At 34.1% G+C, this 265,734-nt stretch overlaps 28 protein-coding genes, 1 long non-coding RNA gene and 1 other non-coding gene across 46 annotated transcripts; 15 read left to right on the top strand and 15 right to left on the bottom strand.

Moving 5' to 3' along the window:
• Positions 1 to 4,973: 4,973 nt before the first annotated feature.
• LOC144566787 (dirigent protein 11-like) lies at positions 4,974 to 5,994 on the top strand. The gene is made up of 2 exons (XM_078316812.1): positions 4,974 to 5,254; positions 5,589 to 5,994. The coding sequence occupies exons 1-2, from the start codon at positions 5,017 to 5,019 to the stop codon at positions 5,855 to 5,857; spliced, it is 507 nt and encodes a 168-aa protein (XP_078172938.1). The 5' UTR covers positions 4,974 to 5,016; the 3' UTR covers positions 5,858 to 5,994.
• A 4,126-nt stretch (positions 5,995 to 10,120) lies between these two features.
• On the bottom strand, positions 10,121 to 23,361 carry LOC144566118 (Leucine-rich repeat transmembrane protein kinase). Of its 6 annotated transcripts, XM_078316005.1 has the most exons (26): positions 23,022 to 23,361; positions 22,676 to 22,859; positions 22,331 to 22,402; positions 22,016 to 22,084; positions 21,620 to 21,691; positions 21,439 to 21,510; positions 21,271 to 21,342; positions 21,088 to 21,159; positions 20,885 to 20,956; positions 20,717 to 20,788; positions 20,568 to 20,639; positions 20,186 to 20,257; positions 19,626 to 19,691; positions 19,287 to 19,352; positions 19,164 to 19,202; positions 18,998 to 19,053; positions 18,529 to 18,908; positions 18,061 to 18,256; positions 17,820 to 17,969; positions 17,578 to 17,696; positions 17,262 to 17,472; positions 16,903 to 17,143; positions 16,655 to 16,805; positions 11,025 to 11,375; positions 10,496 to 10,556; positions 10,121 to 10,382 (listed from the first exon to the last, which is right to left on the bottom strand). In XM_078316005.1, exons 1-25 carry the CDS (start codon positions 23,161 to 23,163, stop codon positions 10,533 to 10,535), a joined length of 3,093 nt encoding a protein of 1,030 aa, XP_078172131.1. In that variant the 5' UTR covers positions 23,164 to 23,361; the 3' UTR covers positions 10,121 to 10,382; positions 10,496 to 10,532. The 6 variants fall into 6 exon arrangements, with proteins under 6 accessions (XP_078172131.1, XP_078172130.1, XP_078172132.1 ...); XM_078316004.1 differs by having other exon boundaries at positions 10,121 to 10,556; XM_078316006.1 differs by lacking the exon at positions 19,164 to 19,202 and having other exon boundaries at positions 10,121 to 10,556.
• A 15,010-nt stretch (positions 23,362 to 38,371) lies between these two features.
• LOC144566827 (uncharacterized) lies at positions 38,372 to 39,884 on the bottom strand. Its single transcript, XM_078316856.1, has 3 exons — positions 39,651 to 39,884; positions 39,418 to 39,491; positions 38,372 to 39,269 (listed from the first exon to the last, which is right to left on the bottom strand). Exons 1-3 carry the CDS (start codon positions 39,756 to 39,758, stop codon positions 38,567 to 38,569), a joined length of 885 nt encoding a protein of 294 aa, XP_078172982.1. The 5' UTR covers positions 39,759 to 39,884; the 3' UTR covers positions 38,372 to 38,566.
• A 5,549-nt stretch (positions 39,885 to 45,433) lies between these two features.
• On the top strand, positions 45,434 to 48,177 carry FKF1 (flavin-binding, kelch repeat, f box 1). 2 transcript variants are annotated; one of them, XR_013515156.1, is made up of 3 exons: positions 45,474 to 45,950; positions 46,268 to 48,062; positions 48,096 to 48,177. XR_013515156.1 is itself a non-coding variant. In XM_078316135.1 (2 exons), the coding sequence occupies exons 1-2, from the start codon at positions 45,652 to 45,654 to the stop codon at positions 47,880 to 47,882; spliced, it is 1,914 nt and encodes a 637-aa protein (XP_078172261.1). In that variant the 5' UTR covers positions 45,434 to 45,651; the 3' UTR covers positions 47,883 to 48,177. The 2 variants fall into 2 exon arrangements, 1 of the variants encoding a protein (XP_078172261.1); XM_078316135.1 differs by having other exon boundaries at positions 45,434 to 45,950; positions 46,268 to 48,177.
• A 425-nt stretch (positions 48,178 to 48,602) lies between these two features.
• Positions 48,603 to 49,906, bottom strand: LOC144566369 (nudix hydrolase 18, mitochondrial-like). Its single transcript, XM_078316388.1, has 5 exons — positions 49,768 to 49,906; positions 49,483 to 49,594; positions 49,293 to 49,376; positions 49,063 to 49,191; positions 48,603 to 48,968 (listed from the first exon to the last, which is right to left on the bottom strand). The coding sequence occupies exons 1-5, from the start codon at positions 49,851 to 49,853 to the stop codon at positions 48,867 to 48,869; spliced, it is 513 nt and encodes a 170-aa protein (XP_078172514.1). The 5' UTR covers positions 49,854 to 49,906; the 3' UTR covers positions 48,603 to 48,866.
• Positions 49,907 to 59,932: 10,026 nt separating this feature from the next.
• LOC144566848 (14-3-3-like protein) lies at positions 59,933 to 64,499 on the bottom strand. Its single transcript, XM_078316883.1, has 6 exons — positions 64,186 to 64,499; positions 62,430 to 62,852; positions 61,599 to 61,677; positions 61,048 to 61,170; positions 60,632 to 60,748; positions 59,933 to 60,272 (listed from the first exon to the last, which is right to left on the bottom strand). The coding sequence occupies exons 2-6, from the start codon at positions 62,822 to 62,824 to the stop codon at positions 60,213 to 60,215; spliced, it is 774 nt and encodes a 257-aa protein (XP_078173009.1). The 5' UTR covers positions 62,825 to 62,852; positions 64,186 to 64,499; the 3' UTR covers positions 59,933 to 60,212.
• Positions 64,500 to 68,052: 3,553 nt separating this feature from the next.
• LOC144566854 (uncharacterized) lies at positions 68,053 to 69,177 on the top strand. Its single transcript, XM_078316891.1, has 4 exons — positions 68,053 to 68,185; positions 68,529 to 68,648; positions 68,752 to 68,803; positions 68,970 to 69,177. The coding sequence occupies exons 1-4, from the start codon at positions 68,057 to 68,059 to the stop codon at positions 69,014 to 69,016; spliced, it is 348 nt and encodes a 115-aa protein (XP_078173017.1). The 5' UTR covers positions 68,053 to 68,056; the 3' UTR covers positions 69,017 to 69,177.
• An 8,987-nt stretch (positions 69,178 to 78,164) lies between these two features.
• Positions 78,165 to 79,616, top strand: LOC144566524 (uncharacterized). Its single transcript, XR_013515212.1, has 2 exons — positions 78,165 to 78,414; positions 79,223 to 79,616. It is a non-coding gene; the product is annotated as an uncharacterized LOC144566524 (long non-coding RNA).
• Positions 79,617 to 86,271: 6,655 nt separating this feature from the next.
• On the bottom strand, positions 86,272 to 88,992 carry LOC144566847 (Acyl transferase/acyl hydrolase/lysophospholipase superfamily protein). Its single transcript, XM_078316882.1, has 7 exons — positions 88,454 to 88,992; positions 88,088 to 88,231; positions 87,593 to 87,665; positions 87,348 to 87,453; positions 87,177 to 87,273; positions 86,977 to 87,072; positions 86,272 to 86,722 (listed from the first exon to the last, which is right to left on the bottom strand). The coding sequence occupies exons 1-7, from the start codon at positions 88,967 to 88,969 to the stop codon at positions 86,591 to 86,593; spliced, it is 1,164 nt and encodes a 387-aa protein (XP_078173008.1). The 5' UTR covers positions 88,970 to 88,992; the 3' UTR covers positions 86,272 to 86,590.
• Positions 88,993 to 92,314: 3,322 nt separating this feature from the next.
• LOC144566727 (phospholipase A2-alpha-like) lies at positions 92,315 to 93,439 on the bottom strand. The gene is made up of 4 exons (XM_078316747.1): positions 93,232 to 93,439; positions 93,029 to 93,065; positions 92,798 to 92,923; positions 92,315 to 92,688 (listed from the first exon to the last, which is right to left on the bottom strand). Exons 1-4 carry the CDS (start codon positions 93,373 to 93,375, stop codon positions 92,507 to 92,509), a joined length of 489 nt encoding a protein of 162 aa, XP_078172873.1. The 5' UTR covers positions 93,376 to 93,439; the 3' UTR covers positions 92,315 to 92,506.
• Positions 93,440 to 94,325: 886 nt separating this feature from the next.
• Positions 94,326 to 98,180, bottom strand: LOC144566845 (Lung seven transmembrane receptor family protein). Its single transcript, XM_078316880.1, has 5 exons — positions 97,815 to 98,180; positions 96,508 to 97,444; positions 96,147 to 96,242; positions 95,333 to 95,469; positions 94,326 to 94,748 (listed from the first exon to the last, which is right to left on the bottom strand). The coding sequence occupies exons 1-5, from the start codon at positions 98,003 to 98,005 to the stop codon at positions 94,574 to 94,576; spliced, it is 1,536 nt and encodes a 511-aa protein (XP_078173006.1). The 5' UTR covers positions 98,006 to 98,180; the 3' UTR covers positions 94,326 to 94,573.
• A 2,050-nt stretch (positions 98,181 to 100,230) lies between these two features.
• Positions 100,231 to 104,151, bottom strand: LOC144566846 (eukaryotic peptide chain release factor subunit 1-3). Its single transcript, XM_078316881.1, has 4 exons — positions 104,005 to 104,151; positions 102,858 to 103,169; positions 101,373 to 102,476; positions 100,231 to 100,651 (listed from the first exon to the last, which is right to left on the bottom strand). The coding sequence occupies exons 2-3, from the start codon at positions 103,144 to 103,146 to the stop codon at positions 101,455 to 101,457; spliced, it is 1,311 nt and encodes a 436-aa protein (XP_078173007.1). The 5' UTR covers positions 103,147 to 103,169; positions 104,005 to 104,151; the 3' UTR covers positions 100,231 to 100,651; positions 101,373 to 101,454.
• Positions 104,152 to 117,763: 13,612 nt separating this feature from the next.
• On the bottom strand, positions 117,764 to 125,468 carry LOC144566844 (U-box domain-containing protein 33-like). Its single transcript, XM_078316879.1, has 3 exons — positions 125,247 to 125,468; positions 119,022 to 119,304; positions 117,764 to 118,749 (listed from the first exon to the last, which is right to left on the bottom strand). The coding sequence occupies exons 2-3, from the start codon at positions 119,283 to 119,285 to the stop codon at positions 118,333 to 118,335; spliced, it is 681 nt and encodes a 226-aa protein (XP_078173005.1). The 5' UTR covers positions 119,286 to 119,304; positions 125,247 to 125,468; the 3' UTR covers positions 117,764 to 118,332.
• A 952-nt stretch (positions 125,469 to 126,420) lies between these two features.
• On the bottom strand, positions 126,421 to 130,440 carry LOC144566611 (plant intracellular Ras-group-related LRR protein 7-like). 2 transcript variants are annotated; one of them, XM_078316660.1, is made up of 10 exons: positions 130,316 to 130,440; positions 129,184 to 129,317; positions 129,006 to 129,072; positions 128,850 to 128,896; positions 128,404 to 128,512; positions 127,970 to 128,055; positions 127,510 to 127,600; positions 127,184 to 127,269; positions 126,892 to 126,978; positions 126,421 to 126,689 (listed from the first exon to the last, which is right to left on the bottom strand). In XM_078316660.1, exons 2-10 carry the CDS (start codon positions 129,280 to 129,282, stop codon positions 126,576 to 126,578), a joined length of 786 nt encoding a protein of 261 aa, XP_078172786.1. In that variant the 5' UTR covers positions 129,283 to 129,317; positions 130,316 to 130,440; the 3' UTR covers positions 126,421 to 126,575. The 2 variants fall into 2 exon arrangements, with proteins under 2 accessions (XP_078172786.1, XP_078172785.1); XM_078316659.1 differs by lacking the exon at positions 130,316 to 130,440 and having other exon boundaries at positions 129,184 to 129,457.
• A 3,462-nt stretch (positions 130,441 to 133,902) lies between these two features.
• Positions 133,903 to 135,254, top strand: LOC144566739 (uncharacterized). Its single transcript, XM_078316760.1, has 2 exons — positions 133,903 to 134,619; positions 135,097 to 135,254. The coding sequence occupies exons 1-2, from the start codon at positions 133,903 to 133,905 to the stop codon at positions 135,130 to 135,132; spliced, it is 753 nt and encodes a 250-aa protein (XP_078172886.1). The 3' UTR covers positions 135,133 to 135,254.
• A 5,378-nt stretch (positions 135,255 to 140,632) lies between these two features.
• Positions 140,633 to 146,992, top strand: RUG1 (Regulator of chromosome condensation (RCC1) family protein). 3 transcript variants are annotated; one of them, XM_078316875.1, is made up of 15 exons: positions 140,636 to 140,935; positions 141,226 to 141,302; positions 141,395 to 141,473; positions 141,696 to 141,755; positions 142,085 to 142,186; positions 142,913 to 143,006; positions 143,665 to 143,707; positions 143,793 to 143,838; positions 144,303 to 144,349; positions 144,733 to 144,835; positions 145,200 to 145,254; positions 145,362 to 145,428; positions 145,499 to 145,535; positions 146,501 to 146,580; positions 146,722 to 146,992. In XM_078316875.1, the coding sequence occupies exons 1-15, from the start codon at positions 140,665 to 140,667 to the stop codon at positions 146,845 to 146,847; spliced, it is 1,287 nt and encodes a 428-aa protein (XP_078173001.1). In that variant the 5' UTR covers positions 140,636 to 140,664; the 3' UTR covers positions 146,848 to 146,992. The 3 variants fall into 3 exon arrangements, with proteins under 3 accessions (XP_078173002.1, XP_078173003.1, XP_078173001.1); XM_078316877.1 differs by lacking the exons at positions 146,501 to 146,580; positions 146,722 to 146,992 and adding an exon at positions 145,659 to 145,844 and having other exon boundaries at positions 140,634 to 140,935; XM_078316876.1 differs by lacking the exons at positions 146,501 to 146,580; positions 146,722 to 146,992 and adding an exon at positions 145,659 to 145,844 and having other exon boundaries at positions 140,633 to 140,935; positions 145,362 to 145,535.
• A 297-nt stretch (positions 146,993 to 147,289) lies between these two features.
• TRNAK-CUU (transfer RNA lysine (anticodon CUU)) lies at positions 147,290 to 147,362 on the bottom strand. The gene has a single exon. It is a non-coding gene; the product is annotated as a tRNA-Lys (tRNA).
• Positions 147,363 to 147,692: 330 nt separating this feature from the next.
• Positions 147,693 to 151,152, bottom strand: LOC144566843 (arginine/glutamate-rich 1 protein). The gene is made up of 5 exons (XM_078316878.1): positions 151,060 to 151,152; positions 150,797 to 150,968; positions 149,374 to 149,499; positions 148,600 to 148,819; positions 147,693 to 148,100 (listed from the first exon to the last, which is right to left on the bottom strand). Exons 2-5 carry the CDS (start codon positions 150,910 to 150,912, stop codon positions 147,834 to 147,836), a joined length of 729 nt encoding a protein of 242 aa, XP_078173004.1. The 5' UTR covers positions 150,913 to 150,968; positions 151,060 to 151,152; the 3' UTR covers positions 147,693 to 147,833.
• Positions 151,153 to 157,468: 6,316 nt separating this feature from the next.
• On the top strand, positions 157,469 to 163,650 carry LOC144566368 (uncharacterized). Its single transcript, XM_078316387.1, has 9 exons — positions 157,469 to 157,668; positions 158,559 to 158,664; positions 159,102 to 159,352; positions 160,501 to 160,606; positions 160,934 to 161,329; positions 161,745 to 161,827; positions 161,921 to 162,045; positions 162,441 to 162,737; positions 163,334 to 163,650. The coding sequence occupies exons 1-9, from the start codon at positions 157,496 to 157,498 to the stop codon at positions 163,354 to 163,356; spliced, it is 1,560 nt and encodes a 519-aa protein (XP_078172513.1). The 5' UTR covers positions 157,469 to 157,495; the 3' UTR covers positions 163,357 to 163,650.
• A 1,046-nt stretch (positions 163,651 to 164,696) lies between these two features.
• Positions 164,697 to 168,469, top strand: LOC144566378 (uncharacterized). The gene is made up of 6 exons (XM_078316396.1): positions 164,697 to 164,849; positions 165,277 to 165,349; positions 165,716 to 165,809; positions 166,488 to 166,604; positions 167,324 to 167,384; positions 167,739 to 168,469. Exons 1-6 carry the CDS (start codon positions 164,817 to 164,819, stop codon positions 168,111 to 168,113), a joined length of 753 nt encoding a protein of 250 aa, XP_078172522.1. The 5' UTR covers positions 164,697 to 164,816; the 3' UTR covers positions 168,114 to 168,469.
• A 3,532-nt stretch (positions 168,470 to 172,001) lies between these two features.
• LOC144566011 (WAT1-related protein At1g44800-like) lies at positions 172,002 to 174,838 on the top strand. The gene is made up of 5 exons (XM_078315871.1): positions 172,002 to 172,234; positions 172,627 to 172,855; positions 173,139 to 173,297; positions 173,987 to 174,138; positions 174,616 to 174,838. Exons 1-5 carry the CDS (start codon positions 172,077 to 172,079, stop codon positions 174,836 to 174,838), a joined length of 921 nt encoding a protein of 306 aa, XP_078171997.1. The 5' UTR covers positions 172,002 to 172,076.
• A 336-nt stretch (positions 174,839 to 175,174) lies between these two features.
• Positions 175,175 to 176,339, top strand: LOC144566149 (uncharacterized). The gene is made up of 2 exons (XM_078316057.1): positions 175,175 to 175,331; positions 175,946 to 176,339. Exons 1-2 carry the CDS (start codon positions 175,267 to 175,269, stop codon positions 176,187 to 176,189), a joined length of 309 nt encoding a protein of 102 aa, XP_078172183.1. The 5' UTR covers positions 175,175 to 175,266; the 3' UTR covers positions 176,190 to 176,339.
• Positions 176,340 to 177,024: 685 nt separating this feature from the next.
• Positions 177,025 to 182,246, bottom strand: LOC144566147 (RNA-binding (RRM/RBD/RNP motifs) family protein). Of its 4 annotated transcripts, none has more exons than XM_078316054.1 (14): positions 182,116 to 182,246; positions 181,780 to 181,941; positions 181,587 to 181,676; positions 181,385 to 181,450; positions 180,644 to 180,709; positions 180,456 to 180,544; positions 180,235 to 180,280; positions 179,933 to 179,987; positions 179,748 to 179,824; positions 179,486 to 179,624; positions 178,964 to 179,106; positions 178,577 to 178,681; positions 178,060 to 178,302; positions 177,025 to 177,315 (listed from the first exon to the last, which is right to left on the bottom strand). In XM_078316054.1, the coding sequence occupies exons 2-14, from the start codon at positions 181,825 to 181,827 to the stop codon at positions 177,202 to 177,204; spliced, it is 1,281 nt and encodes a 426-aa protein (XP_078172180.1). In that variant the 5' UTR covers positions 181,828 to 181,941; positions 182,116 to 182,246; the 3' UTR covers positions 177,025 to 177,201. The 4 variants fall into 4 exon arrangements, with proteins under 4 accessions (XP_078172180.1, XP_078172181.1, XP_078172179.1 ...); XM_078316055.1 differs by having other exon boundaries at positions 181,780 to 181,936; positions 182,116 to 182,239; XM_078316053.1 differs by having other exon boundaries at positions 182,126 to 182,235.
• Positions 182,247 to 182,254: 8 nt separating this feature from the next.
• Positions 182,255 to 185,666, top strand: LOC144566010 (protein FAR1-RELATED SEQUENCE 5-like). The gene is made up of 5 exons (XM_078315870.1): positions 182,255 to 182,266; positions 182,620 to 182,849; positions 183,428 to 184,417; positions 184,503 to 184,619; positions 184,905 to 185,666. Exons 1-5 carry the CDS (start codon positions 182,255 to 182,257, stop codon positions 185,611 to 185,613), a joined length of 2,058 nt encoding a protein of 685 aa, XP_078171996.1. The 3' UTR covers positions 185,614 to 185,666.
• Positions 185,667 to 198,789: 13,123 nt separating this feature from the next.
• Positions 198,790 to 204,324, bottom strand: MCCB (3-methylcrotonyl-CoA carboxylase). The gene is made up of 10 exons (XM_078316872.1): positions 204,050 to 204,324; positions 203,632 to 203,751; positions 202,905 to 203,339; positions 202,408 to 202,498; positions 201,996 to 202,231; positions 201,349 to 201,513; positions 200,748 to 200,822; positions 200,286 to 200,417; positions 199,864 to 199,920; positions 198,790 to 199,153 (listed from the first exon to the last, which is right to left on the bottom strand). The coding sequence occupies exons 1-10, from the start codon at positions 204,242 to 204,244 to the stop codon at positions 198,950 to 198,952; spliced, it is 1,710 nt and encodes a 569-aa protein (XP_078172998.1). The 5' UTR covers positions 204,245 to 204,324; the 3' UTR covers positions 198,790 to 198,949.
• A 2,226-nt stretch (positions 204,325 to 206,550) lies between these two features.
• Positions 206,551 to 209,364, bottom strand: LOC144566729 (Peptidyl-tRNA hydrolase family protein). The gene is made up of 8 exons (XM_078316749.1): positions 209,183 to 209,364; positions 208,853 to 208,937; positions 208,563 to 208,630; positions 208,197 to 208,247; positions 208,028 to 208,101; positions 207,637 to 207,695; positions 207,481 to 207,557; positions 206,551 to 206,794 (listed from the first exon to the last, which is right to left on the bottom strand). Exons 1-8 carry the CDS (start codon positions 209,315 to 209,317, stop codon positions 206,654 to 206,656), a joined length of 690 nt encoding a protein of 229 aa, XP_078172875.1. The 5' UTR covers positions 209,318 to 209,364; the 3' UTR covers positions 206,551 to 206,653.
• A 5,818-nt stretch (positions 209,365 to 215,182) lies between these two features.
• Positions 215,183 to 221,237, top strand: LOC144566840 (uncharacterized). 2 transcript variants are annotated; one of them, XM_078316873.1, is made up of 11 exons: positions 215,183 to 215,262; positions 215,777 to 216,005; positions 216,584 to 216,696; positions 216,920 to 217,028; positions 217,356 to 217,395; positions 217,481 to 217,570; positions 217,668 to 217,767; positions 218,029 to 218,168; positions 218,746 to 218,848; positions 219,555 to 220,084; positions 220,623 to 221,237. In XM_078316873.1, the coding sequence occupies exons 2-11, from the start codon at positions 215,876 to 215,878 to the stop codon at positions 220,789 to 220,791; spliced, it is 1,524 nt and encodes a 507-aa protein (XP_078172999.1). In that variant the 5' UTR covers positions 215,183 to 215,262; positions 215,777 to 215,875; the 3' UTR covers positions 220,792 to 221,237. The 2 variants fall into 2 exon arrangements, with proteins under 2 accessions (XP_078172999.1, XP_078173000.1); XM_078316874.1 differs by having other exon boundaries at positions 215,188 to 215,275; positions 215,794 to 216,005.
• Positions 221,238 to 225,707: 4,470 nt separating this feature from the next.
• On the top strand, positions 225,708 to 229,223 carry LOC144566849 (calcium-dependent protein kinase 26-like). Its single transcript, XM_078316884.1, has 8 exons — positions 225,708 to 226,452; positions 226,597 to 227,052; positions 227,235 to 227,378; positions 227,563 to 227,715; positions 227,884 to 227,999; positions 228,274 to 228,441; positions 228,675 to 228,899; positions 229,002 to 229,223. Exons 1-8 carry the CDS (start codon positions 225,891 to 225,893, stop codon positions 229,221 to 229,223), a joined length of 2,046 nt encoding a protein of 681 aa, XP_078173010.1. The 5' UTR covers positions 225,708 to 225,890.
• Positions 229,224 to 240,359: 11,136 nt separating this feature from the next.
• On the top strand, positions 240,360 to 246,193 carry LOC144566838 (uncharacterized). 2 transcript variants are annotated; one of them, XM_078316871.1, is made up of 10 exons: positions 240,360 to 240,635; positions 241,442 to 241,718; positions 242,071 to 242,266; positions 242,439 to 242,497; positions 242,597 to 242,655; positions 242,736 to 242,813; positions 243,087 to 243,177; positions 243,549 to 243,620; positions 244,082 to 244,192; positions 245,537 to 246,193. In XM_078316871.1, the coding sequence occupies exons 2-10, from the start codon at positions 241,479 to 241,481 to the stop codon at positions 245,951 to 245,953; spliced, it is 1,323 nt and encodes a 440-aa protein (XP_078172997.1). In that variant the 5' UTR covers positions 240,360 to 240,635; positions 241,442 to 241,478; the 3' UTR covers positions 245,954 to 246,193. The 2 variants fall into 2 exon arrangements, with proteins under 2 accessions (XP_078172997.1, XP_078172996.1); XM_078316870.1 differs by having other exon boundaries at positions 243,084 to 243,177.
• A 3,775-nt stretch (positions 246,194 to 249,968) lies between these two features.
• LOC144566074 (replication factor C subunit 1-like) lies at positions 249,969 to 259,355 on the top strand. Of its 3 annotated transcripts, XM_078315941.1 has the most exons (22): positions 249,969 to 250,110; positions 250,685 to 250,801; positions 251,340 to 251,786; positions 252,223 to 252,290; positions 252,396 to 252,471; positions 252,831 to 252,892; positions 252,989 to 253,146; positions 253,453 to 253,616; positions 253,932 to 254,120; positions 254,509 to 254,630; positions 255,146 to 255,353; positions 255,758 to 255,811; positions 256,042 to 256,211; positions 256,300 to 256,390; positions 256,496 to 256,677; positions 256,966 to 257,005; positions 257,085 to 257,209; positions 257,335 to 257,407; positions 257,572 to 257,664; positions 258,011 to 258,263; positions 258,621 to 258,680; positions 258,873 to 259,355. In XM_078315941.1, exons 1-22 carry the CDS (start codon positions 250,108 to 250,110, stop codon positions 259,004 to 259,006), a joined length of 2,889 nt encoding a protein of 962 aa, XP_078172067.1. In that variant the 5' UTR covers positions 249,969 to 250,107; the 3' UTR covers positions 259,007 to 259,355. The 3 variants fall into 3 exon arrangements, with proteins under 3 accessions (XP_078172067.1, XP_078172066.1, XP_078172068.1); XM_078315940.1 differs by lacking the exon at positions 249,969 to 250,110 and having other exon boundaries at positions 250,554 to 250,801; XM_078315942.1 differs by lacking the exon at positions 249,969 to 250,110 and having other exon boundaries at positions 250,625 to 250,801; positions 251,369 to 251,786.
• Positions 259,356 to 265,734: the final 6,379 nt, after the last annotated feature.

The following is a 265,734-nucleotide window of genomic DNA, read 5'->3' as shown; positions in this document are numbered from 1 at the left end:
GTTTATAAACTAATTTTAATGCATTCATTTTTTGGACGTCTTTTGACCACTTGACTCTATACAAAATTAATTCAAAATTTTAAAATTTTTGCATGTAGACGCATCACTCGTAAGATAGAATGATTTCAACAGTTTAGATTCGTCCTTTGAAATGAATTCGATAGGTTTTAGAATTGATTTCACAAGAGGGCTTGGTGAATTTAGGAACACCCTAGTTCTACTCAACAATATATATATAAGAGGAGAATGATAATATTTGGTTGCGTGATCTCCTTGGAAATCATATTTGAATTTGATTGATGACGCTTGAAAGGGGCTTGTCAACCAACGAAGTACCATTTCTTTTTTATTTTCCGTGTTTTCGGCCACACCTTTTCTAATATCAAGTCAAGTTGTCCTAATACCAACTAGTAGTTATAGTGATCAGTTATTACCAAAGGTTTAAATAGTGTTTATCGTGTCATAATGGTATGATTAAAAAAATAGCGCTATGGTCATATATATAGTGCCGCTATAGTTCGAAATAGCACGCTATAGCGCTGATAATGCCATAGTTTTTATGGTCTAAAATTGCTATAGCGCCGCTATTTAGAACCTTGTTTATTATGCTGATTTTAAAAGCTCCTGAATTTTAAGTCCCAATTAACATAAAATGAATGAAAAAGATCAAGCATCGTCATCCTTCTGTCTCGACAAATATGAAATAATTTTTTTTTTTAAAAGTAAATTAATGTAGGGAGAATTTCATATATACCACTTAAAAACTATGAAATTACGTATTTACCATTCAAATTTCTATAATTACATATTTACCATCTAAAAATCTAATAACTCACATATTTACCTAATTAATTAAAACCTAAGATTAATTAGAGATTAATTAAGTTTAATATTATAAACAATATAATTAATAATTGAATTAGTACCTTCCCCTTCTACGATTAGAATTCCTCTTTCTGGCGCTAAACCCCAGCGCTTCTCCTGCCCTGCTAAAATTTTTTTCCCATCAAGAAAACTCAAAACCTAGATAGAACAATTACACCGTGATCAGAACAGAAGCCCGAAGAAGAAATTATTTGGTTCTACGCGATTTCAAATTGGCGCTAGGTAATCAGCTTAAGGTATACAGCTCCGATCAATCAACTACTGTTTATCTTCTCCACCTTTACTTATTTTTGTTGCCGCTCAAGTTATTCCAAAATAGTTCTCTTTGGTTTCTATTGTCAAACCTTAAATTTTAGGATAAATAACATCACCAGTAAAGTAATTAAGTTTAAGGTTTTTTCTTAATAGTTTGATACTGAATTGAATCTCCTTTTAATTATTTTGATCAACAAAATTGAATTCTCCATTTAATTATTTTGATCAACAAAATTGAATTCTCCATTTAATTATTTTGATCAACAAAATTGAATTCTCCATTTAATTATTTTGATCAACAAAATTCAAACAATCATGTCATTTCTTTTCTATTGAAATGAACCCTTATTATTATGATATGGATATTGTTCCAATGGCGGGAAAGGATCAATGGGTGCATGTGGCAACAGATGAGAAGATATACCTCCTATCATCAAGTGTCCACCTGGATGTCCGAAAAAGAATAGAATACCTTCATCATATGAACCAAAGAGAAGACATAAGTGCCAACGTTGTGGTATGTACGGGCACAATCAAAAGACTTGTAAGAATTCCGCATCTGAATTCGACACCCCTCAAAATGTTACGGAATAGTGCATGTCAGAAGGTACAATTCAAAATTTTACTAAGCACACTATATGCACGATCTTACCATAACATGCAATCATTCACATGTAGTTTATGGACCATATAAATTCATGCAATTTTGAATATACGAGCACATATACAGTCCATGTGCACTTGAAAAAAGTCTAAAAATTATTTTGGAGTGAAGGATATTAGATTCTATAACTTTATAATATGGTAAGAGCACAAACCACTAGACTAATTAAACAAATCTTTAGATATAAATTAGTTTTATTCTATCTATATTTCTTTAACAAAGCATAGTAAAACTGTATATATACTTCTGCCTACAAATTCGCATATGCAGTCGCATACTGCATATACGGTATGCAGTGGCTTTCCGCACGTAGAACAAAACCGTATTTTTTCTTTTTGGATGTAAAGCCTGTAGACAATTTCATTTGTTAAAAGAGTTACAATCAAAAAATTACCTCCAAAAATGGAGCCTAAAATTTACAGGTATTTTCAATCACTCAAAAATTATATGTGTGAAATATAAATTCATATGAAGAACTGTGACTCTAATGGAGTATAGACAGCAATGCACAGCATCAGCCCAAACGCATAGCACAGAAGCATCTGTGCTATCGCAGATTATGGCTGTTAGGTAGATGCCAATTATGTAATTAGCAATCAAGGCAATAACAGCAATTAGTTAGAGAAGTAGTTAATGGCATAAATGTAATTACCTAGTGACTTTTATTTCTAGATTTAAATTCAATCTAAATTTCTTATGCACATAAATTCATCTAATTACTAAACAATCTATTACTTTCTTTCTCATCTCTTTTTACGACCAGATCCGCTTTCATCTGTTTGTTGCCACACTCTGACGGCCGGATTTGCTCACTGTCACGCTCTGATCAAAATGGAGGTTGAGACTATATGCTACGTGCTTCTACAATACCGCACTCTCAACTTCAGTTAGCTCGACTCAGCTCCCTCTCTTCTTCATTTTCCTCTTCACTTGAGGAGAAAGAGACAATTCACTTGAGGAGAGAGAGGAGAGAGAGACAAGAGAGAAAAATAATTTATTACAATCACAAATTTCAAACTATCAATATTCTTCCTACATCTTTCCTCATCTGATTGCTGTACATGATGTGTTGAATTGTTGAGATATATATTAACTAAAACAATGTTGAAATTCTGTGTGTTCATAATGTTAGAAAATACATGGTACCCGTGTTTATCATTTATAGTTATCGCACATAATTTAAGCCGTTAAGTTCTAATTTGACACCAATTTATAAAGGAAAATTTCATGCATACTCCTCCAAAATTTCAAAATTACTTATTTTCCTCTCTAAAATTCATAATATCATATTTATCCTTCTAAATTTTGAAAACTCACAAATTTACCCATTCTATTTTATTTTCTATTAGAACTCATTTTAAATTTTGTAAAGTATCCATTTTACTCTTCATTAAAAAAATAAAATAAAAAAATAAAAAAAAAATATATATATATATATATGAGATGGGCTACGGTGAGTTGCGGAGTAAAACGCGTTTCTACTTCACGCCGTATTTTTATTTTGAAAGTCCAAACGACCGATCCGAACCGTTAGATGTTTAATCCATATTGAAATGTGCTTGGAGACCAAATTTTATATTTTTTGGAATTTTTTTACTATTTATTAAGCATTTTTTTAAATTGCTGTTTTGCTGTGAACAGTAAAAAACAGTAAAATTTTCTGGACCATCAGATTAGCGACTTTCAAAATTGCTTAATAAATAGTAAAAAAATTCCAAAAAATATAAAATTTGGTCTCCAAGCACATTTCAATATGGAGAACAAGATGAACGGTTCGGATCGACGTTTTGAACTTTAAAATCGCAAAATATGAGCGTGAAGTAAAATAGTCGCTTTACTTCACAACTCACCGTAGCACACATCATATATATATATATATATATATATATATATATATATATATATATATATATATATATATATATAAAACATGTTTAAAAAAATAGCAATCTTATAATTGATCAGTTTCAAATGACAAATGGGTTATTTCTCTACTTCTTACGCTTACACAAGCATGCATATACCAAAGTGTCACTGTGTATGCATCAGAAGTAGAGAAATTACTCATTTGCCTTCGGAAACCGACCAATTAGAAGACTTCATTTTCTGAAACATGCTACGTATTTTAAAAAAAAATTAATAAAGAGTAAAACAAGTTTTAATATAAAATATAATAAAATGAATAAATTTGTGAGTTTTTGAAATTTAGAATGATAAATATGATAGTATGAATTTTAGTGGAGGTATACGTAATTCCGATTTTAGGGGTACACATGAAATTCCCCAATTTTATAAATTCTCTCTGAAAGATCACGTGATGCATTTTATTTGAATTGGAGAAGGAAATTACATAGAGTAGAACTAGGGTGCTCTTAAGCTCTAAAACTCATTAAATCGATTTCAAATGACGAATCCGAACCGTTGAAACCCGCCTACCTTACGTGTGATGCATCTACATGTGAAATTTTTAAACATTCGAATTAATTTAGTATAAAGTCAAGCTGTCAAAATTAGAAGGTTAATAAATTAATTTTAATGCATTCATTTTTGAACGTTTTTTGACCACTTGACTTTATACTAAATTAATTCGAATGTTTAAAAATTTCATATGTAGATGCATCACACGTAAGGTAGGCGGGTTTCAACGATTTGAATTCATCATTTGAAATCGATTTAATGAGTTTTAGAGTTAAGCTCACCAAAATTTTGGTGAGCTTAAGAGCACCCTAGTTCTACTCAATTACATAATATCATTACAAGTACTTTTATAAGATGTACATATCCTGCATGGTACAACTTTGACCTTCAACCATGTAAGGCCACCAACCTTTTTATTTGTTTCTCTTTACAATTCCCATTTCCTTCCGAATACAAAGAAATCAACTTTAATTAAGCAGTCAAACGGTATCTAACAGTTTTAATTAGGATCCATACGTATAGTATATAATTAGGAAGCACACATATCCAAAAATAAGCTCCGGTTTGGTTTCTTTGATCATCTAATTAAGAAATTAACTATATTCTTTCTTAAGAGGAAAGTGTAAGAAATTGACTACTGATCAAGTCTTTTTTGTCGGCTCCACCTTTTTAGTAGTTGTAACCAAATCTTGTATCAATCAATATAAATACTACACATACATAGCTTCTGGAATTCATCTCTTCTTCTTTTTTTATCAACAGTACGTGTTTCCTTTGTCCTCTGCTCGCGCCCCATGGCCTCTTCCCTTTCTCGAACTGTTTTCTTTTCCGTCCTTGTACTCCTCTTTCTTCATCAAGCATGTGCTAAAAAAGCTCATTTGCATTTCTACTTACATGAAATCCTTTCTGGATCCAATGCAACCGTGCTGACTGTTGTTAAAGCCCCAAACAGCGACTCATTCACCCGTGGTGCAATTGCCATGATTGACGACATGTTGCTCGAAGGCCAGGATGAAAACTCCACATTAATCGGTAATTAATCCAAATAACATTATATTATATTATTATTTTAATTTGGTCCTTTAGAGGTTGCTTAATTTCTATATATCCTCTCAAAAAATATTTTCGTTCATTAATTTTTTTTATATCGGAAGATATATATATAAGTAATAATATGCATTTCTCTTTTCAGTCAAATCAATGAGATTGACATGATGCTTTGTTAACAAGCAACACCAGTGTAATTAATCAACAAACTTTTACAGACATAAACTGCTATTTAATTATATATGCAGATTCAATAAATTTGTAAATATGTATTTGAAACTGGTTGCTAAATGCTTACGAGAACAAATTTGTGTAACAGGTCGTGCTCAGGGCATTGTCGCGGCAGTGGGGTTTGACGGGTCACTAGAGACGATGCTCAACTTTGTTTTTACTGAGGAGAAATACAACAACAGCACTCTTTCAATATATGGGAGGGTTGTGCTAGGAGAGACGATAGAGCGACCCGTCATAGGCGGTACCGGTATGTTTAGGATGGCCAGGGGATACAGCCTTGCCAAACCTCTGTTTACCTCCGCTACCAAGTTGGTTTATGAATTTGATGTGTATATCTGGTACAAGGAAATTTGAAGGAAACTTGAGTTATTATTATTATTATTATTTTTATAGTATAAAGTTGATGCTTTGATTCAGAAGTTTAATAGAGATGGCAGGAATAAAAAAATAATAATAATGCAGTTTGTTTGCTGCAATATGTTTGTTGTATGTAATGTATTATTATTGATATATGTTCAGGAATATATAATGATTGCGTGTTTATAGAAACAATATATATATAAGAGGAGAATGATATTTGGTTGCGTGAATCATATTTGACTGTTGACGTTTGAAAGGGGTTTGTCAAACAACGAAGTACCATTTCTTTTTTAGTTTCCGTGTTTTCGGCCACACCTTTTCTAATATCAAGTCGTCCTATTCCCAAGTCGTATATATGAATTTCTTCTTGGTTTAAATAAGTCAAACACAGAAATTTATTGCAAATGTTGAACTGATCACTTCTTTTCCTATTGAAGTAGAAAATTTGGAGAGTACGTTCTTCTTTCATGAATGAGAAATTAAAGAGCAAATCAAACTAGTAGTTATAGTGATCAGTTATTACGCTCATTTTAAAAGGAAAGCAGCTAACAGTCCTCTAACTCTAGTCTTCCAAAATTTATGGATATTTTCAACTAATTCTGTAAACATCAATACTAAATCCTGTAAACATCAATACTAAATTTGATAAACTAATTCAACAAATCATGTAAACATAAAAACGCGTGAAAGCTGTTGAAAACGCGTAACAGCTGTTGAAAACGCGTAACAGCTGTTGAAAACGCGTGACATCTGTTGGGGACCACCTTCTGTGAACATACACATAATATCCTGTAAACATACACATATTATCCTATAAACAAACACATATAATTCTGTAAAAATGCATCAGAACTAAGCTAAAAAGGGAAGGCTTTTATACACGGAAGGTTCACCCGGTAATAAAATTTTTTAAACCAAACCGAATCATATAAACCGAATTATATTAAAAAATAAATCGAACTGATCTATTTAAACTGAAAAACCGGACCATTTAAATCAAACTTTTACAGTTTGGATTAAAATCAAATAAACCGGGCCGTTTGAACACCCCTAGCAGAAACTACAAAGTCATGAGGGGGAATCAAACTCACGATCTTTGAATAACCAACAGTCCTAAGACTTTTTTCTAGGCAACTGTGCTACCTCCTCCTTTCTCCGCTCTGTCGGACTCTGTCATATTTGTATTATATATTTGTTTCTTGGTCTCTTAAATAAATTATAAATATATAACTGCACTTCAGTTATATTGCATGCATTACAATTCTACTTTACCAAGGGGTCCATCAAATATCATCACTCATTATAAATGAGGGGCAATGATACTATTGACATATAACTTTCTCCCGCACAAGTTATATACAAGGAACTAATATTTTTATCACCACTTATGATAAGTAGCTTCTAATACTAATTACATTATATAATTCTCATGTAAAAAAAATACATCTCATATCTTACAATTCTGAAACCCAATGAAAATATTAATGACACTAACATAACACATATAATATTTCTATCCGTTGGGTTTGTTCAATATATGAAACCTTTCATAAACTCAGTGTTTTAATATTCAGTTCTTATTCGGTATTCGGAAAGCGACCGAATACCGAATATACAGTATGCGGCCGAATATTCAGATTTATATTCGGATTTATATATTCAGATTTATATATTCGGATTTTCAAATGAAAATTCATAGACATTAACTCTAATAAACATAGATAAAATATTACAAATGAATATAAATAAAACATAACACAAGTTAGAACAAGTTAACAACCCACGGTACAAATTACAAAACTACAAATAAGCATAAATAAAACATAAGTTCAAACTTAAATAAATGAAATTATAACTTATTCGGTTCTTATTCGGTTCTTATTCATATTCTTATTCTCTATTCGGTTCTTATTCGGATTCTTATTCTCTATTCGGAAATACTCGGTTCATATTCGGAAATATTCGGTTCTTATTCGGATTCTTATTCTCTATTCGGAAATATTCGGCCGAATAGATAATATGCGGAAAAATATATTCGGCCGAATATTTGAAACCGAATATTGGACCGAATACTTATTTCCTATTCGGTTTCTAACCGAATACGAATATTCGGCCGAATAGACCGAATATTAAAACACTGCATAAACTCATGTTATTAAAACATTTCATAAACTCATGTTATTAAGCGATAAACATTTATCAACATTTATAGAACTGCAATGTACTTTAATCAACATGACAAACTTATTATGGTACATTAGTATTCCATACTAATAACCAAGTTTGTAAATATTTTAGAGATTTATGTTTGTCATCTTATAGAATTATATGGTTCAAGACTAAGAGCATTTTCTTAAACATTTCTATAGATAAACATAAATTTTATGAAACAAAATGCATATAGTATCAAATTCATAAACATAACATGTAAAAATAATTAACATAATATATCTTTTAAAACACATAACTAACATACTTAACTAAACAAAAATCCAAAAAAAAAAAATGTGATATAATTAGGCGCAACTACCAACTCCGTTTCGGCCACACCTTTTCTAATATCAAGTCAAGTTGTCATAATCCCAACTAGTAGCTACAGTGATCAGTTATTACACTGATTTTAAAAGCTCCTGAATTTTAAGTCCCAAATAACATAAAATGAATGAAAAAAGCAAACATCACCTTCCTTCTGTCTCGACAAATGTGAAATATAAAAAATAAAAATAAAAAAAGTAAATTAATGTAAGTAACTACCACTCTACCAGTACATATACAAACCTTGGACACATCGATGCTAAAAAACCAAAATATTATAAAATTTTGCTACATAAAGGAACTGTTGGTTTCATATTTAAACATCCAATGACTTTATTTTATTTTTATTTTTTTGGGAGTTGTCTTGATGGATCTAATCTGGAGTCAGGAATCAGCAAACTTAACTAACATAAAGGACAACCAACATTTGACCGCTCTATCAAATGTCTTTTTTTTTTCCTAGAGCTCTTTTTGGAGCCAACTGTGCTACTTTCTCTTTTCGCCGCTATGTCAAATGTCAATACTTAATACTATGTTTGATTTTAGAAAAAAGAGAGAGAGAGAGATAGAGTACTGTAGTAGATCACTACTAGAGAGGGAGTTTTTTTTTTTTTTTTAAATTTACTTTTCATAAATGTATTCTGAGATGAGATGAGTTGAAGGATGGATGTAATTTATACATGTACAAGCTTGTTAAGTTTTTTAAGAAAAGAAAAAGAGTACTGTAGTAGGTATTTATCTTATATTATCGAGGGAAGTGGTTCTCTTTGCCCTTTCCTGGACCAGAAGGGGAAACCCAGAAACAAAATGAAGACAAAATTGTTGGATTTATTTGTGCAGAACCGTATTGCATATATAAATCCTAAATTGTCATGATCATTTAGTGAACCCTAATTTGAAATTTAAAGTTACCTTGATCGGTAGCCATGGTCTTCCAGAGATGTACAATCACCGTTGATCACCGGAAGCTCTTAGAATTCCATGTAATCCCTCTCAAGTCCGATGGAGAGAGCGAGAGAGGTGGTAGCGGCAACGTTCTCTTTCACATAATGAGAGATATCTGATACCCGATTCAAGTTCTGAACTTAAACTCCTCTTCTTAACCACTCTAATCTATCTCTTATTACTGTATTTTCTGTAGAGAGAGACTAGAGAGAGACAGATAAAGAGCCGTATGTTTTCTTAATGGATACAGGCCCATGTATATATCCAAACAGGATACAGATCCTTTTTATTTATTAATCTTTCAATAGGCGCCAAATGTTATTAAACAGGATATAGGAGCCTTTAGCCTTTAGTTTTAATTAATTAATTAATTAATCAATCTTATTTTTCTTATTGGATCTGTAGCCTATATATTTTCTTATTGGATTTTTAGCGGGTCTGAATTCAGAACTTGCCTTATTGGATATTTCCTTATTTACAGAACATTGTCATATTTGATTGTGTTCCCCAGAGACCAATAGCATAATTGTATTATTATCAAACTTTATATAATTTAGACCATCACTAAATCATAAAGTATTAAAAAGTTATTAATACACATTCTACACATCAAAGGCCCCACTTCTCATGACACATATTGAACCCGATAAATAATACTTAATTTGATCACTTCATAACGGGTCTAATTTTGACAGTCTATTATTCAATATATATTTATATTACATATAAGCCCACATATGTTGTAATTAATTGAAATTAATTTCAACAAAAATATACATGTAATTTTATCGGCTAAACAGGAATATGAAAAATGGAATCTTCTAGAAGCTCATACAGCTGATTTGCGCAATAGGCTAACTAACTAGTAGATATTCACACGTATACGACTAGCTGCTCTAGAAAGTAGAAACAAATAACACTTTGTTGATGTAAAGGATATTGCAAACAACAATCTGTACATGAAAGTGTACTATCTGAGCTATTCTAGAATACTAATCTGAGCTGTACCATCGTCCAAACAATGATCCCATGAGTACACCTGAGAGAAACCAATCATAAATTGTTCAGCAGCATTGGAATTAATTGGAACTAAATGTGAGATATAAAAAACAAATGAGCATTATACATGAACTATAAAATGTTGAGTTTCACCTTTTGATGCATTTGACTTTGGAGTAGCCTAGTTCCATCACTGGCAAGTGCCGGTGTGGTTCTGGATAACAAAAACATAATTAAGTTGAAATAATTTAAATAAGTAACAAAAGAACCCTTGTCTTTCTGAGCTAAATAGAAAATAGTACAATATTATACAGGCGTGGAGGCAAGTAATTCCGTGGGAGAGCACCCCCCTCGTGGCCCCCAAAAATTTTAGAATAAACAGCTTATATATGCTATGATGTTTTGAAGTAAAAAATGTAATAATATGGTTTTAGTCAGAAATATTTGTCAAATTATGCCTAACTCTAAATTTTTGCCCTACTCTTTGGCATTTCCTGGTCGGCACCTGTGATTATGTACTTGGTTACATGGAACAGTGTTGCATCTCATACATGATACATAGCTCATATTCAATTGTGTCAAAAATTACACAGGTCTTGGAAGAACAGTTGTTCATCACCAGGTAAATTTGGTCGGATAGAGACAGTATGTATTAGCACTGTAGCAAATCAGTATAACTTACCATAGGAATGGTCTCAGCCAGAGATTCTGACGAGTCGGTACACAACTCATTGAGTGACAAACTCTGGCTTTCATTGGAGTTAATCTGCCAGAAGTTCCTCGTCACTCGCATGGGGTCCATGCTATTTGCTGATGTGGAAGAGGTAGATAGTTTCGACAACAAGGGCTGGAGCGGGGCCTGCCCCTCAAGCAAACTGATTACTTGAGATATGTTTGGTCGCAGAGTAGGGGATGCATTGGTGCACAAAAGTGCCACATTTAGCATTAGAAGTGCTTCTTCTTTTGAATATTCTTGGCCTAGGCTTGGGTCCACAAGCTCTAGCAGTGTGCCTCTCTCTTGTAACACACATGCCTGTTGTGTCAAATTTCAAACTTCTTTTAGTTTAAAATTTTACAGATTGAAAGTTGGCCAAAACAAGGGTTTAACATCAGTTCGCCAGCCAGTATGCAATGAGCCAAAAATATTTACACACTTCAGCATGGCCCGATGCAATATAAGCTTCTATTGTAAAATTAAGTCACACCTTGTTCCAAAATTTGACTCAGCTATACTTGACAATCAATTAACAAACTGTTGAGATTTATTGTATGTTTTCGGTATTTTGGGTTTTATAGGGTCCTTTTGGTAAAAATGATTATAGAAAAGTTTAGGGACTTGAATGAAAGATGTAACGCCTATATAGGCTTGTATGAGAACAAAGAAAAATACAATTCATTTTTCTCTAGAAATCTACTTGGTATCAGAGCCGACCTAACCCTAACCCTAGTCGCTACAGTACCCGCGCCGCTACAGTACCGGATCGCTACAGTACCCCCGCCGCTACAGTACCGGATCGCTACAGTACCCGCACCGCTTGGTGCTCTCTTCTTCTAAAGTCGGCCGGCCACCAAAGGTAGCTTCTTTGTGTTGTTTTGGCCGGCGTGGGGGGCCTCTACCCCACGATACCCGAGAAGCGGGTTTGGATTGAGATTTGATCGGGTTTTGAACTCGAATCTTGATGAGATAGATCAAGATCGGGTCAAGGAGAAGAAGAAGAAGAGAGGGGGAGATAATGTGGATCTCGTCTTGAGGCATCAAGATCGGGTCAAGAAAAAAAAAAAGAAGGGGGGAGATAATATGGATCTCGATCTTAACAGTGTAAGATCGGGTCTAAGAGAGTAATAGAAGGGATTCGGACTCGGATCAATGTCAGAGGAGGAGACTGGTAATGCGTTTGCGAAGGCTTGCGCGAAGCTGACCTCTGATGAGATGGCTGTCATGGTGCGACGAGCGTTGGCTGTGTACCAAGCTTCTATTGAGAGCAAGCTGAAGGAGAAAAAGGATGAGCTGCCACCTATCGACATGAGACTCGAAGGGCCAGCTACGTACTTGACTGAGGAGGAGAGCCGGATTAGGCTACAGGCTGGGGCAGCAGGACTTCCAGGGGTGAAGTCAGCACTAGCGGTCTCCAACTCAAGTCACATAGGTAACACAGGGTTCAGAGGCGAGCCTCGACGATGTTACAAATGCGGTGAGGTAGATCACCTGAAGCAGGCTTGCCCTAAGCCACTAAAGGAGAGAGATACAGGTAGGAGGAGGCAGTCTGAGAACTGTGAACGCGGCCGTGAGGGCCGAAGAGGTGAAAGAGGAGGCAACTGGGCAAATCTGATGGTTGCAAAGGAAGCGAAAGAAGCTATTGTGGGGTTATCCGAGGAGGATCTGATTTTGGAGATAGTCAGGAGGAGGCAGAAAGGAGCAAGTGAGGGGAAGAGTGTGGTCGCTGACACACTTGCTCTTGCCTCTAAACCCACTACTAGATCACCAGATTGGATAGTAGACTCTGGTGCATCTCGCCATGTGACTGGTGCTGTTAAGGAGTTTTCTTCCTATACTCACCTAGCAGTCCCAGATAGCATTCAGATAGCCGATGGTACTGTCCGGCCCGTGGTTGGTAAGGGTACTGTGAGATGTACCGATTCAGTGACTCTGACAAATGTGTTGCATGCTCCTTCCTTTCCCGTAAACCTGGTGTCCATTAGTGCTATTATTCGTGAGCAGAAATGCATTGTGACCTTTGATATTCCAAAGATGGTCTTTCAGGAGAAGGGGACAGGTCGAATACTTGGAACTGGCACATGGCGTGATGGGTTGTGGTACATGGATAGAAAAGGTATGGACACAGCGCTGGCATCTGTGGTCGATAGAGTGGAGGCAGGAGGATCTGGGGTGAGTGTGGAGGATGAGTTGCTTCTGATTCATCGACGAATGGGGCACTCTTCCTTCAGCCTACTGGAACATTTGTATCCATCAAAGTATGAGAAAGCTAACAAACAGAAACTTGTGTGTGATGGATGTGAGTTTGGGAAGCACACAAGGAGTTCGTATGCAAGCTCAGGATTTAGGAGTTCTCATGCCTTTGATCTGGTACACTCGGATGTGTGGGGGCCTTGCTCAACAACTTCGATAAATGGGTATAGATTTTTTGTGACTTTCATCGATTGTTATTCTCGTGTCATATGGTTGTACTTGATGAAAAACAAGAATGATGTACTTGCTTGCTTCAAGGATTTTCATAAGGCGGCTCAGACTCAGTTCGGTGCTGTGGTGAAGGCACTGAGATCCGATAATGGGACCGAATATACAAACAAGGCATTCGAGGAGTATTTGTCAGTTCATGGGATACATCATCAGACCACGTGCCCTTACACACCAGCACAAAATGGAGTGGCAGAGAGGAAGAATAGACACTTGTTGGAGGTAGCCCGGTGCATGATGATCTCCATGAATGTTCCGAAACATTTGTGGGGACAAGCAGTCATGACAGCCGCACAATTGATCAACAGAATGCCATCTAGAGTGTTGGACTGGCAGACTCCGTGTGTGATGTTGAAAGGAGATAATGGGGGTATTATTTCTCCAAAGGTATTTGGCTGTGTGTGCTTTGTGAAAGACAACAGACCAACAGTGGGAAAGTTGGATCCCAGAGCGGTGAAATGCATCTTTGTGGGTTACTCTGGTACTCAAAAGGGTTATGTGTGCTGGAGTCCAGTAGAGAGGAGATTGTTTGTGAGTATGGATGTTACATTTCGTGAGCTCGAACCTTACTACTCCTCATAGACTACATCACCCTTTGGAGACTCGCTCGATACAAGAGGTATGAGGCGAGAGGGGGAGAGTAGTAGTGATGGTGAGAGGAGGATGGTGAGTGTGAGTGGTATTCCTTGCCCACTGATGGATTCGACTAGGATTGAGCCGGAAAAGCAGGATTCGGCTAGGGTTGAGCCAGAAAATGAGGATTCGGCCAGGGTTGAGCCGCAAAGGGAGGATTCGGCTGTGGGTGAGCCGGAAGTTGAGAGAAATGAGCCCGAAGGTGGTAGCACTCAGGCTCAAGGGGAGTCGAGATACCGTGAGGTATATGTGAGGAGAAATAAGCAGAGTGAGGGAGTCGTGCCTACAGTGCCACCTGTGCCAAGTCCCTTGTCCATGCCTACTTCGACTCCTGCGGCACTTACACCATCCACCTCAGATTCAGAGTACTCAGATGATATAATTCCTCTTGATTCTCCTCCCACTCCCATGTCATTGAGACGGACCTCTCGGTCCAATGCGGGACATCCTCCTGATCGCTATGGTTTTCCACATGACATTGCCTTGTCTCTTACTCTAGCATATCACCAGCACATGGAGCATTTATTGCATCGTTGGACTCTGTTATTTTACCCAAGTGTTGGCAGGTTGCTAAGGAGGATCCAAAGTGGAAAGCAGCCATGCTAGAAGAGCTCGAGGCTCTCGCTAAGAACAAAACCTGGAAGCTTGTGTCACTACCACCAGACAAGAAGGCAGTTGGATGCAAGTGGGTCTTTACTGTGAAGCAAAGCTCAGAGGGTCGGGTTGAGCGTTACAAGGCCCGATTGGTGGCGAAGGGGTACAGTCAGACTTATGGTATCGACTATGATGAGACCTTTGCACCCGTGGCGAAGATGAGCACAGTACGGACACTTGTTTCCTTAGCAGCGAATGGGGGGTGGAAGTTGCACCAGCTCGATGTGAAGAATGTCTTCCTTCACGGTGATTTGCTGGAGGAGGTATACATGGAGGTCCCACCGGGTTTTGACACAAAACAAACGGAGGGTAAGGTGTGCAGGCTCAAGAAATCTCTTTATGGGCTGAAGCAGTCCCCTCGGGCCTGGTTTGATAGATTCAGGATGGCTATGGTAGGTATGGGCTATCAGCAGATCAATGCCGACCACACGGTGTTCTTTCGACAACATGGTGGTCACATTACTATGCTGGCTGTGTATGTCGACGATATGATCATTACCGGGGATGATGAGGGGGAGATTGCACAGTTGAAGGCAAAATTGGGGAAGGAATTCGAGGTAAAAGATCTGGGACAACTTAGGTACTTCCTTGGGATTGAGGTGGCTCGCGGAGCAGAGGGGATTGTTCTATCTCAGAGGAAGTATGTTCTGGACTTACTCAGTGAGACAGGCATGTTGGGGTGCAGGCCTGCAGTTTCTCCAATTGATGTGAAGGCCAAGATGAGTGCAGAGGCAGGAGAACAGGTTGATCGTGAAAGGTACCAGAGACTGGTAGGCAGATTGATCTATTTGGGTCACACTCGTCCTGATATCTCATTTGCAGTAAGCGTGGTGAGCCGCTACATGCATGACCCTAGGAAGGGCCATATGGACGCTATCCTAAGGTACCTGAAGAGTGCACCGGGGAAGGGCTTGATCTTCAGGCAGAATGGGCACATGAACATTGAGGGCTATTGTGACTCTGACTGGGCTAGTTGCCAAGATGACAGGAGGTCCACATCTGGCTACTGCATGTTTGTAGGGGGCAACCTGGTCTCCTGGAGGAGCAAGAAGCAGCCGGTTGTTGCGAGATCGACGGCAGAAGCTGAGTACAGGGCTATGGCATTGGGAGTTGCCGAGATGCTGTGGCTGAAGAGATTACTGGAAGATCTCAAGGTGAATCACGGAGCCAAAATGAAGTTGTGGTGTGATAGCAAATCAGCGATCAGCATTGCCAACAATCCTGTGCAGCATGACAGAACCAAGCATGTGGAGATCGATAGGTTCTTCATAAAGGAAAAGCTAGAAAGTGGACTATTGGAGCTGAGCCATGTAGCTACGGGAGATCAAGTAGCTGACTGCCTCACCAAAGGACTTAGCTCGATAGATCTAGCTAGGTTATGTGACAAGATGGGCTTGATGGATATTTTTTGCCCATCTTGAGGGGAAGTGTTGAGATTTATTGTATGTTTTCGGTATTTTGGGTTTTATAGGGTCCTTTTGGTAAAAAGGATTATAGAAAAGTTTAGGAACTTGAATGAAAGATGTAACGCCTATATAGGCTTGTATGAGAACAAAGAAAAATACAATTCATTTTTCCCTAGAAATCTACTCAAACCCTTTTGAGTAAGCTCAACATAAATAAGATGTAATGTCACTTGAATCTAATTTAAGAATTAATTTTGTAATCCTGGATCTTGCAGATAGTAATAAAAGAAGTTCACACAACAAACATCTGCATCAAATTAATTCTCAACTTGGATAATGTCGGAAAAAAAAGGGTACTTTAACTTGCATAGTATGTGGATTTACTAAATTAATCTGGAAGTAAAAATGTAATGAAAAAAGTACCCAGTCTAGGAGATAGACGAATTCATCCTTGGGTCGATAATTGGTGTTGCTTTTGCCACTGACAATCTCCAAAGCAACAACTCCAAAGCTGTACACATCTGCTTTATTTGTCAAATAGCCCCTCATTGCATACTCTGGAGCCATATATCCTCTACCAGAGAGTAGCAAAACAAAAGCTACCATTATTTTTATTCAAAACAAAAAAAAAAATTAAAGACAAAAAAAAGACTGACAAAAAAAAAACTAACATGGTGCCAGCAATACGAGTGCTGATGTGGGTATGATCGTCTTCATTGAGCTTGGCGAGGCCAAAGTCGGAAATTTTTGCATTTAGGTCCTTGTCAAGTAAAATATTACTTGCCTTAATATCTCTGTGAACTATCTTTATTGGGGACTCCTCGTGCAGATAAGCAAGGCCTCGTGCTATACCTAGAAATATATTTCGCCTTGTCCCCCAATCCAGTTTCATTCTCAATTGCTCATCAGCACCTATAATATTTATTTGTATATCAAATTAAAACATATTTTATCTAGGATTCAAACAATGGAAGGTACCATGTCCTTACTGGTACCGTTGTAAGATTCAAACATGTAACAGTGAGCTCACCAAAAAGTGTACGTGCAAGGCAGTTGTTCTCCATGTATTCATAAACCAAGCAAAGTTGGTTGCCTTCAGTGCAACAGCCATATAGTCTGACGAGGTTTGCATGTTGAACTGCTGATATCATGCCGATCTCATTCACAAATTCTCGGTTCCCTTGTTTTGACCTTGATGACAGTTGTTTGACTGCTATTATTGTTCCATCTGATAATATCCCCTTCAGATAGAGAGAGTTTCAAATTAAATGTTCATAAATTAAGCCAAAGAAATTAAGGATTTATATTATTTAATGTATATGAATTAATGAGCCAATACACAATACCTTATAGACTGAGCCGAAACCCCCTTCACCAATTTTATTGGCTATGTCAAAGTTCTTTGTTGCCGCCTTGATCTGTCTTAAGGTAAATGAACCGAGTTGAAGGTCCAAAGATCTCAAATCTATTATTGTCAAGAAACCAAATAAAAAATATGAGACTCCTTTAAGCAAGTTGTATTGTTGCTTGCTGACTGCAAAATTCAAAACCTAAGGAATGGAAGCTACCAAACATAGTTCTCCAATACCTTTATACATTGATTTACTTCTTTTTGACCTTCTCCAACAGATAATGACTGCTAAAAGCGTTACCAAAAATGCCGAAACTGAAACACCAACTACTAGCCCAAGTGGTACACTTCTACCTGTAGTGGTTTCTTCTGGTGGTGGATCAAAGTCTGTTCATATGTACAATGCCAAATTAATTCTAATGCTAGCTTAGTGAGAATAGGGATCAGAAAACAACAGAACATAATTAAATAAACATACTGGGTGTAACTGAAATTGCAGAAATAAGAGGGCCATAAACGCCTCTATCCGGTATGGCAGTGGTGCCCCTGCCAGCCCAGTACAAACGTATTTCCAATGTATAATTTGTGACAGTTGTCGTGAAGTTCTTTATCACAGCCTTACCGGGCCCGCCTGCAGATTTTGCTATGTTGAATTCCTCTAGCACCAATTTCCCCTGAATTCAGCATATTATGATTGTCAAAAGAGGAACGTGTGTTTTAGAAATAAAAATAGTTCTGTGTATGCAGTAGTATGTGTTTGCACATGGAGCCACTGAGCTACAAAAGGTGCTAGCACAAGTTATTGGTACATTTAAGCCCAGTAACATGTTTGCACGTGAAAGCACACATTTTTGCAACACACGTAAATAACATGCACATAAATCATATGAAAGAGAGAGAGATTTCTGATCTAACAAAAGACTAAATAAAATTCTTAACAAGTTACCTGAATAAACACATTAAAAAGGCGCTCTCCAAGGCTATTATATGTATTGTCCCCAGAAAAAACTATTTCAGCGAAGTGGAGTCGCACTGTGTAGTTTCCAGGATACATACACAGACCGTAATATGTAAGAGATAAAGCAGAGAGGCGAGCACTCGTGTATAGCTCTGAGTGAGGCACAGTCAACTTAGATTTATTTGTCACGATGTAAGTGTCAGCACTCACAGCATTATCCATAAAATTTCCAGAGCTACTAAACGCCCAATTTTGATCACGGTTTATGTATAGCATGGAGGCACCTTTTGGGTCTGTGTCAGCTTCGAATTTCGTTCCATTTATATCTACGTCTTTGCCCCCACAATTTATGTGCAGTGCATAGCGATCTGTTGGGAAGTTTATGGAATCTCTGGTTAAAATTATAATACATGAGATAATAACAGGGGAATGAAAATGAAAGTTGCTAGAGGCTTACATTTTCCATTAGAAGTACAAGGGAAGTTCCTCTTCAGGCACGAGGGAACATTTGTCCTACATTGTAATACTGTGGTAAGAAGAAAGAAACATAGATGTTGTCTTTATGTACTTCTTGTTTGTGTCTATGTGAGTGTGTGGGTGTGGGTGTGATGAAATAAGCTCACATCTTGTCCGCTTGAGATGAATAGATCTCTACTGCATTTCTGAAAAGGAGGAAAGAGTAACTAAAATTTGGCATCCAGGTAAGAATAGAACTGAAAAACATGGAAACTATAAAATATACTCACATGCTCCCTCCTTCAGAGCACTGGGTGGGGCCTGAGCCAACCGTGAAATTATTGTATGATATGTCACTGCATGTGAATGCAAAATTAGTTCATGAATCTTGATTCCTTTCCAAAAGGGTGTAAAATTCCTAAATTATGATCTTCCAAGCATCTTCACAAGTTACATAACCCAGCAAGCTATTCTTTGTTTCTGTGTGTGTGTGTGTGTGTGTGTGTGTGTGTGTGTTTTGCATGTGCCAGTGTGCATGTATCTCCGGGTGCTGGTGCTGCAGTGTGTGCTGTGTCTGTGTGCGATAATTTCTCACAATATGTTATGGAAACAAGAGATTTAACACTCACACAATTTTACTTCGGGTCAATACCCATGGAGGTATATCTCCTGCAAGCATGTTTCCTGTCAAAAATCTGCAATACAGTGTTTTAAGCAAAGTATAACAAAAATTGATACAAACAAACAGAATAATTGTTGGTCTTACAATTCAAATATGCAAATTGTAGTAAATCCATACAAATTTAGAGTGTGTTAAATATTGACCTCAGGTCACTGTTTCTGTGCACCAATTACAAAATCAAAATATTATGCATGCAATCAGTTGATTATTTTGCTCTGTGTAGCAGTTGGATACATATGCAGGCACAATGTGTTTACTACTTATCTTTCAACTCACAACCATTGACAAGGAATTCATTTCACATGAAGTATATATATATTATTTTTATGGTTAGTGGAAAGCTCTCATGAGATATATACTTGAAACCAAAAAAGTATTTTGGATAGGTTACTGTATAAAATACCTTCCTTTGCAGAGTGATGGCATACGACAAGTGTTTTTTTCACATTACAAAACCAAAAAAAAGCTTATTGTTAAGGGTAAAAGATGACCTGTCATTTCACTTACATGAAGTCAACATTGGCAAAATTTTGAGAAGAGGATGGGATCTCCCCACTCAGTTTATTGAAAGAAAGATCCCTACATGAAAATAACATACAAATAAATTAAATTCACCTTCTTACTCAAAAAAATATTAAATTCGCCTTAAAAGATTCTACTGCCATTATGCCAGAACATGTTATCTATTTTTTTTTCTTGTTCTATTCTCACATGTTTTTACAATTTTCAAAAAAAGGCACCATCCCTTTGACTACTCTGTAGTGTACTGTGGATCTTTATAATCAATGCCCCAAATGCTGTATCAGCAAAAGTAATTGTGTTGTTTTCTTTTGTAAACAATGAAATATACACACATAAGCAAGGAAATAGAAAAAGGAAACAAACTGACAGGTGCTTTAACTTCTTCATTTCTCCAATATAAGGTGGGATGATTCCATGAATGGAGCAATTCCGCAAAATCCTACAAAAAGAGAAAATTAGTACCATATAATTGTATAAAAAAAGTAAAATATGCAACAGGGTTAGAAATAAACTAACAGCTTATTCATAGATCCCATTCCCCTTAGATCTGGGAAGGTTGAAGCATTTCCTCTTAAATCACTAATTCTCCTACAAAAAGAAAAAGGCAGTTTCAAAATATTTATCTACATATACTTCAATAAGAAATAAAATAATTGGCTTTGAAGTTAAAAATTATTTGCACACAGATCAGTTAGTCTTGTCAGTTGTGAAATGCCACTAGGGATGGGGCCCTTCATCAAGCAACCTTGCATTTGCCTATAAAGAACAATTAATAATTATGAAATGAATTAATAAGAGGTCAGGGCTTCTTGTAAAGGAAGAATATCTTCTATTTTTTTTTTTGAGGAAGAATATCTTTTATTGGTACTCATTACTGGACCACTTACAATTTTTCCAACTTGGTCAATTTCTTCAAGAAATCAGGGATTCTTCCTGAGAAATTGTTACCAGAAATCCTTCTGCTTGGAAGTAATATATAAACATAAGTTCAGAAAACAGAAGTAAATTTAAATAATGAAAATTATAACTGAACAAAAACTACCACAAATTTAGAAAAAGCAAGAACTCACAAGTCAGTCAAATTGGTCAACTTGGTGAGGGTTGGAGGCAGTTCTCCAGTGAAGTTATTAGAGGACAAATGTCTAGATAAGAAAAATTAAGTAAAAAGAGGTTAGAATAAATTATTTTGAAAATCTTTCTGGGAGAATTAAGTTGAAAAGAAGGGTAAGAGAGCTCACATTTGTTGTAGATTTACGAGGTTTCCAATCTCTGATGGAATCGGACCATAGAAGTTATTCGCTTCCAAACTCCTGTTAACATAAATATTATTAACCTCTAAACTACACCACTTAATAAAATTTCTTGGTAAATCATGAATTTATATGACAGTCAAGCATTCAAGCTTCATAAAATACTTACAAATTATTTAAAGTGGTGATCTTGGTAAGTGCCATTGGAAATGGGCCTGATAATCTGTTTCCCAACAATGACCTGCATCATTTATATTCAGCATCAAGAACTTATTACCATCAGCAATTTTGTGTCAGAAAAAGACAGTAGCTTATAATAGATTAAAACAAAACAAAGAGAAAATCAGAGAAACTTGCTCATTGTATTCCTTTCACTTGAGCTAGTTAATTTGGAGCGGGTACTTGTATTTAGTTGATTAAATTTAAAATAAAAACATTTTTTTTTCTCTCTTGTGAAGTCATGGCCCAGCTGAAGTTAATAACACAACTTGTATACATAAATTTTAGCCAACTAAACAGTACCAGTAAAGATAAAGAAGAAAATAGGGGCAAAGGGGAAACTGACAAAATACGAAGCTTCATGGTAGACCACTCAGTGGGAACAGTGCCATTTAGGACACTTCTGCTTAGATCCCTGCAGACAATCCACATGTTTTACCAATTATCAATTTTGCTTTTCATTTTCCTCCTCTTTTTTTTTTTTTTTTTTACTTTCAATAGTAATAAGACAAAGCAGAATGGGCAAAAGATATTTAAATTGCCAGAGGGTCCACAGTAAAAATATGAAAGGTTGATTTGTAAATCAGCATGTTATCATTAGAAAAGAAAAGACTAATTATTTTTTAATGAATAAATTAGTAAATGGTAGAAAAATTGTTACAGTTGTTCGAGATAAGGAAGTTGGCTCAACTCCGGAGGCAGAACCCCAGTCAGGTTCTCTCCCTTCAACAATCTGCACTCCAAATCAAAATTCAAAATAGTATTATGTACATTATTAAATTTATTTAATACATAAGGAATGCCCGAAATAAAAATGGAAAATAGGATTAATCTGTAATAGTCCATCTAATAGTCTTCAATTATACTATATTACACTATACTGTTATCATTAAATTTTAAAAATGGACTACACAACTGTTAATATTTTACTGAGGAGGGCCATTATGTTAACACTGATGACTGATGAGTGTTGTCTCAGAGAAGAGAGAGAGAGAGAGAGACTTACAGGATGGTTACATGACAGGAGGTGGAATGGTTAGAGAGGGGAAGAGAGCAGTTGCAGATGAGTTGACTCTCGGAGCCCTTGGGGCGGGAAGACACATTGAAATTGCCACCGCCGGAGCAGGGATCCACAGAGAAGTCCCAATCCCTCTTCCCCAGCTTCCTCGCTATCTCCTTCAGCGCTCTCTCTTCATTTCATTCCATTTACCACACACATTTTTAATTAATTTCAATCAACTCAGAATTATACACTTCAGAAGTCAGAAGTCAGAACAGAGAAAGTAATAGCAACTTAAATTAATAGATTATCTAAGAGAAGGAAAGAGTAGTAGAGCTTGAGCTTGACTTACTTTCAGACGGGTGAAGTTTGGGTTGCTGCACGTAGGAGGATTCATCTGGTGGCGGTGCATTTTGGGTGGCACAATCCATGGAAGCCACCAAAAATGCTGCTGCTAAAAACACAGCCCACAACACAAACGAGCTCTCTTTCATGCTCCTCTCCTCTCTCTCTCTCTCTCTCTCTCTCTCTCTCTCTCGATCTCCCTCCCTCCCTCCCTATATTAATGCCTCTGAGCTGAGTGCCAGAGTACAATGTCTCTCGAAGGAAAGGAAAAATAAAAAAAGGCCTAGCTTGAGCTTGAGCTTGAGCTAGCACACTGTGGTTGACAGTAAACGCAAGTAGGCTTTGGCAGATCATTATATATCTCTATATAATAATAGGGATTAGGGAACCCGTGTTGGAATCTTATTTTTTTATTATTTAATTTGGAAATATTCTTTTTTTTTTAGGATGAATTTGGAAATATTCCAAACTTATTTGTTCTTGTCCAATAGCTTTTCCACATGTATTACATTACAGTATTAGAGTGTCAGAATGAGAGTGATGTATTATATTAATCTGTGATTAATTTTTTTTTTTTTTTTTTTGAGGGTAAGGTGGCAAGATGCCATCCTACGGTTTTTCATTGATTAAGAAAAATATTTACATCATCTGTGATTAATTTTATTCTAACAATCGGTTGTTTTCTGGGAGCTCAATTCCTTTTATTTATTACACTTATTTACAGATATAATTTCTGACTTGTATCCTTTCATTTGTGGGTCCCGTTAACTTAGTTTTCTACCCTTTTTCTTTCTTCCCACCCTTGGGCCTGTTCGGCTATCGGTATTCTCATAAATTTTGGTTGAATTTTGGATTTTTTCTATTTTTTTTCCGACAGCCGTTGGGAAGGTTCAAAATTTCTTCTCAACTTCCTATCGTTTATTTCCAATGTCATTCTCCGCCTATTAAAATCACGGAAAAAAAAAATTCCAACCATCACTCTCTCCTCTTTCCTCTCTCTCTCTCTATCTACCCCTTTTAAAATAAAGATAACGTTAAAAAATTATAAATTCCTCTTATAATTTTCAAATCTTATTTGCCATAATCTATTTTTTATCTTTATTTAGGACATGTTCGGCTGTCAGTATTTTTATGGATTTTGGTTGGATTTTGGATTTTTTTTGTTTTCCATTTTTTTTTTCATTTTTATTTCCCGACAGCCGTTCGGAAGGCCAATAATTTCTTCTCAACTTCCTATCGTTTATTTCCAATATCATTCTCCGCGAGTTAAAATCACAGAAAAAAAAAATATGAAGTCATATTGATTTTTTTTTCCCAACCATGGCTCTCCTCTCTCTCTCTCTCTCTCTCTCTCTCTCTCTCTCTTTTAAAATAAAGGTAACGTTAAAAAATTATAAAGTTCTCTTATAATTTTCAAATCTTATTTGCCATAATCTATTTTTCATCTTTACTTAAGTTCTTGTATTTATTGTAAAATTATTTAAGTAATTCATGAAATGGAGTGCATCCATATATCTTATCTTCTTATGGTTCTTTTAATTATGAATATGAATTTATTGTTAGAAGAAAAAAAATATTTCCAAATATATCAATTATGAATATGAATTTATCTTCTTATGGTTCTTATTTAAGTTATATGTTTCGGTAGAGGAAAAAAAATTGAAATAAACAAGATTCCTTCCATAAATTATAATGGATTAAAAATAAATATATTTCCAAAATTATATAGATACTTGATATGTGTGTGTTGCAAAAATATTGGATGCTAATTAGAAGAAAGCTTTGATATAAATTCATTTTTTATCTTTCTTTTCGAGCAGTAGGCAGTTGTAGTAATAAATACTAATTAGAAGAGCATTTATATTTGACATATATAAAAAGTTTTGATGCCAACTGTTCGCTTCTCAGAGTGTGCTTACAAAGTTCCAAATACAACTAATTGTACTTGTTTTAAACCTTGAATCCACTCACGTCTAGGATTGCAAGTGTACAATCCTATCCGTGTAGTAAAATAAGGTATCGATCCTCAGGGACGGTTAAACTCAATTCTAGACTTTCACAAATCCAAGTTAGGTACTAGAAGTTTGAAGAATTGAGTTTGATTTGTTTCAATTTCTAAATTTCAAAAGACAATTCAATTAAAGGTAAATGAAAGTGATTAAAAGGTTTGGTTTTGAATCAATTATAAAAGGTGTTCTTAGGGTTTCAGACTTCATCTCCAAACTTTTCCTTCTCTGGACCTATCATACAACTCGCATCATCTCTGATGCGACCTGTGTGATGCGACTCGCATCATCTCTGATGCGGGTCGCATGGCCCTCGAGCAGAGCTGACATGAGTTCGTATCTAAGTTGATTTCTTGTGCGAGGCTTCGACCTGTGGCTCTCGCCTACTGGTATCTAACCTAGATTGATTGTCTGGTTAACTAGAAGTATCTATAACCTCTCGATAATAGAAATTTCACCTCTCGGTTACTATTGATCTTAGATCTACTTCAAGTGCTCAATTACAATTACAAGATACATCAAGGCCTAATTACTAGAAGAGATGCTATAGACATCTAACAGTAGACAATCAAGAATCAATCAAGAAATCACAATCAAGCAAACAATGAATACTCAAACAACAATCACACAAGTTCAACATTAGATCAAAACATCATTCAACTCAAAGAAAAGGTTTGGAGATTACATCTTAACCCTAAGAAACAGGGATCTACTCAAGCATAACAAAAGTAAACATGAAAGAGAGAGAGAATAAGCAAATCATGATGGAGCTCGAAGATCCAAAGTAGATTGGAGAGGATCTTGAAATCTTCCCTTCTCTTCTTCTTCAATCAAGCTCCAATCTCCTTCTTCTCTCTTGATCTTCGCTCTTTTTGTGTTCTGGAATGTAGAGGGGGAAAAAGCTCCTTCAATTCTGGCATAGGACCTCCTTATATAGGCAACAGAGTTGACTTTGGGCTTGTCAGATTTAATTTGAACTGGGCGGCAACAGTTGATGCGACTCGCATCAGGTGGATGCGACTCGCATCAGATGGTCTTCAAGAGAGAGCAGTGAGGGTCGCATCGCAGGTCGCTTTGGGCTTGGATGCGACTCGCACCAGATGAATGCGACTCGCATCAGAGCTTCCTGAAGTCTGCCAATTGCCTGATTTTGCCCAATTTCGCCTGATTCCTGCAAAGTAAGAACCAAAACTTAGCAGTACCACATTCTATGGATGTTCAATGTAAAAGGCACCCTTTGTTGGTTCAAAACATAGATTTTCGTATGGAAACAAGTCGAAATGATAGGTCTAATAATGTGATAACACCAACGACTAGCATATTTGAACAGATATATTATTGTAGCAATAAATGCTAATTTTTATATTGTAACAATAAATATCATTTTTGAAAAAGAAATATAAAAAAATAGGTTCTATCTCTATTATTTTTGTATCTTGTCAATAAAAAAATTATTATTACACAATAAAAATTTATTTAATTATTTGTCGCTAATTAAATAAATAAAATTAGAAAAGCATGATAACATTACTCATACATTATTATTTTTTTATATGAAATGAATAGACAAGTTAAAAGCTCTTAAAATATGTGACATCTTTAAAATATTGGAGCAATAAATGCTAATTTTTATATTGTAACAATAAAAGTCATATTTTTTTTTCAAAAATGCCATATTGAAGTAGATTCTATCTCAATATTTTCTACAACTAAACTCATGGTACAACCAAACACTTTTTCAACACATTCTTATATCTATTTCCGTGTACACCAATGAATATGGGATCCCGCAAATTATAAAGTGGGTTCCCGATCGATCCCGTCAAATCTCATCCCGCATAATTTTGTGACAAACGAACAGGCCCTTATTGCATTTTTTTTATATTATAAAAAAATGAGTCCGGCTGTGCTACTTATATAAAACATATCTTAACATATGTTTACAGGTTAAATTTAAAAAATTTATATTCGAAACGTGGAGTTAAGTAGCTCACTAAATTGATTATATATTAAATATGTATAATATCAATGTTTACTAATTTTAGAATATTTTTACTATTTGTTATTATTTTTGAAAGATGATTATTTTTGACATGCCTATAATGCATCAATATGCGCACATTTTTTTTATTTGTTTGACTTGATACTAAATGAATTCAAAATTTTAAAAAATTTATATGTAAATGAAGCTTTCAAAAATGAGATCATTTTGAACAGTTTGGATTTGTCGCTTGGACTTTGAAAATAGATATATAACTTATAAGCATATGCCCCCATATGCTTATGCAAGTAGAGTAGCTGGATTCTTAAAAAATTATATAATTTTTATTTTTATAATAAAATATTATATCCTTAACATTTATATTTAATTAATTTTAATTTTAGGGGACAAGTTGTCTATTTGCGTGTTATCATATGTCAACATGTGTTTGTAATAAACAATTCAATTTAAAAAATTGCTTAAGATAATGCACCTGTGTTAAAGTTCAGCGACTACAGTAAATAACCAAGAATAGCTCATGCAAATAGTTGAGGCACTGAATGCTGAATGATCTTTAATGAATCAAGGGAAAAAAATTAATAAATAATTTTAGTATACATTAACTTCTATGCAATATTTATTTAATTTTTTTTTAATGTTTTTCAAGCAAAAAATTTAAAATTGTATATGTAGAGTTAATCATTTAGATGAGACGTGTATTTATTTTGAATCAATTTAACATCTAGTTAGTAATTTAGATAAAGTTATTAAAATTAATCGTTGAGAGTTAGAAAGTATGTTAGTTGGAAGTTTCAAAGTGTAATCATAAAAATCAAGTTTATGAGAAAGATGTGCGCAAAAACAAACTTAATTAATCTTCATCTTTTGCAGTCCTTTCTACAATTTGATTTTCACAAAACAGTCTAAAAATCAACATATGTATCAAGGACATATTCAGGATAATTAGCATTGTGGGACATAATTTTGTCATTATTAGAATATTAATTATATTTTTATATTTTTTTCTAAGAAAAATATTGAAATAAAAACATCTTTGCAAGAGAAAATTAAGTGATAGGCAAAATATTATAGTTTTTCCAAACTTACATATATTTTTTTAATTTTTTGGATAAACTTTGCTGGAGGTCGCTAAATTTTGTTCTTAATTTATCACAAATTGGTCACTCAAATTTAGTTTGTCTCTCTATAGTCACTGAATTTTTAGTTTGTCCCAATGAAATCACCATATAACTTTTAACTCCAAAACTTAATGAAATATAATTTTTTTCGTTAGGATTTTGGACAGAATGAGTATATTATGTTAAATTTTTGGATGGAATGAGCACATTTTGTTATATTTTGGACGGAATGAGAATATTTTGTTAATATTTTGGATGAAAAAGTTATAGGGTGATTTAATTGAGACAAATTAAAAATTTAGAACTATGGAGGAACAAATTAAACTTGAGTGGTTAATTCGTGACAAAAAATAAAGTTTAGTAATGAGATTTGCCCTAATTATTTTTAAAAAGGCACAAAAATAAATGTATATTTTAAAAAAAAATTGGTTCAATGGAAATTAGACAATTTTAAAATCCGAGCTAATTTATAATTAAATTAAAATTTGAAGTTGAAGGGCGCTGGAAGTTTGACCGTCAGCTCGTTGAGTCAATGTTAATGTCGATAAGGATCAAGGATGAGGTCCCACTGCTGAGAGTTTCAACTTTCAACTTTCAACCAGCCAATCATAAATTGTCCTTCTCGGGGAGAAGGATGGGGTCCACCGGTCATGATACTGACAGTGATATTTGTCAAAAAAAAAAAAAAAATATATATATATATATATAAAGAGATTGGAAATAAAACTGTAGTACAATAGTACATACTTGCTCCTTGCAAAACTTGAGATGGGGACCATCAATCCATGTACCCAATTATTGAGGGTCTGTTTTGTGGGTCAATTCTCGTGTTTTTTTGGAAAAACCGACTTGTAGATATTTTTCATATTAGCTGTTTGATGTTCAAGTCTTATTTTTCATTTCACATTCTTTCTGTTCGTTTCAGATTTTAAATGTTAAAGTCTTGTTTTTTTTTTATTTTACATTTTTTATGAGTTTATTTTCTTTTTCGCTTCAGGTTTTATGTGTTCAAGTCTTATTTTTCATTTCACATTTTTTATGAGTTTATTTTCTTTGTCCATTTCAGGATTTATGGGAAAAAAATTAATTGATTGGGAGGTTCGTTTTTTTTTTTCAGATGAGGCAGCTCTTGTAAAGAATAAAAACAATTGAATTGTTGACTGTTGACCGCGTTCCAAAGTTGTTTAACTAAAATTGAGACAGTATCATCTGTTCATTAGTTAAAACTTAAAAGGTATAGTTCACTTGTTTATTATTTAATTAAAGAAAAATATTCTAGTTCTCCGAGTTATCATGCCCAAGCGTAACTCTCAATTAGTTTAATTGAATTTTTTTTTCAATTTTGTCTATCTTTCATTTTAAACGCTCATATTTAAATTTTAAAATTTTATTTATAACATTTTACAATGATATTCAAAAGCATTAAAAATATGTTTAATTTTAATTTCTAATTACTTTTGTCTTCAAGCCAGAAAAATAATTTTTTTTTTTTTACCAACTCTATTTTTTATTTTTTCTCTGATCATTCTCGTACATTTTTTCGACGATCCTTAATGAATTTTACAAACATAAAAATACGAACGTTTTCTACTCGATTTTCTCTTTCAAATGATATCCATGAATAAAAACTTTTGAGTTATTTTGAAGTCATTTTTTTTTCTTCTTGAAAGTAAAGTCCATGAGCACTTCAAATTTTCATTCTTTTAAATTTCAGTCTACAACCATTTAAACCTCTAGTGCCACCATTTCAAATATTATGTTCAAGTGTTAAATTGTTGAGAAGCTGCATTCCAAGAGGCGTATCGACTTGAAAAGTTTAACTTAGATTTGAGGTTTGAACGCTTGAACGTAATAGTTTAAATGATAAACAACAGAGAATAGTTGTTAAATATATATATATATATATATATATATATATATATAGAGTTAGGCTGGGGTGCTATGGATAGCATAGTGGTCTCTATGCTACGGCTCAATATTCGAGTTTTCAAAATTCAAACGGTCAATCCAAACCGTTCATCTTATTCTCCATATTAATATCTGCTTGGAGACCAAATTTTACATTTTTCTGAATTTTTTACTATTTATTAAGTATTTTACAAAATTGTTGATCCAACGGTAGCTGCACAAAACAGTAAAACCGTTGGATTAGCGATTTTCAAAGTGGCTTAATAAATAGTAAAAAAATTCAGAAAATTATAAAATTTGGTCTCCAAGCAGATATTAATATGGAGAATAAGATGAACGGTTCGGATCGACCGTTTGGATTTTGAAAACTTGAATATTGAGCCGTAGCACGGGAGGCCACTATGCTATCCATAGCACCCCAGCCTAACTCTATATATATATATATATATATATATATATATTTTAAGGAGTACAACTAGGGTGTTCTTAAGTTCACCAAGCCGCTTGGTGAACTCAAGTCTAAAACCCGTCAAATCGGTTTGAAATGGCGAATCCGAACCGTTGAAATTCGCTTGCCTTACGAGTGATGCGCCCACATGTAAAAATTTTAAACATTCGAGTTAATTTAGTATAAAGTCAATCGGTCAAAAACCGTTCAAAAAATGAATGCATTAAAATTAATTTATTAACTTTCTAATTTTGACCGATTGACTTTATACTAAATTAATTCGAATGTTTAAAATTTTTACATGTAGACGCCTCACTCGTAAGGTAAGCGAGTTTCAACGGTCCGGATTCATCATTTGAAGTCAATTTGATGTGTTTTAGACTTAAGTTCACCAAAGAACTTAGTGAACTTAAGAACACCCTAGTTCTACTTTTGGAAAATAATAAAATTGTAGTGCATACTTGCTGCTTGAAAAACTTGAGATGGGGACCATGAATCCATGTACCCAATTCTTGTAAAGAATCAAAAACAATTCTCATGTTTTTGTTGTTGTTGGAAAAACAGACTTGTAGGTATTTTTCATATTAGCTGTTCGAAGTTCTAGTCTTCAGGATTTATGGGAAAAAAATTAATTGATTGGGAGCTTCGCTTTTTTGTTTTGTTTTGTTCAGATGAGGCAGCTCTTGTAAAGAATAAAAACAATTGAATCGTCGACTGTTGACCGCATTCCAATTCCAAAGTAGTTTAACTAAAATTGAGACAGTATCATTTGTTCATAAATTAAAAGATATAGTTCACTTGTTTATTTATTAATTAAAAGAGAGGTTATACTCAAATGCTTTAATTAAACTAAAATTAACTTGCATATAATCAAGTACTCAATCAAACAAACACAATTATAACAAGCACAAAGATTAAAATTAATTAAACAAACACAACTTAATAATACAATAAATTAATTAAATAATCATAATAAAACATTTAATTTTAATATATTAAGTTAAATTTAAGTTAAGTTTATATTATGACGATTAACATAATCATGTCATATAAGTCTAACAATTTCAACTCTTTTCATTTCCTACTTGGCATTGATTGTTAAGTCTTTTGACATCTTTGTTGTACTCTTTATCTCCGTTTGATATATCCACAATATCATTTGGATCAAATTCCAAATTAGTGTTCAAAATTCAAGCGGCTTCACCATTATAATATACAAAAAAAATTGTGTATAATATCAAATTAGCGTTCAAAACACTTTTAATATAGTTTTATTTTAGCATTACATCGATATTCTACATTTTTTCATGTAGAATTTTTCCAACAAATTTATCATGTATTTGCCAAACATCAATATTCTATATTTTTTTCATGGATTAAAAAACTTTAGAAATTAACAATTTGATATTATCATTTTTAAATCTAAAAATTCTCATTCGCACAAAATTTCTCGCTGCCGTACATGCCCTTAAAGAAACTAATATAAAGTTTCAACTTACTCTTTTGAAAAAGTGTTAAATGAATTTTGAGATTTGAAAAATGCTGGGAAGAAGAAATTTCAGTTCTAACTACTTTGTGACACAAACAATATAAAAAAAAAAATATTTTCAGACTTAAAAAAACTCAGTTTTTTATTTTAAAAAAGAGGCAGAATTTCAAATCTTGTTCTTTGAATTATGATTCATTAAATAAGAACTGGATCATTATTTTTCCCCAGAAGAAAATATTGTTCTTTGAAGGATCGGATTTTCAAATTTCTATTTTTGAAGACAGGACAGGAAATTTGTATTCTTATCCACAACTTTTATTTTCCTTTTTTCCAACTGACTATTTGAGTACGGGTCGAGTCTTATTTTGATCTCCTTAAATTTCGAAATTAATTTAATATATTTTAGAAGTTCTGTTAGAAAAAAATATATTTATTATATAAAAATTAGTGACCACGGGTTACCAAAGTTTGATTGTAAATTTATTATTTTGATGCATATGGTAAGTTGATGGCTGTTCATGCCGAAATTTTTTAGTTACCATCTTAATATTTTAAAATTTTGACTTTATCATTAATTTATGGAAGATCCCCTAAAGTAACACAATATTTGAATTTTGGATCAAAGACCGTTCAATTCAAATCCGTCGCTTGAGATTGCTTCACAATTCTCGGGATGTGTGCGCTTCACCTCAAATAGATTATCACGAATTCAAATCGGACGATCCCAATTTAAAACCCAACAATTGAATTACTTCACTAGATCTGAACTCCACATCCCCAACCCCCAACCAAAACCCAAATCATGTGCAACTAACTAATTTATCAGAAATGAATTATAAGATCAGAATTTTCAAATGTAAAGATTGTAACTAAAAATATTCTGGCTATTCACGTGGTTCAGTTATTAATTTTAAGAATTGAGATTTCTAGATAATATATATTTTGACAATTTTAATAATATATTTTCAAACTTGTAAAAAAAAAAAAGTTGAAATTATAGACATCTCGCTAGATTTAAATCATTTAATATTCCATAAAATACGTCAAACATAAAAGACGATAAAACTTACATCAATTTTCATAATTTCCAATGTGCATCACACAAACATATTATAAATCACATTTTAAAGTTCGGATTTAATTTTGTAAATTATTTTTTATCATTATTAAAATTCCTACATGTCCGCAAGTGCCCCTCATCACATTAGTATAATGTATTATTAAAGTCTCCATCTTAATTATAAATATAACTAAGTAACAGCTGTTGTAGCAAGGGCTGTAAATGAATCAAATCGAATTGAACTTACCTCCTGTTTGAGTTTGAGTTTGAATAAGATTCGAACCAAACTAGTTTGATTTGTTTTTAATCGAACAAATTTCGAATCGAATTAATTGCAAACTACAAATTTTTTGAATCGAAGTCAATCGAATTATGAACTACAAATTTTTTTGGCATCCCTAGTTATACCGGTAGTTTATGCATTAGTTTTATTTCTTTTACTTTTCACGAATTCACACTAATGGATTATGGACCAGTTCAAGATTGTCTTATATTTTACGTTGCTGGATTCATTAAAATCACAGCATTAACTTAGTCAAATGAAATTTATTTCATTCTCAATTTGTTACGCTACTAACATTTTTCTATTATAAATTATCATTATATTAACAATTTTTTAGCTGTGATATAAGTTTAGTTCCTACATTATTAAAGCTTAATGGTTAAATTCACTAGTTGTATTATTTGAGATTCGAACCTAAATAGTTCGCGAATCAATTTCGAACGAATTATATCCAGTTTGAGTTTGATTTGAATAAGATTCGAACCGAACTGGTTTGATTTGTTTCAGAACGAACTAATTTCGAATCGAATTAAGTTGTAGCTGATAGGATGTTATAATAATTTGACTTATTTTCCAATTTCAGGCAGAAATTATTAATAATGATGCATTTTGATATTAAGGATCTCTTAGATCAAATTCGGAAGGAGAAGGAAAGCAATTCCGACATGAGTCAAGCATTGGACCTTCTGTTGTTTATTGCTCAAGAGGAAAGCATCGAGAAAATTCAAGGTTCAGGAGATGACAACTTCCATATTCAATGTCTGAAGAAGAGTTGGATGAGAAAGATTTAGTTAATTGGAATATTTGTCAGTTGGATGTGGAGTAGTATTTGCTTGTGATAGAGTTTTGTAAGTACTTTTGTTGTTGCCTTTTGTTTCATGTGAATAGCTGTAAGATTTTTTGTATTTGATTTTGATATCTACTTTAGATACCAAATCAAATTAGGTACAACTTTGATTTCAATATAAATTTAAAAAAAAAAAAAAGTGGAGCGCAGGCAGGATAATTTCGGTCGTATGTCAATTACAGTACTTGTATTGTATATTTGTATGCATTGAAAATCATAAACTACGGTAAAGACAATGCTTAAGCTAACTACGCCAAATTCATCACTATTTAAACATTCCCTTGTCATTCTATACGTTTTAGCTTGCTGTTTCTTTAGAAAAAAAACAAAAACAAAAAATCGGTGCCAGAAAAATTTGAAATATAACTTGGAGATTTAAGTTTTATCAGAGGATATATGGAAAAAGAAATTATTTTGTGAAGTTTTAGTTTAAATATGTTTTGATTGGAATTTGGTAATGAAAGGATGCATAATATGACTGCGTCATGAATGTGAGAAGGGGTAGTTCTTGTCAAAACAGCTGGAAATTTGACCGTTGACTTGGAAGTCAACTTTTTGACACCACATACCGACACACGTCACCTCGGTCCCAATTTCCAATCAGCTAGCTGTAGCTCAAAACCTTCAATCGCAATTTTTTAATGTTTTTTTTTCTTTCTTTTGTCTTAATATAATGATCTCTCTTTGCCTGTCCAAGAGGTTTTCTTAATATATATATATAGAGTTAGGCTGGGGTGCTATGGATAGCATAGTGGTCTCCTGTGCTACGGTTCAATATTCAAGTTTTTAAAATTCAAACGGTCGATCCGAACCGTTCATCTTGCTCTCCATATTAATATGTGTTTGGAGACCAAATTTTACATTTTGTGAAAATTTTTTACTATTTTTTTAGATAGGTAGAAAATCACTTGATCTAAAAAATTCTGCACCATTAAGATATTTGATTTTCTACCTATCTAAAAAAATAGTAAAATTTTTTCACTATGCTATCAAATGCACCATATCTTGAGCCGTAGCACAGGAGACCACTATGCTATCAAATGCACCATATCTTTCAAATTATTTTTCTCTATTTTCAAAGTCCGAATAATCAATCCGAACCGTTAGATGCGATCTATATATTAAGATGTGCTTGGAGACCATATTTTACATTTTTTGGAATTTTTTTACTATTTATTAAGCCACTTTGAAAATCGCTGATTTTACATTTTTTGGACCATTGGATTAGCGATTTTCAAAGTGGCTTAATACATAGTAAAATAATTCCAAAAAATGTAAAATTTGGTCTCCAAGCATATCTTAATATGTAGATCGCATCTAACGGTTCAGATTGACTATTCAGACTTTGAAAACGGAGAAAAAGGATAGGGTGCATTTGGGTGTATTTGAACCCTCCTCATAGAGTAGGGTTCAAATGCCTCCATTTTTTTGTGCCTCCATCATGCCTCCATTTTTAAAAACTTTAATAATCAAAATTTAAAACTTAAAAGTCAAAATAAAACCGTTGGATATGATTTACGTCATTTTATTTTTGCACGTGTAAAAAATTATGACATTTTAATTTTATTTTGATTGTCATCAAGAGCTTGTAAAAAATGCATTAATGTGGATAATTTCTAGACGTTGATTTTTGAACTTATTGATTCACATAAAAACAAAATTGGAATGTGATGATTTTTTATGAGCACATAGAGAAAATAACATAGTTCACATCTAACGGTTTTATTTTGACTTTTAAGTTTTAAATTTTGAGTTATTAAAGTTTTAAAAAATGAAGGCATGGTGGAGGCACAAAAAATGGAGGCATTTGAACCCTCCTTATATATATATATATATATATATATATGAATGGGCTAAAATGAGTTGGTGCTCCACGCCGTTATATTTTTATTTTGAAAATTCAAATGACCGATCTGAACCGTTAGATGTGATCTCCATATTGAAATGTGCTTGGAGACCAAATTTCACATTTTTTGAAATTTTTTTACTATTTATTAAGCATTTTTGAAAATTGCTGATTCGATGTTCCAAATTTTTTTACTGTTCACAGCAAAATAATTTTTTTGAAAAATGCTTAATAAATAGTAAAAAACTTCCAAAAAATGTAAAATTTGGTCTCCAAGCACATTTCAATATGGAGATCACATCTAACAATTCGGATCGGTCGTTTGAATTTTTAAAATGAAAATACGGCATGGAGTACGAACGCGTTTTACTCCATGGAGTAGCATAGCCCATCCCATATATATATATATATATATATATAGATTTGCTATGGTGCATTGCAATGCATAGGCATCCTTATGCATTGGACCATAAATCACTGATTTAAAGTCCAAATGACCGATCCAAACCGTTCATCTTGTTCTCCATATTAATATGTACTTGGAGACCAAATTTTATATTTTTTTGAATTTTTTTACTATTTATTAAGCCACTTAGAAAATCTGAAAATCCGTGTGAACAGTAAAAAACAATACAAATTTCTGGACCACCAGATCGGTGATTTTCAAAGTGGCTTAATAAATAGTAAAAAAAATTCCAAAAAATATAAAATTTGGTCTCCATGTGCATATTAATATGGAGAACAAGATGAACGGTTTGGATCGGTCATTTGAACTTTGAATTGGTGATTTATAGTCCAAAGCACAAGGATGTCTATGCATTGCAATGCACCATAGCCCATCTCTCTCTCTCTATATATATATAACAACAACAACAACAACTAAGTCTTTAGTCCCAAACAATTTGGTATAGGCTAGAAATGAAACCAAATCACAATCATAAAATAAAGATAAGTAGTAATAAAGTAGTAATAAAAATAATAAAATAAAAGCGAAAGTGAAAGAAATAGTGATAATAATAATAATAATAATAATAATAATACTAATATTAACTATATTCTGCCTAAACTATTAATCGTAGGGGTCAAAGTCCTAAGCTTACATTCTCGACTCCAAATTCATAATCCTATGACCTAAGATCTGTAATATTATCCCTAAATAATCCCTAACTACTACTAGGTCATGATTCTAGTACGTGAATCGCTAGCTTTCACGCTCTCCTATTCGAAGCCCACTCCTTAGATATATTTCACTCCTTCAAGTCCGTTTTTACTGCTTCGTCCCATGTCAATCGTGACCAACCTCTGCTTCTCCTTGTGTTTTCGATACGCCTTATAATTCTAATATGCACCGGTGCTTAAGGAGGCCTCCGTTGGATATGTCCAAACCATCTCAAACGGTGTTAGATGATATTTTCTTCAATCAGTTCTACTCCAATATATCATATATATCTCTCTTTGCCTTTTTATTTATTGGACATACAGCATTGAGTTACAATCGTTGGTCGATCAACAATAATAAAATCCTTTGGTAGAAATGCAGGTGCTTTGTCAGAAGTAGTAGCATAAGATATTTTTATCTCAAAATTTTGTAGCTAATGTACAAATAAATCCCAATGTGAAAATAGAGGCGTTATGAATCAAATCTTAAGAGAGACGTGAGACAATGTCAATGATGTGATAATCTGAGCATTTAGCAACCATGCATATTTGCGGTTGTCTACGTTGCAGTAACTGGTAAGGATCACCTCATCTGGTTTGATGTAATTAAACGTCACCATACCATCTGATCTGGGACCAACAATCAATTCATTCCCATTGGTCTTTCTTAGATCCATCAGCTTCCTTCAATCAAAGAAAACTAGCTAACATCTTCTTCACAATTTCAGTAAAAGCGATGGATTGATCATGGATGGTGAAAATAATAGAAAGTCAAATATTCCCGAGTGTTTATTTCCTTCTCCACATTTTCTTTTTCAATTTCTTCCTTTTTCTCTTCTCAATTCGGAAGCACATCTTAGAAATGGATACATTAAGTTCTTCTAGTGGATAATTAATTAATGCTTTCATTTTATTAAACTTGCTATAAAAATAATATATGGCCTTCATAAAATAATTTGACAATCTGCTGTGGCAATTTTATATTTCATTATGTTCTCTACTGTCAGGGCTAAGTAGGCCCAAATTGGCCCACAAATAGCAAACAAAATTGAATTGAAGATATCTAGTCAATCTTTTATTTATTTTGAAAACAGGATGTTTCATGTTTCTAAAGAACATATGAAAAAATCTCGCAACCTCAGGCAAAGAAAAGAAAAGCCACAATAAATTAATCAAACTCATAGACACAACATTAGCTGCATGCATATCAAAATTAATTATTATGTCGCAATTATTTTGAGCACTTGATAATTAATTAATCACACCTCATTTCATAACACTACCTAAGGTAGCTAGGTAGTTTTTTTTTTCTAATTTTGAGAAAGTTGGTAATGGCTACCATGTAACCAATGTTCATACATAGATAGTTACCAAAATAAATACTGTTTCAGTCAAAGGAGATGATTCTTGAATTAAGAGTGACCCAATTGAAAGCCTCCTCCATTGCCCTCACCAGTGCAAGCAGTTCCAACGCCAGCTCCTCCTCTCCGATTTCTGACTCTCCTGCGCTTAATACATGCCTGTTACTGTTATTACCATTATAATTGTTGTTGTTGTTGTTATAATTCAGAGGCACTCTGCCACTCTCGGTTCTCTCGCAGAAAGCGAGCCTACAAATGGGGCACTTGCCGTGGGTCTTCACCCACGGAGTGATGCAATCAGCGTGGAAGGTGTGCTTACATGGCGTCACCAAGACGTGCTCGTTCCGCACGAATGATTCCAGACATATGGTGCACTCCCTGCCGCCTCCTTCCCCGATTATCTCCACCTCTACCTCATTCTTAGTGCTTCTAGTGCCACCAAACAAGCCCCTTCTTTGGGCTCTCTCTGGTGGTTGGTACACCTGCTTCTTCAGCCGCTTCATGGCAGTCTTGAACTCGTTCTCCGTTAGGCCCGGGTCTTCCGGTTCAAACTGTTCCATGGCTGTCCATATGTTCCATTCGTTCCGAATTCGAGGCGGCGAGTTCTGGATGAACCTTTGTAATCTAGGGTTTATACCATCATTGTTGTTGCTAGCTCTGTTGTTGTTGTTGGTGCTGCCTCCAGAGAGAACTAGGATGCGGACGGGGGAGAATGGTTGCAGCGGAAATCTAGATGATTGTTAATTTTTCTTTGGTTAGTAAATCTGTTATATAGCATATCTAACAGATTCATATGTCATATTCAGACCTTATATATAAACATAAATAGGAAGCAATATATGTTTTTAATTAACAATTTGCGGAAAAGAGATTTTACCGGGATAGACCAAAAGGTCCAGTTCTCACTCGTTCCTCGAACAGTCTCCATGGATGCAGCTCTGTTTCCTCACCCTCAATTCAAAATTACATAAACAGGACAAGTTTAACAAAAGAGAAATAGCAAAATGAAAGAAAAAAAAAATTAAACAATAGCACACCACCAGACCAGTAAGCAAACTGATCAAGTAAAATAAACAAATGCCAATTAATCAGAAATAAAGAGAGCGGTACCATCCTTTGATAAAGAGGCCTTGGAACCCTAGTGATCCAATTCTGGCTATGATCATACTCCGCTCCATTATCGCTCTGGCCGTCAAACCTAGAACGGTATGAACTCATCGGTACACTGATCTCTTTCTAAATCAACCTCACATTTTCATACAGAAGAAGAGGTATAAATTTGTTCTCTCCATCCCTTGGTGGTGGAGACAAGAATATTCCTTCTTTTTGCAAAATGATGTAAAGATAAGAAATTGATGCTCCATGCCTCCATTTCCTTTTTGCATCATCAGTTATGATGGCTTGATTAATTTTGATCAGAAATTGAATCAAAGCAAAGCAAACAGGTATTTTCATTTCAATCCTTTCCTTTCCTAAACTCTTCTATTGCTAAGCCCATTTTTTAATATTGGGCCAGGTGGGCTTAATTAGACCCGTTTCAGTCCTTGAAAAACATTCCCAATTTCCCATCGATCCCACATGAAAATTTAAAACAAGGAATGCATTTCATGTATAGGTTCCGACTAAAAATATCAAAGCCTTCAGCACGTCCTCATAATTTTACAAAAAAAAAGAAAATAATTAATAATAGAAATTTGTTTTACTAAAGAACGAGTATTTGGTATAGTGGCAAGGATACATGTATTTCATGTGAGAAGTTATGAGTTCGAAATTTGAATAAAAAAAAATTATTTATTGTAATAACAAAATTTTAAAAAGTGTATTAAATAGCTTGACTCTCAACCCTCTCATTAGAAAAAAATAATAATAATAATTTGTTCTATTTGAGATAAGGATACAAAAATAAGGATATATACTTACGTGGCAGACACCAAAATGTAACATGTATCTACCGTACGTACACCATAACATTTGACACATGATCTGTTTAAATAGTCATATGTCTGATATAAATTTCGTATAGATCACGTTTCAGTTAAAAGTTAATTTGAAAATAAATTATTTTAACGATATTGAAATTATGAAGTTGATTTATTATCAATGAATCCTAACCGAAGAAAAATATGATCTGAATGAAAATTGACCCTTGTTATTAACGAAGTAACTCCCAGATGGAAGAATCGACATTGCAAATTGCTCTAACGGATCAAATAAAATAAATACAACGCATGAGATCTAAAATTTGATTGATCCAATTCCATATACTTCGTCTAAATTTTTTAATGTGAAATTCGGACCAATATGTCTAGGAGAAAGGCAGCTATTTCTCCCAAAACCCAAAACAACAAGAGCAAAAATCTAAGCGGATCGAGTTGTGTTGATACCAAAATGCGCATGAAATGGAATCGGCGACATGATTTGATTGACACGTCTCTCCACTCTCCCCTCTCCAGATATAAAATAAAATAAAATAAAATGACGGCGGTGCCAAGAGTGGGGCCCACATGAAATGCAGATATTTGTTCATCATCTCAACTGAAATTCAATCTAGTCTGGGTCCTTTTGAGAGGGAGACGATGAGATACTTTCCCTAGGCTAAAATATCTCGGAAAATAGTGCTCCAGTGACTCCATAATCAATCACCCATTTGCCAAGTGCTCAGCTCAAGTCCTTAATTTCTTTATCCTCTAATTACTTAGGGTCAAGATTTTAACAGAGCAGTTTTTGTTTCGTACAGCACATAGACTATAAAATCAAATCAAATTTCCAAACAGTTCGTGAGCTGCATGAAGTAAAAAATGCTCTGCTGAAATCTTTATACCTAAACTAAAGATATATATTCATATTTAATGTGTGTGGCGGAGTTGGCATGTACGTGTACTCGAACTGACGGTGCAGAGTAGAGACAAAATAATAGAGGGTAGTCTTGTTTTCTTAATAATTCAGTTCAGTTGAGTTCAGTTTTCTTTTCTTTTTTAATAGTAACTTCATTTTATAGAATGTTTGCAAGTTGCAACTATCCGTAATTTAAAAAGAAAAGACGATCGATTTGCCTTATTTCTGATAAGACAGGACAAACCGACTTACCGACCCAACCATTGATAAGATTGGATTCTAGTTTCTCAATTTTAAATACTTGATAGGATTGTCATCAGATATGATCATTATTAATGTAAATAATTAACCACTCACAAGAAGACAAGTAGACTATATATAGTATTCCTTTTCCATAATCCAACGTCTCATATTTCAGAAAAATATAAATATCAAATTTATAATAGACTTGGATTATTTCAAAGTGTATATATATATACTTCGAATATACCAACAGCGGTTGATGTCATATGCTATGAAAGTCGTCGCCTCTACCTTTTGCATTCTAAACTATAAGAAGTCATATCTAATCCAATAACCCTTTGTTCCTAAACCTGCTACATGGTTGGAAGTAGAGTTTGAGCCATGGAAAATACCAGAAGAAAGAAGGTAGCCGTCTGATTTAACCTCTCTCTTTCCCGATTGAGACATCAGACATCCTTTATTTCGTCGAAGAGATATTTGTAATAAGTAAACCATCATTGAATTAAAAAGGTGCAAAATGTTCTATTAAATTAAAAAAAAAAAAAGACAACAAACTCAGAGGCAAAAGTAAAAAAGATTAAACAGAGATTATCAAAACTTAAAATTATACGATCGGAATCTGAACCAAGTTTCTACAATAATAAATTAAAACTCTAAATCTCTAATCGACTAGACTAGGTGCGGATCAAAAACTTTTTGACAGGAAATTGAAAATTAAAATGCACAGTATGTGAAGAATAAAATTTGAACTCAAATCCTCTCAAACACTAAATAGAGTTTTAATCATTATGCTACAACTAAATATTTGTTATTTATTGAGAATGACTGAACTATATAAAAAAAATTAATTAAATTTTTATATACATAATTAAAATTTTAAAATTACAGAAGTTTTAAGTTTGTCTCTGTACCGGACTACATATACACACATAATAATTTACACAAGAGCTGTACTATATATAAACCTTAAAAAGGATTAAAATTCAATTAAATTTTAGGGAGCACTTTACGTATACCCCTCAAAAACTTCAAAATTACGTATTTTTCCCTCTAAACTTTGAAATTACATATTCCCCCCTCTAAACCTCAAAAATTCACAAATTTACCCATTTTATTGTCTTTTATATTAAAACTCATTCTAAATTTATAAAATACCCATTTTACCCTTTAATAAAAGCATAAAATGTCCATCATACTCAAATTTGAATCTGAAGCGTACCTTTACCGTCCGATCCGCGCGCATCACATTAAAATTTGTGCGCATCGCTTCAATATAAATGCGTGTTTGCTTCAAGATTCATGCTGATCTATCGTACACAGATCTTAAAGCAATTTTGACCCGCGCACATCGCATTAAGATTCGTGCACGCAGCTCAAAATTTGTATGTGTTCGCATCAAGATTTGTGCTTATCTTGCACGCACAAATCTTAAAACAGTTCGGACGGTAGAGGAACCTTTAGATTCACATTTGAGTTTGATGGATTTTTATGCTTTTAATAAAGGGTAAAATTGATATTTTATAGATTTAGAATGAGTTTTAATATAAAAAATAATAAAATGGGTAATTTGTGGTGTTTTGAAGTTTAGAGGGAGAAATATGTAATTTTGAAGTTTTTGAGGCGTATACATGAAATTTCCCCTAAATTTGAAAATTACATATTTCCCCCTCTAAAGTTCAAAAACTCACATAGTTATCCATTTTATTGTCTTTTATATTAAAACTCATTCTAAATATATAAAATACCTATTTTACCCTTCATTAAAAGTATAAAATATCCCATCGAACTCAAATTTGAATCTAAAGGGTTTTTCTACCGTCCGATCTGCACGTATTGCAATAAGATTACTGTGTGTTCGCTTCAAGATTCATGCTAATCTAGCCCGCACGAATCTCAAAGCAATTTTGATATGTGTGCATCGCATTAAGATCTGTGTACATTGCATCAATTTCAGTGTTTGTTCGCTTCAAGATTCGTGCCGATTTAGCGCGCACAGATCTCAAAGCAATTCAGACGGTAGATGAATCTTTAGATTCAAATTGGAGTTAGATGGGTGTTTTATGCTTTTTAATAAAATGGTAAAATAGGTATTTTATAAATTTAGAATGTGTTTTAATAGAAAAGACAATAAAATGGATAAATATGTGAGTTTTTGAAGTTTAGAGGGGGAATATGTAATTTCAAATTTTAGAGGGGGAAATACGTAATTTTGAAGTTTTTGAGGGGTATACGTGAAATTCCACCTTTAATATATCATGGAAGAAAAAAAAATCAAAATACAAGACATGAGTGGATATCCTACTAGATCTTGAAACGGAGAAAAGTATTTTATTCAACCCTCAAACAAAATATTCTCCTTAACAAATATAATATTCTTTTAAGATTACAAAATAGCAACAACCTATGGAGTATGGACAGAAGAAATCAAAATAGAAGACATGATTGGCCGGATAACCTACCGTAAATATCTAGGTGCTAGGCTGCTAGCACATTGTTTAAGATGCATCATAATTCATAAATAAAAATATATATAACGGTTCAATAAGTAACTTGTTTGTGATAAATTCATTATTCATACAACAAGTGGTATTTTATTACGTTGATGGAGCACTAAACCATTCAAAAGTAGTTCGCATGACGTGGCGCCTTGTCAAGGAGTCTTTCATCAAGATATTTTGGCGCCACGGTCCACGGATGATGTCATGATGACATGAACACGCTCTTTATTATTTCTACAGTTGTAATCCTCTGTTTTAGGTACAAACCACCAAAGGTTGTTTGCTCGTTTCTGGCTGATGGGCCCCACTTTGTGGTAGACAAAGACACCATTTGGGACCGACTGTCAGTTGAACGCTACACGATTGGAAATGTATCTAACTGCAACATAAGCGCCTCATTCTGGTTTCTCCTGTAAAATTTTATTCCTGTTTTGCCCTTCACGGGCCTTATTATTAACAATCTTGGCACCAAGATATTTTGGCAGAAAGATATCTCTTTCAATTCTGTTTGTAGGAAATAAATCTGCTGCAATCCTCGAACAGTAATTCTATAATTCCCTTTTTTTTTATTCCAGCAGTTAATGTTTTTTCCAGAATGAATCTCAAAACAATTTTTTTTCAGAACTTTTATGTATATGCATCTAAAAAAAACATCAATGGCTGGATTTAAAATAAAAAAGAGATTGTAGGATTACTGTTCAAAAGTGAAGGATCACAGCAGATTTATTTATGTGTGTGTGAAGCAACGCATGTATTTTAATCATGAGGGAAAATTTTTATAGTCCACCGTCCAAAATTATTATAATATTATTATTGATTTGACCATCTAATAAATTAAGAGGCAACACCGAAAGCTTAATATTGAAAGTTAATATATTTTTGGTAACATAATTTATAATTTAAAATGTGATATTTGAGATATTATTATTTATACACTTGAAATAGAATGAGAAAAAGGGTGTTTGATATTTAGCTATGCTTACTTCTTCTCAATTATCATCATATATGTATACTCTTGTTAGATTTTTTTTTTCATTACATAACATCCATTCGATCAAATTAATAATATTTAAAAGTTTAAATGATAAATATGAAATTTTTTTTTTTTTTAAAATAAGACTTAAAGTTACAAAAAAAAAAAAAATCTTACTTTCTCCATTCAAAGAGAAAAAGTAATAAAGTAGAATATTTTGTTTTTCCTAGAATTACAAGCATAACTTACAAGTGACTAAAAATTAAAATTCAAGAAATGAATGGGCCCCTTTGCTTTGGCCATGTTACTTTTGTCTATGCGACTATGCCCCATTTTGTATGGTGGTGTTTCATTCATAGGCGGTAGATATTTGCGAATATAACATCTAGATATTTCCATGGCATAATGTAATTTTCACCAAAACCAAACCCCTATATTAATTAGACTACTAAACCAAAATGAGAACGGAAAGCAGAGAAGAACAGAGTTGGAAATAATACCAGCAATTAAACAAAAAAGGAAAAGCAAAATTCAAGTAAACAAGAAATAAAAAATAAAAAAGATGAAAGAAGAGAGAGAGGAAGAATGGTATGACCAAGCCATGGCGAAGCGGCACAAGCGGTCGGCATCAGCGTTGGAAATGGAGATCTGTGGCAAAAGCGATGACATGGAAACAGAGGGAGAAGAAAGTGAAGAGGAAGGAGAGGATGGAAATGGTTTTTCTCTCTGTCACTACCCGACTCAGCTATCAGCATTTGTGGTTTCTGATGCACTAGAGCCTGATTTTCCAATCATTTATGTGAATTCAGTGTTCGAGTCGGCCACTGGATACCGGGCAGAGGAGGTGCTTGGCCGCAATTGGTGAGGGCTCAAATCTCAAATCTCTTTTCTGCTTTTTTTTTTTTTTGGATCTGTTATACGTATACTAATCAAACTATGAAGCCAAGCCTCCTAAAGTAATTAGATGATCTTTCCTCAATATAAATTTCAAATGAGTGCCCTTTGATTCTCTAATTACTGGGATTACATCTGTATAAATTCATTTATATCTTTGCTAAAGTTTGATGCTTTGTAATGAACATCAAGTGTTTGTGCAATGTTTGGTCAAGTTCTGACTACAAAACTGCTGCTCTTTACATACTGATTTCTTTATTACATTCATTTCTGTCAATTTTTAGCCGATTCTTGCAATTCCGAGATCCACAAGCCAGACGACGACACCCATCAGTGGATCCGACGGCTGTGTCGGAGATCCGGCAATGCCTAGAGAGTGGGACCGAGTTCCAAGGGGAGCTGCTAAATTTCCGCAAGGATGGAACCCCAGTGCTCAACCATCTTAGAGTGATCCCAATTCGTGAAGGCTCGTTCGTGACCCATTTCATTGGCATACAAGTCTTTTATGAAACAGATCTCGACCGCTCAAGTCTTACCTACCCTGCTTTTAGGAAAGAAAATCCTGATAATGTGCCAAGCAAAATCGACATTATCCCGGCATGTAATTATGAAGAAGGGGGCTTACTCGATGGAAATGAAGATTATTGCAGCATTTTTCAACTCTCTGACGAAGTGCTGGCGCATAACATCTTGTCAAGGTTGACACCTCGAGATGTCGCATCGGTTGGGTCTGTTTGTACACGAATGCTCCAAATAACAAAGAACGAGCACTTAAGGAAGGTCGTGTGTCAGAATGCCTGGGGTAAAGATATGACTGTCCGGTTAGAACCTAGTACGAGGCGACTGGGCTGGGGTCGGCTAGCTAGGGAACTTACCACATTAGAGGCTGCCACATGGAATAAATTCACTGTGGGTGGTAGGGTTGAGCCTTCTAGATGCAATTTCAGTGCATGTGCAGTCGGTAACCGGCTCGTTTTGTTTGGAGGCGAAGGAGTTGACATGCAACCAATGGATGACACATTTGTATTAAATCTTGACGTGGCAAGCCCGGAGTGGTGTCGTGTCAAAGTGGCCTCAGCACCACCTGGTAGATGGGGCCACACACTATCTAGCCTAAACGGCTCGTGGTTGGTTGTTTTTGGGGGGTGTGGCCGTAACGGGCCATTGAATGATGCTTTTGTCCTTGATCTCGATGCACAACAACCTTCTTGGCAGGAGCTAGCAACTTCTTGTGAGGTTGGCACTAGTGCGAGACCGCTGCCACGATCCTGGCACAGCTCATGCACCATCGACAATGGATCAAAGCTTGTCGTCTCAGGTGGGTGCACCAACACAGGCACACTATTGAATGACACGTTCCTGCTCGACCTGTCGACAGGGCGACCTACGTGGCGAGAGATACATACCTCGTGGGCCCCACCATCCCGGCTTGGGCACACTCTTTCAGTCTATGACAACAACAAGATAATGATGTTTGGAGGTCTAGCAAAGAGCGGGTCTCTCAGCTTACGTTCATGTGATGCATATACAATGGATTTAGAGGAAAGTGAGCCGAAGTGGAGGCAATTAGGGTTTAATGGATTTGAAGGGGTTGCGCCGCCTCCTAGACTGGACCATGTAACAATGAGCTTGCCGTGCGGACGGATCCTCATCTTTGGGGGATCTATAGCTGGCCTTCATTCTCCAGTTCAGCTATTTTTGCTCGATCCAGGAGAGGATAAACCGGCTTGGCGGGTGCTTAATGTGCCGGGTCCCGCGCCAAAATTTGCATGGGGGCATAGCACTTGTGTTGTTGGGGGAACTAGGGTTCTGGTCTTGGGGGGGAATACTGGTGAGGAGTGGATCTTGAATGAGTTGCATGAGCTTTGTTTATCTAGTAGGCCCGATGAAGGCGCATGATTTTCATTTCCACAGTGGGTTTGATGAGCAATTTCATTTTGTTTGTGCTTCAGTTGCTTGAAACCGGATCGTTTTAGTTGATTCAGAGTTTATAGAGCGTGCATGTAACTGGAAGTCCGTGTAGGGATATAACTGCTGTTAGTTTCTATTTCATCATCTAATTTGCTTTTGTGTAATTGTGTTACATCTAATTTTGTAGGGATAAGTTAAAAGTAGAGATTTATGATGTTCTGAAATTATTCCATAATTGAGATTTTAAAGAATTGAAAGATCAATGAAGCGCTTTTAGAAAGTAGGTCAAGATATTAATTGGGAATTTTTCTGAGCTGTAATAATGATTCTGTTCATTCCAAATTCATACAGCAAAACAACGGTTTTGTTCGTTTCACACTGGAACAGCAATGTTATAGTCTACTGGTAATGAGATTTTTTTTTTCTATTAAGTTGTGTGCAGCAAGTTATATGATTAGAACTATATTTCTGAAGCTCTTAATTAGACAGACATTTCATAGGTTGAGCCCTCCAAAGATCTGAATTTATGATGGACTATACTTTCAGCCTTTTTGCTGTTTACCCTCTAATTTGAATGTTACAACGCTATAGTTACACACTCGTTTTTCTGCCAGAAATTTGTCACAGTATGGTCTTTCATATTAATGATTTCAAGTGTGTCAGTTTTCTGGTATAATATCAAAAGTACACAAGTAAATGGTCTCATAAATGATTGGAAGCTTGCATTCGATCTTTATCCAACCAAATAAAAATACTGGTTAGTGTTAACTAGTTCCTAAGTCCTAGATCACTACCAGTAAGACTTGCATCCTTTTCTAGAGGGAGAGAAAATGAACCTACCAGTAAGTACATGTACACCTAATTAAAAAAAAAAAAAAAGAGTTCCCCGATCAAAGCATGGTTGAGCACTTGCATGCTTGTAGTACATGAGTAAATTGTTTTAAATGCCGATGCTATGCCGAGAGACAGGGTTTATCTTTTGTTTGAGGACCTTTTGAGTCTATTTAAAAGTCTATCCAATGCCTCTATCATCCACTGGTGCGGGCATCCTTCTTTCGCTTCTGCAACAGCAACCTGAGCAGTACAAGTACAAGAACAGCTCTCTTTATTAATTACTTACCATTTTTATGTAAATAAAAAAAAAAAGAATTCAAAGGTATATACATACCCATCTTCTCTTGCGCACTTGCATTTCAGGCCAGTGTGCCATTTCATCTGTTACATTCAAAGGGTAAAGGATTCCCTCGTAAAATATGTTATGGCTTTTGCTCATGTAACTCCATTTTCCAAGCCTTCTCTGCATTGACAGACATGACATGACAATTAATTAAAATGTCAATGTTTTCAACTGTGTATTACAGTAAGATATATATATATATTGGGAAGTAATTAATTAACCTCAATTTTTCCTTGGACACCGGCTTCTTCCAAAGCCTCTCTTGATGCAGCTGCTTTTACTGTTTCATCTAATTCCCATCCTCCCTGCCAAATTCCAAACGCATTAATAATTTAATAGGCAGCTAGCTAATTCAGGCAGGTCCATCTATATATCTATAGTTCTATACAACTTAATTAATCATGTACGTACCTTAGGGAACATCATGCCATTCCCTTTTTGAGAGCTTATAACAAGAACCTCCATGGCTTTATCTATATCATCTGAGCATGAAATTTTCCCATTTACTCTATACGGGATGCACCTGTCGTATATATATATATTTCACAGAAAACACATCTTTAATTAGTATGCGAATTAATTAATTAAGAAAGATTGGTTGCTTGTTTTGCTTTTTGTCAATCAGAAATTATTGTTTATTTCAAGAAAGAAATTAAAGATGATCAATTTGGTTAAGTTTGAACAAATGAAACTCACCCCACAACAATGCGGCCACCGGTACTACTATACCGTTGCAATTCCCTGCCTTGCCTAGATACCAAAGCTACTATATCTGCTACCATTTCTCAATCAAGGACACCTCTGCTCTAAGGTATCCGATCCAGGGGAAAGGAAAGGGAACGAGAGAGGTTTTTGGTGTGGAGATTGAAAATGAAGGCTGCTTAAATAAGCAAAAAGTAGAAAGGGGGCAGTTGTGAATGATAAGGGATAAAATTTCGATTCCTGTTACAACTTACAAATACATCTCACAAAATTTTGGTAGCTAAAAAAAAAATAGTGCTAAAATAGAAAATAACAGTTCACTATGCTTGCTTCATATCCGCGTCAAGTTTTATAACAATTTAACCACTAAACGCATAATATATATATTGTTGTTATGATTTTTAATTCCAAATTCAGTTTAGTAGTAGCACTATCGTTTTCTTTTCTTTTCGGTTTTCCAAACATAATGCCTCTTCCAAATTGAGGGGATTCATTTCACCCAAGCAATATAAAAAAAAATTTTGGACTGATTAACAATTTTGACGGTGTGGCTCAGTGTATTTGTTTACTAGTTGAGAAGTGTAAAGTGAAGCATTTGTAAATATTTTTTTTATCAGTATATTGCCAGCTGACTTTTATAAATTTTTTTTACAATTATCACATAAAAATAGTTAATATACTAATATTATTATTGTTTTCTTTCCTTAAGTTCACCAAGTTCTTTTGTAAATTTAATTCTAAAATGTATCTGATTGACTTCAAATGAGAAATTCAAACCGTTAAAACCAATCAATCTTACGAGCGATGTGTCTAAATGCAAAAAAATTAATATTTTTTTTTATAAATCATAATTAATTAAATTAATTTTAACAAAACAGCATAATTACTTTTCTTTTACAAAAATCACAAGAACCGAATAGAAGATTCGGCCTCCACATTTTACTTTTTGGAGAGACCAAATCCCCAATTCGGTCTCCAAGCATTTTTCATTTCTCGTGCGGCCAACCGTGTAGAAAGGTATTTTTCTTGGGACCGAATTGGGAATTCGGTCTCCCATTTTTTTTTATTAACCATAATTAATAAATTTTTTTGTTTAGTGTAATTTAGTTTTTTGTGGTGTAATTAATTATTATAGAATTTTTTAGTTTGCATGCAGAGTAATTTATCGATATTTTTATTAATATCCAACTTAATGTAGAGCATTCAAAAAGTGATTATACCAGCATGTAGAGCATTAAAAAAATACACAGAATTGACACAAATTTCAATTTATTTGGATTTTTCTACAATTAGTTATGAATTTTCAAAGTTCAGCTTTTAAAAAACTTTAAACAGCCATAACTTTGGCTAGGAAAGTCGAATTTGCGCATATGACCACTTTTCGAAAAGGCAGGGATGAGACGGATCCGAATTTTGCGCAGGGAAAAATCTCCGGATATTCGAAGCATCAGATTGCAAAAAAATATCGTTTAATGCCTCAAAAATTTAGTTTAAGTTTTATATCAACGGTAGACATACAACGACCGGTATTTTGTTTAATATAATTTAGGTTTTTGTAGTGTAATTATTAATTGTAGAATTTTTTTAGTTTGCATGTAGAGTAATTTAGCTTTTTGCATGTTGTATAAATTAATTGTTGAATGATTTAATTTTTTTAGTGGAATTTAAGTTTATGTAGTGTAATTGTATAATTTTATAGTTTGCATGTAGAGTAATTTAGCTTTTTGTATGTAGTATAAATCAATTGTTGAATGATTTAATTTTTTTAGTATAATTTAGATTTTTGTAATGTAATTGTAGAACAATGTAGAGTAATAGAATGAATGTTAATATTTAATTGGGTTTGCATGTCATGCATGTTAATATTTAATTGGGTTTGCATGTCATGCATGTTAATATTTAATTGAATTTGCATGTTAATATTTTTTTGGAGGGAGAAGAAGGTTTTTTTTTTAAAAAAAATGGAGACTGAATAGGCTACTCGGTCTAGCCTATTTGGGATTTTTTGTGGCCGCTACGGCAAAAAATGTCGAAAATAGATGGAGACCGAATTGAGGATTCGGTCCTTGTAGTTTTTGTAAAAAAAGTAATCATACTGCTTTGTTAAAATTAATTTTATTAATTATGGTTTATAAAAAAATTCTTTGAAATTGATACAATTTCCATTGTAAACCAATTAAACATCACGCAAAATATGAGATATCTTAGAGGATACGTACTCGAAAAAAAACCTATATTCAGGGGGGAATTTACTTATATGGCAGGGGATGTTAAGCCACCCTATGATTTTAAAATTAGTAATTATGTATATTAAAATTTAGTTGAACTTTTATATAGTCTAGTCTCCTTCATAAAATAACAAAAGTGTATTGGTAGTCTAGTGTTTTGTCAACTAGTTTGTATGTGCAAGGTGATTAGTTCAATTCCCACTAACCACACTTTTTTTCTTTTTCTTTTTCACATATTACATTTTATATATTAGCCCCCTTATTCAAATTTTCTAATTCTGCCTCTGCCTATATCCCATTGCTTTAAGAAACAGGACATTTAATGCAATTATGAATCCCAAATTTTATACAAAGTCGTTGGCATATATAAATAAATTCAAGTTGAAGTACGCCTCATGAGTTCGAAACTCAAATGAGAGAAATTTTTTACTGTATTACAAAGATATTAAAATAGTTAGATAGCTTAACGTTCAATCTTTACTCAAAAAAGAAAAGAAAAGAAAGTTGAAGTATGCCTTGCACTAGTGGTTTTGTTGGGTTTTGATGGTTCAAACCCATTTATTTGCTTAAGGTGCGGAAAGAGTAAAACAATAATTTTTACATCTAACTTAAGCTACGGATTAAATGAATCAAGAAGATCCGTTTAATCCTATTTTACAGATCTACTCCATAATTGATTTTCTAAAGCTTTAAATCTATTTACCAATTAAATAGATTAATATAACAATTTATACCTTGTTTTCAAATCACAGTTGGAATGCAGACCGAGCGAGAAGAGCTACACCAGGGAAGAAATCGACTCGGAGTATCACACGTGTGAGACCTCTATTGGTTATCCACCAAGACTAACCAAAGAGCGGTTTATTTCTTTTACCAGAAATACTATAAACCGCGGTATACAGCAAAAACACTATTCACCAAAAAGGCGTAATAACACTATTCACAAACTTTCGGTTAATCAGATTCACTAATAAGCAAAACTGAAATACCGCAAAATTTGGTAAAACACTATTAACCGATCCAAAAAAACCGTAAACCGAGAAAGAGAGAAATTCCAATTAACGAAGTAATCAGATTAACACGTGAATTAGTGAATTTTCTCTTTCACCTATGCCCCTCTATTTATAGGCATTCGAGGAGGTTCGCAAAAAGACCGAAATACCCCTGAAGTTGCCAAAATAACCAATTTGCCCTTTTGTAGAGGTATCCAATTTGGATTTTGCTATTTCATATTGGTTGGATTTGTTTAATGGATCCTAAACCCATTGACCCAAAGGAATAGTAAATAGTAACTATCCAAATCAAATATGTATAATTGTCATGTATAATTATATTCGTCTGTGGTTTTCGTTTGGTAATTTTTATACAACATGTCAAACACGTTTATAAACTAACCAGTATTTCTGTTTGTCATTCTAAATGACGTATAATTAATTATAATTAATTATAATTAATTATATCAAGTATAACTAATTATAACCATTAGTTTTTTGCTTTGTCATTTTACATGACAAATATAATTTAATTATAACACGTATAATTAATTATAACCATCTTAATGTTAATTACAATCAATTTATAATTAATCAGTAAGATTCTTCGAATAGCTCCTATATGGTGTGACCCAATAGGATCTGTGTTATGTTGGTAAATAGAGTTAAAACTGTTTTAACTTCTATAATCATGAGTGGCATCTGACAGTATACATCATGACCATCCAATTACAAAGATGATGCTGTATTGTACAATATCACGATCCAGTAAACAATTTACTTGTGTCTGTTCTTCTGTCTTATAGCTATCAGATCAGTTTCAAGGTAGATGTGTGTCATCCTTGTTAACTGAATCTTTTCTTGATCTTGAGTAGACTATCAAATATAATTACTCTTGTAATTATACCGCATGCAGATAATCTAACTCTACCAAGGGGCCCAGTGATGCTATAGCTCGTATAAAATACGAGAGACAAATAGTACTCTTGGTAGACTATCACTTCCTCAGCTAAGCTACACATATGGAAATGCTACCCTTATGACTGCTTTTTACGGACAGCGTTAGATAACACTCACACATACATATTACTTAGTAGGAACGATAAATACCTCATACTGTAGAACTTGACACTGAATGTAAACATTAATGACACGAACACAATTCTATTTAATGTTTCATTCGAGGTCTATCAAATATCATGTTCCTAGAACATGTATCTATGTGATTAAAATGACATCTCGTGTCAATGGTTTGTAAAACTTAACCATCTTTTAATCCACATACTAACCTAGTAACGGTTAATTAGTGTTCCTGCTAATTACCTCAGTTAGTGACTTCTTAAGAATATATATCATCTTTATTATGGAGTTTCACAATTCCAGTCATGAACTCGAAATGATCCATAATTCAATAATATTCATGGCAACAAAATGATATATAATTAAACATTCAATTCATGAACAAAGCTTTATGATAAATTATCGTATTATTGACTTCTAGATTATTACAAACTAACAGGTTTGACACTACCCGGGGGGGGCGCCCATGCCTGGACCGCCCGTGCCCGTTGCCCGGGGTACCCGTGCCCCAGCCCCGGGTATAGGCGAGTAAACGGGTACACAGGTAGGGGTATAAAACAGACAGGACACAGCTTTTCGGGAAAAAAAACCCGACCATACCCGGGCCGGTTTACCCGTACCCGTATACCCCTGTGCCCGTGCCCGCACCCGTATACCCGTGTACCCGTACCCGTACCTGTTTTTTTATTGCAAAATTTTCAAATTCCCCCCCCCCCCATCCGGTCGGTTCAAATAATTATTTTTAATGTAATTGATTTAAGAAATTTTTATTTTTATTTTATTATTTTAAAGTTTCTGATTTAGTTATATTTTTTATTTATATTTTATTTAACCTATTAAAAATAAATTAACGTGTACGAAAATATATTATCAATTTAAAATGTAAACTAAAAATTTCGAGATATAAATAAATTATGAAACTATATAATTAGAATAAGAATTTGAAAATAAAATAAAATGACTCTTGTAAAGAAATAAATAAATATATTTGTACTTAGCCGAATAAATATAAACACGTAATAACATTCGTACGACAACGAGTCAACGACACTATAAAAAAAAAAAAACCAGACCGAAAAAAAAAAAAACCGGACCGGATCGCCCTGCCCCCCCCCCCCCCCCCCCCCCGCGGGTATAACGGGCACGGGTATTAGACGGGCAGGGCACGATTTTTGAAAAAAATACCCATTATACCCAGCCCGAATTACCCGTATACCCGCTGTGCCCGTACCCGGATATGCCCGGCCCACCCTGCCCCTACCCAAGAGCAAACCACTACCTTGCACGAACATGTGTAAAGTTAAAAGTTGAGTATAGGATTCTCAAGTTAACTTGCATTCTGATCTTAATTTTAGGTTAAAATGTTATTTCAAACTTTATGCCATTATTGCCATATCAACTAAGAATATGGATTAAAAAATGTTCGATGTCACTGAAAACCTTGCAAGATTTATATCCCTCAATGCATCCAACAGCTAGCACCAAATGGGCCCCCCCCACCCTATTATAATTAATAAGAAGAATCTGGTTCTGGTTCTGGCCGGGCCCGGCTCTCTGGATTTGATACTAAAGCTTAGCTCCTCATTTTTTCAAACCGATCTACTTCATTAGTTGTGCGTTTACATATAAAATTTATAAGTTTTTAAGTTTATTTGGTATCAAGTAAAACAGTCAAATATTTGAGTTTTTAAGTTAATTTTAATACATTCATTTTTTATTTTTTTTGCCGCTTGATTTAATACTAAAATAACTCGAAAATATAAAAAGTTTGTATGTAAACGCATCACTCATAAAGTAAATTAGTTTGAACGGTTTGGATTCACCATTTGAACTCAATTTGATAGGTTTTGAAGTTGGTGTTATATAAACTGAAATGACACTGATGTTATATTAGCCATACTCTGCTATATAATATGTATATGTTGACCAAGAAAGAGAGAGAAAGAGGTGTAGAATAGATGCACGGTTCATGTAGCAGCCAAGTGAAGCCAAGTAGAATAAGATATAACACAAGTTTGTTTCCACTATTATCCTCGCTCAAAAGTCAAAAGGAATCGGAAATTAACCCAATTTAATCTGATATCATGAGGTTGGAGCTGAAAGCTGATCAATCAACATCAACATCAACATCAACATATATTCACGCAAAAACCTACAGTATTCATGATGATCATTGTGCACGAATCATGATGTTTTGATGCCAATTAGACAGCTCCGATCGGACAAATTAATAAAAGCTGCACCATACATGCCTTTAATAGTTAAAAGGGACGCATTAAAACTCACCGTGTATGAAACATTAATTTATAAACAAGCGGATTTATACCAGCCCTATATTTAATTTCCTTCGTCAAAACAGCACAATTTAATATGAAGATTAAGTTGAACGATTCGGATCAACTGTTTTAACTTTAAAACTATAAAATTTAAACGTGAAATAAAATACGTCATTTACTTCATACAGCACAATAGTCCAACTCAATAATTTATCTCTCACTCATCATCCTATCTAAATTCAAAATTTATATCGATGGCCATATGCATCTGATATTTTTCTAAGGATGCGAAGAAGATCAAGTGGCACTCGCTGACAACATCTCTAAAACCCCGACCCGTTTAAATTAAAAAAAGATTATATGACATTTTATCTAAATTTGAACAATTCATCTTAGATCAAAGGAGTTATTCTTAACTACAATGGAGCCAAGTTAGAAAAGAAAAGCACATCGAATCAAGTTAGGCAACAATGGAGCCAAATATAGCAATAAATTAAGCAGCAACATTTAATTAAAAGACTCACCAACTAATTAATCAATGAAGGGAAAACAAGAAAAAAAATTCTGTATTTGCTTCTGCAAGGACAAATCAAGAGGATTTAATTATCTAAAAAAGATTCGGATATAAAGCAAGCTTTTAACCTATAGTCAAGAACCCTAGGCGAAATTTTAGGCCTCCAAAGAATCATTTCAACTTAAAGAAATCTAGAATTAGGGCAACTTGTCAATGGCCTAAAAGACAAATTGTCCATATAATGCAAAAACAACATTACGTTCTCAATATTTGCAAAGAGATCTATATATATATTTGGAGTAAAATTAAAAATAAGGGACATTACCTTTAGTTAGACTCCAATGGGGTGATTAATGAGCGAGTTCGAGCTAGTTGTATGTTCGTACTCGGTTCATTAGCTTAATATGCGAGTCGATTGGCTCAAGTTGAGAATTCAATATCGAGTTGACAGTTATGCTTGTGTTTGGTTCGTTAAATGCTCGCAGCTATTTCCTTGTCACAGACCTGTAAATTTGTATTATCAAAACGATAATAAAAATGCATCTTCAACCAGAAAGTTGGATTTGAGTTTAATAAAAATCCATCTCTTTGTAACTAAGTTGGATTTGGGTTTGATCCGGTTGGGATTGGATATGCCATGATTTCATGTAATTCAGTTCTTAATGAGCGAGTTAGAGTATGCTCATGCTCAGTTCATTAAGTTAACGAGCGAGTTGGTAATGAGTGAGTTTAATACAAGTTGATAATGTGCGAGTTGTAAGTTGCGAACGAGTCATGAGTTATGTGCGATTTACTCACCTCTAGACTCCATGCTTATTGTATTTTAAATTAGAAAAAATATTTAAATGACAAAGTAATCAAAGATAATTAATAAAACGTCTGCTTCACTAAAATACAATCTTTTTTATTCAAATTTTGTCAATATATTTCACATAGAAGCTATTATTAAAAGCAATGCACAGTTTTTTTTTTTTTTTTTTGAGAGAAAAAGGCAAATAGGTCGTTTGCATTACCAGTAAAGTATTACAGCTACAACTAATTTATTGAAACTTAAACCCAACTAGAGAAACTCAGTGGGACAAGGTTTTTTAATTTTCTGAGCAGATATGCAATATGCAGTAGCAAGGTTTTTTTTTAAACTTATTTGTTTTTGCATCATTAGCAGTGGTGTCCCAAACTCAATCCCTAATCTCTCAAAACTCATTTGTTTACAGCATCTGCTTGATGCAGTTTTAATTAACAACTAAAGCAAAAACACATACTAAAAACAACAACTTCCAACTACATATTATTGCAAATCCATTCAACTTGTCATCTAAACACTGGTACCAGTAGTACCAGTTCACAACCACCATTTGCTGCTGACAAGCATTTAAAAAGGGGAAATGCTTTGCAAAAGTATTTCATCTACATTTTCCAGCGTCTGTCTTTAATTGTTGTACTACTTTTTCCTTGCAATTTCCGGTCTAATCAAAGCATTATTATTATTATATATATATTCTTTGTGGATGAATCATATCGGGAAGCACAAATTCCGATAAGGGGAGGTTTTGTGGTAATTTGTTGAAAATTGATGGATTCTACTTAAAAGTCGGCGGAGACTTCTCTACGACTTTCTTTTGAATTCCAATGTAGGATTCTTTACCAGAGATAATCGAGGGGGGCGACAGCCCATTACTATATCTATAATGGGTACACTTTTTTTTTTTTTTTTTTTTGAGGAAAAGCCCTTAGACATATCAGTACATTTTACTCACGAGTATTTAGTTCAGAGACAAAGTATATAGACTTATTACCAGAAACTCAGGCACAATAATTGACAACTCTGTTGTTCTCGCTGCTTTCACCTAAAATCCTACTTTGATTTTTGAGCATTTCATCAAACACCTAAGTGGATTGATCAATTCAATTCAATAAAATTAACTCAAAACTACAAACCTTTCAAGCATTTTACAAATTTCATTTTACTGATTGCATCATATTACTTACGATACTTAATCTAGGGATCTTCTTTTCTGATTTTTGTTTCAAGTTAAGCCTTGCAAATGAGATTGAACCACTGTCCAATACTTGAAAATAGATCAAAGGGACAGAGCCAAATTTGAAGTGAAGAGAAGACAAGAAAATCAAAGGATTGTAGAATATGCGAAATCTGCAAGCATACGAAATCTCAAATCTGTTTTGAACTTGAATTTACATCAGTTTGGTTCAGAATTTCTCAAATCTGTTTTGAGCTTGATTTACATCAGTTTGGTTCAGAATTTTCTCAAATCTGTTTTTAACTTGATTTTACATCAGTTTGGTTCAGAGGTTTTAAAATAAAAAAACAGCCAGCTAAATCAGTTTTAACCGTTTCAATATCTCAAGCAATTACGTAAAAATATCGAATAGAACATGTGATGAGGTCCGGTTGTTTTTTTTTTTTTTTTTTATTCCAGTACAATTCTAATAACACTAGTCTCGAAGTGAAAGAAATCTAAAGATGTTGGAACTGGAATTTTGATTTATAGAGCTTCTGTGAGTGTGAGTCGAACAAGACGAATCCTAATGCATCCCAAGAATGCTTAACCCTTCTTTGTAAATTATTAAATGTGTAACCTAATAGTTAGAATTTTACATTATAGTTGAAACCTAATAGATATATTTTTCACATTATAGGTGTCGAGACTAGCTCAAATTCCCCTTGACACACATTGATATTTTTTTTTTTCCATTTTACAATACAATTCAGCCCCCTATCTAAATTTTCAGTTCCGCCCCTCCAACTTGAACTCTGCTAGTTAATCAGGCGTGTAATAGGGTCACTCTTTTTATGATAAATGCATGCGCATAGTTCTTATATTCTTTTCGTATAACATACATGACACTGAAAGTTGGCATTTTGTTACCGTCTCAAATCCACAGCTGCCGTATGCAGAATTCTTCCGAAAACATACTTAAATCGTCATCTTAGAACATTACTTTTAACGCTACAATTTTTGGCTGAAGCTATGCAGGGTAGCTAGATCATCTCTCAAATAATGCATTTAATCAGCAGCCTTGGCTACATATCCACCACAGTACACTATCTGGCAACCATAAATTTCTCCATAGAAATCAATCCGACAATAAAGACATTTAATTATAAAAGAACAACCTAAACAAGCACTGAACAGAAAACACTACGATAAGGAACAACAAACATAATTCAAGTATTAAAGGAAAAAAAAATAGTAAAATTATTTAAACATAGAAACCAGCATGGACGAGAATTCTCCAGCAAACCAGTAAAAAAAGGTTAAACCTAGAATCTCCAGGCATATTGAAATCCCGCTAATACAAACTATGGCAATACAACATCAAATATGCCTTAATGTCCCTCTCCGTCACCACTTTTAGGTGCTTCCTTGATCTCATCCGGACTTTCCTCCTGTCGTATCCCACCATGGAACCAAATATTAGAGATACCAAATGCAATTTTAACACAAACAAATGGCTCTTAAGCTAGAAAATTACAGAAAAACCAGACCTCAATAGTTCTAGACTAAGGTAGCCAAGACATGACCAGATAAGCACACAGAATTATGGGAACAAAATTATTAATGGACCTTATTTAACTGTTTGTTATCCTAGTCAAAAAGTTGGGACTAAAGACCTGACAATAGTTATCCATTCATGTAATTCATATCTTCTAAGGTTTGAAACAATACAATGCTATGACCTACTGCCTGTGGGCGCACACACAACAAACATACATTCACACAAGAGGGTGAGGGGGGAGAGAGATACCGTGGTGTCAGAAGTCCAAAGAGTCAAGTTGTCACGAAGGAGTTGCATGATCAAGGTGCTGTCTTTGTATGATTCTTCACCCAAGCTATCTAGCTCAGAGATAGCCTCATCAAATGCCTGTTTTGAAATATACATAAGAGTTTGGATCAGTACTAGTACTAGACTGTGTTGAAAATTTGAAATATACATCAATAAAGCTAACTCCAAGATACAGTACTTCCAATGTGCTTCCAATTTGGTGAGTGAATTATATAATGAACTTCAAAAAGGTCATCTGATATAGTTGAATGAATAAGAATTTCCTTGCTAATTCCCAAAATTAATAACAAAAAAGATGTAAACTGAATCTTAGATTCAGAATTGAACAGTGTATATGAAAAACAAACAAACAAACAAACAAAACATTTAAGAGAGACCTGTTTGGCGAGACTGCAAGCACGGTCAGGTGAGTTAAGGATCTCATAATAAAATACAGAGAAGTTAAGTGCTAGCCCAAGCCTAATTGGGTGGGTAGGTGCCAGCTCAGCCAGAGCAATGTCCTACAAAGACAAAGGAGTTGGAAGTTCAGACACTAAACATGGCACAACCATCATGTTATTAATACTCTTATCTGCTAGCATTTACTGAACATGCATATCATATTAATAAAGAACATTTTACTAGAAGAACAACCTTTCCATCAAAATGCTCCTATATCATGCAACTTAAACTCAAAACTAACCATTTTCTACCAACTTATTATTTTTATATATTGCAGGCCTTGAATAGACTGAATAAAATGTATGAAATATATTATCAGAAAAATGCTTCTATCATGCAACTAAACTGAAAACTAACCCTTTTCTACCAACTTATTATTTTTATATATTGCAGTCCTTGAATAGACTGAATAAAAAGTATGAAATATATTATCGGAACATGCAAATTTGAGAGTGTGTGTGTGGGTGTGAACACCAAAGAAACATGCCTGAGCTGCCTTGTAAGCCAACATTGTGTTCTCAGCTGCCTCTTTCCTCTCAGCACCAGTTGTGAACTCAGCCAGGTACCTATACAATCACAACAGAATAATCAACACAAAACAGATATCACAAGACAACCTATGTAAATTTGTAATCCATAGTTAATAATAACCTTAATCATTGAACTAAATCCTATAGAAGTAAACTCTGCCCATTTGGAAAGTAAGGCACAAAATATGAACCCTGATACAAAACCAACATATGATAATCATCTAAAATTTCAAATACCTGGTGAACCATAACAGGTATGCACTTTAAACTAAATCATACACGCAAGTAACCTGTGCCCATATGGGAAATAAGGTAAAAAGGTTAATGGAAACTCAACACCATATAAAATGTTAGAACCAAGCAAGATGTGCCCATCTGGGAAAAAATAAGGTAAATTGGAAATTGGAAACTCAACACCCTGTCAAATGTTAGAATCATCATTCTAAAGTTGATACCAAGAGAGGAAGAGCTTTTACTAAGAACACATAAGGTTTCAATGTTCTGAGCAACACACTCATGTTCAGTAAGTCTGCACTCTAATCCATCTTGGGCCTTTGGAACGAGCTATCACCCCCAGCTCCTTAATCAGTACATTTCATTTGTTGCTCCTTATTGACAAAGATCAGACAAAGTTATTCAAGAGATAGTAACTCTTGACTACCCAAAAATACTTTCCCTAGTGTGTTCACCAGGAACGTCTGCCAATTCCACCAATATCCTCACCACCCACAACACCCCACTCAACCCCAAACAAATCCCTTGGCCAACAATAAATTTTTAACATTTACCTGTGGTAATCTCCCTTCATCTTGAGGTAGAACACTTTCGACTCGGCCACAGTGGCAGATGGCACAAGGTGCTTGTCGAGCAAATCAAGTATCCCCTGACAGATCTTGGTAAGCTCAGCCTCAATTTTCCCACGGTAATCCCTGATGGCTGCCACGTGCGCCTCATTGCCACGGCTCTCCTCCTTTTGCTCGATTGAGGAGATGATACGCCAGCTGGCACGACGGGCTCCGATCACATTTTTGTAGGCCACTGAGAGGAGGTTGCGCTCCTCAACAGTCAATTCATCTGCGTCTGAGGCTTTGGCAACATTCTCCATGAACTCAACCATTTCTTCGTACCTCTCTGCCTGCTCGGCCAGCTTTGCCATGTAAACATTCTCCTCTCTAGATGCCATTTTTGCCTTTTGTTCAGGTTTGATTTTCCTGTTCAGGTTTTCAAATGTGTTAGTCTTAATGTCAGGATATATGTATTGAAACTTTATGATAATCATACTACAAGGCCTATTTTATCTAAACCAGATGATATACCCAATGTAAACTCCAATAAAATTTGCCAATATTGCTTACTTAGAAGACATTTAATACTGTTGAAAGATTTATCCTATGCGAAGGAAGACAGTTCTCTTAGTTTTAAGAGGGATTATTTGTGCAAAATACATAGTGAATCCCAGTATTCAGTACTATATTCCATCGTTACCAATAGATATTTTCATTAAATGAAAGATTATACGGTAAACATTTTTTCCAAATAAAACATACGAAAATATAAATGCACCATTTAACCAGTAACTGCTTAAATCGGAGCATGGGGAAGACAATTAGATTGCCAACACCGCACAAAATTAGTCAGTGCATCTACAGTGAAGTCATATTAATCTAATTTTCTCTGAAAAACTCATTTGACAAAAAAAAGCATAGGATAACAAGGGTCGAATTTAGGGTTTTATTAAAAAAAAAAAATCCAATCATGAAGGATATTTTTCAACAAAAGCGTATCACTGACTATTGCGTCCTTTCTTCAAATAGCAACGATTCTCGAAGAAAGGAACACATCAGTACGATACCACGTATTTTAATAAGTTCATAGTATACTGCTCAACAGACAGCCAATAACTACTAAAGGTAAAATTCTAACGTAAATTTTTTTTTTTTTGATAAAAGTGGTATTAAAACCACCTGTTTCATTAGAAACTAGGATTGTTCATACAGAAATATGTATCTTGGCTATACTTACCAAGAATAACAGCTAGATAGCTAAAGTTTGACTAATTGTTAGTCAACTAGAGAGCTACAGAAAAACATACAAAACAGATGTCTGGTATAGATGACATACAAAATAGAATTAAAGCAGGAATATAGTGGGTATGTAGGTAGAGAGGTCTTGTTAGGAGACTAATGATCCACGAAGGAGCTAGCATGGGATGAACTGTCATGAGGGGTGGGGGCAGTAGAATGCAATTCTAACGTAAATTAAAAAGAACAATAACATTCACTCTTTCAATTGGACCGTGATCCTTATTTTTCTACTTCCGACATGAACTACAACGAAAATTTAATAAAGCAAAACAATAAATTTAGCTTACAATCGCAATTTATTTAAAAAAATATATCAGATTATCCAGATCACGAGCAGGAAATACCACACCTAACACTTAAATCCATTCAATGAAAAATCTATAATCGCAAGCTGTAGAAATTGAAATAGACAAATCAAACCTTGCCAGAATTTAGGAACAAAATCAAAGAAAAAGCTTACCTGCGATACGAATGATTAAAACTCAAGCAAGTATTTGGAGAGAATCTGAAGATCTCTTTTTATGTCGCTCTCTAAATTGGGGAACGGAGTTCGATAGAATGGTTGTTCGATACAAAAAGACAGTCTATATTTAAATACATGAGCCAGTATGACTTGAGCTTCCAGGGAGCCTAAGGAAGGTCACTCTCCTGTAATCCTATTATGGCCTATGGGGTCCACATTCAGAACTCTATTTGAGCGGCGCAAGAATATCGTTTGTACACTTGATTTTGTAACTGACTGTTCTTGTACGAACGGTGTCCACCGTCCAAATTAAATCTTTTAAAAATAAAATAGAAAATTGTCAGTCCAGAAAATAGTTAAATTAACAACTTTTAAGTGGACCTGGTTCCAACGGACTATTCCATCTCTGGGAAACGGACGCCGGGACCTATCAGATCGATTCGGGCGAAGAAATAATGTACCGTGTGCATACAAAAATAAAGCTAAACGGTCGGCTTCACCGGAGTTAAACTTCGAATGATGATGGGACACGTACCCAGCGTACTACCAGCTGTCAAGAGAGGCGGTCAAACAGGGCACAGCGAGGAGCGTTTGCGGGATCCACATTGTCCGTGCTTATCGCCTCGTATTCGTTTCTGTGCTAGCTGTTCGACGCATAACAGCAAACACTCACTGGCCCCTAATGTCTACCGATTGCAATGTTAACGGATATTATTGAAGGAAAAATGGTGTTTGCTGTTTGCCAGAAGTGCGGATCCTGGACTTGGGTTTTGGTCCGAGATGGAGATGCCTTTCTCGGGGTACCGCGCGCAAGTGCAATCAGAGGACCACGTGAGGTGGAAAGCGATTTTTCTTCACAGACGCGGTCTTGATGGACCGGAACCCTGTTACAGACTTGCAGGAAAGAACTGAAATTTGAAAGTATGCACCGGGAACACTGAACACGACAGTCGGACTTTAATCAGTACATGTGTTCTGTTCGACAGTTCGTCATGGGAAAGCCGTTTTCGAAATAGGGGAAAAAAAAAAGTCTCAAACTTGAAACTTTCAGAATTTCGTTTTGCAAAATGTACCCTTTTTCTGTAGAAATTAAATTCAATATTCATATTTTTCTTTTGTGTTGTCATGATTATAATAAATTTTGTTTCTATCTATATTTTATTTTGCGAAGTTGGGAGGGGGAATCGAGTAATTATGAAAATAGAATGAGATCTACGATTAAAAATACTCATTTCTAAATTAAGTTTAAATTATTAATGAAAAAATTACATTCATTATGGAATACTAAAATTATTATTGACATTAATTTTTTTTTATTTCTAAGCTGTAACATATATTTTGGTGCCAAATTTTTGGTATACATATTTTGTGAGTTGTACTGTGCATGATAAATTTCTTGTCGTTTTTCCGCGTCATATGCATGTCTTTTAATTTTCTATTCTAAGATACATCTGACAATTAAACGTTCGTTCGCGTCCATTTGATGTCGTTAGAAAAATAAGGACAAACAAAATATATTTTCTTTGACAATATTCCGGAAATTGCAGAGACTTATATCCTGTCTTCTATTTATATTTTTATTTATTTTTGAATGAAATTGGATTGCCTTTCAACGCACTAAAATTGAATCACTATTTTCATATTTTCTACGGGACATGTTCATTATTTTTGTTTATTTTTATAAAAGTAATGGTCACCATATAATTATGGTGTTTATAGTGCTCAAATTCCGTGATGCCGATATTATATTTTCTTTTGCTAATAATTATAGGTATCTGGTTGCATAATTTTTCATTTTTATTCACAAGTACAACTTTTTTTACTTTGCAAACTTTATCCAATATTCGAAGCAAAAGCCTCTGGTGCTTACAATTTGTTATTAAAAAAATAATTTTTTTTTTAGCAAATACAAAAATAAATATACTGATGACAGCAGTTAGGGTTCTAAACGAATCAAATCGAATCGAACTTACCCCACTTTGAGTTTGGATAAGATTCAAATCGAACTGGTTTGATTTATTTTAGAACGAACTGATTTTGAATTGAATTAATTGCGAGCTACAAATTTTTCTAAATCGAAGTCAATCGAATTACGAACTACAATTTTTTTTGACAGCCCTAGTTATACCGGTACTTCATGCATCAGTTTTTCTTTTTGCGGAACAAAATTCACACTGATGGATTATGGGACAGTTTAAGATTCTCTTACATTTTACACTGCTGGATTGATTAAAATCAATGCATGGACCTAGCTAAATGAAACTTATTCCATTTGTTACGCTGCTGAAATATTTTCCTATTATAAGTTATTATTACCGAATTTTTTATTAATAGAAATAAAATAAAATAAATATCAAAAAAGAGGAGTACTTGCGAGTTTTTGCGAAAAGTAGGTAGAACGGGTTGTGATAACCCGTCCCACCGGACGGGTCCAATAAACCCGTCCCGGTTACATCCCTAATCCTCCACGCTTAATCATATTCGTGCAACAAAAAAAAAAAAAAAAACATGGCCGGGTTTAGACAACCCGTCCCGTAAAAAAAAAAAAATCCGGACGGGTTTACAGGACCCGTCCCGAATTAAAAAAAATATATATATCTGGACAGTTTTGTTGATAAAGAACTGCTTGCTACTCAAAGTGGTGTATGGAACTATACAAAGGAAGAGTGAAGTGGGAATGACAAGAAAAAGGAAGGTACGTTATGCTTGCTGCAAGGAAAAAGGCTAGGAGGTTTGAATGGGATGGTTACTAGCGCCTGGAATGCAAAGCTCGAATGAGAGTTATGCACTGGATTTCAGTTCCTACTTACTTTAGGCACTTTCTTTATGCATTGATGTGGAAAAAGCAATGGGCTAGCCAAGTCGAAATCCAAAGTATAGGCCTTCACAGGTCAGTGCACGAGATAGGTAAATTTTTTTTTTTTTTTTGGGTCGGGACGGGACCTCTTAACCCGTCCAGGATTTATTTTTTTGGATCGGGACGGGATGCCTTAACCCGTCCGGCTTTTTTTTTAAATTTTCCGTCCAGGTTGATTAGCAGGCTGGTGTAATCAGATATTAACGGACGGGTTAATTAAACCCGTCCGGTGGGACGGGTTCTGACGACCCGATCTACCTACTTTTTGAAAATATTTAAAAGTAACCCCGTTTTTCGATATTTTTTTTATTTTATTTCTATTAATAAAAAATTCGGGTTATTATTATATTAACAATTTTGAGCTGCGATATAAGTTTGATTCCTGCATTATTAAAGATTAATGGTTGAATCCATTAGTTACATTATTTGAGATTCTAACCTAAATAGTTTGCGAAGCAATTTCGAACGAATTATACCCAGTTTGAGTTTATTTGAATAAGATTCAGACCAAACTGGTTTAATTTATTTCAGAACAAACTAATTTCGAATCGAATTAATTACGAACTTTTATTGAATCAAACTCAAATGGAACCACCAAGTACAAACTTTTTGTGCAGCCCTAACAGCAGTTACTGACTGCCTTAATTAGATTACACAGAGCATTGTTACTCCCAACAGAGAAAAGGACATATGCAGTAGTTCCTATTAATTCCATGTGAAGCCAATTAGTAGTGAAAATTGTAACTCCTTCCAATTCTACTCATCTGCTGTGGTTCCTGTAGCGGATCATTTTCCATATAAGGTCATTCGTTACAAGAAATATACTCACATTATTGTTACAAGAAATAAAGTAACATATGGAACTAAATACCCCACCAGTTTCTGCCACCCTTCCTCTGCCCTGTTTTTAATACAACATTACAACCTACTTATAAAAACGAAAGGTCTTTTGATAATCAATGATCAATAGCGTACAATAGAGAAATTAAGTATCTGAAAATATTTGATAACATGGAATTTTTAAAGGATGGAGATCATGAAGAGGACTTGCATTTGCGTATAGAGAGACACCTCTTGCTTCTCTTATCTGACGACAATCCAAACTCATTCGATGCTCCGTCTAACGTCTCAAAGGATTCTGTAAGAACACACATGCATCGATCATGCATGGTGGTTTCTTAAATTTGCATTTCTATATATATTATCATTTTTTTTTCTTCTTATTCAGCAGTGTCTTCTCAAATAATTAGAGTTCTATATATATATACCTTCATTTCATGCTTGGTTCATGATACAGTAATGGGAAATTAAATCTAGGTGTACGTAATGGTGTCACATAATATATAATTATATGATCATGTCCGAGAGAAAGAGAACAATGATTTCTTTCAAATTTCAAAGATAATTTCCTACTTTTTTCTAGCACATTTCATGAAAATTTCTTGATCCTGATTCTTCATCGTAAATGTCGTCTGCATTGTAGTTGTATTTGTTCAAGATCGTTCATGGATCTTGCGGCTGCACCAATTGGAGGTACTCGGAATCTCAAGTGCACAAGATCGATGATTACGCAAAAGTTGAAATGGTACATCGAGTTAACAAGGTGAACCTAGAGTTACTGGTTCAATGAATTAAAATTAAATGAGAAGATCAATTTTATTGTTCAATTAAATTCTACTATGTGGTTAATAATGACTTGTGTGCAGGTTCTGAAACCAAAGAATGGAAATGGAACAGGAGTTTTTATTCCAGAGCCAGGTAAATTAAATATACTCTTCATCTTACATAATGTACAATTAATTAAATGTATAAAAATTGATCATAACAGCATGTAACATTACCAACATCCATGGCCACTATTATTACCAGTACTGTTTAGTATTGCTACTGAGTACTAATTAATATTTTTTTCTTGCTTTTGCAGCTGGGCATCTCAGCCGAAGGAATAAATTTAAGCAACATAGATTTTAATTTGTGAAGGGATCGATGTTATCTGAGAATTCAGCTACAGCTTATGCAGTAATGGATACTATAATTATATGTCATAAATATATGATGATTTCATAGAATGTAAAATAGAAATAACTCATAACTGTCAGACCTAATTTCAATCTCAATGTAATAAAGCCTTAATTAAGGGATTAGCATTAACGTTGATTATCCAATTTTAGGAGCTAGTAGAACTTTTCTGATAGATATTTCTGCGTTTTTCTGATGCATGGTGTATAACCTGATGATGACTCCTCATAAATCAAAGAATTATTATATATTTACTGATTTATCTGGTGAAATATTAACCAAGTGAGGTTTGGTAGTTTGATGTATAATATTACCTTGTACTATTTTTTATTTTATAACTTTAGGCCCAAAATATGTTGGGCTACGGCCCAGTAATGAGGGGCCCATGTACAAAATCTCTCCCTGCCTTTGTGGGATTTTTGTAAACATGACAAGCTTAATGAAATATCTCCGGCCTATATACAACAATAAGCCCATCATGACATAAAATTTCAAATTTGAATAGATTGATCCCGGCCGTCTCGAGGACTTACCACATTATATGCACTGAGAATAAATTTGACAAATCAGGTAGCTCTCTGTCAGTATGGATGCATGAATTTTTACAAGAACTATGTAACGTTGTAGTTAATTATGAGGTATTAATTTTTTTTTTTTGGGTAACTTCTTGATTTAGATAAGTTCCCACAAAATTAATTATTTCCACATCTAAGCTCGCTTATTTAATTATTTTATTAATTTAACCACTTAAAAATGGAGAATTATATTAATACAAAATTAAAAGGACAATTTTGCCCTTCAAATTATATTGTGTTGCTACCCTCCAATTTCTTTTGGTTGATTACTCATTACCTAACATTTTGAAGGAATTCTAATGCTTTTTGACTGAAAAATCTTAAAACAAAGTTGTCATAGCATATATGTTAATGCATTTTAATTTCCTAACATCGTTGTAGCTTCATCGCTGTTGTACGTAGTTCTATTTCCTATCATCGCTATAGCATATCTGTTAATGCATTTACCAGTAAGAATTTTACTGATTTTATACTTTTTCTCTCTAGCTAGTGCCTTTTCTACTGCTTTTGATGCTATTCTGAGTAACAAGGCAACGACTATTTTCAATGTCATTCCCCACTAATTAATTTTTTATAACATTTAACAAGGCCTTTTCATTTTGAAAAAATTGATATTGTATTGTCTGAAATTTCCAGTCAACCCTCAAGGAAGCTACACACTCGACTAAAGAGAAAACCATTTCTTGAATCAGAAAGAAGAGAAGAAGGTTCCCCCCACAGGACCTTTTCTTCTCTATCCTTCAATGGTCTTGGCGAAAACAAATGCTAATAGAAGGTATTTTTAATATTTTATTCGTTATTTATTTGTTAAAAGTTTTGACAATTTCTATGAAAAATAAACACACACACACACATATATATATATATGGTTGATTTTAAAAAAGGACTCTCCACATCCAGAAGCTCAGGGAGTGGGGGACGGTCCGATGGGCATGAGACCAAATACGGTCTGATGTCTGGTTGGAGTCGTGTGTTCGGCATCAAGATTCGTAAGCACTTAATCTGCACGAATTTAGAAGTTATTCATGTGAATATTTAACGCATTGATTGCGCTACATGGATAGTGAAATTTTGATGTAGTTATTATTCATAGAGACACGCCACATATATATCTTGAAATTATTTAATTGTAATATAAGCTGACAAGTTTTTCTTTTCCATAATATAAATTGTTGAATTATAAACTTAATTTTGTATAATAAAGTTAGGTTTATTTAGAAATATGAATAAAAACCTTTTGAATTTGAGGTGGATTAAAGAGGGATTTTGAAAAGGCAAACGTTGGTCAATCTGAGTGTATGGAATTAAAGGTCTTTAAGTCTAGTTTTTATTGGTGAAGGTGTCAAGTCTTTTACTATGTTGTGGCTATTTCAGTGAATTGAGGGACGTCGGAATTTACTATGTTGTTTGAACTCTCTCTTTGTTTTTTTGTTTTTGTTTTTTTTTAATGCAAACGGATTTCTAGAGTTTTATTGTGATGTTTAGGATCATGAAAGAAACAATATTATGTTGTTATGTACAAGAACATTAAGAACTGATAATAGAAGCTAGGAAGTTAGTTTGTTATTTTATTCTCTCCACCGAAAGAAAATTGTTAAATTGTTGTATCCTCCATTTATTTACCTATTTCTATCCTTTTGTTAATTTTTGTTTTTATTAGCTACTCAATTAAAGGGGTGTGGGGCTTGATGATATCTTTTCCTAATTAAAGGGTTGACATTACACATAGCCATCCTATAATCCTTTTTTTTTTTTTCTTTTTTTTTTTGTAAAAAATGGATATCATTATCTGATTATGTATCCCTTGCATATTGGCAAACCAATTAGTCTTTATTAGAAATAAATAAATAAAATATAAATAAAATCTGAGACTCGCTCTTACTTGAATATATATATTACAAGTATGAAAATTGAAAAATAGAAGTCTCGGCACCTTGATTACTTCAATTTTAAAGATAATATTGTTAAACATGTAAAATTTCTGCAATAACGTGGCATGTTCTAATTAATGAGCATTACAGCTAATGCATGTGGTCAATTTATTATTAAATTAATTTGCAAATATATTTATTTATATATGCTTTTATGCTTTTATAATTGCATGAAGGCTATGTCATATATTTCCCATTTCGTTCTGATTTCTGTGTCTTTTTTATCTTATAAGACCAAGATTAGATAAGAGCAAAATTGTGATTTAATTGCACCTTCCAATTTCCCAAAGGCCACGGAATTAATATATCATAGTATTGAAGCTAAAATTATAACACACAAATTAATTATATCTATATATATATATATATATCATACAACCTTTCTTCTCCAAGACCGAATGGCATCAATGAACATTACTCACTTTCTGCAAAGGCACACCCCAAAAATTGCTTGTGTTCTAATATTCACCTTCTTAGAATGGACCTCGATATCCCTTCTCTTCCTCAATTGCATTCTCTTCTTTCTTATAGTAAAGTTTGCCTCTTCCATTGGCCTTCAAACTCCTTGCATCCATTGTTCACTGTCTTTTTTCAGAATTTCCTTTAATAATCTCATTTGCAATGATCATATGTCTCGAATTTCCAAGTTTAAGAGAGCCCAAAGAAAGAAAAACATAAAGGAGACTAAGGGTTTTGATTATATCATATATGGACCTCCTTGGAGGGTTGTAGAGCATGCCAAAAATGGAAATTTTATCCATAAAAATATCAAAAGGGAGGGTGGAAAAGATCACTTCTTTTTGGTAGAAGAGGGAGATCATAAACCTGATACTGTTAAAGATAATTCTATGGAGCCTATGCACACCAGGTGCATAATCGATGAAGAAAGGTTGATACCTGTTGAATTGATAGATGAAGTCACAATGGAAGATAGTTCTATTTGGTTCAATCAGGAAAAGCAGCACAAAAGAGAATTTACTGAAAATTATCCTCACATGTTTCTTCAAGGTATTGTAATTTTCTTTGTTGCTTTCTCATGTATACAAACTACAAAACTAACAACATGAGACAATATAACCAAATTAGAAAAATGAAAAAAAATTGTCCTTTTGACATTAGAGGAATACAGGTTAAAGAATTTCTTCCTAAGTCCTAACACATGCCAGATTATGTTCATGTAACGAAAAACCAAATTTTTTGGTATGTATTAATTACTATTTGTTCTTGAGAGAACATTTGTCGCTTTCAGAGAACCCAATCTTTTAGTTTTAGCCTTTTAGGTCATATTTTCTCGCTGAATTTAACCTCATTTTCTTTTTACTCCTTGTGCTAATTATATTTTATTCCTCAAAATAATTTCATACACAGCTCGTGATGGAAAGAAAGCCAGAGACAGTATTTCTGTTGAAAATGATTCTCTCCAAAAAAACCATATAGAAGAGAGAGTCAATAAAACGGCCAATCAAAGCCGAAATGCGCATTCATATAGTTCTTTGTTTGAGATTGCACCTACTGAAACAACACCTTTCTCAAACCTTTGTATAAGATCAGAACCTCCTTCTCCTCAGCTCAGTGAGGATGAAGAACATAATAAAAACAAATTATATTTTAGTTCAAAACCTTTGGTCAAGAGAAATAAAGAGAATACAGATAGAGGAATTTTGTATAGAGAAGACCAAAATATAAATTCCTACCAACCCATTTTTGAGGTAACACCTAATGAAACCACATCCCTTGTGAACCCTGATATAGCATCTGAACATATATCTGACAAATATGATGAATTAGATGCATCTCTGGTCAAGGGAAATGACAAAGAAATAAAAGGAGAGATGTTAATTAAATTCGGTGAATCACTAGAAAAATTTGAGGAAGAAAGGTGTTCTATAAAAGAAAAGCTCAATCGACTAGAACAAAGGCTCTTGATAGTACAAATGGAAGAGCGAGAACCTGAAAACACGATAGAAGAAGCAAAACCTAATCTTCAGATGGATTATAAATCCCTCTCTGATTTTTTGAATCGTGAAATGAATTACTCAACCAATGATTTGGTTAGTTTAGGCAAAGGATATAACCAAAGAAGGGATGGAAATTTGAAGATGAAAAGGCATCTAACTTCCTTGGATGGTTTTACTTCAAAAAAGGGGAGTGAGAATAGTCTTCAGGTGTCGAATGTTGATGCCAGCACGAAGGAGCATGAGAAATTGACTATTGAAGAGGAAATAGATAAGTTCCGTGAAAGGTTAGAACATGTTAATGCAGATAGAGAATTGATCAGGCAGACTGTAAAATCTCTGAAAAAAATAAGTTGAAGGCATCAGTGATGCTCAAGAAGTCCCAATGCGAATGACAACTTTGAAATAAGAAAAATTGATAAAAAAATGTACATGTGTATAAATTTAGAGGAAAATAGAAGTGTGAAACAGATTGTGTGTGGTTTAACTACATTATTACGCATATGTATGCTTTTAATTAATGCTTTATGTGGTTTCATGAGATGTTTTTAAAGATACTTCCGATTTAACATGCTCAGTTGCATAGAAAAGAAAAGGAAAAAAAAATACCTCATAGCACGGACCATTGTGTAATATGCATATTACCATAGCCTAACTCTTCATTTTTTATGTTATTTACCTCACATGGTCATTCAATTGAGAATAAGACCAGAATCAAATTAAAAAGGGCCTTAATTTGGACCATACTGTTCAAGTTTTTTAATTCTGGTAAAAGTTTGAATAACTTACGAGACCATAACCTGAACGATGTTTAACAAAAGTTTATCTGTTCATCATCAGGGTTATTCTGTCACTAAAAGAGAGACTATTTTTTTTTTAGTCCTTTTTTTTTTTAGAAAAAAGGCCGATAACAGCATGACTATTGATTAATCACAGTTCAAACTAACAAATTTAACTACCCTCTTCTAATTCCCTTTAATGAACCCCAAATTTTAAACCCATGGATGCCTTTCTAGTCTCAGCCACACACACCCAGTATTCTTAACTAACTACTGATAGCTAACTCATCAGCTGGACAGTAACAAGATTTTAGCACACTTAAACATCATCTACCAAGCATTCATGATAAAGCAAAATCAAATACCAGTAACTGAGCTGGTACCCAAGTTACTGAAAAATCCCAAAAACCTAATAGGGTAAGTCTCCCTTTATTTCAGACATCGGCAACACAAATTATTGTAAGAAAAAGTAAGAACACTGTCACACTCTCTACCACAACTATAAACTATTCTTCTATCAACAATGATACCACTGGTAACCTGTCTCTGCCCTCATCAATCAAATCATTCATACGGGGTGGCATGGACTGAAGGGGTATCATATCTTAATCTTCAGACCTCTAATTAGGCAAGTATTTAGCAATTTGGTCTTTGATGTTTCCTGACCAATAATCCAACAAAGAGAAATTAGAATTATTATTTGTCCAATTGATTGTGAATTTTTGTCATTAAAGCATAACTCATTCCTAACTTTTCTTATCATCCAGCATATGGCATTGACCACAATTAGAAAGGCCTGTTGTTGATTAGTAGGCAAGGTTTTTGCTAGTCTTAGCAGAGATATTAGGAAATTAAATTCTACGACCTGACTAATCAAGTTGGATTGGATCCTGATACGGCTTGTGAATGTAAACATTAAAATGTTATACAGGTTTTGTATACTATTTTATGTCGGAATAGGCGTGTGTGCTAGCAGTTTATATACGGGTAGTCTCATGCTTGTATAATATTTACAAATAACAGTTTAAAATGCAGCTTTCTATATATCTGCTGACAAGATAAGTTATAATATTATTATTATTTTATTCATTTTGATGGATTAAATCCAACTCAACATGAGTCAGGATCATGTTACCTGCACCCAACTCAAACAGTTCATGAATCAAGTTGAACCGATCAATATATATAACTGATTACTTGTTATAATTATTTTCTTATTTATATACAAAATAAATCTTAATAAGTTCTCGATAAACTTTTCACTGAATCTTAATTAATAGGTAACAAATCTCAATTCGTATTAAATTTAAAACTTAATCTAAGTAATCACAATTGCATGAGTACGAATCATCTTCGTACCCAGCCCATATGTGGATGCATTATGCATAGGCAACATTCGATTGCATGTGAATTAATCAGCATATATATATATATATATAGGGTCTGTCTAAATTGCTGCTGGCAGCATTTCGGCAGAGGTGCTGCCGGGGCTATATTTAGCCGTGTGATGTCCAAACAACAAATCCAAACCGTTAGATGTTTAATCTATATTATAATCTACTTGGAGACCAAATTTTACATTTTTTGGAATTTTTTTACTATATATTAAGCTGGTTTGAAAACCGCTGATTTCAGTAAATTTCTGCAGCATTGAAATCAGCGGTTTTCAAACCAGCTTAATATATAGTAAAAAAATTCCAAAAAATGTAAAATTTGGTCTCCAAGTAGATTATAATATAGATTAAACATCTAACGGTTTATATTTGTCGTTTGAACATCAAAAAATAGAAAAAACAGTGGCAGCACCGCCGGCAGCAAATTAGCCACAGCCTATATATATATATATGTGCATTGCATTCACAGCTTCATATTAAATTATGCCCACACATATATAAATCCTCATATTGTGTGCTGCATTTGCATATAATTAATTTCAACTGAAGTTGGGACCGTAGAACAGTATAGATCGTAACCTTTTCTTCTTATGACAAAAATAGACCAAGACATCCCGTAGAATCTACCAGCCCATGCATTCAGCAAAGGTTCTGTGTCACAAAAATAGAAGATTCATATAAACACAGAGAAGTGAGAATATAATCCAAGTAGCTCTCTCTCAGCATGGATGCATGAATTTGTATTAGTTATGAGGTATTAGTTTTTTCTCTTTTCTTTTTGGGTAAATTTTTTCATAAATGCTTTCTACGAATTTGAGCAAGTTAAATCAAAAGTATCTTTAAATACATCTCATGAAACCACATACAGCATTAACTAAAAGCATACATGTGCATAATGTACTTAACCGCACACAATCTGTTTCACACTTCTATTTCATCTAAATCTATATATATACACAGACATTTCTTTTTATCAATTCTCTTATCCAACCACTAAATTATTTCAAAGTTGTCACTTGCATTGGAACTTCTTGAGCAACACTGATGCCTTCAACTTCTTTTTTGCAGAGAATTTACAATTTGATCAATCCATTTTATCTCCGCGTTAACTTGTTCTAATCTTTCACGAAGCTTAACTATTTCCCCTTGAATAGCTGACAGGGATTTATAATCCTCTTGAAAATTAGGTTTTGCTTCTTTCATATTTTCGTATTCTCGCTTTTCCTTTTGTATTACGAAGAGCCTCTGTACTTGTTTGTTGAGCTTTTCTTTTATAGTACTCCTTTCTTTCTCGAATTTCTCTAGTGATTCACGGAATTCAATAAGAAACTCATCTTTTATTTCTTCTTCATTTCCCTTCATTAGAGATGCATCCAATTCATCATATTTGTCAGATATCTGTTCAGATGCCATACCAGGAGATGTGGTTTCAATAGGTGCTGCCTGAAAAATGGGTTGGTAGGAATTTGTGTTTTGGTCTTGACTATGCAAAATTCCTCTCTCTGTACTCCCTTTATTTCTCTTGAAAGATGAATCTAATGACTTTGAACTATAAGATAATTTGTTTTTGTTATGTTCTTCGGGCTCATTATGCTGAGGAGAAGGAGGTTCTGATTTTGAGAAAGGCGTTGTTTTGATATGTGCAATCTCAAACAAAGAACTATGTGACTGTGTTTTGGCTTTGATTGGTCGTTTTTTCGGCTCTCTCATCTACATGATCCCTTCTGAGAGAATCATTTTCCACAGAAATATTGTCTCCGGCTTCATTTCTTATCTCGGTCATTCCATCACGAGCTGTATATGAAATTATTTCAAAGAATAAAATTAAATTAGAAAAAGGAGTAAAAAAAAAATATTATCTGAAAGCCATAAAAAGTTCAACTAAAACATGATCAGTATCACAATAATAATAATTAATATATATCAAAAGCCAACGGAAGAGGCAAAATTTACTATGAGAAAGAAGAGAATGCAATTGACAAAGAGAAGGGATATCAAGATCCATTCTAAGAAGGTGAATATCATAACACGAGCAACTTTTGGTGTGTACCTCTGCAAAAAGAGAGAAATGTTGATTGAAAACATTCAGCCTAGCTTGGAGAAGAACTAATTTGTATGATATATATGAACAATGTTAGCTAGCTTCAATACATACATACATACATACATACATATATATATATATATATATATATAGGAGATATTGATTCATTCCATAACCTTTGGATAGATGAAGGTACAGCTAATAAAGTACCTGTTCGGCGACCCTCCTTAGCCCTCCTTAATGCTCCTTAATAACTTAATCTCAACGAACAGATATGCCTTAGCGGAGATTATTTACTTCCTTAACTAAGGAAGCCTTTTTGTCTCCTTAACAAATCTATCTCTTTTGAACCTCCTTAGCACCAAAATTCTGAAATTTTGGACAAAATTGCCCTCAAAAGCAGAGGCCTTAAGGAGGCCTTCTCATTCTTTTTCATTTTTTATTGTCTTTCTTCTCTCCTGGAGGGAACGCTTCCCTAGACGCGGGAAAGAAAAAAGACACTTCTCTCCGGCGAAGATTGACGGCGATCAAGCGATTAACACTCCAATCCGACAACCCTATTACGTTCGCAGCGAGATGCTCTCTCCATTGACACCCACACCAAATTCCCCCGTGCCTTCTCAAGTTTTCTAAGCTCTCTTCTCCCCGAGCATTAGTTTCAGGCACAATCAGGTAAGTGCGCACTTCTACCTTCTTACCTTACATCGATTTATCGAGTGAAGGGTTGATTTGGTGATTGAATAAAGTTCAGTAAATAATTGTTGCCTTACTAAGTCTCTGATTTGTGATTTATGCTTTAAAATTCTGATTGGGTTGTTTATTTGATATGGAAAAGTTTGATAATGATTTGGTATGAAATAAATGTTTGATTTCTTCTTTTTTTTCTCCACTAGTGCGTTGTTTATTGAAGCTTACTGATCATTTTTTTGGTTTCTAGTATATTAAAATGTGTTAAGCTTACTATTTACTGATACCTGTGCGTTTTCCCTTTGCTCTGCGTTTTTTATGAGGAGAAATAAAAGCAAAGCTTTGATTTGGACAATTTTTTTGTTTACTTGCATACTTCAATGAGAGGAGAAATAAATATATGAGTAGATTAATAAATTTAGAACATCAAATTCAATGCATGAAATTAGAACCGGGCAATCAAAGCAATTAAAGGCAAACTTGTGCAATTAGATACAAAATCAGCACTTGGCATTAAGAATCTTACTTTGATTTTAGCATAGTTGTGACTATAGCGGTATTATTGATTATTTTGGTACAGTGGATTAGGACCTTTGGTCATATAAAATATAAAAGTATTTGTGTTAAAAATAAATTATCTAGACAATTTTGATTTAGTAATTCAAAGAAATTATGGTACAAGATGGATAATTTTTGTGTTATTCTCGGCAAACCAATCTGCTATGAGTCCTTCATGATTTATAGATTGAATACTGTTAGTCTTTCTTTTCATTTATTTTTGTTGTATGTGTAGAATGGATCATGTAGTAACTTGTGCAATTAGAGGCAAGAAGGGTAAGAGTCGAGCTAATGGAAATGATGGAAACACTGTTCGTCGAGAGAGAGATGCAAACTGGTCTGATCGAGAGACCAACATACTCTTGGATTTATTAGAAGAGGTTCAAAGTAGAAGGCAGGATCCAAATGGTGATGGTGGGTACAATGACCTAGAATGGAGTTATGTTCACTGCGAATTCGCTAAGAAAAGCACACAGAAGCGTGCTTTATCGAGTTTAAAGCTGCGCTGGAAAAACTTGAAATGCGATTTCAGTTTTTTTCGATGCATGGCGAATCGTAGTGGATGTAGCTGGAATGAAGATGCACACATACTGGATGTTCCGGAAGATGCTTGGAGAGATCTCAAGGAGGTATTAGAGGGTGTCACAATTTTATTAAATTTTAAGTATTCCAGGGTTCTAAATAGCTAGCTATAGTGGCGCTATAGCTTTTCTGGACCATAAACGCTAAGCTATGAGATAAAATTGCGCTAACTCAGCTACGATCGCTATAGCTATAATAGCTGACCGCTATTACCGCTATATGAGACCCGCTATAGCTACCGCTATGCTACATGGTCTTCTACGATAAGTATACTAAATCAAACTATATGCTTCTATTTTTATTTGTGATTTATTCTAGCATTCTATAATCTATATCGAGAAATATTCAAATACTAATTCTTCATTTTGATTACTCTTTTTATAGTATTCATTTGTAAAATTATTATTATTCGTTTCAATTGAAAGCTGATTTTGATTATTATTATAATTATAAAATGTTTAAATATGTATATTGACTTCATTTACCTTATAAAATTAATTGCTCTTTGTCTATTATAATATGTAATACCATGAAGCATAAACTATTAAATAATGTTATTTTTTAGATTTTTTTTTCTTTCTTATTTGCGTAATTGATAAAAAAAATATAAATTTAGATTAGTTGTCATTTAGTTGTTACATCAATTCTCTAATATTGATTATGTTGATAATTAGTATAAATATAGAATATAAAGTTTGAAAAGGGAAAATCGTTATGTGTGATAGCTTCCGCTATAGCTACGCTATTCGCAATAGCTTTCTTTTTTGATCTCCCCGCTATGCCGCTATAATCGCTATTTAGAACCTTGATTATACCATTCTTTTCGCAAAGAACAGAGAAGATTAAATCGTTTACATTGGGAAGCAACTATATTGCATTTCTTTATTTTTTTCGGAAAAACCTTTACTTAAAATTACAATTATCTATCAATCTATGTTGTGATATAAAAGGAACATTGTACTTTTTTTTATCTCTTATCTATTGAGAATATACTGGCTAGGATGAGATCTTTTCAAGCCTGACAAAGCATAATAATAAGTTCATTTGAGAATCAAATATTAATTATTTAGTATCTGAAAAAAAATACATACTTTTCGTGTAAAACATTGCATGTTAAAAGTTTGAATGATTATTTTTATAAGGGTTGACAACTAAAGTTATTTATTTAATTTTTTTTCTAAAAAGGTGATACTTTACAATATGGATCCTACAGCTGAAACAAACCTGTTTTTGAACATCCATTCAATACAACCTGAATCTGAAAGCCAGAGGAAAAACAACCTGATGCAACAAATATTGGAATATAGTGAAAAGTAAAAAAATAATCTTTAGGTCTACATACTATATGAATTTAAAAAATGAAAATTCAATAGTGTTGTAACAAGGATACCATATGTAATGGGAAAAAAAATAAAAACTGCAACAAATAATCGATATTTATTCTTTACCACTCTATATTCCCATAAAATAATTAAAACAACAAAGAACAGTCCCATAAAATAATTAAAACAACAAAAAACTGTTCTAATATAGTAATATGTAGACAACGCGGTTTAAATTTGGAAATACGAGTTCCATATATAAATTTCGTTTCCTCTTTAAACAACGCAACAGAAATTTGACACCGTCTGATGTTTATCAGACTGACCGGATAAAGGGAAAAAAGCAAGTACCGCATTAAACACACAGAAACAACCACAATTTTGTCAATAGAAAATCTACACCATGTCTCTCTCTTTTATCTTTTTTCTTTTTTTCTTTTCTTTTGCTTCAAATGAATAAAATCTACACCATGTTAAAGCTGACATAATAATTAATAAGCCTTTGTTGTATGTGCGACAGAGTTCATCCACGTGTGATCTAGTCAATAAAAAATCTACACCAGGTCAAGCATGACATTATATATATATATATATAGGATTTGCCTATTATGCTATGGGTAGCTAAGAGGCCTCCCATGCTACGGCTCAATATTCGACTTTTCAAAATTCTAACGGTCAATCTGAACCGTTCATCTTGTTCTCCATATTAATATGTGCTTGGAGACCAAATTTTACATTTTTTGAAAATTTTTTACTATTTTTTTAGATTTATTGAATATCGCTGTTTTTTATGGTCCAGATTTGTCTGAAAAACAGCGATTTTCAATAAATCTAAAAAAATAGTAAAAAATTTCCAAAAAATGTAAAATTTGGTCTCCAAACACATATTAATATGGAGAACAAGATGAACGGTTCGGATCGACCGTTAGGATTTTAAAAAGTCGAATATTGAGCCGTAGCACGGGAGGCCTCTTAGCTACCCATAGCACCGTAGCCAAGTACATATATATATATATATATATATAGAGGTTGGCTAAGATCAAAGTGGTAGTTCCTGAGTTTTGGTGCTACCAATTTGTCGTTTAATTTTTAAATTTCAAAACGTCGATCCGAACCGTTCAAGTTGTTATCCATATTAAATTGTCGTTGGAGACCAAATTTTACATTTTTCTGAATTTGTTTACTATTTATTAAGCCACTTTGAAAACAACTGATCCAACGATGGCTTCTGATTTTACTATTTTGTTAAGCCACCGTTGGATCAATGATTTTCAAAGTGGCTTAATAAATAGTAAAAAAATTCAAAAAAATGTAAAATTTGGTCTCCAAACACAATTTAATATGGAGAACAACTTGAACGGTTCGGATCGACATTTTGAACTTTGAAAATTGAAAAACGAATTGGTAGCACCAAAGCTCAGGAACTACCACTTTGATCTTAGCCAACCTCTATATATATATATATATATAGAGTTAGGCTGGGGTGCTATGGATAGCATAGTGGCCTCTATGCTACGGCTCAATATTCGAGTTTTCAAAATCCAAACGGTCGATCCGAACCGTTCATCTTATTCTCCATATTAATATCTGCTTGGAGACCAAATTTTATAATTTTCTGAATTTTTTTACTATTTATTAAGCCACTTTGAAAATCGCTAATCCAACGGTTTTACTGTTTTGTGCAGCCACCGTTGGATCAACAATTTTGTAAAATACTTAATAAATAATAAAAAAATTCAGAAAAATGTAAAATTTGGTCTCCAAGCAGATATTAATATGGAGAATAAGATGAACGGTTCGGATCGACCGTTTGGATTTTGAAAACTCGAATATTGAGCCGTAGCATAGAGGCCACTATGCTATCCATAGCACCCCAGCCTAACTCTATATATATATATATATATATAGAGCTGGGCTACGGTGAGTTGCAAAGTAAAGCGACTATTTTACTTCACGCTCATATTTTGTGATTTTAAAGTTCAAAACGTAGATCCGAATCGTTCATCTTGTTCTCCATATTGAAATGTGCTTGGAGACCAAATTTTACATTTTTTGGAATTTTTTTACTATTTATTAAGCAATTTTGAATGCCGCTAATCTGAGGGTTCACAAAATTTTACTGTTTTTTTACTGTTCACAGCAAAACAGCAATTTTCAAAAATGCTTAATAAATAGTAAAAAAATTCCAAAAAATGTAAAATTTGGTTTCCAAGCACATTTCAATATGGATTAAACATCTAATGGTTCGGATCGGTCGTTTGGGCTTTCAAAATAAAAATACGGCGTGAAGTAGAAACGCGTTTTACTTCGCAACTCACCGTAGCCTATCTCTATATATATATATATATATATATATCTGCGCACAGAGTACATCTAAATGCCATTTATTCTTGCCTATCCTGTGCATTTAAATAAAAGATAATATATGTTTTTTTCGAAAATTTTGATAGTGGCCATCAAATATACGAACTAAAAGAAATTTAGCTCCTATATTAGAATATTGTCCATGAACAACTTAAATTATTTGAACCAAATTAATTTATTTTTTAACACATTCTATTTCTGATTCAACTCATTTTCTTCTCAGTCCAATTCAGTTTCTTGCCTATCAACCTGATTTAATATTTAAGTACCGATTTTTTTATTTATATAAAAAATAATTAAATTTCAAAAAATAACCGAAGCTGAACGGGATTTCGAAATCTACCCAAATCAGAAAAAAAAATTTCGGTAATTCAGTCCAAAATTAGAAAAAAATTTCCGGTTTCAACATTCCAAAACAGCAGCTAGAAAAAAAAAGAGAGAAACCGTAAAAAAAATTTCCGGTTTCAACATTTTTTTCTTTTTTCAGATGTTTATTTTTATTTAAATAGAAATATTTATAAATTATTTATTTTTTGTATTGAAATATTAGAAATATTTAATATATTTCTTTAAAAATATATGGAATACTATATAATTTAATTTATTAGAAAGACTGCTACAAATAACCTAGATTAACATTTTTCATGTCAGATTTTTTGCGGCTGTAAGAAAAATGAGGAGGGTTCAAATGCACCCAAATGCACCCTATCCTTTTTCTCCATTTTCAAAGTCCGAATAGTCAATCCGAACCGTTAGATGCGATCTATATATTAAGATGTGCTTGGAGACCAAATTTTACATTTTTTGGAATTTGTTTATTATTTATTAAGCCACTTTGAAAAATCGCTGATCCAATGGTCCAGAAAATGTAAAATCAGCGATTTTCAAAGTGGCTTAATAAATAGTAAAAAAATTCCAAAAAATGTAAAATTTTATTTCCAAGCACATCTTAATATATAGATCGCATCTAATGGTTCGGATTGACTATTCGGACTTTGAAAACGGAGAAAAAGAATTTGAAAGATAGGGTGCATTTGGGTGAACAAAAATTTGGGTGCATTTGAACCCTCATCAAGAAAAATTAATATATTTCTTTATGAGTTATTGGAAAAAAAAATAAAAGTGCTTGGATTATGAGTTATTGATCCCGGTTTAAAAGTCACTTCTAGGTAATACATAAAATTTTGTGATCCTTCTAGTACATTTAATTTATAAAAAGTTGTATCTATTTTGATAATTCTTTTTAATAATAACCATTAAATAACTTAAAATTTTTATTTTTTTCAAAAAAAGATACCACTTTTAAAAAATTAAATGTACTAGAAAGATGACAATATTTTATGTATTTACTTAGAAGTGACTTTTGAACCGGGATCAATAACTTAGAATCCAAACATTTTTATTTTTTTTTCCAATAACACATAAATAAATATATTAATTTTTCTTACAGCTGCAAAAAATCCGGCATGAAAAATGTTGATCCGGGTTATTTGTAGCAGTCTTTCTAATAAATCAAATTATATAGTATTCCATCTATTTTCAAAGAAATATATTAAATATTTATAATATTTTAATACAAAAAATAAATAAATTATAAATATTTCTATTTAAATAAAAAAAATCTGAAAAAAGAAAAAAAAATGTTCAACCCGGAAAATATTTTTACGGTTTCTCTCTTTTTTTTTCTTTTTTTGTAGGTGCTGTTTTGGAATGTTGAAACCGGAAAAAATATTTCCAGTTTTGGACTGGATTACCGGAAAAAAAAATTTCTAGTTTGGGTAGATTTCGATATCCCATTCAGCTTCGGTTATTTTTTAAAATTTAATTTTTTTTTTTGATATAAATAAAAAAATCGGAGTATGCCCTTATTAATGGAGTGCTTGCGGCAGTACTAGACTCGTCATTAGTGAAAAAAATTAGTTATGTTGTAATTAGTTCTGTCATAATAAATCAACACGTCATGACAACTAACTTGATCATGTTACATTACATAGCACATTACCAAATTTTCAAATTTTACTAATTAATTTTACATTTTTTTTCTTACTTTTTAGCATCTTGTTATTTTTTTCTATAAACTAGAAATCTGAAAAAAAAAAAAAAAAAGCTTAACTAATAACTAGTTACGTCATATTTGATCACATTAAGTGTAGTCACATCATAAATACATGTGACATGATTGTCTTTTACTATTTTTGTTTACTCCTAGTTTAATTTATGAGTTTGTCTATGTTCATAAGGTGCTTGCGACAGTATTAGAGCCATCATTAGTGAAAAAAAATTCAATCATGTTATTATCGGTTTCTCGTCATAGCACAATAATTGATCTAGTCATGACACATCACATAACATGTTATGTAACCAAATTTTCAAATTATTTTAATTTATTTTACAAATTTTTCTTATTTTTTTATTAACTAAAAATCTAAAAAGTTTAATTAAATATAAATTATTATATTGCATTTGATCACGTCACAACATCTAATCATGTCACATCACCTAACATGTTATATAACCAAATTATTTTAATTTATTTTACAATTTTTCTTATTTTTTTATTAACTAAAAATCTGAAAAGTTTATAATTAATTATATCACATTTGATCAAGTCACAGCGTGAATACACATAACATAACATAACATAACATAACATAACATAACATGATTATCATCTATCATTTTAGTTATATTACATCACATACTATACAGTAACATGACCAAAAAATCATAATTATTGATAACATACTATACCGTGACATGACCAAATCAGAATGTTAGTCTACTCGGCATGTGTTAGTATCTCTTGCGGCAGCTGCAGCATGGACTCTTTGAGTCATATTGACTGCTTCCCTCATAACATCTCCATGACAACAGACAAAAAAAATCAACATATTTGGAATTTTTGATGCTTTGTTACTTGTAATGCAGCGGAAAAGGGGATACAATTAATAAAGAAACAAAATTTAGTCATCTTTCCATTTCTTTCAAACAAAAAAGTATTTCTTTTTTTTTTAAATAGAAAGGGAAAAATTACGGATCTTCCACTATTTTCACAAAATTGTTTTTACAAATTTAAGCGTGTTATTAGTTAGTACATCATAAGAAAAACAAAAATCAACCTAAAACATAATCTCTAGTGTTTTATTTTAGGCAAAAAAGAAAGCCAATGAACTTATTCGCCTGAAAAAAGTTAGGCCTTCTTGGTACATTTTTTCAAACTAATTAAAAAATATATACTTGTCTTACAATTTGAAGAAAGACTCCTAGATAACAACCTTCCATGTCCCTTCTATTATCCACCATTTTTCAAAAACAGAATTAGCTGATCTTTTCAATTAAATTTCTTCATCTCTGACTGTGGATTCGATGGGGTTCTGCTCAGCCCAGACAGCCGCATCCAGATATCCGAGCTCGTAAAATTTATCGAGTACGGATTCATCCGCTGGCTCTAATGCCCAATTAAATAACTGTAATAATAAACACCAAAAAGTTAACTTGCTTGCACAGCACAGATTTTCTGGAGTAACTGGTAAATTAACAAAGCCCTTTTATCAATGATTTACGCAATGAATTGTTGACAAGATTGCCCTCACACTAATGGCATCTCTTTGAACACAAGACATTCCACCATTAGATTAGTACATACAACAAACAATCTTATGCTACACTTATAATTTGCAGCCAAATCTTTTTCCTATTTTAAATAATCAGATAGATAAACCTGACGAGGGCTGGCTCTATTCTCTGGATTGCAATCGGGGCTTATTCCAATTCCCTGTATCCCAATCCTGTTGGCTGGAAAAGCACATATGCGTACCTATGTTCAAGTTTAGAAGCAAACATTCACACAGTTAACAATATGTTACAGAAGTAATAACTAAAAGATAGGTATAAAAAAAATAAGAAATGTGGAATTGATACCGTTTGAGAAGCAGATGTAGGCGGCATAAACAAGGTCAGACCCCCATCAATGCATACTCGTTTACGAAATAGAGTTACTGGTCTAGGAGCTAGGTATCTACACCAGAAAAATATTAGTTTACTCCCTTAAAGAGAGAGATAGTGACAGAACAGAAAAGAAGGGGGTTTTACCCAGGAATAAAGGAAGAGGTGATAACAGCATCGATGAGGTCTTCCTTAGAGTCAAATTGATCCACAAGCAGACCCCTCGGTCTCCAACCTAACTGAGTTATTGCAACTGTGGGGCAGAGAGGAGAGAGAGAGAGAGAGAGGGTCAATGACACTTTTCAATAAACAAAGAGCAGGTCAATGAGAAAATAACCCAATTGAATACTTATCTTAGGATTAAGAAGAAAGGATAAATAATTATTGCTTACCTCGGATCCTTCCATTGGATCTGATGTGCACATCCTCAGGGAGGAACTCCTCTAGTATTTCTCTTAGCACTGCCTGCCGAACACAATCTTACAGGATTTCAAAAAATGCAAAAACTTTCCAAGTGTCAACCCCAAACAAATATTCCCAATTAAGATAAAAACTGTAGAAAGAAAATCAAACTAAAGAGGTGATCTCACTATAAAAAAAAGGATAAAATAATCATGTGTGGTGATCAACTTAAGGCTTGGGGAAAATTTATTGATCCCTGAGGAATGGATCCAAAGGGGTCAAAGGTAAACCATAGTCATGTTTCCAATGCAAATGTCAAGAAAATCAAATTCAGGTACCAACTAAGTCATGGACTAGCATTTCTTTGTCCACACCAAGTATGTACCAAGAACCAATTATAACAATTCTGCTACAATACGAACTTCTGAGTTCAATTTGAATGGAAAGGGCACACAAAAAAAAATTCTGAACTAAAATTTGCTTACGCCAAGACGAAATGCAGTGCCTTTGGTGCGGCAATTGTCAGCGAGAACTTTGGTCACTCTTAGCGCTTCCTCCATTGTGTTTCCAGATGCGATCACGGCACATACTATCGCGCCAGCTGATGAACCAGCTAATGGCGTTGTTTCCTAAAAATTCAAAGACGTGATTTTGATTGATGAATTCTGAAATAATGAGAAATCTGTACATTTGACAATTCCATTAATTGTTCTTCTTCACTGAATTGTCAAGGAAAATTTCTCAATTTTGTAGACCTACAGCCTTCCATTGAAATCGAAACAAATGTGCATGAGATCACATTCTTCATAGCAAATTGTATAATAAAAGAAGGGGAAGTATAAAGTATAAACCTTTATGTAACCCTTCTCAAGGAGATGCTTCGCTACGCCTAGATGGTAAGGAAATAACAACCCAGCTGCGCTAAAACTAAAACCAGGACTAGTAACCTTCCTTCTCTCTTTCTCCGCCTCTACATCCTTCTCACTCTGTTCCCATATCACCGATTGAACCCCCACCTTATCATTTTTTCCATTGAAGACTTCGGCTCCTGAAACAACTGGCCCCACCCGTCGGTCACTGTCAGCGCGGCTCTTTAACAATAAAGAAGCGAGACCGATAAAGATTTCTCCGGTGGCGACCGCGAGTGATCTTTTCTCTTTCTCTTTCTCTTTCTCTTTCTCTTTCTCTTCAGGCAAATTGGTGTCGGGGTTTGAATTTGGAGAAGCGCGAGGAAGGAAATTGGATCTAGGGTTAGGGTTAGGGTTAGTAGGGTAGGGGGATTTGGGGAGGAAAGAGAGGACGGAGGAGAGAGCGGACATCAGAGATACTCCACACAACGGCAGCGAAACGAGGTGACGTGGCTTCATTGCCAAACCAATGGTGCTGTTTATGCGCGCTTTTAGTTAGTAATTACACGTGGATACTGGATACAAAAGTACAATTAAAAAAAAGGAATATATAAACGGGAATTCGCTTCCTCTGAGATATTTATATTTTGCGTGACATTTTAAAAAATCTCAACCGTTCAAATACCTTCTTCACGAATCTTAAAGATCAAATAATACTGCCCCTGCGTCAATCCCGAATAGGCACCGGACACGTCGGTCATGCAAAATATGAGGTATCTCAGAGAATGGGCACTCTATAAGCGGTGGCATCACTTAAAAAAAATTAGCTATATAATAATCAATGGCATGATCAAAGGCATCCCTTCAACAAACAAAATTTACAAGACATGCAAATCTATCTCGACAAAACCAATAATTTGACTAACCTTCGAATTGAACGGATTCAACTGGGATGGTGCAGATTCTTGTGCCTCGAATCTCTGTAAAAGAAATAAAATAACCAATTATATACAAAGACAGATAAAGCCACCTAATAAGAAAATTAGTACCAATAAAAAAGGTGGAATTTATTTATCAAATTTTAGGGATTTTCTTCGAAGCCCAGATCCGAATTGATCAGAAAATTTGAAGGTAATTGTATCTAAATTTGACAAATATTTTATATATATAGATTTTTTTTTTTAACAGTAAAATAATTTTATCGGCGAGAGGAGGATCACCAAAAAAAAAAAATAGAGAGAGGAGAGGAGAGGAGATTGTAAAGGAGAGAAGGCCAATGCACAGGTTAGAAGGTTTTTTCTCTCGTTAAAGTTGAAAAAAAATTAGAGGGAAGTTTCTTTCAAAAAAAGTCGGAGAAGAGAAAAAAAAAATTGTACGAGAGTGATTTCTTTTGAATGGAAATCCAAAAATTCCACTTTATTTGTGGACAAAATAATAGTCATAAATTATGGAATTGTAATAACAGAAAATCAAACATTATCATATATATTCCCTTATCAATTTTGTCAAACATGATAATGGAATTGCAATAATAGATAATCAAGCTCTAAAAGCACGATCCTTTCAATTTCTACGGTAATGTACTAGGGGCTTATATTTACATACTGAAAATTAGTTAATTCATTTTAATCAGTCTCGCACAAGAAATTATAAAATTTGAACTGTGTTCAACCAGAATTTTTTTAAAAGCAATAAAATTAGGATTGATTTTTAAAAAAAATCTACACTATATAAAGTATATTAAAATAATTAAGAATTACGTCTTTCCAACAATCCTTCTCATAATGATAATCAAAAGGTTGATATTTATCTTCTTCTTTTTTTGGCGAAATATTAATAGCAAAAAATAATGCAAAATTACATATTATTATAACGATAAATAAAAAAAATGCAGTACTCCATTGCAATAAAATAATGTCACGGAAATTAATTTAGATATCACTCCATACATCAAGTTAACTCCCACAATTACTTGTTTGATTGAAGCGATATAAGTCTAGTGGTGGTTTCCTACGCATATCATAGTTGAGAATGCACTAAATCCAAATAAGACTGGAAATTGAATTGACCGGACCAGAATAGTCACCTATCAACTGAGAAGGTACTGAATCAAACTAGATTGAGAAATAAATCAACCAGTCGAGAATAATCATATCTAAACAGAAAATAAACAAAAAAAAGAAAGAAAAAGAAAGGCATAGAAAGAGACAGAAAACAGCACAAAACAACACAAACATCAAACTAAAAACGGAAGGTATATTTTTGTACACAGACAGAAGATCACTTGCCTTTTCATCACCGAAGAGGAGAAGGCACCCGCGATTGATCTGTTACTTCAGTCCGATACTCAATACGATGGAATGAGCTCAACGAGAGGAGCTTTGCCTTTTTCCTTTTTTGTTTCGCTTATCGCACCGCATAAAGCACCGCTTTATTCATCTTTATGTTGGGCTTTGTGTTGATCGTATTAGCACTAGTGCGGTGCACAATCTACATGTTGTTTCTCTGATTAATCTAGTAATTAACTTGTTTCAGTAAAATGAAACGGGTATCGACTTTTTTTCAAGAAAAAAAAAAGTGAATATAAAGAATAAATGAGAGTAAACTGAGAAGAGGAGAGAGAGGGAGAAGAAAAGTATGATACATTAATTAGAACATTTTGACAAAAAATTTAAGAGGATATTTTGTTGGATAATTTGATAAGAGTATTTTATAAAAGTGTACTAAGATCCGGTCCACACATAGTATCAATTAAATGTCTAAGTTTTCTTTTCTTTTTTTTGGTTAGTAAAAAATATCAAGAAAAGTTTCTACGCATATTTGCATACGTTGGTTGTACTATAATATCATATCATGATAAATCATACAAAAATCAACTTGCAATATTCTATTGCAATGGAAAATGTCCCAAGAAATCGACGAATAATTTTTTTTTTTCATCGATGTCGTGCAGCTTCCGAACTAACTCTTACCATCATTAGAGGGTTTAGATTATCTCCATTTTTTAAGTTAATTTTGTTATAATTTTATACAATCAATATCATTAAAATTTCATCAGACGGTAATAAACCATTATAATGTGCAAATAATGTTGGATAAGCTCCCAATTAATTGCTATAATTTTTTCATGATTTACTACAAAAATGTGTCACTATTCCCGCACTAGGATAAAAATGATTTTTGCCGACGATATTTTAGCAGATACTTCTACCGATGCGTGCATTCAGAAAATGTAGTACTTTATGTCGGTATATCTTCGAAAATATTCACTTTTTACTTTTACATATCATAGTGGTCTATTTTTGTAGTATTAAGCTAAATTTGAACAAAAACTATGAATAATCGTGTCTCCAATTACTTATATTCAAGACACTAGCAATTAAATAATTAATCAATCACAGAGTACTAGCAAACAAGTTTCATCGACAGTAAGTTCAAATAGATGTAATTGTAAAGATACATGATTTCTGATGTGGTTGATCATAAATTCGAAACCAGGTAAATTTTTTTTTTGTTATAATAACAAAGATATTAAATAATTTAGTGGCTTGAACTTCAATTTTTACTTTTACCAAGAAAAATATATGTAATTGCATAGCTACTCCATAAAAAGTTATTTTTCATCACCGAGGGAAGGCATCCATATATACATACACACACACATACCTTATCTGATTTCAGAATTCAGAATAAGGTAGATGATAAGAGTACGCAATAGTTGGGTTAGTTGCACTAATATTTCCTAACATATTGTTTTTTGTTAACACATGCGGTCATCAAAATATATACGCTAGTCAGAAAATATTGCATGAGTAATGAGTAGTCACATATACATACTTATCAACATTTTATTTAACTCAGAGCTATACATGCATATATAGAAACAAAACAGAAAGGAAAAAAAAAAAGAATCTTTAAAATTGAAAGAGAAACAAATTTCACATCCAACGAAATATTCACAATCTTAAAAAAAAAACTTTTTAATTTCTTTTTTTTTTGGAGAAACACCAAAATATTAATTGTGAAACCAAATTGAACACCCTAATAATTGTGCCACTATGGCTTATTAAGGACTCTCTTGGCTACGATAGCCGCCTCGACCACTGACGATATTACGTCGGACACCTCCTCTGCGGAGCATGTATTCCCCTCAAACGTCTTCTTCTGTCCTCCTGCGTTCTTCACCATTCCAAGACAGCTCAGCAAGCTCTCATTGCACACTGTGCTCAAGTAATCATCTGACAACAAAAATTACAAGAAGATTAAAAAAAAAAAAAAAAAACTTAGATATAATATTAATCTTGAACTTGGTTAGTTTTTTTTTTGGAGGGTAGGGGGAGAAATTACTGTTACTAGCGGCAACACACGAGTCATGGAACATGCAGCATGCGTCGACATCATCGCACGGGGCCTCTCCTGGGCAACCGGTGTAGGAGACTCCGCAAAACTTCCCGTACTTCAGCAGCAGTGGCTCTAGAAGCAGCAAACAAATACAATTAAAAATAAAGTAAAACATTCACAAATTCAATTTTGCCATCTCAAATAACAATATTTGATATTTTGTACAGTTTATCTCACCTGAGCAGAAATCTGACTGGCATGTCCGGCTGCATTCCTGTTAATTAATTCAACATTATAGCCTGTATTAATTTATGTTTTTCAATTTAATTAAGTGGTCCATAAGTAGAATATGTTAATTAGGAAAAAAGAAAAAAAAAAAGAATGTTCTTAAAAATAAAATAAAAAACACAAAAAAACTTTAGATTGATTGAGATTCATACCGAGGAATCAACAGCAGGTGGCATCCCGAAGTCGATGATATCGGAAGATCCTACAGCAGCGAAGAGAAGGATAATAAATTGGTGCCACAACAATTTAAGCACTATTTGCTTCAAGGGATTTATCTGCCTTCTTTTACAAACCATTTTATCCCTGTTTAATTATTCTATGCGTGTGTTTATGTGTATGAGAGAGAGAGAAATGATTAGCTTCTGAGGAAGAAGAAAATATTAGTTGATGGAACATAATTTTTAGACATGTATGTATATATATAGGATTTATTATATGCTTGAGGAAGCTTTGTAGAGTATGTTCCAACCAAAAGGAACCCATTTTATGGGGTTTAAGGTCAAAACGGCTCTCATCTACTAGTCTTGATTAAGAGGACTAATTTGGTAGACATGTAAAAAATGACATCGGAAGGGCTTCTAAGTTGTAAGTAGCTAGCGGATGGATCCATGAATGTGTTTGTTAGTTATTTTGTTGACGTCAATTCTTGCTTGGATCCGAGTGTGTGCTGTGTGCATCAATCAAATTGACGCATTTTTCTTACCAAATTAAGGGGACAGATGAGCCGCCTCCTTGGCTTATTGATTCCAGGAAAACATCATATTCCCATATATTAATTATATAACCATTTCAACTTGGAACGAGATTTATATTATATTATATTAATTAATTAATTAATTAATTGTTAACTCTTCTTATACGCCAATGGCAATGAATGATTTCATGATATCTTGTTGCAGTTGGAAGCTGCCGAGTCATACAAATCTATTCTAGCCTTCTAGGTCATTGGCCAAAAGCCCAAAACTAAGGCTTATCTATCACTTATCTAAGACGAATTCGTATCCTCTGCATTAACTCAAAATGGAATATATTCCATTTTGAGTCCAATCAGTTTTAAGATTCATACATATTTAGATTTGCACTAATATTAAAGACTCCTATATTATAGGCTGGGGCTAGGGCCAGATGAACTCTGTTTACAATCTCAAAAGATGCTACTCATCTAAGACTAGGTCATGCTAATGCCAACAAATATTCACATACAGAGTTTTATTAATCAAAAGAAACTAGGTCCTGCTCATGCCAATATGAGCTCAAGTCCTTTAGAAAAACCTTTTGCTTCTCAAATGCCAGAAACAGCAGTTCTTTAGAAAAACCAGACATTACCAAAGCACTAAGTACTTACAGTTTGCTAAAGTCTCTGAGGCCCAAAACTAACCCTAACTCCTCCGAGCAGGAGAAGAAGCAGAGAACAGAAATAAACAACGATATAACCCAGGGTAAGAAAACTAAAAAAAAAAAAAAGGCACCATATCCTAATTATGAAAATATACATTATTCTCTCTTATCCTCTTCGCCTTCATCATCTAGACTAGAGGGATGTGCAGGCCCACCATTACTCCTCTCTTTATCAACCTTCGTCATTGCTATATCACCATCTGAATTTCCCTTAGCCAATGATTGTGCCTCTTCATCGTCTTCATCAACAGCCTCACCAGCATATGCATATCTGCATTTTAAAAATTCATACTACCACTTTTACTAAATGAATATTGGTTTGTCAGCCTTAGTGTGTTGTTTGTTGGACGTCAGTGTGTGTCGGTTGGCAAGCATCAAAAATTAAAAGCTTTCATATAATTATTGTTGATGTGTTGAGCTGGTACAAAATGGTGCAGGTATTAATTGAAATCGTAAGGGTATTGTAAGGTGCCAACTCCAATTTTTTGCAATTTAGGTAATAATGTAATATTAGCCCTAAACTGACCCATAATTGTGCACCAAAGCCTAGATCATTCATATTCAGAATCCAAGACAATTAGCTCACGGTTGCATCATGATGCTTCAATAATTAGTCAGTTTATCCTAAATAAGTAAGCCTCAGTTACCATGAATACACAAACTATATAGAATGCAATTTAAGAGGAGATATGATAAAGCAATAAAAATGAAAATTTGGAAATCCCCACTGAAGTATGGTCAAGTGCACCTTTTGGAGCTTCAATTTTCCAGAAACACCAAAATTTGATAGTTTATTCATATACCATACTAGAAGTTTATAATAATAATATTTAGTTTGGAAATGTAGAAAGTTACCTCTGCGCACTTTGAGAAGGGGCCCACAAGTAACAAACAACAAAAAGCAGGAGGAAAGCAATAATGTCCCAAAAGGCAGTAATGATCCATGCACTCTGCCACCTCTCACTGAAGGGGTCTGTTGCTTTAAAATACACCTATATACAATTTAAAAGCAATATAATATGAGACAATTATATTATTTTACTGGATGCAAGTATCACACTGTTTTATATATGAGGAGGGATCACTTGACAATGGTTATTTTGACAATCTTAATAACAGTTTTTTTTTTTTAAAAATACATAAAAATAGAAATCAAAAAATGAAATTTATAGGTTTGTTATTGACAATCGTAAGTATTGTTTGATGATGCATCAAGGACTCTTAATTAGGACCATTGAAATTTCAAGTCACTTGGTGTACGGTGAAACGTTTACCAACTCTCATCATTTTTTATATGCATGGTACAAAATAAAAAATTATCAAGTGATTCCCCCTCTGTGTATATTTTTTAACAGTTCATCTGCATATTACAGAAAATGTATTTACCACCAAGTGTTCATAAATACCACTTATTACTTTTAACTTTATCTCTAAAAGCACTACTATAATTGTCATGAAATAACACAGCAACGTCTTTTTTATATCACGGTCATCTCTCTGTCATGACTATCTATTAAAATCAGGTAGGCAAAGTTTTCAAAATACTAGAACTCACCTCTATTCTCAATGTGCAACCCACAAAGGTTGAGTTTCTTGGAAATACATAGTGTATGCTGAAAAATGGGATTTAAAGAAGTAATTAACAATCAAAGATCACAACAATACATACCTCATAACCAATCCAGGCAACTGAAGCTATCACAAAAACTGCCAAGGCATTAGTAAACTTTCTATAGATCTCCAGCTTCACAGAACTTCTCTTTGCCTAATATTAAACCGAAATTGTAGCATAATTTTAGACTCATATCATAGTTGATGCTGGTGCTGATGCTGTACTAGTCAGCAAAGGATGACTAACTGCCTGGTACTGGCTACAGTTTGGCAATGCCTTTTTAATTCTTTTCTTATTGCTTACCTTCCGTTATTTAGTTGTTAAATTACAGTGTGGTACAGTACTTAGGTAGTGAGAGCACACAACTGCAAGGCATTCCTATTTCGTACAAAGAAAGAAAAAGAATGGAAATATCTACCTGAAGTATTTCCAAAGTCCGAGAAAGAGAAGTGAAGATCCACAAAACGAGAAAAGAGTTTAAGAAGGCAGCAGGAAGTACAAGGAGCAGTCGTGCCTTCCCAGAAATGTCATTGATTGTCCCCACATTCTCCGCAAAATCCAATGACTCGGTGGCAAAAAAGTATGTGACCCCAAGAAGTAAAACTTTTGATGTGAGACCCCCCAAAGTCGGCCTCACAACGCCATATCCCATTGATATAGACAATATAAGAAGCCTTGAAACAGTTTTTCTAACTGCTCCAACGGTCACAACCCAAGTGGTGATGCCAACTGGCCGAACTCCGACATGGTTGAAATTCAAATATTCACAATACCATAATGTCATTTCTAATAAACCAAGAGCAATAACTAGAGTTATCCAATTTTGAATAGGTAGTATCTCCCTCCAAAACCTCATGTATTGAAAAAACCACACTACCATCAAAGCCACATAAGCCAGTGACATGAAGATGTAAAATGTCATTAACGGGGCCATCCGACCCGGTAAATACCCATTAGGGTTTTTCCACACAGTCTTTCCGCTCATTGTAAGCCCCCTCAATTTCGGATCACAAGATATAAAAAACAAGTTGTACATGCCTGTTTTGGAAATGTTAACTTTTTGGTTGAGCATTTTGGCAGAAATAAAATTGCCACTAAAATGAGTGTTCAGTACAATAGGCCAGTTTAGATCAAGTGCTGAGGGGCGCCTTATGACCTCGCCTTGTTTGCAACTGGTAGTTTTTGCCAGATCAGGGGTACAACAAATGGATCTTGTGCCACCATATGCAGATCCACCAATGTCATCTCTATCGGCTGCCTCAAATACAATTGCTTGGATGAGCCCGGTGCTGTGCCCCATGCTTGAGTGTAGGTCAGCTGCCTCCTTGGTTCGCCAGAAAGTTATGTTGTCAAATCTGGTATTCAGAAAATGTTAGTTCCGATTCTGGAATACATCAACATCGAAATAACAGTTTTTTTTTCAAACAAAATAACATAACCATCCTCTATGCTTCACTTTGTTTATGTGAATTAGTCGAGCTTAACAAGACCTCCTACCTTGGTATCTAAGCTTCCATAAAACCATATCATCATTCAGTAAAAGAATCTGGCTGTAATTGATTGCAGTTGAGGGATCTGATATCTAGCCACTGAATCCAACTAACAAAACTGGAATCAGATTCCAAGTGTACCTCATAGTTCAATTTGAGCTGCAAATGAAATACCTGATAGTCGGATCTTAAGAAGGAAGAAAAGAATAGAATTAAGTGAATTAAGTGAAGTTACTTGATATAGGAGTTCCAATCGGAGGCAACAATCCCCTCACTGCCACCGGAGAGAAGAAACGCATTTCCCACCTCATTAAAAGGCTCGAAGTGGTAAGTGTGAATCGATCCCTCGACCCCGACGCCGACCCCATTTGTATGAAGAAGTGAGAGAATAATAGAAAGATATGAGAGCAGGAGAATGAGATCCATTGGAGAAGCAACTGAAAGATCTATCGATGGAGTCAGTGAAGCATCGCTTGTTAGACGCTTCTCTCTCTCTCTCTCTTTTTCTATCTGGCTCTGGCGCGGTCAGTAGATGGAGAGTGTGACCAGTCTGGGTCCCGTCTCGTCTCGTCTCGTCTAAGGGGAGAGAGGAGTAGACCAGCTTAGCTTGGTACATTACATAGACCATTTCACAGAAACGTGGGCCCTCATTTGTCTGACTATTACTGGTTGATTCACTGGGTTGTGTCGGCAAACAAACAAATGGCCAAATGGGTGTCTTTGATGGTGTAATTATATTATATATACGCCAGTTTCACCGTGTAATTTCCAGTGAAGGAGAGGAACTGGAAGGTGTGTTCTTCAATCTTCCATATGGATTTCGTACCGACCGGAGCGGCGAACGGTTCGCATGGATTGTTGAAGCGCCAGTAGGGCGGTTAATCAACCGATTTTGAGGAAATTGGGTATGTTCGTCTCGGTTTATTAAGTTAAATGACTTAATTAATTTGTGTTTAACTTGTTATTAATTTAAGTTCACTCCTAATTTGTCAACTAACTCGTTAAGATTTAAGATTAATTGATGTTTTATTTTTTTTAAAGTTAAAAGTCCTAAATAATACACAATAAAAAAAAATTTAATCAAAAACAAAAATACTAAATTTTTAAATTTAACAATCTATAGTACCACTGTTATATAAAATTATTCTTTTTAAATGATCCACAATCTTCCTAAAAAATAGTAATTTTCTAGTTATCAAACAAATTGTAAATATCTCCGTAAAATATAAATTTTTGTCTCCAAGCACATTCTTTAATACGAAGATCAAACCATCTGATTTTAAACTGAGTCAATCCGACTCCTACTTTTAACATAGGAGGTCCTTTAATATTATTGTGGATCTAGTCCGCACAAATCTTAAAACATATCGGGATGGTCGAGATGCATTAACTCAAAAGATTCACAGAGGATACAAATTCATGATTTTTAGGCCATCCAAAACGGGTGTAGAGAACATTCACATGAGTTATATTGTACAGGATTGCATTGTTCAAGGAGGAATTTAAAGAATAGTGATGGCTGAGTGTCCTAATATATCCTAATATATATAGTATTTTTACATGTCAAAAAGGTTATATTCTGTAGTATACTAGTATATGATATGCAAATAACTTGCGAGACTTGGTTGGTTGATATTGGTAGTTGAGGGTGCAGCTGGTTCTAACTAACTAGATATAGTTGATACTTGATAATATGTGTGTCTGTGTGATGGTGGTTGTGGATATTTGTTGTTTTTTTTAATTGGTCAGATGCTGGTAGCCTGGCATTATTGTATTAAAGGAAGTTATTGCTTTACCATTACTAGCTTATCTCTATCTGGTAGCATATATAGTTGCTTAGGCCAAATTGTCCGAGGCTAATGAGAAAAATAAATAGGTAGACAATCCAATTAAAAGAGTAATGATGCAACAGCAAAAACACTCGGTCAGCCAATCAGTCAGGTTATACGTAGGTTTTTTTCATTGAAAGAGTGATGGTGGTTGTCAGGATAAGGCTTATTGGCTAATGAGATGGAGAAGTCGTTCATTATATTTGACAATGTTAGAGCTGAATACATGCATCGAGTATGTATTATGTATTTTCAACAAGAACAGTCAAATACTAAAATACATGCATTTAAATTAAAATGCATGCAGCTATTAAAAAGTTCATACTAAATACATGCATTTAAATTAAAAAGTTCAAACTAAATACATGCATTTAGACCAATGTTCTAAATAGCTAACTATAGCTTTTTCAGACCCTGAAAGTTATGGCTCTATGGGCGATATATAGCTAGCTACTTAATGCAATCACTTTTTTTTTTAACTGTCCCGCTATACCGCTGTAATCGCTATTTAAACCATTGATTTAGACTATAGACAGAACTAGATGTACACATTCAGGTCCCCTCTCTCATTTTATACTTTGTAAACGCATGCATCCATTTAAAATTGATCAACGCATCTATTCAAAAATACGTCACCAAATTTTTAAAATCAGGCAATATGAATATATAATATTATTTTAAGAGCTAGAACTGGGATAAACTAATAAAGTTTATAAAAGAGCTCGTCCTCGTGTGGACATTTGGAATTCGAAAAGAGCAGACAATTTAAAAATACAACCTTATAAATAATTCCCTGAGCAGCAGGAGCAAAGCCCTCATACCTCAAGCAAATAAACCAAAGATAGTTTTACAAAACATAACCAGGGTTTCTTACACATAATCCCATAACCAACCATAGTTGTATTACAGAACATAACCCCATAAGCAACACAAAATCCCATAATTATTTCTCACACACAAGGCAACTCCAGACTAAATATTGAAGGTAATATTTTAGGTGGCGCCTTTGCAAAGACAAACAATTAAAACTACTAAAAAACACTGATAAGTGTTGGTGGAAAGCGCAGATAGTATTCCTGCTGATAAAAGTGGAACAAACACATACCGAGTCCCGGAGTAGATAATATGGCTTAATTATGACAAGTGAAATACCATTAATATTTGCTATCTTAGATAGCCCCATCGATCTTCAGCTCCATACTGTAAAAGCTGGCCTGGTCACACGTCCCTTTTTTAACCTCTCCTGGGCAAGATAATTAAATGCAATTTGTCAAAAGACCGATGAATTAGATCCCAAGGTTAATTTTTTTTGTTTTTCATTTCTTGATTAGTCTACACTAAAACACTACAGATTTACTGTTTAAATTTGAGACTACACTTCTCAAATTTATCTCCAGGGGCGGATTTATGTATTGATCAGGGGGTGCTAAGCCACCCCATGATTTTAAAATTCTTAATTATGTATATTAAACTTTAGTTAAACTTTTGAGTTTTTGGAACTTTTATATATCCTAGCACCCCTCATAAAATAACAAATGTTTGTTGGTAGTCTAATGGTTTGAGTTCCAGTTGTTATGTGTGAGATCATGGGATCAATTCCCACTAGCCACATTTTTTTTTGTTTTTTTCATATATTACATTTTATAGATTAGCCCCCTATTTAAATTTTCTAGTTCCGCCCCTGTTTATCTCCTCCTCGAGCTTCAAAGATAAAAGACGAACTAGTAATATTGGTGAGTCAAATCATTATTGCAAATCAAATGCAATCAAGGATTGAAGGAAAGTGAGACACTAAGATAGTCTGTAACACACCAAAAGAGTAGAGGGCATTTATTATAGTTAATGTATGTTTCATGTATTATACTATCTGAAACCAATTTAGCAGCCACTATATCAAACCCAACCAAGTACCTCAAGAGTAAAAAAAAAAAAACTATATTTAAATAAAAGAAAATGAATCTTACTCAAACAAGATGGGTTGATTGTGAATTCTTTGCTCGGCGTGCTTTCTTCCTGGACCAGCCCTGGCATTTGATTGGCTAATTGCTAGTCAGATTCATCGTAAACCTCGTCATCAGACAGCTCATCGAAAGTCCTCATGTCCAACTGATAACGTAAAATTCCACCAATGCCACCAAACCCCCTGCAGAACTGAGATCCCTCCTGTGATTTGTTGGTAACAAACTCAAGGGAGCAACCGAATTTCTTGTACTCGTTCGCAAACCATTCTAAAAGAGGGATTTTCTCTTGCACTTCCAGCTCAGCATTGGTTGTCGAATCACGAAAATTAGTCTGGTCGGCCTCCTGCTCTTTGTTCAAGTGTTTTATAATAATTTCTCCGGTTGCGCTATTTTTCAATGTGTACCGGTTTATGTCCAGATTCTCCCACACAATTAAAGTCTCAACTGCTCCCAATTCAAGGGCTTTTAATGTATCATCCACTCCAAAAACATACTTTCCAGTATCTTGGCTTATCTCTTCAAAGTACTTGCCAATCAGCTTTTTCTCTTGAATGAATTTCACATTGGCAAGGATCTCAGCTGATAATTCGATTGCTTGGTTAAAGCCATTCTCACCACCATATGACACATCAACCACATTTAGAATTTTTGCTTGAAGACGCGGGTCGAACATGTCAGACTGGCTCAGCTCGGTTTTGAAATCAGCCGACCCAGCTAAGATCAACCCAGACACATTAGGTTGGCTTGTGGCAGGGTTTATGAAAAACTGGGTTGCCAGCTCAGCTGTTTTTCTAACATAATTATGGCGCTTCTCCATGCGAAGCCGTGCAAAACGAAGAGCAGATTGACCACCACGGCCATGCTTTTTAGGGAGGTCAACACTGAACTTGTGGAGAACTTCTCTCGTGTTCCCACTTAGCGTGCCAAATAAGGTACCATTGCCATCCATAACAATGAAACCAAACTTGTCATCCGATTCTAAGAGTTCATTTAGTGCCTCAGTGTGGAACTTGTTGTCGCAGAGGTAGAGAGAAGCATTAATTGGCTTGAAGGGTTCAAAATCAATTGTCACCTTCTTCTCTTTTCCATCATCTGTGAGTATTGTACCTGAAAATGTTTATATGTAGTTAGTGTCTTGCTCAGCTGGTTGTTACATAGGAACTTAATGGTAGGAATCCTTACAAGTATGATACAGATTTTAGAAAGAGCAGCTGAATCCAATTTTGAAATTCAACACCCTTTAGCCTAACACTCAATTAATGTTTTAGAAATTCCTTCAGTTGGAAACTAAACACCCAATGAACCAAGACAGAAAGATGAAAAAAAGAATGTAAGATGCAAATGATTAAAACAGTACAGGGTTATATAAGCTACAGTCCATACACGTCTATCACACAAAGCCCGTGTTAGCAAAAGTCTGTACAAGGTCTCAATTAAAAATCAAGGAACCAAAAATAAGCAGAAAACATGCATTGTATAACAAAGTACCTGTGTACAGAACAAGTCCGTTGGGAGGCACTTTGTTGTACAGCTTGAGACGTTGCTGGGCTGAAGTAATTGCCGCAAGAACAGATTGGCGGTTGACGCGACTCTTAATATTTGAAGCTGTGCCATATTCATCACCGAGCATTTTTGTTGCACGGGAGATCTGGTCACGAGGCGGCAAGATGAGAGAGATCATGCTCGTCCCATTGCCTCGGGCCGACTCCAGTGCCTTAATCAGCTTCTTGATCTTCCATATCTCTATGTTCTTGTCAGTTTCATGAGCATCTGCCATTTCTCAGAAATAAAGTAGATCCCCTGAAATGTGAAGTTCAAAAGAGAGAATTCTCCAGATCAACATTGGTTTTATTATACAAAAACATAGTATTAAAAAATAAGTTCTTACATAGAAAATAAGTTGAATTTTACATGGTAACTCAAAACCTATGATCTAAACATGTCAATTACCAATATGTACATTAATAACCTCAGCTAATCCAAAATACTTATTTCTTAGCACTTTAAGAATAAGTATCAAAGAAATATCATAGAAGGTTTTAAGTTTTGGCATAAGAAAATAAACGAAATCCACATAGAAACTCATATTCTCTGATATAAACATGTCAGTTTCCAATATGTACATTAAAAGCCTCAGAAAATGCAAAAAATATATAAAAAAAATAGTCTTTTTCTTAGCATTTTAAGAATACTAGGTGTGTGAAAGATATATCATAAGGCCCAAAAGAAAGAAACATCCCTACACATCAAGACAAAAGGTAGAATTAACATGAAAACTAAACACAAGTAGTGTTAGTCAGATTATGAAGGAACCTCAACAATTACATATCTCTGAACAATACTTAATTTTGGAATAATTCTGCAATCGGAGTCGAATTGTGCTTGTCCCAGCTTTATCCCCTCTATTGTATTGCCTGTAACTACCTTAAACTAATTAAACTTAGTACCTTCTACCATAGGCATAGCAAGCAATAGTTTGCGTCGCTAGCATGGTCTAGAAAATCTAAACATCGGAAGCTCACGATCGGATCCGAGAATTGGGTGATTTTCCAATCCAACTTGGTGACCAATTGTGTTTTAAGCGAAAAAAATAAAAATAAAAATAAAAAAGGCGGTGGAATCGCAAGAGACTCACCTTACTCCGAGTTACGCCGATTGTAAGAGAAGGTGGATCTGATCTTCACCAATTCGCTAAGGCGAAGGTGGATCTGATCGGAAGAGATATTTGGGGATAGCGTGATATTGAGGAAGAGAAGGAAGAATGGTCTGGACTCTGGGTGGTAATAAATAGGCTGCTGTAAAAAAGTAATACTGTTTTTTATTGATTCTTTTCTTTGTCGGCTTGTCTATTTACAGTTTCGGGTTAATTTCCATGAATTCGAATCCTCTGGTATATCTCATATTTTGCGTGACTTTTTGGAAAACCTCAACCGTTCAAATACGTTCTTCGTGAATCTCAAAGCTCAAATAGTACTGGCCCCCAGTCTATCGCCGAATAATCGCTGTACACGTCGATCACTCAAAAGTTGAGATATCTCAGAGGATTCGCACTCAATTTTCATCCGTGTTCTCCAAACTTTCTTAATTTTTTATTTCTTCCTAAACAAATTTAGACTTAGTACATCATAAGATGCCAAATCTTCGACGCGATTGATAAAAATATCCCTCTTCTCTTCGAATTCTTCTTCCTCCTGAGTGCGCCTCATCTTGCCACGTGTGAAACAAATAAACCTCTGAATCTCAAATGATTGAATTTTTTTTTTCTTTATTATTTGTTCGTTGAGCACTTATTCGGTAAAATTAGTAGGACTAAAAATAATAGGTTTTTGTTGGTTGAGAAGCATAAATTTTAATTAGTGCGAAATTATTTTTTGTTATAAAAAGAATATATGTTCCTTAGTGCTTTATATTTAATTTAGTTAGTAAAAATATAATGCGTGTATCCAGTAATTTATTTTACTTGTCTTTAAATGATATAATTTATTCTATCAGCGTTTTCCATTTATTGTTTATATTGTATTAAATTTATGGGAGTATTCGACAAGGGGATGGGATTAAAAATATTTAATCCTTACTAAGGAGCACTTGTTTAGTAAAATAGTAGAATTAAAAATATCACTTAGTACAAATAAAATATATATTAAAGCATGTAAAGACCTAAATACCCTTCTTCTCCACATTTTTATTTTCATCTAATATAATTATTCTCTCCAACAACAAATAACACAAAATTTAGAGTAAATAATTTTTTTTTTTATAATAGTGGCATTAATGCCACCCGTTTCAATAGAAACCAATAGTCATATAATATAGAGTTCCATATGCAAAAAATAAAGACCAAACTTTAGTCTAAAGATCATTCCAACTGTGAAGTAGTCAGAGGATATCTAAAGCACCACTAGTAATGACTGAAGGATTACAATAGAAATAATGCCGCAGCACATTAAGAAGCAAGATATTAGAAGTTCAGTTTTGAGGTTATCTAAGGACTAAAACATCTAGAATGCAGCAGGAGAGCTTGCAAAGGAAGAACTATCATGAGTATTAGGATCAGGGGTGCCAGTAGAGAAGAAAGCGGCATCAGTGGCATCCATGTCAGCACGGTCTCTGAGATACTCAGAGAGGTCTGACCCCTCTAAACCATGACAAGGATCATCCTCTGAATCCCAACTGCTGCTGATTTCCTGAGATGTATCGGTCTCCGAGAGGGTTATAGCCATACCTGTCTGGGACAAATTAGAGACATCCATGGGTAAAATTAGACTAAGTTTAAAAAAAGATTAATCTAAGTTTGATTTGCACTAGTATGTTGTTAAAGCTATAATTTTCAAACCAATGGAGGATACAGATGGAATTGTGGCATTATTGAAACATACATTATTTCTAGTTAGCCAAATAACCCAAATCGTAGCTGCTCTAATTAATTCAAGTAAAAAGCTATCCTTTAATGGGATCCAAGCACCTAATAACCAGATATCATCTAATTGGTCACAATTGAAAGAAAAATTATTATTGTTTGCTATCCATTGCCATATGCTAGATATCAAGGGGCATTTTACAAAAAGATGGTCTATTGATTCTGGTTCACTGCAAAAATAGCGTCGATGCTACTCCGAGTAAGATGGTAGTGGGGGAAAGCGGAGCTTGGTGGGACTATGAGGTGAAAAATAGTACTGTGGGGAAGGTGGGATTGTGGGGGAGTTTGGGCGTGAGTTGGGTGGTGTAGATCCCGTTGAGTTGACAGAACCAGTAGAACCGCCGGATGACGAACCACTAGAATAGTTTCCTGTCACAACCTGAGAGTACGTTAGTTCTTTAGGGTAGGGAATGTATGGTTTCACCTTATCTATCTCGTTGTTGGAGGGAGTACTGCAGGGTTTTAGATACCACTTTTGGGGTTTCGCGGTAACCAAAACCCGTTTAGGCTTAAGCTGCGGAAAGAACGTAAAACAAAAATTTTTACTTCTAACTCAAGCCGTGAATTAAAAGGGATATGCCGGAAAGACCAAAGCAGAGTTCCTTCTGAAGTCTTTCATTGCAAGGACCCTTTTAATCCTTTTTACAGATCTACTCCATGATTGATTTCTAAAACTTTAATCTACTTACCAATTAAATAGATTAATATAACATATTTATACCTTGTTTCCAAATCACAGTTGGAATGCAGACCGAGCGAGTAGAGCCTCACCAGGGAAGGAATCGACTCGGAGTATCACACGTGTGATACCTCTATCGGTTATCCACCAGGACTAACCGGAGAGCGGTTTATTTCTTCTGCCAGAAATACCGTAAACCGCGGAATTATGCAAAAACACTATTCACGAGAATAAGACGAAAACCCGTAAACACGAATTTTCGGTTGCTCAGTTTCATCAATATGCAAAACTGACATACCGCTAAATTCGGTAAAACACTATTCATCAATCCCGTAAATATTCTCCACAACAACCCGCAAGATTATACGTCAACTATGTATAACTTTCTTTTCTCAACCGAAACACTATTTGGGAGAGAAACCGAGAAAGAGAGAAAATACCGATTCGATTCTGCACGAAAAGATACATGTGAATGTGCATATATATATCTATTTTCTCTCTACCCCTCCACCCCTATTTATAGTGTTTAGATTCGGTTGCAAAAGACCAAAATGCCCTCCAAGTTCGGCCTATTTACAAGATATGTCATTGACACCTCATCATTTTATATGTGAAATGACCAAAATACCCCTTCCACACCCTTCCACATTCTTCTCCATGCTTCTACACATGCAAGGTGGCATAGGTGTGAAATGACCATTTTGCCCTTGTGGATAGGATTGATGACATGTCATCTGGATAGGATCAATGACGTGTCATGCGGATAAGGTCGAATTTGAAAAGACCCGAATGCCCTCGGCCCGAACACAAATAATATTCGTATAATTATTCTGAATAATTATATATATTTTTCTTGCGGTTGTTGTTTCGGTAATTTATACAATGTGTCCTGCACATTTATAAATTAACCGGTTAACTTTTATACAACGTGTCATACACGTTTATAAATTAACCAATGTTTTTGCTTGTTATTTTTACATAACATTTATAATTTAATTATAACATGTATAATTAATTATAACCATCTTATCATTGATCATAACCAATTTATAATCAATCAAAATAAGATTCTCCGATTAACTCCTATATGGTGTGACCCAATAGGATCTGTGTTATGTTGGTAAATAGAGTTAAAACCGTTTTAACTTCTATAATCATGGGTGGCGTCTGGCAACACATCATGACCATCCAATTACACAGATGATGCTGTACTGTACAATATCACGATCCAGTAAACAATTTACTTGTGTCTGTTCTTCTGTCTCATAGCTATCAGATTAGTTTCAAGGTAGATGTGTGTCATCCTTGCTAACTGAATCTTTTCTTGATCTTGAGCAGATTATCAAATATAATTACTCTTGTAATTATACCGCTAGCAGATAATCTAACTCTATCAAGGGGCCCAGTGATGCTATAGCTCATATAGAGATACGAGGGACAAATAGTATTCTTGGTAAACTATCACTTCCTCAGCTAAGCTATATATATCGAAATGCTACCGTTATGACTGCTTTTTACGGACAGCGTTAGATAACACTCACACATATATATTTCTTAGTGGGAACGATAAATACCTCATACTGTAGAACTTTGACACTGAATGAAAACATTAATGACACGAACACAATTCTATTTAATGTTTTATTCGGGGTCTGTCAAATACCATGCTCCTAGAACATGTATCTATGTGATTAAAATGACATCTCGTGTCAGGTGGTTTGTAAAACTTAACCATCTTTTAATCCACATACTAACCTTATAGCAGTAATTAGTGTTCCTGCTAATTACCTTGGTTAGTGACCTTTTAAGATTAAGAGTATATATCATCTATATTATGGAGTTTCACAATTTCAGTCATGAACTCGAAATGATCCATAAATTCAATAATACTCAAGGCAACAAAATGATATTAATCATCCAATTCATGAACAAAGCTTTATGATAATTTATCGTATTATTGACTTCTAGATTATTACAAACTAACAATCTCCCACTTAAGCTAGGAGTCAATCATCGTAGACCCTACTTATATACAAAACTCTATATTCTTTAAGATCTCGTAGATCCTGAGAAAATCTCACAGCCAATCTTCTATGCGTTCCAAACTCATAGAAGCATTAAGCATCTAGTGCTTGGCTTGAGGAAGAGATTTTGTGAGTGGATCAGCTGTGTTGCTGACTGTGTCAACTCTACTTATCTTTACATCACCTTTATATTAATTATATCTTTTATAATTAATTATAAACATCTTATGATGTTTAGGATCTCTTGTATTAGGTTATAACGTTGTAGATCGACGAGAAACATATCCTTAGTTCTCCTCAAGAACTTGAGGACATTCTTTACTGCATTCCAGTGCTTTATGCCTGGATTAGCCTGATATCTACTCGTCACACTCAAAGCGTACGAGACATCAGGGCGAGTGCACAACATGGTGTTTATGATAGAGCCAATAGCCGAAGCGTATGGTACTCTACTCATAGTGCTTTGCTCATCAGTTGTCGAAAGACACTGAGTCTTGCTAAGCTGTGTACCATGATTCATTGGCAGGAATTCTCTCTTAGAATCCTGCATGCTGAACCGATTCAGCACTTTATCAATGTACGTGCTTTGACTTAATCCTATAAGTCTCTTTGATCTACCTCAGTAGATCTTTATGCCTAGTATATAGACATCCTCGCCCAAGTCCTTCATCGAGAAAACTTTTCTTTAATGAAGACTTGGTTAATTGCAATAGAGGAATATCGTTTCCTATTTAGAGTATGTCATCTACATATAAGATTAAGAAAGGCGATGACACTCCCACTAGTTTTTCTGTACACATAAGATTCTTCTTCGCATCTGACGAAGTCAAGCTTTTGACTTCTTTACCAAATCGAAGATTCCAACTCCGTGATGCATGCTTCAATCCATAAATGGATTCAAGAAGCTTGCATACCTTCCCAGCTTTCTCTGGATCTTCAAAACCCGTAGGCTGTGTCATGTACACATCCTCTTCTTAAATTTCCATTTAAGAATGCGGTTTTGACATCCATTTGCCATATTTCATCATCATGAAATGCGGCAATTGCTAGGAGTATCCGAATTGACTTAAACATAGCCACGGGTGAAAAAGTTTCATCAATTCCCAGAATTTGTTTGAAATCTTTTCGCTACTAGCCGTGCTTTGTAAATAGTCATATTGTCATCCATATTTGTTTTCCTTTGAAAACCCACTTGTTAGCTATGGGCTTCACCCCATCAAGTGGTACAACTAGGTTCCAAACCGTGTTGTCATACATGGACTGTATTTCGGATCTCATGGCCTCCAGCCATTTATCAGAGTTAGGCCTATCCATTGCTTCCGCATAGGTCAGAGGATCTTCAGTGTCAAAAACTGAGACCTCGTGCAGTCCCAAGTACCTCTCGGGTGCATGGACTGTTCTTGTTGACCTACGTAGCACTTGTTCTTCAGGCTGTCGAACTTGATCCACAACTGTCTGCGGATCCAGTTCTACTTCAACTTGCGCTGAAGCACTTGAGCTCGAGACTAGAACCTCATCCACAACTACTTGTGGACTTGGTACTTCCAGATGCTCATCAGCCAAAAAATCAAGAGGTGGGTTAATATGATCTAGTTCAGATATTGTATTGTGTGATGTATCTTGAATTTCTTCAAGTATTACATTACTCCCACTACTTCCTTTTGCAAGAAACTTGTTCTCCAAAAGTATACCATGACGAGCAACAACTAATTTGTTCTCGGACTGGTAATAGAAGTAATATCATTTCGTTTCCTTAGGATACTCTACGAAAAAGCACTTGTCAGATTTGGGACCAAGTTTGTCAGACGTCAGGCGTTTGACAAATACTTCGCAACCCCATTTTTAAGATAAGACATATTTGGGATTTCCCAAACCATAACTCGTATGGAGTCTTTTCAACTGACTTGGATGGAATCATATTTATCGTTAGTGCGGCAGTATCTAGTGCGTGTCCCCAAAATGATTTTGGAAGGGTGGCGTCACTCATCATGGAACGAATCATGTCCAACATGGTTTGTTTTATTTTCTTGGCAACACTGTAACATTGCGGTGTTCCTAGAGGTGTGAGTTGCGAGACTATCTCACATTCCTTTAAGTACGTTTTGAAAACCATAACTCAAGTATTTGCCTCCACGGTCCTACCGTAATGCCTTAATACTTTTGTTCAGTTGATTTTCTACTTTAGTCTTAAATTCCTTGAACTTGTCAAAGGATTCAGACTTATGTCTCATGTACGTCAATACTTTCATGAAACGTTTTGAGTCTGTTGTTATTGATGTTAAACACGTGGTTTTCCATTTCTAGCATATAAAGATCATTTAACAAGTAAGATGATCCATAATATGTCTCATTTTTATAAATAGAACATATATTGTCCTTTATAACAAACGAGAAACCATTCATCTCTAAACACGAGATTGATATGATATTTCTAGAAATGGTAGGAACAAAATAGACATTTTCTAGTTCCAGAATAAACCCGCTAGGCAAGTACAATTCTATCCTACCGACTGTAATGGCTGCAACTTGTGCTCCATTTCCAACTCGGAGTTGTACTTCCTTATTGCGTAACTTCATCTTAGTGCGTGCATATTCGTGCAAATATGAGCACATAATCCAGTATCCAGTACCCAATCATTAAGAGAGGTCGCAACATTAATTTCAATAACATAAATACTTGAGACTGAGACTTTTGAGACATTCTCAAACTTCATATCTCCAAGATACTCCAGGCAGTTTCTCTTCCAGTGACCTTTACTATTGCTAAAATAGTAGTCAGAGTTAGCAGAAACATTTATCTTGGGAGAGTTCGTTCCCGGAACCAACTTCCCTTTGCCTTTGTACTTAATAGCCATTTTTCCCTTTTGCTTTCTTGATCTTCCTCCCACCTTCTTGGATCATGAGGACATGAGAGCTATTATCGATGTCTTTATCAGTGATCCTCAGCATCCCTTGGGGCTCCTGCAAACTTTTATCTAACTCTTGCTTATGGGAGTTCACAATGAACTCCGAATAGCTGGGAGGAAATGAGTTCAGGATAACTTCTGTGGCCAACTCGTGGCTCCACAGACAGTTAAGCTTTTACAGTTTCTCATCATCGCTTGTCATACGAAGCGTGTGAGTACTGACAAAGCTGCTCTCTACTATTTTAGCAGGGACCGGTGTATTTAGGATATATTCCCTTTTCTCACGTATGTCTACCTTTTTGAGTAGGTAGCGTAAAGAGAAAGACGTTTCTTTAGCCATATTTCTATAACGTTTAAAGTAAAGATTTTAGCTTTGTTCATGTAATGTTTTATTCCAATAATAAAACTCCCACTGCAAATTTGTTCTATTCCCATTTTGCAGTAGGACCAAGATCCATATTTTCACCAATAACCAAGGCAGTGTATGCATATCATGGCTATCAGTTATCTTAGGTAAGCAAACTTGCTAATCACATCTCTTTGTGATTCTTAGTTTCGTTAAAACATCACGTGTATTTAACGAAGACTTTGCCCCGAGCCTAAAACTCTTTTAGAAATCATCGGTAAGTAACCTCACTCTATTTTGTTTTGTTATGTCTCACATAACCCTCGACCACCAAAGGTAAAAGGCGATGCCTACTGAGTAGGTTTCAATCATCAACCAATGAACAACGATGTGAGGAGGATAGAGTAGGAAGGGCATAATACTTAATTAGTGGGTTGGTGTTTATGCTTAACAGTGCCAGCAATCTCCAAAGGGGTATGTCAGAAAGAACGACTAATGTGATTCTATTCATATATTTATAGCGACTTCTTTCATATGCTTCATTAAGCAATTATGGAAAGAAAGTCTTGAATACTGAATGTGATCTCCATTTCTTTTCTTATCTTATGTCAGAAAGAACGATTAATGTGATTCTATTCGTATCTTTATAGCGACCTCTTTCATATGCTTCATTAAGCAGTCGTGGAAAGGAAGTCTAAAATATCGAATGTGATCCCCATTACTTTCTTTTCTCAGCATATGTAAGAATGACTAAATGTGATTCTATTCGTATCTTTATAACGACCTCTTTCATATGCTTCATTAAGCAGTCGTGGAAAGGAAGTCTTGAATACGAAATGTGATCTCCATTAGTTTATGTTCTTATCAGTACCTCTTTGATACGCTTAGCTTTGTTAAGCAGTCAGTTCTTGTAACTGACTTTAGCTACCGTCTATCTTGTAGAGGTAGTTTATATGGTTTCTTATAAAAACGGTAAATCTAATCTATACGTTTTTATATGATAGCAGTAAATCTGATTTACCTATATATGTGACCGAGTCACGTATATTTCTTTCAGTTCGTAATGTTGACCTTGGTCAGCGTTACAGACACGTGAAAGTTGCTTGTCAGAAAAATACCGATTGTGATTCAATTCCTATCTTCCTCAAAGACCTCTTTCATATGCTTCAGTAAGCAGTCGTGGAAAGGAAGTCAGACAGAAAGAATAGTGAATATGATCGCATTTCCATTTTCTTAAAAAGACCTCTTTCATATGCTTTAGTAAGCAGTCGTGGAAAGAAAGTCAGAAAGAAAACAATGCCAAATGTGATCCCACATTCGTATTTTTCTTCAAAGAAAATTTTCTTTCACGGTTCCTTGGAAAGACGGTAAATCTAGTTTTACCTATTTTCATTTTAAAGCAGTAAATCTAATTTACTCTAAGCTGTAAATCTAATTTACTCTAAGCTGTAAATCTAATTTACTTATATACGGGACCAAGTCGGGTATATAATCTATCAGTTACCAATTCTTTATTTTGCAGCTATGCTCAGTTCTTATTTATATCATTTAAAGCACATAAACAATTTATATGTTTTAAAATCAGATATTCTTTTCGGTCCATAAAGCAATTTGGTAACGTGACAAAGTTCCTTTTGGGTCAGCCATTAGGACACGTGAAAGGGGCTCCCAGGAAAGATTGGGGTCACGAGGACCGCTTAGACTCAATCTTTCCTAGACAGAACCATATCTTTCTTGTGTGGAAATGACAGCTCTTACTCAGGTACTTTATTGCTTCATCACATTCTTCGATGAACTTTACTTATCCGAAGGTTTTCGAAAAGGTAAAAACTTACACTAAATTTTGCCATTTCAAAAGCATAGAGTAATTTGGTAACGTGACAAAGTCCCCTTTGGGCCAGCTATCAAGACACGTAAACAAGGGTTAGACGAAAAGCCGAGACTTTTCTTGTCATTAACCTTGTCGCTTACGGGTGGAGATTAGCAGTTCTTACTTGGGTACTTTATTGCTTCATCACATTCTTAGATATACTCAAATGCAGTTGAAAGTTTTGAAAACGAAAACATAAAGAAAGCATAAAATCCTATTTTATCTTTCTCGGTCGGAAAACTGATCCAAGAAATGTAAAAGTTTACATTTCATAAGAAAGCATAAAGAAAACTTAAATCTAATTTAACTTTCTTAGTCGGTAGAACCGATCCAAGAAAATCTCATTTCTAATCGGTTTTGGACTTAAGCTGCAAATGTAAGAATTAAACTGATACGCGGTATATGCACCTAATTTGCATAAGTTATAACTTTTAGAAAATCAATCAGCGGGAGAGCCTTGTGCTCTGATACCACTGCAGGGTTTTAGATACCACTTTTGGGGTTTCGCGGTAACCAAAACCCGTTTAGGCTTAAGCTGCGGAAAGAACGTAAAACAAAAAATTTTACTTCTAACTCAAGCCGTGAATTAAAAGGGATATGCCGGAAAGACCAAAGCAGAGTTCCTTCTGAAGTCTTTCATTGCAAGGACCCTTTTAATCCTTTTTACAGATCTACTCCATGATTGATTTCTAAAACTTTAATCTACTTACCAATTAAATAGATTAATATAACATATTTATACCTTGTTTCCAAATCACAGTTGGAATGCAGACCGAGCGAGTAGAGCCTCACCAGGGAAGGAATCGACTCGGAGTATCACACGTGTGATACCTCTATCGGTTATCCACCAGGACTAACCGGAGAGCGGTTTATTTTTTCTGCCAGAAATACCGTAAACTGCGGAATTATGCAAAAACACTATTCACGGGAATAAGACGAAAACCCGTAAACACGAATTTTCGGTTGCTCAGTTTCATCAATATGCAAAACTGACATACCGCTAAATTCGGTAAAACACTATTCATCAATCCCGTAAATATTCTCCACAACAACCCGCAAGATTATACGTCAACTACGTATAACTTTCTTTTCTCAACCGAAACACTATTTGGGAGAGAAACCGAGAAAGAGAGAAAATATCGATTCGATTCTGCACGAAAAGATACATGTGAATGTGCATATATATATCTATTTTCTCTCTACCCCTCCACCCCTATTTATAGTGTTTAGATTCGGTTGCAAAAGACCAAAATGCCCTCCAAGTTCGGCCTATTTACAAGATATGCTATTGACACTCATCATTTTATATGTGAAATGACCAAAATACCCCTTCCACACCCTTCCACATTCTTCTCCATGCTTCTACACATGCAAGGTGGCATAGGTGTGAAATGACCATTTTGCCCTTGTGGATAGGATTGATGACATGTCATCTGGATAGGATCAATGACGTGTCATGCGGATAAGGTCGAATTTGAAAAGACCCGAATGCCCTCGGCCCGAACACAAATAATATTCGTATAATTATTCTGAATAATTATATATATTTTTCTTGCGGTTGTTATTTCGGTAATTTATACAATGTGTCCTGCACATTTATAAATTAACCGGTTAACTTTTATACAACGTGTCATACACGTTTATAAATTAACCAATATTTTTGCTTGTTATTTTTACATAACATTTATAATTTAATTATAACATGTATAATTAATTATAACCATCTTATCATTGATCATAACCAATTTATAATCAATCAAAATAAGATTCTCCGATTAACTCCTATATGGTGTGACCCAATAGGATCTGTGTTATGTTGGTAAATAGAGTTAAAACCGTTTTAACTTCTATAATCATGGGTGGCGTCTGGCAACACATCATGACCATCCAATTACACAGATAATGCTGTACTGTACAATATCACGATCCAGTAAACAATTTACTTGTGTCTGTTCTTCTGTCTCATAGCTATCAGATTAGTTTCAAGGTAGATGTGTGTCATCCTTGCTAACTGAATCTTTTCTTGATCTTGAGCAGATTATCAAATATAATTACTCTTGTAATTATACCGCTAGCAGATAATCTAACTCTATCAAGGGGCCCAGTGATGCTATAGCTCATATAGAGATACGAGGGACAAATAGTATTCTTGGTAAACTATCACTTCCTCAGCTAAGCTATATATATCGAAATGCTACCGTTATGACTGCTTTTTACGGACAGCGTTAGATAACACTCACACATATATATTTCTTAGTGGGAACGATAAATACCTCATACTGTAGAACTTTGACACTGAATGAAAACATTAATGACACGAACACAATTCTATTTAATGTTTCATTCGGGGTCTGTCAAATACCATGCTCCTAGAACATGTATCTATGTGATTAAAATGACATCTCGTGTCAGGTGGTTTGTAAAACTTAACCATCTTTTAATCCACATACTAACCTTATAGCAGTAATTAGTGTTCCTGCTAATTACCTTGGTTAGTGACCTTTTAAGATTAAGAGTATATATCATCTATATTATGGAGTTTCACAATTTCAGTCATGAACTCGAAATGATCCATAAATTCAATAATACTCAAGGCAACAAAATGATATTAATCATCCAATTCATGAACAAAGCTTTATGATAATTTATCGTATTATTGACTTCTAGATTATTACAAACTAACAAGTACGCCAGTTGTCGGGGAATCGTCTGCACCTTTGCACCACCTGCCATGCTCCTTGAGAGTCGCCCTCCATTCTTTCTTTCCTCGCTACCGAATTTTACTGAATGACGACTACTTCCACAATTGTGCCATGCAGTGTATTGCTTCTATTATATTAAACTCAAATGGGCCAAAGTATAATGGCCCAAACTTGAGATTCAGACTACATTTTTTTCACGATTAATGAAAGGTATATTTAATTCTTTGCAAGGCTCGTAAATTTATACTAGTATCGTACTCGTGCGTTGTAACGAGGACATATTATAAGAAATAAATAATCAATGAAAATAATAATTATGTAAAAATTAAGACACATAATTATGTATTTTTAATTAACTTTAATCGTAATCTATAATAATAATTTGATGATGTGATGATTATTTATTTTTAAGTACCAATGATATCAAATAATAGCTCAATTCGAATCTAATATCAAATATCATACAACAATTCAATATTAACATATAATATGATATCAAAAAACATAAATAAAAAGTGTTATCGTGTGTATGTATAAGACATATATATACACACATATTATAAGAGAAATATATAATCACACATACGTTCCAATTTATATTCTTCTTTATATCTAATTTATATTATTCTTCTTCTTTGTTTCCAATTTAGAATATATACACACACACACATTGATATATTATACATTGGAAATATATTCTAAATTGCCCACACCAATATGCATAGAAACAAAGAAAGAGAAATAAGGAAATAAAAAAAGAAAATTGATTTCCATTGTGATTCGTATAGAAACGAAGAAGTAAGGAAACAAAGAAATAAGAAAACGGAAGGTGAAGTTTTCTCAATTGAAGAGGAGAAATATGGAAATAAAGAAATAAGGAAACATATAAATATATTGCTAAACTTCATAATTTGTTCAATTTTAATTGTAATGTATCGTGTAGCAGCACATGTGGTGAGTATGTTTTTAACTAAATTTAGACTTCTATACTTAAAACATATGCATTTAATCAAAAGAAGACAAATAATGTAATTGGAGGGCTGAGATCAAATCCGAAGTTTCATCTTTCAATCGTAGCCGTTGGTGGATCGGACACCCAACGTGCTTAATAATAGAATGGAGATGTGGCGTGCCATGTTCTATATGAAAGTCGTCCTTCTAAATAAATTATCTTTTAAAAAACAAAACACCAACAAATATATAAAAAAAGGAAAATAATATATAGTTTAAGAAAGGAATTTTTTCATAATTTGAAGTAATCTTCAAGTGAGTACCTTCCATTCAATTAAGGTACATAAGACTGCTAGAAAAAGTTCGGGAAGAAAGGAGATGTACTCTGAAAAATACGTGCAATTTTGTTTTCTTAACCATCAATTATTATTCTTAGCTAACATCTGTAACTTATTTCTATAACTACAATGCCGGCGGCCCGGCGCTATAATCTTGTTACTGCATCACACATGCCGGACCTGTGGTAATCGATGTCAAGAGCAAAAAAAAGAGATAAATGGTATCTTGCAAACAACAGACTGCCAACTAGCCAAGGCATCCACCAGGAAATTAAGCACACAACTAGCAAATCAATGCCAGAAAGAAACCCAACAGAGGAGACGAGACAATGCTTAATTTCTAGTTTCCACTCAGATCGAGGTTCACATAATATATATTGATTGAATGAACTTGTCAAGTTGGCTAAATTACAAATTCACCGATTAAATAGGAAAGATTCCCAAACATTGATGCAGAAGCAACGTCTGCCATGGACTTCAATTCCTTTGACACTTTGGTCGACAGATCCGGCCTATTTTTTCTCATTTGATTGCTGCATCTAAGGCCCAATGAAATCATCTTCTTAGCCTCCTTAAACGGCCAGGGACCTGCCGAAGGATCAATTAACGCCTTCAATCTACCCTTCTTTTGTGCCTCCTCCACCAATTGCCTTATACCCCGTGGGTTTTTGCATGTAGCAAGTCGCAACAACAAAATACCAAAAGAATAAACATCATATTGAGGAGTTATCTAGCTTCCCTGTTGAGAAGTACTCCGGATCGGATCCATGTAGGCAAATGTTCCCTTTGGACAATCTGTCCAGTGGTATGGTATGCTTGCGCTATCTGTCCAGTTAAGCTCACGACACAGACCAAAGTCACAGATTTTGCTTGTGTTGTTCCCATCCAGAAGAATGTTGTCGGGTTTTAGATCACCATGCACAATACCATGAGGCTCACTACAGTGTAAGAAGCTTAGTGCAGAGCAAATCTCAAATGCAATATGAACTCGTGCTTGCCATGGAAGGGGCAGAGTGTTGTTTTTGCACCGTAGACGGTCTTCTACGCTTCCATTCGGTAGAAACTCATAAATAAGTGCACGGCTCTCTGCACATGCTCCGATGAGTTTCACAAGGTTTGGATGCCGTACTTTGCTTAGAATTTCAACCTGTATTGCTCAAATTAAATAACTTCTTGTTAATTGAAAATTTTACAACTTATACCAACAAACTATATATATATGCATATTAATTTGATTATTTTCAAATCAGAGGTGGAACCACTTTGACCAAAACACATAATATGTATATATGCAGTTCAATTTTCCAGTCTTCTTGAACTATTCTTCGCGTATATTGTATTAGTTTAATCGATGCTTGTTTATCATTACACACTATCCAAAGAAAAACTAAAATGATATTCCATCGTTAGATTAGATACCTCCTGATTAAATTCTTTCGCTCCTTGGCTGCTTCCTTCTTTCAACATCTTTATTGCCACAGCCACAGTAGTATTTTGGAGGATGCCTTTATACACTGTGCCAAACCCGCCTTCTCCAAGTTTAAATGACTTGTTGAAATCTTTTGTTGCAACTTGGAGCTCCGAATAGCTGTATTCAGCGAAGTATTTTACACATTGGCTACCAGGAGCTTGCTGCGCGCTCTGTTGACCGGCCAAACTCTTCAACTTTTTTTGTAGCATCATCTCTTTCAAACATTCGTATCTGAAAGTTCACTCTTGTTGTTAATAGCGATAATCTCAGAAATAACAATTTATGTCGATATACGCTCGATAGTGTTATGCTGTCGGGTAGGGGCTGGACGGGCAGGGCAAACCCGGGCACAAGCATGGGTATCACGGGTAGACGGGTATTTCGGGCTGGGCATCCCGGGTATTTTTTTCAAAAATCGTGCCTTGTCCGTCCTATACCCGTGCCTGTTGTACCCTTGAGGGGCAGGGCGGTCCGAGTTTTTTTTTTTGTTTTTCTTTGGTTTTTTTGTTTTTTTTTAACAGTGTCGTATAAATATTATTACTTGTTTATAATTCGACTTTTAAAATCTGAATAGTTCAATATCAAATAGTGTATATATATATATATATACATAAAATTATCAAGTCACATCTTTATAATTCCTAAATAAATAAAATTTGTAACTTATATATAAAAATTATTCTTGCGAAAATTTGTATGTTTATTCGGCTAACTACAGAATATTTATACTAAAATATACATGAAGATGAAATTTTATATTCTTTTGAAATTTTTTTACTAATTTTTAAGATAGGTACAAAATTATTGTTTTTGAACTGTTCAAAAAACAGTGATTTTCTAATCCATCTTAAATAATAGTAAATTTTTTTTTAAAATTATAAACTTTTATCCCTAACTATATTTTAGTGTGTATATATATCATGTTGAACGGTTCGGATCGATAATTTGGACTTTGAAAACAAAGATATAAAATATGAGGTATGATGAGGTATGAGACATTAAAACTCTTCTCGTAATATTTATATATAAGAGTACTTAACTGACAAGTATACATTTCTTTTCATGGTTGTTTTGTTTTATGTTTAGCCTTATTAATGATTAAACAATTAAAAAATAAATTGATTATGAGGCTCACTTGGTCATATTGACTCCATATTATCTATAACAACATCATATCAAATTTGAGTATAAAATATGAACCCCATCTGATCTGAACTTTCAATCATATCAAATTAATTTAAAATTTTAAAAGGTTCTTGTTACGTTACGGAATCTTAACAATTAATTTCTGAATGTTTTAAAGGCAAGAATTAAAAATCGTGCTAACGAAATAGAAATTTAAATCTTAAATTATGCTTCTCTAAATAAATACGTCAAGCGTGAATCGAAACCGCATCGAAAGTTTGAGATTTTGACACTTTATGGGCTCAGTGCGTCCGCACTGGTGGTGAGTGTGAGTGACTGACCCGCACTGGTTTCTGTTTTCCTTAAATTATTTTCTGAATTTCTGTGAGTGCGGATGGGTTGACCCGCACTGGATATCAGTGCGTCCGCACTCATGAATTTTCTATGTTGATATGAAATTCCTGAAAATCGACCAAGTGCTGGCTGCGGATGGGCTGACCCGCACTGAATTCTCAGTGCATCCGCACTGGGCTTGGACTTTTCCATTTTTTTTTCTGAAAATGACACTAAGTATTGAGTGCACCCGCACTGATGATGAGTGCAGGTGGATGACCCGCATCGACACCAGTTTTTCTTCCTGCGAAGCGCTGAAAATATCAACTAAGTACTGAGTGCATCCGCACTCAGATCCAGTGCGGGTGAGCGACCCGCACTGGATGATTCTGAGGGTTTATTTGCATAAATTATGTGTTTCTTTCTCTCCCACTTCATTCCCTTTCCTTGTTTCTGTGTGTGCTCCGCCCAAAGAGAGAAGAAAAGAGAGAGAGAGCTCCCTCTCCCTACAAATCGCTCCAAAGCTCGGGAAATCGAAGGTGGAACCGAGAAATTGGACGCAGGTCTCATCTAGCTTCCCCGGTATTCCCTTCTCTCCTCTCTTTTCACCAAACTCGAAATTTCACCATTGTTAGAGTTTTTGCTCCAAACCCAAGATTTGTGTTTAAAGTGTTAGCAATCTATCTCCATTGAGTTTCCTTGTTGTTTATTTGCCGATTATTTTCTCGATTCCATCTCAATATTGGATTTCAATTTTTAGGGTTTTCATGCCAAAATCAAAATTGGGAATAACCGTGAATTGTTTAGCTTAATCCAACCAATTAGACTTGTAATCGGTAGGGTTACCTCTTACTCTTGAAATTTCAGAACGTGTATTGGTTAATTTGAATTTCGACCAATTTAGGGTTTGAGGAATCGGTAAATTGAATTGTGTGGGAACCAAAATAGGGAACCGATATATGAATTGTACCAAATTGAAAAGGTTTTATGGTTAGAGGACCAAAATGTAAAGGTGTGGAGTTTTAGATATTGTGAGTGAGAAAAAGGAATAGAAAGGATCGGTCCCAAACTATGCGAGATCTGTTAAGGAAGGTGTAAGCCATTAATGGAACTCGAGTCAGCATCTCGATCATTGAACAACAGTTAAACCAAGTGTACATGTAATATAGGTGTAGGCTCGATCGAGCAAGATGTTGCGGGACATTTCGAGACGTCTGAACCATAACTAAGCGATACGCTTGTCATAAACAGGTGCGGGATTCTTGGACTTGTTTGATACTTTATTTTCAGAAATTAAATTCTCTTTTTTTGTTTGTCATGTTGTTTATTTGATTGTTGCATGCTGGATGGTTGCATAATTGTAATTGCGTGAACTTATGTGCATAACCCAACTAAATTAGAACTGAATTCTTGTGAGATGGTTGATTTGCATATTCATATGGTTGTCAATTGATGTGTTCTATAAATTGTTCTATATGTTTCTGAATTTGTCAGGCTAACCTGTTTAGGTGGCTTAGATAAGGTGACGGTGACCTATCCGTTGACCTGTTTCTGAATTTGCCAGGCTGACCTGTTTAGGTGGCTTGGATAAGGTGACGGTGACCTATCCGTTGACCTGTTTAATGGATTTTGCAAAGCTGACTTGTATAGGTGGCTTTGATAAGGTGGCTGGCCTGTATAGCTGATTTTGGATCCTATTTGAATGAATTTGCAAAGTTGAGCAGTATGGCTGACTTTGATTCCGTGTGAATGCATTTGTAAAGTTGAGCTGTATAGCTGACTTGGAACCAAACCTTAGGAAATGGTTAAGCCAAACAACTACAGATGGGTGTCACATAAAGGGTCCAGCTCGGTGGAACGTCTGTAGGTGTCAGTAACCATACAGACGAGGGTCAGATAAAGGGTCCAGCTCGAATGAACATCTGTAGTTGTTACAAGCCCTAATAATAATAGGTGAGTTAAGCCAATATGTGTTGTGTTTGAAATTCATCTTGGAAATTCCGTTAATTGTGATCTAGTTGATTGAATTGTTGTCAAGCATTTGTATTTTTTTTATTTATGAATATGTATCTGTTTGAATTGCTATTGTATGGATTTCATTTCTGAATATGGAGCTTGATTGCAAGTCCAATAATCTAACTGTGGCAAATTCGCACTGGTAATTTATTCTCACCCCCACCCTTCGGGTTATCTTACAGGTTCGGGTGCGTCCAATTCCGGGGAGGCACGCGAGTAGCAGTCCTTTGGTAGTTACCTATATATGACCCTAGAGATATTTTGTTATATAGCTTTAGGGTAGGCCTTATAGTTAGTATCCGGATGAGATACTTTTGATGTATTATATTCTGACCAGACTGTGTATTCTGATTTATATCTATAAACTCGGTTTTATATTATTTGGTTGTGAGTTTTTGAATGTAAATTGAATTGTCTTGTAAGTATACACGGAGTTGTATGCTTACGGCGGGGCACTGTCGCAACCCGTGGTGTGACAGTTCTTTTGATATTGTTAATTGAAAACAACGATCCGTATTCTCTGTGCGAATTTGTGGTCACATAAGTAACTTTTTGCTATGGCATGAAATATTTATTTGCTTTTTATCTCTTGTTCTGAAAAAATGGATGTGCAAAAATATATCATTCATAAGAAATCTCAAAGTGATGTTGATTATATATGACCTTATCTGTGGATTATTGCGTTAGCCATAAGGGTGTGTTTAAATTGTTAAAAAAATTAGTATAAAAATAATGTTAATTAAGTTGGTATTCGAAATTTGTGTAACAAAATTGTTAATTTGAATAACATGTGAGGAATGTTTATTTTATGTTATTCGAAAAGTATTCATTCATTATTTCTATAAAATATTAAGTTAGCAAAATAGTGCTAATGTTGTACATAATTAGAAAAAAAATGCATTTAAATTACATATAAACAAAAACAATAGTATCATTTTATCAGAGAAATATATATTTGTGAATCGGGCATGTTCCTTTTTTCCCTTCTATTTTCAGATTGACGATTGCATTAAAATAAAAGAGTGTCCATTAAATTATAATTATAGTAAACAAAACTAATACCTTTTGTGTTATGAAAAATCACTCTATATGTATAAATTATTCCTATAAAATTTCGAATCAGTAGCAAGAACATTTTTACATAAATAAATTATCACTTGGTACAGTAGAAAATATTGCTTTAGTTTAAAACCGAAGAGAAAAAAATTATATTGGTTAATATTCATAATAATTACTCGTTAAAATAAAAATTAGCATTCTGATAGAATTTCTATATGCTTAAAAGTTATTACTTTTACGTAATATCTTATTTTTAATAATCAAAATAGTTCTTTAATAGAAATGAAACTTTTTAACTTTGTTTCACTCGAATTGTTCGTAAAATAATTGAAATTAGAATGGATTAAACCACAAATTGTTCTAAGAATACCTAACTTTCATGCTGGAGGATTCAACGGGTATACGGATAGGGTACACAAATTGGTCGATTTGACCGGTTCGGATGTGACTTGAACCGGAGGGAATTTGAAAAATTTTGAAATTCAAATTTTAAACGGGTATACGGGTAGGATACAAGGGTAGGGTACAACGGGTAGGGTAGTATACGGGTACGGGCACGGGTACACGGGCACGGGCACGGGCACGAAGGGCACATGTATGGTTGGGTACGGGTACAATTCGGTCCGGATATGGTCGGATTTTTGCCCAAAAAATGGTAATCGGCCCGTTTTTTGCCCTTACCCGTGTTCCCGTTTACCCGACCTATACCCGGGCTCGGGCACGGGTACCCCAAACATAGGGCGCAGACAAACCGGACACGGGCTGCCCTAGGCGGGTTTTGTCAATCCACTAACGCTCGATAATAGTTATATTTTACTCTCACGAATAGTGTCATAATTAATTATGTCATCAAGCTGGTGTACAACCAGGGGCGGATCTACTGTAGCACAGGGGGGGGGGTCAGTCGCCCCTCCCTGGATTTCGAGTTTTAGTGGTGATTTATTGGTACCGATCGACTCTGCCCCTCCCTGAATTTTTTTTTGCCCCCCTTTGGGTGTTTGAGTTGTAATTCGGATTAAATTTAGTGTTAAAATCAAAATAAATTTCTTGAATTATGATTGATAATATTAATTATAAGTTATAGAATCAGAAATTATAAGTCAAGGTGTTGAAAAAATAAGTCAAAACATTATTTTTTTTTATCGAGTACTTAATTAGTTAATGGGTTTAAATCCGATAAGCTATTTAAATCCGATTCGATAATTTTTTGCTCCTCTCTGGCGAAAATCCTGGGTCCGTCCCTGTGTACAACAACCATTGGGTGCATATGTCTGTCTGTCTCTCTCTCTATGTATATATTATTATTATTATTATTGTTAAATCATTGAATTTTATTTGAGATAGTACGCGCGAATCTCCTACAACATTGATTTGATATAAATAAAACATTAAAAGAATAAATACTGGAATGAATAATTTTATTTGGATTTAAAATTTCTTCAGTAGTTTCATTACTGGCCATCAAACTATTTTGCTTTTCTGTTATACATACAAGCTGTCATCTATTTCAGAAAAAAAAAAATGCAAACTAAGCTGTCATCTATTTTCTAGACTTCAAATTAATTGAATTGTTAAGTGATCTATATTAAACTGATCAATTTAATATATATTTAATATTGATGCAGAAAGCAAATACTTACAGGAAAAATTAAGTTAAGCTTGATGCCTGCTGCTTTTCTCACCACTCCTTTTGCGGTTTTCTTCTCTCAATCTCTCTCCCTTCTTTTAATTCACTCAGTTAGTTCATCCTCTCTCTCGATCTATAGTGATATATAATTGGAAGTGCCTGCCAACTACAAGTAGATTAAATTAATCAAAAAAATATTTGACTCATAACAGAATTGTTGGATCTCTAGATCTCTCTCTCTCTCTCTCTCTCTCCCTCTCTCTGTGTGTGTTATTTCTATGTAATGGGATGTTGACGCATTGACTTGTGCATTGACTCGGTGTGGACAATTTTGTCTTTTCTTTACATTCTGACCCATAATAGCATTACAGCCACAAAATATATCTGTTTAGATGTTGACTGTATGATCATAATTCACACAAATATTAAAAAGATCTGATACATTTTAATTACCTTAGAGGATATGGATTCTCCACATGTCCTCCCCTTATCTGAAATATCACTAATATGCTTCAGAATGGGAAACATATATTATGAACTTTTTTGAACCTCTAATCATAGACAATATAGTCACAAAATAAGTAAACATATTGGTTTAATTAATGGAAGATTTTCCGAAATTTTTCTGCAGAATAAAAAACATGAAAAATATGCATGTAAAAAGTATGTTTAATTCAAGTGATATCAAGCTAGCTCGATCTATTCGTAGGTTTCTTTTGAGTTATATTAAATTTAGTTTTTCTTCTGTTAATTATTTTTTAATCATCATATATAAAATAGACAAATTAAGTACCTTATGAGTGCGTTTCTGGAATTCAGATATGAACAAAATTAAGGAACTACTAATTAGGCCAGTTATAATAAGCATTCAAGATCAGTAATTAATTTTGTTCCATTGGATAACTCATTTTATGCATACTGTCCATTGGAAAACTACATAACAAAATCTGAATTAATAAAAGATCAGTAATCTGAAGGTCTTGGGATTTTTTTTTTTTTTTTTTCCAAAATGGAGAGAAGGAGATCGCGGGAGAGAAGAACATCAGGTGAAAATTCCCTTTTAACCTTCAGACAAAAAAATGGAGTGGAAATCTCTGATTGTATGAAACTAATTTGAACTGTTTGATCAATAAGAAATGAACAGTCCTTATTAAAACTTTGTCCATAGAAGCATTTGCCAACAATTAAAGGGTAAACATATTTTACTATTTACAGACTTACCATGTCAGATAAAAGGGTAAAAAATACAAAAAAAAAAAGTCTGGTATAATATTATTTTATCAAAAGTTCATAGCACAAGAGTTACATATTTAATTATTGAAAGAAATAATTTCCCATCCAACTACCGACGATCGAGACCTTCATCAAGTGCAGTTGAACTCATCATTACATTTGCATCGATTTGTTTATCGAATTTCTTCCTCCTCCGTGATTCAAACTCCTCAAAACCATCCATCTGAATAATTAATGATGTTTAAACATCAAACTCAAAAGTTCCTTTACCAAAAAATCCTTTGAAAAGAATATAATTTCATGCAAAATACATATACATGAGGCACTTTAAATTGGGTATCCAGAACTCTGTAAGTCAAAGAAAATACCCAAGATTTTGCAAGGGCATATATGCAAAAGTAGAGAAAGATTGTAAGAAGATGTACCTGTTGGAACTGGTCCATAGAGATTGGATTATCATGCAGCGAAATACTCTGCAAAGCTTTGCATTCCTTCAACAAATTTTGGGGCAGCTGCAAGTAAATTACATGAAAATAAGTTGGCAAGTGTGACCACATTATTTGGCTTCAACATTAGAAAAAAGTTATTCAAAACAAAAAGCAGCAACTTTCTTCCCAGATGACTGCCTACCATGTGAAATTGGTTTACCAATAGTGTCATGGGTAGTAAAATGTGCATTATGTAAGAACATAATAGTTATTTCTGAGTTATATGCACCTGAAGAATGTTGTTGTTGTTTAGCAGGAGCGACTTGAGATGAACAAGTTTGCAAATTGAAAGGGGCAAATCGTCAATTGAATTTTCTGCATTAATAAAAATGGTAAAAGGGAAGGTAATAAATAGCCAAAAAAAAAAAAACCCCCCTCTATCATAGAGAATATGTTAGATAATGAACTGATAAACTATTTATTAATAGGATCATTCAGTAAATCAGATAAACAGAACCTGCTTTCAGTACATTTGATGCCAACTTAATCATTTTCTAAATTGCTAATTGTTTTGAGTTTTTATTTTAAGTACAATTAAGCAATATAAATGAGTACCACTAGCTTGCAATTCCTCCAAAGCTATACATCCCCCGATTGATTCAGGAAGAGACTTCAATTTATTTTGCGACACATTCAGCAACACTATCTGCAATTGGATTTGATGAAAATATAGAATTCTAATATGAATCAAAGTGATAAATGAGAAGAAGAATGTCACAATATACTAAATTATGTTGGAGAGTACATTATTTCCAAAACAACAAGAATATCTCAAACCAAATTGGTGGTCCTCATTTAAGGTTGTTTAAGATTTTTTTTTCTCCTTAAACCCTCCTTAAAACAGAATGAACATAAACAACGGCATCTTCATAACTGTTTCTAACACAACAATAATTTAAAAAAAAAAAATGGAATATTTGGTCCATTTGAAAAATAATAATTTCTGTAGGGTCACAGAGAAAAAGTTTTCAATTCTGGAAAACAGTTTGAGTAAACAAAAAAACAATGTACTTACATTTCGTAAATCTCCTATAGTCTGAGGAAGGGAAATCAAGGAGTTACGAGAAATTGAAAGTTTCTCTAGCATTTGAAGAGATCCCACTTGATCAGAAAACAAATACAATAAATAGATTAAAAACTGATGTTATGGAAATTTTACAGACAGAGAAAAAACTCAGAACAGTAGTATGCCTTTTAGGGGTTTTAGCAAATTGTACCTGTTTGGTTATATTACAGATTAGTGAATTGGAGATCATCTATATTTTTGGTCATTACTCTCCATTTAAACCTTTCAATTAATAGTTAGTTATGATAGGTACACTGAAATGGGACAAATCCGTAAATGTAAAAAGCAACGCATATTTTTGCAAACCATAAATTATCATATTTAATCGAGAAATAGGTTAAGTGACAAAACAGGATTATTCTAGAAGCCGGACACAAAATTACATTCATCAGGCAAGTAGGAAATCCGATTTCCATCAAGTGTCAGAATCTTTAAAGTCCGCAAATCTCCAATATTAGTTGGAAGACTTTGAATTATATTGTCGGCCAAAACCTACATATATAACAAAATATAAATAAAAAGTACTTTATAAGGAAAAGAGGCAGTCAATGCATTGAAAATCAGTGATCCCATTATGCCTCCATTCCGAAAAAGGGAAGAAAATCTAAAATGGGAATGAGTCAACAGAACCAGACATAAAAGATGCATAGCACGGCTTTTTGGCAGTTCACTGGAAACACATTCAAGGTGTTTGGATTTGGATTTGTTTGAAAAGTAATGACTAAATAATACTGGTAAACATCTTCAGCTTCAGCCAGTATTTTAATAATTCATTGTGTGAAATTGTAAACTTGTAAGATATATAAGATAATAACTTGGTTGCTCTCACAAGTCTTTGGATGCGATTTAGTCGGCCAATTTCGGCAGGTACCAAAACTGTAGAAGAACGAATGCAATATCAGTAGCTAATCCAAGAGTAAGAATTTCATCTGAAATCCATTTTTTCAAAATTAATGCACCTGAAGTAAAGTAAGAAATATTATACCTATTTTGTTGTTTGTCAAATCAAGAGTTCTTATGCTCTCTACTTGCAGAATTTCATTCGGAAATTCCTGTATATAATGGTTAGAAAAATGTAATTAAAATCAATTTGTTAAAGCAATGAATTAACGAACACCTAGTAACAATCGGGTAAACGATCAATTCCTAAGAAAAAAGAGAACCTTCAATTTGGTGTCTCGTAAAGCGACGATCCCAGTTGATCTCCATCGAGCAACTCGATTCGCACTGGAATCACTGTTCGTGCTTAAGCAACCCCCCATTGATAATCATACAAGATTTATCGAGCTCGAGAAATCTGTTTCAATAATTTAAGCTGAAGGGCTGTGCTAAACAAAGAAATTGCGCCTTTCCAGAAAGCGAAAGGAAAATGAATTTCTGATTTTAGGAATGTGGCAAAATAGGATTGCTCATGTACAACTGTACCAGAAATAAAAGTGCCTGTTATTTCGATTCCAACCATTGATTTTCCTTGCGACAGGAGCATGAAAATCATTCCTTTTTGAGATTCGCATTTGGAAAATTTTGAACGGTTGAAATCGTAAAAATAGGAAGGAATAACAGAAGATTTATTTCCCAACTGTACCATATTTCTATCTCCTGCAAGTTCTTTTACGAGAAATGACGTGGAAGATTATTTTTTGACATTTTGCAATATATGTTTACCTAAGCTCTCACTACTACATATAAAGATGACATTTGATATCATATAATTGTGCAATTTCAAAATCAGTTGTTTGAGACAGTAAGGCAGTGACTAATTAATTAATTGTACAATTTTGTTCTATGATAATTCCTCCAGAAGAATAACTGCATTTCTGTTTTTATCTACAGCTCATGTAATTTGTCAGATCGCATAGCATAGTTATTTTGTGATATGTATTTTCTCCCCTTATAAACAATGTAACAGAGACTTGATATTCTATAAAAAAAATGAGACATTCAGACAATACGCTTTCTTCTCCTCTTTACAATACCAGTACCTAAATACCTAAATACCAATATCTTCTTCAATTTGATATTGATTTACATACAACACATATCGGCCTCTGAACCATCCAATCTTACCAATTATCTACCACCACAGTGGATGTTACCAATTATCAGAGATATCATATGTAATTCAATCAATGATGAACCATTTGATATCATATTTATTTCAATCAATGATGAACCATTTGATATCATATTTATTTATTTATTTCAATCAATGAACCATCCAATCTTACCAACTAGCTATAAAGGATATAAATTTCACTAATTACCAGAGACAGTGACTACATGAACAAAATATACCTGGAGGCTGGAGAAGAGGCGATCGGTGGAGATGCGCTAGGAAGAGAGAGGGAGGAGAGAGGCGGTGGAGATGCGCTGGGTGGAGAGGCGGAGAAGAGAGGCGATCTGTTTTGGAGGAGAGTGAGAGACGGAGACAAGGGAGGAGATCGAGGGATTTGGGGCCTTGACAACGAGGGGCGCGGCGCCGCGTGCGTCCTGATTTTATTGATTTGTGCTCCTCTCCAGTTCATCTTCACAGAACAAATCCATTCGTTTTAATGTAGTGACACGTGGCCTCCGAGGACTGGATAAATATTTGATAATCTCGGCTGGCGGGACTCATATGTATGTCATGTATGAATATGATCATCCCAAATTAGAAATACAAGAGCTGTACAATTTGTAGTTTTAAATGGTATAAGATCCCACTTCTGTTTTAAGAGTGTTTTAGTTTCAGGTACACCCCCTAATTTATACTGCTTTTATACAACAGCTATTTACATACTCTCATAAAACTTTTATCATATGCAACATCTATCACTTCTGATGTAGCAGGACAGGAGCAATCTCTAATGCTTTCAATACAACAATATTAATAGACATCACTGAAAATGTTATTATTAAAAGAAAATTGTTAAATCATAACACTATGCTGATCGATCTCATTACTTGATGCTTTGTTAAATGAGGCCTGAGGGCTAAGACTATCAATCAGTTCGATCTGCCAATTGGGACCATATATATTGCAGTTATTTGTTTCTAATTGGATAGATATATGACTGTAAAAAGCAAATAAAGAAGGCAAAAAATCAAATAAAGAAAGATTGATGCATAATTTAAAGATATGTATTTATATCCATTCGTTTTCATTCTTATTTGAGAAGTAATTTAAAGATATGTATTAATTAACAAATGGTGTTGATACCATAATAAAACAAATGGTGTTGATCCTTAAGTTATGTCAACCTTTTTAAACTCGTTTTTATACTTTTCACTCATAACTTGGATCGGTGTCAAGTAACACTCAACAAATTAAGTGAGGTGTCAAGTAACACTCATAACTTTTTCCTCTCCTCGTAAAGTTTCTGGTGTTTATTGTTTCTCTGTATGTCTCAGTACATCCTTTTATTTATTTAATGGCGCAATTTGGATAGCACTGTAGATGATACTGTTCATCTACAGTAACCAAACATCCCAGATTATATCTATAGATAGATTTGCTAAACAATGGTTTTGACTTTAGACTTTTAATTAGAGTGGAGTCAAGGGGGCAAATTAAAAATTAATTTCTCATCGGGAAGTGTCGTCTCAGAAAGTTGAGATTTGTTTAAGTAAGAAACTGATCCAAGTCAGAAGTCACATTTTATTTATTTAATGGCGCAATTTGCTCAGCCAGAGGCACACTTTATCTCTTTCAAGGCAACTGACATGACGAGAGACAGCCTCAAGTTTCAGATAATGATAGAGGTACGTGATCAACCGGTGCGATGCTCTTCTCAGTGTCTCTAGTGCCTTCTATTCCATGAAGATCTCTGGCACGTAAATTTAATTTCTGTATCATTGTTTCTTTTGTGACAGTTAATTTCCCCAGACCGCTTCACGCATTCACAATATCCCGGCCATTCATCTATTATCGCTTTTGAGATCATATATGTACTGTCTGTAGGATTTATCTATTTTATTTTTGTATGATTTAATTGCTTTATCTTTAGATATTATCTGTATGATCTTTATGCAGGATTTATCTGTAGGGTTTATTATTCTATTTATTTTGTATGCGGCCATTAATTCATCTATTTTAACCAACGTAAAAAAGCCAGAACTTAACAACAAAAAGTAAATTAGAAAGTGTACAACATAAATTCTAAATAACAGACTAATTAAATAACAAAAATAAACATGACTTTGAGATATACAATAGGATTTATCTGTATGATCTGTAGAAGCTTTATGGTTCGATTTACACCAAGTCTAGAATTACTATATATGGTTCAAAAACTGCTTTTTGCCTCTGTTTCGTCTAGAAATAGTCTGTTTCGGATAGGAATAGTTTGTTTCGTCCATTTATTTTTCAAACCTAATAAATCCAACTACTTCTTAGAATGAGTCTTGAATGTACATGCAACAAAGCTATCGTCCGATGTTGATGGATCTGAATCAGTCACCGCAGACGACGTGCTAGCTTTAGTCTTAGCTTTAGGATCTGAATCAGTCACCGCAAACGGGGACTAATACTCAATCAGAAATTTCATCTTTTAATCAAAATCATTGGCAGATCAGTACATCTACATGCTTAATATAAGAATGGAGATATTTGAATTGTCATGTTTGTTTTATATATTTGATATTCAAACTTATTTGTGATATTAAGAAGTTTAAGGGTAGAACTGAAAATCATGTTACTGAATTTATTTTCTGAATTCTTACCCCAATAGGTGCAGTAATTTAAATGGGACAATGTTAGTACAAAAAAGTAATTTTTTACTGTGAATTATTTAAATACATACCGTTTTATACTTTTATTTGATGTAAATAATTAACTTATATTAAGTATGTAGATGTTCTAATTTATTAATGGTTTTCATTAAAAGTTGAAATTTTGAATCGAATATCAGTCATGCAATCAAATAGTTGGCCTTTTTTTTTATTCTATGAATTATTTTTATGTTTATTTACGTGTAGAAGTTTAAATTTATTTAGATATATACATACTCAATACACGTCCTTGTCATAAGTTTATTTAGTCTGCCTTCTTTTGGTCATGATTTATTTTTATATTTTTAAATATCAATTTTTGGATTGATTGATAATTAATTGGTATATTTTTCCCTTGATAAAAGGATGCAAAAGTTTCAAATTACATAATAACATAATTGTGAATCATATTACATAATCAATTAAAGAAATAGGTTTGTTTATTTATTATTGTTGAATAACTTTTTTATTAATATTTTATTATAAACATATGTTATTTTTAGAATATATATTTTTTTTAGGAAAAATTAGTTAATTGTCACTCCAAAACCTTAAAATTTAAAAAATGTCACTCCGAAATTAAAATCATTCTAATGCCACTCTAAACTTAGTTAATTTTTAATTTTGCCACTCCAAATAATTAATGACTAAAATTATTCCCAGCACAAAACTGTGGTCTACTAGCCTTCTTCCTCTAAATGATTATTAGTCTAATTAGTAAAATTTCAACTTGAGTGAAAATTTTAAATTAGCATAATTAATCATGTTTTAAAATTTCGGGATATAACAAGAACAAAATTGTAGAACATACTCTTGAGTGTTAACTTTGTGGGCTGTCGGTGTTCTTGTTCAGATAATTTCAATTTAAAAGAGTCATAAAATTATGTGATATATATCTTTGTGTAGAACTGTAGATAGTGAGGGTAGGTATTGAGAAAATTCTTTAATGGATATATTATTAGTATATATATGGTACTAGGAATAGTTAGTTGAGCTAGAACATTAATTTTTGATCTAGCTAGGAGCAGCTTTATCTAACCCACAAATTAGATATCTCTTATATATATATTTTCCAATGCCCTCTTCTCAGCCATTAACCCATATACTTGTAAGTTGTAACAAACAAATATAAAATGGAAATTATAGATGTCAATCAACCGAAACGAGTCAGGCAACAAATTTCGATTCCATTTATTTGGGAATCGAAACCCGGCACTCCCAAAAGGGATTGGATTTCCAATCCTGTTTCGTTGATATCATATCCACCTCCATCTCCATCTCCATCTCCATCTCCATCCAAGCTTGTAGTGAGTGTACCATTCGAATGGGAAGAAGAACCCGGCAAGCCATTGACCCAATCCTCTTGCTCCTGGAATCCATTTTTGGCTGGTGATGATGATGATGATGATGATTACTCCATCGGCTTCGACCTAGATAACTTCAACAATCCATTTGTTACCGGGCCTACAGTTCCTGACATTCCATTCACAGAAGAGAAAGATGAAGATGAACCTAATTTGTTCAAGCAAAGTATGAATGGAGAAGCTAAAGACTCAAACTGGCAGCCAAATTTGAATTCCTTGTCAGAAAGTGAAGAATACAGCAGCAGTTCACAGAACTCCATAACTACTCAGAATGAGGCAAGCAGTAATGGTTTCGACATGGAGTTGCTATTTGCTCTCTCTTCTCCTGAAGTAAGTTTTCTTGGAAATCTCTTCGAGAAAAATGGGGATGATAAACGAGGGCCTACAGGAAGAAGGGAATTAACCCTTGGTGAACTCATAATGCTCAGCCGCAAATTGAGCTACCGAAACGACTCGCAAGATGTGCACAAGAAAAACCCATCAAAGGTATATATATATATATATTTTTTCATCTCCTAGTAATTAAACAGTGTTTACCAAATTAAGATGATAAGAACCTACTGGGTACTGGTATATGAAGTTGATTCCATACCAGTACAAAGGATGCTATCGTTACTCCTGAACCGTTACAAGAACAGTTAATCGATGCTTTCAGGACTAGTCACATTTGATCTGAAAGTTTATATATTTAAGTTCACTCCATTTTCACTTTACAGACTCCTTAATTTATGAAGAAATTAATTAATGGAATAGAATTTTTTTTGCCAGAATTATGTATATATTCATAAGGAAATGAATATATATGCTCTATCCAATTATACAACTAGTTGAGCAAGCTTTAATTTGAAGTGGAAGAGCTGACAGAATATAATTTTTATATCTATGGAAATGGAAGAGCTAGCTAGCTATTATTAATTAGTTTAATTTGCTTAGATATTTTAATTGTGGTTTTTGGTTTAGCAGGAACTAATGAAGAAGATTCGAGTGACATGCTTTTAGTTGGATATGTTTGATCAGCTACAATCAATCAATCAATCAATCAATCCTGGCAAGGCTGCCTTTTTATATATATAATTAGTTCAAGAAATGATTCTCTGTTTAGTTGAAGAGCTTTTAGAAAAAAAAACCATGGCTATCCTATGAATTCCTATGACGGTTGGCCAACTCCTGGTTAATTTATAATTTTATATTAAGAGTTCAGAGTTCCTGTATGGCTATATATGTGTGTGTGTGTGTGTGTCATCAGTGCATGTGCATTTGTCAACACATTTCTTTGTCCTTTTCTTTATGAGTGAAGATCTTTTTTACAACAAAAATTAATTTAACAATCTTAATAATCAATTAGAATTGTTTAACATGATCATGATCATGAATATGTACTTACAAATTAAATTTTATATTTATTTAGAAATTTGTTTACTATTTTTTAGATGAGTAATAAATCACTTGATCTGACAATTCTGGATCATCCAAAACAGTGATTTTCTACTCATAAAAAAAATAGTAAAAAATTCAAAAAAAATTTTGTAAAATTTAGATTATAAGTACATATTCATATGGAAACTATATTGAACGGTTTAGATTGACCGTTAGAATTTCAAAAATAAAAATATTGATGCGTAGTACAAATCAATCTGCACTATGCATAGTACCATAACCTCACTCATTTATAATTGCAAATCAAACAATTAGAAAATAATATATACATCATGAATTCCATCTACATGAAAATGACGAAGGTTAATATATGTTTCGCTGTTATTATCAAACGACTTAAAATTTTGTAACGATCTATATGTAACGATATTTGATTCATTATTGAATAACATTCATATTATATGAAAATATTAAACCTTACAAATTAAATCTCTAAGTAGACAATATGTCTACATTTTTTTATTTTTAAAGTTATTGAATAACATTTTCTTGACTTAGAAAAATCGTGTCAACACATTTTTTTTATCCCTTTCGCACATGCATTAGCGTATATTTTTTTTTAAATGTACCAAACTATATATACAATTTTAAATTTGTATGGGTCATCTTTTCTGGCACATTTAAAATATTCATGCAAAAAATTGTACTAGGTGCACCGAAGCAACCGATAGACAATTGCAAAAAAAAAAAAAAATAGCATACAAAACATATGTATAATGGTTTAGATATATTATTTTTGCGAGTCTAAATCGTATACAACACATGTAATGTGTGATGGTTTGGATATCTTTTATTTATTTTGTTAATCTCAAAATATAGGAATAAATAAACTACAGTAGTTAAATTAAATTTAGAAAATATCTCTCCTCCTTATTAAGGAGCTTAATGTCTAGATTCTGCAAGATTTCTGATTTACTGATTTTTTTTCGGAAGGATGCTCAGCCGTTGAATTTCCAGATCGCACATAGACGAATTTTCCAAATTATGCGCTTCAACACTTAAGCTTGCGCTTCAACACTTAAGCTTGCGCTGGTCGCGCCGCATATGATCCCAGCGCCCGTAGACCGCGCGCCGCACCCGTGGACCGCGCCTCTGAACAACGCAAGGCGCCTGCGGACCGAGCCTGTGCACCGCGCACCCTTTTTTTCTGCTGAAGACGGGATTCGAATCCAGTTGGATTCTGTTGGTGCCAAAATTCTTACCACTACACTACAGTTCACATGTGTTTTCTTATAGATAAATATAGTATTTAACTATTTTTCTCTACAAATTTGATTTAAATTATAATTATATAAATATCATATAAAAAATAATTAAAAAATATATATATTAATAGCCGTATCGTATCCTTCATTTTTGAAAATTGCCGTATCGCCGTATCCGTATCGTATCAGTATTATTATTGCTTTGAGATTTGTGCAGCACGTATTTGAACGGTTGATTTTCAAAAAGATCACGCAAATAATGAAATAATGAAACGCTTGATCTTCTTCATTTTATAATATTTTATAATGAAATAATATGTTTTCGTTGCAACGCACGGGTACAATGCTAGTATATATATTATGCAGTATATTTTGAGAATTAATGTACTCTTTTATATCTTCTTCTTAATTAATAATAGAATAACATTATGAGAATTCTTTGTTGATTCGTTTATCGTTATTTAGTAATAAAGTTTATCCTTAGTAATAAAATTAATTTCATTACTTTCATTTTCACTTTTTGTTTAATTGCCTACTTGAGGGTACATTAACACCAATTAATTCAGGCTAAATTGGAGATTTCTTGACAGATTAAAGTCAATTGATGAAGCAGAATTTGAGAATAAAATGATATGAAAAGAGAGTGAGGGTAGATGAATCACATGAGCTTCTCTCTTTAGAATTCAAATTTGTGACTACAAGGAGTTTCTTCCAGAGTAGTATTTTGCCAATGGGCCAAGAGAGATTAGAGAAGTAAATGTGATGTGCAAGGTCTCCAACAATTGCAATCCACAATTCATACATTGTTGCGTCATAAAGCCAAGAGCTGACCATGGCCTTGGTTGACACCTTCACACACAATTCATTCAGATTAAATGAAAGAATCAAAAAAGATGAGATTGAGATGACAATAAGTAAGTAAGACATACAAGGTCAGGTATCTCAAGGCTGGTGTGTTTTGCATTGAGGTCGATTATGGCATTTTATTTCAACATCTCAATTACACCTCCTCTAGCTCTCATTGTTTAGTGCTACATTAATTCTCTCCATACTCCACATAAGGAATGTGATCTGCAACAAAAGACTTCAGTCAGAATTTCTTTCTTTCAATAGAGAATCATGTATAGAGGTAGGAAAGGATTGATTAAAACTAAAGTGAACCTGAATCAGGAAAAGTTGGAGAGTTTGAGGGATGAAAGGAGTGTTGGAGAGTTACATAGTAGACACAAAGAAAGTAAGAGGGGAAGAAAGGGGAAGAAAGAAATGGAGTTTGTACTATGCCCGATATCGGATAGCAGGAAGCCACTATTTTTAAGCAAACTGCAGTCCAAAAGCCTTTTGTCCAGGTGTCTGTGGTACCAACAAAAATGTGCAGGTCGGTGCGTCTGAAATTTCGTGTCTTTGATAAACATTTATTATTACTTGAGACATTATCTGAACAAAAAAAATTCACAATAAATTATCGATATCATTTTTAATTTTACAACCTACAATATGATCGCAATTGAAAAAAAAAATTACTACAATATTTAGATGAAAGCTAAAAGCACAATGAAGAGGTCGATCTGTAGATAACAGACTTCCTAACGCTCCCATGGGATTGAGAAGAAAATGGTGGCTATGTTGGAGGGAGGGAGAAGAAGAGTATTTATATATAAAAAAAAATCATGGGACTGAAATGCCAATTTGGTCCCAGCTGAAAAAAAAAATATTGGGGACCGAATTGGCATTTCGATCCCATGTATAAATAGGTTCTACACGGATGGCCACACCATAAAATGTGAAATAGTGCAAAATAACAGGTAGGGGTGCAAACGGGTCGGATATTACCCGTCCGAATCCGGATCCGTATCCGAATTTTTGTGGATTCGGATATTCGGATACGGATAGTTGCAGATTCGGATACGGATACGGATTTTTTTTATGCGGATTCGGATACGGATACGGGTTGAGTTTCATAATCGGATACGGATACGGATAATTATCCGGATCCGGATATTTTAATTTTTCGGATATCCAGATAGGAATATGCTAGCATGATATGCATAGCATAGAACCCCTCCATGCAACAGCTTGGATTTCGAGTTTTCAAAATCCTAATGGTCGATCCGAACCGTTCATCTTGTTCTCCATATTAATATGTGTTTGAAGACCAAATTTTACATTTTTTGGAATTTTTTTACTATTTCTTTAGATTTATTGAAAATCGCTGTTTTCAGCAAATCTGGACCATAAAAAAACAGCAATTTTCAATAAATCTAAAGAAATAGTAAAAAAATTCCAAAAAATGTAAAATTTGGTCTCCAAACACATATTAATATGGAGAACAAGATGAACAGTTCGGATCGACCATTAGGATTTTGAAAACTCGAAATCTGAGCCGTTGCATGGAGGGGTTATATGCTATGCATAGCATGCTAGCATATTCCATCCGGATATGTTAAGATTTGAGAAAAAAAATTTGTGTCTATTTATCTTTTGTATTAGAATATCTTTTGTGTTGGTATTTTTAATTAAAGGTATAGTTATGTTGGTGAATTTTAGTTAATCAAATATATATTTTGTAATGGTGTGACAATTTAATTAGATATATATTTTGAATTAGAAATCCGAATTATTTCCGTATCTGTATTCGTATCCGAAAATATCCGATCCGTATCTGTATCCGTTTAATATCCGATTCGTATCCGTATCCGGTTACTATCCAATCCGTATCCGTATCCGAAAAAAAATACGGATACGGATATGGGTTGAGCACTATCTGATCCGTTTGCACCTCTAATAACAGGGAACCGAATAGCCTATTCAGTCCCAAAAAAAAGTAAAAATTCCGGACCGAATAGGCTATTCGATCCTTCTTGTTTTTGTAAAAAAAAAAAATCATGGTGCTTTGGTAAAATTATTTTTCTTAATTATGATTTATAAAAAAAAATTCCAAGCTGTAGGGCTAGCAAAAAAATTCGAGGTTCGTGATTCGATTCGGGTTTGATTCGAGTTTAATTCGATTCGAAATGGGTTCGAATTGAAACGAACCAAATCAGGTTCGGTTCGGAATTAATTCAAACCAAACTCAAACCTAGCCTGGTTCGATCGAAATAGGTTCGTGATTTTTTTGTGGTTCGAATCTCATAAAATCACCGGCCATCCATTTACCTGATGAAATTAAAATTCAAGATAGAGAGTCATAATTTAACTTAACCGACACTCCCTCGCTCTCAAATCTCAATAACCTAGTTCTCTCTCCACCTCTCCCTAACTCACTCTCCCTCTAGCTCTAAAATCTAGCCGACGCTCTCGGCGACTGGCTGTCTCTCCGGCTGTCACTCCTCTCTCCGGCCTAGATGACTGTCTCTCCTCTCTCTTCGGTCGTCTCTCATAGTTCATACCAGGAAAGCCGTCTCTGATGTATTTTTTCATGAACAATTTTTTAACTTAAAAACACTTATTTCATAGTTCATACCGGTAAAAGGAAGCCATGTGAATTTTGTCCCGCGAGAAAAAATTAATGTATAAACTACCGGTATAACTAGGGCTGCTAAAAAATAATTTAGTTCGTGATTCGATTCGGGTTCGATTCGAAAAATGTGTAGTTCGCAATTAATTTGATTCGAAATGGGTTCGGTTCGAAACAAATCAAACCAGGTTTGGTTCGAAATTAATTCAAACCAAACTCAAACCTAAGGTAAGTTCGGTTCAGTTCGGTTCGGTTCGTTGCCACCCCTACCAAGCTGTGTGTATAAAACAAATATTTTTTGTATCCATTGGCGTGACGTGTAAATACGTGGGCCCCATATTTCAGAAGAGAAGCATCCGGACGAGAAAGAGAAAGATCTGGCGGTGTGGCCTTAGCAGTGTTCGCTGACCTCCTCCCGTGTAGTGTGACAATACAATGCCAATGGCGTGGTCTCTGGCAAAAAGAAATCTCCGACAAGTCGCCACCATCCTATCTCCAGCGATACGCCTCTTTTCCGGCGAGGTTCCACCGGGGAAGGGACGGAGGTTCGCGGCGCTGTGGGGGAATGGGGACTACGGGAGGCTGGGCCATGGTGGTCTCGAGTCTCAGTGGACACCCCGAGTTTGTACCTTCTTTGACGCCATCTCTCACTGCGATCCTCTTCTATCTCTCTCTTGTGGTGGCGCGCATACTCTCTTTCTCACTGGTATGCATTTTCACTCAAATTTACTTTAGTTTGCTACCTGCTTTCTAGGATATGATAACTATAGATTGGATAAACATTCTTGTTATGACCTGAACATAATCGGATCATGATCTGGATTTTGAAGTGAAATTGCCATGTACTTGTTCTTTTTTCCTCAATTGTAGAAAATAGGTTGTTTATGTTATATGTCATGAGTGCATAAAGGTATGAGCCTATGAGGTATGTGTATAACCAGGTATGTAACTGTAAGAAACTAAAAAGAAGTTGTTAATTGTAATTTTAAAATGCAGAAAGTGGACGTGTGTTTGCTACAGGATTAAATAACTTCGGCCAGCTAGGAATAAACTCTTCACAAACACATTCAGTTGTATGGATCTTTCTCCCTGAATATTGCATCAACTCATTCTCATTTGAGTTATTTTGCAAAACTGCTTTAAATTTTCATCCCTATTCTAATAGGACCCTGTTGAAGTTCTTGGATTTAATGCTAAAATCGTGGAAATATCCGCTGGATATCACCATTCATGCGCAGTTACTGGTGAGCAATGAAGCCAACACGTGAGATGTCTATCTTTCCTTTTTAGTTGGTTTGAGAGCTATTCTTAATGTAGGCATTTTTAGATAGGCTCACTACATTACTTAAAGAATTACCACTTAATGAATCTTACCGATCATGGATACCTGTATCAAAAAGAAATTTAATTATGTGAAGTGCTGCGTATTTTTTGTTACTCCAATAATTTATGGTAACTTCTTACAGAGGATGGCATGCTTTTTGTTTGGGGCAACAACTCGAGTGGCCAACTTGGTCTTGGAAAGAGTAAGGCTATCATTCCATCAAATTACTTGATCAATAAGTTTTTTTTTTTTTAGCTATGGTTCTAACCAATAACCAACCAATCAGTTATAGGTGTTGGACATCTGCATTGCATCTTACGTATATGTCATTACAGATAACTATTTGTTGTGTACTTAGAAGCCCCAAGTGAATGGTTTCTCAATCATTTGCTGAGACCACATCATTGTTAACAACTGCAGCACACCTGATTGGCTTGGAAGGAAAACACCATTGGTTTTTCAATTTGTGGTTTCTTGTTTAGGTTGTATAGAAGCTTGAGATATTAATTGCTGTTAGATGTCTTGATGCAGAGGGAGACAAATATGTTGCAAAGCCTGCAAAGATTGATTGCCTGGTTGATGTTAAGGTGAAGATGGCCACACTTGGCTCTGAACACTCCATTGCTGTGACAGGTTAAAAATAAATTCAACCATTTTAATTTCACAATTAATAGCTACTCTATAGTCCATACGTGCTGGAGGAATGTTCTTTAGTGTAAGATACTTCCAATGTCCCCTGGAATTTCGAAAGTATCATTTATAATTTTATACTACCTGAAGTTGAGAATATTTTGATATTAGCCTGAAATGCATTGGAAGTATATATGACACCTGCTTTTTTTTTTTTTTTTTTTTTTTCAAAATGTAGAAAAGCTATCCCCCATCTCTCTAGAGATATAAGGGAAAATAACTATTGACCAGGGAGGGGGTTAATAAGATAGGATTTTAACTTTTGAAGTACTAGGGATAGTGGATTGGTTTTTTTTTGCTAGATGATGCGTGCCTTTCTCATTTTCCAGGGTAACCCCTGATATTTTAACATAGAACAACAAACACAAAAACACTCACTAAACAAATAGATGAGAATTCATTTCGGAGGATATGGAAAAATGAAAGACCAAACTTGAAAATATGGCCGTGGATCTAAAGTCATAGCTGCACTTTCAAACTCTAGTAACTGGCATTTTTTAGATAACTGAATCTGAATTCTAAAATTACAGAATTTCAGTTTTTTTTTTTTTTAAGTACTGCAGAGTATCAAACTCCAGTTGTTATAGTTTAAAAAAAAAAAATCACATATATTATTGCTAATCTCTATTTATATTTTTGTAATTTTTAAATTTTTAATTGCTGGATTAGATAAAGGAGAAGTATTGAGTTGGGGAGAAGGTCGAGCTGGGAAGCTGGGTCATGGCCACAGGTCTTCCTTTTTTGGCGTATTTTCTAGCACAAGGTTTGACTAGTTGTTTTCTTTGTTTGTTTGGCATGGGTTACATGCTGTACCAACTGATAAGTATCCAACATCGGTACACTAGGTATCAGAAATGGGTAGTCTCTTGTGGTATTGGGATGAAGTATTCCCTTGCTTTATGTGAAGTGCATTGATTGATATGTACATCTAGCGTACATCAATATTTGATATCAATTTTTATTGGTTTAAATGACTTGAAAAAATGCAAACAAAGAGTGAAACAACAAGAAATCAAATCGTAGCAAATTATTTGCAAAATATTCTATGCAAGAATAACATAAGGTAGTTAGAGATTTTTTTTGCTTTAAGCAGAGTGTTTAAAAGCATAAAGGAGAGAAAACATATTTACACTAAATTGGTGCTTTAAGGACAATGCATTTTGAAATATTCAACTCTCTCTCTCTCACACACACACACACACGCATGCGCGCACAGCATTCAATTCTTGTCTTCCTGGTGTCAAATCTTTTATTTTATTTTGGCAGATAGCTTCATGTTTGTTCTTTTGGGTAAAATGCACTGTTCTCCTTCCTTTGCATTTCTAACCTGGCATAGCTTTAAATTCAAAATAATTTGAAGTATGATATATATTTTTCCTGAATAATCAGTGATAAGTTTATCTAAAGGTTCATTTATGCAGTGAATATATGCCAAGATTGATCAAGAACCTTGATGGTCTGAAGGTAAGTTAATTTGAAATTATTTATCGTACTTTTATATTGAAAGGCTAGATTATGAGTATCTGAGTTCAAAATTATCTATTTATAGGTCAAGAGTATTGCAGCTGGGATGTTGCATTCAGCTTGCATAGATGGTAAATACAATGGAGATAGAGACAATTTCTCTTCCTAAATTGGCAAAATCTCAAAATTTCCTATGTAGCCCTTCAAAATTTCTAATATCCTTAAAAAATTCCACATCCGTATAATGCGGAGCTTGTTAATCACTGCATATGGGATGTTCTACTCACTTTTGTTTCTTCTCCGGAATATTCCCAACAGTCCCTCCTAGTACCTCAATCTTGTTGACCCTGAAAGCCTGAAAGTTAAGAAGAGGGTTAGTTTGGGCATTTGTGAGAAGGTATGAAATCAAGGGATGGAGTGCATGGGCTTTCGTGTTTATAGGGCTTGGGGTTCAGGGTTTACCTGATATTTGGAGGTTTTGCCTGGCAGACAGGAAGAATTTTCCAAGAAAAGATTTAACTATGTTGTCGAAGCCAATAGTTGTTTTTTCTTTAACTGATCTCATATTTTTGGTCTTTTTGCAATGAAACTTCAGAGGGCGGAAGTGTCTTCTTATTCGGTGAAAGAACGGCCAGTAAAATGGTAACTCATCATTCTTGCTATTCTTCCTGCTAATTTATTGGAAATTTTCTAGTGCACCTTTAATTTACTTATGAATATATTTAATTCCTTAAAGAGCAGACCATCCCATATATTCATGTAAAACATGAGTGCTGTCATCTCTACTCTCCATATTTCTTTATCATAAATGTACTCGATGGTACCTGAGGAGAGAGATTTATAAAGCACGGTTAATTGGGGCACTTCTGACCATGAGAGGAAGTGCATGGGAGCACTTTTTTATGTTCTGTAGGTGGCATGGGATTATATCCTACTTTGCAAGATTGCATAGGGTGTTTCGTAATTTCCCTGGAATACACTTCAAATTTCTCAATTTGTTTCTTTTGCTGGAAATATTTTTGTAGGGGTTTACAAGAGTGAATGATGCATCAGTACCATCACCAGTTCAGGATCTGCCATTTTCAGAAATGGTTTCTTGTGGTGGCTACCACACCTGTGTTATAACAAGTATACATCTTGAGACAACTTCCCAATTATTTTGTTCTGTTTATGAAGAAATAAGAATAATCATAACTTCTATTTTGAAACTGTTTGTACAATGCACAGTATCTTTGTATTGTACCAAGTAAGAATTACTGTACTGCCTGAATCTTCTCAATTTGTAGTATGCAGAATGGAAATACTGTACCACCTGATTCTTTTGGAATCAGTACATTCTGAAAAAACAAATTAGAACAAAGATATAGATCAACCATAAATAAATTCAGTCTGAGAGGTTGCTTCACTCTATTCAGTTGGGTTTTTCCTTGAGCTGAATAAATTAGAGTATCAGTTTTTTGATACTTATATGTAATATATATTATGGTGGCAGATCAAGGTGAATTGTATACATGGGGTTCAAATGAAAATGGTTGCCTCGGTCTTGGGTACTTTCACTGAACTCCTTTTCTTTTCTATGTATCCTTTTCTTTTTTATTAATCACAAATAGTACATTTTTTTTCTATATTACTAATAGTTAACCTTTCTGCTCAGTGACACATACATGGTCCAGACACCAGAAAATGTCACAAGTTCACTGTTCAAGTTTCCTATATCCCATGTGAGTTATCATCTGACGGCCTCATTCTGCTCATGCTTGAAAATATCTTTTAATACTTTTGATTTTGTAGGTATCATGCGGCTGGAAGCATACTGCTATAATCTCAGGTAATCTATATTGTACATCTACAGTTTAGCATGACTGGGTTCAGATGGTTTTGATGAACTTCAACCATATAACTGTTCCAGTATAAGTTTCCCTACTGGTAATCTGGCGTTCATTCCATGTAGGCTTGGTCTTGTGGGAATGCAGATCTGTGTATTGAACTGTAGTTTAACCTGAAGCATCTTAAAAAGGTGTTTGTAAACTATAAATTTTGTTGAACACTATCTATAGTAGCATAGTGTCTAATAAATTGGTAAGTTGGCTATCAAGATAATTCATATTACATTTATTACTACTTAAATAATGTTCTTTGGTCCTAAAGAAATGTGCTCCATGTCGTCCTTATTTGGATAACATACACGCCTTTTATTGTTTGCTAATATACATACTTTTGTTGTTGTTATATTATTTTTCCTTGAAAAAGTTTTATTATGCATCATTTTTTACATAAGACCACTGTTATGTAAAATTTCTTTTCACTAATAAGTGAAATTAGGATTTTAGGAATACGAGACAAAGATGCACTTATAATATGATTATTTTGTGATCATTGAATTGAGTTAAAAGCTATATTGGGATGTTAAGGAATTGGTGGTCATCTTTGAAATTACACAGAGTGTAGACCATGTTTACTGCTAATGTTAGTTCTTTATGCTTGTTGATGCTTCTTCACAAGAATCTTAATAATAGTACTCATCATCAAAATTGTTTTGGTACTTTGTTGGTAAAATGTGGGTGTGAACAAAGAGTTTTCAAATTTTTGTTTTAATTTTAAACTTAATACAGTTTTTACAATGCTGCTTGCAAATAAGCAATAGCCAAGTAACACTACTTGAATCTCTCCACCAGAACATTGTTATGGTTAAAGTAACACTTCCTTATCCCCATAAAATAGTTGATTCTCATCTCATCTAATATTCCAAATTTGTACAGATTGTGCTACATAGTTATTTTTTATAAATTTCAGGTGGAAATGTTTTCACATGGGGGTGGGGAGGTGCCAACGGCACATTCTTTGAAGAGGGTCATTCATCTGGCGGGCAGCTTGTAAGCTTTTTTTCTAAATAAACATTTCAGTTTTGTGCAAAATTAGCCTCTATACTTCCTTCCACCTTATTTTTAATAAACACAGCCTAAATTTTTTTTTTAGAAATTTGCAGCTATATCTGATGAGTTGCTATTTTTCAGGGAAATGGAAGTGATGTGGACTATTTTGAGCCTACAATGGTGAATCATGGTTCGAATGTAAAGGCTTTGCATGTATCTTGTGGCTTTAATAACACTGGTGCAATATTCGAGTACATAGAAACATGACAACCCCCTAGAATATATATTTATTGTAACTCGTTGCTGTATACATAAAGGGAAGAAGGTTCATGTGTTTATTCTTCCAACAAGTTAGTTTATAGAAATAGAATTTGAAATAAAATAAAGTTGAAAAGGTTTATTGGTTTTGTAATGGCAGGGTCGCTCTCTCTTCCTTATTTTGCATCTCAAATTTTATTATCTTCATTTGTTCGTGTTTGCTTTCGTTTAGGGTTAGCATCTATGGTAGTAAATGGTTTAATTTGGCACTCATGAATCGTCATTTGTGAAGTATATAAATGAAAGATGACATTCAAAACGTGATATAGATATCAATTTCACCGTGAAAAATAATAAAATTTTGTTTTTACTGATTTCTATTTTATAGTTTAGGAACGGTGCGCACAACGTTTGACATTTGAATCGCAAAAATTTAACTTTTGGTAAAAAGCGCCCACCGTGGGGCTCGAACCCACGACCACAAGGTTAAGAGCCTTGCGCTCTACCAACTGAGCTAGACGGGCCTTGTTGGAAATAATTTATAGTTTTTATTCATGATTGGTAGGTAGTAAGGTAGGTCACTGTAAATCTAAATTTAAGCCTAAGAAATAAAAGAGAAAAACACTAGCAAAGCCTACCGACGTGAATGCCAAAAGAAAACAAGGACACTTGTACCGTTAGGACCAACACTTGACAACTAAGGCCTGAGAGCATGTTCTCAAATATGGTTTTGACTTTGAGAGAATAAAGACAGAGATTAGTTTTCTTCTATTTATTGGATATGCATGCACATGCGCATAAACAAACACAAGTCAACACAGCAAAGAAGTAACACCAGCTGTCAGAGCTAGATATGCAAAATAGTGCAACCAAATTTTGAAATTCAGTAATAACGCATCAAATTGAACTTCCAGTACATCTGATTTTTCTAGGTTGCCAAAACAACATGCATTAACTGTCAATTTAGAATAACAAATGAGAAAATTATTCGCCATTCACTTCAAGCCAAAGGCAAAAGACAGCTTTGGCCGAGACTTGTTTTTGCCAAGCATCTTCATCTGGTTAGCCCTCTCTTCCTCCTCTTCCATTCTCTTTCTCCTCATCGCCTCTTCTCTCTCCCTCTGGATCCTTTCCAGTTCTTGATACCTCTCCAGTTCTTTCTGCTGTTGTTCCATAGCTAGCTTTCTCTGTGCCTCTTCTACCTTCCTCCTGTTTTCTTCTAGCATTTTCTCCAACTCCTCTTTCTCTCTCCTCTCTTGTTCCTGCAGACCAAGCAAGCATCCCAATTACAATTATAAAAATTTAAAATAGAAATAAGAAAAGATAACATAGGAGAAAAAAGAAAAGAACAAGAATATCTTGAGCATTTCATCAAGAGGCCACCAAAAAGATGCTCATTAGTAATAAAGGAAGAAGTGGAAGGGGCTTTTAAAGATCGCTGAATACTTCACCAATGAAAATATAACAAACAACATTTCCTATAATTAATAATAAACACCTCAAATTCTGGTCATTTGCAAAATACAGTACCTCAGTTCAAAAGTAAACAAGAAAGATGACATATCAATTCAACCAAGCTTTTAGCATAGTTTTTGCAAAAAGGAACAAAAACAAAAAAAATAATTCCGTCTACAAAGGTATTTGTGGATACTGAATGTATCGTTCTAGTCTTTGGCACGACTTGCAAACATCCTTAACAATATCGGTGCCAATACTAACATAGAAATCCAAAACAGCAAAATAGAAGGAAACAAAACATACAGCTTTTTCTCTGGCTTCGATCAAGGCAGCTTCTTTCTCTCTCTCCAGTTGAGCTGCTACCTCATCAAATAGTTTCTTTCTTCCCTCTTCAATCCTTCTCTGTATTTCAAGCTTTACTGCTTCTGAACTCAAACTCTCTTCGACCCTCTTCCTAATTGCTTCTTCAATTCTCTTAGCAGTCTCCTCTTCCAATAGCTTAAGTTCAATCTCCTTTTGTTTCCTGTCAAAAAAATGTCGAGAAGTCAAACAAGGGAAGGCTCTTTTAAGGGTAAAAAAAATGAGGTCTACAACTCCAATCTGGTTATCTTTCATAAGGCGGCAAGGAACATGCTTCTCTGGGTTTCAATTACAGTATATAAATCGCAGGGTTAGGCATACCTTCAATTTAAAGAGAATATTGATTATTCAAACAGGTGCAACGATAGTAGTAGTAGATAAGGGGGAGAGATGTCACCATTGCATCAATCAACCAGTTATAACAATTGTACGAACTTAGCTGCCTTCAGATAAAGCCTGTGGAGAGAAATGTCAGGTAATATGCCACGACTTCAAAAACTAAGCACGTCAGTCCCTTCAGTTATTATAGATGCGTTCCTCAGTAAGACTTTGTTTTTCATTCATTTTTGAAATACGGTGTGGCTGTACTGAGCTCAAATGGCCAAAATTACCAAGAGCTACAGTTCTGCAACTATGCATAAAAGATTGACGGTCTACTCAACAGATCCACTGATCTTTTTTTATTTTCTTACAAATTTTACATTTGATTTTTCCAACCTTCTCTTTTCTTCTTCTAGTTTTTGTTTATCAATGCTAGAGCTTCTGCTTCTGTCTCTTTTGTGTTTTCTGGGAGAAGGTGAACGACTCTTGCGTCTTCTTGGTGAAGGAGATCGGCTTTTTCTCCTAAAATTCACAAAACAGAGACAAATATAAGATGAATAAGAAAATAAGAAACCGTAAGAGTCGTTTCTTATAAACCTCAGCTAACTAAAATCAAGTCAAATGGGTCACATATTGAGTCTCAAAATGCATTTAAAGAGAGGTAAGTCTGGATTATTTTAGTAAATGGGGGTAATTTTGTCGGTACTGCAAATTTAACCTTAAACTTGACAGTTCGGTGTCATTTGTAAATAACCTAAAAATTAAACAAATATAATTGCAAGAGTTACCTCAAGCATCGTAACTAATAAATTGCAGGTGTGGCCCCACTGCTAGAGTATCAGAATGCACACAATCCAAACCAAACATTATTTAAAAAATAAAAAAAAGCCTGCCTTTTTTCCATTTTGTATGAAATAATTCATCACATTATAATGTGCATGAGAGAACAAGGATTTGAATTTATCACGCTTACAAATGCTAGTTACATCAATCTATCATTGCATGCAGACTGATTATTGCTAGCTACATCAAAATTTACCTGAACAAATACACTGCATTTTGACTTTACAAAGCAAATGGAATAACAATATCCCCTTTTTGGCATAGAGAATACCCTACAGGTGGCTATAAAGCACCAGAGATACCCCATAACCAAAGGAGAGCTGAAATCATCCAAAGCTTTTACCATCAAATTCAAGCTTGAAAACTTTATTCTCAATTCAATTTTCATATCCAGTTCTGAACTAAGAAGATGGTCAAATAAGCCAAAGGAATGCCAGTACAAATAAGATCAAAGGCATAAAATAAAATACAAAAGCTAATCCCAATGGGCAGAAAGACCTAATTCTCAAACTTAAAAATATTAACCAAATACAAATTCATGAGAAATTTATGTGAATTCTATCTAGAAAGTTGAGAGAGACGATCAAATCATGAAAACAACATAAGTATTACATTAAGAGAATAAAAATGTTTGTATCATTCTCCTAATTGCTTCCGTTAGGTACTGGATTCATAAAAAAAATTCGGACGAAGGTTTTTTTTTCCCAACTTCAACTTGCACAGTTGAGTTTTTCAACTATGACAGCTTCAATTTAAGAAACTTTTGCAATGTAGTACATATAAAACAGCCAACCATTAAGCAGATCAGGTCAAATCCTGTCCTTGGACAATTTATCTATACATATCACAAATCAAGAATAATTACTAGCTTGACCTCGTCTCATCAAAAACCTTCTGCTGCTGATGTAAACAATTAAAATTGGCAAAAGAAAGAAATTTGAATTATTAGATTATGAGGTGATAATAGCGGGATCACCTATGCGAATAAGGAGATCGACTCCTATCTCTTCTACTTCTTCTACTACTGGTGTATCTAGGAGATGGCGACCGCTTCCTCCTGTAAGAAGGCGACCGCGACAAATCCCGAGGCATTTCGCAATTTCCCCTTTCTTCTTCTCAGCAAAATCACGTCCAAGTAAGAAGTAGTTCTTTGAAAGGAAAAGAAACAATTAAGAATAAATTAAAGGAGAAGTGAAGAGAAGAGCGAAAGCAGAGTGTGAGGAAGGTGTGATTGCTTACAAAATATAGATAGATACTGATCTGATCACCAATTGAAGAGGAGAGCTTCCTGTCCGTATTCAAATTGAAATAAACAGAGATTTACAAACCCTAGATGATATATAAACAGAGAAGGGAGACAAAAGGGAACGATCATGCTGAATTCCGCATTTACCCTTTAAAATTTTAAAAATTAGTTTCCTCGATATTTTTTGGGGAAATTTCATGTATGCCCTCAATAAACGTCAAAAATATGTATTGTCCCTCTGAAGCTCTTAAAGTCATATTTTACCCTTCTAAATTTCAAAAAATTACAAATTTACCAAATTATTGTATTTTCTTTTAAACCTCATTAATTTGTAGTATGTTTAAGAAAAATGTCAGTCTTCCAATTAGTCAGTTTCGAGAACAAATGACTCATTTATCTAATTCTGACTCGTAAACAAGTGTATACCTAAATGTCACCGTGTATACATCAGAAGTAGACAAATTAACCATTTGTCCTCGAAACTAACTAATTAGAAGACTGACATTTTTCTTAAATAATACATATATTTTTTAATAAAGGGTAAAATAAAATATTTTATAAAATTTAAAATAAGTTATAAAACAAAAGACAATGAATTAGGTAAATTTTGTGAGTTTTTGAAATTTAGAAGGGTAAATGTTATATTATGAACTTTAGAGGAAGAATACGTAATTTTGAAATTTTTTATGGATATTACATGAAATTCTCTCTATTTTTAACATTTGGATGTTATCCAGAAATCCTCGTCCAAAATTCCCTACTCGTTTATAGCCTATTTTCTTAAGTATTTTATTTTGATTTAGTTTAATTTATTTATAATTCAGAACAGTATTATTTGGAGAAGATTCAAGTGATGATTTTGGAAATTTAATGTAACTGTCAAAATATATTTTTATTATGGCTAATACACATAATTAGCCGTTTAGTAAAATTGCGAGTGTTCGTTTCAAACTTTCAATTAAAGATTATTTCATATTTTAATTCAAAATAGTGTTAATTCAAATTCAGACAATATTTGTTTCTATTTGTTGATACAAATAGGTATATGTTTGAAGAGGAGTCCAAAGAGAATTTGGACAAATAAGTTAGAGAGTATTAGTGGCGTAGTCAGGATAATCAGTAAGATGGAGCAAAATTTTAGAGTGAAACATAATTTAATTATTTTTTATATTAAGTACAATTTTATAAAAAAAAAATTGAGCAAAAATAGAAATAGAAGCATATTTTGGAGAAAATTTTTGTGTTCTAAATATGTTTTTATAAATTTTTCTGACAAAAGTATAAAAATAGAGGTATATTTTTGAAAAAAAGATTGAGCTAGAGATCGGCAAGTGTCTACCTCTGACTCCATGTGGTTCTATCATTAGAGAGTACGGAACAGTTATGAAGATACATTTCGAGACCAATAAAAAAATAATAATTGTTAGCAAATATTTTAAATTAAACAGACGAGTATTCTTTTTAGTTCAAATGAATGTGCATTTTAACACAGTTGAGTGTGCACCAAAACAATCCAATAAATTTTGGATATTCGTTATTTGAAATTAATTTTATAAATTTTGAAATTATGCTCATCAAACTTTTTTTGATGAACATAACACACACTGGCTTTACTTATTATAGTATGTAATTTGTAGTATAAAAATCAAGTGATTTCAACAATTTGCATCATTTGAAGTCAATCCGTTACATTTTGAAGTTATGCTTTCCGAAATTTGTTGACGAACATAGTACACACTAACTTTACATAAGAAATCATATGGGAAGTGGTTAGAGTTTGTCTTTGAAAAATAAATCTATTCCGAATAATATATACCATTCCAAATTACTAATTTTTTCTCATTTGTCAATAAATATTCAAAAAGTATAGAAATTTCCAACTGTTACAATTGATAGAGACTAAATATTTACGAGGTCATTTATAGTTAAACTTTATAAATCATGAAACAACTTTTGGTTAGATTTTTCTATAAACTCAACCAATATTTTTCTTTATTAAATTTCAACAAAAAATCTAGTAACTCGAGTGACATTTTATTTTATTTTATTGCTCGACAACTCTGGTACTGTAAAAGGGTATCTTTTATAATTCGGATAACAAAATTGTATTCGGAACCTTCCCGTATTTAAATTAATGGATTCGGACTGTTCTTTTAACTTTGCACGAATCTAAAAGCACAAATAATATTGATCAAATAGGCACTGTTTTTGGAAAACGAATCTGCTGAAATTCTCATTCGTGAATAGTGTTTTTGAAATCTTTGTTTTCCTAAAGCCAGCTATCGAGCTGTTTCAAGATGTGTGCGCAGGAAAAATCAGCTGTTTCGAGGTACGTGCATAGAAAAAGTCGGACGGTTAGATTTAAAATTCCATGGATTTCAGAAACACTGTTCACGAATGAGGAATTTCAGCATATTTCAGTTCTTGTTTTTAAGTTAATTTGAGCTATAAAGTAGAGCATCTCCAACAGTGATTGTTTATGGATTGCTTATGCTGACGTGTCAATTGTTTTTGTAATTGCTGGGTTGTATGGCTATTGCTTATTTAGCAATTGTTGGAAAAAATTGCTTAATAATAAATTATTTTCTAAAGATGAGTTGGCCAAATGTTAAATTCTTATTGGTCAAATGTTTAATTCTCAATTGTTTGATTGATTGCACCAATGTAAGAGTGGATTTCTTAATTTTAAAATTTTTCATAATTGTTAATTTAGCAATTAATTTCAATTGCTGAATTGGAGATGCTCTAAGCCCTCATCTTACACATACATGAGAGGATAAGCATTCTTAAAAATTAAAGTGTCTTTGCAAAATTTTACAGCAAATTATTTTACATGGGCAGGATCAAATCAATCCATTCTCATCATTACTGAATAAATCACCATGTATTACAAATTTGAACAGAAACATGTTTTTTTCCCAAGAAATGGATAATTATATGGCAGTCTGTATTGATTTAGTAGAAATACCCTCACAATTTTTAAATAAAAAGTTGTGATACTTAACACAGTTCATATATTTGCATTCCTGACTTGTGTTTGATTATCATTTGTGGGCATTAGTGATAATATTTACCATGGATGATAATATACTCTTTAGCACATTGTATATAAGGCTAATGTTTCAAGTTTTGTAGTGAATTAATTGATGTATAAAAGGTAAAAAAATAGTATACCAAAAATTAATTATTTTCTTAATTTATTATTAATTAGAATAGATCAAGGATCAAGACACAATTCCATTTGAAATAAGCCAACACTGCTCTCTTCCAGTCTCTCTCAATCTGGTGGGTCAGGTCAAATTTATCTTCATATAGAGAAATTATATATATACCCATCCCAACTTCATGATTTACATATTTACCCATCAAAATTTCAAATTAGTTATCCCCGTCTAACTAAACTCACATATTTATCAGCATCCCCGTTTTTAATTTGATAAATTAAAAGGTATATATTAATGTTAATAAAAAAAATACATATTTAATGACAGTATGCTATTTCCCTCCCCCTTTCCCCCTTGTCGGTGTTCTGGTTACAAATTTACTATCATTGTTCTTTCCTTAGATTGCCTTTCACTAATCACTCAATATTTGAGTTTCTTCAAAATTAGATCAATTGCAAGAATCATATTAATTTAAAAGCTCACGGTGTAGATTAATGAATTGAGGAAAGTTTTAAAATTTGTAACGGAAGTTTCGGATTCTTCACAAACTCAAAATTTCAGTTAACTCGAACAATATGAATTCCGTGGCGTGTGAATACAATTAAAGTATCGCATTATAGATTGTCCAGCTAGCACCGAAATGTTGCCATTTAAGTCTAAGTCCTTGTTTTATGTTGAACGGTATGGACCTGCCAAAAGCTTTAATTCTACATACAACAAATATTTAAATTCCTTTATAAATTTGAAGCGAATATTACAATTTAGAGAGAAATTTTTTTTTCTAGATCTTCTTCATGCGTGAATTTTAAATTAAGTTTTTTTTTTCTTTTCCATGAGGTGGAGTCCTTATCTTTATTTCTAGATCTTTTTCCATGCATGAATTTTATATTACATTTCTTTTCACTTCTGTAGAGTGGAGTCTAAGGTAACTCAAAATTTGAGTTTGTTCCAAATCGGACCAATTTCAAGGATCATATTAATTTAAAATTTCACGGTGTAGATTAATGAATTGAGGAAAGTTTTAAAATTTGATATGAAAGTTTCGGATTCTTCACGAACTCAAAATTTCAATTAACTCAAACAATATGAATTATGTGACTTGTGAATACAATTAAAGTATCGCATTATAGATTGTCCAGCTAACACCAAAATGTTGCCATTTAAGTCCAAGTCCTTGTTCTGTGTTGAACGGTATAGACCCGCCAAAAACTTTAATTCTATATTCAATGAATATTGAAATTCTTTTATAAATTTGAAGCGAATGTTTCGATTTAGAGAAAAGTAATATAATTTTTTTTCTAGATCTTCTCCATGCGTGAATTTTAGATTAAGTTATTTTTTTCATTTCCATGGGGTGGAGTCCTTATCTTGTTTCTAGACCTTTTTCATGCGTGAATTTTATATTACATTTCTTTCCACTTCTATAGTGTGGAGTATGAGGTAACTCAATATTTTAGTTTGTTCAAAATCAGACCAATTGCAAGAATCATATTAATTTAAAAAGTTCACGGTGTAGATTAATGAATTGAGGAAAGTTTTAAAATTTGTAATGGAAGTTTCAGATTCTTCACAAACTCAAAATTTCAGTTAACTCGAACAATATGAATTCCGTGGCGTGTGAATACAATTAAAGTATCACATTATAGATTGTCCAGCTAGCACCGAAATGTTGTCATTTAAGTCCAAGTCCTTGTTCTATGTTGAACAATATAGACCTGCCAAAAACTTTAATTCTATATTCAATGAATATTGAAATTCTTTTATAAATTTGAAGCGAAAATTACAATTTAAAAAAAAAAGTAACATAATTTTTTTTTCTAGACCTTCTCCATGCGTGAATTTTAGATTAAGTTTTTTTTTTTCATTTCCATGAGGTGGAGTCCGTATCTTGTTTTTAGACCTCCTCCATGCGTGAATTTTAGATTAGATTTCTTTTCATTTTCATAAAGTGGAGTCTAAGGTAACTCAAAATTTGAGTTTGTTCTAAATCGGACTAATTGCAAGAATCATATTAATTTAAAAGTTCATGGTGTAGATTAATAGATTGGAAAAAGTTTTAAAATTTGTAACGGAAGATTCGGATTTTTCATGAATTCAAAATTTTAATTAACTCGAACGATATGAATTCCGTGACGTGTGAACACAATTAAAGTAACACATTACAGATTGTCCAGATGGCACCCAAACATTGCCATTTAAGATTTAGTCATTGTTCTATGTTGAATAGTATGGACTTTCCAAAAACTTTAATTCTATATTCAGTAAATATTGAAATTCCTTTATAAATTTGAAGCAAAAATTACAATTTTTAAAAAAAAGTAACATAATTGTTTTTCTAGACCTTCTCCATGTGTGAATTTTAGATTAATTTTTTTTTTCCATTTCCATGGAGTGGAGTCCGTATCTTGCTTCTAGACCTTCTCCATGCGTGAATTTTAGATTAGATTTTTTTTCATTTTCATAAAGTGGAGTCTAAGGTAACTCAAAATTTGAGTTTGTTCTAAATCGGACTAATTGCCAGAATCATATTAATTTAAAAGTTCATGGTGTAGATTAATAGATTGGGGAAAGTTTTAAAATTTGTAACGGAAGATTTGGATTTTTCATGAATTCAAAAATTTAGTTAACTTGAACGATATGAATTCCGTGACGTGTGAACACAATTAAAATAACACATTACAAATTATCCAGATGGCACCAGAACGTTGCAATTTAAGATTTAGTCCTTGTTCTATGTTGAATAGTATGGACCTGTCAAAAACTTCAATTCTATATCCAACAAAGATGTAAATTTCTTTATAAATATTCTGGGTGATGACAAGCACCCAAAAAACCACTGAAATATGATCGCATCTATTTTCGTAAAATAATACATTCGGATCACACCAATACGCACGTATAAACCTATATCTATATTAATTTGAATCACAAGTAGAAAAATAAACCATCTGCAAATCAGTCAATTAAAAGACTGAACTTTTTATTTTTAACATATGTTACAAACTTTTTATCTATTAATAAAGAGTAAAAAAGAATTATATGAATTTAAAATGAGTTTTAATAAAAAGACAATAACTTTATGAATTTTTAAAAAATTTAAAAATAAATTACATAATTCAAATTTTTATATATATATTTTTTAAAGAATATACATGAAATTCCTCAAAATTTTCAGGAGTCATTTTATGGAGTTCATAGACCAAGTCTAGCCAATTACCCGTCTCACCTCCGTTCGTTCTATTTTTCCTCCTTACCGCCTGCGAATATGAGAAATAGAGAGAGTGCGTGTGGGAGAGAAAGAGAAAGAGAAGCTACGATTACTAAGGGAGGAGAGAAAGAGGTCGCTATGGCAGAGAAGAAATGGAGCAAGGAAGAATTAGAGACGGAGGTGAAGAAGAAGATTGTTGCTCGAGCTCCCGAATTCAAGGCCCAAGCAAGGTATCAACTACCTCTCCCTTTAAACCCTTGCAAAATCAACGCGATTATTTTGCCTCGCCTTCTCCCCTTTTCTATTATACATATTTATTTCTCTCTGTTTTAAACACGGTGTTGGATTGTGGATTTTTCATAGTTATAGTTCGTTTATTCTTTCTGATAATTTTACAAAGCTAGGTGGAAATTGTCTATGAGCGTGTAAAATCTCAGGGAATGTTCTATATTCAAGCTTGATGTTGCCGAAATCAAGCTTTAGAGAGTTTAGCTGAGTATTTTTTAATCGATGCTTAAAACCCTTCAACAACCCCTGACTGACACACACACCCCACTCTCACAAAATCCTCCTTATCCTATTTTCTGTTTGTAGAAATTGATCTTTCCGCGACAAAGTATGTGTTCAGCTTATGGAATTTTGCTGTCTGAAGAAGAACTTTTCTCTTTCTAGTTTAAAAATCCAGACTAGAATTTTTGAGCAGGCACGCAACTTGCATTTGTTGATCGAGCCTTGATTTTTCTCTGATTCATGCCATAGTATGATTGGTGATCTCATGGGTAATAATATAGCGACTATTAGAGAAAACAAATCTCTCTCTCCCTCTTTTGTTTATCCCTTTCTTCCTTTTCTGGATTTTTTAAAAACAAAACCCTTAGTCTGTGCTCCTTGGTTTTTGTAGCTCTGCCATTTTCTTAACTAATTTGAAATTTGGACTGATATTTTTCTGCATTTTGGAACCATTTTCTTCTGCAATAATATTATATTCATTTTCTCTTATGCCCATTCATTAATGAAATCTTAACCCAATTAGAATGTGGAACATTTAATTCTTGCTGATGATAGCTGATCTGATCTTAACTATTATATAAATCATATTTATTTTTTCTTCTGCGTGTAGTTCATTGACCTTCGAAGGTGCTAGAAGGGCGGTTGAGCAGGATCTAGGCATGAAGCGGTTCTCGCTTGATGTTCATAAGAAATTTATTAAGCGTTGTTTGGAAGAGGTATACAAATTTGTTGTAGAATAATTTTTGTGCCTTAGACATACTTACATCGTTCAATTGTTTCCTGACCTTGGTGTGTTAACCTTTTGTCTCAAGTAGGCACTACTTAATATTTATTTTTGTCACTTGTTTTGCCTTTTTTTAAGCATTCTGGTGGGCTGAAATTTGCTAAAAGTTTTTAATAGAATAAAATATCGACCAAACAGATAATTCTAGTATATAATCGATGCAAAATTAGAAGCATAACTGTGCCAAATCTTGCTTTCTCTGTTAGCATACGTGTAGTTCGGGTTCATGGATTTTGTTGATGATCTTACAGCAGATTTTGTAAGGTGTAAAAAGAATGGGAAATTGTTTTTTATACGAACAGGTACTAATTAGGTTACTTCTCCTTTCTGTTTGTTTTCCATTCTGCTTAATTTCATATCGTAATACAGTGTCTCAGTGCTGATGATGGGGAGAAAGCTCCAGAACCATCTGAAAGCACTAAATCAAAAGCTGAAAAATCAACAATAGAAGAACCAGAGGAGACTCAAAATGCATCAGAACTGAAGAATGAAGGTGCATCTAACCTTGATGAAACACATGCATCAGACACAGAAATTAAAAACGAGGTAAATGAAGTCAGTGAGGATATGATCAAGGAGGCGATCAAGAAAAGAGCTTCTTTCTTCAAAAAGCATTCAGAGTATGTTACTGTCCACTGATTCCTGGTTACCAGTTAAAATTCACTCTTTTTTTTTTTGGTTATTTTTTGGCTTGTCTGGTACTGAATAATGGAGGTTTGATGGAGCTCCATACACTAGCCAAACAATTTCAAAGAATCTTTTTTTGTTGTTATTTAAGCTGTTAAATTAGGTCAATTAGGGTATAGGCATCCGTCCAGATTAGGGTTTAGTGTTTGGTCAATTGAGGTGAGCATCTGAATGAAGATTTTGGCTGGTTATATTAATAATTAGGGTTTCGGGTTTTTAGCACAATTATACGGTGATATCTGAAGTCCATTTGAAGGTTGTTGTCACTTGCAGTTGTTTACTTTCTATCTTATCGAAGTGCCTTTAGACTGAAAGACAGTTGTTACTAAATGATCTAGTCACGTAAACTATATACCAGCAAAGCAGATTTTCTGGCAAATGGATCTTTTTCATTCACCAAAAGCAAGTAAAGACATGATATTATAGGGGAAATAAGTAGCTATCCTCTCATAAAGCCCCAGGTTTGTAACGTAGTGCAATCTGCAGTGGATAAAGAAATAGAATTAAAAAAGAAGGCAAATTCTAGTCTCTTATCTAGAGGAGAGGAAAAGAAAAAAGTATGAAACCAAACAGGTAGCCTTTGAGGCTACTTTCCCCTAAAAAAGAAAAGAAAAAGAATATATATACTGAGGGTTGGAGAGATGCAGATCTGATCTTTACTGCTATGATACTGTAATTCAAGACTGAAAAACTGAGGTGACCTGAGTGACTAATTATGTTTGCTTTTAACTTGGGTCAATTAGTAATTCTAGTCTCTTCATTTCAGGGCCTTATTGCATTGTTATAATCTCACCTCTTAGGTATAGGCATCCACTCTAAGTAATTACTAGATTTCAAATTTATAAGCTTTTACCTTAACAGTCAAGTTTGCTATGGATTCGATATGACTAAATCGTGGCTAGTTTGACTTGCTTAACTTTATTCTATGTTATTTCATGTAAGTGTTAGATTGCTTAAAACACAAAACAAGCAACAAAGGGACTTCTGTTCCTTGCCCATGACTGTAAAAGCCTAGACACTTCATTTATTCTTTGTTATGGAATTGTTATTTGACAATTTTTACTTTTATTTGAATTTTTAGGACTATATCCTTAATGAAGGTGCGCCGACTGTTGGAGGAAGATCTCAAACTTTCTGTCAAAGCTTTGGATGCACAGAAAGCTTTTATAAGCACAGAATTAGAGAAGGTAACATGTCTTTCTTTGGCCTCTTTTTAAAGTTATATTTAACCCTTGAAAACCCTCAAATATCCTGTAATGCAGTAAAAGATAGACTATCCGCAAAGCCTCCTCTTTTCTTTTACCGAAGTACTGGATTGGGGTGGGGTGGGGTTGGGAGGGCAGAACAGAAATTTGATCTTCATAAAATGGTGAGGGAGTATAAAGGTGATATATGTTGTCCATTTAAGAGTATGAGGAACAGTTTTTTTTGTCAATAATGTTTTTTTTCTTATTGTCTCATCCAATAGCTGGCCCCTTTTGATTTGATTATGTTTGAGCTTGTGCCTCATTCAGGTTTTGGCATCAATGGAGATGAAAAAGTCCGAAAATGGTGTGCAGAAAAAGTCCAAAAAGGCTTCTCAAAAGGTTGAAAAACCACATACAAGTAAAGCTTCTAAAAGAACCCATGAGGAATCTGACCCATCTGACAATTCAAGCAAAGAGGAAGAACATTCTGAGGAGGTCATACCGAAGAGGAGAAAACAAGTGGTATCCAAAGTAAAAGCCGGTACTAAGAACTCAGCTAGTCAGAAGAATTCAATAGAAGAAAAGAAGAAGTCTGTTGCTTCTTCAAAGAGCAAAAAATTGACAAAGAAAGGGAGGAAAGATAACTCTGATGAAGAGAGAGAAGGGGGCAGTTCATCTGACAAGAACGTGTCCCATTCTTCTGATGAAGAAGAGGATGCGCAGGTAAACTTTGTTTGCTCTGTAAGGGCTTAATTTAATATTTAATGAAACCCTTTGTAAATAGATGAAGCCTTTGATACCCTTAATTTTGAGATTGAACCCCAATTGAACCTAGCTCTGAAGAGGCAGCTTACAGTTCTGTTAGTTTTCTAGTTAAAGTTGATTTTACGTGGCTATCTCAATTATTAAATTATTTCTGAAGTAAATTAAAGTGCATTCTGTGAACTCTGATGTTTATCGACCTCTTATTTAATCCTTTTCATTCTTGGTTATCTTGACTGTAACTTGAATTAGCCTCTCTCAGGTTCGGTTGCACCTCTTACTCATCGCTTCTAATTTTTGTAAAATTTTGAAAAAAAAAAAAATGCCGAGGGTGAACTTTGTTTTTAGCTGACTAAGAAAATTCCAAACATGACAGAAAAAAAGAGAAAAACCGACTCTGCAAGTGTACGGGAAGAAAGTAGAGCATCTGAAATCCATCATCAAATCATGTGGAGCCAGGTGATTAAAATTCAGTCCTCTTAGATGCATTTTGTAGAATATTGTATTGCAGTAATTTTTATTAATTTGATTATTTTCCGTTCCACTCTCCAGTATCCCTCCAGCAGTCTATAGGAGAGCTAAACAGGCGCCAGAGGACAAGAGGGAGGCGTTCTTGATCGAAGAACTCGGAGAAATACTTATAAAAGAAGGCCTCTCTACTAATCCCTCTGAGAAAGGTATTCTTATATTTCATTGTGCCTTGGAAGTTTATAATACTGAGTCCCAGACTCTTGACCTTCCATAGGCTTGGTAGTTGGTACTGGTTTTAATATTTTTAATATTTTTGTGGGTCTGTTCTTGGCATTTTTGTGCGTGATAATGTACTAAACATGTGGATTATCATAACTATCACCATCATCTTCATCACCTTTTATTTTGGAGTTGCTGCTTTTTATGTGTTGCTTGCTGGAGTTTTTTTTCCCTGAAATATACTGTATAACAGGGGTGAATACGAGAAAACGACGGTGTTATTTTTTCTACTTTCTTTTAGTATACTTTTTTGCGAATTGTGTTATTTTTGTGTTCAAGTGGGTTACAGCATTGTTTGTGATGTGGTATAATACACTGGCAGAGATAAAGGAGGTGAAAAAGAGGAAGGAGAAAGCGAAGGAACTGGAGGGTATCGATACGAGCAACATAATCACAAGTTCTCGTAGGAGAAGCTCTGCCTTTAGCTTCATACCACCCCCCCAACCACCAAAGCTAGAACTTTCTTCTTCTGATGAGGAGGAGGAGGAGGAGGATGATGATGATGATGTTGACATGGAGAATGGAGATGTCAACGATGACGATACCGTTGGAGATGTTGATGACGGCGGAGATGATGGCAATGATGATGATGCTGATGATGACAAAGGATCTGTTCAAGGTATGCATACTTGCTACTGATTTCCTTAAGCTGATGAAAGGTAGTTCTTGTTATTTTAATATTCTTAGCAGTGGCTTTGTTCTATTTTGATGGAGGGAAAGAGTTTGCTCGTACAATTTGATCTAATATGATTATTTTCCAATTCATATTACACGATTGTTTGTTTGTTTTACTTTTGCTGATTACGCTGCACATTAACTCAAAAGAACACTAACAGGTATTATGATGGATAGGGTATAGTTTGCTAAAATTGTACAAATTTTCTTCCAAGCCAAGTTCAAACAAACAAGAACACTGTAGTTAGATTACAGTGCCAAAATTGTTGAAAATATAGCGTGTTTATCTTTTCTGCAGTTATAAACAGGAAAGTTTGTTTATTACAGGTTCTGATGAGTTAGATATGGTTGGTACCTTTTCTACTATTTTCTTATGTAGATGTAACTCAGACATGTAGACTGAACAAGAAATATATTGCTAGCATTAGTTGCAAATAAGATCTCATGTTAATGGGTTAATTTGTAAAAGAAACCTACACAAAAAAAAGAAAGTGCTAAATTACTCTACTGATGGGCCTGCTTATTTTGGTATTTTTGCAGATGGAGGTGAGGATAGTAATTAGCTCTCTACCAGCAAAAGAACAAAGAGTATTCGCATGACAGTAAACAGGTTTAAGCATGACAGATTGTAGGAATAGACACCTGGTGTATGCTCATGTTAGTGTTAGAGAGAGAGAGTGTGTGCTATTGAAGGATATTTTTATCTCATTTGTAGCATAGATTAGGATTTGTAATGAGTTAGCATTAATGTGGGTAGGGTCTAATATTGTGTTTGTGACAGATTTAGTTTGTGTAACAATATTAAGTACCTTAGAACTATTTGATATTAAATGCAGCTAGTGACTTTATGTATCGAATGATTGGGATATAAAATGGGGCCATTGATAAGTTTTTGTCATGAGTCCATGGATTTTCACATGACAGTATCCAGAACCATGTGGCAACTGTTTTCGACGAGTGTTGATGTTTAAATTATCCATACAATCAGAGTAGCTTAATGGGAAAAGAAATCATTTGGTTCAGCAATAGTTCGTTCAATCAGTGTTGTACTCTTTTCGTTTTCTTTCATTTGGTTGAAATTAAATAAAGAAGTAGGTTCTCTGCCTAGTGCCTACTCACAGTTGAGAAAAAAAGGAAAAATAAAAAAATCCAGTAGTTTTCATTTAACTAGCGAGTAGTGTGTGATGTACTGATGTTGATGCAACAGGTACCAACTTTTTTAAGAGAGGACTTCCGGTAAAGAAAGAAACAGACTGATACCAGAATTTTAGTAGTCCCTACTAGGCTACTACAGTACTAGAGATTAGACGTGTCCGGTGCCTATTCGGGGATAGCGCGGGGCCAGTATTATTTGTGCTTTGAGATTCGTGCAGAACGTATTTGAACGTTTCAGATTTTCCAAAAAGTCACGCAAAATTTGAGATATCTCAGAGGATGCGAGTTCCTACTAACTCCGGTCGGACTAATGCTGCACCGTGAGTTCTGTAGACGGATATATAGCGGATATCAGTGGTAGATCCCACAAATGAATCTGCAATGGACCCCACTGGCAGTAAATAACTATAAGAAATCCGCCACAGAAGAACATGGACCTGATTCGCAGTTTATTGCCAGTACGTGGTTTCGCACGTCCGCAGCTAGCCTGATCCGAACTTTTTATAAATGAACCCCTAACTTGTTCTTTATCTATTCTTGTGCGAAGACAGTGGTGGTAGATAAACAAATAAGCCCCTCTTACCTTACGTCAGAGGCATCGTTTTAATTTTTACTTTTAAGAGCACTCTCTTGTGGTCCTTGGCCTGAACCCTGAAGGAGTTTACATGTAGATCCTGGAAACTTTTGAGAATTAAATGTCTAATGAACTTGAAGACCATGTATTCAACAAATAAGGGGCATGTTTAAAATTCAACTTTAGCAAGTGTATTTTTTTAATTTTATATTTTTCTCCGATTTCAGACAATTCGTCTGTGATCTGAGCGCACGATCCGAGATCTGGAGGAAGATCCGCCGAGAAAGATCGGAGATGAGGAAGAAGCTAGAAACTCGATTTCCAGCAGTTCGTTTTCCTCCTTTCTTTTTACAGTTTTGTTATTTCTTATCGTTAGCTGATTTGATTACTGTTTACTTGAAAAAATTTGGGGAATTTATAAGATCTGGTGATTCTCAATCCCTAATTGGATGATACTAGTTTTCATTCCCTTAATATTTGTAATCTACTAGTTTATCTATGTGTAATGACTGGGTTAGCTAAAAAAATCATTCCTAGGGGAAACTGCTGCTCCAGATCGGCATGATTTGGAAATTTTTGGCGGGACTTGAAGACTAATCGGTGCAATTTGTACCAATTTTTGTATTATAGTTGGATCCTGGTCATAATTTGATGTTATATTTCTTTTTTCCTTTTCCTTTTATACCAATGTCTCACAACTATGTAGCAGGTTCTAGTTTCAGTTGTTAATTATGTTGCTGTTTATATTTGCCAGTCAAGGATTAAAAAGATTATGCAAGCAGATGAAGATGTTGGTAAAATTGCACTTGCCGTACCTGTTTTAGTCTGTAAGTTACCACTACATTATTTCCATTGGCTTGTAAAAGTTGGTAAATAATTTAAAATTCTCATCCGTGTTTTAGGAAAAGGAAAACATTTACAGCCTAGCAATAATAGAAGGAAACCAAAGCAATAAGTATACCATGGTGAAACCTTGTCTTATAGAAAATGAATATCATGACTATAATGCACCCTTTTATGTTATTTTTCTGGTATAATTTTGTCATTTTGCTTTATGTGCATGTGTTTGACTAAGCATTAGTAATCTAATCGTTTATATTCAATATTGTAACATTACTGCAAGTGTAATTGTAATTTTTTTATTAGGATATTTATGGGGCTAATTTGTCTCTTTATTTGGTGTTGTTGTACAGCTAAAGCTTTGGAGTTGTTTTTGCAAGACCTGTGTGACAGAACTTACGAAATAACTCTTCAAAGAGGCGCTAAGACCCTAAATTCTTCTCACTTGTAAGTGACATCCAGTCATCAAATTACCTCTCTTCCTTTGATGTTTCACTTGATTATTATATATTTATTTTGATAATGATTTACTGACAGAGGCCAAAGTCAGGGACGGAGCCAAAAAATTGAGAGGGGGGGGATGAATAAATAAGTTTCGTGTTCATTTTATGAGGGGGGCAAATTGTTTTAATTTGTGCAAAAATTTAAAATTTCAAAGGGAAAAATAAAAAAATTTATAAGGGCACATAGCTCCCTTTCCTCCTACTTCTCTCTGTCCCTGACCAAAGTGCTGTTATGCAATTATGTGCTACTATCAAAATATAAAGATAAAAAATGATGTATACAAGTATCAATCCTAGGTTGCATAAAGGTCCCAAATAAAAATATTAAAATTAAGGGGAATAAAAAAGGAAGAACAAATGTCAATCATTATAATAAATTTTAAAAACAAAATGCCAATTATTATAATTATTATCAACTGGTACACACTAGATTGTCTGTAGTTAATTTGCCACTAAATACAATATTCATCTATTTTTCAGGTGTTTTGTTATTTTATTATTCGATTAGATGCCAGATACTGTAGTAGTACTCTACTTGCTGCAATAGAATATGCCTTCCCTCTCAATTATTTAAGAAATTAAATAATGTTCTTGTCAAATTCTAATTGTCTGAAAATCCCAGAAAGCAATGTGTGAAGACATACAGTGCATTTGACTTCTTAAGTGAAGTTGTAAACAAGGTTCCCAGCCTTGGCCCCTCAGAACCGTCTGGTGAAGACATGGGAATTACCAGGAGAAGGTACTGTATTTGTTTTATATTTAACAATTATGTAGTGGAATTTTGTGTAATATAACTGCATGTCTTGCCGTATTAAATAAAAGTAATAACCAACACTTCTTATACCTGCAACTAAAAAATATTTAGCATGTCTATCCCTGCTTTTTGGAAAAAAGATAATAGTATGTCTTGTCTAAAAGAATTTACAACATGATGACTACAAATCTGATAGTATATGACCACAAGCAGTTTGTGTGGCTGCTAAGCTCACAAGAAAACCTGCTGCATGTTTCACACAATTATTGCTGCATGCAAGTGAGTTTTATGTATAGTCTTTAAAATTTTTTAGACCAGTAATACTTGGTTCTTTTGAAAGGACTAAAAGGAGGGATAGACAGGTTAAAATGTACAACTTCTCTCTCAATGTTTGCCTACACAAGAACCGAGTAAAAGCTAGCATTCCAGAAGAGGTGTATACCGAATGATACTACAACAACAACCAAGCCTTTAGTCCCAAGCAAGTGGTAGGCTAGAAATGAAACCCAACCGGAACCAAATGATACTAATAATACTAAAATCAAGCCGAGCAGATATATATACTCCGTAAAATAATGAGTTCAGTTTGCAAAAGAACCCTTATTCCCAGCCTTTCACATGATACTGATGTTAATGTAGTACAGGAGAGTAACTGTATTTTGGAAGTAATAGAAAATAATAACTTTCTGAAGCAATTCTGTCAGGAAAACATTATCAGTGGATAGCAGCATGGAGTACAGTGAAGAGCCAAGGTCCAACAAAGTGGTACTTAAAGTTTCTATTTCTGATAATTAATTAAGATAGATTGCAACCTTGTCCTGGAGTTCAGTCTGTTGAGTACATCTGCAGATTGTAACTTTTCAAATTTCAACAACAAAGCCCCTGAATTTTTCTTTCTAGTCCTGAAGGATTTTGATCTTAGGCCCCACTGAAGTCTCAATCCTTTGATAAAACCCGGAGTAGATGCAAAAATTTAAAAAAAAAAAATGAAAAATTTAACAAGTCAGCTTTTCATTTGTTCTTGAACAAACACCTCTGCTTGTTTTTGATATATGACCAACTTCTAGCAAAAAAGTTTAATCTACAATAGTAAAAGTAATATTATTATGACCTAAACAGGCAATGACATTTTCGAACCCTAGCCCAAGGGGTGGTGGTCGAGGGAGGGGAAGAGGCCGTGGCCGTGGCCGACCACCAAAAAGAAGAGAAGTCAACTATACCCCTTTCGAAGAAGAACCTAATCCATTTCCTGAGAAGATTCCCATTTCTGATGAACCCATCTCTGAACCTGCAACTGTAGTTGCATGCAACACCAGTACCTCAGAACCTCAAGTGCCGCCACCACAAGCAGCAGTAGGTGAAACTGGGGATGCAACTCAGGTGGATGAACTAGCTCCTTGGGGTTTGCCAGGTGGAGCTAGTGCGGACCCATCAGGACCAGCACTTTTACCAATGCATATGGATCAGGATGAAGACTATGATAACGAAGATTAGTGTTGACTTCTATTCTATTCTCTTCTCTCTGTTTTTTTTTTTTTTTTAGGTTTCGTCTTATGTTTCAGTGCTAACGAGCAGTCTGTTGGCTTTGTGCTTGTACATATCTTTACCACACCTGATAAGAAGTGTAGGTCTTTTTCCTTTTTCTATTTTTAAGGAATTGTTTTTCGTTGTTGTTGATAGAACTTAATTGTATTGGTCTGGCATTGCTTGTCATGTACTCTGTAATTTAGAAGCATGCAGAGCTGATTTAGATTCAGTTTAGTTTGCTGCTTCTTAGTACTGTTATAGTCTTGTAGACGTTTAATTATTGTAACCAGTTATTGGGTAACCTCAATCTGAATACTTATCTCAGTTTAGTGGTCCATCCTGTGCAAGAGATCCCTTCAATTATGGGTATTTATCATGCCAAAATTGTTTAGATAAATTTATTATAGAATAAGGGGAGTCTGTGGAGGCAACCTCTTAAATCCTTATTTTCTCCTTGGTAACCAAAGCTCTGACTGGTACTGATTTGTACTGGTTTGGTACATATAATTGTTTTCACTGTCTTATGTGTCGAATCGGTTGATGCATTCTCAGGATAATTATTGTTTTAAGTTTCTTAGTTCAAAGTCATAATTACGTCTTCATCTGACTGACTCTGTTTGGTATCCTACATTGACGTAGTTGTGCAATTGTTGCATATGAATAAGCAAACATACCAACTTTAATGTAGCTTAATGAAAGAAACTTACATAGGATATTGTCGGGTTTATTATGTCGGATTTCTTCTTGTCCAAGCAACACTTTCATTGCCACCTTTTCTATGTTAATATCCGTGGGTAATTTCCGTCTATATAAAAATATATATATATATATATATATATTGGGCCTACATAACCTTAAATAATTTTATTTTAAAAAAAAAAAAAAAAATGGTGGTGAATGTTTACTACCAGCAAAAAAAAGTGGTAAACAACACGGCTGATGGGCTAGCAAAAAAGGGCTCAAGAGAGGGATATGCATAATGCATGGGCTGTTTGTTATGTGGCTCACATACCCTATCTTCCCATGATTTCTATTTTATGTTTTGTTTTTATACGAAATCCAGTAAATGTAATGTAAATTGTTGCCTACGGGCGTGATCAATGCCAAAAAAAATAAAATAACAATAATGTTTACCACCAGCTTCTATAATGAAACTAAAACCTGATACAGTATTCAATAAAATGACCATGTATATCTTGTATAGAAAGAAAATATCCCAATTAGTCTATAAACATGAAAAGGATGATCTATATCCTCATTTAATTGAAAAAAAATGACATTGAGCTTTTCCAAAGATACACATGAAATTGTCTGATATAATTATGGTATGGCGTGTTATCTGAAAACAATAGAAAACATTGCATATTAAATACGCCTACACTTGGAAGCCACTTATGAAAACTTATTTAAGTTTCCACTTTGAAAAATATAGACTTATCAAGTTCACAAGTAGAAAATTGTTAATGGAAGGAAAGCAAAATGATCTGATCATGATGAGATATCACTGTCAACTAAAATTGCAACTGTCTTTTTCTCACATCTTTCTTGCTTTAGTTAAAACACTTGTGCAGTATTAGTATTGTATAATTCCTTTTGTATGAATTAACTGTCTTTTTTATTTAACAAACATGTATAGATAAATAAATAAACTGCAAATTAAAAGTAAAGAGAAAAGAAACTTAGGACTAGCTCAACCTTGTTAAATTACTTGAGCTGTATGTTGTAGTTTCTGTTTGATCTCTTATATTATTCTCTTATTTTGGTGTAAAATATCGATGACATTAATTTCTTCATTAATATGTCCATAGTTGGAAATTGCATATATGCTTTTCCAGAGAAAAAGAAAATGTGTTGAATTTAAACTGGGACAAAAAATGAAGCTAATTGAGCCCTCGGTAAGCTCCTCGTACATTTCTGTTCGATAGATTTTCTTTCTCTTTTCTAAACTTCCTACTAATAGACTAAAAGGGGGAAAAAAAATGACCCTGTACTGAATGTAATAATGCTATTTGGAGGTTTCCACATCCACTTCAACTAGATATTACTTAATTAAATGCATTTATTTGAGAATGTTTTGTATGCTTTTAAGCATAACTATTCCACCAACCAGACCACTTTACATCTTGAATTATATAAGTTTATATACATGGAAAAGTACGTCTTATAAATGGCATTCATGCGTAATCTATCTTACAAATGGTGAAATCTCCAATTATAAAAGGAAATTCCAGAACAGCACAGTGAAAGAAGTATCTATTTCGAATTCTAAATAACAAGTACAGGGAATTATTATATGACAGCTGAATTTCATTTTCTCATCATGTGAACTCGGCGCAGTTTCTGGTACCTCGAATTAACATAATGGAAGAAGTTAAGAGTGGTTGGCACTGTAAATACTGTTATAATGGAGGGTAAATCATAATTTTGCGATTGTTTGACAATATGGACAACCATTTCTACTTGCAAATGAAATTATGTAACATTGCCGCCTTTTTTCTTCCATAGTTTATTTTCTTAAAGGCACAAGTAAATTGGGTATTTTTGAAACATTTTGGATCTCATATCTTTCGACATATTTTTCAAAAAAACAGTCCATCTTAACTTTTCATAAACAACACGCATGAAAATATCAATTATGATGGAGTTACCAGAACTAGTATCTATTTAGTAATCAAGATAAAAAGGGATAACACCCCAATGTAAGAAATTCCATATCTGTCACACTCATTGAACCATAATATTGCTAAACCTAGTAAAAATCATAATCAACACAAATCAATTTCTCCCTTGCATAGCTTTCTTAAATGTCCAATTTCCTTCTACAACTAATCACGAAACCGACCAAATTAAGTGATCTACTAATCATGAAATGAACATAGTGCAATACGTAATTACAGAACCACTTCATGTATAGCACCATAAATGAACTCTCTCCATTTCACCGTACTATTTATATATCTACTATGTAGATCTCGCTTCTCATATCAACATATCAGTACAGAAACGAGAAGGTTTATTTTTTCCTCTCATTGAGCTCGAAAACTGAGGCTCAATGGAGGCAACCAATGAAAATGAAAATGAAAATTCAGAGAGAAGATGTCATCCTTGTGTGCTATATTTACTAATGGTATTTGTTCAACTTGGTCTTGCCGGGCTGACAATACTTGGTGACTTGGCATTAAATGATGGCATGACACCCTACACATTTGTAGTGTACCGTCACTTGATTTCCACATTACTAATCATGCCATTTGCTCTGTGCAAAGAGAGGTAAATATATTCTACTGTTCCATTATTATGCTTATGTAGGTTATATTGCTTATTGCAGATACCCCTGTTACAGCAGGGAAAGTACATTGATGCTTAGTTTTGCCTTTAGTAAGTTAAGCTAAACTAATTCTGTGTATGTAGTGTGATAAACATGAGAAGGTGTTGTTGGATCACTAGTGAAGTTTTTTTTGGTGCCATCATATTATAGCATTTTAGGATTCTAACATAATTAGCTTGAATTATAAATAAACTTATTTTCAGGGATGCACTGCGAAGGCTCACTAGCTCCACATTTTTGAAGATTGTGCTACTCGGTATCCTAGAGTAATCAATCTCTCCCTTCCTCCTTCTCTTCCGTGCCCCTTCCCTCCCTCTCTCCTTTGTCTCATGAACCTAATTTTCCAGTATTAACTTGGATTTAGAAGTTCATGTAAATAAATTGTGAAGAACATAAACAGAACGGTCATGTGAGTGATTGAAAATTTGAAATGAGACCTTGCATGAATGCACACACACACAAAATGATTTTTTTTTTGGCTTACTGTGCTTTTGGGATAAAAAATAAAAGCTTTATTACCCACATGGAATGCTTGGGTGATATATTATTTGTTGTACCAGTAGCGTTACAAATATTGGATCTCTCATTTAAGTTAAAGAAATATGTATGCTAACTCAAGAATCTGTTTTTGCTTTATAACTAGGCCAGTAATGGACCAAAACATGTTTTTCTTTGGCATGAGGAGTACTTCAGCAAGCATGACCTCGATCATGAGCAATTTATTACCAGCAATTACATTTCTACTTGCCTTGATTCTAAGGTACTCTCTTATTCAAGATTGTCTATGTTTTAATTACATTTTGCTAGTTATATAAAGATATTAGTAACATATTAATAGATACGCATGCCAGCCTGGCAACAAGTTTCAAGATTCATCTTGGTACCGAACAGTACCAGCTATTTACCAGTCTGTACCTGATACATCAGTACTTAAAAAAATGATTTCTTTTCGCTCATCTTTAGGGCTCAATTAGTTCTACATTAATAGATTATTTTCCTTCCTAATTTTTCGGTCAATAACCAAAATATTAAGATACTGGGAATAGCAAATCAGGACAAGTAATTCAAGTAAAAAAACAGTGTATTTTTGTTAGAATAATAAAAAAAGCGCCTGGATGCATCATTCATTGTCTCACTGTTTCTCCTTTCAAGGATCGAAAGAGTGAATCTGAGTGAAGGAAGCAGCAAGTTGAAAATACTGGGGACTGTTATTTCGGTAGCTGGCGCTGTATCAATGCCTATCTACAAAGGGCGATGCTTAGTTCGAGGAAAATCAGTAGGACATGTGTACCATCGTGGGGCTGCAAATAAAAACAGTATTTCTGGATTTTTTCTTCTATTTGGAAGTTTCTCTAGCTGGTCTTCTTATATGATTTTTCAAGTAAGTTACGAGTTTGGTGACTTCAATTTTTTTATAAAATTTCTTCTATTTATGTAAATGATATTAATCAATACATGATCGGTATAGTATAACCAGTGAATTTTTCTTCCCCTTTATTTCATCATATTTGTTTGATGAGTACTACTCTATTTTTTTTATAATTGTGGCTTGTTGTACTTTTTAATGAAGTCTTCACTTTGTAATGGTACAACTAGAGCCTACCAGAAAGCGATATTAGTAAGTTCTAAGAACTAATAACCACATTTTTTTGTTTTTATTGTAGGCTATGGTATTGAGGGATTATCCATTTGAGTTGACTGTTGCAGGACTGACATGTTTATCCGGTACGGTACTTGGTATAGCTGCTGAGATTATATTGGAGCATGATATTGCAGCCTGGAAACTACATGTTGGCTGGAAATTATACACAATAATTTATGCGGTAAGCCGTTGAAAGATTGTTAAGAAGTGTAATTAGATAGCAGGCCAGAAGTTTTTGTAGGCATCATATGTTTTATAAGCATTTATATAGTCTTCCTTTTCTTTTGCAAATAATGCCCTCTTCCTTATCTTACTTGCAAAGGAATGAAACATTTTATACTTGTCAGTAATGTCCAAAAGTTTCAGGTAATTACGAAACAAATTACACCTACCATTTTGGAATTGGGGAAGAGGCTTATACAAGTTACCAGCAAGTTTGCCTCTACTAAAACTAGAACAATTTCCAAAGCCAAAATGGACCAAAAATGAAGTCAACCAGATTTCCTTGCATGTCCAACTTAGCCATATTTTTGCAAGAATTAAGTTCTTTTTTAGTGTTGGGTATATTGGCAAATGACTCATGTAATGCTGTTTTTTCATTGTAAACATGTGATTTTATGTTATTTGAATTTGGAAAATAAAACCAAATATCTGGTGCAACTTACAGAAACCCAAACTTGTACTGGTCAGTCCTTATCTCTTATCCATTCAGGGACAAGCTTCCGTGGTAAATGGTGCGAAAAAGGAACGAAGTTAATTTAAACAAGAACACTTACTAGCTTTGTACCCTAAGGGTATTGAATTAGAATTTAGGAAGACAAATTACTGAATTTTATAGTGAAAATAAACTGCTTCTGCATGAAAATGTAGGGAATAGTTGTTTCGGGGATGTCATTTTGCATACAAGGCTATGTGACAAAGGAGAAAGGACCTGTTTTTGTAACTGCCTTTAGCCCTTTGAGCATGATTGTTGTCTCAATTTTTGGACTTTTCTTCTTGGAAGAAGACTTGCTTGTCGGAAGGTATGCATATTACTCTTTGTTTGTGATCATAAAAAAAAAAAAACAAAAATTGTTCACTCCCGTGTGTCCCCCCATGAAATCTCAAATTTTTCATATTTGAATTTGCCAAATAACAAGAACTGCCCCTTGTACAATTTGCTGTTTGTTCCAAAGATGAACAAGTAATCTTTTCCTAGAACTTGTGTACTTATTTTCTCAAATTAGTACACTATTATGATTAACATTAAAAAAGTAGATTATATAACTCCCTTCTTTTCAGGGATAGATGATATTAACAGTAAAAAGATTCCCACAATGCTGCCAAAATTCTGCATCTGGAAAAGTTGTACCCAGATTAATAACTTATGGAAGTATTGTATCAGAAAACATTATCAGGATGAACTATTGTTGAACAAGAATAATTGTGGTAGGTAGAACAATATTCATGATCTTTTGAACCAACACTTTTTTTTATTATTATTATTATTATGAATGCAGGTTAATAGGGGCAATTGTGATAACTTTAGGGCTGTACATGGTTATTTGGGGAAAGAGAGGAGACAACAGATGTAGAGTGTTGCCTCAGGAGCCTCAACCTCAAGATGTTGTATTGCCACAAATTCCAATTGTGTTACCAAAGCAAAATATTGTTTTGTCACCGCACAATCACAATGGATCCTTGGCAAATATTTATAATTTTGTATCACATCAAGAGCATTAATATAGAGAGAAAGAGACTATACTAATACTAGTATAAAAATAAGACTTGTATGTATTATCTATTATGTGAGTGTCATGACATTTTGACTGTAAATATAATTCTATGCATGACAAAATAAAACCAATATTATAGTTGTTGTGAACTATTTGATGTATTTATATAAATATAAACTTTCTAGGGCATATGTGCAAATGCAAATTATGTATTGAGAATATGTAATTCTTCTGAGACATTACGCAAAAAGCGCCCAAATTTACACAAATATCATAGAATGCACATGGTATACATGCACCGAGACACTAACTAACTTGAACCCCTCTGCCAAAAAGGGGAGATAGTCAGAGAGAGGGATCGAGTACAAGGACCAGGTGTAGATCAAAGATCATAGACCGAGAGGCGCTTGAGTTGGAGCGAGCAGCGACGACAAAATGGAGAGGATCGGCGGCGGAGGCGGTGATGGCGTGAAGCAGTTGGAGGATTGTACTGTTGCCAAGTGAGTATCTATCTCTCTTTCGCTCCTTCTCTCCATTGATTTTGGAAATGGAGCCCACATGATCGAGATCCTTGGTTCTAAAGGGAATCATTCTGTTGTTATTTAGTTCGGGTATAGAGACGAGTAACATGGGATGATATGACAGTTAGAAGAAAAGCGAGAATCTATTTCATTTCATTTCTGAAGCATACTTGCGAATTGATATCTGAAACTGTTACCAGTGGATTAGCATACTTGCGTAATACCTGAAACTGTTACCAGTGGTCTAATCCAAGGACTAACTTGATATCATTCCATACCTCAATTTTGAAATATAATAGGAACCTTTGTTACGCTTACGCCCAATGTTTAAGCCTTTGGTTAGCCTCAATTTTCTGGCTATCACCTCCAGAAAAGAAGATTGAAATATTTCTTGCTGGTAGATATGTACTGGTATAGTTGTTAAGGGACTTGTAGTCTGATTTTTTGCCTTTTCAATTTCAACTTCTAGGACTTGTATTATACTCTGTGAGACTGAGACTAATAAATTGTATGGTTATCCATAAAATAGAAAGTAAGCCCTATTAAATTTAAATGCGAGGAATAAAAAAAAGTATATCTGTACTTGTATGCAGTGCAGCACTTGGTACTTGGTTGTTCTCAATTGGGGGGGCACTGCTAGCAATTCCTGTAGGTATAAAAAGGAAATCACTGGCACCTCTTGTTTTTTTCGGTACAACTGGTACCATGCTTGATATTATTATGGGAATCAGCCAGTGTGAGAGAGAACATGCGGAGCGCCAAATCAAGCTTCAAGAAGAACACAAACTTGCTGCAGAAGCACTTGCCACAAGTGCAGCTGTTCAGACTGACAGTTGATCTTATTTTCAATTTCATGGTATTATAGTTTAGATTTCTGCTTTGTTTTTAATCTTTGTTTCTTGTCTATGAGCAGAGTGGTGGACATCACCAAACTTTAGGGATTTGGTTGCTATTGATATTTCAAAATAAATGAAAATTTTCGACCTAGTGCAGTTCGTGTTGACTTTTGTTTGGAAAAATCATTCCTTTATAGAGCTTCGGCGAGCAGTGTATATATAACTGTTAGGCAGTAGAATTTATTTTTGGGACGGAGATTTTTAATATTTTTCTTATTCAAGTTGGATTATTTAATTTTGTCCTTGAAATAAAAAAGAACGGTACATAAAATCTAGATTATTCGAAATTATTTTGATAGTGTGTCTAACTGATGTCTGGATCTGCAATTATTCCTCGTCAAAATTAGATCAAGTATTAGTCATCCTCTTAGAACGATCTTTAATTGTAAATAGTAAAAAGTTAGATCTTCAAGCACAAATAGATGTGGGTGTTTCTTCCGAGAGAAATCCAATACTTGCAAATCGGCAGTGTCCGGCTCTCTTCCTCTTCTTCTATGATAGGAATAGCAACCATTCAACTTCGTTGAGATTCATGTGTGAAAAAGTTTCTTCATTGAGATTTCCATTGGAATCACAGCAGATTTATTTCCAAGGGAAAGGAGCCGAGCAGATGGGTTAACTTATAACGGCCTATAAGGTTTTATTCTTACTTGGCAGCGTAGCGTGAATAAAAAAAATTAAAGTGTCTGCTCCCCAAATTATGCCACAACCAAACAAGATGTGATAGATAACAATCAATTTCCCACCTTACCTTTATAATGAAATTTAAAAAACACTTGCATCATATAAAAAGCCTCTATAGCTTATTGCAAACTCAAAACTATTAATTTAACATCACATAGTTAACTGAGACTAATCATCTCAGCAACAAGCTTACTGCATGACACATAACTTAATCCCAGTAAAAGTAGGTTTCTTATAACATTAACAAATGATGATATTTGAACATATAATTAATAAGGTCGGTATCGATAATCCATTCTTGATGCCCTACTGCCACTGCCTCCACCGCTGCTGCTACTGCCGCCACCGCCGCCGCCACTGCCACCGCTATGCCCATAACCATACTGCAGCGAATATTATAGCAACGTGAATACAATTCATGATAAATATTGATATATTATACAAATATATAAACGTATTTCTCAGTGATTTCCCCCAGTTCCATGCATTCCTTGGAAAGCTAAAACCCAGATTGTTCTCACCGTGCCCAAAACCACCCACCACCCTTTCAGATCAAAAGAGTTACACCAATGTTTTGGTCATTTACAACTCTAATTGAAATAAAAGTAATGTCAAAACATTATTGAAGTTAATTTTAACTCTACAAGTTCATAATAATTCAAACAAAATTAGGAATCATTATTGAAGTTAATTTGATTTTATTTGAAAGTAGTTGACAAGAAGATAAGGCCCATTAGAGCTAGTTGCAAACGCTCGAAGTTGTTACTTGTAAATATAGGAAAATAAAGCTGTTGCCTTGTTCACCAGTAAATTGTCATTTCACATATCCCCAGGCAGCATAGAGAAGATGTACAGCCTATAGCTGATGGGGATTGAAGTTTGGCCTGGTAACTCATGATCACGGTGGAAAGGATGCAGGGATAATTTTCAGTGGGTTCAGCTAGGAAGATTAGGTAGGACAAAGGAATCATTGTATCTCCAGAAATTTCACATATGGATGAATTATCAGATGCTCCTTTATAATAGATAAAAGTACTAGTCACATTTATTTTTTGTCAGTCTCAGAAAAACATCACTGGTATCAACGATAGAGAATTTGCATTAGGAATGCTTATGGTTTTACTTACACTGCCATAATCCATGCTACCATAGAGTCGACCATAAGAACGCATAGGACCATAGCCTCCAAAGGCCTCTGCTGAAATTGGGTCGATAAAACCTCCAACCATACCACCTAAGATGCCACCTTCCCTTTCTCTGTCTCTGTCTCTATCTCTGTCTCTGTCCCTGTCCCTGTCCCTGCTCCTGTCTCTGTCTCTGTCTCTCCCGCTTCCACCTGCTTCAAGTGGTGCAGCTGTGTCTATAAGAACCTGCATCATTATGATAAAGGAGGACTCTTAAACTCTTATTTTTTTGTGTTTAGTTCGTTTTCTAATTCTAATATTGATTTGTCTCCACCAATAATATATAAACAGCCTCTAACAGGACTTCAAGTACAGCATTACCACACGGGTATGAAGATTCAATGTGGTTTAAGTCAAGTTGGACTGGTAAAGACAACTAATAAACACATCATGCTGCTAAGAAAACAAATTTACAAGATTTGAGTTGCTCCTTTGCTCATAAGAGATAATTTTGCTATACCTCTTGACCCAGAATCTCATGGGTTCTGCGTGCCACGCGATCGGCCGCACCATCATCAGCGAAAGTTACAAAACCAAACCCCCTATGACCTGACTTCTTTGGATCCTGCTCAATGCAACACAACAATAAGTATTGACCGATGCAATCTGTATCAATATTTTTAGCTTGAAGATCTAAGTAATTTAATCATCATACAGTTATGATAAAACATTATAATCAATAAACTCAGCCATAGCTTGAGGATCTATGGCTGAGTAAGGCACCGCTAAGGGTGGCACAGAAAACTTCACCAGGAATTCATGGGAAAAACAAAGTAAACTTCTTATAGCAATACAAGTACCAGTACAACATAAATTGTTGCAAACCCCAAAAGGAAGATCAGATTACCTTAGGAATGTATGCATCAATGACACGGCCAAATCTGCTGAAGTAGTTCCTCAGATCATCAGCATTTGCTTCTAAAGGAAGCCTTCCAATAAACAATTTCTTACCTAAACCACGGGGTGCTGCTCCAATAAAAGATCCCACTCCTACAGAACATTACAATTGTAGTCTTATTACAATAAAGCGAGCAGTCAAATTATGGTTTCATATTAGATAATCAACAGGCAAGATAATTATGTTTACTTTTACTAATATTACCATCACCATTATTATTGGATTCTTTCAGGTTTTAGTTTCTACCCAGTTTTGGTATTACAACAAATTAGCATAGAAGAATATTAAGTCCTGAGTATTTAGTGCAAACCCCCAGAAACCTTATTCAGTTAAAAAAAAAAAATAGCCCAAGTAATTGTTCTGGCCACATGCAAACGAAAATGAAGCCAAAAAATTCTACTAACCAACAATGTAATTAGTTGATAAAAGAATGAACTAAATTAGATAAGTAGCCTTCAGAAGAATACATACTTCCAAAAGGGGATCCCGGGTGATCGTAAAGAGTAGGCGCACCCAGGGCTGCATATCTCGTAGCTGCTGATATATATGCACTGTATGCACCATAACCCCCTCCTTGGAATGCTCTGCTTGGGTACCGCATCTCATCCTCCTTTCAAACCAAATGGTAAAAATACAACATTAGAACAGCATAATTTTCAAACTGATCCATCAATAAGTTTGTTTACAACGAGTTTTAGCCTGAAAAAGTTTACAACAAACAAGTAGAAGGTACCTTAGGAGTAGCACGGTCCACAACTACAGTACTTCCCCCAAGTTCATGTGACTCATCCATCAACTTATCAACTGAATCTGTTAAATCAATAAACTACTTATTATAAATTGTCTTACTGGAAAAAACATAAATCAGCATTGACAAAATTCCCATCAAGAACAAAATGGCAAAACTAAACAATTTACCAGAACTCTGATATGTAATAAACCCAATTCCACGATGGCCTTTTGCACCTGGCTCCTGCGAAAATGTACAGGGATTGTTGAGCCATTTGTTAATGAGAGGGTGTGCAAATATACTTGTTGCTTGAACTAAAAATAAATATCAAACTGTCTGCTGTTTAGATACTGGAATATTCACATATACAGTCATGTACGTACAAAACGCTTGCATAGTAATTAAAATTTCAGTATGGATAAAAGTGAGATAAACATTAGAAATTAGTATATGGCATAATAAAAGAACAAATCAGTTGGTATCTTCTTACTTTCGGCATGTAAAGATCTGTGATCTCTCCATAAGTTTCAAAATGACTGCAAGACATCAAACCATCAAAAGTCAAAATAACAGCATGAGGAATGTACATGTAATGTAAATAAAAGAAGTCATATAATTAACCATCCAATAATTCCATGGTACCAGCAAAAGCATTTTCTTACCTTATCTTATATTTAATGTTTGAGTATTTGAGATTTTCGATCTACTAACCTACGAAACATAGACTCGTCGACAGATTGTGGAATCCTGGCCACAAATATCCGAGTTGCTTTTTTATTGCTTGTGTTTCTCATTTCTTCCTAAAATCAAGTATAAATCACAGTTAATCGGAAATCAATAGATCCCTACTTAGAAATATAAGAAAATATGTGTAAAACAATCATATCAAATATATGCACCTTTGGTGTAGCTATCTTCACTTCCAATGTTCTATTTCCCATAACATGTTCGCTATCAAGTGCCCCCTACAATAACACGTCAGATAATAAGATGACTTTTAACCAGTGCTATGACATAAATAAGGGCTAACTTTTAATTAGATTTCTGTTCAAATGTTAATACTATCTGTCCTTCAGAAACAAACCACAAAGGGGTATTGCATGGCCCAAGTTCAATCTCAGACAAAGGCTGGGAACGTACACCCAACCTAGCATGGTAAGAGCCACAAACAGGTATTGTCTACAATGCCAATAACAACTAAATAAATACGAAACAAGAATTGCAATATAAAAGACTGGTTCGACAACAAAAAGCATTTTATAAACCATAGACCTTAACTACATTTATCTACTGCCTATGAGGCCATGATTTAATAATTACAAAACCAGGATTGCAACATAAAGACTGCTTTAGAAGTTAAAAAGGCATTACAAATCCACAGGTTGTAACAGCATTTTTTAAACTCTTCACTCATTCAACATAAGTAGCTCCAGATATTAAAGAATTAGAAACACGTTTCATGGTGAGTTGAGAAGTTTTTGTTTACACTGAACTACGTATGATGTGATGTACTATCTTGGCATCACTCGCCATATTTTAGTTGGTAATCCTTTGTATTATTAGGACTGTTATTATATTTTATCCCACATATACATTCCTTATATGGTGATATTTTGAAAACTTGTGAAATAAAATATTACCGTTGCATCATCAGCTGATGCAAATGTTACGTAACCAAATCCACGAGACCGGCCAGTTGACCTCTCCTGTTATTTGAAAGATACATTTATCATATATAATAGATTCATTCTGAAATAAAATAATTGAAGAATAGATAATAATCTGAATTAATATATAAAAACAGTTAACCTAAGCAAAAGAAAAGGAAAATTTCAAATTGACCTTCATAACAATGCAATCTACAATCTTTCCAAATTTGCTCATGTATTCTTCCAAACCCCTTGAATCAACGTCCCATGGAATTCCAAGTACCTAAGAATTCATAAGAAAAATAAAGGTTCTTAATTTCACTAAAAATCTAAATCAACTCGTGAACGAACTGTAGAAAAGGGGGGAAAGGAAAAAAAAAACTAACCACGAGCTTTGTAGACATAGTCTTTTCGCGCATTTCTTCCCTGTCCATTTGTGTACCTCTCTCTCTGTTTTCTCTTTCGACCTCACTGTACCTGAGTCTCTCTCGACTCGACCACTGCTCACCTCTCCTCGCACTCCCCTCTATGTTTCGCTCAGCACTCTCCTACGCATATAATTCTAGTTTGTTACTAACACACAATATCTTGCGTCGTTCGCCCCTTAGGTTCTCGACGAAATTTGGAGAAGAAGAAGAGAAAAGAACAAAACAAAGCAGGGACAAAGCAAAAGGACAAAAAACAGCGGTCAATCGCGCTCTCAGACGCCATTGTTTTCTTACCTAGCCTAGCCTAGCCTGCTCCGCTCGCGAAACCCTAGATCTCAGATCCTCCGCCAAACCCTAGCGCTGCGCTACGGAAGAGGAATGGAATTGGGCCGGGTTTATCGGTCATCTGATTCTGGTCTACGAGGGGAAGTTAATGGTACACCAGGTTTATTTTTGGAAACAAAAAAAAGTAGGGCCCGAAAGTTAGCGACTGTAGTGGCAGGCTGTATTCCGTTTAATCCGGATTCGAATAATTCATAATACGGAGCGGATTATCCGTATCCGTTTACACCTCTGTGTCCAACTCGATAAAAAAGTTATATATTTCGACGAATTGTTAAATGGGTAATTATAATTTCCCTCGTCCTCCCATCCCCCGTTCCATCTCCGAATTATATCCTACCTTAATTAACGGATTTACAACTATCTTTAACTGATTTTAACTAACTATTGGTCCCCACTTATTAATTACTGTATATTAGTCAAGGATTGACTACCTTTTTTGAATTTTTTTGCGAGGTGAGCTTCACTGCCATTCGCGATTTCCTTCCAGGCGATTTTCGCGAGGCGATCTTCGCAGGAGATTTCCCCAGGCAATCCTCCCAGGCTAACTTCCCGGCGATCCTCCCAGGGGATCTTTCCCGGCCATCTTCCCAGGCGATCTTCCCAGGCGAATTTTCGAGGCGATCTTCCGAGCCTATCTTACAGGCTATCTTAAAGTCGATCTGCATTTTGGAGGTTGTTTATCAGTAATTTTCTCAGGTAATTCGATCTTTTTTTATCGTTTTGACAATTTTGATCATCGTTTTCAGATTTCGATTTGGACTTTTTTGAGTCATACAATTTTTGAATTATATATTATAATTATAATTTAAACTTTGAATACTTAATTGTAAAGGATGAATATAAGACACCATATGAATTTTAATTTTTTATTTTTTTTATTTTTTGAATTTGTTATTGTATCTATTTTTTGAATTTTTTTTTTGTTATGCTTTTTGAGAAGTGAATACTTATATAAGTAGTATGAATACTTATATAAGTAGAATGATTACTAGTATTGTTAATAATGAAAACTTTTTTTATGTTTTATATAATTCAATGGATGTGTAGTGTATATAATTTATGTTATTTTGTCTTGGAATTTGAGTAATTCGCACTCAATTGATCAATTTACTAATATGTGAATATGTTGATATTAGTTCATATAAAGAGGATGAAAACTAGAGCTGTTAAGGATGAACAATTGATGTTGTTATTGATAACTTGAGGTTCATTCTGTATATATTTCTAGTGCACATTGTCAAAATAACAATTGTTTTTTCAGGATGAGTTTTGATCTTAATGAAGTTTGTGAAAGTGATATGTGGTTTGAAAACATTCATATTGATGTTGAAGATGTTTATCGTGCAAGTGAAGCAGTAGTTGATAATGTTGGCAGCAAGGAGGTTATTTTTGAATTGGATTTAAATGTGGAGCATGTATACGATGATTTAAATTTTGCCGTCAACAATGGTTTACACAATGGGGTTGAAGTTAAAGTAGGGAATAGTGATGAAGGTTCTGATGATAATGATGGTGATGATGAGGATCATCGTGTAAGAGAACCAGCAGTTGGGGATGAGTTTGATTCAATTGATGATGCACATTCGTATTATCAATTATATGGATATCAATCTGGATTTGGTATTTGCAAAAGGTCGAACCACAAGATTGGTAATGTAATCACTCATTATGTGTTTACATGCGCTAAGTGGCCCAAAAAAGTAACCTCGAACAATGGTCGTATGCCAATTAGGAATAGGGGTTGTGTAGGAACTGGTTGTCCTGCTTGTGTTAAATTGAAACCTTCTAACTTGGGTGGTGGATGGATAGTAGTAGAATATGCTGGGCATCACAACCACATTTTGCAACCCCAATCTGCATTTCTGATTTCTGGATTCCGATACATCCCTGTAAAATATCAGAATATGCTTGAGTTTAATGATGATCAGGGTTTGGGTGTTTCAATTAATATAAAATTGGTAATAAAGAGTGCTGGAGGTTACATGAGGTGCCCGTTTACTAAGAAAGATGCACGGAATCATATTGAAAAGTACAAGAGGATTAAGTTACGGGCATTTGAAGGGGATGATGCGAGTTTAATATTTCAGTTCTTCCACAACAAATCTCTGATTGATAGAGATTTCTTTTATGCACACGATCATACAAATGAAGGTCAATTATGGAGTGTCTTTTGGTCTGACGGCCGAAGTCGGGCGGCATACAAATATTTTCACGATGTCATTGTTATGGATGCAACTTACTTGACAAATAAGTAAGTAATTTTTATTTTGTTGGAGTTTACATTATTTTATTCTTTGTATGAATATTTTATAAGTTTTTTGTTTTAAATATGTCAGGTACGATATGCCGCTTGTTTTGTGGATTGGTGTTAACCACCATGGACAGTCCATTATTTTAGCTTGTGCTTTGATTGGGAGGGAAACAGAGAGAGATTACATATGGTGTTTGTCTAAGTAATATTTCTTTTATTTTTAATTTTATATATTTGTACTAAGTTCTTCATGCTGGATGAATACAATACTTCTATTAAGTAAATACTTGTGTTAACACAAATGAATATGTTAAGTATGAAATAACTTATTTTCAGTTAGTAGTTCATTTTACTATTAGTATTTTTAGTTAGTACTATTCTCAGTAGAGATGAATACTTGAGTATTTACTGATGATTACTAATATCATATATTTGTGTGCTTGACAATTAATTTTTCTCTAACAAAATATATATATATTTTTTATAGATTTTTGGAATGTATGAATGGTGTTAAACCTGGAGGCATACTCACAGATCAATGTGGAAGCATTGAATTAGGAATTAAGCATGTATTTGGATCAGAAACTACTCATAGGTACTGCTCTTGGCATATTTTACATAAGTTACCCAATAAATTGGAAAGAAGGGATAGGAAAAGTAATATATCTGCTCAAGTGAAGGAAGTTGTGTATTATTCCCAGTGTAAGGATGATTTTGAATTAAATTGGTTGAAATTGATGGAGAAAATAGGGAAGCAAGATGATGAATGGTTTACAGACATTTTTCAAATGAGGGAGAAGTGGGTGCCTGTGTATCTCAACTCTCAATTTTGGGCTGGGATGAATACAACGCAGCGTGTAGAAAGCATGAATGTTTTCTTGGATAGCTACCTGACAAGGAGAGAATGTTTGAAAGGATTTGTTGAAAGGTTCGATGAAGCTCTTAGAAATATTTGGGAAAGGGAGCACAAAGCTGACCATGATTCGAAGTACCGGGCTCACAAATGTAATTCTGAACTTCCTATGGAATTTCAATTGCAAGAAAGATATACCAATGAAATTTTCCTCAAATGCCAAGAGCAGTTCACATTGTGTATGAATTTATCATGCAATTTGATCGTAGAAGAAGATAGGGAGGCTCTTTATGTTGTTGAAGATTGTTGGGGGAAAACTTTTCAGGTATTATATAAGAGATGATTGAATGAAGTGTTTTGTATTTGTAGACTGTTTGAGATAATGGGTGTTTTGTGTTCACATTGCTTTCAAGTTCTAAAACATGAAAGAGTTTTTTGCATTAGTGACAAATATATTGTTGATCGTTGGAGAAAAGACATTGATCGGCATAATCTGACTATAATTGACGGTTCACATCCGACTTTACCTGAACGGAACAGGTACATTTTTTGTTTGTTATGAATTGATGTATTTTTTGGTTGAATTGTTGAATATTTGTATTGATTAGGATGAATAGTTTACATTTTGTTGTATATAACTTTGTTTTATATTATATTATTGCAGGCTGTATGAGTTGACGATGTCAACAAATCCAATAGTTCAAGATTTGTTAAACATTGGTAGTATTAATGATGAGTACCATAATTTGGTGTTTAATGGTTTGTTTGACTTAAGAAAAAGTATAGCAGGTTTGTCAGATTTTCCTTATTTTTTGATTTTCACCATAATTTAATTAATTTGTGTTTGTTTTGTTTAATATATGAATTCAAAATTATATGGAATCAGATTCTATTGGTGGTCAACAGAACGGGAATGTTAATGACAATTTTGTTGTTTGTGAAAGGCCACCTAGAGTGAGAAAGAGAGCTAAATCAACAACAACAAAAGGAAATTGACAAGTTGGAGGTATAATTTTATTAAATCAGCATAGAAGATGAATACTTTGCTATTAACCAATCAATACTTTTAAAAAGTTTGTTATTACAAAATTTCATTTTAATACTTTATGCAGTTGAGACAGTTATTGATGGAAATGAAAATTCTTCCACTGTTGACCAACAAAATGGTTTGTATAATATTTTGAAGTATATTTCATTTTTTTCTGTTGTTGTTTATATTTTTTGTATGTTTTTGATTGTCAATATACTTTTGTATGTAGGAATGAATACTTTATTTGGTAATGATTTGGACTAATTTTTTTTTAGGTGGAGCAGTGCTGAATGGAAATGAAAATCCTACTTCACTTAATGAACAAAATGGTTTGTGTCTTTTACAAAATGATCTTTCAAATTTTTAATATATATTTTTTTTATTAATTATAACATAGCATTATACTTTTGTTGGTAGTGGAGGCAGTGCTTTGTGAAAGAGGTTCTATGAATAGAAAGAAAAGAAAAAGTTCATGTAAAGCACAGGAAGTAGTTGGTATGAATATATATTTTCAGTTTTAACATTATACTTTATGTATGAATTAATACTTGCACATACATAACATTTTATTCTTTTGCAGGCGAGGGCGGGCATATTAGTGCGAATTCATTAGTTAATTGCCCACCTTCAATTCCTTTACTACCTCCTAAAAAGTCAAATCGGAGGGGACGGCCAAAAAAAATTGCTTATAAGAGCAAAATGGATGTTGCTATAAAGAAGATAATTGAGAAAGGAAAGAATATGAGGAAGAAATAAATGAATACCATTTTTTATAGAAGAATGATCTGTAAAAAAATGAAAAGTAGCAATTTTTATGTCCATTGCAATTGAGTTGTTATTTTGTGTATTGAATGAATATTTGTTTTTATCTAGATGAATACTTCGAAAGGTATGTCGAATATAATTGAAATTCACTCAAAAGATGGAATAAATTTGAAAGTTTTATTGTTTTCTTGTTATATGTAATATTGAATTGTTCATATTTAATTGACACTTATTCGTGATTCATATTTGAAAGGTTGTTTGTTTCCCAGTCATTTATGCTCATTGAAAGGTTGTTTGATTTTTTTAAAAAGATATGACTAAGCGAAAAGGTGCCTTTCTAATTATAAAAGGGTATTAAGACATAAAACCAGTGGTTTGTTTATTTTATTTTTAGAGAGTATTCAGTATTCTATGTTCTTAATGGCTAATGTAAAAGATGAACCTGTTGAAGTAGCAGAAGAACAAGAACCTATTCCCGCACTCCCTCCTATTAATGGATTCCCTCCTATTCCTGCAGTCCCTCCAATTCATGCAATTCCTCCAGGGTACAAGAATCGTATCAGGAGGTCCTGGCCATGGCCACCTTTGTCTCAACCTCGTCGCAGTCCTCGAGGTCATCCTCCTCCCAGGCCTTACATCCGTAGGCCACGTCACAGAGTTATAAAAGAAGAACATGCCTTAGAATAGAGAAATATTAGAACTTTAAATTTTTTCATGCAATTTGTGTTTTTTTTTGTTATAAGTTTGTAATATTTATGTATTGCTTTTTTGTACAAGTTAATAAATAAATTTCTTTTTCTTGTTATTCTGTTTATGTTATAACAAGGGGGATTATGTAATTGTGAATACTTTATCATATTAGTTAAATATTTATAGTGAAAATGATGAATACTTATATGCTTATTCTTTAAAAAATAAAACTTATTCTGGTGTGAAATGTCTTTTTAAGATTTTCCTTGATACATTAATAAATATATCACCCTGGAGGAAGTTCAATATAAATAAAATAAGGTCAGAATGAATACTTTATACTTTTTGTAAAAGTAAGAATAATAATTAAGGAATCATTTTTTAACAGTAAGAATAATAATTAAGAAATCTTTTTTTAACAGTAAGAACAAATATAGTATATATTAATTAAAAGATAAATATAGAAACTTCAGTTATAAGTTGCATTATTTGTATGTGTTATTTAAATTCAAATTGAAGAGTTTAAATATATATGTACCATAGTCAATTTCACTGATTATTTATTTGAGACTAGAAATGATAAAAAGGTGAATAGATTTCAGACTACAAATGAATATAATATTTCATTAAAATTAAGTGAAGCATTTCTCCAGTGAAATGGAGATGATGTTTAAATTGAATGGACCCACCTCATGAAATTTGAATTATGTCTCCAAGAGTTGCGCCATTTAGTTTGGTAGCGCCTTTCCATTATAACGTCCTTTTAAATATATGAGCCCGTTCTATTTGATTTTTGGACATTTGGGTTTTGGGATTATCCGATCAGTCACTTCAATCACCCGAAGTATTCACCAAACCGACTCGGTTACTTCTTTTCACAAAAACTTTCTGTCTTCTCCGCTAGTCTAGGGTTAACTCCGCATTTCGTTAGGTTTTTCTTTCACTTCACTCCGCATTTTCGGTTTTTACTCTAGGTTTTCACTCCCGATCGCAAGTTACTCTTCCTCTCCGCATTTTCGTTTATGTTGAGATGGTTAAAATCAGTAGTTATTACTCGATTGAAACCCAGTCATCTGTTGGAGTTCAACCACCCGGTGAGCAATTTGCTGAAGTTGAATCTGTTGTAGAACAACATCCATCTCTTGGATCAACGGCTTTGGTCTCGACTGAACAAGGTAAATTTCCGATTTATTAGTTAGATTATCTTTATAAAATGTTGATCTGTGTGTTATGTAGTATTTATCTTCAATTTTTGAGTGTTTATAGTCTTTATAAAATGTTGATTCTGTTTTGAACTGTTAATCTGTTGATTTTTCTATTAAATAGGTATTATTGATACTTGAAATGTTCAATTTTGCAATAACTTATGTTCATTTATGATTTACATTTTCCAGATCTAGTATTATCTTTTATATATTTACGTATTCAACTTTATCCAATTAAGTATTAATTTTATCTGTCAAAATTAGGGATAATTTTTTAGAAGTGAAAATTTTAATTAGATATTACTATTTATATCAAATGTTGTATTTTATGTTTTTTTATATGAAATAGGCATTATAATATGCAATAAGTTATGTTTATTTATTATAGACATTTTTCAGATCTGGTATTATGTTGTATACATTTATGTATTCAACTTTATTCAATTAAGTATTAGTTTTATCTGTCAAATTCATGACAAATAAAGTTTATTTTTTACTTTGGACTTTGTTGCACTGCAATATTCATTGCTGTTAGTTGAATTTATTAAAAATTAGTAGTTCATACATCTTTTTTGTAATATTAGATAAACTAATATTCTCATTTATGTAATATACTAGATAAACTATTGGGAGAGCCACCGGTTGGATCTGAAGGTGGTCGACAGATTGTCCCTTACAGACCTCTGCCACCAGTTCTATTGGAAAGCACAACAATTACTATAGGTGAAGATGCTGTGAAGGATTCCGAAAGGTATGTTGAAATTTTGTTTTTTTTTAATTTCAGAGATTTGAAATATTGATTAGTAAGTATTAAAGTATTCATCTTTGTGTAATTTATGTTTTCATGAATATTTTTGACGGATAGTAATGAATATTTTGTAGTTATATCTCAATACTTTCATTTATTTTGATATGTATTTGATTTAGTTTGTAGTGATTAGTATACCCTTTATTAATAAATAGGACCAAAGGAAGCTTCCAATAGAGATCAATCTGTTGAAAATGTTATTGTGAAGAATGCTTCAGGTATATTAATTATATATGTATTACTTGGATTAGTTATATTATACTTAGTAATGAATACTTTTTATTATAATTAACTGCAATTCTATATTTCTTTATTAGATGATTCTGATTATTCTGGTGACAAAGAACATTCAGAATATGCACATAATGAGAAATCTGCAGATAGTTCTTCAGGAGATGAAGAACATGAAACCGAAGAACATGACACCGAAACAGAAGAGGATAAAGTGGTAGTTGCTTCAGCTGTTAAACGGCGCCGGGGAGTCCAACCAGGGCACAAGAAAGGTTATTAAATGCTTATACTCATACAATTTTAATATGTAGGGATTTGTACTTTTTTGTATTTGTGTGAATACTATACTATGTTGAGTTGATAACATGAGTTTTTTTTTCTTTAGGGCAAAGGATTAAAAAAGCTAGGACATCTGATTCTTGTATAAAGAACAGATGTAACATTGATGTGGCTATGCAATTTTTCCACATGGTTATTTTGCCAAAATTAAAAGCTGAGCACAAAACCCGATTAGCGAATACTCCGTTCATGCATCTGTTTGCGTTCCCACGTGATACTCACGCAAACAATCATGTTTTACATAGTATCCTGCTGCTTTGGGACGATAAGGAGGGAGCGTTCGTTTTTCACAAGAAAATTCTTAAGTTTACTTATCAAGAAGTTGGGATGGTTATGGGACTTGGGATTCGTGGAGAGGCGGTTGAATACAAGAAGGGCAGGCTAGATGATAGTTCCTTTAGGTGCCGCCATTTTCGTCGAACTGGTAGGTTAAGTGTTCGGTTGCTGGAGACTGCGATTAAAAAAGCACTGGATGAAGATGCTCCTGTTGATGATGTAGTTGGGCTTCTCGTGATGTACCTTTTCTCAATGGTACTATTCCCGTTAGCTTGTGGGAATGTTCCAAACCATCTGTTCCACTACGCTTCCAATATTGACAGATTGAAAGAATATAATTGGGCTGAGGCAGTGCACCGTGTGCTTCTTGATAACATACCCAACAAAGCAAGCTGGTGTCGTTTGAAAAGAGCTGAAGAAACAAAAGGTAAATTTCCAGCAAGTGAAGAAGAAGATGATGAAGAGGGAGAAGGAGAAGAAGAAGAAGAGGCAGGAGGTGGTGGGAAGAAGAAAAAAGAGAAGAAAGAGTCAGGCACTCTGCCTGGTTGTGCACTTGCCCTTATTGTAAGTTAAATTAACTTAGAATTCTCTTTAATATTTTATAATGAATACTTTTATATTATTGGTAGATGGAATTTCACTTGTTTTTACTGATTTATATGGTTTTGTTTTTAATTTTTTAGGCTTGGTTCTTTGAGCATGTAACAATTCCTCAAAATAAGAGGTTTACTTTGCACATTCCAAGACACCTTGACTACAAGTTAACTGTTAATTGGAGGCGTATTTCCTTTCGAGCAGTATTGCGGAATGTGCAAGTTAGCGATATAAAAATTGGTGATTTAACATTGGAGAATGCTGAGGTTTTTATCAAGGCGAAGGGTTTTTGTCCCCAGTGAATATTTTGACGAACACAGCCTTTTTGAAAAAGCCGCAGAATATGGCTATTGCGAAGTTGCTTACTGAAATGGCTCATGTTTACTGCCTCTTCAACTTTAATGTATCAAAAGAGTTGATTAATAGATCGTCGCAACATAGGTTTGAAGATTTGAAGTATCTAGAAGATGCAAAAGGGTTGCCAGTTTTGTCCCCAGCATCAGAACATAAATTTATGGCGCAAGTGTGTAATTCTGAAAGACGTTATAGGATCAACAAGCAGTTATTCAAACTACGTATGAATACTTTGTTTTAATTTAATTATTTTTAGTTAGTTTTAATTTTATACATGTTATATTGTATGTAATTTGGTATTATTTTTTTTTATTATAGCTGGTAAAAAAGTGGAGAAGACAGAGAAGGGTATTGTTAATGAAGATAAGAAGAGGAAGATGAGGAAGGACAAGAAAAATTCAAAGCGTAAGAATTATAAAATATTTGAAGATGAATATTTCTTTTGTAGGGATCAATACTTGTTGTTTTTTCAATACAGATGTTGTAATTATTTGTTAAACAAGTGTTAATTTTGCAGCTCGAAAAGATGAGTCTGAAAAAGTTGATGTTAAGAAAGCAAAAGTTGAATTACCAGTTGCAAAAGATGTTATACAATCTGAAGCTGGTCCTGCAAAAGTTGGTAAGATTTTTTTGTTGTAATTAAGGAAACAAAGGTATTATATTATTTATGGATGAATACTTATCGTAACAGTTGTGAATACTATATTATATCTTTCATTCCCTAATTTTTTTTATGTAGCTGTTGTTGTTAGGACCAGGACTTCTGCAAAAGATGGTATACCATCTGAAGCTTGTCCTGCAGGAGTTGGTAAGATTTTCCTACTTTAATTACTTTTAGTAAATTAATGTACTATTTTATATTTGAATAAATAATTTCAGTGAAAGTAATGAATACTTTTTTTTTTCGATGGCATATATTACTTCTGATTTAATTTTTGTTGTTATGTAGCTGTTGGTGTTAGAACCAGGAGTTCTAGTGGCATTCTACCGACTCCTCCTGTTGGTGTTAGTCCATTGAAAGAGAGAGTTTTATTTGGAGATAAATCAACACCAACTCCGTCTGTTGGAAAAGAACCACCTGTCAAGAAACTAAAGAAATCAGAACATACAGAGAGAGTGTTATTTTCAGATAAATTAACACCAACACCATCTGTTGGAAAAGTTCCACCTATCAAAGATACGAAGAAAGGAAGAAAACAGTATAAAGAAGAGAAGGTTGAAAAAAAAGCACCTGAAAAAGAGAAATATCAAACACAACCTCATTCTGAAAGCCGTGAGAGACAGAGGCAAATAAATGAGGAGGATGAAGAGGATATACATGGATTTACAACAGATGAGAATGATGAGTTGGATCCTGACCTTTAGAAAATTGTTGATCGAGTTGCAGCTGAAAGCCGTGAGAGACAGAGGCAAATAAATGCTGAAGGTATGAATACTTTTATTTGTGTTTGTCAATAAAATATTTGTATTAGGTTCATACTTTTACCTTTTTCTTTGTTGTGTAGTTGTTGCATCAAGGAAAGAGAGTGAAACAATTCAGCAGGATGTGCCAGGTTCTAGTTTTCTCAAAAACCTATGTGAGTTTGGAAAGAATCGTATTCCCTGGGAGAAGAAGACGAGTGAAGAAGAATTACAATTACAGAAAGAAGAAGATGCAAATCAAGCTGTACCAAAAGAACGTAAGAATACATTTTTTTCTCAATTTTTTCATTTTAAATTTAATTGAATTGTCAATTTTGTAATTTTAATAAATGAATACTATTCTCATATATTGTTCATACTTATTGTATTGGTTGTAGTGGATAAGAATTCAAAGAATGAAGAAGGGAAAGAACAAATTTGTAATCTGGCTGACATGGATGGTCCTTTTGAACTCGAGCTGAGTTTCAGACCTAAAGAAAATTTGGTGAAGGATGAGGTTAGCAAAGAAGAAGAGAAAGTGGATAACAAAAAAAGCCCTCCAATGAAGGCTGAGGTTAGCAAAGAAGAAGAGAAAGTGGTTAAACAAAAAACCCCTCCGAAAGCACGAGCAAAGTTGATGTATGAAAGGAGAGTTCTTACGAGAAGAGGCTTACCACCCACTGGCAAAACTTCAACGAAGCAGACTGAAAGCGAAGTTATTGTCATCAGCTCCCAGGAGCAGGAGAAACCTCAACCAAAAAAGAAAGGACAAATTAGAAAGAGGGGTAGGGAACCAGAACAGAGAAGATATAATACAAGAGGGAATTGTGATGTTAAACCATCTTTCAAAGGAACCCCTTTTATTCATGAGGCTGCCAAAATTCGGGTACAATTCACTGAATTTGTGTCTGTGATAACCGTGAAGTACAAAGAAGAATTTAATGAGTTTGATTACATTCCTTTCAAGTTGAACCACCCTGACTGGAACTTTGATTGTGATAGTATTTTTGTGGATTCAACATTTGTGAACTGTTCTGGCAAAGTTCCACTACCAGTCCAGAAGTGGACTTATGGTCATAAAGATTTAGTAAGTGATGAAGTGAGCAATGTTCTAGACTGCTGGGTTAAAAAGTATTTCCAGGAAGAAGTTGATGATGATTATTACCCCTTCAACAACACACAGACTGGGTTATTTATGACCATTGACCAATTCAGAGATCTCGTTTTCTGTCAGAACACTGTTGGGTCGGAGGTATGGGTTCTATTTATGTTTGTTTATATTGTCAATTGTAGTTGAATACTATATATTATACAGATTGATACTTGGTGTGTGATGTTGTATACTTCATAAATGATGATGAATAATTTCTTCATTATGCAGGTTGTTGATATTTCTTTGTTTATCATGCAAAGAGAGTCTTCTGTAGATCAAGAATGGTTCTACTTATATAATGATGTCCTTGTAAGTATATAATTTTATTTAAATTTTAATTAATTTGTTAGCACTGTGTCATTTTTATCTATTGTAATTTTGTAGGAATTGGCACCATTCAATGACATAGAATCAGTGTATCGTCGTCAGAGGGAGTTGTTTTCACCCCAATTTCTAAACGCAATGTGGCTATTCGTTCCACTTATTGGAAAAGATCACTGGATTTTGGCTGCATTCAACTTAAAGAATGAAACAATCCAGATGTATAATTCTCTGCCTCGTTCAACCAATGCAATGTATGTGCAGCCTCAAATTCAGTACATTCACTGGGTGAAGTACTTTTTGGCTTGGAGATATGGTAAGTTTTATTTTTATCTTTTGTAAATTGTGATATGTATGTTATTCTGTTTAGGTAAATACTTTTCATATGTATGTGAATACTTTTTCTTCTGGGGTGAAAACTTTTTCATATGTATGTCAATACTTTTCATTTGTTGGTGAATGCTTTTCATCTGTTTGTGAATACTTATCTGTAGGTGAGAACTTTAAATCTTTAGGTGAGAACTTTTTATCTGTAGGTGAGAACTTTAAATCTTTAGGTGATAACTTTTTATCTGTAGGTGAATTATATTAATATTTATGTGAATGCTTGTCATGTGTAGGTTAATACTTTTCATCTTTAGGTAAATACTTGTCATGTGTAAATACTTTTTTAATTAAAAACGTTTTCCCTAGGACTGTTATTCTTGATGTTGCGGTCCCCCCCACTAAATTAATGGTCCCCCGCACGAAATTAACGCGTTTTCTTTTGTTTTTAGCAGTTCTAGTTGTGGTCCCCAACTAAACTATAGAAATTAACGCGTTTTCTTTTGTTTTTTTCGAATGACAGATATTAATGCGCCTTATCCGAAGTCGGGGGATGAAACGGGGGATGGTTAAGGGGGGGATAGCTAGGCGGTCCCTTGTTAAATTGCTGACATGAGGAATCTCTATTCTTATTCTAAGTATGTTTATCTGTCAACAACTGAATTTTAGATTGAATTTCAATCTTTTTTAATTAAACAGTTTGTCTTTTTTTTTCTATTATACATATATATATTTTTAATGTTTTTCTACGTGTAGAGGTCTAAATTTATTTTAACATGTACTCGTTGTATGTAGATGTCCTGATTTTTCTATTTTTTTGAAAAAAAATTCTAAACCCCCTTATTTTATTGTTAGATACTCGATTTGAATGCAAATTCACGCTGATAGTTGCAAAAACAAATTATGTTGTATGTCATTTAAGACGTATTAGCAATAAAATTACAAATCCACATTAATAACAATAAGGATACAGATCTACACATAATAGCAATAAAAATTACAGATCCACATTTATAATAAAAACTATACAAATTTCATGCAACAAAACTATAATAAATTGATAAAATAGTAAAATAACAAATTGTAATCTTTTTATTGTGATAGAAAGCACCGCACAAAATCAACACACGTATGAATTAAAAGTCCTCCAACTTATTTCCTATGAAATACTGAATTTTGAACATATTTATTCTCTTATAATATGTCTTTTGTTTCAAGGGATTTAATATTTGAAGGATCTAAATAATGCATATCAAATCTCTGAAAATTTGCATTTTATGATGTATACTCAATGTCTTGAATGTTCTATCCACATGTATTTTGGGAAGGTTTGGTTCTCCTACAAACTAATATTTAGTCGATATTAGTAAAGACTAGCATCGTGCCCGTTGCAACGGAGACATATTATAAAATTAAATAGAATATGAAAAGACTTTTTTGTTTGACATACATACAAAATAAATAAATAAATTTATTTAAATGAAAATAAAAGACAAATGAAAAAAAAGGAAAATCCAAATAATAAATAACAATAAAAGAAACAACAACAACAAATGAAAAAAAAAACGGATCAAATATAACATGAATTTTTTTTTGAAGTATCATTTTGATTTAATATCCAATTGTCTCCACAAACAAAACATGTCATTAAACGATTTAGAGAAGAAATGACATGTAAAGAAACAAAATTGAAAAAGATATAATTAAATGATTCAAATAAGGATTTTCTCTATATATATATTCTTGATGGAAATTATTTTAGCAATGGAAATTTTCTATATATAATTTTTCTACACGAAAGTTCTAAATATTGTTCATTTTCTCTACAGATCGGAAAGATATGATTGTTACCATCAACACAAGATTTGTTATTCATCTATTCACAAAGATACAGTAGCTCTAAACAAAATTCGAAAAGATGTGATTGTTTTCATTTTCATTGTCGAAATTATAGAGGAAGAAGAGAAATGAAACAGAGGAAATGGAGAAATAAGGAAATAATTTAATTGCAAGAATCGAAGATAGCTATAAAGAGAAATAAGGAAACAAATTGCTAGAGATTTATTCAATTTTAATGTAATAAACCATGTTTGGAGAAGAGTTGACGAATGAGGACTTATTGGATGATTAGTATTCTATCTGTTTTGCTGATTTTGTAGTTGTTGTCTTGTTGATATATTTGTTTCGTGGTTTTTGTTTTGACTTGTAGTAGTTATTTCCTAGTTGACTATTTCTTGCATGTTTTTAGTATTTTGATGTTGATACAAACTATTCTAAAAGACTATCATATTTGATTTTGGTACCTATTTTAGGTACTAGATCAAATATGTTTGATTTCAATGAAATCGATGGTAATATCACTACTTTTAAAAAAAAATGTGATAAACCATGTAGCAGACTGTGTAGCGAGTATGTTTTAACTAAATTTAAATTTCTACACATAAAATAGATGTATTTAATAAAAAAAAGATAGATTGTGTGATTGGAGGGTTGATATTCAATTTGAAAATATATCTTTTAATTTCAACCGTTGATGGATCAGGACAACTACGTGCATAATATAAGAGGAGATAGATAATAGAATTTCAATAATGAAATTGATGACAAAATTGTCACATATTTTCCAAATATTATTCCGAATTTGACTAGTGTGCTATCGATATTATAGTGACATGTTGTGTTATTATCTAAAAAAATCTATCATATAGATATGATTAAATGTTGAAATCGATCTATTTCACAAGTTACTGAGTTTACGCATAAAATTTATGAATTTTCAAATTCATTTAGGACAGAGTCGAACACTAAAAAAATGATAAAAATTGAATTCATAAAAAAAAAAATTATAGATCTTCATTTTTTGACCTTTTGACACTGTACTTTAATAGTTCCAAAATTTATAAACTTTGCACATAACAACATTGCTCGTGAAATTAACGGTTTGAATTTGTGGTTTAAAGCACATTTGATAAATTTTCGAGGCAGTAGGTCCCATCTTATACTATCAATAGCAACATTGCTCGTGAAATTAACGGTTTAAATTTGTGGTTTAAAGCACATTTGATAAGTTTTCGAGGCAGTAGGTCCCATCTTATACTATCAATAGCAAGCTAGCCAAACTCCATCATTCACCTTTAAATAACGACATTTTCTAATAGAATGTCTAACAGGAACAGTAATAGAATGCACAGTACCTTTCCAAAAACCAGAATTTATACGTTTATTTAAATCATTATACTTTCGCCATATCTGAATTGTAACAATTGTTTACAACACATCGCCATATCTGGTTCGTTAAAACTAATTGTCTACAATTTCTTTGTAAAATAAGAACTGTCTTACGATAAAAATAGCATTGCACACATGCAGCGGGGTTCAATTATTCAACATAAGACAGGGAACAGTTTCAACGGAAACTATAGCTTGAGTTTATCACCATGCATGTGCCTCACCTCTCATATTTGACATACCACTAGGGGTGCAAACGGATCGGATAGTGGTAAAACCATATCCATTTTTATTTTTTGGATATGGATATGAATCGGATATTTGACAAATACGTACGGGTACGGATCGGATATTGGTATATATTTACTATTCGGATATCTATAAATATATACATAAATATTTTCATAATATATAATAAATTATATGGTATATATCTACTATTCAGATACAGATAATTAAAACTCAAAACCATACCCGTATCCGCACGGATATTCAGATTTCGGATATCTGTATCTAATTTTCGGATACGGATCCTAATACGGTCGGATATTATCCAATCCGTTTGCACCCCTACATACCACCGTATAAAATTAAAATATCTCCCTCCTTGGTCCCTCCTCCTAGTCGGTTTTCAATTTTAGTCAACTTCTGCACAACATGTACTTTTTACCGAAAAATATAGAACAGTAAAATGCTAAAATTTCCCTTCCATGCCGTTGCTCTTTTTCCTTTTTGGCCCCAAAAACAAAAACCAAAATTGTAACCCATAACCTAATAGAAACACAACAAGGTGCACCATGACAACAACAACAAAAAATGATTTCTTTATTGAAAAAGTTACCAAGTAAAGAAGATTTACCCAGTTAAGAGATTGTAACCAGAAAATATGGGGGTAGCAAATTCACATCTTGCCCCTCCGTCATTGTTCAATCTCATGAATTGATTTATGTACGACCAATATTACATTCTAAAGACTCCATACTTTGTTTCCTCAGGACTTGACTTGACTGCGGCAGTAAGACACAAGCTTAGTACTTTGCGAGTATCTGCCGGGTCTATTATACCATCATCCCAAAGCCTAGCTGTGGAGTAATACGGACTTGCCTCTCTCTCATAAGCTTCTATCACTTTTTGTTTAAAACTTGCCTCTTCTTCAGGGGTCCACTGTATGAGAACACAAAATGAGAAAATTAGTCAGGCTGAGCATGGTTAGGTGTATATCGGCATGTAACCGTAGTATGAGATTCATGTCAACTGGGTGTGGGCTGACAAATTTGAGAGCTGTAGGGTTTTTATTGCTATGGTGGCAGACAGGTCCACTAAAGGTCAAATGGGTACCAGAAGTGGGTATTGCCTGGCACCAGGTAGAAAAAATGAAAAATAATTATCCAATTTAACCTTGAGAGTAACCAGGTAATTGCCTGGCACCAGGTAGAAAAATAATTATCCAATTTAACCTTGAGAGTAACCGGGCTAAATGAATGCAACTAAAATGGAAATTACTTTTCTTATTATAATCCATCCTTTTCTTTTGGAGCACTGAGGAAAAGATTTATCCTTTGTTTGTAATAATCTGTTCACTCCGGTATGATAGGTACTTTTAAGAGAAACTTCATAAAAGACCCATACAAAACCAGAAAATATAATAGATATCCCTGGAATAAGAAATATCACCCATACCCTTCTAACAAATATAAACCTAAATTTTTTACCCTAATCAACAGAGGAAACTAGTAGGAAAGGAGATTTTTGCACATCTTTTAAAGAGATTTAGAAAGAGAGGAAATGATATATTTTACATGTTTTGTATACATGACATAAAGGCCTTAAGGTTAAATTAAGGTCCATAAAAGTCAAGGCAGAAAAAAGTGTACCTCGTTTCCTTGCCTCTTCTTGTTGGTCTTCTCTATTTGTGCAAGCACCCCTGCAGCCTGCAAAGTTCACTGATCAGCCGAAATTCACAAGCACAGGCTGACACACAGAATTGTGTGTTGTGGGTGGGTGGGGGGCATATGAAAAAGTAAGAAGAACAATAGCTGTAACAAACTTACTGCCATCCATGTATAAAACAGCAAGCATGCAAAAGAAAGACGTTCATGTTTGCTTCTTCAAGAGTACGAATTTTGAAAAGATGTGAACTCCGTATCATTAAAAAGGCAATTAAATAGAAAAGTAAGGTAAATTCTATAATAATTCAAAAGATTTTCCAGTTCAAGGTCAGCCAGGATAATACTTTCAATGGATACATTGCAGTTAGAATTTCCCAATAAAAAAATGGTTCCTATTGAGAAATTACCTGAGCACCACCCATGACAGAGATCTTTGCTGTGGGCCAGAGAAACAAGAAGTCGGGGCTATATGCACGTCCACACATTCCATAATTCCCAGCACCGAAACTGCCACCAACAATTATAGTAATTTTTGGGACCTGTTGAAGTTACATAGTATTGCAAGAAAAGAATCACTTTAGTTAAAAAATTTAAAAAAAAAACAGGAAACAGAGTTGCAGTTCCAGAATCACAATATCAACCTGCCTTTCATGGTTCAGGAACCCGTGGGTACAAGTACAGTTTAAGTACCAATGTAAGAGATGCCTCATTTTGGGTCTTGGATGCTAAACAAGAATCATACCATATACGGTCTATATACCGCGTCTGACTGGTCGGGTACAGGACAACAGCGACAATTTCCTTTAAGGAATTACAAACAGCCAAAAAGAAGCTAACTTGGTTCCATAAATAAGAAAGTGGGTTAGAACCTTTGCACAAGAAACAGCCATGACCATTTTTGCACCAGCTTTAGCAATTCCACTTGCTTCAGACTTTGAACCAACCTGTTACCAACAATTTTTTTGTGATTACTTCAAGAGTGTATTTAAAATGCTAGTAAGACACTGTAATTTAATGACTAATTGATATCTGACTAGGGTTCTGTACAGATAATGATTTGTTTACTAGGATAGCTAATAGTTTGTCTACTGGTCGCTAGTATAATAAATAATTATTATCAATTGCAGCTACAGAGTGTCTTTGTTGAGGTATAATGCACAAGAATAGTGAGTTAATGCCTATGCTATTTTTCTTAAACCAAGCTGACATGGTTGATCAAATCAAGAGTGAATAGTGGCAAAAAATCAGATAGAGGTCCCACTGAAAATTTATTATCTTATCACGCTTATTGTAGTCTTAATTACAAAATTGAGGGTTAGTTGATCTTATATCAGCTCAATTGTAAGACCGGACTTGTACACTAAAAAGCAGTAAAAGGACCGGTACAGTAAAGACAGAATAAAAATTCACTTTACTGGTACAGATTGAGATTCCTTGATTCTGATATACACTAGAGTACTTGGTACTCACCATAAATCCAGTGATATTTTGAAGAAAAAGCAAAGGGATATTCCTCTGAGCACACAACTCGATGAAGTGGGCCCCTTTTAGTGCTGATTCAGTAAACAATATGCCATTGTTTCCTATTATTCCTACCGGCTGCCCACATATCCTTGCAAATCCTGTCACCAATGTCTTTGCAGTTCATAATGTAAGAAGCAGATACTAAACTTAAGCAAAAAGTGAAAGAGCAATCATAAAAAAAGGATTAGCGATAGCTCACACCGATTAGATTTCCTACAGTTTAGATCAAAGTTATATTCTCGTCCTTATACAATTAAAATCCCCCTCATCAGTACAGTCATGAATTGGTACAATGGAAGTCACATTTGTGATCTTCCGTCTTAGGGTGTAAAGGTACTCAAAAGATATAGTAAATCCTTGAATTATTCAATCCCAAAACAACAATTTGGCCAATATACCCCTCTTACGAAAAAATAAAACAATGCAAAGGAGAGACACTCCCTCCCCCTCCCTCTCTCCCAGTCTACAAAGAACAAAAAAAAAATGTATTCATTGGATGCCAATTTGGTCATTATTGGTGAGATTCAATGAGTACATTACTCGAAAGGACACCCAACCAAAGTTTAAATGTTAGATCTTGATGAAGTTCTTACAGATCCATATAATTTTTTGAATTCGTCAAATTCGCTTCCATCTACAACACGTGCAATAACAGAACGGATGTCAAATGACTGTTTCTGATCCATCGGTGCAATTTCTCGAAGTTCTTGCATATCATATAGGGGTTCTTTATACTCAGAAGGAATATGTTGTGAATCAAACGGTCCTTTTCCAGCCATGTGAATATTTCTGATGATGTTCCTCCCAAGCTCTAAGGCATGAAGTTCATCTGCATAATAATATTACAATATAAAATTATTGATATATTAGTAAAGCAGTGCTACATGATTGGCCCCTCAATACCAGTAAATCCTGCTCATTACATACTGCTACCTCTATTTTATTTTATTTTCCTTTTTTGTTCTTTGTGTATGCTCACTTAAATTTATGTTATTTGAAAGAAACCTTCAGCAAAATGGTCCGAAACTCCTGATATCTTGCAATGCACTGTTGCGCCTCCCAAATCTTCAGCAGATATTTCTTCTCCTGTGGCAGCCTAGAAGAAAACATTTAAGCTCTTACAAAACTGATTTTCTGAAATGGCCTCAAACTTTTTCCTAACCAAGCTTCAGAGGTTATTGACACCATATAAGTTGTGAAAATAGCTTAAATTGCAGAAAACACCAACCATTTGACTGGTTTTGATGGTAAATTCTGTAAATGTAGACTATTTTGCCCCTATCTTATAGTAGTCTGTCAAAAACGCATAAATTTACCCTACATTTCTTGAATTTTCTTTTCCCTAAGCCTGATTGAATTTAGAAGTTGACCTACATTTTTGAAGAAAAGTAAACATTTGACAGGCAATTGAGCAACAGACGTAACCTAGCTTAAAGCAAAAGGTTCTGTTTGCAAACAAACAAGCCATGCTGATTGCAAAAAGGCAGAAAAAAAATAAATACCTTTACGAGAGGAGGCCCAGCTAGAAAAATGGTTCCATTTCCCGTCACAATTACACTCTCATCAGCCATGGCTGGTATATAGGCCCCACCAGCAGTACAAGAACCCAGAACCAGAGCAACCTGTGGGATCCCCTCGGCGGACATTTTTGCCTGGTTATAGAAGATCCTTCCAAAATTGTCCCTGTCTGGAAACACCTCTGCTTGTTTTGGAAGGTTGGCCCCACCACTGTCAACTAGGTATAAACAAGGTAACTTGCACTGAGAAGCAATCTCTTGTGCCCGCAGGTGCTTTTTGACTGTGATAGGGTAGTAGGTCCCGCCTTTTGTCGTGGGGTCATTTGCTACAAACATGCATAATCGGCCATGAACAGGGCCTATTCCAGTAATTATTCCACCTGATGGGAGGGATTCTTCATAGAGTTCATAACCTGCAAGCTTTATCGCATAAAGTAGTGGTCAATTAAGGTTCTGTATTTCTAATTTTTCCCCCCAATTTTGTGAGCATTTGAGTTATTTTTGTCCTCTTCCTTTCTTCTCCTCTAGGAACTAAAAAAGAATCAAAATTTGCAATATCGTGTTCAATGATGGTATTGGCAGTGTACTGGGCTGATATTGTACCTGTCATAAAATACCCCAAGACACAGCAGGAATTACATCCCGCACCTCGATTTTGTGAAACTGAAAAGCACAATGGCACAATGTCCAATCTCATAATAAATCAATGTACCTGTGAAAGCTCAAGAAAAGATGAGCCTGGATCAATTAGACGGTTAATTCTTTCCCTTGGAAGCAGTTTGTTTCGACTCCTGTTTCTCTTTACTGCTTCAGCCCCTCCCCCACCTAAAACCTAATAGAAGGAATAATTTATATAATACACAATCTTCAAAATGAATGAAAACCAAGTAAATCAATTTTTTTTTTAAAAAAAAGTCATAACCTGAAATTAATTTTTTTTTATATTGGTACAAATTATATTTTGGCATGTTTTTGGTCCATAGTTGCAATTTTGACCAACAAACCAGTGAAAATTTTACAAATGAATGCTCCAATTCCCATAGTATTGCATGCTTTATGAATTGTCTGTGAAGGCTCAAGCAGGTAAAAGAAAAGACTGGTTCGTAATCGAGAGGGGAGGGGAGAGAGACCTTGGAAATCTGGGAATGAAGTTGAGATACGAGCTCCTGTGCAGCGGCTGAGTTATGAGAGAAGGCGTCCGAGTTCCGGTCGACGGCGTCGGGTAGCACGGCGGAGGAGAAGGGACTGGAGGCGAGGTTTTGCAGAGGAAGATGGAGCTGTGGCAGGCGCTGCCTCCATGATCGCCTTGCGAGAGTGCTCAGCATCGATCTGCAACTGGAGTGCTTGAGAGAGAGGAGATGGTTGTAGGAGAAGACGGTGCGGATCCGGAAGTCGGGAAGTGTGTCAGTTGCTCACTTCTTCTCTATAAGTGCGGAGCTGTGTTGCAACTTGCACGGCATTTCTACTCGGCACGTTTCAGTCAGTTGCACTGGATTGACATCTGTCGTAATAAATTCCACCATCATTAACATTTTTTTTATAAAAAAGTAGCTTATGGATATCTACTATGTGCAGACTGGAGAGTGCGGATAAGATCTCCATATTATATTTATGAAAAAAGAAAAGAAAAGAAAGATAAGGTCTCCATATCACCTCCAGCTGTACAGTGGGGGACCCACTGTAGCACAGGGTCAGCTGCCCCGCTGGATTTTTAAAAATAGTGCTAAAAATCTGCTTTTCAGATCTCTGTCCCTCCCTGGAATTCAAATTGTTCCCCTGTAGCCCATTCTGAAATTTTAATAGACGGAACGGAGCCCATATAAACTCTGAGCGAAACAAATTAGCGGAGCCCAAATAGGCGCTAATCCCAAATAGCGAAAATTAGTTGAACCAAAATAATTTTATTTATTTTTTAATTCAAAGGCAGAGGCTGCCAAGTTGAACCAAAATGTTGATTTCAAATTCCCTATAAATGTTAAATTGTTGATTTTTTTCAAGTAATTTAGGATTTTTATTATATTGATTGGTATTTTTTTTTGTTATGTTGAATTGTACCCGATAAGCTATTGGGTTTGAACCCGATAAGCTATTTGCATCCGATTATTGCCCCACCCTAACAAAAATCTTGTGTCCGCCCTGCAGCTGTATAGGAATAAAAATAGGAATGGGAGAACTCGGAAAGCCGTCACTTGTGTTGCTCTTTGACAGGAAACTCTTTTCTATTGGGGTCTCACTCAATCCTTTCAAAAAGATAACATGTGAATAAAAATAGCTGTTTCAAGAGTAGGATTAGGGTTTTCTCAAGTTTAAAATTCATCGAATTGGCATTAAATGATGAATATGAATTGTTGAAATTAGTTTATTTTATGAGTAATGTGCTTACATGTAAAAAAAAACCATATTATCACAAATTGCTGGTCATAAACTTCTAGTTCATAGTTCTTCAAAAAATAAACTTATAATCCATAATCATTTTTAAAATACGAAGAAAATAAATTCCCAAATATTCGAGTTCACAAACTAAAATAGAGAACAATAATAAATAAGATGGATGATAATTCTTGTATCATACTTATTGGTCTTTAACTCCATAATTACTTTTCAAAACTATATTCAAAGCTAATAAGTTTATTATTCAAAGTTCAGATATGGAAGTCAATCATATAAAACTTTCATGTTGCAAATGGATATCAATTTTACAATATCGACAATATTTTACTCTAAACTATATAGAAAATCATGTATAAATACAAATATATATAGATTGACTAATGTGCATTCGTATGCATATGACCTGATATGCATACGGTCCAAATTTGAAATTTGAAATTTTAAAATCCAAAATATCGATCCGAACCATTCATCTTGTTCTCCATATTAATATGTGCTTGGAGACCAAATTTTACATTTTTCTGAATTTTTTTACTATTTATTAAGCCACTTTGAAAATTGTTGATCCAACGGTGGCTGCTGATTTTACTGTTTTGTTAAGCCACCGTTGGATCAACAATTTTCAAAGTGACTTAATAAATAGTAAAAAAATTCAGAAAAATGTAAAATTTGGTCTCCAAGTACATATTAATATGGAGAACAAGATGAACGGTTCGAATCGACGTTTTGGATTTTGAAATTTCAAATTTGGACCGTATGCATATCGGGCCATATGCATACGAATGCACATTAGTCAATCTCTCCCTCTATATATATATATTGAAAATGAATGGGATCAATTAACTGAATCCGTATCCTCTCCAGTATTGCAGAGGATGATCCTCACTTTACGGTTTGAGATTAAATTTCAACCGGTTTGGTATTCGGGCTACAATAGGGGCAGTATTTTTGGACTTTGAGATTTGTGCCGAGTTAAAAAGAACGGTTCAGATCTAGTAATTGTAAAAGATTCCCTTATCAGGTATTGGAGAGGATGTGAATTCCAATTAACTCCCATACCCTCTTATTCAATCCGCCCCTGCTTTAGAATGCTACTTTTCTTCGTATATTTAATCAAATTGCCTCCAAAATTACAAAAAAAACTGGTTGATTCTGCTGGAACATCACTCTTAATTCTCACAAAATTTTGTACCAAATATTGCCAATTGACCAGAAACTAACCTACTGCCCAATGATGTAAAGTTGAAAGATAAATGGTGAGACACTTGTCAAAATAATCCAAACCATTTACAGAAAAAATATATATATATATACAACCCAATCAAAATCCCAAAGAGGGCAACTCAGAAGTCACAAGGAGAGACTCTATCCACTCTAAGATGCTTGTATTTCTGCTCAGTATTGTATAGTCTTGCAGCTTCAGTTAAACCTTTTGAAATTACAGTCCTTAGAATATCTGTGCTTTCTTCTATTGCTGAATCAATCTGGTCAAGTAGATAGCAAGGAACAAGTTAATTGAACCAGCATGTACCAGTTGGCATGGCACTACTACCAGCTTATTTACCGTTTGATCCACATTAAGCCTTTTTGTCTTATTATGTAAAAATAACAGACTGATATTAAACCATTTTTCTTCTGTTTTCAATTAACAGAACAACGGACTGAGATTAAATGGGGTTCTTTTTGCACTACCAAAGGTTTATTTAGGTTTAATTGAACAGCATAACAGTACAGTTTACAGTGGCCAGCATGCAGAGACACCTATCTGTTTAACTACTAATTTGCACCAATATTAGTCTTAACTTTTCAATTTTCTAAAGTGATCAATTGCAGAAGACAAGCTATATCTAGACTATATAGGGCTTTCCGAAACATGCTTGATTGAGGATTATAAAGTAGGAAAAGTTGCACTAATTTAGGAAACTGCAGTATTTGAGCATGAGACTTAATTTTAATGGTATAGGTGACCTGGACTCCATTGGGTTCAATTGATTACCAGAGGGGAAAACCAACCATAAAATTTAGCATTTGTTATTGTATTAGCATTTACAGTTACTGTGGAATCATTCAGCAAACTACTGCTCCTTACTGGCAAAAGCAAAATAAATCACCAAATTAAAACAGGTATTAGTTTTTTGTAGTGAAATAATAATTAGTTATTTGGTTTTACCCTTTCACGAGCTTTTTTGTTAAATGGCTGAAGATGAAATGCCTTAGGATCCATCTGCCCAGGCGGCCTACCTATTCCTAAACCATTTAAATCTGAAGTTATGAAAAAACTACAAACACAATTTAACATTTTAAATTAAAAATATTCATTTCTAACCTATTCTGAGTCGACCAAATTCTTTGTTATCTCGAAAATGGTAGATCACATTTTTCAACCTGTCAATAGCATAAACTAACTTCCCTGAGAAATGTGTCTAGTTCGGAGGTGTATTGTTGGAAAAAAAAAAGAAGCTTCAAGTGCAATGCAGTAAGACTGGTACCTAATGAGTTATAATAGTGTTGTACCATATATAACCTAACTAGCTTTATTCACATTGGCTTTCGGTTCTTTGTGTTTTTAAAGTTTTCAATTCCCTTTGTTTGAACTTATTGAAATACTTTTCAACAAACATAATCTTCTATTCAATTTCCATTGAAAATTTAATAAGACAAAAATTTCAATGATATTACCAATAAGGAAAATTTAAACAATAATGAACTTGATATACCCGTTATGACGTGCATGACCCCCTTTTGGCTGCAACCGAAGAACCCCGCACGGTAAGTCCATGTCATCATACATCTAAAACTTAAAAAAAAAATATTAAACCTTCAGCGAGGATATATACGAACATGAATATGTTTAGGCTAAATTGATAAATAATAAAATCCTTATACCACAAGAACCCGGTTAAGTGGGAGCTTATAGTAGGCTGCGAGCGGCCCTGTCTACAACCAAAGAAGCCAAAGTAAAAAAAAAAAAAAGGATAATTAGTTGAGCAAAAAACTTCTTAAGAGCAAGCTAAAGCAATAAGCCCCAAACAGAGATAATCACATACATGCACAAAAAAATATGCCCAAAAAAAGAAAAAGAAATAAAATATCATTCTAGTTACATACTTGGGACTATTATGTACTTCTCTTTCTGAGAAAATATGGTAATTAAGAGAGTGAAACTATCGATTAATTGACAAGAAACGGCATGAATTTAACAATGAGCTAAAGAAAAAAAATACTACAACTTTCAAATGTATGTGTGCTTACAGATTCTCCACTAAGATTCATGTAAGTTTGAGGTTTTGCAAGCAAAACAGGTGCACCTTCAACCATCCCTGCAAGAGAAGTGACATCAATATTTTTTTTATAATTCTTCTCTGAGGTATCAAAAGAAGACCTTCATTCAAATATCCAATTTTGACAATTGTCTCTTCTTACGAATCTCTGTTTCTTTAAAATTAGAACTGAAACTACATAATAAATTAACTTCTAGAATCATAAATAATGAATTATCTAAAAAAAAAAGTCATCCAAATTAGGTAAATTGGAAAGAGAACCTTCGCCAAATAAGGCTTTGCAATGGACTGTCGTCATAGGTATCCCTTCGGACCTAGCAAAGGCATCAATCATGTCGAATCCAACCTGATATTTCCAATATATATAAAAAAAAAAAAATAACAAGAAGGATCAGAACCAGCAAGTTGCATAGCATCATGCTACAAACACTATACTATTGTCAACCAGACCCCTCAAATTTTACCAGTACCATTGTTCTCGTTAGGTGATCTATACTTAGTTTAGGTATAATTAATGCTATTCAAATATTCAATTCAGTCTATCCTCTTAACTAATACAAGATAAAAATTAGGGGAAAGGTAGAAGGTTACATTGTGGCGAGTGAGCTTGAACTTCTCACCGGGGTTGCCAAGGCCGATTAAGAGCCACGGCTGGAGGCCCGACAGAGAAGAGGCTGTAGACAAGCACCGGTGCAGTAGCCTCGACGCCGTCGCCGGAGAAGACATTTCATCCACGTAGCTGTACGCTCTGCTGTGTTTTCTGAGGATTTTCTCACTGGAGCAGAAACCGAGTACGCATCCCCTGAGATATCTCATATTTTGCGTGACCTACCTGTCCGGTGCCCAAGTATTGTTTTGGCTTTGAGATGCGTGCAGAATGTCTTTGAACGGTTGAAATTATGGAAAAAAGTCGCGCAAAATATGAGATATCTCAGAGGATGCGAATTCTTAGAAACCCGGGTAAAGATTTTAACAGAGCAGTTTTAGCTTCATAGAGATGACAAGTTTAAACCAGATTAAATTTATAACGTGTACGAACTTTGTATAAATTTATAGCAATAACACACGCAAAAAATATAATTATTCAGAATAATTATATTCATAATAAATATATTGTGAATTAATATTTTGAACCTAAAGTCCATTTCAATTTGGACATGAATTAAATTTAGAATTTAATTCAGAAGTCAAAATTAAAAGCCCATATCAAAAGCCCAAAAATTAAACAATTGAATTATGGGCTTATGGCTTGAGGGGCATTTTTGTAATTTCACTAAAACCAATCTTATCCAATGACATTTTGGTAATTTCCAAATTGATCAAGCATATTTTGGTAATTTTCCAAAACCAACCTTAAGGGGCATTTTGGTAATTTTCCAAAACCGACCTTAAGGGGCATTTTGGTAATTTGAAACCAACCTATATGCCTATATAAAGGCATGTAGGGTGAAAGAAAAAATTCAGAATTCCAATAGTCTGAGTCCGAATCGATTCGAACATCATTTTCTCTTTCTCGTGTTTTATCCTCGCAAATAGTGATTTGTGTAGAAAAGAAAAGAATACGTAATCCACGTATATTCTTGCGAATTGTGAAAAGTGGTTTTATCACTGGTATAGTATATCTGGCAAAAGAAATACCAGCTCTTTGGTTATTTCCTGATGGATACTGATAGAAACATCAGACGTCTGGTGTTTCTAAGCAAGTTCGACTTCAATTCCAATTCAAATTTGGAATAAGGTACAGATATTGTGTTAATTTATTTAAATGTTAAATAAATTTAATTTTAGAAATCAATCAGGGAGTAGATCCCAGCTTTTGATAGAAATAAAATTTTAATTTTGCATTATTTCCGCACCATAAGCCTGAATAGAATTTAGCGGTAAATTCCCAAGCAGAATTTGATGCCCAATTCCCCAACAGATAAGCCATGTACTAAAAGCCTTGTAAAAACCATCACAAGCAAAGTACCAAACCCAAATAGCAAGCTCAAGTAACAGGCATGCCCTGATTGATGGTACGCAACTCAAACCGGCATGACAGCCCATAACTCTGGCCTATCTGAGTTGCTCGTGCGTGGTTCCAATCGGTCCAAGCGCACATATTAACTGTAATATAACTAGCTATATATATAACTAGAATTCATAGAGATTAGTTAACTGGTATGAGGCTTGTTAATTACCAGTATAACATGTTTTTATATTAATGTCAACCATTAATAGCAACCAATGCTAAAAAATAAGTAATAACTACACTTATCAGAGATGAGTTAAGTGGTAAAAGGCTTGTTAACTAAAAGTAGAACACAAATGTAAACCAACCCAGAGTTAAGCATGTTCGAGTAATCCATACAGAACTCAAACTGATTAACCTGGTCTGTGAGATAAGCCCAGTTGAAGGGCCATACGAGATTCAATACCCCAAGTTTCACTAAGACAAGGGACCACGAATTCAGCACTAAAACGGTACATAGAGGACAAAGTAAAGTATCTACCGGTTCTTACTCAGTTTCACCTGAACACGTAATAAATACACACCTAACTCGCACGACCTAAACCCTCTCGGTTAGGACGTGCTTAGTTTTACTGTGGCCTAATCTTTTCGGAGATAAGACGTATGAAAAGCAGTCCATACCCTTCTTGCAAATGAGCATGTAAAGAAAAGATGATGGGCAGTCTCCATGTTGCATGTATCACACAAAACACACTTTAATTCACAACTTATTCCTTTGCTCTCCAGCACTCTGTGAGTAAACATCCTGTTTTAAAATAGGAGGAAGGGAGCAGGATTTTTCCAAAACGTGCTGCATCGATCTCTTGTTAAGCCTGCCATGATCATCACCCAATAAATTGAGGCGGGAATAAACCCCGTTAGTTGACCAGAAATTGCATTTTGTTTGAAAGATCATTAATTTTTTCAAGAGTGCATGATCTGTACTATCTATTTCAGAACCTACGTCATAAATTTGTCTTTTGATATAGGCGCAGTAGTTGAACCACTTCTCTTCGTGGCAGAGGGCAGAGCATGGCAACTAAAAAGCTCCAACCAATAATCATCGTAGATTGTAATTAAGTCTGTCCATCACCCCTATAACATATATATTCTCTGTGCTGGTTCGATTTTGATAGTAAGAAATTAAATTTGATTTAATTAAACAGTCAAATTATGGATTTCCCCTTGTGTCTCCTTCGCCTTATGTTACTCCATGCATGTTTCCTTGCAATTACGAGAATAAAAATAGAAAGACAAATATCAATATCCTACAATCTTTATTTCTATTAATTACATCCATTTAGAGATGTCGATGTAAACATATATGATATCATCAGCTCCTATGCAAATATTGACAAATATTCCCAGGCAGTTCAGCAATGAAGCCAATGGGGACAAATGGTTTCATATGCAAAGGGAGTACGTACCTTATGACGGGAGAGGGGGGTGTCCGATGGGCATCGGACCAAATCCGGTTCGATGGGGGTTTAAACCGTTAGATCTGCTTTAGGATTCGTGTGTACGGATTTTAAAGCAGACGCGAAATTGCGGGTGCGAATCCTAAAGCAGATCTGACGGTTTAAACCCCCCATCGAACCAGATTTGGTCCGATGCCCATCGGAAACCCCCCTCTCCCCCTTATGACAGGAGAGCGTATTTAGGATTTTTTTTTTTTTTTAATCTGCAAATGGAGTACGTATCTCATGAATATCAACTAATTTAATTTGAATTAATTTATTGTAAAGTCAAGAAGTTAAAAAATAGCAAAAAATAAACATATTAAATTTAGCGCCAGTAGTTGTAGCTTCGAGTAAAGCCTGTCGTTAAACTCGCTTAAGGTTATAATTAACTTATATTAAATTAATTTAAAATTTTATAAACTTAATACGTAAACACATCACTTAAAGTAAATCAGTTTAATGGTTTAGATTCAATAGATTTTGAAACAAAATTTACCAAAAAACTTGATGAGCTCATGAACACCAGTACCGCAGTACTACTCGAACTTAAAAGTTGGAGATAAATTTGAGCTCTATAAGAACTCATAATAACTTAAAAACTTGAGATAAATTGGGGGCCTCTGGTTCTCCTTTTGAGTCTTTGACTGGAGAAACTGTATAATTTAAAAAAAAAAAATTAAAGGACGAGAAGTCGACAACACTATATTTGCTAGTTGTATTATATGGAACACAACCATTTATAAAAAAAAGTTCCAACCTGGCCGGTCCCTAGGGGTGCAAACAGATCGGATACGGATCGGATAATGGTAAAACCATATCCGTATCCATTTTTATTTTCCAGATACGGATACGAATCGGATATTAGACGGATATGGATCGGATATTAACCGGATACGGATACGGATATCCGCTTTTTATAATAGTGAATAACATAATTTTTTTCATAATTCATATTAAATTATATAATATATATCTACTATTCGGATACGGATAATTAAAATTCAAAATCATATCCGTATCTGTATCCGCACGGATATTCGGATATCGGATATCCGTATTAAATTTTCGGATACGGAGTCGGATAATATCCAACCCGTTTGCACCCCTACCGGTCCCTGCGAACCTTGGAATTCGCATCCTCTGAGATATCTCATATTTTGCGTGACTTTTTGGAAAAGCTCAACCGTTGCAATACGTTCTGCGCGAATCTCAAAGCTCAAATAATACTGACCTCCTACATCACCCCGAATAGGCACTGGACACGTTGGTCACGCAAAATATGAGATATCTCAGAGGATATGCACTCCGAACCTTGCTGGCACTCATCTGCTAGAGCCCGCATCGTCTGCATTAACTCAAAAAAGCATCTTTTGAGTTAATACATATTGGCCGTCCGATTATAAACGGAGCCCATCCGACCCCACCTAAAACATAAGGAGTCTCAATATTAGTGCAGATTTAATTTGCACGAATCTTAAAGCTTATCAGATGATCCATATACATTAACTCGAAAGCTTCCTTTTTGAGTTAATGCAGAGGATACGAACGCCATCTGCTAACACTTAACTCAAATTTTGAGTCAGATCCGGACCGTCCGATTTGAATCCATCCGAATATCAAAGACCCGTGCATTAAAGGCGTGAGCCGAATTGGAGAATCCGGACCCTTGGATAGGAGCCGACAGGAAATAAATCTGCTGTTATTCCCAAGGAACCACCAGCTTCTTGTTATTCCGATCCCAACCGTTAGCTAATCTTTGTTGAGTTCGCGCATAAAAAAATTCTTAGTTGAGATTCGCGCAGGAAAAATTTAAACAGTTTGAATCTGAATAACAGGTTCCTGTTATTCCAAAGGAATAACAGCAGATATATTTCCCGGAGTCGACTCTCGAGAGCATGTGCGGTGTGAGACGGATCTTGCTGCTCTCTCGCTCCCTTCCAATCCACGTGTGCTTTCGTTATCCACGGAACGGAACCCCCTTCAGCTGTGCTAAATTTGTAATCTTGGTGTGGTTTCTATAGCGGGTCATTCTCAAATTTTCAAAAATGGCTATTTTTAGACCATATACCAATGTTATTAAATACGGTTTTAATGCGGTATGCAGCCGCATATGCCGATATTAATGCGGACTTATAAATGCAGGTTTTTTTCACTAAATATTTAATATTTAATATGCATATTAAAATAAAATAGTTTAATAATTTTTATTTCGTAGAAAAGATGTATCTAAGACTGGAACCAAAGTTATATAAGGGCCTATTATCATACTCGTTATAATTAACTGCATGTATGGATCAAATTGTATTTGCTGTAATCACGTCAAATACATGTAAGTATAAAAACATTGGTATATAGTATAGATGCAATTTATATGACAGTTTGATTTTGCTGAAAATATGCAAAATTGGTTATCAAATGATAACTCTTATCAAGACCCTTTTATATATAATGTGATTTAAAGATCCAACAAAGAGCCCAGATTTAGATAGCAGCTATTTAGGATGAGAGCGATTGACATACCCAGCACCCAGTGCCTCAGCACTCAGTAGCTCCAGTACTACGGTTTTTATGTATATGATTTAGTCTCATAACATTTAATAACAATAAAGAGGCAAGTAGAGAGGCCATATAACACTTTGAGTGGGATGGCTAGAGAGTGCACCTGGATGGGTTCTGAATTTGAATATTTTTGAATCTTGAGAATCTAAATTTATTTTGTTAATAAATAAAATATTTTAAGTGGGTTGCATTTGATTTTGGTTAACTCCGAGACTGAATCCGCATAGTCGGATTTTATGCATTTAAATACCGTAAATATATATGCAGCTGCATAGAACCGCATTATATATAGTTGTTGTTGCCTTGTTGGTCCCATTTAAACGAGACCATTCCACAAAGTTCTCTATGCATTTACGCAATAGGCAATCTCTATTCCACATCAGCCCAACCAAGTAGCCAAACCCTCTGACCTACCTTTCCTGTTGTTGCACCGTCAAGCCATCGATGGATATCTACCATTATGGAGTACAGTTGAGAGCAGCTCTCAACCGCATGATTAAAGCCGTAACTGTCCATCTTTCCTACCACATGGAAAAATAGTCCCCCCTTTCTCTTGACATTTTTGCTCGCACTGACATAAAGAGCAATACCATGTTGGTGCTTATCTCTTCTCCTACCTTCCTTTCTTTCTCCCTCTCTATTGAGTTGAAGAAGCTGACGAGGTAAAAGCAAGCTGTTTTTTTTTTTTTTTGGCAAATCATGTTAGTGCTTCTCCACATCCGACAAGGAAGTCTATGTTTGTTTGGTGTTTTATGACATGGCGAGGGAAATATCTGATCGGTAACGGTGGGTCCGCGGTTCTCAGTACAATTTGCTTTAATTTCATTGATGGAAGCAGAATAGATCCAATAGAGGTGTAGGTGTTGAATGAATCGGTGTTGTGGGTGTTGACTACGAGATAAACTTGAAAATCAACGGTTCTGGCAAAGAAATTCATGACTGTACAATCAAAATTTATAGGATATTCCAATCATAGGAAACCAGGAATATAAATTAACTCAACTTTGCAGTACTGTTGAGTTAATTTTGTAAAGATCTGTAAATTGAGTTTGTCCTCTTCTTTCCCTATTTGTTTCAAATTATTTCATTGAAGATATTTATTGAAGGGTCATTTAGTTCTATTGACCATATGGTTGCTGATTATTGGATTCTCCTTTTGTTTTGTTTCATATCCAGCTACTAGAGAGAGAGAGAGAGAGAGGGAGAAAGAGAGAGAAAAACTTATTAGGAGCTATCAGTATCTCCTCTGATTGGAAAAAGGAAAAAAAAATAAAGATGGAGAAAAGCAAGAAGATTGTGGAAGTAAGAGAACGACTGGACAAAACGTTGGCCTCGCCCGATCTTGTAAATATAAATTCGATAAGGTCACTTGTGAAATCTCAGCTTCATCGTTCTGGCCTTGAAGGTTTGAAAGCTGTCAAAAAAAAAAAAAAAAAAAAAAACTTTGTTGTCATTTAAAATCTTTTATTTAAGCACTTCAATGGAATGCCTCTTGGTTGCATGGTTAAATTGGCAAGATGAGTTGTCTGTGGCTACGCTTGCAAACAATTACACCTTTCAAACTACTAGTTAGGTTTTAGTCAAAAATGGTAAAAATTCAATTGTTAGGTAAATTAGTTGGTGGGCATTCAACAACTTGTAAGTTGAGTCAAAATGGCTGAATAGTATGATACATTCGTTAAAGTACCGAAATGCTTAGTGCTTTTAGCACTATAAATTGACTGCTCTACTGACGATGGTTTTGTGTGATTGCAAATTGGACCGGTCATCAAATTCTCCATTTGGATGGTTTCTCAGTGAAAAATGTTCCTGGATAGCTCTTGTAAATGAGAAATATCTCATGTAACCTTCTTTGTCTGTGTTGTAGGACTATGCACCTATTTTCTAGTTTAGGAACATTTATGATGTGACATTTTGCGAGGAATGCATGAAATTCCCCATATATCTTATTAGATTGTCTTTTAATGTTTTACCATTGATTAGGTGACATTGACCTTATAGTGGACAAGCGAACAAAAGAAGTATCAAATTGTCTAGAAATGCTCAGGAGTGCTTCTGGACATAATCAACATGGAACAGCAAGCAATGATTGGAAGGTGATATATTTTCTTAAATTTGATGCACCGATATATATCATTATTGTTGTAAAAAAAATAAAAAATCTTCAATATGATTTAGTGCATTCTATAGCTCAAAAACTAAAGAGAAGTAATGTCAAAACAATCACATATGTACCTTCAACTTCAAAAAAATTTCTTTCTAATGTTCACACTGGAAAACAGCATGTTATTGTTGTTCATATATATTTTTTATCTGTAGTTAAAACAAGACACAGACCAATACAGAGTCTTGTACCGTGAAGGCCTACATGGTTCGCCATTTCATACTCTGCTTCTTGATGGCTTTGTCGATGGACCTATTGATGCCTGTAAGTTAAGCTTTTTCACGTACCATATCTCAGTGCTGTACCTATCAGGATCATTGCTGCCAGTTGGGATGATATCCTTGACTTTTATTGTGGTATTAAATTGCATAATTTAGTCTACCCCAGACACTTTTATGGTGTTGGGATGCATGGTTGAGTAATAATCGAGTCTGCAGAACCCAAAGAAAATGTTCCTCTTTTTAGTGTCCTTTCTGCACCTATGTTATTACTGTAACAGTGAGTCCTGTATTTCTTTCTCAGTTATTCCCAGTTGCAACACTTTTACTTGATAACTTCATTGGATTGATATCTCTTTGTTATTCTATTTAGGCATATGTGTGTCGTGGGAGCCGAGCTTGTATAAAAAATGGTATGTGTACCCTTGCTATTACTTAGTTTATTTTATGCTCAAATTACATACTTAAAAGATTCTTTTCTATTCTATCTTTTTCAAGGTGGCCACAATATAACTTCCCAACTTTTAAAATTATCTTGTCGGATGTTCTAAAGAAAGTTCGAATTGGTGAAGAGATTTTGCTCATGAGGTTTGCTTTTTGACTCGTGCCTTTAGTTTGACATCTGTTATAGTCTTTTTCTTCCTAACGGTTTCTATTCCAATTTTGGACAAAATGTGGAAGAAAGAGTGAAGGTTCCTTGGCCAGTCTCTGAAAGAGAAGCTCTTGTACATTTCTTTGAATTTGAATACCCAAAGGAAGATCTCGTACTTGTACTTATCAATACGGTAAATTCCTATTTTATTTTATTACATCTTCATCTTCTTACTTATTTAATAACACATATATCAAATTAATGCCTTTTAAGAGCAAACCTTCAATCACATTGTTATTAATGTGTGTATGAAAAAACCGCAAAATTGTTTGATGCTTTCTTTTTCAATCATAATTTAATGTGCATAGCAAGACACCGTAAATATAAAAATAATTGTCTTGAGTTGAATGACCTGTGAGGAATGCTGCATGGTTTACCTTTGAAAATAATTTAGATTTCAGACGAAGAAGAGGTGGATATAAGTACACATGGATTTACAAGAGAGGGAATTCCTAAAGCAAATGGTACAGTAAGGCTTGATTTGGTTGGGGGCTTTCTCTTTCAAAAGGTCAATGAAGAAAAGAGCTACCTCAGGTAATATATTGTCAATAATTTCATTTATGCTGTTGGTGTTGTCAGTATTTCCTCTATGCCCTTTCAAGATGGGAGAATATAACATTTGGCAATACCAAAAATACTCTGTACAAAATAAGAAAAAAAATGAGGAATCTGCACCCATCCATTTTAATCTGCACGAATTTTAATGAACCTGGCACAAATCTTAAAGATCCCCCTTCATTCCACCTAGCCCGAAAAAAGATCGCACGGCTGACACTGCGTACAGTACCAGAGAGGATATGGATCCGGGGGGGGGGGAAGGGAGGTAAAGGGTAAAGATAGTGATAAAATTAAATATTTCTCCAAATTTTATATTGAACAATAGCTAATTAAGTGGGATAAAGATAGAGTTTCCTGTTTTATTCCCGAACTGAGTTAAAATGATTGTTATCCAATTTGTCTGTGGCATGATTATCAGTCGTAGTATGCAGTTTTGTGAAAGGCAATTATTCAAGTCCCTGTTATATGTGATTATGTATAAAACTTGCCTAATCTTTGGAAAGTTCACATGGCAAACTTTTTAGATCTTTTCACCGTTTCTTTCAATTTTCAGGGCAATATATAATGTGGATATAAAATTGGATTTTGTTCCAGCATCAATGATCAACTTCGCATCAAGACAGCTAGTTGCAAGTGGATTCAAGCTTTTCCAAAAGGTTCTTTCTCTTTTCTATTAACTTTTTTTTTTTCTTTAGGTTACCTATAGGTAGCAAAGAGGGATGAAGTCTGGTTGGTTGAATTGGTTTTGCTTAAATTTCAGGTCAAAATTATTTGAGTTCCAAATCAATTTAAGTTTCATATTATTTGGGTGCTGGATGGCTTAGGATCAACAGTTAGTTAATGATTTCAGCCATCTCAGTGTCGAGTCCAGAAGAAATAAAACCATTAAACTTATCCAGAGTTTCAACTGTTTTGTTTGGGGTTAGATGCATTTCAGTTTATGCGGCGTTCCAGTTGGTGGTTATGTTTACTCATATATCAGGATGGGTGACTTGAGTTGGGTGGGATAGGGGGTTTGCATTTTTGCATTCTCTATTCTTAAATTAGGTACTATAATATTCGGCTGATGTGGACCATACTTGACTAATTGAACATATATAATAATTTAATTTTTGCAAAATAACCACTAGTATTGGCTAACTCATCTGTTTGGATGGACTAATTCAAAATGAATAATACAAGAGTATAGTCAAAATTCTTAAATATAAAAAACAGAAGGATAGCCTCTTAGCAACCCGGCAGTTCCGGAGAGACTTATTCCTTGACTTCTTAATTTTTTGTGATATGTTTAACATGTTTTATTCTAGAACACAAGTTACTTAACAAGGTACAACACTGAATGTTGTATCTAAATCCTTTCAGGCAGTTAGCACTGTTGCATCCTCTGACGAAGACTACAAAAAAGCCCTAAAAGGCCCTTTATATGCTCGAATTAGACACTCAATGAACAAACCAACAGCGGCTGAAGTCACCTTGTCTATCGACGAACAAGTGCAGCAAAATTCACCCACAACAAATGGTACATCTGTTACGGAGATAGAAGAAGAAGAAGAAGAAGAAGAGTGGTACGAGGCCATGGACGAAATTCCTGAGAGTCCCAAGGCAAGTAATCAGCAAGAAATGATGGATACCAGTGCAGCATGTGTGAGTCCTGACGTGTCACATGCTCTGTCTGTTTTAGATGGTGCAATAGCTACGGTGCGTCAAAACGGATCATCTGGCAAAAATGAGGTGGCTAAAGAATTTCAAAGAAAGTTGGTGAGGTTTAGCTCGGACTCCAAGACGGGTCCTATGAACGGGAATGGAGATATGGATATGGATGGTGCTGATATGAAGAATAACTTTTTATTAAATGGGTGGCAATATGAAGGCCCTTCACCTAGAGACTCGAGGTTAGTTCAAAAAATAACAAGTGTCTTTTCAAAGAGCTGGATCAGTTTCTTAAGACGTTGGTACCAAATTGAAGTCAAATTAGTATTTCTATTTTGAGTTCTTTAACTTTAGAACTATACGAGTAATCCATTGGAATTGTTATACATACGCACTGTGCATTCAGATCACATCATATCAATTTTATATTTATGCTGCACTGAAAGCCCCAAAAAATCGAGAAACCAAAACCTCACATGTCAAGCTCTTGATGTAAGAACCCATAGGATATCATATATTAATAAGTGCAATGTGCATGTCAAAATGCCTGAATGCTGTAGATGGGGTAGGTGTTATTTATAGATAGATATCTTGCCAGTAACCTATTTCCCCTGCCAGTAAAAAATTCTTTTTTCGATGTGTTTTCGTTAATATTTTTGTGGGTGGAACTTTGTGGAGAACTTTATAAAAGCCATTATGCGTTATATTGGTTATCGATTCTTTTCTTGCAAAAGAGAAATTGGTTATGGAACTCATATTCCTGTCAAATAAAATTTGCAGAATTGATGCCATGCCTTCTTCCCTAAATAGAGAGAAAAATGGGAAGGTGAGTGATGAAGGAACACTAAAGAAGGCTAATGGATTCAATGCTGAGGGCCCAACTACCATTAAAAAAAGAAAAAGTAAAAAATGGCTGTGTTGCATTGGTAGATCTGGTGCATCACAGTGAAAGATCATATCTAAATCCTAATTCTAAGATCGAGATCCTCACCGATCTGGAATGGAATGTGGATGTTCATACAACCATAAATTAACACACACGCACACACAGAAAAGGGATACGGGAAACTATCCTTCCTAATTAATAGTGTATTTCAATAGAATGCCTCTTTTTGAGTGTTTGCTTGTAGATGAGTGAATGAATTCGCGAATGGCACAAGAGGATCATAGCTTTTTTTTCTTTTTTTGTCTGAGTTTCAGTAAGAAATTACAATACATAGATTTATAGGGAGTGGCGAAGTGATGAAAACATGTTATAATTTATATTATTTCATGTGCCTGTTTAAGACTATAATTTTTGTTAATTTCTTGATGTTTTGATGATTTAGCATTCAAGTACTGGAATTTGAATGTTGATTATTTATAAATTATAATTTATGTAATGTTAAATCTCAATGAGATGCAAATCAATGTTTTCTAGAAATCTTTCTCATTAGTAAACCATTTGATACCAATGAACTTAATTTGTGATCAGCTTAGTCTCAAGCCCGCTCAGATGTAAATTATGAGTGCCTTCTCAGAGTTGTAGCTGCGAAATTGTTAAAAGAAATCAAATTTCTTTCCAGTCACATAGACGAAATTATATTTACTTCAATTTAGTTTTCATCTTAAGAGTTTAGTGAATTTCTAAGTAACTATAAGTCTTCATATATATATATATATATAGAGAGAGATGGGCTACGGTGAGTTGCGAAGTAAAACGCGTTTCTAATTCACGCTATATTTTTATTTTGAAAGTCCAAACGACTGATCCGAATCGTTAGATGTTTAATCCATATTGAAATGTGCTTAGAGATCAAATTTTACATTTTTTGGAATTTTTTTACTATTTATTAAGCATTTTTGAAAATTGCTGTTTTGCTGTGAACAGTGAAAACAGTAAAATTTTCTGGACCATCAGATCAGCGACTTTCAAAATTGCTTAATAAATAGTAAAAAAATTCCAAAAAATGTAAAATTTGGTCTCCAAGCACATTTCAATATGGAGAACAAGATGAACGGTTCGGATCGACGTTTTGAAATTTAAAATCGCAAAATATGAGCGTGAAATAAAATAGTCGCTTTACTTCGCAACTCACCGTAGCCCATCTCACACACACACACACACATATATATATCTCAATTCTATTATTATGCACGTTGGGTGTCCGATCCGGCAACGGCTACGATTGAGAGATGAAACTTTGGATTTGATCTTAGCTCTCCAATTACATAATTTGTCTTATTTTGATTAAATGCATTTCTTTTATGTATAGAAGTCTAAATTTAGTTAAAAAACATATCCACCACATGTGCTGCCACACGATACATTACAATTTAAAATGAACAAATTCTGAAATATAGCTATATATTTATTTGTTTCCTTATTCCTTTATTTCCATATTGTTTTCCCCTTCAATTGAGAAGACTTCACCTTCCATTTTCTTATTTATTGTTTCCTTACTTCTTCGTTTCTATACGAATCACAATGGAAATCATTTTTTTTTAATTTCCTTATTTTTCTTTTTTTGTTTCTATACATATTGGTGTGGGCAATTTAGAATATATTTTCAATATATAATATATCAATGTGTGTATGTGTGTGTGTATTCTAAATTGGAAACAAAGAAGAATATAAATTGGAACATGTGTGTGAATATATATTTTTCTTATAATGTGTGTGTGTGTGTGTGTGTGTGTGTGTATACATCCTATACATACAAACGATGACACTTTTTTTTTATGTTTTTTGATATCATATTATATGTTGATATTGAATTGTTGTATGATATTTGATATTATATTCGAATCGAGCTATTATAGGATATCATATTATATGTTGATATTGAATTGTTGTATGATATTTGATATTAGATTCGAATCGAGCTATTATTTGATATCATTGGTACTAAAAAATAAAGAATCATCACATCATCAAATTGTTATCAGAGATCACGATTAAAGTTAATTAAAAATACATAATCATATAAATTTTCTATTAACATGTGTTTTAATTTTTAGATAATTATTATTTTCATTGATATATTTGTTTCTTATAATATGTCCCAGTTGCAACGCACGGGTATGATACTAGTATATATATATAGGAATATGCTAGCATGCTACGCGTAGCATAGCTCCCCTCCATGCAACGGCTCAATATTCAATTTTTTTAAATTCTAACAGTTGATCCGAACCATTCATATTGTTCTCCATATCAATATGTGTTTGGAGACCAAATTTTACATTTTTGGGAATTTTTTTACTATTTTTTTAGATTTATTGAAAATCGCTATTTTTTTATGGTCCAGATTTGCTGAAAACAACGATTTTCAATAAATCTAAAAAAATAGTAAAAAAATTCCCAAAAATGTAAAATTTGGTCTCCAAACACATATTAATATGGAGAACAAGATGAACGGTTTGGATCGACAGTTAGGATTTTGAAAAGTCGAATATTGAGCCGTTGCACCGAGGGGAGCTATGTTATGCGTAGCATGCTAGCAGTTTCTATATATATATATATAGAGAGAGAGAGAGATGGACTTGGGTGAGCCATGGCTCACCAAGTGTTTGTACTCCACGCCGTATTTTCATTTTGAAAGTCCAAACGACCGATCCGAACCATTAGATGTTTAATTCATATTGAAATGTGCTTGGAGACCAAATTTTATATTTTTTGGAAATTTTTACTATTTATTAAGCATTTTTGAAAATTGTTGTTTTGCTGTGAAGAGTTAAAAAACAGTAAAGTTTTCTAGACCATCAGATCAACGATTTTCAAAATTGCTTAATAAATAGTAAAGAAATTCCAAAAAATGTAAAATTTGGTCTCCAAGCACATTTCAATATGGAGAACAAGATGAACGATTCGGATCGGTTGTTTGAATTTTCAAAATGGCTAAAATGAGCCATGGCTCATTTTAGCCCAACTCATATATATAGAGGTAGGCTAATATACAATCGATTGTTCCTGAGGTTCCATACAATCAAGTCATTTTCCAATTTTTAAAGTCCAAATGATCGATCCAAACCGTTCATCTTGTTCTCCATATTAATATGTGCTTGGAGACCAAATTTTATATTTTTCTGAATATTTTTAGTATTTATTAAGCCACTTTGAAAATCGCTGATCCAACGGTGGCTTTTGATTTTACTGTTTTGTTAAGCCACCGTTGGATCAGCGGTTTTTAAAGTGGCTTAATAAATAGTAAAAAATTCAGAAAAATGTAAAATTTGGTCTCCAAGCACATATTAATATGGAGAACAAGATGAACGGTTTGGATCGATCATTTAGACTTTAAAAATCGAAAAATAACTAGGTTGTACGGGACCTCAGGAAGAATCGATTGTATATTAGCCTACCTCTATATATATATATATATATATATCATTGTGTTCACAAAACCCCATCCAAATGAATCTTATCATACTGCATTGGAAATATAAGTGGTCAATTAATGAAATTACCACCAGTCACTCTCCTCCAAATTAATATTTGTATCTACACAATCCGATCATATACACTGAGTTGTAATCCTGTGCAATAAAGAATACAATCTTAATTTCTCTAATTTTCTAGTAGAATTTGTCTTCTGAACTAAATCACTGTTACCTATACCTACTGTATGTATATCTAATATCACCAGTAGCTACAACGCAACTGGGGTGTTCTTAAAATCATCAAGCTTCCTGGTGAAAATATAGCTCCAAAACTTGTTAGATTGACTTCAAACTGTGAATCAAAACACTTGAAATCCATCTACTTTGAAAATAATGTGTTTACACGTAAGATTTAATTTTTTTTAATTAATTTAGTATAATGTGTAGCAGTAAAAAAAATGATAAAAAATAAATGCATAAAATTTACTTATAATCCCCCCCCCCCCCTTAACTTTATAGTAAATTATTAAAATTAATGAATTTTACATTTAAACGGAATAAATTGATTTCAACATTTTATTATCTTTCCACTGGCAGTTTAAAATATAATATTGTTTTTCTTAAATAAAGTAGATAAAAGGTTCTCATTTTTACGGAAGAAATAAATCAGTTGGTTCCTACTGTTTTTAGGTGTTACATCACATCTGGCACACGCTTTTCTTAGAACACTAAGGTGCTTATCTATCATTCAAATTTTGGACCTAACTAATCAAAAGTAAAGGAATTCAATTTACATGTTATATCAACTAATAACTAATCATATTTCATTTAACAACGTTTAGCAAAAAATAAAAAATAAAAAGCTAATTAGCTACCTACAAAAGGATTATTTAAAAATCTCAACCTATAAAACTAATAAATGTCCATCAATATTGCACATATTGTTGTGTCTATTAACATATCTAATATTGATAAACTCATGGTTGCCTTAACTATATATGTCAACTTAAGCTGAATTAACTTTTTAATGAGCAATAATCAGATAATATAAAATTTTCTCATCCATTTTTTATTTTATCAGAAACATTTAATATTAGACCGGGTCTACCTAAGTAATAGCAAGTATCTGTTGGCCACGGATCCTAACCGCTGGCCTGCTTAGGATTTCCTTCTCTCCTCTTGTCTTTTCTCATCTCTTGTTGTAAATTAAGATACATAGCAAAATCTCTTAATAGAAAAAGAATTCCAATCTCCATTTGAGCTTCATACCCAATTTCTTCCCTTTTCTTTATCTTAATTCCAGCCATAGTTGATTTTAAGATGAATTGAAAGCCATGTTGTAGGTATTATCATTGTACATTCTTTTTTTCACCCCATCTACATGCATCCTGTTTATTTTTAGCTTCAATTTAAGATCTCTCCTGTGTTCTCTGTATATATTTTTAGTTTATCTCCTTCCCGTTCTTCGTATTAATTACTCGATCCTTTCGTCTGTACATTGTATAGCATTCATTCAACAAGAATTCTTCAAAATCACAAACGGGAAGAACAATTGACACAAGCGAAGAATCGCCACCTTCAAGCTATTGGAAGCATTAAACCATTAATTATCCATTGTCGAAACTGATTAATCTTTGGCAAATGGTGCGGTAAATTGTAATATTTCTCGGGTTTGTTGAATCCGCCATGGGCAATATATGTCCGGGATCTAACCGGCGTTCAACCTCCAGAGATATCAGCAACGGCAGCAGCAACCGTAGCAGCATCATGCAATCTCTCTTTCGAACCTCCAACCGTCAGCAGTTCCATACCAACAACATTAATCATAATAATGATAATAAGAATAGTAATGTTATTAGTGATGGTAACAACAATTGCAATGCCTCTCCCTCCATTCCCGCTACTAATGTTGAAGGTGTTAATTCACGGTCCTTGCCGCAAGTTTTTGTCAGTAAGCCATCTACAGTTGCGGCGGCACCAGTTCCAATTAAAATCTCAGATCTAAATCATGACAACATGAAAATCAACCATAATGATGTCCAAAGAGAAAGCGAGAACCAAAACAAAAATGTGAATGCAGCTCAAAATGAAACCCGCCAAATTAGAGAATCACCATCCTCTACATCAAAGCCAAAGAGAAGGGGATCGAGGAAACCACACCACAGGAGAGTTCCTTCAGCTGCCGGGTTGCGTGTTGAATCCGTGCTTAACCGCAAGACTGAGATGATGAAGGACGTATACACCGTTGGTAATTTTTATCTCATGTTCAAAATTCACTAATTATAAAATGTCAAAGAAGTTTGGAAATAACTACTTATATCTCTGCAAATTCAGTATCTTAAGACTACTATCGATCATTTTGTCTCGTAACATTATCCATGATCATTAACAGGCAAAAAACTCGGCCAAGGACAGTTCGGCACCACATACCTCGTAACTCACAAAGTCACGGGAAAGGAATTCGCTTGCAAGTCCATCAACAAGAGAAAGTTAATACAAGATGATGATGTGGAGGACGTCAGACGGGAAATACAAATCATGCACCATGTGTGCGGGCACCCAAATATTATCTCTATTGAGGGTGCGTACGAGGATAGCCTGCACGTGCATGTAGTTATGGAGCTGTGTACCGGCGGAGAGTTGTTCGACAGGATTATTAAAAGGGGACATTATAGCGAAAAAAGAGCAGCTGAGTTGGCGAGGGTGATTGTAGGAGTGGTGGAGGCATGCCATTCGCTCGGGGTCATGCATCGAGATCTCAAGCCAGAGAATTTCTTGTTTGTAAATGAGGATGAGGATGCGCCACTAAAGGCTATTGATTTTGGTCTCTCCATTTTCTTCCAACCAGGTCAGTAACAGTAAAATATAAATGATTAATTGATTAGCACTGTTGTGGTTTTTTTTGTTGTCAAACTCAAATTATTTACATGCACATTGTTGTAGATTGCATATGCATTTAGATATTAGAATTTTAGTTTCATGCTATTGGAAACTGGCACCTGATGCTGGAAAAATTGTCTTTCTCTTCAGATGAAGTATTTAATGACGTGGTCGGTAGCCCTTACTATGTTGCGCCCGAAGTACTAAGAAAGTGTTATGGACCTGAGTCCGATGTATGGAGTGCCGGTGTGATTGTTTACATTCTATTATGCGGGGTGCCTCCTTTTTGGGCTGGTTTGTAGAATTCCTCCTAAAATTATTCTATTTATATATGATAAGGATGATAAATATAATAGTAATAATCACAACCACCCCAATTAATAAAACATCACGCAATGAGGTTTTTAAATGCGTAGGCTTGTGATTCAAGATAGTAACCTGTATAATGTGGGTCCTTTGGTGTTTGTTTTTTCAACAGAAACCGAGCAAGGGATATTCGAGCAGGTGTTAAATGGAAAGTTAGACTTTGATTCAGAGCCATGGCCAAACATATCAGAGAGTGCTAAAGATCTCGTACGACAGATCCTTGTCAGAAATCCCAAGAAAAGATTGACTGCTCATGAAGTACTATGTAAGTTTTTGTGTTCAATTTATTGCAATTGACAGACTCCACTTTAATGTGGGGATATTAGCAATAATTGGAATAATATGAACTGAATGATCAGAGGCTATGTTCATTTAACTAAGTGAAAAATCATTGTTCTGAGTGAGTTCTTTCTATATTTTCTTTCCTTTACAGGCCATCCATGGCTACAGGTTGAAGGGGCGGCACCTGATAGACCGCTTGATTCAGCCGTTTTGTCTCGCTTGAAGCAATTTTCAGCAACTAATAATTTCAAAAAGATGGCTCTTAGAGTATGCACCTTTAATTTATTTTTCTTTGGAAGTTTTGAATATTTTCATGTAAAATAGATGTATGAATCTGTTGGACAAGGATATATTTAGAAATTCTGAACCTCAATCCACTTTTCTAGATATATATCTGTAACCATAAACAACTGTTAAGACCATTTTTAGGATATCTATTCTTACATTTGCCCGTTAATTACATCAGACATTATTGGTGCTGTTGCTGTTCAGTTTTGAAGCATTTCAGGAAATATTATAGATTGAATTTTGTTGACTATAGGTAATTGCTGAGAATCTATCTGAAGAAGAAATCGCGGGTTTGAAAGAGATGTTTAAGATGATAGACACAGATAATAGTGGCCAGATCACATTTGAGGAACTAAAAGCAGGACTGGCCAGAGTTGGTGCGCACATCGATGAACCAGAAGTCAAAGCATTGATGGAAGCAGTAATTTTTTTATCTGATTTTAAACATAAATTGGAAAATATTGGTGTCATTTTCTAATTTGAAAGTTCATAACTTGCATGTCTTATATATACTGTCCTGGGAAAACTTAAAATGTAAGGAAAAATCAGGTTGGTGCTGGAAATACCGTCCTGTTAATAACTTACATGTCTTATAGTTCCTGGTTTTTATTTATTTGTATATGTAAAGGTTAGATTAAAATGTATAATTTTCAGGCTGATATCGACAAAAGCGGCACGATAGACTATTCAGAGTTTGTGGCTGCAACCATGCACTGGAACAAGGCAAGAAGAGACGATTACTTGCTAACGGCCTTTGAATACTTTGATAGAGACAAAAGCGGATACATCACTCATGATGAGTTGCAAAAGGCTTGTGAAGATTTCGGAATTGAAGGCAGCCAGCTCGAGGATATAATCCAAGAAGTTGATCAAAACAATGTATATATATATATATATATATTTTTCATCCATCTTTCTAGTCTTGTATGTTTAAATTGTAGTTTTTTTTATCTTAACACTTATTTTTATATATTTTGGTAGGATGGAAGAATAGATTACAGCGAGTTTGTGGCGATGATGAACAAAGGCGATATCGGTTTTGGTAGGATAAGTTCTGTTAACCGGAGTTTATCACATGTCATGAGAGATGCTCTGAAAGTGGGCCACCTCACCAGTAGCAGCATGGATTCCAATGATACAGAGTCCGATGACAATTCTACCTCACCTCATAAGACACGACATCGCACCACAAACACAGTCTAATTATGCTGCAAGAAATCCTTTTTGCAGTAAAAGTTGCTTCAACAAGTGCAAAGTAATCTATTGAAAGGAACAGAAATACTTTCAAGAATGAAGTATTGTCTGGTGCCACTAATTAATACTGGTATTAATTGTTGGATGAGCAGTGTAAAAATTGAGTGGTTTCCCGGAGACAACAGGGGTGAATTGGCTAAATTCTATATGTATTTCATGCATCAAGTCCAATTTTCATTTTCTTTTCTCATTTTGGGAATGAGTTGTGACTTTGTAGAGATCAAATTAGGAGAGATTTAGGTTTTACCATGTTGATATGTTGGTTTTTTCTCTAATCTTTTACCAAAAAAAAAAAAAAAAATCTTTTGAGTTTCTATACATAGATTGGTTAGATTGATTGAGTTTCTCATGAATTATAAATTTGCTTCCTCATGCTTTCAACAAAAAAATAATAAAAGAGGTAAATAGTATATTATTTCTTGATTCATATATGAACACAACTTGTACATTAACATAATTCTTCATTTCTTTTCTTTTCTTTTCTTTTCTTTTCTTTTCTTTTGTAATTATTCCAATGTATATTTCTTTCATTATTAGGTACAAATGAATACTGTTTAACATGCACCCCTTGTATATTAGTTATTGGGCCTCCATTACGTTTGATATCCCTATTTTGACGAGCAGCTAAAATATAAGTTATTGGGCCCCCATTACGTTTGATATCCCTTATTTAGCATGCACTCTCTTGTATATTAGTTATTGGGCCCCCATTTGATATCCCTTATTTAGCATGGACCCCCTTCTATATTAGTTATTGGGCCCAATAAGTTAATAACTAGTTACATTTGATATCCCTATTTCTCTTGCCTACGGTTTCCAATCAAAAAAGAAAAACAAAGAAAGAAAGAAAGAAAGAAAGAAACGAAGAAAATATAACAAAAGCAAAAGTAGCTTTCTATTAAATTTTGATATTAACACATTGACTCATTAACGCATTAAATTTTGATATTAACGCATTAAATTGAAGTTTGTTAGCAGGTATAATTTTTCTTTTCATTTTGTTAACTGGTGTAGTTATGATACCTTAGCTTTCTAAATGAATATAGATCTTTCAGGGGCCCAAATACATATAAATACATATTTAAGTCAATTTTAGATTCCGACTTGCTCGATCGATTGATAATTGGTAATTTATTCTAAATCTCTACCTAAATAATAAAGGGCTAAAATTATAAATCCCATGGCCTCCTTACCCTCAACTTATTCAGGACTATTGAAAAGCTGAAAATAAAGAGAACCTGAGAGAGCCCAGTTTATAATGAGTTCCTATCTGAGACTCTCAGGTATTGCAGAGGATTACCCTCACTTTACTTTACAGTTTGAGATTAAATCTCAACCGGTTTGAAATTCGGGTCACTATAGGGGGCAGTATTAATTATTGGGTTTTGAGATTCATGCCAAGTTAAAAAGAACAGTCCAGATCTAGTAATTGTAAAAGACTCCCTTATCAGGTATTGGAGAGATGTGAATTCGTTTATAATTGGCCTAATAGTAAGGGCGAAACAAGGCTGAATGCCTTGCATTTGCATTTGCATTTGGGATCAATCAACAATAATAATTTTAATTTATATAGTAAATACTAAATATTAATTGTTTCAGTACAAATTTTCAAATAACAGTAATGGTCTCATGTGAAAAGAATTGAGTCTCAGTTTGCATGATGTACCTATTCTGTTTGAAGATAGAAATACATTTTTTATGATTAAATCATGCATATAGTTGATCTTTTTATTAATGTGGTGTGCTTATTTAATATGTGTTTTGTAACAACCTACAACCCAAATCATTTCATTTCATAAGTTTAAAAGTTGTTGGAAAAAAAAAAAATACACTTTTAGAATTAAATATTAGAGGAAATTAATCAATTTAACAAAATATGATCACCACTTTGTTAAGATTCTTATTAATTCATGGTCGAGTGGATGATGCATTGATATGGGTATGGATTGCTTGCTTTTTTGTGATTAAGTGGAGCTACTTTCTTAGTCAAAGCAAATATTTGATTTTGGGACTAACTGTGGGATAAACTAAGGTTAAATGATTAGTTCTACATTGTTGAAAGAATTGCTAAGTGATTCCTTTAGCTCGATTTACCTTTCTTGATTGAACTGTTAGATACAAGATGTGCCATAGTGAGTCTAAATTGAAGTATTATATGAGTATTTATATATTCTCGAATTGATATTACGTATGATTATTATTTCGTATATATATGAAATTACAATTGTATTCTTTCAAGTGTTGCTGGATTAATTTTATGATTTTGTTCATTTTTATCCTTCAGCTGCCGGGTTGCGTATTGAATCCGTGCTTAACCGCAAGACTGAGATGATGAAAGATGTATACACCTTTGGCTTGTATTAACTTTTTCTTGTTGATGGACTTGCAAGCATAATTTACTGCTTGTATCTTCACACCACAGGAGAGTTTCCTCGATCCCTTTCTTTTTGGCTTTGATTTTGTTCATTTTTATCATAAGCATAATTCCATGTTTCTCTTCTTCGAGCAAAAGACGCCGCAAATATTGTAGGATATTTAAATATTGACTATTTGATGTCATTAGTTTAATTTTTTTTTAATGTTATAATTAATTATTTTCTCCATATATCGTCATATATAGCTAATTGGCAACAGAGTTATTATATATTATTTCTTTAATCTAGACAGAGGCTGCCAATTAGCTAGTAAAAGAACGTCTAACACACCCTAGAACAATATAATTATATTATTTTCATCTAGTTTATTGGATGGTAAAAAATAATATTATATTATTTTATCTAAAGTGGTCTACTAATTAAGCAGATCTCATCAGTTATCAAATGTGAACGGAAATTATTACTATGTTATAAGTAAAACCTTGATCAATTTGTTACACATTTTCTTATAACACTAATATCATCTTCATTCATGGTTTTTTTAGTAATAATTGTTACTCCTGAGAGCGTTAGTCTTCTAAGCTCTCATAAACCCTACGTCACCCAATTTCTTTGATACGTTAGATGGCCAATGGACGGTTGTTAATTAATTGGTTGGCTAACTCTTGAACTCAGTACCCAGTCTAATTATTCAAAAGCTCCCTAAATTTCCCCTCGTTCAATAGTTTGAACTGCCAAAAAAATTGCAATAAGGATTCAAATACTATTATTTTTTTATATCTTTATTATGTTTTCATTTGTTTATTTTCTAATAATAAAATGCTACATTTTATATGTCAAGATAAAATCTTTAGATGTGATCTCTACTCTCTATTATTTTCTCTACATGCAGATAAAAATGGTTATTTTTTTACTTTATTTTCACATGATTCTATAAGTTAAAAAATTCTTCACACTTGTATATTTTTACAAGCTCTTGATATCAATCAAAACAAAGTCAAAATATTATAATCTTTTATATGTGCATTAAGAGAAAATATACCATTATCTAATGGTTTTATTTCGACTTTTTAACTTTTGAATTTTAAGTTATTAGATATTTTAAAATGAAGGCATAATGGACAGACAAAAAGTTGAGGCATTTGAACTCTCCTCACTCTGCATAGATAGATAAAGGAATGAATTTGTTAACAATGAATTTGATAATTTTGATGACATTAAAGTATATTTTTAAAATTCAGCCAGGTGTAGAGAACTAGCTTTTGATTTAGTAGCAAAGACAATGCTCTATGTATAAGAGGTCGCATGTTCAAAACCTAAATGGAAGAATCTTTTTTGGATGAATAGTTAAATAGTTAGACAGCTTGATCTCTAACATTTACTAAAACATAAAAATCAACAAGTGTAATTATTTTATACCATACATATCATAAATCAAACATATGAAATTTAATGTAAGTTGTACTGTTTATCAAATGATATAACATTTACAGCGATTTATATATAATGGACATTTAATCAAATATAAAATAATATTTAAATTGTATGGAAATTGACATGTCATCAATCTATAAGAAAACCAACATCAAATTTTCTTCTAATTTTTAAAAAAAAAAATTGGACATAATTTAAAGGTCAAATAATTATAACCCATAGAGATAGAATCATAGATGGATAAAAGGTTGACAGCTATGGGCATTTAGGTGGGAATTATGGCGATAAGTCTCCACAAGAAAAGCAGAGGAAGTAAGATAAAGATAAGAACTTAGATGAATTTTGCAAAGGAATATTCTTGGCATAATACAGTTTTATTCTCATAATAGCGATTCTGATTTGATGTGTCAATTTCTATTTCAGTTCAAAAATGTAAGAGAGTTTTTTTTTTAGAAATTACACAGTAAAATTTCTTATTAAAAAATTATTTATAAACTTTGTATTGATCAGATAATTGACTCAAATTATTTTTCTTTTTTAATTTGTTGCTAATATAGCTAAATAGAAACTCTAAAATTAATTTTAATAATGTGAAAGTTAGAAATTTTAAAGACCTTAATTTCTAAAAAATAATTAACAGTTATTTAGAAACTATCTTTCGCCGTTCATATTAATTGCTACTAAGATAGCTCAACAATACCCCATAAATTTTGTTGTCATCATTATGATGACATGGACAGACCTTTTATTCAATTAAATTAAATATATCTCAGACTGAAATAGAAGATTGAGAGCGACTGTTATTCCAAATTAAAGTTGTCTAAGGGGTTTACTCCGATAAAAAAAAAATTAATTAAGCAAATTAAATTTGAAAATGAGATAATTTTTATTAAAAAATATGAGCCACGTTACGGTACTCTTGTAAAGTGCAGATTGGTCCGTGCTATGGATCAATATCTCTCTACTTTTAAAGTCTAAACAATTAATCTGAAACTGTTTCAACATGATCGAGAATTTTACATTTTTTTTTTACTATTTTTAAAAAATTAGTAGAAATCATCACTTTTGGATGGTTAAAAAATTTAAATCGGATGATTTTCTACTTATTTAAAAAGATAGTAAAAAAAAATCTAAAAAATATAATTCGAGTACATTTTTATATAGAAGCCACGTTGAATAGTTCATATCGATTGTTTAAAATTTATAGAGAGATTGATCCATAGCACGAACCGTTCTGCACTTTACAAAGTACCATAGCCTCACTAAAAAACAAAACCAATAATTTTAAAAGAAGATTAAAGACAAATAATGCCAAATAGGATGATTTATCTTCCGGTAATTATCCAAAGAAATATAAAGTTCTTTTTTAAGAGTTATATTATTGCACTTTAGACATATCAAATACATCTTTTTAATAAGAAAACAAGAAGCATGATGTATGTACCATTCAAACAAAATAAATGATGAGAGAAATTGAATCAGACAGATGAATACAGAGATGATTTGCCACATAAGATTAAAAGGCTTAATACTTTGTAATTTCATTTATTTCAGCCATTTCAACCCACAATTTTTCAATTTGACTTATGTTCAAGTAGAAGTAAAATTTATAAGAAATTAGTAAACATTGAGCAAAGCTAGAGTGTGTTGTGTCCATAATCTATTATATTGACTTCAAACGAGACAGATCCAGACTGTTGAAAGTTGAAACCGATATACTTTACGAGTGATGCTTGTACATGCAAAATTTTGAAAATTTGAAATTTATTCAGTATAAAGTCAAACGATAAAAAATAAATGCATTAGAATCACTTTTAATTATTTTTTTTACATGTACAAAGTCATATTTTTGAATGCTTGACTTTATACTAAATAAATTTTAAAATTTTGCATGAATACGCATCACTCGTAAAGTACATATTAGTTTCAACAGTGTAAATCTGCCTCTTTTGAAATCAATATAATAGATTTTTAAATTAAAGTAAGAGAAGCCCACACGGGAGCTGAGTTCCGCTATCAAACACATTCTAACTTTGTTCATCATATAAAAAATGACTAAAATAATATTCTCTCAATGACGTCAGAAGTCGCATGTTTAAAATTTAACTACGGAATCTTTTATAAATATTTAAAGTAAAAAGAAATTGATTCACATATTTATGTTAAAAATATATATAAGAATAACATCATACTTCTCCATACACAGTTGCATATAGGGATGAAAACGGAGCAAATACAGAGCAGATAGTGGTAAAACTATATTCATATTTTATTTTATTTTTTATTTTTCGGATACGGATACAGATTCGGATCAAATCGGATATTTATTAAAATAATATTAACAAATATTAAAATTCATAATATTTATCTAATTATAATGGTGAATAACATATTTTTTTTATAATATATATTAAAATATACGGTATATATCTACTATTCGGATACAGATAATTAAAACGTAAAACCATACCAGTATCCTTATCTACATGGATATTCAGATATCGGATATCAATATGTAAGTTTTTGAATACGGATCAGATATAAATCAAATATTATCCATACCGTTTTTACCCTAGTTACAGAGGTAAAATAAAAAATATTAATATTCCCTTAATGACGTAAAAAGTAAAAAAAAATTATTCGCGTCTTTATTTAAAAGAATATAAGAATAATATTCATCAGATATTACAACCGAATAAATTCATTGTTGAATATGTACGGTGAAAGAGGAAGAGGAGGTTCCGATGCCACTAGTCTAAATTTAACCTAGACTGCTGATCTTGTTCTTGTTCTTAGTTCATTTCGAATTAGATAAAGGTATACAAATTAAACAAACTTAAAAAATTATAAAAAATACACGACCTTAAACCTCATAAAAAAAATAAAATCAACATTTTAAATTCGATGACTACAGTTTAAATATTCAAACAAATTATAGCAGTATGTAACACAGTGACAAATGAATTATTCGGATTCAGTTTGGCAAAGTCAAAATTTCATGATTCAAAAATAATTCAGGTATAATTCGGAAATGATTCAGAATTATCCGGACCAGAAATCTGAGTCCTGCAAGAGAGAAAAAAAATGTTATGATAAAAATTCGCGAATAATTCGTAAAATTCAGAAAAAAATCATAAAATTTGTAAATTATTCGGATTTAATTCGGTCAACCGAATAATTCGACGTTCAATTCGACACCATAAAAAACGAATTATTTAAATTTAATTCGCAAATAATTTGCGAAACTTATCAATACGGTATCCAATGATATTAGAAATTCGCGGCACCGAACTATTCAACAGTGTAAAGTTTTAGAGCAAAGTATCATCGAGTCCAAAAATAGCATTTTACTATTTTCAATTACGACCGTTAATTTAAGAATAAATGGATCAGATTGATTCCATTTAGATGATCATTTTATGAGAACTTTTCCTTTCGTGTGAGAGGTTTCGTTAAAAGGGCTTTGGACAAAGTCTTATTATCTAAACTCGGATCTTAACCGTTCAATCGGTGTTAAATTTCAAGGATACGGTTTAGATTGACGAAACCAAAATTTTACACGAATCTAAATGCATATTAGATGGTCTATACCCAGCTTATGATAAAATTTGTCCAAAGCCCTCTGGACAAAATCCAATACCTTTCAAGTGGCTGTGGACCCCACTCCTCGAATCATAGGGAAGTAGGTCACTGTTTTCGATAATTTTACTCATCCATCCCTTTCAGTCGAGGAACTTCTCCAGTTGCAGATGGAAATGGAGAGAGAGGAAATATTTCGGAGACAAGACAGCGAGGAGGCCACGCTGTCGCCAGCTATGAAGACTGAGAGCAACGTGCTATCCGCCGAAACGGTGCCGCTCTGTCCCTACCGCCTACTTTCTTCCTGTCTGCACCTGGAGCATATAGTATCCTCTGCTCCTTGAACATACAACAACACATGGAATTAATTGGATTTGTCTAATATAATATTCTTTTTCTTTGAAGAAATAACTTCCTTAACTCATTCAAAAATTAGAAAGTGATAAAATAAATTATTTAAAGTTGGATATGTTCATTATTGGTTTCAAATATTCACAATTGTATGAATTATCCAATCTCCAGAGAAAAGATAAAAGTTAAATATCAATATGCTCAAATAATATGGTTTATTTCTTTTATTATTCTCTTAAATAAAATAAAATAATTAGGAGAATACTTGCATTCCACGTTTTATTAGTTAGATTAGATCAGAAATGAACGGTGGTGATTTACTGATTTGACTTCCCCTTTTATATAAGCCGTACGATCTGATTGCCCTCTGCCCCAACGCCGCGCCTACCTGTTTGAAGTTTTGAACAACGCCTGGCGTTACGCCGACACGTCACTCCGTTTTGGCATGATTAGAATTATTATAAGATAATTGCGCCTGATATATCCAATTCCAATGTCAGAAAGGCCTCTTCTCTTGTCAAATCTGCCAAGCTGATTCATCTCGGATCCCAAGTCACAACTACCGTTGGATCTTCAATGTATTGTGATGCTGACGCTTGAAGGTAGAAGTTGCATCTCTCAGAGGAATTTTAGTAGCTGTTCAGAGTGTTGTAAACAACGGTGTTAACGGCATATTAAATGACCATTTAATCGCTAACAGTAGTTAAACCGTTATGAATACACTTAACGGACAACTATTTGTGGATAATTGACCACTTTACCGTTTAATCGCCTGTTTATTCTCTTTTATCCAAGTAAATATTTATTTTTGCATTGATTATTTTTTTCTGTGATTGTGTGTGATAATAAGTTTTATAAATCATGTATTATAATTTTATTAGTGCTCGGACATAAATCCAATATTTTTTATATATGTTTTTTTTTCTTACTTACTTTGAATTGATTAAGTCTTTTGTTATTTATATACTATATATTTTTCTTACTTACTGATGTAATTTTTTTCAATTAGTACGATGTGTTTATTATGAAACTAAGTTGTTATCATGAACTAAATTTAGTGATTTTATGGTGGAATGTTTCATTTCTTTCAAATAATATATAATTAGTATTTAAAAAAACTTAATTCTTAAATTAATTTTTTCATTAAATAAATGTGTTACACATGTAAAGTGCTTATGCATTAAGAAAAAATAAGCGTAGTGTCATATTATAATAATAGAACTAAGTTAAATTAAGTTTATTTCATAAGTTTAATGAGTTAAATAAATTGTTTATAATAAATTATGATATATATACATAAATTTAATAAAAAAAATGTTACATTGTCCGCATAATTCCGATTAATCACTTGGTGCTATCCTATCCATCCGACGACCGCATCCCGTTATTTACAACACTGGTTGTTCATATTATCCGAGGCTTTGAGAAATATTTGTTAAATTCATTGACATGACGAAGAAAATTATTTTCTGTGATTAGAGGCCCTCTTCTTAATGGTGGAGGTCTCTAATTGTCGCCGTATTTTAGACTCAGTCTTTAAGCGGTGCTCAAATGTAGAGACTTGAAAAATGTTGAAAGTGTGTCTCAAAGAAAAAGATACAAAATAGAGAATGAGAACCGATCGAATCTCTTGTTCATTTGTGGACAAGAAATTTATGTCAATACTGTTCATCTGTCTATTCATTTCAAGGTTCTAAACAATTATAATTAAAATATGCATTGTGTCTTCTCAAAATTGAATATTTTCGTATTTTAATTATGATCGATCGTTAATTCGTTATAGATGGATAAATGATTTTGTGTCCATCAGACATTTGTGGACAAAAAAATTAAGTCGGTTCCATAAAGTTAAGGAGGTGATCTACCATTTTAATTGAAGACATAACGATGAGAAAAGGACGGTGGTATTTGAAGCCTCATCTGATAAAGGAAATTGTAATTATTCATCACTGCTATGAACGACTGAAGTGATGTGATGCGAGCGAGTAGTGCCGCCAGCGCCAGGCAGCCACGTCAACAGAAGAGACGAGAAACCGCTCCTGTTAACACACGTTTTCCTCCCTCCATTACAGCAGTGACGAGATGACCAAAATACCCCTCCCTGCCTAGTATTCCCTCCTCACTCACCGGTACAATCATTTATGATTCATTGCATTTAGCAATATCAAAAAAGGAAAAAAAAAAAAAAAAAAAAAAAGGATTCATTGTATTTAGAATTTAGGTGGTTTGTTATAAATCGCATGGGGTAATTCTACCGATGAGATGTCGATTTTTAGGAGGATCACGTTCCAGTTATGTTCCTCCTCTCTTGACAAAAACAGTGGATCTCATTGACACAAAATGACCAAAATGCCCCTGTAGACTGTAGAAGTGTAGAGTACCATTCCGGATAAATGATTTATAACATGAAGTTGATTCGAAAAGACTTAAATGCGAAAGTTTCTTATTATAAAACTCATTCAATGCTAAATGACACGAGTAATGGCGATTATTAGGTGGTGAATAGAAAGAACCTTTCTCCTTTCACAATCCTGTACCAAATTCTTCTATTTATATCTCTTGTACTCTGCCTTTTTATATCATTACTATCAAATCCTTTTGATCAATATTATCATTACTATCAAGTCATTTAATTAGTCATCTATTAGCGGTAAAAATAAATTGTATAAGAACATTTTAATATCGACATCGAGACTTTGACCTAGCGATAACGACATAAACTCTTGTAATAAAGATTTAGAGATCAAATTTTAGTAAAAATTTTACTTTAGAAATGATGTATAAATTTAGCATACATACTCGTAGTATTTTGTACCAATTTTGTAAATAACGGTATACAATCGTCAGATAGACAGAATACCGTAAAACGATTAATCGGAAATAATCAGAAATAATTATAAATAATCGACCGATTAATAAGAAAAATCTGTAATGAATTGATCATTGTCGATGACTAATCAGCCGATTAATAGATCTAAACGAACGTTTTTTACAGTACTGTTTTGTACTGTGAAAAACAACAGTTAGAATAATTAATGGATGACTAATCAATTGATTAACAGATCTAAACGAATGTTTTTTACAACACTGTTTTTGTACTGTGAAAAACAGCAGTTAGAACAATTAATGGACAAAAGTACCCTGCTAGTGCTGGCTGGCTGCTGCAGTTTGAAACTCGTGAAAACCGCACCTCCGGTTATTTTGGGCGTGCATGTCCACCTCTTGACCGGTTTATATCATAATTTGTGGCGGTCCTACGAGGGTATATTGGTCCAAGTAAAGACTTGGCATTTTTGTAAATAAGTGAATATCCATTCCTTTTGTTTGAAAACCATCACCGTCTCGACCCCCCTTCTTCTTCGGTTCTCTCCTCTAACTATTATCTGACCACTTCTTTCCTTAGTCAAGTGGAAGTGGTGGTTGGTTGGTTTGATTGGTTGCGCTGTTTTGTGTGTGCTTGCGTGTCAGATAGCGCACTGATAAGTCTCTCTCTCTCTCTCTCTCTTCTTCTTCTTCTTCTTCTTCCTCTCTTCCCAAAAATGGCGGCTGTTTTCGGATTGGTGCTTTGCTGGAGGCCGTTTGATCCTGATCTATGAGCTCTTTTCCGTTATTACTCTCCGAGGTACCCAGTTCAAATCCTACTTAAATTAGACTGAGTGTCTACTTCAGTTTTTGATCCGTTGTTTTGTTGTACGGATCTCGATGTTTCAATGATCATATGAGTTAGATCTTCGTTGTATTGATGTTTTCTGAGATTTAAAGCGTTGCAAATGTTGCATGGAGATCTGGGTCGTGGATCACGGTGCCTTAATAAACCATTTGAGATCTGTAATAGCTCTTCAGTAAGGGCTACTAACACTAAGTGATTTTCTTATTAGGCATGACCTGATCCAGGTGGATATATATTGTTTCTCATTGCTTTCTACAGTTATTTTATTGGGGCATGGAAGTGTGTACTGTAGACTTCAATTTAGTATTTGCTTTGATCTTTTTTTCTTGGAGACTGTGATCCAAGTTGTTTCAACTGATTTTTTATTTCCCTTTTGCATATAAACCCATGCATATACAGAATTTGCATTAGTAGCTACCAGAATCAAATCTGCTAGTTAAACTTTTTAGAAACCTTTTAGCTACCTGTTTCCAGCGCTTCCAATCTGTTCAAAATTTTGTTCCCTTTTTAATGAATTTGAGTTTTATTTCTCCATATGTGCAGAAGCATTATGCATGCAAAATTCAGACCAGTATTTGCCTGGTCAGCATATCTTTGTTACTATACGGGTAGTCAGGTAGTACGGCTCCATCTGATATTTAGGATCTACAAATCAAATATGATGTTATATTTAATCAAGTGGTAATTTTGTCCGCTGCTGCTATCTTTTATTGAAGCTAAACCAAATATACTAATATCACCTTTTTTCTTTTTTGCAGAATTGTGTCCAAGTCTTGTCTAGTTTTCTCTTATACAATGGAAGCTGAACCCAAAATTAACAACGGTTGGGTAGAGAAGGTTCGAGAGACTGATGAATTGGCTGATAGGGAAGAAATTGCTTTGGATGATACTGGAGATGTGAAACAGCCCAATGGTAATGGTGAAATTTCAGAGCCACCTGTAGTTGAAGATGGTGTTAATCCAGAACCTACCAATAAGGATGGTACTGAAAGGTCTGCTGCTACTGGTGAAAACAAGACAGTCCGTACTAAGAAGGTGCATATTTAGGATCCTTTAGTTTATTTCGAGAATCTATTAATCAAATCTAATCATTTACTTTATTGCTGATGAGCACCATGTAACACTTCGATTGAGGAACAGTTTGTTTTATCCCTCCTTTATTGGATTATCCAGGTTGTTAGAAGCTGATTTTCATTGCAATTTAGGAGAGAAAAAAACACAGTAAAATAAACAAATAGAAAAGAAAACAATGTATCATGTTGAATCCTTAAAAAGACGCAGTAAGTGCCGTAAAATAATCAGTTATAATTAACATATTTCCATTAGCTTGTTGTTGTTGTCATAGCATGTTGAGTTTTGTTTTATCTGTGATTTAAATTTTCTGTAGAAATCTGGATCTGATGCTGCTCGATCCAAAAATGGCAAAGCACAGAAGGAACCGTTGACCAAGAAACCAAGCTTGTCTCAGAGCCTCTCTTTCACTTCTAGGGCTACTGCAAAAAAAAACACCGCACAGGTTACTAAGCCGGCCAAGTCTGACACCAAAAGCATTAACCAGACAAATGGTTCTGAAGCCACAACCGGTTTGACTTTTTCCCTTCTAACTTTTTTTGAGACTCGTACTTAATATGCTTTTTTATGATTATTGGGTATGGTTGATGAATTATTGATTTGTTGCATACAAATGCATGGACTAAGCTCATTTAACCTTCACCATGCAATAACATCGTATGAAAATGAATTTAAAAATTGCAGGGCGAGGTAATGCAAAGAAGCCTAACTTGAGCCAGGTACCGGCCGCCAAGCAATCTTTGGTCAGTGTCATTGTAGAAACTTAATTGATTTCTCAATCTATTTACTCTTAGAAATGTGTTGTAAACCTCTAACCTTTTTGAAGTATTGACTCCAATCAGGCTATCAAGTCTGAATCTGTCAATGGAACTCCCAACAAAGCTTCTTCTGAGTCTGTGCAGTAAGTTTTAGTTCCTTAGTGATTTAATTTTAAAGACAAGTTTATTTAGAGGTGACTGATATGCTGTATGTTTTGTACAGGTCACATGACGATGACACGGCTACTTTGAGGCAGCCTCTGCAGGAAAAGGCTGAGGAAGATGCTCACTCCATTACCTCGTATTTTCTCTTCTTAAACTGTTTCTTTTTAGTCAAATCCAAGAAATTGTATTCCTTGATTCAAGTAACTAATTTGAGGCTGAACCAGTTGATAAAACCTCTTATTGTTCAATTTTTTGCACCCAGGCTAGTTGTGTCTAAATATTAAGTCCCAAATAAAGAAATAGCGAAAAACTAAATGTAATTCTATAATGCCAGTGGATTTCTCTCCCATTTAGATCATTGTTTAGGTGGGTTTAAGGTGTTTTATAATACTGATTTACTTTTCAGTAGTACCAACACCCCTCGAGCAGCAGCTCTCAAGAAGAGCAGTAGCAGCGGTTTCAACTTCAGATTGGAGGAGCGTGCTGAGAAGAGAAAGGAGGTGAGTTATTTGTAGTATGTAATTTATTTTTCAAATTTTTTCATGCCATACACTAGGAATGCAGTATGGACATGACTGGTATGCTCAGTTTTGTGTGCATACGTTTTCTGTCATCCTTTGCATTCATGGGAGTTTGGTTTCTGATCTGTTATTATCTCAAGTCCATCTAATTGTCTTCCAAGTAAGATTATGGCTCGATTTTAATTGATAAGGTATTAGCTATGCGAGCTGGTTTAAGGTTCTGATATCTAGTACTATAAGGGTTTGTTTTAGATTATGTCATTTTCTTTTCGTCAGGAACTTTTAGCCTTGCTCTTGAAATGCTAACTGATACAAATTCCTTCTGGTTTCCTTTTTCTTGCATTTTCTAGTTTTTCACGAAGCTGGAGGAAAAAGTTCATGCCAAAGAATTGGAAAAGAATAATATGCAAGCAAAATCTAAGGTTAAAATTTATACTAATTCACTTTCAATATTTCTTCTGAAATATTTTATTTTTTGAGTAGCTTTATCTCTTGAAGTATGTATTCATTTAATGAATATAATGATATAGACTATAAAGCACCTAAATCTTAGATAATAAGAAAATTAAGTACCTAAAAGATATAACCATCCTTGGTGCAATGTTTCTTTTGCTAATCTTTTGTTCTCTAGTGGAAAATGCTAATGGAAAAGGTAAAAAATAAATAAAATGGTGCCTCAATTCGAGTTCTTCAAAAGTTTTCTTCCCCAAAAAAAACAAGCTGTAGGAAAGAATCTCCATCAAGAAAGACGTAGAATTCTTAGAGCAACTTTGAACTCAGCTGGAAGTACTTGAAACTTTTGCAATCCCTAATGCAGCAAACTTTCTAGATCCATGGCTAGCTTAATTATAAACTTGCTACTGTGTGTTATTAATTTATACAGGAGAGCCAAGAGGCAGAGATCAAGTTGCTTCGCAAGAGCCTCACCTTCAAAGCAGCACCTATGCCAAGCTTCTACAAAGAACCTGTTCCACCTAAAACTGAACTAAAAAAGGTACTCGTGTTCTTCTCAATGAAATTATTCTTTAAGATTTTGACTTCAGTGCTGATTTTCATATTTCGACTTTAGTGCTGTTGGTTCAAGCAAACAGCAAAGATTTGTTTATTCTTTACGAAGTTCAATTATGTCTGACATAATATACTATGCGATTTGTAATCATAATTGTGATTCTTAAAAATATATATGGAAAGTATTTTGATTATTTGATTTAAGAAAAACAAGGAGGTTTAATGGGTATATCGGAATACCGACCTTTGTTCTGAGAAAATAATAGCTTTCTGTTTTATGAGGGAAAAATAATATCTTGGTGCAACAAATTATAAATATTTGTTTTGCTAGTTCTTGGTTGGCTCTGGGTGTAACAAAATAACACATGTATCGACTCACTAATAAACACGTATGTTTCTGATCTGTAAGAACTTAATTTAAGATGGTTGGGTTTGTGCTTGGATTAGTAGATGGCTCACCTGGCATCTTGTTGTTTAACCGTCAGCTTGTGATACAAAATTTTGGGTAATTTCTAATATTTCACTATGTATATGTTGAATGGAGTATCAGTCAAATTAATAAATACACAAGAAAAGTAGGTACAGTGCAAAAAATGTGTTCTTTATACCTAGTTCAGTATTTGTTCAGTAAAACAAGTAAATCAACAGTCTGCATTTACTAATTGGGCTGCCCAAAAAGTCTGCACATACACTTGACAATTTTTTATTTTGATATTCTTGACAATCTGCAAAACTAAAGCTTAAAATTTGATTTCAGGCATGATTTATATTATTTTACATATTGTGTCTATAAAAAATGGTGAGATATAGTTTGTGTTTCACCATACATCAAGAGAACTGAAATATTAATGGTTCTTGATGCATCATCAAACAATACTTAATTTGAATGGAGAGATATAGTTTGTGTTTCACCATACATCAAGAGAACTGAAATATTAACGGTTCTTGATGCATCATCGAACAATACTTAAATTGCATGAAATTTGATTGTTAGACTATCTACATGTCCAATAACTTACCTAAAATTTACTTTTCATTTTTCAAATTTTTTTTTTAAGATCCATTGTCAAGATTGTCAAAATTACCATTACCAAGTGATCCTCCTCAAAGAATAATGGTAATAATAAAAGAACAAACATTTCCATGCAATTGAAGAGCTGCGGGTTAGATGTTGTGATGGATAGCATTAGTTGTAGAGGGGGTACAGTATATTTGTATGAAAAAGCTGTGTTTATTGCAATCAGCACATGTCAGCATCATTCTGAAGTGTTGTGTGTGAATTAATGGGGCTAATTTGTTGTCTTTCTGATTGTGATCTCCCATACAACAGATACCTCCTACACGAGCTAGGTCACCAAAGCTGGGCCGCAACAAGAACGCTGCAACAACTGGGATGGGTTCGGAAGGAAGTGACGCTTGTTCCAGTCCTCGTACCATCACCACCACCACCACCAGCAAGTCAAAAGCAGCTGAGATCACTACATCTAACAAAGGAGGCCCCAAAAATGCCATCCACAAGCCTGTCACAAAGCCCGAATCCAAAGTCACTGCAGTAAAGACCATGAAAGCTGCAAACAATAGAGCCAGAATATCTAAAGCGAAGGTTGAAAAAAAAGAGGAGAAACCAGTTGAAACCACCATTTCTGACGCGGTTGAAAAAGTTGAAGAAGAAACCACCTTGAGTGATACTAATCCTGTTTCTGTACCTATGGCTGCTGCCTCCAATGAAGTTTCAGTTCATGGTTGATAAGTTGTTTGCAACTGAGTATTTTTTTTTGTGATTTGCACACTTCTATGTGAATAGCAGTTGGTGGGAAGTTGAGACATTTTGTGTCATAATTTGTTGCTTGCTAGATATTTTTATTTTATTTTTATTTTCAAATTCCAAGATTGTGAGTTGTGTATGTATATTCACTTGACCATTCGTTCTTGTTTTTTTTTGTTGTGAATATTTCTTTGCTACCTGATTCATTGTAGTTTATTATTATCTTTATTCTTTCATTTATTCTGGTGCTTTTTTTTTTTTGTTCTTTCAAAACGTGAAGTGTTACTCAATTGATAGAAAGAATGGCATTTTAATGATCTGCAGAATATTTATATAAAGATGAACCGTAACAAAACTCAAATTGGATTTTTAAGCTAGGCAACGACAACTCTACAATATCCAAAGTTTAAGTTTGATTTCATCTTTAGCTGATTTAAAATTTACTTTGAAAGTGAACACTAAATGTCAAAAGCAAATTTTAAATCAGCTAAAGATGAAATCTAACTTATCTAAAAACAAGAGAATCCTTGTATATTCTATATAAATTTTAATCTTGCCGAAGGTGAACCTAAATATTGCATTACCTCTCGAAACTTTTATGAGGCAATGCCTCTTAGACTCTAAAGTCTTATCTTATCATATAACCATATCAGACGTTGATCCGGTCGAATCTTGCATCGCAGACTAAAACATAGTATACACAATTTACTCCATGTACAACTTCGCTGAGATTTGTCCCTCCTGATTTGAGATGTAAGATTACTGTGCATAGGGGAAGCCTCCCCATTTCCCTTCCCTCCCCCTTCTATTAATATTGTTCCCCCCTTTCTCTTAAGCACAACCTCACCCTCCCTTGGCTTCCCTCCGTTAACCATTTCTGGAGCGAGACCTAATTCTCCGCCTCATTCTCACCTCATGCGTCATTAGACCCTCGCTCCTCTCCTGCCCGGGCCGTAATCTACGGAAGTCCGACTCTTCTTCAGTCACCACTCGCCTCACCCCCTCTCAAGCCACTTCTTCACCATTGTTCAAGTAAAAGGCTTTGCTTTTGAAAAAAATCTATCTATAAAAATATTAAATTAAAATATACAAAAATAAAAAAGTCTCATTTTTAACAAATATAGAAAGATCAGACTCAATAGTTTCTATTCAAAATTATGAATTATCATTCATATCTAGGTTATTATTATTATTTTTTTATTAAAATTCAGCGCTGGTCTAGAAAAATGAGGATATGACTGTCACGGATAATCTAGTGAGGCTTGAATAGGATTCATCGAGTCCGATTCAACTTAATTTTTTTGAGAAAATTGGTTATTTGTTACTCCAAAACTTTCAAATTTGAAAAATGTCACTCCAAAATTGAAAATCATCATAATGCCACTCTAAACTTAGTTAATTGTTAATTTTACCATTCTAAATAATTAATAACTAAAATACTCTTTCATAGACTCTTCTTCTCCAACTCTCTTCATGTAGCGTTGAACTTTCTATTAGAAAAGTACTGTTTGGTTCTGCACAAGGTACAAAATTAAAATGACACCAAGAATCAGACAGAATTTATCCCTTCTGCTCAAAAGAAGGGTTTTACCTCAGACACTATTTTCCTCTCGACATCTTCCACATTAGCTAATGTGACACCAAGGCTATCAAACAAACGCTTCTCCCGATCCTCTTCTTGATTCATTTCTAGGTTTATTTCAGTTGGGTAGTTTATATATCCAATAAATTAGGCCACCATAAGTCTGCACCCAAACCTGTTAAAGGAAAATAACCAAAATAAATCACCTCTCAAACAATATTAGAAATAAGGATTGTGAATACCAGACTGATCAGCGAGGCTTTTCCTTTTTAAATAAAATAATTGGTGTTTAGTCTCTTCAAATGTTACCCCGATACACCTCTTTAGGTCCTGTACCCGTATCAGGGGCGTATCGAACACGGATACGCACCCGATACGGCTCCGATACGCCAGCTGGCGTATTTTTACTCAGTCGATACGGTCGCCGATACTCCTTTGAAACTGCTGGATATAGCGCTTGTGAACCCAGGGATATGTCTGAACCGTGAGCCGCACCTGCGCTCTCGTGAACCGCGCCTGTGAACCGGTTGAACTTGGGAAGTCTCAAGTAGGGGACAAAAGCTCTAACCATCACACCAAAGTATCACGTGTTATATGCTAGTATCTATGGTATTTAATCTATACTTAGATTTAGTCTTTATTATTTTGTACAAATTTAATTTTAATTATAATTATCAAAATACAATAATAAAATAATAAGAAATAATATGTATAATGGGCATATCGTATCCTAGATTTTTGAAAATTACTGTATCACTGTATCCGTATCCATGCAACATAGGTCTCTTCAATTGGGCACGGTGCACAAGGAAGCAATCTAAACCAGAAAATTTGTAATATGCAAATTAAGCTCCATCTGGTACTACAGAGACGAAGCGAGGGGATGGCCAGCTGGGGATTCAGTCTACCCCTAATATAAATTAAGCTCCATCTGGCCAGACTGTGCGATCGCCCATGGGAGTCCGATGGAGAGGAATGGAAACAGAGTAGGTCCGATGGGCATCAGACCTACTTTGGTTTCAACGGGTTCACTCACCGTCAGATTGACTTTAGGATTCGCGCCAGAACTTTTGTATCTGTTTTAATATTCGTGCACACAAATCTGGAAGCAAATTAGATGGTAGATCTGTCCATCGGAACTAAACTAGGTCCGATGGGCATCGGACCTACACCTTTCCCGAGAGGAATAGCTCATGGGATGAGGGTATTTTATTAATTAATTATTTAGAGTGATAAAATTAAAAATTAATTAAGTTTAGATTGGTATTATGATGATTTCTAATTTTGAGGTGATATTTTTCAAATTTAAAGGTTTTGAAATGGCAAATAACTAATTTTTTCTTATTTTTTTTAATCATGCAGAAATAATAGAATTAGCTGCCACAAAAGATCAAACAAGTGACTGTTGTCTCACATTTTTATATTTACCCATTTTTTAAAATATTTTAATAAAAATAACCAGGGTTCAGCCAAAATTTTAAAAATACCCAAACCGTGAAAAAAAAATCCACGGTCCCGAATTTAAATTCAGAACCGTGGAATAAATACACGGCCAGGAATTTAAATTCGGAACCATGAAAAAAATCCACAACTTTGAATTTAAATTCGAAATCGTGGAAAAAATCCAGGCCCGGACCTATATATTTGGGTGAACGAATTAATTTGCTAAATTAAAAATTTCGCTCAAATTTAAAATTTTGGTTAATTAAACGACCTTTCAGATTTGTGTCTGATTAATTTTAAAGTGAAACTAAAATTTCGAGATATAATCGAACTATGAATTTAATGTGTGCTAAGTTAAGAATTTGAATCTAAAGTATAAATTCTATAAATTAATGGTAATTATTCGAGTAGTTTGTGAATTTAAAAATTTGTTACAAGTTCCGTTGAACCATTTAGAAAAGAAATTAAAATTTGATTTGTATGAATAAATAAATAATTGAATTCTAAATAAGAGTATAATTATACGAAGTTATTCGTATAAATAAATTATGAAATTTATAAAACTAGTTCATTCCGGAATTTTAGAGATTTAATTGAATATATATAATTATATAAATTGAGAACGAATTATTCGAATTCAAATTTGAGAAATAAACATACGAAATATTCGTACAAAATTAATTATCAAATTTTACGAAACTTCGACTCGAATTTATAAAAAAAAATAGACCATAGATCAATTAAATGAAACCATATTAAAATTCTGAATTGATTGGACCTTTGGATTAAAACCCAGCACGGATCTTGAAGCAACCTTTCTCCTTCCTTGTATGGTTTCATTTAATTGATCTATGGTCCATAATTCCACTGACCTTTTCTCCATTTTTTTTCCAGCTTCCTCTAGCCTCGGACCCCTCCGTTTTGGGTCTGATCGGAACAAGCATAGCGATGAGAGATGATTTCTTCTTCTCTCGCGCTTAATCTTTCCTTCTCTCCTCTCTCTCTCTCTCTCTCGCCACGAGGCGCAACAAGTCGACTGTCTCTCTCTCACAAAACACACAACAGCATCTGACCGTCGCGTCGTTGTCTCCGTCGTTCTCCCTTCTCCGAAATGGTGAGTTTTGATATTTTCTTTCTTGTTTCTAACTTGTACAGTTGTACCCCTCACAATAGTTGGATTTTGCGAAGAGTTGACCTCTGAAACCCCTTTTGATATTCTTCGAGTAATTGTACACGTCTCGTGTATTTGGTAGAGGGGCGTATACGAAATATCATGTTTGGTAGAGGTCATAAGAACAAATTGTTTTTAGTACAATGGTAATAGCATGGAAATCTCTTTGAAGCATGTTTGGTTTCTCATTTAGTGCATTTTTGTTAGAACCTGCCAAATTGAAGGAACTATTAATCAAATGCTAGGGACTCAGTTTCTACACTTATACCCTAACAAAACCCTTTTTTGTTTCTTTCTAATTTTTTTCATTTTACAAGAACAGTGATTGTTTTCAACTATAAGTGATCTCTTGTGTGTGTTAGATAATAAAAAGGCTATTCCCTTCATCTTGAGGTTATTCTTGAAAAATTAGCTGCTCAGGGTGTACGTACAAAATATCCTTTATTATATTTTTTTTTACTTATTTCTTGAGCTAATGTGTCTCATTGCTTTTTTCTTTGATGGAATGGAAATGAAGGCATCTGATATAAGGAAGTGGTTCATTAAGCAGCATGATAAAGGCAATGTTGCTGCTTCTAAGCCTGAGGCAAACCCAAGTTCAGAGAAACCCACTTTGGCTCTCCCAGAGAAACCGGTACAAGTTTGTTTGTTTGTTCGTTTGTAGGTTATATTTGGTTTTTCATTTACATTATTTTCTTTAAGGTTTAGTTTGAGTTTGGTCTGTCAACTTTCTTGTATGTGGGTAAGGAAATAGAAACTGGTGCTATTTGTATATACTTTTTCTTTATATATTTATTTCTACTCATTATTGAAAAATGTGTTTTTCCTTCTTAACATCAAAGGATTTGGTTGGCAGGAATTAGGTGTATCTTAGTCTAATCATCCCTGTTTCAAAGAATATACGGATATTCTTCGGTTTATGTCAGCGATTTCAATCGAAATACTACCTGGAATTCAATTGTTATCTTCAAGCCCAAAATTTATGCTCGGTGTTATGCGTTTTATAGAGCATCATAACTCACCAAAGTAACTATAATACCTGCTTAATTTATAACTCACCAATTTATGCTTGTTATTATGCATTTATTGTGATGCATCAGTTTTTCACACCCTGCTTAATTTATAAGGATGCGTAGGCAGGATAAAGCTAATTGAAAACTATTTTTATACAGGTGCCTGTGGTTCAAGATACTCCTGCCAGGAAAAAGACAAGCAAGTACTTTGCCTCATCCCGTTCTAAAGAGGTGCCAAAAGATGAAAAACCTCCTGCCAAGCGCAAAACCCAAATTGAAACAAAAGGAGAACCCAAGCCTACACCAGCCAAGAAGCCCCATGTAGAGAAAAAGCCTAAAGAAGAAACAGAAGAGGATGATGACTTTGTGAAGCCAGTTGCAGCGAAGAAGTCAAAGGGTGCGTCCAGGACTGCAGTTGCCCGCAAGTCAGTTGCTGTGAAAGATGAGTTGGAGGAAGAGGAGTTGCCCACAAAAGGAGCTGGAAGGGGCAGAGGAAGTGGGGAAAGGGGTACAGGCTCTGCCTCTGGAGGGAGAGGGCGAGGTGGTGGGAGAGGTGGTTTTATGAATTTTGGTGAAAGGCAGGATCCGCCTCATAAAGGAGAGAAGGTATGGTATTGTTTTATTTATCGATTGACTATTTGTTTGCTTTGATATTTACTATAGACTTAATTTCTTATTCGAAGATTATGCTCAGTTATTTCGTTGCTGCAGGCCTGATACTGGTTTTACATTAACATGGTACCAGTGTGGTATATGTTTGTGTGGATGTCAACATTATATACTATTTTTGTGGCTTGGTCTGTTCATATCGACCATGCCCCTATTACCAAATGCTCACCACATTTAGAGGTATATTAACTAAGAAAATTGTATTGGGTATTTTAAATTAAGGAAGGATTTTATGAGCTTGTTGTATGCAGTCTAAAAAATGTGTAATGGAGCACAGAAAAATCTATGGGTGTTTATCAGATCTGTATATACTGTATAGGAAGCAAATTGTCTATATCTGAATTTGCAATTTTCTTTTTCTTTTTTTTCTTAGGAAGTACCTGAAGGGACCCCTGAGTGCTTATCTGGTCTGACATTTGTCATTTCTGGGACTCTTGATAGGTGTATATTATGGTTTCGACATTGAACTCAATATTTACTAGTTAATTATTTGTTTTCAAATTTCCATTAAAGCTATATTGCTATTTTATATTTGTTACTTGTTAGCTTGGAACGAGAAGAAGCCGAGGACCTGATTAAGCGTCATGGTGGTCGTGTTACTGGATCTGTGAGCAAAAAGACGGTAAATCATGACCATGATAATCTTTATTATTACTCGTCCAGATAAAACAATGGGAAATTGGTATTCTCTTGTAGAAATGGTAATTTACATACAACCCTTCAATTTCTTGGAAACAACCAAACATGTTGTCCAGCTCCCGCATTCCTTTTTTTAACCTGTAAAGTACCTTAAATCACCAGAGAAAGTTGCTGTACGATCTTAATTATATTTTCTAAATATTACATTAAGAGCCTCTTTTAATAGAAACCTCTGGCTATTTCCTGAATAATTATTGCTATCGTTGCTATCTGTATAAGATTTAATTTATTTTTTTGCTGTGCTCGCAACTTCAATGTTTAAATCTGGCTTTTGTTTTTCAGAGCTACTTATTATGTGATGAGGACATTGGGGGAAGAAAGTCTCAAAAGGCCAAAGAGCTAGGGTACAAATTTTCAAATATAATTACACTTTGAATAATGTGCAGAAGATTACATTACGGATTGCTGACCCTTGTTTTCTCTTCTGTGTTTCTACTTAGGCTCCCATTTTTGACTGAAGATGGTTTGTTTGATTTGATCCTGAAATCAAAGCCTTCTGGTTCCAAAGCACCTACAAAGCAAGATGAGAAGGGCAAGTCGCCGGAAAAGGTAGCAAAAGTGCAAACAAAGAGCAGCCCTGTAAAAGTAGTGAAGAAAGGTATGCATACTTACTTTTAAAATATATAATAAATGAATCCCCCTAAAAGCTATTTGTTTGAAGTGCATTGCTTCATTTAATTTTCAAATTTTCTAGGATTAGTGGAGTTAATAGAAATTGAAGTGTTTGTTACAACCTAGTTCAACTAGAAAAGCAAAATAAATGTATATGAAATGAAATAAGAAACAGAAGGTAATGAAATTTGGAGTTGAAACAATTTGTGAGGTAATTTGATTTTATTGGATTATTATCTAGGAATTAGTTGCTATAGAATACTTTGTCTAACGATGATGTCTTCTTTATCAGATAATTCCATTAGCTCCACGCAAGGAAAAGAAGCTCCAAAAAGCACCAAACCTAGCATCTCTCCTAATAAGAAGAAGGCCAAAACTGGAGTGTCCAGTTCGCTTACATGGACAGACAAATATAAGCCAAAGGCCTCAAATGATATTATTGGGAACCAGTCTATTGTATGTTATTTTCATCTTTTTAACAACATTTGTGATTTTACTAGTTTGACGTAGTCTATATAATATGGATGAGTGGTAGGTCTCATCATTTGCCTTGACTATCATTCTCACAAACTTTAGCACCATCACAACCTAGATTGATTTCTTTGGTTATAGTAATTGTATACAAGGTGATGCAAGGCATGCATAGATATAATACTTTACCGGAGATATTCTTTCAAGCTTTGACAAGTTATGGACTTTTGCATTGGTAAAAAGTTCTATTGTTAGTTGCTAATCATTCATATTATATAAAGTAATATGTCTATTTTATAGGTGAAGCAACTACAGGATTGGTTAAAGAGTTGGGACAATCAATTCCTGCATGCTGGCCAAAAAGGAAAAGGGAAAAAACAAGTAGATAGTGGATCTAAAAAGGCTATACTTATGAGCGGGTCACCTGGTATCGGGAAAAGCACCAGCGCTAAACTCGTTAGTGAGATGCTTGGGTTCCAAGTTATTGAGGTACTTTTAAAAATACCATCATATACTGCTAATGAGATAAATTATTAATCACTGTTACAGAAATGGTGAAGCGGTTGCAGAACTGGTGAAGCGGAAATATAACTAATGCAAATTTTATTATTTCAAAAGAATATATAATTATGCAAAATTGCACATTCTTTGCAAGACTGTTTTATTATACGTTGGTATTATAACTGTATAGTAATTAAAATTGGTGTGACATTTTTAACATGTCTTGTACAAATGGATTATACCATATGTGAAAAGCAATATTGGAGATTTTGGGGGATATCAGAATCACCTTCTCTATTTTTTAAATAAAACATTGAAAACCAATATTTAGCTACCAATTTTGAACACTGTTTGGTTGGTAATTGTTTGATGGTAGGTTAATGCAAGTGATAGTCGTGGCAAGGCAGATTCAAAGATTGTGAAAGGCATTGGTGGAAACACTTCAAATTCCATCAAAGAGCTTGTCAGCAATTCCACATTAAACTATGGCACTAACAGGTTTATTTCTGTATTGAGTGCTCTAGGATGATCAGTTTGGTGCATTATGAAGAGAAAATTGTTTGTACTTGTTGATACCAATTTGATTTTTCTTTATTTTTTCTTTTTCTTTCTTTTTCTTTATTGTTTGTAATTGTTGGTTGCTTAGTTAGTCTTTGATTTATGCTATTGGAGTCAGCTCAGCCGTGTGTGTAGTATCTGCACAACCTGTCCCAAGCCAGGATAAAGGAGGAGGGAGGAGGGCCGTGATAGGCGTGGCGAGCCAATGATTTTCTTATGAAATGAAACCCATACATGACTTTGTGACTACGATTGTGTTTCATTTCTAGCCTACCCCAATTAGGGACTAAAGGCTTAGTTGTTGTTGTCAGGTTCAAACATCAAGTTGTGGCCAAATAACATAATCCAAAATTAAAGCTTAACCTTGTCATGATGGTGTACTGCAGTACTTATATATAGAAGCTGGTATTCCTCTCTTTGATTATTCCTAAAATGATTTTAAAATGATATAACAGTTCGAAGCATCCAAAGTCAGTACTTATAATGGACGAAGTAGATGGCATGTCAGCTGGTGACAGAGGCGGTGTTGCTGATCTAATTGCTAGCATTAAAATGTCAAAAATCCCAATTATATGCATTTGTAATGACCGGTATAGCCAGAAGCTGAAGAGCCTCGTTAACTATTGCATGCTACTTAACTTTAGGAAACCCACAAAACAGCAGGTTCTTTATTTTTCATATATTTCTGTCTTTATTTCTAAGGTGTTTTTGTATACTTCTTAAAAGCTGTCCTTTATGGCATTGCATAGATATCACAACAAAAAGAAAAAGACGAATGCCAAGATAGATGGAAGGATATGTTCCTCTTAACCCTTTAGCTCTTTTCGACGTTACTAAGGATAAATATCATATAGGGTCTATTAGCAAATAAGAAGTTGGCAAATCAACATTTAGTGCAAATGCATTTGATAATATTAACTGTCTTACAGTCATTGACATGACCTGTAAAACTGTTTTGAATGCCATGATATTGGAAATTAAATGGATCAGCAATTAACATATTATAACCTGAAATATTTAGGAAACTGTTATTTTCTCTTTACTGATTTGTGCCTTCCTACTGGCAGATGGCTAAAAGGCTGATGCTAATTGCAAATTCTGAAGGTCTGCAAGTTAATGAGGTACAATAAAGAGCAAACTTATCAGTCTGGATAGTTAATTCATTTATGTATGCACAGACACTATATTTTCAACGATCAAGCTCTTGATTTTTTGCAAGAAAATGTATTTAAATTTTGAATGAAAATATACAAAATATTTAAGGAAACCAAATTTAATAGAATATACTATTAATTTATTAGTCGTGTGTTTCTACTTGACTGCAATTATTGTTATTTTGAGTAAATAATAGGTCGCACTGGAGGAGCTTGCCGATAGAGTGAATGGGGATATGCGAATGGCGATAAATCAGTTGCAGTACATGAGCCTCCAGATGTCAGTAATTAAATATGATGATGTAAGAGAGCGCCTCAAAAGTAGTGCCAAGGATGAAGATATTTCGCCATTCACTGCTGTTGACAAGTACTTCAACCTCTCTTTTCTATCCATACATCATGTGTGCAAGCTATTACCTTTATTCTTACTTCTTACTAGTCTGTTAATTTCTCAGGTTGTTTGGGTTTAATGGTGGCAAGCTGCGGATGGATGAGAGGCTTGATTATAGCATGAGCGATCCTGATTTAGTTCCTCTTATTATTCAGGTTTGTTTTACTTACTGTCATTCCTCTGCAGTTGGTAAACCTGTAGAATGACAGAAATATAAGGTAACTTGTACAAACCTTTATAAGGTAACTGTTGAATGGCAGGAAAACTACATAAACTACAAGCCAGTTAGCATTGGAAAGGATGAAAGTGGGGTGAAAAGAATGAAGGCACTTGCCCAAGCTGCAGAGTCAATATCAGATGGCGATATCGTGAATGTACAAATCAGACGATACCGTCAGTGGCAGCTGTCCCAAGCCTCTTCATTTGCTTCTAGCATTGTGCCGTAAGTAGATTATGTATTGGCATCAACAACTTTTTTTGATACAGATATTATTATACTATACCAGCCATAGCAGCCTACAGGGCAACAGTATTTAAACTTGTCTTTTCATGTTGCTGCTTTTGTTTTTGTACATCTTTGTGAGTTTCTTTACTTACCAAATTCAACTCAATAATTTGTTGACCTGTCTGGCGCATGGAGCTCCATCTGTCAGAAAATATATTTTTTTTCAATATTTGCTATACTAAATTTTATGCTTCTTCTTTGCACCTTTTTTGTCTTTCTAACCAGGGCTGCACTGATGCACGGTCATAGGGAAACACTTGAGCCGGTACTACATTTGTTCTGATTTTTTTTCCTTCTCTGGTGCTTCTCTGAAACACTGTGAAACAGTTTATTTGATTGAACAGGGAGAACGTAATTTCAATAGATTTGGAGGGTGGCTTGGAAAAAACTCAACTATGGGTAAGAACATGCGACTTTTGGAAGATGTACATGTCCATATTCTTGCCTCTCAGCAAACTAATCTGGACAGGTAAGAATGCTACACTTGTTTTTACATTTTGCCATGACGAACAATACACTCTTTCTCTTTTTTCTATTTGGCAATCTAAATAAATTCTTCATATAAGACCCTAACTAGAAGACTTTAAAATGCAGGGAAACTTTGCGATTGGATTACCTTACTCTTCTCTTGAAACAATTGACCTATCCTCTACGTACATTGCCCAAGGTTTTTCCTGATTTAGCTCAATTGAAACTTTTAGATTAGATAATATGTGCTGTAATTAACTTGGCTTCTATTTCGGCTAATGTTTAATGGTCTGATGTTATGGAGCATTTACTTGTGCTAACAATTTCACCTCCCACCTTCCCCCCTCTCTCTCTGAGAAAAAGGACGAAGCTGTACAGAAGGTAGTCGAATTGATGGATACTTACTCTTTAAGCCAGGAGGACTTTGACACCCTTGTTGAGCTATCCAAGCTTAAGGTCTGTTCATTTTCTCTTCACTTAAATGTTTTAATGTTTTACATCATGTATAATATGCTGATTTTTTCTAGCCTGCATTTATTTTATCCAAGAAAGAAAATCCAACCGGGACTGTTCCTGCCAGTAATATGCTGTTGAAAACTTTTGTCATCTTGGCAGAAAAGAGCACCCCTCATCCCACTCCACCCCCTTGCCATTGAAAAGAGAAAAAAAATAATAATTAAGTAATTAATTAATAAAAAAGAAAAGAAAAAAAGAGTTGTCATTACCAAACAGAAACAGGACACAGTAGGTAGTATTTGTGACTGAGTTTCCTAATGATGTATATTCATCTTCATCTTATTAGGGACATCCCAATCCAATGGAAGGTATACAGCCAGCAGTTAAGGCGGCACTAACCAAGGCATATAAACAAGGTAGTACCTCCCGAGTGGTAAGGTCTGCAGATATGATCACCCTACCTGGTGTGAAGAAAGCCCCGAAAAAGCGCATCGCGGCCATACTGGAGCCTCCAGTTGAGACAGAGACTCCTGAAGAAAATGGAACTGCATTGGCGGAAGGTGAAGAAGAAGAGAATACATCAGATGCTGAGAATGATGGTATTTTATTTCTTTGGTTCCCTTTATCGGATTAGTTCAACAATTAGCTTTTCTTAATATGTTTTTATTTTTGCTCTTGATTCCAACTATCACAACAACGACTGGTTTTTCTTTTAATCTCCCTTTAATTATGAAATAAGACCTTTTCTGTGCATGAGGGACTCCTTGGATTTTCTGTATAATACAAATTAGTACTGTCAAGTGGGGTCCAAAGTCAGCACAAACATGAGGGTTTTGGTATATGCTGCTGATGAGGATGCTATATAGGAAAACCAAATTCAAACTCATGCTCCAATGAAAATTTTATTTTATTTTTCTTGTAGAAAGCTTATAATTAAAATCTTTTCTCTCTGCCAGATGAATTAATTTCTGGTGAATCAAAACCAAAGCTGGACCTCCAGAGTGACAAATCAAAAGGTTTTTTTTTTTTTATATTTTACATCAAGATTTATTTCTTTATTATATTTTCACAGTGAAACAAAGCACCTCAGGTCAGAAAGTATATTACATGGGAAAAATATAGTATATAAAAAAGCTATGAAAATATCTGCAGAGGAAAATAGTAGGTTATTTCCTATAATTCAAAGCTTTTTTTCTTTCCTCTGTTAGGTATTCAGGTGCAGCTCGATTTGAAAAACTCAGGGGGTCCAAAAGGGAAAAAGGCCACTTTGGCAAGCAAATCAAAAGCCACCGGCTCTGCGGAGAAGCCTGCTCGTGGTTCAGCTGGGAAGAGAAAGAGATAAAATGGTAGCTGTTATGCTGTGACTGCTTCAGTGTAGGACAAACATGAGAAAATGCTTCAAGTTTTGCCTTGGTGTATGATATTTCTCCTTTGAATCTCTGCCTAGTGTTATTTTTATTTTTATTTTCTTTTTGTTTGCCTTTATTGGGTCTTTCTAGAGCTGAGGATATGAAGTAATATATATTTTGAATGAGCTAGTTGCCAATCCTTAATAGATGCTAGTTCTATCTCGGTATTTACCCAGTTAATTATCTTAAGTTGCTAATATATATAAAACAAAGCATGGTTGCGTTTACCCTAGCAGATTTTATATTCTCTGTGCATTTTGTGTAACACAAATTTTGTAGATCTATGCGAGGCTGGATTTGTTTTTCAATTTGACCCAGAGAAACTTAGCGACTAATCTTTGAAAAAAGGGTTAGCGCAATTCTTTGTCCGTTTAATTGCTTCAGTTGTTTATATGAGAAAATTAAAACATATTTGAATCTTATAAAAAATAAGCTTGAACTTTATCTAAAGGGTACTACGTTCATTTGCATTAACTACGACTTTGATCTAATAATCATTAAAGGCTATTTAAATTCTTGGATATTTTGCAACTTGAGACATCTGTAACGGCCAAATTACCTACAGTTTTTTTTCGCATTCTGAAAGGGAACCTTAAATAGACAGGGATCGAACGCGAATCTAAAAAAAGATTACATGCATAATAACAAAACCGTAACAACATTTTAATAGTTGAAACTAAACATCAAAGCATAATCAAATAGGCCGTTAAACCAAACAAGGACTACTGCTTAGCTAGCAAGACTTGTACAACAAAGAACACCTCATAAATTGCAAAGAAGTTATAGACCTTCATGTAACTCAGGATCAGCTAACTTCACCTCTACAGATCCAACAGATCCAATTCCATTGAGTCAATTCTCTGGCAAGACCATATATTCCTATCTCAACACCACAGAGAGGTGCCAGAGTGTTGCCATGATCCACTTGAGAATTTATGTTGAATAATTCCTTAGGAAACTCATCCCCTTCAGAAAGAATCTCCAGCGCCTGAATGTTGCCATGACCCACTTGAAAATTTATGTTGAATAATTCCTTAGGAAACTCATCCCCTTCAGAAAGAATCTCCAGCGCCTGAATGTTGCCATGACCCACTTGAGAATTTATGTTGAATAATTCCTTAGGAAACTCATCCCCTTGAGAAAGAAACTCCAGCCGCGAGATCAAAAGATACAATGCAAATAACTCCCTCTTTGTTCGGTCTCCTCTTAGCAGAGCTATCCTTGCACGGTCATACACTCAAACGATAGAATCATCACCTCTCTCATAAACTCAATGGAGCCGACTATATCTGACCTCTTATGATGACAAAAACATCACATGAATTGTGAGAAGCGGTGAAAGCTATGTATGGTCAGCAAAATAATTTCTCACATATTTATCAACTTATGTTGGAAATTCAACAAGAAAAACAAGGATCAAGAAGCAATACTGAGTATCTTGGTGCTCTTGAAAAGAAGCATAATGAACTTCGATCCTATTGGCCAATAACAAAAGATCTAGCCACACTCCAGAAGCGGGGTCTATAGAAGACGAGAGAAGATGGTAGTTGCAATTCTAATACAACACTCTAATTGAAGGTTTTTGTCACTCTAAGAGTGTTGGTAGATGACAAGAGAAAAGAGTAGTTGAAACCTTAATACAACGCTCCAATTGAAGGTATCTCTAGCACTCTAGGAGTGTTGCTAGATGGAAATAGAAGATGGTAGTTGCAACCATAATGATGAAGGTTTTTGAAGCACACTGATAGTTCTCTATATGTCAAAAGAAGAGGGTAATTGCAACTATAATAAAACACTTCAATTGAAGGTTTTTGCAGCACTCTAGTAGTTTCTCCAGATGACAATGAAAAAATGGTGGTTTCACATATAATACAACACTTCAATTGAAGATCTTTGCAACACACTAGTAGTGTCTCCTAAGAACAAGATAAGATGGTAGTTGCGACCCTAATACAAAACTCTAATTGAAGGTCTTTATAGCACTCCAGGAGTGTTGCCAGATGGCAATAGAAGAGGGTAGTTGAAACCCTAATACAAAGTTCCAATTGAAGGTCTTTGTAGCACACTAGTAGTGTCTTCAGATGAAAAGAAAGGAGAGTAGTTGCAACCAATACAATACTCAAATTGAAGGTCTTTGAAACACACTAGCAGTGTCTCTAGATGTAAAGAGAAGATAGTAGTTACAACCCTAATACAATACTCCACTTGAAAGTCTTTGCGGCACTCAAGTAGTGTCTCCAGATGACAATGAAAGATGGTGGTTGCAATCCTAATACAACAATCCAAATAAAGATTTTTGTTGCACTCTAGTAGCGTCTCCAAATGGTAATGGAAGAGGGTCGTTGCAACCCTAATGCAACATTCCAATCGAAGGTCTTTGCAGCACTCTAATAGTGTCATTAGATGGATATAGAAGATGGTAGTTGCAATCAATTACAACACTCAAATTGAAGGTCTTTGCATCACTCATTATTACAACCCTAATATAGCACTCCAATTGAAGGTCTTCGCAACACTTTAATATGGCAAGAGAAGAAGGTAGTAACAACCGTAATACAACACTTCAATTGAAGGTCTTTGCAGCACTCAAGTAGTGTCTTCAGATGGCAATGGAAGAGGGTGGTTTCAACCCTAATATAACACTCCAATTGAAGGCCCTTGCAGCACTCTAATAGTGTTGTCAGATTGATAGAGAAGAGGGTAGTTGCAACCTATTACAACACTCCAATTGAAGATCTTTGCAATACTCTAATAGTGTCGTCAAATGGATAAAAAAGAGGATAGTTGCAACCTATTACAACACTCCAATTGAACGTTTTTCCAGCACTCTACTGGTGTCTCCAAATAGTAATAGAAGATGGTAGTTGCAACTCTAATACAACACTCCAATTGAAGGTCTTTGCAGCACACTAATAGTGTCTCCATATGGCAAAAAAGAGGATAGTTGCAACCATAATACAACAATCCAAATGAAGGTTTTTGCAGCACTCAAGTAGTGTCTCCACATGGCAATGGAAGAGGGTCGTTGCAACCCTAATGTAACATTCAAATTGAAAGTCTTTGCATCACTCTAATAGTGTCATTAGATGAATATAGAAGAGAGTAGTTACAACCTATTACAAAACTCCAATTAAAGGTCTATGCAGCAAACTGGTAGATCTATAGATGACAATGAAAGAGGGTGGTTGGAGCCTTAATACAATACTCCAATTGAAGGTCCTCGCAGCACTCTAGTGGTGTCATCAGAATGATAGAGAAGAGGGTAGTTGCAACTTATTACAACACTTCAATTGAAGGTCTTTGCAGCACTCAAGTAGATCTTCAGATGGCAATGGAAGATGGTGGTTGCAACCCTATATAACACTCCAATTAAAGGTCTTTGTAGCACTCTTGTGGTGTCTACATATGACAAGAGAAGATGGTAGTAACAACCCTAATACAATACCCCAATTAAAGGTCTTTATAGAATTCTATTATTGTCTGTAGATGACAACAGAAGGTGGTTGCAATCCAAATACAACACTCAAATTGAAGGTCTTTGCAGCACACTAGTAGTGTCTCCAGATGGAAATAGAAGATGGTAGTTACAATATTAATAAAATACTCCAATTGAAGGTCTTTGCACCACTTAAGTAGTGCGTCCAAATGGCAATGGAAGAAGGTGGTTGCAACCCTAATACAACACTCCAATTGAAGGCCTTTGCAGCACTCTAATAGTGTCGTGAGATGGATAAAGAAGATGGTAGTTGCAACCAATTACAACACTCCAATTGAATAATTTTAAAGGACTATAGTAGTTTCTCCAAATAGTAACAAAAGAAGGTAGTTGCAATCCTAATACAACACTTCAATTGAAGGTCTTTGCAGCACACTAGTAGTGTCTCCATATGACAAGAGATGATGGTAGTTACAACACTTCAAATGAAGGTTTTTGCAGCACTCTAGTAGTGTCTCCAGATGACTAATGAAGAGGGTACTTGCAACCCTAATGCAATACTACGATTGAAGCTCTTTGTAGCACTATAATAGTGTTGTCAGATGGATATAAAAGTTGCAATCTATTACAACACTCCAATTGAAAGTCTTTGCAACACTCTAATAGATCTCCATATGGCAATGGAAGAGGGTAGTTGCAATCCTTGTACAACACTCTGATTGAAAGTCTTCGCAGCACTCTAGTGGTGTCTCCATATGACAATAAGAGAGGGTACTAACAAACTACAACACTCCAATTGAAGGACTTTGTAACAATGAAGTAGTGTCTCCAGATAGCAATGGAATAGGGTGGTTGCAACCCCAATACAACACCCCAATTGAAGGTCCTAACAGCACTTTAACTGTGTCATCAGAGTGATAGAAAAAATGGTAGTTGCAACCTATTACAAGACACCAATTGAAGGTCTTTGCAACACTCTAGTAAATCTTTAGATGACAATGGAAGAGAGTGGTTGCAACCCTATACAACAGTCCAATTAAGGGTCTTCGCAGCACTCTAGTTGTGTCTCCAAATGGCAAGAGGAGATGGTAATACCAATCCTAATACAACACTCTAATTAAAGGTGTTTGTAGGATTCTAGTAGTGCCTGTAGATGGCAACAGAAGAAGGTGGTTGAAACCAAAATACAACAATTCAATTGAAGGTATTTGCAACACACTAGTAGTGTCTGTAGATGTAAAGAGAAGATGATAGTTACAACCCTAACACAATACTCCAATTGAAGGCCTTTGCAGCACACTAGTAGTGTCTCTAGATGAAAATGAAAGAGGGTAGTTACAACCTTAATACAACACTCAAATTGAAGGTCTTTAAAGCACGCTAACAATGTCTCTAGATGTAATGAGAATATGGTAGTAACAACTCTAATACAACAATTTAATTAAAGGCCATTGCAACATTCAAGTAGTGTCTTCAGATGGCAATGCAAGAGGATGGTTGCAACCCTAATACAACACTCCAAATGATGGTCCTTGCAGCACTCTAATAGTGTCGTCAGATGGCAATAAAAAGGGGTGGTTGCATATCTAATACAACACTCCAATTGAAGATCCTTGCAGCACTCTAGTAGTGTCGTCAGATTGATTGAGAATAGGGTAGTTCCAACCTATTACAACACTCTAATTGAAGGTCCATGTAGCACTCTAATAATATCGTCAGATGGATAAAGAAGAGGATAGTTGCAACCTATTCCAACACTACAATTGAAGGTTTTTGCAGCACTCTAATAGTGTCTCCAAATAACAATAAAAGAGGGTAATTGTAATCCTAATACAACACTCCAATTGAAGGTCTTTGCAACACAATAGTAGTTTGTTCAGATGAAAAGAGAAGAGAGTAGTTGCTACCATAATGCAACACTCCAATTGAAGGTCTTTGCAGCACATTGGTAGAGTCTCTAGATGACAAGATAAGAGGGTAGTTGCAAACCTAATACAACACTCCAAATAAAAGTTTTTGCAGCACTCTAGTAGTGTCTCCAGATGGCAAAGAAAGAGGGTAGTTGCAACCCTAATACAATACTCCAATTGAAGGTCCTTGCAACACACTATATTGTCGTCATATGGATAAAAAATAGAGTAGTTGCAATCTATTACAACACTCCAATTGAAGGTTTTTGGAGTACTCTAGTAATGACTCCAAATAGAAACCAAAGAGGATTGTAGCAACCCTAATATAACACATCAATTGAAGGTCTTTGCAGCACACTAGAAGAGTCTCCAGATGACAAAAGAAGAGGGTAGTTGAAATCCTAATACAACACTCCAATTGAACGTGTTTGGAGCACTCTAGTAATGTCTTCAGATGGCAAGATAATAGGGCATTTACAACCCTAATAAAACACTTCAATTGGAGGTGTTTGTAGCACTCTAGGAATGTCTCCAGATAGCAAAATAATAGAGCATTTACAACCCTAATACAACACTCCAATTGAAGGTGTTTGGAGCACTCTAGTAGTGTCTGTAGATGGCAAGATAATACGGCATTTACAGTCCTATTACAACACTTCAATTGAAGGTGTTTGGAGCACTATAGTAGTGTATCCAGATAACAAGATAATAGGCCATTTACAACCTTAATATAACACTCCAATTGAAGGTGTTTGGAGCACTCTAGTAATGTCACAAGATGGCAAGATAATAGCGCATTTAGAACACTAATACGACATTCCAATTAAAGGTGTTTGGAGCACTCTAGTAGTGTCTGTAGATGGCAAGATAATACGGCATTTACAATCCTATTACAACACTTCAATTGAAGGTGTTTGGAGCACTCTAGTAGTGTATCCAGATAACAAGATAATATGCCATTTACAACCCTAATATAACACTCCAATTAAAGGTGTTTGGAGCAGTCTAGTAGTGTCTCAAGATAGCAAGATAATAGGACATTTACAACCCTAATACAAGACTCCAACATAACGTGTTTGGAGTACTCTAGTAATATGTCCAGATGGCTAGATAATAAGGCATTTACCAATCTATTAAAACACTCCAAATGAAGGTGTTTGGAGCGCTCTAGTAATGTCTCAAGATGGCAAGATAATAGGGCATTTACAACCCTAATACAACACTCCAATTGAAGATGTTTGGAGCAAACTAGTAGTGTCTGTAGATGGCAAGATAATATGGCATTTACAATGCTATTACAACACTCCAATTGAAG

The sequence above is a fragment of the Carex rostrata genome, chromosome 15 (assembly GCF_964058835.1).
Source record: "Carex rostrata chromosome 15, lpCarRost1.2, whole genome shotgun sequence".
Lineage (NCBI taxonomy): Eukaryota > Viridiplantae > Streptophyta > Magnoliopsida > Poales > Cyperaceae > Carex > Carex rostrata.
This window is presented reverse-complemented; position numbering and strand designations above follow the sequence as displayed.

Coding starts and splice junctions, on each gene's coding strand:
- LOC144566787 (XM_078316812.1), top strand. CDS start 5,017: ATGGCCTCTTCCCTTTCTCGAACTGTTTTCTTTTCCGTCCTTGTACTC. Junction 5,255..5,588: donor TGAAAACTCCACATTAATCG/GTAATTAATCCA, acceptor TTTGTGTAACAG/GTCGTGCTCAGGGCATTGTC.
- LOC144566118 (XM_078316004.1), bottom strand. CDS start 23,163: ATGAAAGAGAGCTCGTTTGTGTTGTGGGCTGTGTTTTTAGCAGCAGCA. Junction 21,343..21,438: donor CTCGTAAATCTACAACAAAT/GTGAGCTCTCTT, acceptor TTTCTTATCTAG/ACATTTGTCCTCTAATAACT. Junction 19,692..20,185: donor TTTGCCAATGTTGACTTCAT/GTAAGTGAAATG, acceptor ACTGTATTGCAG/ATTTTTGACAGGAAACATGC.
- LOC144566827 (XM_078316856.1), bottom strand. CDS start 39,758: ATGAGTTCATACCGTTCTAGGTTTGACGGCCAGAGCGATAATGGAGCG. Junction 39,492..39,650: donor GGCCTCTTTATCAAAGGATG/GTACCGCTCTCT, acceptor TTTTGAATTGAG/GGTGAGGAAACAGAGCTGCA. Junction 39,270..39,417: donor GGACCTTTTGGTCTATCCCG/GTAAAATCTCTT, acceptor ACAATCATCTAG/ATTTCCGCTGCAACCATTCT.
- FKF1 (XM_078316135.1), top strand. CDS start 45,652: ATGAAAGAAGAGAGAGAGGAAGAATGGTATGACCAAGCCATGGCGAAG. Junction 45,951..46,267: donor GAGGTGCTTGGCCGCAATTG/GTGAGGGCTCAA, acceptor GTCAATTTTTAG/CCGATTCTTGCAATTCCGAG.
- LOC144566369 (XM_078316388.1), bottom strand. CDS start 49,853: ATGGTAGCAGATATAGTAGCTTTGGTATCTAGGCAAGGCAGGGAATTG. Junction 49,377..49,482: donor ATGGCATGATGTTCCCTAAG/GTACGTACATGA, acceptor GGAATTTGGCAG/GGAGGATGGGAATTAGATGA. Junction 49,192..49,292: donor GTGTCCAAGGAAAAATTGAG/GTTAATTAATTA, acceptor CTGTCAATGCAG/AGAAGGCTTGGAAAATGGAG.
- LOC144566848 (XM_078316883.1), bottom strand. CDS start 62,824: ATGGCATCTAGAGAGGAGAATGTTTACATGGCAAAGCTGGCCGAGCAG. Junction 61,171..61,598: donor TGGCTTACAAGGCAGCTCAG/GCATGTTTCTTT, acceptor TTGTCTTTGTAG/GACATTGCTCTGGCTGAGCT. Junction 60,749..61,047: donor CTTGCAGTCTCGCCAAACAG/GTCTCTCTTAAA, acceptor ATTTCAAAACAG/GCATTTGATGAGGCTATCTC.
- LOC144566854 (XM_078316891.1), top strand. CDS start 68,057: ATGGAATTTTTAAAGGATGGAGATCATGAAGAGGACTTGCATTTGCGT. Junction 68,649..68,751: donor TGGTACATCGAGTTAACAAG/GTGAACCTAGAG, acceptor ACTTGTGTGCAG/GTTCTGAAACCAAAGAATGG. Junction 68,804..68,969: donor AGTTTTTATTCCAGAGCCAG/GTAAATTAAATA, acceptor TTGCTTTTGCAG/CTGGGCATCTCAGCCGAAGG.
- LOC144566847 (XM_078316882.1), bottom strand. CDS start 88,969: ATGAAGCCACGTCACCTCGTTTCGCTGCCGTTGTGTGGAGTATCTCTG. Junction 87,666..88,087: donor GCACTGCATTTCGTCTTGGC/GTAAGCAAATTT, acceptor TGTGTTCGGCAG/GCAGTGCTAAGAGAAATACT. Junction 86,723..86,976: donor ATAGAGCCAGCCCTCGTCAG/GTTTATCTATCT, acceptor TTATTATTACAG/TTATTTAATTGGGCATTAGA.
- LOC144566727 (XM_078316747.1), bottom strand. CDS start 93,375: ATGGTTTGTAAAAGAAGGCAGATAAATCCCTTGAAGCAAATAGTGCTT. Junction 92,924..93,028: donor CCAGTCAGATTTCTGCTCAG/GTGAGATAAACT, acceptor TGCTGCTTCTAG/AGCCACTGCTGCTGAAGTAC. Junction 92,689..92,797: donor GTGTGTTGCCGCTAGTAACA/GTAATTTCTCCC, acceptor TTTTGTTGTCAG/ATGATTACTTGAGCACAGTG.
- LOC144566845 (XM_078316880.1), bottom strand. CDS start 98,005: ATGGATCTCATTCTCCTGCTCTCATATCTTTCTATTATTCTCTCACTT. Junction 96,243..96,507: donor GGACTTTGGAAATACTTCAG/GTAGATATTTCC, acceptor GTTTAATATTAG/GCAAAGAGAAGTTCTGTGAA. Junction 94,749..95,332: donor CCTTCTCAAAGTGCGCAGAG/GTAACTTTCTAC, acceptor TTTAAAATGCAG/ATATGCATATGCTGGTGAGG.
- LOC144566846 (XM_078316881.1), bottom strand. CDS start 103,146: ATGGCAGATGCTCATGAAACTGACAAGAACATAGAGATATGGAAGATC. Junction 102,477..102,857: donor CGGACTTGTTCTGTACACAG/GTACTTTGTTAT, acceptor AAACATTTTCAG/GTACAATACTCACAGATGAT.
- LOC144566844 (XM_078316879.1), bottom strand. CDS start 119,285: ATGATGCTACAAAAAAAGTTGAAGAGTTTGGCCGGTCAACAGAGCGCG. Junction 118,750..119,021: donor CGAAAGAATTTAATCAGGAG/GTATCTAATCTA, acceptor TGAGCAATACAG/GTTGAAATTCTAAGCAAAGT.
- LOC144566611 (XM_078316660.1), bottom strand. CDS start 129,282: ATGGGGGGTTGCTTAAGCACGAACAGTGATTCCAGTGCGAATCGAGTT. Junction 127,270..127,509: donor GGAGGAATTGCAAGCTAGTG/GTACTCATTTAT, acceptor TTATTAATGCAG/AAAATTCAATTGACGATTTG. Junction 126,690..126,891: donor CTATGGACCAGTTCCAACAG/GTACATCTTCTT, acceptor TTAATTATTCAG/ATGGATGGTTTTGAGGAGTT.
- LOC144566739 (XM_078316760.1), top strand. CDS start 133,903: ATGGAAATTATAGATGTCAATCAACCGAAACGAGTCAGGCAACAAATT. Junction 134,620..135,096: donor ACAAGAAAAACCCATCAAAG/GTATATATATAT, acceptor TTGGTTTAGCAG/GAACTAATGAAGAAGATTCG.
- RUG1 (XM_078316875.1), top strand. CDS start 140,665: ATGCCAATGGCGTGGTCTCTGGCAAAAAGAAATCTCCGACAAGTCGCC. Junction 143,708..143,792: donor AGAACCTTGATGGTCTGAAG/GTAAGTTAATTT, acceptor ATCTATTTATAG/GTCAAGAGTATTGCAGCTGG. Junction 145,429..145,498: donor TCAAGTTTCCTATATCCCAT/GTGAGTTATCAT, acceptor TTGATTTTGTAG/GTATCATGCGGCTGGAAGCA.
- LOC144566843 (XM_078316878.1), bottom strand. CDS start 150,912: ATGCCTCGGGATTTGTCGCGGTCGCCTTCTTACAGGAGGAAGCGGTCG. Junction 149,500..150,796: donor CGATCTCCTTATTCGCATAG/GTGATCCCGCTA, acceptor TGTGAATTTTAG/GAGAAAAAGCCGATCTCCTT. Junction 148,820..149,373: donor CTAGAAGAAGAAAAGAGAAG/GTTGGAAAAATC, acceptor TTTTTTTGACAG/GAAACAAAAGGAGATTGAAC.
- LOC144566368 (XM_078316387.1), top strand. CDS start 157,496: ATGAGAAATAGAGAGAGTGCGTGTGGGAGAGAAAGAGAAAGAGAAGCT. Junction 161,828..161,920: donor ATCAAATCATGTGGAGCCAG/GTGATTAAAATT, acceptor TCCACTCTCCAG/TATCCCTCCAGCAGTCTATA. Junction 162,046..162,440: donor TACTAATCCCTCTGAGAAAG/GTATTCTTATAT, acceptor ATACACTGGCAG/AGATAAAGGAGGTGAAAAAG.
- LOC144566378 (XM_078316396.1), top strand. CDS start 164,817: ATGAGGAAGAAGCTAGAAACTCGATTTCCAGCA. Junction 164,850..165,276: donor TAGAAACTCGATTTCCAGCA/GTTCGTTTTCCT, acceptor TATATTTGCCAG/TCAAGGATTAAAAAGATTAT. Junction 165,350..165,715: donor TGCCGTACCTGTTTTAGTCT/GTAAGTTACCAC, acceptor GTTGTTGTACAG/CTAAAGCTTTGGAGTTGTTT.
- LOC144566011 (XM_078315871.1), top strand. CDS start 172,077: ATGTATGCTAACTCAAGAATCTGTTTTTGCTTTATAACTAGGCCAGTA. Junction 172,235..172,626: donor CTACTTGCCTTGATTCTAAG/GTACTCTCTTAT, acceptor TCTCCTTTCAAG/GATCGAAAGAGTGAATCTGA. Junction 174,139..174,615: donor GAAGACTTGCTTGTCGGAAG/GTATGCATATTA, acceptor TTATGAATGCAG/GTTAATAGGGGCAATTGTGA.
- LOC144566149 (XM_078316057.1), top strand. CDS start 175,267: ATGGAGAGGATCGGCGGCGGAGGCGGTGATGGCGTGAAGCAGTTGGAG. Junction 175,332..175,945: donor GAGGATTGTACTGTTGCCAA/GTGAGTATCTAT, acceptor ACTTGTATGCAG/TGCAGCACTTGGTACTTGGT.
- LOC144566147 (XM_078316054.1), bottom strand. CDS start 181,827: ATGGACAGGGAAGAAATGCGCGAAAAGACTATGTCTACAAAGCTCGTG. Junction 181,677..181,779: donor CTATGTCTACAAAGCTCGTG/GTTAGTTTTTTT, acceptor ATGAATTCTTAG/GTACTTGGAATTCCATGGGA. Junction 178,303..178,576: donor ATGAGATTCTGGGTCAAGAG/GTATAGCAAAAT, acceptor ATAATGATGCAG/GTTCTTATAGACACAGCTGC.
- LOC144566010 (XM_078315870.1), top strand. Junction 184,418..184,502: donor GCAACTTACTTGACAAATAA/GTAAGTAATTTT, acceptor TAAATATGTCAG/GTACGATATGCCGCTTGTTT. Junction 184,620..184,904: donor TACATATGGTGTTTGTCTAA/GTAATATTTCTT, acceptor TATTTTTTATAG/ATTTTTGGAATGTATGAATG.
- MCCB (XM_078316872.1), bottom strand. CDS start 204,244: ATGCTGAGCACTCTCGCAAGGCGATCATGGAGGCAGCGCCTGCCACAG. Junction 200,418..200,747: donor TGGCTGTTTCTTGTGCAAAG/GTTCTAACCCAC, acceptor TAACTTCAACAG/GTCCCAAAAATTACTATAAT. Junction 199,921..200,285: donor CTGTCATGGGTGGTGCTCAG/GTAATTTCTCAA, acceptor TGAACTTTGCAG/GCTGCAGGGGTGCTTGCACA.
- LOC144566729 (XM_078316749.1), bottom strand. CDS start 209,317: ATGTCTTCTCCGGCGACGGCGTCGAGGCTACTGCACCGGTGCTTGTCT. Junction 208,102..208,196: donor CACTTAACCGGGTTCTTGTG/GTATAAGGATTT, acceptor TTTAAGTTTTAG/ATGTATGATGACATGGACTT. Junction 206,795..207,480: donor ACAAAAAAGCTCGTGAAAGG/GTAAAACCAAAT, acceptor CTACTTGACCAG/ATTGATTCAGCAATAGAAGA.
- LOC144566840 (XM_078316873.1), top strand. CDS start 215,876: ATGGAGAAAAGCAAGAAGATTGTGGAAGTAAGAGAACGACTGGACAAA. Junction 216,697..216,919: donor CAGCAAGCAATGATTGGAAG/GTGATATATTTT, acceptor TTTTATCTGTAG/TTAAAACAAGACACAGACCA. Junction 217,768..218,028: donor TACTTGTACTTATCAATACG/GTAAATTCCTAT, acceptor AAAATAATTTAG/ATTTCAGACGAAGAAGAGGT.
- LOC144566849 (XM_078316884.1), top strand. CDS start 225,891: ATGGGCAATATATGTCCGGGATCTAACCGGCGTTCAACCTCCAGAGAT. Junction 226,453..226,596: donor GAAGGACGTATACACCGTTG/GTAATTTTTATC, acceptor GATCATTAACAG/GCAAAAAACTCGGCCAAGGA. Junction 228,900..229,001: donor AAGAAGTTGATCAAAACAAT/GTATATATATAT, acceptor ATATTTTGGTAG/GATGGAAGAATAGATTACAG.
- LOC144566838 (XM_078316870.1), top strand. CDS start 241,479: ATGGAAGCTGAACCCAAAATTAACAACGGTTGGGTAGAGAAGGTTCGA. Junction 243,621..244,081: donor ATATGCAAGCAAAATCTAAG/GTTAAAATTTAT, acceptor TAATTTATACAG/GAGAGCCAAGAGGCAGAGAT. Junction 244,193..245,536: donor CTAAAACTGAACTAAAAAAG/GTACTCGTGTTC, acceptor CCCATACAACAG/ATACCTCCTACACGAGCTAG.
- LOC144566074 (XM_078315940.1), top strand. CDS start 250,643: ATGTGTCTCATTGCTTTTTTCTTTGATGGAATGGAAATGAAGGCATCT. Junction 255,812..256,041: donor AAGGTCTGCAAGTTAATGAG/GTACAATAAAGA, acceptor AGTAAATAATAG/GTCGCACTGGAGGAGCTTGC. Junction 257,210..257,334: donor CAGCAAACTAATCTGGACAG/GTAAGAATGCTA, acceptor TTTAAAATGCAG/GGAAACTTTGCGATTGGATT.